We start from the raw sequence: 256332 nt of genomic DNA, 5'->3' as shown, positions 1-256332 counted from the left end.
TTGACACTCATTCTGGCCCCGTGAATGTCCTGCCCCAGAAACACAGATAAAAAACATGGCTCTCAGCAGGCCATTAACCAGGCATACTTGCCTTTGCACATTTCTCACAGAGCAAGCACATATTGACTCTAGGCACCCTCCACCTGCTGAGCCCCTCTTTCAGTTTCAACTGTGGTTCTCAAAACTGCACGTTCAGAAGTCAAGGCTGCTGCAGCAGACAGGACAACAACACTGCATACCCCAGGATTTAGGTAACGTGGTCCTCCCACCTCCCTGGCACCCTATCCTAAATGTCTTAACCTTCACTATGCTTTCCAATTGGCTTCTGTTTAAAAGTGATTCAATAGACCATGGGATTTGAGCATCTTAATTTGGGCTGTAAGGATTTGCTGTCCATGACATCTGGGATAGTCTGCCTGGTAGTGTATTTGGAGATTACCATTGCATCAGGAAAACTTCCTACACGATATTATACACGGATCTTTGCACAGATGTGCAAGTATTTCCATAGGAGTAAATCCTAGAATAAACTGGTTTCAAAGAGTATGCAAATTTTAAATCTTTATATAGTCTATACTGTTCTGGAATAGTTATTCCAAATTATACTCATTAATAGTGCTCAAAAATGCGTGTTTTCCCATGCTAGTGATCTTGAAATATCTTCCAATTGAAAAGGGGAAGAGTGTCTCCCCTACACCATTTGTTTGATTACTAGTAGCGCTGTTAAAACACCTTTCCACAAATTGATCAGTCATTGGAATTAAACTTTTTGTGCACTCTTTTTGTCTGGCTGTCTTCTATATGTTGAAGTAACTTTCTAGGCCCAAGATTGGGCTGCTATTGTGTGGGTGCCACGTCAGCAAACCAACACCTAGATAACTTTTGTGTCCCTGTAATGCTCTGTGTGACCAGAAACACAGTATATCCAGTCAGCCAATCCCCAAACACCAAGCCAGCTCTGGGCTCTCTACTTAGCTTCTTCTTACTCAAAACAAGTTTGACTAGGCGACCCCAGCCTATCAGATATTTTCTGCTTTTCTCTTCCTTGTTCTTTATTCTTTATCCTATAAAAGCCTCCGGCTTTCCACCCCATTTTATTCCACTTCATAAAGTGCTAAAGTTTGTATCACCAAAATTGTCGTCTTTAATCATTTTTTAACACTTATTACATGATCTTTCTTTGCAGGGGCTTTTAGCACTTTACTTATCATACATATTACAAACATTTCCCCCAGTTAGCAATTTATCTTTCTTATGCTCTATAAATATCTTGAATTTTTATGTAGGTAAATCTGTTTATCTTTTCTCATATTTTCTGGCTTTTGCATCATGCTTAGAAAGGCCTTCCCCATCCAAGAATAGTTTCTCCTAGCACTTTTGTGGTTTCATTTTTCTTAAATGTTTAAATATTTGATCTAGCTGGGATTTATGTTGATACATGGAGTGAGGTTGGAATCCAAGCTTATGTTTTTCCAGATGGCTAAGCCGTTGTCCAACAGCTTGGATAAATTCATCTTTATCACACTGATCATCTAAGTGCAGTCTTAGGTGATTTCTTCCATAGTAATTTACTAAGGCAATCTTTTATCCTTTGCTTAGAAATTTTCTTTCCTAATCAGTTAAGCAGCATGGGTAACTCTATTGTTACTATTACTGCTCATCTAAAAACAAGATCACATTTTTGAGTATTTCACTTAACTCCTTTACCTGCAAGGCTATTTTGCTTACTCTGCCTTATTTCTACTGATCTTTCAGACTAGTTTGCATGTCCCTAAAATATGCTCTCATGGCTTTGCATCTCTGTGTAGCACCTATGTCATATTTTATTTTTAAAAGCTAAAGGTTTTTTGGCTTCTGCAGAATTCTGAAAAATGCCAGGTTTTCCCCCTCCTTTTCCATAAAACATGTTTATATATCATTATTAGGAGTACTTTCTGAAGAGTACTTCAGTTTTTCTTAATTGCCTTGTTTGCCTTCAACTTCCTTAATTTTCATGGTTTATATGGATGTGTGCAGAGGCTATATTTGTGTATATACACGTGGGTTGGGGTTTCGTCCATTGCATGTGTTGGTTCCATGGACGTATAATCCCCACAGGCTGTGGGAGTGATTGGCCAGGCCTTGTTTTTTTGTTGTGTTTTTGTTCTTTCCAAGAGGAGAATGCTATTTAGAAAATAAACTGCGTTGCAAAGCTCTTACCGGCTCGTATGAGAGAGCAGACTCCTGCCCTCGAACACGCTGGTAAGTTGTATCATAATGTTTTAAAAAAGTTTTGAGCATTTCTTGCTTTAAAAGAACTTCACGAGGAACATGACACACAGAAGTTCTTTTGGCTTTCCTTTGATGTATGGTGCATATAGCAATAAAGATTTCTTTCCCTCCTTCCTTTGGGCGCCCCCAGGCCTCTGGGCTGGCCTGGCCTCTTCTGTCTCTGAGGGCTGTGAGCTGCTTTCAGTGTGACAAAATTATGATGTCGTTTGGAAGAATTTGCCAGGACAGACTGATTCTTGGTCAAGGATGGCTCGTGTACACTCGGCAGCATTGTAAAATGATCTTGTTTGAAGCCTTTCATTAACACATTTACCATCAAGAACAAAATGTTGGCAAAAGGCTAACACCTGATTTGAAAAAGAAAATGCTGATTTGCGGACAAAAGGAAAAGTCTCTTTCCACTGCTCAAAGTAGGGTCATTTAAATCATCTTGCAATCATGTGTGAGTTTGTTCTCTTCGTGTGAAATCTCTTGCTGTGCACTGTAAGTCATTTATCCACCAAGCTGAGTATCGTGTGCGGAAAGGTAAAAGTTAAAAACACAGCCAGCCCTGTGTGCTGTTAATAGCGTGAAATTCTCATGTTAAAAAAAAAAAGAACAGTAAGAACCAAATGTGACCTTGCGCATATTTTAACAGCTGAAATTCTTTAAGGCTACTGATGAATGATCCCTTAAATCAGTCTTGTCTTTTGATTGCTGCATACAGGAAGAAGTTTTCCTTTCATGCTGTCATGTTTTGGGGGTGGGGAGGTTATCAGCACAACTACTCATTTTGACATTACAGGGCCTCTTGTGGGAGCCTCTCTACCACAGACATGAATAGCTGAGCAACAGCACACGTACTGATTGTATCCACTCACCGATGACGACTACATTGAATGTAGCTAGCTTATTTCCATCACTACAGTTTTTTGAGCTTGCTCTTAAGTTTTAAGAGGTGCCAGGGGTACTTTTTTTTTTTTAATAAGTTTTTTGTTTTTTTTTTAATTTATTTATTTTTGGCTGTGTTGGGTCTTCGTTTCTGTGCGAGGGCTTTCTTTAGTTGCGGCGAGCGGGGGCCCCTCTTCATCGCGGTGCGCGGGCCTCTCACTATGGCGGTCTTTCTTGTTGCAGAGCACAGGCTCCAGACGTGCAGGCTCAGTAGTTGTGGCTCACAGGCCCAGTTGCTCCGCGGCATGTGGGATCTTCCCAGACCAGGGCTCAAACCCGTGTTCCCTGCATTGGCAGGCAGATTCTCAACCACTGCGCCACCAGGGAAGCCCCCAGGGGTACATTTTTGCACTGAAATCTAAAGATGTTTTAAAAAACACTTTTCACACACAAAAAAAACACTTTTCACTTTTCCATTGTCATTACATTATTTACTCATGTGTTCGTACATTTTTGTATGTTAATTTATGAATGATTTTTTCAGTAAAAAATACATATTCAAGAACCAAAAAAAAAAAAAAAAGCTAAAGGTTTTTTTTTGGTCAAATATCCCCCTTTTTTTTCGAGGGAAGAATGCAAGAAATGAACACACAGTTTAAAATTGGCACTATGCTTTTACTGTCATTCTAACACATTAAATAGTAGCAGGGTTTTATTAAAGGTAGCCTCATAACAGGTTTTTCATCTCATCTCCACAGGAGGAAAATGAAAACAAAAACCTCTTGTCACAAAATGGCAACATTTGCACTGAGATTACAGTATATCAACATAACACTATGGAACATGACATTTTGGAATAAAATGTTTGGTGGCAAAATTTTAGCCAGATTATATTAAATATTGGTATGATCACTATGAGTGCCACAAATTGTTTTGGAAGCAGCCTGTGGGCAATGAGTCTAGTAATGCGAGCATTGGTAGTCATTTTTCTCATCTTCATACCTTAAAATCCTGTTAGTGGTAACAGAGGTGTGAAGCACAGGGATAAAAGAAGAGTTGAGTACATGGGCTAAGAGCAGTTAATCGTGCAAGTAGTCTTTCCACTACTTGAAACATTTAACAGCCAGTTTGCAAAGTACATTTGACCTCACCTTAAACAGGCAGAAAGTGAATCTGGCCACTCAGATTAAAGTTGCCTTTCTGGTCTTTTTCTAGAGTTCAAAGGTAACTAAACAATAGATCTCTCCAACACTCCAAAAAGGAATGGAACTGATGCTTTTAAATTCTCTTTATTACATAGCAGTAGAGTGCTCTCTACTTAATGGAAACGAAAAAGTTTTTTAACTGAATTAAGTATTGGTAATAGAACTGACCTATGGTTCAATTTTTCAACCTAGCCAAGTCGTTTTTCAATTTCCCTTTCAGGAATTGACCACTGTTTTTGTTTGTTTGTTTTGTTTTGTTTTTGTTTTTTAAGGTCATCTATGGTGTCTCTGCAATACAAATCCAAGCATCACCTAGAATACGTACATGGATTTAGAATTTCTTAAATTTTGGTAAACATAAAAATTATCATGAGCTTGATAAAAATGAATAATTCTGACTCCTTACATCAGAAATTTTGATTCAGGTCTGAGTAAGGCATTTTGAACAATCACTTCAGTGATGCTGTTGTGGATGGTACCAGACCCCAGTTTGAGAATTGCTTTAATGTCCCGAACACGCCTTAACATTTCCCTCTATGTCGTCCTGCTTTATTATGTCCTCCTCATCCTTTCTCCTATTCACATCCTATCAGCCTTCATGTCTCAGCTCAGAGAGCACTCTGAGGGAGCCCTGACCTGACTACTCCAGTCAGAGATGCTCTCTCTGAGCTCTCATGGCACTTAGTATACAGCAGACGTCTCTAAACTTTGATTCAGCGACCGATCAGCAGAAACTTTTTGAGCATGCATTCCAATAATGTACTTCTTAACCTATGATTGTACTGTACTAATATTTTATATACACTATAAAATACACCCAAAAGAGAAACAGACGAATTAAAGAAAATATGACAAATTGTTAATTTGACAAAAATTTTGGTATATATTATTAATATATTGTGATATAATATTATAGTATTTTAGATGAAGCAATTTCATTGAATATGCTTCAACATTTAAAAAAAATCTTGATTTATCATTTTAGGATATTGTGATTCAGAGGTCTAATTTTAAGTTCAGTTTATTTCAACATTGATTTTAATAGCTGCTATAACTGAAAACATATGAAACTTCTTCACAGGTTCAAGGGATGGATATCATTAAAGGTACTTAACTAAATTATGGTTATCAATTTTGCAATCCCACACACCAATTTTCCTAAAGAATTTTGCTGAAATTTTGTTGAAATTCAGTAAAGTTATATCTTCCCTGATACCAATCAATTCTCACCAGCTAATCATAAAATGTTGCATTTCTATATGTATTTTTAAATAGGTAATTATTCATATGGTACAACACTCAAGAGTGAAAAAATGAAATGACTTCATTCCACCTCTGTTTCTAGTCACTGGTTCCACTCCTGCAGAAGCAACAAATTCTATTCCTACATGAGCATAAAAAGCATGTATATATTTAATTTTCTGACACATTTTACACTTACTACCATACTGAATGAGGAAGGATGTGGTTTTCCTACACCATATCCCTTCCACACTCCTCAGTCTTATTTTATCAGAATTCCAGTAGTAGTCACTTAATATGATAACAATGTAAATATGGTTCATGGGCCAAAGTGTGCTCAAAATTACTCCTACTTTCTTATACAATCCTTCTTTGTCTTCTTCTTTTTTAATTCACTAACTGCTAGGGATAGATTTAAGTGTGTGTTGGTTTCAGTATTCAACAAAACCTGCTCTTAGGCTTTGGCCTTGCCCTTTGGGAGGCTGAAGAGCTGACTACCTCTTTCACTATCATTTTTGGCAACTCTGAAATTGTACCAGATCAATGATAATGGTTCTTTTTTCCAGATGAACATCATACCTATTCAGATTAACAACATCTGTATTATTAACAAGGCAAGTATATTAGTTACGGTAATGTTAATTGCTAAAATAAACAAACCTTACATTTCAGTAGCTTAACACAGTAGAGTTTATTTTTTTGCTCACATGAAAGTCTGAGTTACTTGTCTTTGGACCCCTTTCCTATCTAAAGTGAATCAGCAGTTGGCTATTTCTATCTGTGCTCCAAGATCCTCCAGAACCACATAGTCATCTGCATCCAGCCAGTAAAAGGCAAAAAGAATATAGAGAAGGTATATCCACTTCTAAAATACCTTGGGGTCTGGAATTGACACACCAACTCTGTTGTCATTCTATTGGCAAAAACTGATTATAGGCGAGAACTGACTAAGATATAAGGGGGTCTGGAAATATAATTCCTGGCTGGGTAGCAATTTCTCATAAAAACTCTACACTCTGAAAACGGGAGCACACAATATGATGGACATAGAATTATCTATTACAAATAATTCAGACTTACTGTTAATATCTGAATATATATTTTCTAGTACAGGTAAACATTTGGGATATAAATTGAAGTGAAAAATCACACTGAAATGTAAGCTCCATGAAGGCAGAAATTTTTGTCTTTTTTGTTGACTGCTAAAGTCCTAGGGCTTAGAATAGTACTTGGCACTCTGTAGGTGCTCAGTAAATATTTGCTGAATGACCAACTGAATGAATGTATTTTATGCACTGAAATTCTATTAATCAGCTCAAATATTAATGTGTATGTATTGCAAAAATAAAGTGCTGCAAATAATTGATTTGAAATCTGTTAATTTTATGTACAGAAACAGATATTGAGAACATTCTGGTAGCTGAATAACAGGGAAACAGATGAACACGAATATTAGACTAGATAACGTCTAGAAGAATACCTTAAATGTATAAAATGTACAAAAACATTTAAATAACAGTACATGGCAGAATAATAGATTCAATTGTTTATAATTCCAATAGCTGTAGAATTGGTATACTAAAATTCAAAATTTTAAACAAAGAACTAGTATTAGATTTTAGTTAATTTATACCATTTAGATAATTAATTTTCAAGAAAAAGTCCAGTCTGGGAATTCTTCAGTCTTTTGAGGATAACTGAAAAATGGAATGTCAACTCTCCTACCTCAAATTTCATGAAAAGGACAAACTCCAAAGATATATAAACCACATCTATGATAAATGACCTTTAACCTGGATAAAATAAATATAAAGCTTACCAAAAATAAAAAGAAGATAGTAATAGAGAAAAATGAGATACCTAAAGTATTGTTCTCAGTAATTAAATTTCAAAATGTCAGCTGTAATAAGAATCGTTTAATAAAGACAATTCCTCTTCTACCTCATATCATATACAAAATTAACTTGAGATGGATCACAGACTTAAATGTGAAAGCTAAAACTATAAGGCTTCAAAAAAAAAACAACATAGAAGAATATCTTCATAACATTCAGGTTGGCAAAGATTTGTTAGAGCACTAACAATAAGAAAAACAACCCGAGAAACTGGATTTTATAAAAATTTAAAACTTCCACTCATAACATACCATTAAGAAAGTAAAAATAAAAGGCATAGACTGGTAGAAGATACTTGTAACACACATACATATATCTGACAAACAACCCTGTATACAAAATATGTAAAGAACACATCATTAAGAAAAAGATAGGGCTTCCCTGGTGGCGCAGTGGTTGAGAATCTGCCTGCTAATGCAGGGGACACAGGTTCGGGCCCTGGTCTGGGAAGATCCCACATGCCACGGAGCAGCTAGGCCCGTGAGCCACAACTACTGAGCCTGCGCGTCTGGAGCCTATGCTCCGCAACAAGAGAGGCCGCGATAGTGAGAGGCCCGCGCACCGCGATGAAGAGTGACCCCCAGTTGCCACAACTAGAGAAAGCCCTCGCACAGAAACGAAGACCCAACACAGCCAAAAATAAAAATAAATAAATAAATAAATTAATTAATTAAAAAAAAAAAAAAGAAAAAGATAGCATAATTTACAAGTGGGCAAAAGACTTGAAAAAGTACTTTCAAAAGAGGTATCTGAAAGGACAATAAGCATACGAAAAGGTACTCAATATTGCAAATCATGCAAACGTAAACTAAAGCCACGATGAGATACTACTATACAATACCAGAATCAGTAAAATTAGGGACTGACAATAAAAAGTGTTTGTAAGGATGTGAAGCAACTGGAACTTTCATACATTGCTAGTGAGAACGTAAAATGATACAGTCACTTTGGAAAGCGTTTGGCAATTTTACTCTATGACACAGCAGTCTGGCTCATTCCCTAAAGGAATGAATGCCTACACCCACCAAAAACACAGGAGAATGTTTAATTGCAGCTTTATTTGTAATAGCCGCAAATTGTAAAGAACTCAAATGCCATCTAACAGGTAAATGAATAAACGAATTATGGCATATTCATACAATGGGATCGTCTACAGCAATTTAAAAAAATGAACCATGGATACATGCAAACTCCTGGATGAATCGCAGATATTATGTTGATGAAAGAAGCCAAGTGTAAAACAATACATACTGGATGAGTTCATTCACATAAAGTTGAGAACAAGCAAAATTAATCGATCTTTAGAAGAGATGAGTGGTTATTTCTGGGGGAGGTATACACAGGGAAAAGGGCACTAGGGAATCAGAAATTTTTTGTACTTTAATCTGAGTGTATACATCTTAATATGAGAGTATGCATTACGTGAAAAATCAAGTACACTTAATGATTATTGCACTTTATGTATTTTAGTGTAGGTATGATTATCCCTTACTTAAAAAAAGAAAAAGAAAAAAAAAAGGCACATGGACAAATTGTCCTGGCAAGGTTTACTCAATAGATTTGATGACAGAGAAAAAAACACATCACCACATATAATTATTTGCAGTTAGATCAAAATTTATTAAGTTGTATAATATTAATATAAACAAAGTATAGGAAAAAAAACCTCAATCATAATACATAGAAAAAAAATCTAAAGCATTATATGGGAATAACTATATCTTGATAGCAAAGACAGTACAGACGATGAAAAATAATATGAAATTTCAGAATATTATTTGTAAAGAAGTAAATAACTGCTTATGCTTTTGAGTCTACAGAGGCTAAAATTTAAACAAAAAGCTGGTTGAAATGATTGCTATGTATTATGCATTATTTCTTTAAAAAAATTTGAGATTTGCTTAAGCAAGGGGCATAGTTCCTTTTACAAAACAAGTCACTGCACACAAGTTTTTCTGAAAAAGTGTTCTGCAGCACACATCTTATTGAAGGTGAGCACCTATTGCAATTGTGGTGTATGATGCCTGAAGGAGCAATCTAATCGCTGACAATACTACAGTTTTCCTATATTTTTAATGTCAAGCTTCTAAAACCTGACTACTGAAATTGTAATAGAATGATTACATTTTAAGAAATAAAATTTCAGATATATTTTTGTGACACAGAGACACTCATCCAAAAATTTGTATTTGGTGTACTTCGAATTGCTTCATTTTATCATTATTCTAGTTACCCTTGTACTTATCTTTTAATTTTTTCCCCTTGTCCCGACATCTGTTGCATTTTTTACACGTTCCATGTACTCACACACTTTGTTCCAAGTTTCCTAGAGATCTGCTTCCTGAAATCCCCACCCTACTTACTTGACACAGCAGTCATCGTGGGACTTTCTTTCATGGCATTCCTTTGAGAGATCGTATATTTTCAGGATCTCATGTCTTCTTACTTAGATTACTCCTTTGTTTTGGTGAAGCACATCCTCCAGTAGCCTCCTAAAAAAGGGTACATGGTAGGATAAAATTTTGTGACTGTGCCAGCCTAACCTTTATTTTAGCTCCATACTTGATTGGACTGTCTATAATTCTAGAGAGAATACTAGATTGGAAATCATTTTTCCTCTTAGATTTGAAGACCTTGCTTTCATAGTTTTCTACCATCTTCCAGTGTTGCTACCAAGGAGTCAAAATGCCATTCTGAAAACATCCTTTTATGTAACCCTTGTTTTCCCCCTGTGGAAACTTTTAGGATCTGCTTTAACCCTGGCATCCTGAAATACCATCATATGCCTTTGTGTGTGTGTGTGTGTGTGTGTGTGTGTGTGTGTGTGTGTGTGTGTTTTAATTCATTGTACCGTGCACTCAGTGGATCCTTTTAATTTAGGAGCCACATGTCTTACATTTTGGGGAGATGTTCTTTAATTTTTTACCCTCACCTTCTTTCTCTGTTCTCTCATGTTGGAGATCTTATTAAACAGATGTTGCATCCCACTCTGATCTTCTAATTTTCTTTTTTGTTCTTTGCTATTTTTCACCTCTGCTTTTTTGTTCTAATTTCTGAAATTTCTTCAGCTTATCTCCCAACACATCTATTTCATATTTAATTTTGGCTCTCCTATTTTTCCAATATTCTTATTATTTTCTGATTGTTCATCTTTTATAGCACCCTGTTCTTAATTTTCATGGATGTAATATATTCTATGTTTCTGAAAATATCATAGCATCTTTGGGAGCTTTATGTTCTCTGCCTTATTTTCAGTTTTTGGTTTTTTTTTAGGTACTTTTAATTGTTTTGGTCTTCGTCTTTCATTGTTGAAGGTATCTTCAAATGTCTAGTGATCCTTGGCTATCAGCTTATCATGATTTCAAGGGACTGAAAGCCACGTATGAATGAGCAGGGCTGTGAACTCTGGGTTTCACTGTAACAAATGATCAAGTGGCAAACTGTTTTTTAAATTGTCCATCTTTTTAGATGGGCTGGTCAGGGCTGGGGATAAGCCCAGCTACCAGATTCTGTAGTGAGGTGGTGAAAGGGCACTGAAGGATTATAATGTTCAGAATACTGACCTTCTCTCAACCATCCTGTTTTCAGAATAGCACCTCACTACCACCACCATTCTCCCGCCTCAGGTCCCAGTTCTGATGCATTTGGTTCAATTTCTCCAGAGAATAAGCCTCTAGCCTTCTGCTAGAAAAAGGGAAAGCTGCCTGGCTACAAAGGGAGAACAAAAATAAACTTTCAAATAATTCCCTTGTTTTCAACTTTGCTCCTCAACCTCACCTTCCAGGGTACATTGTGCCCCCAAATCCTTGACTCTTTGGGGGGTTCTGGAAGGAAAAGATAGGTGTTCCAAATTTGTGGACCTTTTCTGCAGTGAGGAGTGGCTGTGAGAACTGTGCTACCTATCAAGTATTAAAAAAAAAAAAAAAAAGAAAGTAGTGCTACCAAATGTAAAATAGTTAGTGGGAAGCAGCCACATAGCACAGGGAGATCAGCTCGGTGCTTTGTGACCACCTAGAGGGGTGGGATAGGGAGGGTGGGAGGGAGGCGCAAGAGGGAGGGGATATGGAAATATATGTATACATATAGCTAATTCACTTTGTTATACAGCAGAAATTAACACAACATTGTAAAGCAATTATACTCCAATAAAGATGTTAAAAAAAAAACAAAAAAGAACAAAAACAAAACAGAAAAAGATGTTAAAAAAAAAAAAAAAAGTAGTGCACTTAATCTTTCCCTTCATGGTAAAAGAGAACGAGAAAATAACTGTTTAAAATACACCCAAACGAAAAACAACAAACCCCCAAACTACCTATTACTGAGACATCATTTTGAAAATTTGTACATCTGGAAATGTTTTAATGGCTATGTGATCATTTTAGCCAAAGACAGTGTGTCTCCTATAAAAGCTCTGATATCTGCAATTGACCTTCCTCTTTTATCTCTTAACAACAGTTTTAATCTTGGGTCAACTATGTGTTAGCCTCTCTCTTCCTGCATCAAGTATTCACAGATAAAAAAACAACACATAATGGAAAGAACCAGAGTGTTCCCTGGGAACAACTACACGACTACAATCCAAATTTAACCAGTGTTACTCACACATTCATAGCGTTGCCAGATAAAATATGGGATGCCAGATAAATTTGAATATCAGATAATTAATTTTTTTTCCTCGAATAAGTATGGCCCCTATTTCATTGTTTATCTGAAATTCAAATTTACTTGGGCATCCTGTATTTTTATTTGCTAAGTCTGGCAATCCAACACATTTACTTAAACAGTATATCATAAGTAGAAAGTGACCAACATAGAAAAACTGGGTTTAAAGAAGGAAACTGGGATCTGGACCAAAGCTATTCAAGCCACCGGGAAAGTCTACATTACTACCAGGCAGGTAGCCATGGGCAACCCCATATGCACCCACTTTGCAATGTACAATGCCTTGGCTGTGGCCAAAATTAATGCTTTCAATTACTATAGGAACTTGGATTCTCTAGGTAGTGTGGTCAGCCCCTTGTGTCACCAGAGCTCTGCCACTCTATCAAGCAACTTTTGGTTGCTCAGGGTTCAATCATAAAGCCAATCTAGGGTCTTTTTTGATGGACGATGGCCATACTCTTGGACAGTTCCAATTATCTGTGCACCCCCCAAACGAAATTGCCCCAACCAGACCTAGATAATACACAAACAGCAAGATATCAGTTGATGTATTGGAGTGTCAGGTCTCATAAGCTGACACCATGGATTGAAGGGTAGCATTAAGCATGGGTTTAGTAGTTAACCCAAATATAATAATTTCCCCCCAATAAAATATTACTAGCACCTTCATTTATAAGCTGCAATATTTTAAGACTGTTTCATCTGGTTTCTGTTGATATCTAGTTTGATACCATACCAGCTCAGTTTCTGTGTATACTAGGAACTCAGTTATAATCTTGTTAGGCTGGCTGGGATCCTGTCTCCTAGGTGAATACTGGTTATGTCCTACTCTAGGGAGTAGAGCATAACTTTCCAAATGATTTCAGGAATTTTCATATCATGTTTCAGGGTCATCTATTTCTTCCCAGATAAACTGCCCAAATTCCAGACTACTTACTGTTTTATGCTCCAACCCTGAGCTGTCACTAACATTTTTTTGAGCTTGAATTGTTTATTGTTCACTGTACAGTTTTATATACATTATCGTGTCTTAAGTGGGTTATTAATAGATTCAAATATTTAAATACTTTGTATTGAATTGGACAAGTCACTTAATTTTTCTCATCTTCAGATTCCTCACCTCTAGAAATTATCTGAAAGTATCTTTCATAGTGTCATTTCAATGGGTGCTATAAGATTAAAAAAGAAGAAAACAGATGAACATTAGTTATGACTTTGGTAAATATTACCCAGCTGTGGAAGGTCACTTCCAGGTTTATAATGAGCTGCTGTCAATGAGAAATAAGCAATGATCAACCACATGCAGCAGCTGCAGGGGATGAGGGGAGAGGTTCCTCACAAAGGTCTATGCTCAATATGTAGGAAAAAAAAAAGGCAAAAGCCACAGTATTCAGGTTTTAGAAGGAGGTAGAGGACTGGCTTTCACCAATGCCCTGCTTCTGCCTCAGTTTCGATGCTCGTTGCTTACAGGCTTGTTCTCTGATTCAACCCAAGCCCTGAAAGTGGTCCTTGAGATGGGGTAAGGTATTATTTTTGCATTTATACATAATATTAAGGGATTTTTTTTTTTACCTGAGTGAGATGTGAGTTGAAAGGATTTTTACACTGTGCCACAAAAGTTTATTTTTGAGTATTTTTTTTTTAGAAATTAACAAAATTCTCTTGGAATTAAATGGATTACATTTTATGTCACGTGTGGGCTGGAATAAAAGTGATTAAGTTCAGAATTGACATTTTAAATGAAACATGTATATTCCTAGTCCATTTGATAATGGGTTTTCATTGGAGGCTACATTTTTTTTTTAAAGTATTTGTTTATTTATTTATTTATGGCTGTGTTGGGTCTTCGTTTCTGTGCGAGGGCTTTCTCTAGTTGTGGCGAGCGGGGGCCACTCTTCATCGCGGTGCGCGGGCCTCTCACTATCGCAGCCTCTCTTGTTGCGGAGCACAGGTGTAGGCTACATTTTAAACTGACTCCACAGTTTAGAAGCAACTCTAGTACTGTCTGCCTGCTACATTGTTATTTTAAATCATTATTTTAAAATCAAGTATTCTTTTTCCATACCTTATTGAGAAGGGCTGGTCATAGCTCTTACAGCTAAGAGGAGCAGGGTAGATCAGATCACTGTGATACCTTTACCCTTTCCCTTTCCTTAGTCTCATTTCCAAAAATTTTATAGTATATAATCCCACTGCTGCCACCAATAGAAAGAGATTAGAAGATTATATACAAGGATCACACTTAAACATATAGCCATTAACTAAATTTTGTTCAAAATTGGCAAAGATACACCACAGAGATTTTCCTTTTGATGACGGCAAGTAGACACAGAAGAAATACCTGGTGGTTGGTGTCAGTTAGTGTAGCTCCTTCAATTTCCCTCAGTCCAATGGATACCACTCATTAGTAGAACTTATGTGCCAGCAGCTTGTATAAAGTTGTCTCATCAAGTCTGAGTAGTTATCCAGACTTTCTGGGCTTTTATACATACCCCAGCCATATGAGCATAACACTTTTGGTCCTGATCTTTGTGTGCCACTGCCTTGTGAATTTAGTATATACAATTTTAATCTGTGTATAAAATACCTATTTATTTTATGTATTCCCTTAGCTGACTACCTCTTGTGGGGTTCAATTGTTGGAGTGTGCTCTCCATCTGAATTCCCACTACACTTCGATGACTGTCTCATTTTCAAATATTTAAGGGCCAGTGTAAGGAGTAAGCTTATATTCTGTGACCCTAGCTCACAGTAAATGAGCATCAATGGCCAAAAGCCTTGGGGTAATTCACATTGGTTCAATTTACTTTATTTTTATTTTTTTTAAAAAATTATTTATTTATATTTTTGGCTGTGTTGGGTCGTTTCTGTGCGAGGGCTTTCTCTAGCTGCAGCAAGCGGGGGCCACTCTTCATCGCGGTGCACGGGCCTCTCATTATCACGGCCTCTCTTGTTGCGGAGCACAGGCTCCAGACGTGCAGGCTGAGTAGTTGTGGCTCACGGGTCCAGTTGCTCCGCAGCATGTGGGATCTTTCCAGACCAGGGCTCGAACCCGTGTCCCCTGCATTAGCAGGCAGATTCTCAACCACTGTGCCACCAGGGAAGCCCTCAATTTATTTTAAAACTGATTTCTTATGTATAACATCTGATTTAATTTTGCACTCCCAGTGAGTGTCTGGATTATAGTAGGCACTCCATAATGTTATTAGATGACTGACTAAATTTCTATTTAAAACTAATGCGCTGCTCCAAAAGATATTGAATTCTCTAACAATGGAGCCAAAAGTAGAAAATCATTTATTATGTAAGAGAATTTATGTTTTCAGTAAGAAAACAACCCAAGTGACTTCTAAAGTCCTAATTGCTTTAAGAATCTACTCGAATATCAAAACACTGTTTTCACCATAGAGAAAAAGTTTTAGATGGACAGTTGTGATTGGAGTCCCAGCAAAATAATTCCCTAAAGGTGACCTAACATCTGCCCTCCTCCTGCCATGTCTAGATTTCTTCTGTTAGGAAGCTGATGGGCTTAAAAAAAACATGTTTATGGTCTTCTGGGCTCAAGGTATCTGGACTGCTTCAACAAAAAGAGACTATCTGCACCAAGACAGAATAATACCTTTAAATAACACTGATGTCTGTTGGTTTAGAAATTCTGTTTCCTTACTCTTTTGATAAATATTTCTATAAATAGGGAATAAACTCATCCTTCTTTATCCTAATTATGGGGACTGCATTTAACCAAAGGCCCATGGAGGGAGAGTGTGAAAGTGGTAAATTCACCCCTAACCCCACACCATGGCACACAAAAAGAAGTAAAGGCTTAAGGCTTATTCAGGTACCTATCATTTTGAGCAACCTGGAATTACTTATATACAAATGGGTTCAAATCTGGGTCTTGACTGAATATCTGACACTTTCCCTCTTCAAGTATGTTTCTTTTCTAGAGCTGCCAAGTCACCTCCTTTCAGATACACTGTATCTCCATGGACTCTATCCAGCACTTGGTGAATGTTGAATATGCCTTAAGCAAAGCAGAATCTATTTCATTCGTGAAGAATAAATGACCATACTCTGTTCAGCATGTACAAAGCTGTTGGTTTATTCAGCTGGGAAGCTGGGGAAAGGCTTCCTTTGGGAATGAACAGCAAAAATGTGTTCATGAACAAGGCACTTTTACACACACACACACACACACACACAGGAACATATTATGGTTACATAAACATCAACATATTTTAATTTTTAGACCCCTCTACCTCTTCCCACCTTCCCCTAAAAAAAAACAAAAAAAAAACAACAAAAAAAAAACAACAAAAAAACAAAAAACAAAGAAAGAAAGAAACAGGTTTTTGTAACATTTTAAAAACCAACTTCATAGAACATCTACACAGGAAGTTACTGATACATTCAGTTACACTAACATTATATGGTTTCAGTTCAGTAACAAATTTTCCATTAACAAATATTTTTTTCTACCTACTATAATTCCCTCCTTTTTCCTCAAGAGGAGGCAACTAAGGTTCAGCAGGAACTACTCATTCGGTTATAAACATTCTCCTCTCTCCTTAAAGTTGCTATACATTTATAGAATTTGTGATTCCATTAATGCTTCAATTTTTTGATGCCACACTGTATACAGCACTTAATTATGGAGAATAGGAAAAAGCAAAACTAAAATAAGGAAGGATATATGATATATCTTTAACAATCTGTTTTCTGATTCCCTTTAGATGCCCAGTCAACCAGGGTCACACAAAGGTTTCACTCTTTATTGGAGGTATGTGAAAAGACTTACTGGTCTCATGCATTTTATGTATGTTGATTTCTACGTTTTGACTCATCTAAATAAACACAGCAAGACTCATTTACAAGGGTACATATCCTTTCTATTCAGCCAGAAAAAAAATCTAAAGCTAGATGTAGAAAAACAATGATGCTAAAAAACTCTTCAACTTCAGACTGTATTAGGCTGAGATTTTCTGCAGTAAAGTTCCTGAAAAGTTTGCGATGGACGTGGAAAGTGCATGAAATATTGCTTCAGGGAACATCATACAGATGAAATACTTTAATCCACTAACATAAATGCTCTCTTAATTTTTTCCCATTGGTCTTTGGAATGGGTTTTATTTGTTCTTGACTAAGGTCTGGCTGCCAAGATGCAGGAAATCTATTGCCTACAGAACAGGTGTCTGTTTAATCCCCAGGTATGATCTTATAAGCCACTTTAACTAGAGACAGCCTGGTGGGAGACTATAAAATGTTTATACTGTAACTGCAGGTTCCATAATAGGTTTGGAGCAGTGTAGGCTACTACTACACTACTGCACTCCCTCCCCCCAAAATAGGAACTCCTAAAGGGTGCCATATGTAGGTCTACCAATATAAAAAGTGGGAGATAAATCCATATTCCCACCATTTTCTTTTATCTAGTTATTCAATTTAACTCAACTACCTCCCTAGAAATGAATATCAGAGAAAAGTATGCTCAGAAGGGTGTTACTGGGAGTAGCTAACTTACCACTTTCCACAATGGCTATTCTGAAGGTTGGGTAACAAATGGGGTAGTGGCCTCCTTTTCCTTCCCATTAATAATTAGGTGTCTAGTTAAGTCCATTAGACAGGCAGAGTAAATTGCAGGGAGAACTAAGTGTGGAGAATAGTCAACTTATCTCTTGTAATAAGGTCCCTTTTGACTAATTCTCCACTGAAGTTCTCATTTTAACCACAGGGTCTTTCAAAGGGAATGCTCACAATGCGCATCTTCTGTAGTTGAGTTACAGGACTCTTGGGTATTATATTCAGTACTTGATCGTATTTTGGCATATCAGGACAGTTTGGTTGAGATGTTAGTTTCTCAACTGTGGGCTGTGGAACTGTATTCCTTTCTCGACTGGCAACACGAGAGATATGAGAAGGAACGGTGGATCTTTATAGTGATGCAGTTAGGAGTTTGTTAACTGCCTTTTGGAAGTCAGTGTAGGAGTAAGTAGTGTTGATGGATTCAGTGCGGGTTGTTTCCTTAACTGTTTTAGTTAACCAGCCACAGCAACAACCAGAAACACATGAATTAGGAATTTGTTTTAGGTACTCAGGTATGGGAGTGGCTCTACTCAATGTTCGGCTTAACTGTTTGGTGGCAAATTGCAGTGCCCCATTTAGAGTGGCATGATCTCTAGAAAGCCGGCTGGGACTCATAAGGGGCTTTTGAAAAGGTGGGACTCCACAAGAAGCTAGAGGAGGCCATTCAGGAATTGGTTCCAGTTTGGGTACACAATGGGAGCAATGGGAGAGTCTTAGTCCTATCTCTCGAAGTATATGGACTGGTGTGCTAGCATCCAAGAGTTTAGCATGATACAACCAGGAATTAGGATTTAAAGGTTTCCAAGTTGTAGAATATTTTAAAAGGCACTTAACCTGCCAGGCAAGACTCTCAAGAGGTGTTAGGTTGGGCACCACAGGGTCCTCTTCTTCAGAGGAATCCCACTCTTCCCCAGAACTCTCATTTAGGTAGTTAGCATTTTCTTCTTCCTCACTTTCTGATTCTGATAAGGGGTCAGGAGAGGGATTTCTAGGACCCATTAGAATAGAACAACAGTATAGAAAAAAAGGTACCAGAAAAAGGTAACAATCTAAGCCAGTAAAACACTAACACTGGCAAATAGAAGCAGAAGATGAGAAATCCTTTCAATAGGATTCATTTGTCTGTTTCTCAGTCTGTTACACACACACAGTATGCCTCTGGCTCGCACCACTGTGCAGTTCTTCAAGATTATGTTGTATATTCTTCACTTACAAAGAAGACAGCTCAGTTCTCAGGACCAGTTCAGTGTGTAAAATTTAGTCACTTACCAGTGGCACAGGTCAGAGTCTCTCCTTCAAATCCTGGCTACCCAAGAAGAGAAGGGGTCCTCATCTAGGCAAGCTGATTTTCTTAGCATGGTCTCAACTGGTTGTGAAATTATGAAGAGACACTTTGTGTACTCTTTTTTGCTGGCAGGGATATTATATCTATTTTCGTAATGAAAAGAAACTCAGTGGTCGCCTTCTTTGTCCGCTGGTGCAGCAACTTTTGTGCAGGGGGATGGTGGGACGAGTTGTCAAGAATCTGTCTGGTGTGCACGGATCCGATGTTTTCCATAGGTGGTGCAAATGTCCTTGGAAACTGCTGACTTAGTTGTTGGACTATCTGGAAAGTAGCCTTAACCTGTGAATGAGAAGACTAGAGACATGATATTAAAGCCTGAAAGCACTGGGTAACATTATTATCCATCTAACTTCATAGAGTATCCAAGCACATTGATGTTGAGCAAGAAGCCTTATCAGCTTTCCCATCTCTAGCACATAGGTTTAGGCAGAGTTTCCTACTGGGAATGGATCCTACCATGACAAAATTGGGAAGGAGAGCCTGGGGCCACTTCAATCTTTTGTTGGCACATATCTGGGCTAGCTTGTTTTTTATCATGCAGTTCTAGCCCAGGAAATTACTTCTGCAAAAGCAGATCCCTTATGCTCCAAACTCCAAATAGGGAGCTATAAAAGATATCTTTTTTATCTTTAGAGGTGCTTGTTGGGATTAGTTCTAGGGGACCTGTGCTGGTTGTAGAGTTCTATACGTTGGAACTCTTGCTGGGACCCCAGAGGTTGTGGTCCTATGACCATACTCTATAGATAATGAGGGAAGATGGCAGGTATAAATCTTAATATAGCAGGAGTTACAATGAATATAAACAGCTTAAACTGACAATTAAAAGGCAGACATTCAGACTGGATCAACAAAACAAAACAAGATTTAACAATATGCTGCTAACAAAAGATATTTTAAAGCAAAAAGACCCAAAAAAGGTCAAAGCTAAAAATATGAAAAAATATATATCAGGTAACTGTGGACCAGTATAAAGCTGGGACAGCAATCTTAATAACCAACAAAAAAGATTTCAAGCCAAAAAAATATAAGGGACAAAGATTGATGATAATACTAGTAAAAGGAAAACAATGAAAGTGATACACTCATCATAAACATCTATGACCCTAAAAGCACATCCTCAAAATTTCTCTAGTAACAACTAATAGAACTGACAGGGGAATATAGGCAGGGATACAAGCATTCTGAAAAAGTTAAAATATTAATATACTTCAGGTATTATATTATTTAAGTATACAAAACTCTATACCAAACAGAACAGATATTAAGTACACACATATACACACACACACACACACACACACAAATAGTTCATGCATTAGGTTATAAAGTATAACTAGATTCCAAAGGGTCATTTCATTTAGACTAAATTCTCTGACCATAATGCAATAAAAGTAGATATTAAAGGTTAGTTAAAAGTAATCCTATGTTAGGATACTAAATAGCTCATGAATTAATAAAATGGAAATCATAAAAGATATTAGATATAAAACTGAATAATAACCCCACAAGCAAAAATTTGTGGGGTATGGTCAAACCAGTACCTAGAAGAAATTTATAGCTTTGAATACATTGATGAGGTAACAAGGAAGTTTAAATACGCACAAGCATCCAATTCAAGACAATGGAAAAGCAACAGCAAAATAAGCAGAAAGGAAATAATAAAGGCAGAAATTAAACAGTATATAAAAGAATAATAGAGTGATAAAACTGAAAGACGGTTTTCTGAAAATATGAATAAGAAAAACAAAACTGGTGAGACTTATCAGGAAAGAGATTTAAAAATACCCCCCCAAAATTAAAAACGTAATGTATGCTAAAATGTGAAAACCTAGATAAAATGGCTAAATTCTAGAAGAATATAAAATTCTAAAATTTGTACAGGAAGAAATAGATAACTTGAATAAAACAGACCAGTATTAAAGAAACTCAAAAAGTAACAACCTCCTATTAAAAACACCAGGTGCAAATGGTTTTATAAGAGAGTTCCACTAAACTTCCAAGGAAATTAATACATATTTTATATAAACTGTTCCAGAAAAAAGAAAAATAGCATAAAACTCCTTTTATGAGGATAATAAAATATTAATTCCAAATCTAGAGATGAAGCAAATAAGGCTCATTTCATTTGCAAAAATTTCAAATATTACCTAACAAAATGTAATAGTGTATTAAAGAAAAAATGAACGTCATAATCATGTAGAGCTTATCATAGGAAAGAATATCTCAACTTCATAAAATTTATAAATATAAGTCACTACAGCAATAAATTAGATAATTTTATTAACTATGGATATTTAACTGTTCTTAGTTCTTGATCAACACCTATTTATGTTTTAAAAAACAAAATGCTCTTACCAAACTAGGAAGAGAAAGTTACTTTCTCAACAAGGTAAAAATTATCTACCAAAAACTTTCAGCAAATATCCTAAATGAGAAACTTCAGATATATTCCCTTTAAAAATGAAATTAGGGAATTCCCTGGTGGCGCAGTCGTTACGAATCCGCCTCTCAATGCAGGGGACAAGGGTTCTATCCGTGGTCCAGGAAGATCCCACATGCCGCGGAGCAACTAAGCCCGTGTGCCACAACTGAGCCTGCACTCTAGAGCCCGCGTGCCACAACTACTGAAGCCCGCGCGCCTACAGCCCGTGCTCCACAAGGAAGAGTAGCGCCCGTTTGCCGCAACTAGAGAAAGCCCGAGCGCAGCAACAAAGACCCAACGCAGCCAAAAATAAATAAATTAAGTAATTAAAAAAATGAAATTAGATAAGGATGACAAGGACTGATATTGTGTACCAAAGTCCTAATCAATGTTTTTTTTTAAAAGTGTGAGAACTGGAAAAAAAGATATAAAACTACTAATTTACAGATGATATGGTCATCTAACATTAAAAAAGCCTAACTTATAAACTATTAGAGCTAATAAAAGAGTTCAACAAAGTTCCTGGATCTGAGATTAACCTATGACTATTCATTAATTTAGTTATACAGCACTTACAATTTTCCAGGTACTATTCTAGGAACTGCACAAATGTTAAGTCATTTAAAATTCTCCTAACAATCCTATAAGATAGGTACTTTTATTGTCCCCATTTTATACATGAGGTTTAAGCTACCTGTCCAGGGTCATATATCTACTAAGTGATGGAATCAGGATTTGACCCCAGGCACTCTTAACAACAGCAATACTAACCATAAAATGTATTACATACATCACTTGCACAATAGGGGCAAAAAAAAAAAACCTATAAAGGATTTAAGAACTAATCAATAATATGCGAGACCTCTATGAAGAAGACTGTAAAATTCTAATCAAGGACATAGATGATTTAAAATAGACATTCCATGCTCTTGGATGGAACAATGAATATTATAAAGATAACTTTTTTTCCAAATTAATTTATACAATTCCAATATGTTAAGAATAAAATTCCACATATAGCTAAACAAACTATTTAAACAGAAGAGTAAAGTAAATATCGTGGCCTACAGGATATTAACACATATTATTACACGTTACAGAAGCCACAGAAATTAAAATAGGGTGGTTAGTTTAAGAACAAATAGTCCAATGGAACAAAGCTCAGAAACAGAGCCACGTAAGATTTAAGAATATAGTATACAGTAAAGTTGGCACATAAATCAAGGGGGAATGAATGTGTTTAGTATATAATAATATTGGTTAAAAACTGGCTCATTACATGAAGAAAAATAAAACTGTATACCTATATAATGCCACATACAAAGGAGGACTCATGACAGGTTAAAGACCTAAATGAGAATTGTAAAACTATATAGTTAATAGAATATAATGCAGAATATCTTTGTGACTTAGGGCCAGAGAAGGACTTCTTAAAAAAACATAAAGCACAAGACCAAAATACGATGAATTCAATCACATCAAAATTAATATTTCTGAAAAAAAGATTAATATTTCTGGATTGAACTAAACACATCAAGAACAAAGTTAACTACAAATCAACAACCAAAAAGGTAGCAATCTCAATAAAGAAATGGACAAAGGACAAAAATATCCAATTTACAGAAGAGAAAATCCACAGGCCATGAACTATATGATGAGTAAAGAGATATCACATTATTCTATTATTTTGGTAAAAATTAGAAAGCTGGACAATGCCAAGTGTTCGTGAGGGGACTAAAGGAACTCCCTTAGAAACCAGCACTACTGGTGGGATTACAGACTGGGGTAATCTTTCTGAAGAGCAATCTGGCAGCACTACTTAGTCAATCTATTTGCACAACTCATGATGCAGGAATTCTACTCTTGGGTGTATATACAGCAGAGAAATTCTCCATAAGACCAACATGTACTCTGAGGAGTCATCTTTGATGGTAAAGAAATAGAAGCATTCCAGGCTTCCATCACTGGAGGAGTGGATAGGTAACATGTGTTAAAAGCACATTAGAAGTATACATAGCAACATGGATGGACTAAAGGCATAGGTCTGAACGAAAAAAGCAAAACCAAAATATCAAGATCCCACTCATGCCATTATGTAGGAATGATTTCCAAAATGAAAGTTAGTAAACATCTCTAGTTTCAAATACACACTGAAGTGGATATGGTCTGGCTTCGTGTCAGTACTCTTCCTCTAAAAAACATTTCTCTGGCTTCTACTCTTTCTTTATCTAATTTAGTTCTCTGCAGTGTCTGGCATGTATTAGGGGCTTAGCAAATTTTCTGAAAAAATTAATGAGAGAATGATGAAGGCCTGCTGTAAGTAACTATACAAGCATGTTTCACTTTTATTCTAGGGAGACAAAAATTCCTAAATTATATTCAGGTAATTTGGTAGTATGTTGTACAAAGACAAATGAAATAATTTTTTTAAACAAGATCAACAAAGATAATGCTACTAAAGCAATATAAAGGTCACTGCTTATAACTTCATCTTTAAGAACATGAGTGCAAATACTTTTAAAAGTTTATAATATTATTACCTACTTCAATCTGAAAACAAAAGGAAAATTTAAAACATACCATAAGTATTTTATTGAGACAGGTGTTAACTTTTTTAAAAAAATTAATTAATAATTTATTATTTATTTTTGGCTGTGTTGGGTCATTGTTGCTGCGCCCGGGCTTTCTTTAGTGCGGCGAGTGGTGGCTACTCTTCGTTGCGGTGCGCGGGCTTCTCATTGTGGTGGCTTCTCTTGTTGCGGAGCATGGGCTCAGTAGTTGTGGCTCGCGGGCTCTAGAGCACAGGCTCAGTAGTTGTGGCGCACGGGAAGTCCCCAGGTGTTAGCTTTAATTCTTCTGTCCTCTTATATTTTTACTATTTTCATTTCAACCAGATTCCATTTGCATGATTATTGATTGGCTATACTTCAGTAATTATGTTGCTCAAAGCATTCTTTAAAAGGCTCACTCTACTTTTTTTTGTTAAGCAAAAATAAGACAAAGTTTCTTTGAAGGCATATGTAAATTCTAGAGTGAACCCATCACTGTTACCTCTTTACATTGCATGAGTAATAATACCCTCATATCAAAAGTGAATTAACCGCTTACTCTGTATACTCCCATGCATAATTTACTTTGAAAGAACCATTTTTCTGTAATTTCAGAACTAAATAGCCTTACCATATGAATTAGTTTGCTTACTTTAGTTGCTACAATTTGTTCTTTTCCCTATAGCATTAAAAGAAAAAGTCAAGGTAAGCTAAAGGCAGTGAGTTTAAGCTTAATATAGCATCTTTTTTTTTTTTTTACCAGTTTTATCGAGGTATGATTGACAAATTACATATATTTAACATGTACAATGTGATGCTTTGATATATGTATTCACTGTGAAATGGTTACCACAATCAAGCTAATTCACATATCCATCACCTCACAGTTACTATTTCTTTTTTTTTTTTTTGCATGTGATGATAACACTCGAGATCTATTCTCAGCAAATTTCAGGTATACATGATAAACTATAGTCACCATGATGTACATTAGGTCTCCAGAAAGTTTGTATGCTTTGATATCTATTTCCTCCACCCGCTAGCCACTGATAATTCCCATTCTACTCTTTACTACTAGGAGTTCAACTTTTTAAGATTCCACATATAAGTGGGGTCATACAGTATTTGTCTTTCTGTGTCTGGTTTATTTCACATGGCAGAATGTCCTCCAGGTTGACCCATGTTATTGTAAGTTGCAGGATTTCCTTCTTTTTAAAGACTGAATTGTGTATGTATATAAATGTCACATCTTCTTTATTTATTCATTCATTGATGGACACAGATTATTTCCGTATCTTGGTTACTGTGAATAATGCTGCAATTAACATGGGAATGCAGATATATCTTTGAGATAGTAATTTTATCCTTTGAATATATACCAAGAAGGGGGATTGCTGGATTATATGATAGCTCTATTTTTACTTTTTTGAGGAACCTCCATATTGTTTCCCACCAATGTGTATAAGGGTCCTCATCCTCACCAACACTTGTTATCTTCTGACTTTCTGATAATAGCCATCCTGACAGGTGTGAAGTGATACCTTATTGTGGTTTTGATTTGCATTTCCCTGATGATTAGTGATGTTGAGCTCCTTTTCATATACATGTTGGCCATTTGTATGTGTTCTCTGGAAAAATGTCTATTCAGGTCCTTTGCTCATTTTTAAAACAGGTTATTATTAATTTTTTTGCTACTGAATTATATGAGTCCTTATATATTTTTGATATTAACATCTTACGGGATATATGGTTTGAAAATATTTTCTCCCATTCCAAAGGCTGCCATTTTTGTAATCTAGTATCTTTTTTTTAACTTTTCAGATAATGTTCCAAAAATATGTTATTAATCCCCCCTGCCCAAGCTGGTCAAAATATAGTAAGGCTGACCTCTGGTGGCCAGATGCCTCATCCTCCAGTAATGACAAAATGGTTTGAAGTCACCTCTCATTTGTGGGTAACCAAATAAAATATGATAAATGAAATAATATTGTTAGAAACGTCACAGTTAAACAAAGCAACAAAGGTAGCAGGCACCCAAAGCATAAGGAGAGCTGAGCAATTAAAGGCCACAAAATAAGAAAGATGCCTCCAAATATCAGTTTGTTCTAACTTTTAGCTCACCAGTTGATTTTACATGAAAAACAAATGGTATATTCAGTGGTTCCCAAAGTAAGAATAGTTCTACACTATCTAATACTGTAGTCACTAGCCCCATGTCTATTGAGCAGTTTGAAATGTAGCTAGTGTAAAATAATTCCCAATTTCAAAGACTTAATAGGAAAAAAAAGAATGTAAATTATCTCATCAATATAATTTATGTTGAGTACATGTTGAAATGATATTTTGGATATAGTTGGTTAAAAAATTAATGCCCGTTCTAGGTTTCTTTCACCACAGCTGTCTAGGCATTCTACATTTTAGCTACAGTGAGATTATAAATGTTATCAAGTATATTCCATGCACTCTTAAACCTCTGTGCTTTCCCTCTAGCTGATTAACCTAAAATACCCACCCCTCTTGCCTTTTCAGAAATTAGACATCTTGATAATTTTGAAATTACGGGCAACCCAACTGCTACCATATTTACTATTTTAACTAGCACTTGAATACCTGCAATGTTTCAGGAATTAGGACTATGAAGAGAATAGGTGAATAAATTATGGCATGCTCATACAATAGAATTCTAGAGCAACCTATATGTACCTCAGTTTCCTCTTCTTAAAAAGACAGAAAGAACTTACAAGGGTTGTGCCTAAGGATTAAATGAAGTAAAGTGCTTAGAACAGTGTCTTGGCATATAAGGTGATGAAATAAAATTCATATTTTATGACAAGACAAGAAAAATTTAAACATAAAGTTTTTCTCTGCCTGTTTGGGCCTCCTCCCTCCCCTTCAGTGTGTGTTGTGTATCTGCACTAACCAAACCTCCTTAGGAGATAACCTTCTTTCTTAATCTTGTAAGGAGTCAAGATGACCCATGACCTACTACTCCCTTTGTAACTACAGATCTGGATTGTGTAAACTGTCAATAATACGTCATTTGACATATAACCGTTTGTCTCAAAAACATATCTTACTATGCTTAGACCTCAAAAGGGCAGGACAGTCCTCAGAGCTTCCTGAAAGATTGTCTCACAGGTTATAACCTTCAGGTTGGCTTGAATAAAATTTTCCATTTCTTTCCTAGATCAACCATTGATTAACTTTTTCTCGACAAAGGGTCCAAAAGGTGTTAAGTTATTGTTATGAAACTATCAATATGAATAAACCTCAAAAATAATACTGAGTGAAAAAAGCAAGTTGCACATAGGATCATTCATATAATGTTAGAACATGAAAACAATACAAGATACTTATTCAGAGATTTATTCATATATCATTAATACATAAAAATTAACAGTAAATTCAGAAAATCCATTGCTGCTGGGGAGGAAAGGTAGTTCAACAGGAAAAAAGGTGTACAGGCTGCTTTGTAATCTATTTCCTTAGATGTTAATTTTTGTCTCAAATAATTCCATTAAAAAACAGTTTAAAGACTTAGTTCCTGCCGGAAGGCACTCCAAATTTCTTTATCTTACCATCACCCTAAACTCTTTTTCCATTCTGTGTTGAAAACATTGCCGTTATGCACCTTTGTAAACAGGCCTCGAAAGCCGGTACATCTAGAACAAGCTGTACCTAAATTAACCCGTGCCTCTCTTCCCATACTGCCTTCCACGTTTGCAGACTCTCCACCAGACGCGGACCTAAGGCTTAAAAATACTGCGGCCCGCCTCCATCTGGAGACATCGAACATCCTCCTTTTCAGTAGACACCGAGCCGCCGCCCAGCACTTCCGCACGCCCTAGCTCTCCCTTCTTGACGGATCTCCGAACGAACCCCTCCTCCCCCTCAGCGGGAGCAGGGATTCTTCCCCTCAGCAGATTCCCTTTCTCACCCAAGGAGGATCCTTTCTTCTTCCTCGCCTCACTCCCAGCCGCAAGACCCGACTAAGCCTAGCGCCACCAGCTCTGTTCCAACAGTCACTCCGCCGCAAGGCTCGCACTCCAGTGGATACCACTTCCGGGGGCGCCAATTCCTCCTCCTCTTAGAAACGCCTCTTCCTACTCGGAAAACGGTTTAAAAGACCCTAAACGCAAGCGCCCCATCGGTGCGGTTGAAGGGGGTGGATCCATCTCTTCCCACTCTCGTCGCTCTAAGCTCTCGCGATAGTCTCGTGTATTTCCGTCTCCCGCGGGAGTTATTTGAACGCTCTGGCGGTTACCACGCCCTCGGCTGTCGGCCGCCTGCTGACCCGAGTCTGAAGCGTACTTGTGGAGTCTCCGACAGTGGTCAGTCGGGCCAGCTGCAGCCGAGCGCGGACAGGCTTCGTCACGACCGGGTCCCGGCGCCATGGGGGCGGAGAAGAGGCTGCTGCCGATTAAGGAGGCCTTCCAGCTGGCGCAGCAGCCGCACCAGAACCAGGCGAAGCTGGTGGTGGCGCTGAGCCGCACCTACCGCTCGGTAAGCGATGCGGCCCGCGGCACCGGCCCCCGCCCCTCCCTTCCCCGGCTCGGCCTGGCCTCTCCCAGGGGCTTCCCGCGACCTTCCCGACTCCGCGCACCAAGACTCCAACCTCCTTAACTTTCCCGACCCGGTTCGGAGAGGCACACTCTTCCCCACCCCACCCCCGCCTCTTCCCAGCGGCCTCCGGCGCGGACCGTTAATCTGGCGGTGAACGTGGAGAAGCGTTTGCGCCTGGGGGCGACCGGCATCTAGTGTAGGGCCGCAGCGTGGATCCTGAACGCGGTGCTCCAGCGGCTGTTGTCCTTCAGGTCACCGCCCACATTTAATTACTTAAACCTCGCCCCACTGTTAAATTGTATCAAATCACCAATTAGCAAATTAATCGTTAGAACCTGGCTCTTCTTAGTCATGTAAATACTGTTTGTTTCGTTTTTAAATGAAGCCTCAAGAAGAATAGGACCATGAATTTCGGGAGAATAAATTATCTTGAGGTCCGAGAAAAATTGTAAGTCAGTATAGGGCTTGGGGATATGAGGTAGGATGTGAAAGTTATATCAAAAGGAAATTGCTGTGTAATATTAAGGGTAATACGGTAAAATGCAAAAGCTGTTGTTGATTTTGGGTTTTTCATGAAGAAGCAGATTTTTACGAAACTGATACCAAGGCATCATATTGAGAATTCAAGGGTGTTAAAAAAAAAAAAATCAGAGGAATCCTTTCACTGTCAAAATTCATGTTTGTTTTCTTCCTGGGAGAAATAAATTTCTCTGGAGAGAAATTTGTGCAAATTTATTTCCCCTTTGATGGCTTGGATAATTGAGAGTTTACTATATAATGATTTTAGTTTGTTTGCGTTAGGGCTGGTGTTTTCAGTGTCTTAGAGTAATGTTGAGAAAAAAGGATTTTATCCCTGCAGTTTGTGAAGGGTTTCTTTTCTCTTTCAGGTGGATGACAAAACAGGTTTTTATGAGGATTTTGTTCATTACCTTAAGTATGCTATGGTGGTCTATAAACGAGAACCAGCTGTGGAGAGGATAATAGAATTTGCAGCAAAGTTTGTTACTTCATTTCACCAATCAGATACGGAAGATGATGAAGAAGAGGAAGATGGTGGCATTTTAAATTATTTGTTTACTTTTCTATTAAAGGTATAGGAAAGTTAGAATTTCGAGGGAATATTGTAGAAAAGTTTACTATTTTAAAAGGGCCATGGGAGTTTGTGTATCTTAGAGAATGAATATCTGGTAATTGAGAAAATGTCTGAACGAATCTGCCTTTTATAGGAAATATTAGAACTGTCATTAAGATTAAAAAGTGAACTTTAAAAAATAACTCCAGCATTAAATTTTTAATGACCATTCTAAACCAGTTCTTACATACATTTGTTTGAAATGGGTTCTCTAGTTCAGAAGTAAAGAGTTCCTCTGAAGACGAATATGCTCTTGTAATTTAGCAGATACTTTAGACTGTGTATTTTGAGACTATGTTATGTGATGTGTATTTAGCATGCATATATGGATCAAGGTAGCAATATAGTTTTTCTGCAAGGAATGAAGTATTGCTATAAATTCTTGAATTCTAAACATATAGAATTCAAATGGTATGTCATTATTTAGTAATGTTATGTGACTTGGAATAAATTTTGTTTTGTTTCTGTTTTAGTCTCATGAAGCAAACAGCAATGCAGTTAGATTTAGAGTGTGCCAGCTCATAAACAAGCTCTTGGGAAATATGCCAGAAAATGCCCAGATTGATGATGATTTGTTTGATAAAATTAATGAAGCCATGCTTATTAGATTGAAAGATAAAATTCCAAATGTAAGGATACAGGCAGTTCTTGCTCTTTCACGCCTTCAGGATCCCAAAGATGATGAATGCCTGGTGGTTAATGGTATGTATAGCTCCCTAAATCCTTTTTCAGTTTCACTGACTTTGTTCAATTCTCAGCAGATGTATTTTCTTATTATGAAATATTATGGAAGAGCATAGTTTATATATACACACGCACATATATATATGTAAAAATATATGATTAAAAGAAAATACCCAAGTAGCCACCATCCAACTTAAAAAAATAGAGGATCATCAGTACCTCTGAAGCCTCTCTTATGTCCCTTTCTAGTTATATCACTCTCCCTCCGAATTAATGAATATGTTGAATTTTGGGTTCCCTTTTGTTTGTTTAAACAGTTAACCACATGTATATACTTCTAAATAATGTTTAAGTTTTGCCTATCATTTTGTATGTTTTGTGGATCATACTATATTTTTCTGTGCTCTCAACATTATTTCTCATTGTAACATTCATCCATGTTGATAGATTACTGATATACTGTTCTATTGTATGAATGTAAGACAATTTTATTGTTTCTAACATTGATGGACCTTCTAGTTGTTTCCAGTTATTTTCCTCTTAAAATACAGTGTCGTTGCTATGAACTTTCTTACACAGTACATGGCTTCTGGTGCACAGTTTTTCTAGGATATGTACCTAAGGGTGGACTTGTTGGGATATGTGCATTCAGCTTTCTTAGATGAGGTACAAGTGTTCTACAAAACATTTTATCAATTTATATTTCCAATAACAGTGCATAAAAGTGTTCATTGAGCCATATCCTCTCTAGTGTTTGGTACTGTCAGATTTTTAAATTTTTGTTAATCAGGTTGTATGTATCATATGTCATTGTTTTGCATCTTTTCATATATTTAGCAGCCAATTTTATTTCTTCTGTATAATGCCTATTAATGTGTTCTGCTCATTTTTCTATTGGTTTGCTTATTAATTGGAGTTCTTTATATATTCTGAAGGGAAATCCTTGGGTTATATGAATTGTTAGATCTTCCTGCTTTAGATAGATTATTTCACTGTCTTCACTATGTCTTTTGTTGGGCAGAAATTCCTAATGTCAAAATTATCAGTCTCTTCCTGTATGATTTGCACTTTCTATCTTTTATTTAAGAAATCTTTCTCTACCTCTGGGCTCATAAAGATAGTCATATTCCAGTTTTCCATATATGCCTAGGTTTATTTTGGGAACTCTTCTGGTTTGTTTTTCTCTTTGTCCCTGTTACTACCTTTATAGTTTTGATAACTGGTGGTAGTTGGTATTTTTTGATGTTAAATGAGGGACAGTATAATATGTAAAACATACATGTTTAGTAGTCAACATATACTTGATTTTAAAGCCTGGGAAAATCTGATAAATAGAGGTGAATAAATATTTAAATACAGGAAATGAGTTTTGTTCAATCAGTAAAATCAGAAGTTATTTCTTTTTAGGATTCATTAAAAATCAAAATAGTGAGCTCTTTATAAAGCCATATCAGTTTAAAATAAACTGGCTTCCATCCTAGACTTGTTTCTAAATCTTAAAGAGTAGCAAAGACATAATCTGAATGATGGATTTTCCATTATCTTTAGGGTTATTTGTTTTCAGTTTTAGCCTTCCTGCCCAGTCCATTGACTAATTTCTAATTCTGTCCTTTTTAAGGGATGTTGGCAGAAAAAAATCTTCAGCTAAAATTAAATGTGTAAGACTAAAAAATGATTTTTATCATTTTAAAGATTAAACATCAAAATGTGGGTTATCTATGACTATGGCTAACTAATATGTTGTAGCGTACTAAAATGTATTGCTCTATTTTTAGCATATGCTGCTTTGATTGAAAATGATTCAAATCCAGAAGTTAGGCGGGCAGCGTTATCATGTATTGCGCCATCAGCAAAGACTTTGCCAAAAATTGTAGGGCGCACCAAGGATGTGAAAGAGGCTGTCAGAAAGCTGGCTTATCAGGTAAATAAGTCCAATATCTTATATAGACATGTTCTTAAAAGACAAGAAGCTGTATTCTTAAAATACTTTTGAAAAATATTTGGCACATAATAATTCAATTGAGATTTTTGTGGACGGAGAGTGTAGATAATTCAGGTGGAATCTTATTGCATTAATGTGTTACCAGGTATTAATTTTTTTGGAAATTCTGGATAATTTTCTTAGGTGAAGGAGATATTACTAGTTATAAAATACATAAATTATATTGAGTTTAATGGCCATTTTTTTATTATCATCTCTTTAAGGTTTTAGCTGAAAAGGTTCACATGAGAGCTCTGTCCATTGCTCAGAGAGTAATGCTCCTTCAACAAGGTCTTAATGACAGATCAGGTAAGTTAGATATCATTATAGACAAAACATTAGTAGATTTTGAGGTTAGATTTAAAAGGTTTAGGAAAGAGTGTCCTAAATTAGGTCAGGTAAGCCTATCATTCCCACAGCTTGTCAAAGTTTATCTACGTGTATTGTATAGAATACATTTTCTAGGGTTAAAGGTCTTGGTACTTAGAAGTAGCACAGTTTGTTTTAATTTTTCTGTGTTTTATGTATGGAGAAACTAGAGCTTAAGGCTATAAAAATAACATCAGAAGTAGGGCAGGCTCTCTTTTTCAGCCCTCTCGCTTCCTTTAAAAAAAATGCTGTCTTATCCCTTTTGTGTATATCCTCCTATGAATGTGTTCTGTGTATCCGAAACAATTAGAAATGGTCAGACCAGTATAATTTTTCTAGTTTTTTTTCCCCCCTTTTTCTCTCTGTTACAGCTGGAGAATCGACTTACAGCAATGATATGAAGAATGATATATTTTAAATTTCCAAACCCCATGAGAAGGCTAAGATGGCTTAATTTTGCTGTAGCAAGAAAACCTGAGTTTGAAGGACTAATGACTAGGATGACTTTAAAAACTAAGAATAAGGTTTTTCAGTGATATATGCCTGTATGATTCACTACTGCACATATCAATCATGTAATAAATGGATGAAGTCAGGCAACAAGTAAAATAATAGGTATTATATATAGTCTAGACTAGTACCTGAAGCCCAGTGAACTCGGGGGAGAAGGAATGCAAAAATATTTTTGTAGGCTGTGGTAGTGGTTGTATATTTGGTTCTGACCTCTTCCATTTTCATATGAAAGTGAGCATCACAGTGACTTTTCACTTTTTACAGTATCATTGTAGTTTTAATTTTTTCTTTAGTACGCATTGTTTTGCCTCTGGTCCCATTTTTATAGTAAATATCAACTTAGTTTACATTGATCTGATAAGAGTTAATTAAAACAGACAAAATATAGGAAATGGAAGCTAGAGGGAGACTTTGTTCACCTGTGTTTCAAATGACTTAACAGATGCTGTGAAACAAGCAGTGCAGAAGCATCTTCTCCAAGGCTGGTTACGTTTCACTGAAGGAAATATATTAGAGTTGCTTCATCGGTTGGATGTGGAAAATTCTTCTGAAGTGGCAGTCTCTGTTCTCAATGCCTTATTTTCAGTGACTCCTCTTAATGAACTGGCAGAAATCTGTAAAAATAATGATGGCAGGTATGTAAAGTATTCATTATTTGAAATATGATACTGGTGAACCTCTGCAATTAAAATTAGTCCTCTTCCACATTACTTAAGATTGTATCAGTACCTTTTATCTACACCTCTTCTGTTTTCTTTAGTCTGGTGGATGTCTTTTTTCCCTTTTTTTCCTCCTTGTGTAAGAACTCACTACTTTATCATAGACTACTTTAGCTGCGTTTTTTGTTTTGTTTTGTTACTTTGATTTTTGCATTAGCTTCATGGAAAGTCCAACAGCATGGATCCCTATTGTGTTTGCTCATTTGATTCTTTTTTTTTTCTTTTGGTCTAAATATTTTCATTCTTTGTTGTGTGGATAAGTTAATGACTCTGCAGTTAAAAGGATGGTGGTTATAAATCAAGTCTGCTTATTCCCATTTTTCTACTCAGTTCAAATTTTTACTGGATATTAAGATATATTTTGTCTCCCTTTTAAATGAAGGAAATTGATTCCAGCAGATACATTAACTCCTGAAATTGCTTTGTATTGGCGTGTCCTTTGTGAATATTTGAGATCAAAAGGAGAGGAAGGTGAAGAATTTTTAGAGCAGATTTTGCCAGAGCCTGTAGTATACGCTGAGTATTTACTGAGGTAAAATTGTTTTCTTTGGTTTGGGATGTACTTGTGTTGTACTTGTGTTGTTGTATGTGTTAACTTCCCAGCCCCCTCCCTCAAAGCCATGCTTGATTGAGAATAAGTTGAAAACCATTTTTTTGGACAGGCAAGGATAAATAGGTATACACATTGAGTCTTTCTAAAGAATATCCTGTGCTGGTCAGTATACTGAAAGACCAAAGTCAATATGTTTTGGGACATTTCCTTAAAGCTGGTAAGATGTAATGATGAACATTTCTCCATAAAGTTGATAATGATGATGTGTTGCTCTTTGAAATTGGTTGGCAAACTTTTTCTAAGTGCCAGACGGTAAATATTTTAGAGTCTGTGGACCATGCTCTCTGTCACAATGACTCAGTTCTGCTGTGGTACTGCAAGAGCAGCCACAGAAAATATGTAATGAATAAGTGTGATTGTTTTCTGATCAATCTTTCATCAACTTTTATGGACACTAAAATTTGAATTTCATATAATTTTCACATGTATATATTTTTACACATATATTTACATATATATATCATTTAAAGATGTAAAAATCTTAGCTTGCAAGCTGTACAAAAATAAGCAGCAGGCTCTATCTGGTGCATGGGCCATAGTTTTCCAACTGACAGGGTGGACATCTGGCCAGTTTTAGTATTAATTAAAACTGTTACTGTTTGGCTTTTGTTTTTAAAAAGTTTTTTCAAAGTATCTTTTTCTTAAATTATTTGAATTACTCTAGTTTCTACTTAGTTCACTTTAAAATTATACAAGTAAAATTGTACAAGTAAAACATGAATGCATTCTTGTCAAAATTCAAATACAGAAGTATACAGAATAAAAATGTGGTATTTCCTCTTACTCCTAATTCCTCAAACCCATTAATCTCCTTAGAGTTAACATCTAAACAATTTGGGGTATACACTTTCAACCCTCTTTCTCTCTACATTCACATACACATATACTAAATGCATGGTTTTTAAAAATATAACACACTCTACATATTTTTGTTTTTTTTCCACTACTATCTGAGATCATTATATTGGTACATATCAGTACAAATCTATCACAATCTTAATAACAGCCTGTCACTCCATAGTACGGTGGTAACGTTTAATTTACTCTTCTATTGATGGACATTTAGGGTGTTTTCAGTTTTCACTGATGAAGGTGTTTTAAACTTTCTTTACATTTTTATGTACGTTTGGGATTTTGTAGGGTTGATTCCCAGAAGTGGAATTGCTGGGCCAAAGGCTATATATTTTTTTAATAGATATTGGTGTGTAGATTTTTAACCTCATGATTTTGATGCATTTTTTAAAAAGCTTTACATATAGTATGGATTATGGGCCTGAATTCTCTTGGTGTGAAATATAGTGTCCTGCTTTCGCGTATAATGGCCCCACATGTAAGTTAGGGAGCAAAGCTAAGAACGTATTTGAATTTTGTATGCAAAACACTGAATCCATAAATATCTTAAATGTGAGCCAATATGGAGACTTATAGCTTGAGCTCATAGTAACATGAAAAACGTGGGAATCTACTTAGAGTTTTAAGGGTAATTATTTCAGGCTTTAATATTTAACTGGAGTATTCATTATAATGCTGTTTGGGCCATGTTGAAATGTACCCAAAAGGAATGAATTTTGATGCAATGCTTAATAATATATGTTTATATAAAAGTAATAAGTGCTCATAGAAGACTGAAAAAATACAAGAAAATATGAGGAAATGTTAAATACTATATTTAAATAACAGAGGGGGAGTATCTCAAAGACTGGTTCACAGATTGATTAATTCTTAGTTACTGAAAATTGACATGTAAAGAGCTTGGTTCCTCTAACTTTAAGAGGTCAGGGATTCTTATATTTCCTTTGTCACTTAATCTGTGAGTTTTGAAATAAGTTACTTGGATCAACTTGTTTTTTTCACGTATAAAAAGGAAAACTTTAAAGATCATATTTAATTATTGAAAGAATACTTAGGAAATAGGGTGATTTTCTTTTTGGAGCAATGTCACTAGATAGGATTCGTTTTCTCAAGAACAGAAACAAAATTACATGGAAAAATTGTTTCTTGATAATCTCAAATGTATTCTCAGGCATTTTGTAGCAGGAAGAGTTAGTGACTCAGAATGCTGATACGAAACGATTTCCTGTTAATTGAGGTGTTCACCTAAAGAGAGAAATCGGGGATGTTAAATGAGGCCTATCAAATTTGAGTAAAAAAAGGGACACTAATAGAATTTTAAGAAAGCTACCTTAAATTCTTAGAGAGTTTAAAAAAAGACTTTCTTAAGTGTTCTCTTCATTATAATGACTACCTTTAAAAATGGTTGGAAAGAGACGATTTCATGGTAATTAAAATTGGTAGGTCGATTTTAAGTTGTATTTATGCAGTTCAGGATTTGTAATTATTAATGAAACAACTACTCTTTGAGTATTTTTAAAAATAAATTCAAAGTCTTGATACTATGCATTGTGCTAAAGCTGGGATGGAGAAGTAGGAGGGATTCAAAGGTGAGTGAAGGTTTCTTAGCTTGTCAGAAATCAGTAACTCTACTGATTTATTGATTTTGATAATTATCAGTTTTGTAGCTTTTGTTTAGTTTCCTGCTAGAATCCAAAGGGTGGCTGATGCCCTTGAGGGTCCTAATATCATTACCAGAGACTTATGAGCTTTTATTTACTCTTGGCTGTCATTTTATGAGTCAGTTCATTTATTCATCATTATTCTGCAGTGTTTATAACTTGATTTTTGTTGACAATTTAAAATGACATTTTTCATCAGGATTATCATTTCATATATTACTTCCAACCTAAAGGCACCTAGTTGTATAGGTTTAAACTCTTAATTCTACTTAAACTCTTAATTCTGCTTTTAAGTAGCTTTTTTTGTTCCACACAATAAAGGAGACCTTCTGGTAGACTCTTGAATGTTATCTAGGTGAGGGTTGTAAAAGGCTTTAATTTGGGCAGTGATAGTAAAAATAAAAGGGTAGTTGATGGTGCTTGCTTAGTAGCACTTACACTAAAATAAGAACAATATAGAGATTAGTAGGGCCCCTAATCAAGGGTACTACAAATTCATGAAGCTATCTATATTTTTCTGATTTTTTTAGAAAAGGTCATTGTATTCATGCATTACTTATGTAATTACTATTTCTACTACTTTTCTTTTAAACAAAATAATGGTTAATTAAGGATGATGAGGGAAGACTAGCTTTCTGAATAATTGGATTTTTGGAGAAGGGATTTAGAACTTTATAATTGAGAATACTAGTGACATTGAAATAATTAGTTATTTTGAGAGATACAAATATGTACCTTTTGAAAATTTCCCATAGGAAATTTGAATCTTTAATGAAAATATATTTTCCAAATTCTCTTGAATCAAGCCAGTAAGTTCACAGAAGTTCATGACAATAACACAGAAGTTACTCTGTAGATCAGGATTAGTATTACATGGTATAAATATCCATATATTTGGACTGATATGAGCAGAAAATGACCTTTTCTGATGTAATGGGGAGCTGTTTAATGTTTCGAAACAGATTCTACATCTTATTAATTGTGCTTGTTTTAGTTATATTCAGAGCATTCCGGTTGTTAATGAAGAACAGAGAGGTGATTTTTCTTATATTGGCAATTTGATGACAAAAGAGTTCATAGGTCAACAATTAATTCTAATTATCAAGTCTTTGGATACCAATGAAGAAGGAGGAAGGTACATTTAAATGTAAACCCTTGTTCTAATTTGCGCTTCTAATTTTATGTGTTGAAATATAGTCTTGTTACAATATGATTAAATATATTTAACCTAGCTCCCTAAAGGGTTGTATGAAGTGTTCTCTTTCCTCTTATATAATATATATGGAGTATGTAAGAGGAAATATGTTTATATACTGTCTCTGTTTCTCCTTCTCCTAATTTCTCTCTCTCTATATGAATATATGTATATATGGAAACACAAGTTTCTAATTCAGTTCCTTCAGAGTAAATCAATAAAATTGCAGGTTTTTGCTTAAAAATTTCTATTAGTATTACTAGTCCTCTCTATAATAAATACAGTCTAAAAGATTTGATTCACTTATGGTATTTTGTCATTTCATCATGTTGATTTATGAAAGATTATAGGGCCATTTATAAATTTTTTTTCAGAACGTGAATTTTGGTCTAAAGTCTGTACATATATTTTTGTACCTATAGTGATAAATATAAAAAAGAAGACAAATTAAGTCTGTAATTAAGTCTTCAGAATAGGTGAAATGTTAGAGATATAATGTGTTTCTACTCTTGTATTGAAATTAAAATAGTTCTTTTTGAATGCAGGAAACGACTGCTGGCTATCTTACAGGAGATTCTTACTCTACCCACCACCCCAATATCCCTAATTTCTTTTCTTGTTGAGAGACTGCTCCACATGATTATAGATGATAATAAGAGAACACAGATTGTAAGTAATTTTCTTCATTCTTGATAGAGATAAAAGGTTTTGGTCAATAACATTGAGGGTTGTCTTATTCTCTTTTCAGTACTTTTGGCTGTATTTGTCTTTAATTGCTTTTGTTTTAGTTTTGTTCCTTTATCAAGTCTTTAAACTTCTTAAAACCAAATCTCTCTCACACACACATTTTAAAAAATATCTCCTTTCTTTTACCATACCTATCATTGTGTTGAATCAGTTTGAAATGGAGCAGGTTAGGGAAGAGGTGACATATAGGCATTGGTTGCTAGAAGGTTTGAGGGCCGACTGAATTTATACATACCTGGGTTCAAATCCCCTCCGACGCTTTCTGGATTTGTGGCTTTGCCTGAGTTATTTAATTTAGAATTTTTACCTGTCTGCAAAATAAGAATAACAACGAAATTTATCTTTCATTGTTCAATGAAGCAATGTTCATAAAGTGCTTGGTAAATACAGAAATAAATATTATCTATTATTTTACTATATTCAAGTGTTATTTTCTCTAGGGTAGCCCAAAAAGAGAGGCCTGTATCGTTGATTTTCATAAAATCGTATAGTCTTGGAGTTGCGAGTTAATTCAAAGGTTGTCTTTTCCACTCCTTCCTTCTATAGATATACGTAACATAAATTCTTTCTGCAACATCCCCAGTTAGTGGTTATCCAGCACCTGCTTAAGGTACCTTCATTTGGGATGCAGCTTTTTCCTGAATTGGCCAACTCCAATGCCCAGTGGCTCTGAAAGGAAAGTGTTTAATTTGCTGTCATTATTTATGCCTTGTATACCCAAAGGAAGAATAAAAGAGTATTCTAATTTTTTATATTCCACTCCCATTGGAGCTGAACAAGGGAGGGAGTTGAGGATTTTAGGCAGAAAATTTTAGTTTTATGGTGCCTAAGATTAAATGCTATTTTCATTTTTTTCTGTTTTAAAGCACTATATGAAAGAGAATTTATCTTCAGTGTCTATGTGCCTATTTACCTTCCCATAATCTTATGAGTTTTTAGTCAGATGTATTGTTAGGTCATTTTTTTTCTAAAATTGTCTAGCAAATAGAATGTGTGCCATTTTTGCTTGTATATTTTGCTCTATTTTTCAAGAGATTGTGGATACAGTTTGGAGTTTTGTATAACAGTTTGATGTCATTTTCTGATATATAACATATATTAAAGCATGTATTCTGAATTATAACTTATCAGGTTACAGAAATTATCTCAGAGATTCGGGCACCCATTGTTACTGTTGGTGTTAATAATGATCCAGCTGTTGCAAGAAAGAACGAACTCAAGGTAACTCTCTTCTAAATTAAAGAAATGCTTGAGTATGTTGTAGCTGTGCAAGTCTTTTATTTCTTCTTGTACATTTTCAAAATTGCACAAAGTCAAATTATTGATTAACTATTAAACTATATAAGAGTGTCTAAAATGTTATCAGATTATGTCAGTCTGAAAGATTTGCCAATCTCTGTTTCAGGAGGACTACCACTTTTTCTGTATGTACCTGACTGCTTAACTTTTAGATGGTTGAGATGGTTCTAAATAATACTCTTTAGTCTGCTACAGATTTCACATTAACAGTTTTTGTTTGGTGTTTACACAATTTATATCTTTTCTTAGATGGCTGAAATAAAAGTTAAACTTATTGAGGCAAAAGCAGCTTTGGAAAATTGCATTAACTTACAGGATTTTAATCAAGCATCAGAATTAAAAGAAGAAATAAAAGCATTAGAAGATGCCAAAATAAACCTATTGAAAGAGACAGAGCAACCTGAAATTAAAGAAGTCCACATAGAGAAGGTATAGATACATTTTTCATATTACATTTCAGCTGCTGTTAATCATCTGAACTAAACCTTGTTTTCTTAACTCAGCTGCCGGAATATATTCACTTAGGAGGGATTTTTAACAGTACCATGAACTAATACAAAAATAATATTTTCCGCCTGTTCCTTTCTATTTTGGACTTCGAAAGGCTTTAATGAACTTTAATTATTGTAGCTAGGACTTTATTTGATTTGCGCCCTTGTCATGCTAATCCCTAGAATCTGAAGTCTTTCTTCCTTGCCAAGGAAACCTGCTTTCCAGTGGCTTCCTTCTCTGTTTTGTTTTGTTTTGTTTTGTTTATCTTGAATGGTTTAGAAAAGGAAAATGCATCTTTCCCTTATTTGTGGAAGACTCATGACCTTTCCACTGCTAGGAACAGAATTTCTATAGTAACAGTGCCATTATACACATATTTTTTTAAAGTTTAATTACTCTTTTGTTTTTAGAAAAAGCTAAGTAACTTTGTTATTTTAAATGAAATACTGTATAAAATAGATAACTAATAAGAACCTGCTGTATAGCACAGGGAACTCAATACTCTCTAATGGCCTATATGGGAAAAGAATCTTAAAAAAAAAAAAAAAAGAGTGGATATATGTATATGTATAACTGATTCACTTTGCTGTACACCTGAAACTAACACAACATTGTAAATCAACTACACTCCAATAAAAATTAAAAAAAAAAGAAATACTAAACTTATATATCTAATAACATTTAAAGCTTCGTTTCAGCAATCTTTTTTAATTAACTTAGTTGTATTTGATACACTAATATTACTTTAATGTAAGGTAGAATGGTATCAATTACTATAATATTTGCTATTAACTTTGATTCAGGAGGTCTTTTAGGATCTTGCCTTTTGTAGTAAACATCATTTATTACTGTAGTTTTGGTTTGGGAAGTGCTGATTATTCTTATAAAGAGAATACTGGATAGGGAAGAGTTTACTGTACAGGAGAGTTTTGTAAGTTATGTTATGTCCTTGAGCTCTGCAGCCATAGACATCCCTGCTCTAACACCCCACCTTCCCAGTGGATATGCCTGAATTTTATTTTCATAGCTAAGTAGCTTATTTCTTTTGTTTGACCAAGTCAATGCTCCTCTTAAATTTGAGGAGCAAATTTAAAGTGAAAAATATAAACTGAAAAATGATATAAACTGCAGGTCTGAATTAGGAAAATTTTAACTAGGGTGATCTATCATGATTAATATTATCTGTTTAACTTTACTTGCTTTGACCATTTATCTGTTCATTTGTCCTATTTAAGGGTTATAAATCTATTACAGTATAATTACAGTATAGTATAATAAATGCTATGTTCAGGTAAGTATAGGGGTTTTATGGAGAGGGTGGTATTGGCTTCCCCAAAAGAAATGTTTCAACTTGAGATTTGAATAAAAATAATATAAGCAAGTAGTTACAGGATCCTTTTTTTGTGGTATTCACAAGTATAAATTCATTTGATTCTCATTATGACCTAACGGAATTGGTACAATTATCCTTACTTTATAGAAGGCAAGTAACTTGCCTGAAGTTATACAGATAGTAAATGTTAGAGGCAGGATTCAAACCCAGGCAAGTGGCTTTGATTGTGCTTTTAATGCACTCTGTGTCATCTCTCCTCAGTGAGTTGTTAAGGGAATGTTATAGGCAGATGGAATGACGTGTGTGAAGGCCTAGAAGTTAAAGAGTGCCTGTTGTGTTTAAAAACTTCAGGTCCACATGACTAAAGAATTGAGGCGGAGAGGTAAGAGATAAACCTGGGGGAAGAAATTAAGGGCCAATTCATGTAAGGCCTTGTATAAACAACATTTTAAAAATTGTCCCTTACCCAAAGATCATGGTGAACCACTAAAGATGAGATTTATGTCTTATAAAGATCAGTGTTACTCAGGAAATGAATTGCAGGCAGGCGTACTAGTTTGAAGACTGTTACAGTAATGTAGGATTGAGATGAGTGCAGTCTGAACAAGGTAATGATGGTGGATATGGAAAGAAGTGATGGATTTGAGAAGTATTTAAGAATTAGTAACAAGGAGAAGAGTGAGTCAAGAATGTATCCTAGGTCTTTTGGTTTGGACAGCTGGGTAGATGGCAGCGAAATTTATGGAAGTAGCACAGGAGGAGGAATTTGGGTAATGATTGGTTAGTTCCCTTTTGGCCATTTTGAGTTTGGGAAGCCTGTGGAACATACAAGAGGAAATGTCTTATGGCAGTTTTATATATGAATCTGAAACTTAGAAAATAGTTGAACCAGCTTATAAATGGTAAATTTTGTGACTGGATAAGGTTGTGCAGGGAATGTGTATAGAGACAACATGTCTTGGACAAAAAGCCTCGAGAAAGTAAACATTTAAGGGATGGGCAGAATAGATTTTTACTAATGCTGAATATTTTGTGTTTCATTTTAGAATGATGCTGAAACACTACAGAAGTGTCTTATTTTGTGCTATGAACTGTTGAAACAGATGTGCACTTCAACAGGTATAGGTGCAACCATGAATGGCATCATTGAATCTTTGGTATGTTGGTGCACTTTGAGGCTTTATTTTAGCTCACGCCTTCATCATTTTATAAGTAATATGTTCCTTGGGGTTCGAAAGAATGAAAAGACCATTTTAAACATCTGATAAATATAAATGGTAAAAAAGAAAAAATAATACAGTGACTGCTTCATATTGTGAGGATTAGATTAAGATAATGCATGTAAAGGACCTGGTATATAAGTTATAATTATTCCTTTAGAAAGTTTGAAAAAATTATTTTATGCTGGAAAGAGATGCAGAATATCTTCATTTTTTGAATAGTAAGAGGAAATACTGAGATACATAAGGAATATTTAAGTACCAGAATCTTGCTGTGTAGAAAGACTGAGAAGGTTACATTGAAAGCCCTGTGAAAGGAATTTGTTTATTATTATATATTTAAGGACTTTATTAAAGTAACCCTTCATAGGTAATCTCCATTTTACTGACCAGAGGGATATAAATACCACAAGCCTTTAGAACCACATTGTCTGATAGAAATATAATGCAAACCACATGTAACTTTAAATTTTCTAGTAGCCACATTTAAAAATTAAAAAGAAATGTGAAATTAATTTTAATATACATTAATTTAAATATACTTTAATATATTTAACCCAGTATACCCCAGATATTATAATTTCATCATTTAATCAATATTTTATTGAGATATTTTACATTCTATTCTTCATACTAACTCTTAAAGCACATCTCAATCTGGACTAGTCATATTTCAAGTGTTCAGTAGCCACATGTGGTTAGTGGCCACAGTATTAGACATGCAGCTTTAGAGTATTCTTTTTAATAGTGCTACTTATCCAAAGCAAATTTTGAATGTATCCAACCTCTTCCAGGATTCTCCCCAAATTTTTTTTACTTGGGATTAGTGAAAAACAGCCAATGAATGCGATCTAAAATCTAGTTCCTTGTATTGTCATGAGTTTCTAAATGTAGTAAAGAAGACCAATTATTGTTTATAGCAGTCTAGAGCTGGTTAAAACTAGATCTGTTAAACCGTTAGAATTTAGTTTTATTTTTAACAAAACAGATGTCTCTAGTGAAAAGTGATACTTTTAAAGTTCTGCTTGTATACCTAATGGTTCTATTGCAAGAGAATGATAAATGATGGTATAATTAACTGCACAATTGAAGTAGTAAATACAAAGACTTACGTATATATGTGGGGAAACACAATATTGAGGGAAGAAAGAACACAAAATTGAATGGTCATAATGATTTTAAGTATATAAAAACAATCTGTCTAAAGATTGAAAGAGACTATAGAGGGATGTAAATGAGTAAGGTATTTAAATATAGGAGTTATAATATTTTAATGATATTACTGTGCTTTAAATAAAAATCATATATTCAGTGAACAAATATTTATTGAACATCTGTACACCCAGTGCTGGGGATAGAGTGTACATGGTGTACAGAACACATGTAGACTGCCCTTTTTGGATCTTCTGGTCAAGTGAGGGGGGTGGGCATCAATCAAATAAACAAGTGAAAGCTTATGCCATTGATAATTGCTATGAAGAAGAGCTTTATGGTCATATGTGAATTTATGATAATGAGATTTCATCTGTTTATGGAAGGTGACCTTGAGGTGATGTTTGAGTAGACATTAACTATGTGAAAAAGAGGGAAGAATGATCTAGACCTACTCTCTTCAGTACGGTAGCCACCAGCCACATGTGGATATTAAAAACCTGTGGCTATTAAATCTAGTCCAAATATATATATATATTTATACATATTTATAAATGTAAAACTACATTGAGTTTCAAACAGTATAAACAACAGATTATCTCAATTTTTTATAAACATGAAAAAGCCACAGCTAAAAAACAAATCTCAATTTTTTAATATTGATTACATGTTGTATTGATAATATTTTGTCTATATTGAGTACAATAAAATGTATTAAAATTAGTTTCATCTGTTTCTTTTCACTTTAATGTGGCTACTAAAAAAATTTTAAATGACATACTTGGCTTGCATCATATTTCTAGTGGACAGCACTGAATGGGAGGCATTGAAATCAGCTCAATTGAATAAACAGAGAGCAAGAGATAGAATAGTATAAGGTGATACTGGGAAAGACTACACAATGAGGTATATCATATGTTAAGGAGTTTTATCTTTTCTATGAGCATTGGGAAGCCATTGAGTCAGTTTTGGCAGGTGGAGGGACGGTATCTCATGATCGGACTATATTTTGCTCTGACTATATTCTTCTGTTTTACTGATTTAATATTTACCTTCTTTTAAACCAAAAGTTGACTTTTTTGGGTTAATAGACTACATGGAAATGAAGTAGGTCTGTGAAATCATACAGAAATTTGTATTTTTTTAATATACTATTGTAAATTTCTTACCCTAGTCAAAATTATTTTAATTTCTAATTCATTTTAGATTCTTCCTGGAATAATAAGTGTTCATCCTACAGTAAGAAATCTGGCTGTTTTGTGCTTGGGATGCTGTGGACTACAGAATCAGGATTTTGCAAGTAAACACTTTGTATTACTATTGCAGGTAGGATTTATCTTGTGATTAAAATCTTGATTATACTTCCTGAGATAAATACTCAGTCTGTGGTGATTTTGCTAGTATAATTAAGTTTAATCGATTCCAGGGCTTGTTAATGATGATGATGATGATTATGGATGACTTGTAAGGGCTCAGTTTTTATGATTTGATTATTTTGTTATTAAAACTTTTTTGTAGAAGAAAGATGAAATGTCAGTTATTTAAGGTATTTAAAAAATTAATCATATAGCAGATATTTATTGAGTGCATATTATATTCCCAGCATTATTATAGACTTTAGAAAAAAATAAGATAGGTAATGAAAAACATGATAAAAGTTGCTGTCCTAATGGAGCTTACATTTTAGAAGAGGAAATACACAATGAAAAATAAACAATATGTCGTATGTCAGATGGAAAAAGATAAAGCAGAGGAGGGGAATGAGGACTGGAAATAGGGAAAGGGAGCAGTCTGGTTTAGAAAGACCTCACTAATAAGTCAAAATTTGGGCTGTTACCAGAGGGAAGTGAGAATGAACCATGTAGATCTGGGTAAGAGGTTTCCAAAGAGAGGGAAGAGCAGGGGAAGGGGTCCATCAGTAGGACTTTGCTTCACATATTAAAGGAGCGGGAGCTTAGATGGCTAGGCCAGATTGAGCAAAGGGGAGAATAGTAGGAGAAATGATTTGCAGGCAGCTGGCCATCCATGTCTTCTAGGGATTTCTAGTCTGTAAAGATGTATCCTTCACAGTGAATGAGATGGGAAGGAATTGGTAGTTTTTTTTTCTTTTTTAAAAAAAAATTTATTTATTTATTTGGTTGTGTCGGGTCTTAGTAGCGGCATGTGGGATCTTTTGTTGTGGCGTGGACTCTTCATTGCAGTGCGCAGCCTTCTCTCTAGTTGTGGTGTGTGGGCTGTGGAGCACACGGGCTCTCTAGTTGTGGCCTGAGGGCTGTAGAGCACACGGGCTTAGTTGCCCCGCGGCATGTGGGATCTTAGTTCCCCAACCAGGGATCAAACCTGCATCCCCTGCATTGGAAGGTGGATTCTTAACCACTAGACCACCAGGGAAGTCCCGGAATTGGAAGATTTTGAGTAGGGGATTTTTATGCTGTGACTGGATATAGTGTTGGTTAGACCATGGGTTGGTTGGCAAACCTCTTCTCTGAAGGTCTAGAGTAAATATTGTAGATTTTGCAGGCCATATGGTCTGTCTCAACTACTGCTTTGCTGTGGTAGTATGAAAACATCCATAGATGATACATAATTGAATAAGCGTAGTTGTAGATCAGTAAAACTTGTATTTGTGGACACTGATATTTAAATTTCTTATAATTTTAGCATATAATGAGATATTATTTTTTAACCATTGAAAAATGTACAATTATTCCTTACTTGGAGGCTGTATAAAAACAGGCAACAAACTGGAATTGGCCCATGAGTCATAGTTTGCAGATCCCTAGTAGTAACTATAGGGATACAGTATGGAAGGAAGGATACTCATAAGGAAGGTATTGCAATAATCCAGGAAAGAGGTGATGATGACCTAGACCAGTGTTGTGATTATTGGGGTCATGAGAAGTGATGGTAATTTAAGTTTGAAGACAATGTCTATAGAATTTGCTGATAAATTTGATGTGGCATGTGAGAGAAAGAGGTGGAAGAAAACAGGATTTTGGCCAGAATAACTGGAAAGATGGAATTGCCCTTTCCTGTGTTGGGGAAAACAGAATAACAGGTTTTACGGCAGGTAGGTGAGGTAAGGAGTTCAGTTTTGGACATGGTAAGTTTGAAGTTTGAGGTACAAGTGGATATATTGAATAGGCATTTTTATGTGGGTTTGGAGATAGGAGAGAGGCCCAGGCTGTGGAGAGGAATCTGGAAGTCTTTATTCTATAATAGTATCCAGTGCCTAGAAACCGGATGTTACCTGACAAATGAGTATAGTTTGAGAGGAGATCTCAACTTTATAGTTCCCTAGGGCTCAGGCAACATTTAAGGTAAGAGAGATGAAGAGGAACCAGTAAAGACCAAGGTGAAGTAGACAGGGGAGAGTGTGATGGCCTAGAAGGCAAGTGAAGATGGTATTGTAGAGAGGCCAGGGTGACTCAACTGTCTAATGCTGGTGACAGGTTGATAAGGATTCATAGTTGACCATTTTGGGCAAGTAAGGAAGTGTTTGGTGACTTCCATGTGCCCTAGTTTATGCACAGGGCAAAGCCTATTGGAGTGGTCCAAAGAGAATTACGGGAGAGGAATTGGAGACAGCCAGTGTAGACTACTCTTTCAAGATTTTATTTTGTTAGGAGTAATGGAGAAATGGAGTGGTAGCAAGAGAGGATATGGGGTAAAAAGAGTTTTTGGTTTGGTTTGAATTATTTTAGGATGGAGAAAATTACAGCCTGTTTGAATCCTAATGAGAATAACCCATTTGAAAGGAAAAAACTGAATATAGGGAAGAGAGGGCAGCTGCTAGAGTGCTACTGAGTAGACAAGAGGGGATTAAGTCTAGTGTATCAGTGGAATGCATTTGACTTTTTAACTCCTTTGGACATCTGTTTTTAACATTTTGGCCTAGCTTTACTTGGAAAATATACTTCCCTCCACCTCCCCATGTAAAAAGACAGTGTGATTCATGTAGCCTCTTGGTGTTGTCAAATGTAATGGGATAAAAAAGCTGCAAGGAATTTTAGTGCAAATTGCTTGCCAACAGGTGAATGGGAGTGTTTTGCATGTTCAACTTGAAAATAACACATGACAACATGGATTATCATTTTTATGAAGATTATATTAAAAGACTCAACCAATAGTTGAATTTTCCCCAACATAAAATCCTTATCTTGAAGCATCCTTTAATGTTGCATATGGAATTGCCAAGAAAAAGAAAACATACAATTAGGGAGAACTTGGGGAAGTCATGTGTTCTGGAAATAGTCAAACTGTTTGTGACTTGTATCAAAGGAAGAAAATTAAAACCATACTTTTGTCAAAAGGCAGTCCTCAGAAATTTCGTTTTGTTTTAATTTCCTTTTTTGGAGTACTTGACATCTAATCAATTCATTTAACGTGCAAGGATTAAATTCCTGACAGTGCTTTGTTTATATTTATCATCCCATGCTTGTTATCAGAGAAAAATTTCTATTATTGTGAGACCCTTTTGGAAACTTAGAATGTCAAGTATTATCTTTAAAATGGTGTACAGTTTCTTTTCAAACAAACTGGAAGAAAAATCTTGGTACTTTGTCCAGATGAATCATTTACAGTGCTTGGCCATACATCTGGTTTTGCTCCAAGATGAATGAATGAATCTCCGTGTGTTATACAAAGTCATTACTATTTATATCAGCAGGTACTGGCATCAGTGATTCTGGTAGTAATTCTAAAGGTAGTAATTCTTGTTTACTATTGTGAAATCTGTTGGCTTTATAGGTGCCCAGGAAATAAAATACTACATTTTCAAAGAGGTTTTGCTAAGAAATTAAACCAGTAAGTTCTCTATTTCAATTTCCTGGCTTTCTAGAGGATGGGTCATTAAGTGCTAGATCGACCCCTGGTCATTACTTTTTATTTAAGTGGAAGAAAAATCTTACTAGAACATTTGATAGTGAAGGGTTCATTTATGTCTAGCTTATTAAGTATAGCGCTTTTTACTCTAAAAATGAGGTAAAACGTTCATTAAGATGCCCTATATACCATTATGAGTACTTCTGAAAAATTGTATTGAGAAGTTGTTGTTTTCAAGTAGAGGAGATTAGAGTTAGACAACTATATAAAATTTCTAGTACTGCAGCAAAAGAAATACCATAGAACTCTTTCCAAAGACATAAATTCACTTGACTTTTAAAGATGAAATGTGGACTTTGATCCTTTTAATTTTTGCTGACATAACATCAATAATAAGTGTTTTGGTCATTTCAGACAGAAGAAATGTAACATGAATTTAATGCTTACAAGTGTCCTGGAGCATTAGGAAGTTATTTAATACTAACTCATACCCCACTTGACGGAGCTATAGGAGCCTTGATACTGTTTGCTCCTATATAATTTTCTGTAGTGAAAAAGAATTGTCAAAATCAAGTTCATGTGAAAAATAAATGAATGTTTCTTATCAAGACCATTCCATAATTTTACCTTAATTTCAAATCAAAACAGTTAATAGCAGCCTTGTCATAGAATTAAAATTTTTAAAAATTAATGTTTACCTTTTTTTAACTTTAAACAACTTTGATCTCTGAACTTTTTTCAGGGACTAGCTATTAATGTTTGCCTGAAAAAATAACTAGGTATAATTTTTTGTACATTAAAAATGTGAATGATACCAGATACAAATGCAGTAAAATAAATTGTATGTGGAATTTTGCCTATATTTTGAATGTTATTCTGAGGTGGGCTTTTATTAGGTCCTCAAAGGGGTTCGTAATCAAAAGAATTTAACCACTGAATAGATTCAATTATTTATCTTTATAAAGGTATTTTCAGAGCTATCATTGGAAGATTTTAGATTAAGGGAAAAGAGCAGTATTTTGGGGGAGTAAGAAATCAGTTTTTTTTTTTTTTTAATCAAGTTTTAGTAATAGAAATTGACTTAAGAAATATATCCACACTTGTTAGAAAGGCAGGAGAGGGAAATTATTTCATTTAGAAATCTTTCTTAAATAAATATCCAATATTGAGAGCTATTGCTAGCCAGTGAGGGACTGAGAAGGACAAGGAAAACCAAGATGCTGTTGAGAGTAGCATGTTTAGAATTTGTAGAGAATAGTCATGACAGTACATTCTTATAAATAAGCATTTGGCTTTGGCAGATTTGCAAGTCTTGCCAAAAGAAAATATGTAATAGATGTGTCTTGAAATTTCCTTCGAACTTTTGTAATTTTGAGCCATTTTTCTCGATTCATTCATTTGACCAACTTGTGGGTGATTTTTCTTCATTCTGTGGGCTAAGCTGTATAGCCAAGTAGCTTATCAGTGACCAAAATTTAAGTGCATTAAAAAATATAGTAAATCTTTTCATAGTAGAAATATTCAGCTCTATTTTTTTCATGGCTTTGAAATTTGGTATGTAAGAATTCGGTTTTCTTAAGTCAGGATAGACTCATACAAGCTGCTGGGTTTTATGGATTCAGGATAGATTCATAGAAACTTCTGGGTTTTATGGTTCACTTCCTTTTATAAAGAAGTCCAGTTCAATGAAAACTGAATTCACTATTAATGAAATCTGAATTTATTGAGCTAATAAGAGAAAAATTTCTTTAATGAAACTTGATAACCTAGAAGAGTACTGATGTTCCAATGAATGCTTTTCATTGGTTAGAATGTAATGTTTTTGTCTTGATAGATGGCCCCAAACAATTGCAATATATTGAACAGTTTTTCTAGATCTTAAAAAAATAATAAAATCATAGTTAAACATATACTTTTTTGTATATAAAAGGAACAAATAATATAATTCAGCTTGACTTTAGTTCAGGGAATTTTTTTGACTGAAGACAGAATTTTTCTGAAGGAAATATAAAAATGTCATGGTATAAACTAAAAAAAAAAAAACTTTAAAATAAATTTTAAGTTTTAAAAAATATTTATATAGACTTGACACTGTTGTTGCAATTAGATTAATAATAAGATATATGTTAATTTTATGTAGCATAAACAGAATAAAAATATACCTAATTTGCTTTTGGTGGGGGATGTTTCAATTTAGGTTTCGCAAATTGATGATGTGACAATAAAAATAAGTGCTTTAAAGGCAATCTTTGACCAACTGATGGCATTTGGATTTCAACCATTTAAAACGAAAAAAATCAAAGCTATTCAAAGTGAAGGTGCAGAAGTAAACACTAATGAAGAGCAAGAGTCAAAAGAATCTGAAGAAGAGGCTGATACAGCCAAGAATGTTCTGAAACTACTTTCTGATTTTTTAGATAGCGAGGTAAGAAATAATCATAGCCCTATTATTGTGAAAGGTTATTGTCAGCATATATATGTTTATCCTCTTCGTATTTTTTAGGCTGAAGTTTAAACTTGGCTAACATTTTTTTTTTAATTTGCCTTTTGAATATTATAATTAAATCCTACTTTCACTTCTAATATACCTAATTTCTCACTATCAAATTACATTGTGTAGAGAATTGAAGTGTAAACAAAAATGAAATGACTATTGGGAGGGGTTGTTATTTTTTCATCTTTTTTCTCTGTCTTTGTGATCTGTGACTTACAAGTTTCCCCCCCAAGGGTCTTAAGAAATAATTTAAAATAATCTTACATTGGGTGGGTGGAAGTTCTAAGATATGATATGGGATTAGATCTCTTTCCTTAGGGTACTCATGAACTACATTTTTATAGCATATGTAAACATTTAAATTATAAAGTTTTTATAATTTTTGGTGAGGTGAAATTGACATTACATTAACAATTTTAGAGTGAACAATTCATTGACATCTAGTACATTAAAAATATAGTGTAACCACTGCCTCTAATTTTTAAAACATTTTCATTATCCCAAAAGGAAACTACCCATTAAGCAGTTGCTCCCTATTTCCCCTACCACCAGCCCCTAACAACCACCAGTTTGCGTTTTGTCTCTATGGATGTAACTCTTCTGGATATTTCCTATGAATGGACTCAGAAAATATGTGGCTTTGTGTCTGCTTTCTTTCACTTAGCTTGTTTTCAAGACTGTTGTGGCTTATATCACAAGCCTTCTTATGGCAGAATAATACTCCATTTTATGTATATACCAGAATTTGTTTAGCCTTTCCATCCATTGAAAGATATTTGGGCTGTTTCCACCTTCTGGCTATTGTGAATAGTGCTGCTGTGAAGATGTATTTGTCTGAGTAGCTATTTTCAATTCTTTTGGATATATTTCTAGAAGTGGCGTTACTAGGTCATATATTAATCCTTTTTTGTTGTTGTTTTTAGGATTTTGCCCCTGATCCGTATCCCAACTAGTTAATGAATACATCCTCACATATTTGTCTTTTTTTTTTTTTGAGTGAGAACATTTAAGTTCTCTCAGCAAATTTCAGTAATACAGTAGTGTTATCAGCTAGTCACCACGTTTTACATTTGGTCTCTAGAACTTATTCTATTTTTTCTTTCTTTTTTTTTTTTTTTAGGTATAATAGAACTGAAAGTATACCCTTTTCCATATTTCACCCTTCACCCACCCACCAGTCTGTGGCAACCACTTTTTCTACTCTGTTTCTATGAGTTTGACTTTTTAAAAGATTCTGCATATAAGTCATATCATGCAGTATTTGTCTGTCTTTGTCAGGCTGTTTCACTTAGCATAATGTTCTCAGGGTCTACCCCTGTTGTTGCAAATGGCAGGATTTCCTTCTTTTTATGGCCGAATAATATTGCACTATATATCTCACATCTTCTTTATTCATTCATTGATGGACACGTGGGTTGTTTCCATATCTTAGCTCTTGTAAATAATGCTACAATGAACATGGGCATGCAGATATCTCTTTGAGATTCTATTTTCATTTCCTTTGGATATATACCCCCAAATTGGATTGTGTTCTTAATTTTTTGAGGAACTTCATTCTGCCTTCCAAAATGACTGTACCAGTTTACATTCCCACCAGCACTGCACTAAGGTTCCCTTTTCTCCACATCCTTACCAACACTTTTCTCGTGTCTTTTTGATAAAGCCATTCTAGCAGTATGAGGTGATATCTCATTGTAGTTTTGATTTGCGTTTCCCTGATGATTAGTGATGTTGAGCAGCTTTTCATGTATCTGTCAGCCATTTGTATGTCTTCTTTGGAAAAATGTTTATCAATTCCTCTGACCATTTTTTAATCAAATTATTTGGTTTTTACTATTGTGTTATATGAATTATATATAATTTTGGATATTAATCCCTTATCAGATATATAATTTGCAAATATTTTCTCCCATTCCATAGGTTGCTTTTTCATTTTGTTGATAGTTTCCTTTGCTGTGCAGAAGGTTTTCAGTTTGATATAGTCCCATGTGTTTATTTTTGCTTTTGTTACCTATGTTAAGGAGCTTACTATCCTGTTTTTTGTAGGCGTTTCATGATTTCATGTTGTAATTTCTTTAACTTTTTGAGGACCTGCCAAACTGTTTTCCATAGCAGCTGAACCATTTTACATTCCCACCAACAAAGAACGGGGTTCCATCCTTATCAACACTTGTTATTTTAAAATAATTTTGTTGTTTTATTAATAAGAAAAAATTGTTATTAAAAATTTTAGCCATCTCGTTTTGAATTGCCTTTCCCTAATAACTAATGATTATCTACATGTGCTTTTTGGCTATTTGTATACCTTGTTTGGAGAAATATCTATTCAGATCCTTTGCTCATTTTTAAATTGGGCTGTCCTTCGGAATTCTTTATATATTCTGGGTAGTAGATCCTTATCAGATAAGTGATACGCAAATATTTTCTCCTATAGGTTGTCTTTTCAGTTTCTTAATAATGTCCTTAGATTTTTAAAAAGTTTTAAATTTTGATGAAGACTAATTTATCTTTCCTTTTGCTGCTTGTGCTTTTGGTATTATATCTAAGAATATGTTGCCGAATCAAAAGTCATGAAAATTTATCTCTGTGTTTTCTTCTAAAAGTTTTACTCCTTTAGCTTTTAATTTAGGTGGATTGGTGCATTTTCAGCTAATATTTGTATATGGTGTGAGGTAGAGGTCCAACTTCATTGGTTTGCCTGTGGACATCCAGTTGTCTCAGCACCATTAGTTGAAGAGACTATTCTTTTCCTATTGAATTGTTTTAGTACCATTGTGGAGGGTGAGAGAATCAATTGATCATAGGAATATGGGTTTATTTCTAGACTCTCAATTCTTTTCCACTGTTTGTGTCCACCCTTGTACCAGTACCTGACTGTTTTGATTCATGTAACTTCATAGTAAGTTTTGAAATCAGGGAGTTGAGTTTTCCAACTTTGGTTCTTTATTTTCAGTATTGTCTTGGCTATTTGGGGTATCTCACAGTTCCTTATGAATTTGAGGATTGGCTTTTCCATTTCTGGAAAAAAGTCTATTGGAATTTTGATAGGGATTGCATTGAATATGTAGATTGCATTGGGCAGTATTGCCATCTTAATGTTATGTTTTCCAATCCATGAACTCGAATATCTTTACATTTATTTAGATCATTTTTAATTTCTTTCAGAAATGGTATATAGTTTTCAGAGTACATGTTTTATACTTCCTTGATTAAATTTATTCCTATATATTTTATTTTGGTTGCTATTGTAAATGGAATTGTTTTCTCAATTTCCTTTTTTGGATTGTTCATTCTTGTTATATAGAAACTCAACTGTTTCGTGTGAGGATTTGATTTTGTATCCTGCAACTTGGCTGCATTCATTTGTTAGCTCTTGTACAATAGTTTCTGTGTGTGTGTGTGTGTGTGTGTGTGTGTGTGTATTCTTTGGGATTTTTTCTATAAGACCAAGTCATCTGTGAAGAGACCGTTTTAATTCTTCCTTTGCAATTTGAATGTCTTGTTTTTCTTGCCTAATTGCTCTGGCTAGAACTTGCTGTACAATCTTGAATAGCAGTGGTTAAAGCAGGCATCCTTGTCTTGTTTCTGATCTTACGGGGAAAGTTTTCAGTCTTTAACCATTGAGTATGATGTAGATTCTTCATAAATGCCCTTTATCGTTTTGAAGAAGTTCTCTTCTGTTTTTATTTGAGTTTTTTTTTTCCAGTCATGAAAACATGTTTAATTTTGTCAAATGGTTTTTCTACATCAATTGAAATGATTATGTGATTTTTTTTTAATTGCTATGGTACATTACATTGCTTGATTTTCTTATGTTGAACCACCCTTGCATTCCTTGGATAAATCCCACTTGGTTATGGTGTATAATCTTTTGAATATGTTGTTGGATTCCATTTGCTAGTAATTTATTAAAGATTTTTACGTCTGTATTCATAAGGGAAATTGGTCTGTAGTTTCCTTGTATTGGTCTTTGTCTGCCTTTGTTATCAGTGTAATACTGACCTCATAACCTGAGATAGGAATTGTTTTCTCCTCTTCTATTATTTTGGAAGACTTTGAGAAAGATTGGTGTCAAGTCTTCTTTAAATATTTGGTAGAATTTACTAGTGAACACATCTGGTCTTGGACTTTTCTTTTGGAGAGGTTTCTGATTTACTTACTCAATCTGTTTATTGTTATAGGTCTGTTCAGATTTTCTGTTTCTTCTTGAGTCTATTTTTGTAATTTGTGTGTTTCTAGGAAGTGGTTCATTTCATCTAGGTTGTTTAATTTGTTGGTATTCAGTTCTTATTATTCGTTTATAATCCTTTTTATTTCTGTAAGGTCAGTTGCAATGTCCCTGCTTTTATTTCTGATTTTAGTTATTTTCATCTTCTTTTTTTCTTTGTTAGTCTAACTAAAGGTTTTTCAATTGTGTTCATCTTTTCAAAGAACCAACTTCTGGTTTCATTGATTCTCCCCGCCCCACCCCCGATTTTCTATCTCTTTTTTAGTTCTTTAAAGTGTAAAGTTATTGATTTGAGATTTTTTTTTTAATGTAGGCATTTACTGCTATAAATTTCCCTCTGAACACCGTTTTTGATGCACACCATAAGTTTTTGTTTGTTGCATTTTCATTTTTATTCATCTAATTATTTTCTTTTCTTTTCTTTTTTTTTTGGCTGCATTGGGTCTTCGTTGTTGTGCTCAGGCTTTCTCTAGCTGCGGCGAGTGGGGGCTACTCTTCGTTGCGGTACACAGGCTTCTCATTGTGGTGGCTTTTCTTGTTGCGAGCTCGGGCTCTAGGCACACAGGCTTCAGTAGTTGTGGCTTGCAGGCTCAGTAGTTGTGGCTCATGGGCTCTAGAGCGCAGGCTCAGTAGTTGTGGCGCGCGGGCTTAGTTGCTCTGTGGCATGTGGGATCTTCCCAGACCAGGGCTCGAACCCATGTCCCCAGCATTGACAGGCAGATTCTTAACCACTGCACCACCAGGGAAGCCCCCATCTAATTATTTTCTAATTTCCATTTTGATGACTTCTTTGACCTTTGGTGTGTAAGAAGAGTGTATTGTTTAATTTACAGACTTGTGAATTTTACAGTTTTCATCTCTTGTTGCTTTTCAGGTGTATTCCATTGTAGTTGGAGAAGACATTTTGTATAATGTCATTCTTTATGAATTTATTAAGTCTTGTTTGGGGCCTAATATAGCCTCTGTTCTTGAGAATGTTCCCTGTGCACCTGAAGAATGTGTAGTTTGCTAATTTTGGGTGGAGTGTTCTATATGTTTGGTAGGTCTAGTTCGTTTATGGTGTTGTTCAAGTCCTCTATTTCCTTATTGGTCTGTCTAGTTGTTCTGTCTATTACAGAAAGTGGAGTATTGAAGTCTTCAGTTATTATTTCAGAGCTGTCTATTTCTCCCTGCAATTCTGTCAGTGTATGTTCATATATTTTGGGGCTCTGTTGTTTGTTGTGTATATGTTTATAATTATCTTTTTGATGAATTGACCTTTTATAAATCAATATTTAATGTCTTTTGTATATCGTAACAGTTTTTGACTTCACATTTGGACTGCAAAATGGCGGAAATAAGTCCTTCCTTATCAGTATTTTCTTTTTTTTTTTTCTTTTATCTTTATTGGAGTATAATTGTATCAGTATTTTCTTAAATTTTGAGTTATTAGCCAAGTGATAGACTAACTTCTCGTTGGCAGTTGTCTAGTGCTGTGGGCTTGCTGACATTGCATAGATGGAAAGCTATTGCACATGAAAACTGTTTGACAGTAGATGAATGAATTTTGTTTTTGTTTTTTAAAATAGTGCAGGTACATTAATCTTTTTCTGGCTAAACTAGATTCTGTGGCTTTGATTTTATTTTTGTCATAACCACTAAAAAATCTTGACTTCCTTGACTGTCCCCTGGGCCATAAATAATAGTTTTTCACATGCTTTAAAGTATGTGAATAGTTTTAAATAGTTTTTAAATAGTTTTTCACATGCTTTAATTGGGACAAGTCAAAGACTTGTCCCAATTAAAATTCCCATATTAGAAATTTTTAAAAAGACAGAGGGCATGCAGCCTTTGGAGTTGGAGACTTAAAGATTTGTGTTCTGGTAACGTCTGTGAATCTTCAATAAGGTATTTACTGTCTCTGTCCTGTTTCCTTATCTTTAAAATGGGAATAATGATGCCTATTCAGTGGAATAATTCTTTAATTTAGTCAACAAATATTTGAGAGCTATTTATGTGCCAGTCACTATATGCTCTTGAGAGTACAATGCTGAGTGGGACAAAGTCTCTGCCCTCATGGTTGTTGTGAGCCCTAAATGAGTTTGTATGTGGAAAGCACATGCCAGTACCGTGGCACTTATTAATCTTATCAACCTCTACATTTTTCTTCTTATTTTTGAGTTTTGAAAAATTTCTGAAATAGTTCTTGTATCTGCTCATTCCTCTGTTTTTCCTCCTGTCCCCTCTAGTTTAGACTTGTCTTTCATTCCCAGATTATGGCCTGTCTAGATAATTTTCCTGAAATCTCATTTAAATCTTGTCTCCCTACCCTTTCAAAAATCTTCAACCATATTTCTTTACCTAATTTTCGAGGTGTCTCTAATCTGATCACTGAGCAAACTTACTTTCCATCAATAATAATAAATAATCACCGACATTTGTTGAGGATTTACTGTGTAGATAGCACTCCTTAGAGCTTTACATGTATTATTTCTTTGTGTTTTTTGATAAGTAGTTTTATTATCCCTTTTTTTGTATATGAAAAAAGTGAGGCACAAAGAAATTAAGTAATATGCACAGGATTGGATCATGCAGCTAGGAAGTGTCAGAGGCTTGAATTTAATTCAGGCTCAATAACCAGTATTTTTAATTACTACTCTTTTATACCTGTACCTCCATTTGAATACCACTACATCTTTTCCATTTTCTTCTTTAGGTTTGTTTTGGTTTCTCTTTCTAGGAATGCCTTTTTCTACTTGTACATCTTCTATTCACATTTTACCTATTATTCACACACATTGCCACACCCACCTCTGGAGCTTTCATTTATAGGTACCTTCTCTGATGGCAGAGACCATTACTGAAGGTTTTCTATATCTTAGCACCATGATAAGTGTTTAATACATATTGTTTTGATTTCTCGTTTCACAATATTATAAGATCTTTTGGTTTTTCTAAAGAGTTTAAAAGGAATTGAAGTTTTCATAGCTAGACTAATAATTTGTCACATAGCCTTAACCTAAAAGGAAAAAACAAAATCTTTTTATATGCCTTTAAAAAAATTCATAATAGCTGGAATGATTTTGGATAGTTTATATAAAAATACTTATTTTAGGCTACAATGTAAGGCTTAAAAAGGAAATACAAATAAAAAATTTCTTTTAAATGAAAGTCATTTTTAATAGGTGTCTGAACTCAGGACAGGAGCTGCAGAAGGACTAGCCAAGCTGATGTTCTCTGGGCTTTTGGTCAGCAGCAGGATTCTTTCTCGTCTTGTCTTGTTATGGTACAATCCTGTGACTGAAGAGGATGTTCGACTTCGACATTGCCTAGGCGTGTTCTTCCCAATGTTTGCTTATGCAAGCAGGTATTTAGTCATATCGATAAATCAAAATCTAACTTGAAGTTAAATTCAGGCTCCCTATGAGTCATATCTATAGTATTTTGTTGTTAATGTTCTTTTTCTTCAGTGGTAAGTGAGGAAATGAGAAGAACTTACTTAGATTCTATCTACCTGAATTATTTGGCTCTTTCCTAGATGAATATGTACTGTATCTTGGTGGGGTGCATTTTACATATAATGTTGTTGTTGCTGCTTTTTAAAGAATCATGTTTTTTCTTTGCCAACATACCTCAAATTGTTTTTCAATAGGACTAACCAGGAATGTTTTGAAGAAGCCTTTCTTCCAACTCTACAAACACTGGCCAATGCCCCTGCATCTTCTCCTTTAGCTGAAATAGACATCACTAATGTTGCTGAGTTACTTGTAGATTTGACAAGACCAAGTGGATTAAATCCTCAGGCCAAGAATTCCCAAGATTATCAGGTAGGTGAGTATGTTAGCCTGTGGATGGTCTAGGGATGGTAACTGGCATGCTTTGGTAAAATAATCCCTCTCATAGATTCTTCCAAATAGTGAGAAGCTACATATAGATCTTGAGATTTCTAGTTTATATGGTAGCACATAACACAAAGCAAGAAAAAGATCTTTTGCAACTATGTGGGTGGACCTAGAGGGTATTATGCTTTGTGAAATAAGTCAGAGAAAGACAAATACTCTGTTATCACTTATATGCAGACTCTAAAAAGTAAAACGAATGAATATAACAAAACAAACACAGTTATAGAGGACAAACTAGTGGTTACTAGTAGGGAAGGGGAGGGGAGAGGGACAAGATAGCGATAGGGGATTAAGAGACATAAACTACTATGTATAAAATAAACTACAAGGATTACTGTACAGCACAGGGAAATGTAGCCATTATTTTATAATAACTTGAAATGGAGTATAATCTATAAAAATATTGACTCACTCTCTTGTTCACCTGAAACTAATATAATATTGTAGATCAACTATACTTTAATTTAAAAAAAAAATCTTTTGGGAAATGGGGAGATAATCATATAAAAATAGAAGTAATCGGTGCTAACATTTTTGCTACTGAAAAGAAGTTACCGAAAATTCATCATCCCTTACTACCCCCTCCCCACCTAGTTCTGGCTGTTAATCATTCTGAATAATGACCTGTTATGTAGGACTCATTGAGTCCTCAATTGTTGGCTTACCTGCTCTGTTTCTGATACAAGGAAGGAGAATTCAAAGAATGAAACTCACCTCATGCTTATTAGTTTTGTTTTTAATTCGAAGAAGATATAGTAAGTGCATACTCTCCCACAAATTACATGTAGGCTGGTTTTTAACCCTTTAATATCATTTGATCAAACATTCACCATATTGAAAATTAATGTGTTAATTATTTCAGATGCCAGCTGATTAAGTTGAAAATATTGGTCTTCTGTTTTGTTATTTAGTGACTGCATACTTCATTTGAGTTACTATGTTACATGTTATTGGAAAGAAGATTACAGTGGATATTAAGGCAAAATATAGTAAGGGTCCGTGATATAGCTACAAAGTGCTTTAGCACTTTAGAAGATGGCAAGTTTCATGTGGTATGGGTGATGAGTACAGCATTACTAGTTTTAAATCTCACTGAGTAAAATTCACTTAGGCCTTGTTGGGATTTGGGGAGTGGTTTGGATAGAGAGAAAGACTTTTAGTAAAGGTGATTAAATGTAGCTGGTAGTACAAGTCATGTTGGGGAACTATGGAAAAAATCTGTCAGCTAAGGATCCTGAATAGGCCTGTTAGGGAAGAACATTAGGATAGGGAATTTGGAGTTGACTCTATTTGCAGGGCGTATAATGAAAGGGTATAATGAAAGGGTTAATGGGATGACAGTTACTTATTAGGAAGATTAATTTGGTGGTCAGTTTCATTAGGTGAGGTGAATTGGTAAGAGGAATAGGGAGAGAATATTAATAAAGAGCAATTAAAAGTTGATATAATTAGGAGATAAAAGCTTACAGAAAAAGAATAATAGAAAGTCGTAGTAGAAAGTAGACAGAAAAAAGTAGTAGAAATTGACATAGAAAAAAAATTGCGAGTAGAAAAGCCTAGAAGAAAGAACTTTGTGTGAGGCAAGGGAGATGGAGGAATCCGAGATAACTCTGAGGTCCTAAGTGTGGGTGACAGAAGACCTCAAAGAAGCTGTTGACATTAGGGCGTACTCTCATGATCAGCATCTTGGAGGAGTGAGGGAAATAGATTGGGCAGAGGAAGAAGTTGAACTGTCATGCAGTCTTAAGGTCCCAGCTGATCTCACAGAAGTTCCAGAATTGCTTTGTCCAGAATTGAAACAAGGCTGGGCTGTTGTACCTGTACATCTACCAGTTATTGAATGGGGACTAACCCTTGCGGGGGAGGTGTGACCTTAGGCAGAGCCCATTGTCTCCAGCTTGGATCAGTTCTGCACCTGGGAACTTTTAGCCTCCATAACTCGTGGTAGCCTGGAGAATGAATGGTCAGTAGTAAAGCAGATGGATCTGGGCCCTGTACCACAGCATCCACTCTACAAGAAGGGGAGCTCACGTGGGGAGGACTATGATAATTTTGTTGTAGACATTTTGGGATTATGTCAAGATAATTAGTTGGAAATGATAGATGTGTCAGACTGTATTGTAATCATACCATTTCAATTGACAAGGATTTTTCTCTTGATTTTCCAGGCCTTAACAGTTCATGACAATCTGGCTATAAAAATTTGCAATGAGATCCTAACATGTCCATATTCACCAGAAATTCGGGTCTATACGAAAGCCTTGAGTTCTTTAGAACTCACCAGCAGTCTTGCTAAAGATCTTCTGGTTCTACTGAATGAGATTCTGGAGGTATGTAGTTTCTAGTTACTCTTAATGTGTATAAATTTTTATCAAAGTAGAATTTACATGATTCTATTAATTTACACATACATTAGTATGCTGTGACTTTGCTCATTTGAAGTAAATATTTCCTTCATAAATTTAATAGAATTTTTAGAATGTTTTATTAACTTTATCAGTATATAGCGTTTTTGAAAGAAGATTAGAAAATTCTGCATTAAAAAAAGTTTTCTGTTACAGCAAGTAAAAGATAGAATGTGTGTGAGAGCTTTGGAGAAAATCAAGGTTCAGTTAGAAAAAGGAAATAAAGAACATGGTGACCAAGTTGTAGCGGCACAGGATGACAACACAACTACAACTGTTTTTCAAAGCGAAGATGGTAATGACATACTAACCTGAGTATTTATAAGATTCTGTCCTTTTCATCTTTACTGAGATACATTGTTTTCCTTCTCTAACATATATGTGATTGTATGTCAGAAACAGAAGAAAAGCTTTTCTAATTAAATCCCCTTAGGAAAGTGTATTACTGATAAGTGTTTACTGTATAGTTTTTTGGTGTATATCCCTAAGAGTTTTGCTTGCTTATTTTCCAGTGTTCACATTTTTTTGGAACACTTATTTATGATAAGTTTTCAATAGCTGCTGTTGGGACTGGTTGTCATTGATTTGATCATTTAAAGTATTTCATGAGGCTACTTTTAATTTAGTTAATTAATAATTGTATTATTTCCTTTAATAGAAAACAACAAAGAAGTATATATAACTCCTGTCAAGGGTGTAAAAGCAACCCGAATGAAATCCACTCAGCAAAAGACCAACAGAGGTAATATATGGATTGACTAGCTTTTTTTTAAAATAAATTTATTTATTTATTTATTTATTTATTTTTGGTTGCATTAGGTTCTTCGTTGCTGCGCATGGGCTTTCTCCAGTTGCGGCGAGTGGGGGCTTCTCTTGTTTGGAGCACGGGCTCGAGGCACGTGGGCTTCAGCAGTTGTGTGTGGGCTCAGTAGTTGCGGCATGCGGGCTCTAGAGTGCAGGCTTAGTAGTTGTGGTGCACGGGCTTAGTTGCTCTGCGGCATGTGGGATCTTCCCGGACCAGGGATTGAACCCATGTCCCCTGCATTGGCAGGCGGATTCTTTTTTTTTTTTTTTAATTTATTTATTTATTTTTGGCTACATTGGGTCTTCATTGCTGCGTGCAGGCTTTTCTCTAGTTGCGTCGAGCAGGGGCTACTTTTCGTTGCGGTGTGCAGGGTTCTCATTGTGGTGTCTTCTCTCATTGCGGAGCACAGGCTCTAGGCGCGTGGGCTTCCATAGTTGTGGCTTGTGGGCTCTAGAGCGCAGGCTCAGTAGTTGTGGCACACGGGCTTAGTTGCTCCATGGCATGTGGGATCTTCCTGGACCAGGGCTCGAACCCGTGTTGCCCACATTGGTGGGCGGATTCTTAACCCCTGAGCCACCAGGGAAGTCCCCTGGATTGACTAACCTTGTAACAAAACTTTTCAGTTTTGTTATCCAGTGAAATACTTTGTTTCCTTAGATAGGTATAAAGATTATTCATTGTCTTCAGTATCCTTAACTTTCTTTTTGATTTGTTTTAGCTGATATTAGGTTTTGCTTTGTGTCTGAAAGACATCAGTGTTGCTTCAAGTGCTTTTGATTGAAAGAAATATGATGCAAAAGATCATACTGCAAAGGACTATTTGGGTTAAATTAAGATTTTTATTATCAAATGATGAACGATGATTTTATATTTATATTATCAGTTGTTTGTGGTCTGTCCTTTATATGATTAAGCATTTTTGTCCCTTTTATCCTCCTAGTATTTTTCTGGGCTTCTGTTTTCTGTTTTATTTCGTATTTTCCCAACATAATTTATTTTCAAAGGGATATCCAACAATAGGGGATTTGCTGGAATAAAGTAAATGTTGACTATTAGGGGATCACTTAGGAAAATAATGTGAAATTCAAGGTCTTTTTAATCTTTTATTATTATTTTCTTATTACAAAAGCAATGCATGCTTATTACAGAAGAATCAGAAAACACATCCAAGCAAACTAATCAAAAGAATGCTAATAATTCCACCTATGAACCAACCATTATTTTAATCCCTGAAGAATATTTTTTGAGGCCCTTTTCTGTGTAGACTTAATTTTTTTCTAAATGGAAAAAAATAATATTGTTTTGTAGCCAATCAGTTATTTAAATGCTAATTGCTGGATAATTGTTCCACATTAGTCCCATATTGTTGGATGTTTTCTTGGGGATAACTGCTTTAGAAGTTTACAAGCAAATATGTACAGTTGGAAGAAAACAGAAACAAAAAGTCTCACTTGAATAAGTAGGGTATATAAATTTCAACCAAATGATCATACTGAATAATTTGGTTTTAATCAGATTGCTTTTAGTCAGGTATAAGAACTCCACCTCTTTTTTTTTAATAGCTCAAACTTCATTTATGTATGCTGTTTTATTATCATAAATGAGCATCACAGGCCACTTCACTGCTTAACCTTGTGAATTTCTAGCTAGTAGAATTTTTGTAACCCCCCCAGCATATAAAGGGCTTTAACTTTTATACTGAAATGTTTTAGAACACACATTTGAATTGACCATGTATATGTTTGAATATTTTACAATAGACCATACCTTACTGATTACAGTTCTATTTACTTAGGATCTGTTTTATGGGCTTAACCTCTCTTTTTAACCTTAATTTTCATTAGGTTCTCCATATACCTTGTGCTATGAGGTACTTTCTTTATATAACATTTTTCACATGCTTCTTTCCCCCAAATAAATTGAACAAAATTTGCCACCTATAACTCAATTTCCATCTTTTCCCTTGCCTATTATAAGAGCTTACAAAAGAAATTAGTAAAATTTTGATCTTGCTGGGGTTCCTTTTCTCTCCATGGTGTTGATAATTTGTACCAAGGTGGCTGGGAACTAGGAGGAAAGGGTGTTGAAGAGGGAAAAATAAAGGATTTGAGTAGCCCAGAAAACAGGTTAAAAATGAGCAATTGATAATAGATTTTGATAATGAATTATATACTGTCTTTAAGGACGGAGAAAAGTGATAGCTTCAGCTAGAACGAACAGGAGACGTCAGACTGTTGAGGCTGAGGCTGACTCTGAAAGGTATGCCATGCACATCTAGAATATGTAAAGAGGTTTATCTTCATTTAAAAAGAAATTTGTCTAGAAGTAAAAAAAAAAAAAATTGTAGTTTGCTTACACTGTGATTATGTAACAAGATAATCCGTGAAAATTTACAGCTTTTTAGATTATGTATCTAAAAGCATTTGACTTCCTCTGGCTTGTGTGCTTTTCCTGTTCGTTGACATGGCTTTTAGTACTAGGTATTTATCTTTATGTTCTTTCAAATTGTATTTCCACGTATTCCTCTAATTATAAGATCATGTATGTATGACTTCTCTGAAATTGAATTAGCAAACTATTGAGATTCAGATTTGGGTTCTCTACATTTACAATGATAGAATAATTCTGCCTATAATTTGGATGATATTAGTGATATACTGTTTATTTTTGGTTTCTGCCAATAAGCTATTGTTGGAAGCTGTTTACAGCTGTCTTGCATTCATTCATTCATAGGTAAAATATATATTTTCAGTTTATAACTTTAGATCAAGTTTTAATTAAATTTAAAGTATCTTTTGGGGAAACTTGCTGTTTACAGTGTTTTAGGAATGTATTGCCTAAATAAATAGAACTTATTTTTTCACTACTTGAGTTTCCCAAAAAACTCTTGGGCAGTTGTTATGGTTCCTGTTTAATTACAAGCTTCATTATAGAAGTTTGGGTTTTTGGTTTTTGCTTTTTTCTGTATAATAACAGGTTCCAGGTAGATATAAAAAAAAATGAGTTAGGTTCACTTTGCTGGATAGCCAATCGGTGTTTTTTGGTTTTGAGATTTCAGTTTTAAGCTTAATGGAATCAGGGTATCAATCACACACTGATAGAATGACAGAAACAAAGTTTTATTTATAAATAAACCGGTTTTAAAGCTTGTATTTAAATTGGTGTATTTCAACATCTGTTTAGTGATCATGAAGTTCCAGAGCCAGAATCAGAAATGAAGATGAGACTACCAAGACGAGCCAAGACAGCAGCACTAGAAAAAAGTAAACTTAACCTTGCATAATTTCTCAGTGAAGATAAAAATTAGGAGAAGAAATGATGGAGGTGGAGTCCTTTGAAAAATGTCCTTTAAAATTATGTTCATTTCTTTGCTTTAATAAAGTTACCCTTGTATGAAAATTAGAAGAAGTCTGATTCTTGTAGAACTTTCTGCTGTGTGATTCCACATTACTTTAGCCTGTATTGAAGCAGTGAGACAGCGTCCATCAATGTGCTCCACAGACCATCTGCATCAGTCATGGATTTAATCAGGATCTAAGGTGGGCCCAGGAACCTGCTTTTTAACAGCTTTCCCAGGTGATGCTTATGAGTTCTCACATTTAAAATCATGGCATTATAGACAACTTTTAAATGTAACTAGCTGGTAGCTTGCATTTGAAAAGTTTGACTTAGATGTGGCAGATCCAACATAGATAAAAACACCTCAGAACACATTTTAAAAACGACATCTTAAGGGCAAATGAAGTACCACAAACTGGCTAGAGAGGAGCTTACTTCCAGGAAAGACTAGTATAATGAACCAAAGTCCCCAGCATCCAAGTTCAACAGTTATCATTTTGATAATTTTGTGATTCTTACACTTAAAAATATTTTGATAATGCTACATGCATGAGTAATTTTTTTCCTAGAATGTTTGCATATGAGAGCCCAAGTTTGCTTATGTTATGATGGTTCCTGGGTTAGGGAAATGTTCACATATACATATTAATCATGGAGTTCTCTATGTTTTTGGCATAACAAAATATTTATTGTGGGTAATAAAAAATACTAGTAGGAAAAGAATGTGATGTGACAGGAAGTCCACTATATACTAATGTATGAATGAGCACTATTTCTTCACTGTAAATTTATTTTCTGAATTGGCACTTGCCTGACTTAAGAAACTTACACTGTGTCAAGTCAGCCCTCTTTCCTTCTGTAACTCCCAACCAAACACCTTTTATTCCTCTGATAATCATCTCTATTATTCAGAATAGAAATACCCTGACATTGGATCTAATACATTGGTTTTAATAATAATTGTGCTTTTTTAGGTTTATTTACCAGAGGCCATTTATTTAAGGTGATGTTCTAAGATGGAGCTAAAGTAAGAATGCTGTGCTTTTTTGAGCCAGATTGCTACATTACATATGTATATGTGCTTTATAAAACTTAGAAATATAAAAGGAGTCTGAAGGTTACAAAGAATGCTTATTAAGAAAAAGGAAAAGGCAGATATGGTGGTGATATAAAACAATGAAAAATAGATGATTGTTTCTCATTCTGTTGGCTCTGTGTCTTTTCCTGTGCTTCAAATTCCTTATGTAAGCCTTTTTGTTAAATCCCTGTCTTTTTAAAAATAATTTGGGGGTTGGGGTAGGCTGGGAGAAATAAGGACTTAAAAGGTACACAAAATGTGCCATAAGTAAAAGTCTTTAGAAACACAATAAACTAAATCCCATTTAACCCATAGCCAGGCTATCCAAAGGGAAGGAGCCATGTTCTTACATACTTTACATGGACCACCATACCAAAGCTTTCCTTCTCAGCCGTGGGAAAAATTAAGCATCAGACTCTGAGTATTCTTACTATTCAAGTTTTGGACACAATCACATAAGCCAATGATGAAGCTATGCTTTTGTACTACTAAAGAGGTAAGGAATATTATCCTCATTTTAAGACATCCCTTTACACTTTAAAATAAATGGCTAAAATACAGTAAAATCAATGGATGTAAATCCATTTACCATTTTTCATTCAAAATGGATAATTTACAAAAACCAAACAGTATTCTTATCTGCAAGAGGCACAGATCTGCTGAAGAGTCAACATGCAATTGTGCCATTGCTCTTAAAACCCAGACTTTATAGGTTTAAAAGTACAGAGGAGAAATAACTGATCAGTTCAAATTCTCCTTATGAATGGAAACATGCTACTTGATGATAAACTATGATCAATTTTTCTATACATATATAACTTTGAAAGAGATATACTTCTAACAGATACCTTTGCCTTTTACCAATTTGCTTCGAGGTAGTTGGTATCCACCTGTTATACAACTGTTCATGGGTCAGGTAATCACAAATCTTTACAATACTAGCCTTCTAAATCTCACAATGCATTATATATTAAGACATTGTGCACGGAAATAAAACTGGGGGCAATTATATATTTAAACTTACTTAGGGAGTAAAAAATTCACAAAATACCATTAAAAAGAGAAACTTCAAAAATCCATTTGTACTGCAAAATTCCACAATGGTCTGGTGTAAAACATGTAAAAAAACATACAAAGAATATAATCAAAATGATTAATGCTAATGATTTAATATATAGACAAATCACAAGACTAGAAATATTTCAAAATCAATCAATCGATAAATGCTTATCAGCAGGAAGAATGTTGACGTACAAAATAAGGATAGTGCAAGAAGAACTGCAATCTATTTCTCTTCACTTTTGAGATTTTGGTTATGAACTGTACAGCTCGCTAGAGATGCTGCTGTCAAATTCAGATTCCATTCAATGGGACGATTAAGGCACATCTTAATGGGGCTCAAAGGGCAACTTGCTGTATTCCCATCAGACAAATTCACTTTCTCATCAGTTTTCACTTGTAGCATGCTGGAAAAAAAAAGTGTAAAGCACTTTAGTTTTACTTTAATTTCAAAGAAACTATCAACCTTGTAAAAGAAAATTCAGTAGTTTTATTGTTCAGACCTCTAAACAATAGAGATGATTGATTGTTGGGGTTTTTTTAGCTCCTGCCTCCTTAATGAACTGAATTCAACACAGGTAATCGAGAGGTCACTCAGATACCACTGGACAAAAATAGTATATACATCAGTATACATCAGAAATTATATTTAACCTACTGAGCTTGGCCGGATTCAACCCTTTTAACTTTTCCTTTAACCTACCAGGATCACAGCTACTTTGAGACAAGAAGGAATTAACCTTTGTTGAATGCCTACCATATTCTAGGCACATTCACATGCATTATCTCAAATTTCATAACCACCAAGCAAGGTTGGTATACTGTAAGCTCATAAGAAACGATAAAAGTGAGTCACAGAGAGTTCCAGTACAAATAAAGTCGAGTCACGGGCTGGAACTGGAATACAGTCCTTGCTCTTTCCCTTATGCCTGTCTACTAGCTCTCTGATGAGAATCTTCTCTAAAATCACAGAAACTTGAGAGTCCAAAGGATAGCTAGCACTCCACATGTGTAATATTAAAGTCAATTCACATCTTCAGATGTGAATCCTTACGTTTAGAAATGATTTAATAGCTTGCTATACATTAGCTCATTTGACACAACTCATTAGTTCAGTTAGACTACATCATTCCTAAGCTTTCTTCAACTGCAGGTCAATGATTCTTCCCACTCGTAAAGAGGAAGCTGAGTTGTGTATTTTAGTGGCTTATTAGAGTCGGTAAATGGCAGCAGCATCCAGATTTCGGTAGAATTTTCCTGATCTCTCCTTACAACTTCAAACAACTAACTCACTTGCCATTCAATAAGCCAGAGATTTAACCTGTTGAACCATATTTTAACAGCCATCATATTTTCACTGAGTTGAGTTCTCCCCAAACAGTCCCAGTTCCACCGAATGACATGGTTTCAATTTTTATAAATAGATAATGAAACAAAATGACAGCTTAAAAGATTATTCATCAAAAATAGTAAATCATCATTAAAAAAAAATCCAAAACCTAGAGATATGATTAATAACAGTAATGCTTTTCCTTCCTCCAAGGACTGCTAGTCTTCATACTTTTATTTGTATTTTCAAAACAAGAAAGTCTGATGTATGACTCTTTGAGAAACTCTAAAGCAAGCTATAAAAATACAATGATATTAACTGAGGTAGCTTGGTAGGTTAGTGTATCAGGCATCAAACGCCAAAATAAGAAAACAATGGCATGGAGCAACAAATCATAGTCCTAAAAACGATTTTTTTTTTTCTGTTTTCTGTTTGCTATTTGATTGACAAAGGTGTATTCATCAGAGAATACTACTCAATAACTACACTATTGTTCTTTTCAATACTTTAAAGACTTTTAAAGTTACTTTTCTAGAGAGTGTACTCCAAATTTGGGAACACAAACGCCAGGGATACACAAAACTATACACATGCATGGGAAGAAAATAGTTAAGAAAAAGAACTAAATGTTAGTACCAATATGCAGATTGACATGTTTAATTCATAAATATATACCTACAAAAAAGAACAAGCTGGTGTTTGAAGTTTGGGCACTACTGATCTTGAAGTGCTAGAACCAGAGGCATTAGAACAGCAGAGCTAGAAGTGACCTTTCTAGTCCCCACCTCCCTGCTTTTTTTTTTTTTTTAAGAGATGATAGGGAAACTAAGATATAGGAAAATAGAAAAATAAACTGCTCTTTTTCAGAGTGTTCTAACCAGATGTATGAGGACTAATATAAGAATCTCGATCTCTAATTATAATCCAGTACTTACCAGAGCACTTTTCAATTCCATCTTCTCTACCAGTCGACTTATTTAACATTTATTGAATACCCATCAGAAAGCACTTTTGGATACAAAGATGAAGATATAGTCCACGCTTTCAAAAAATTTGCAGTCTACAGGAATTTTTAACAAATATACCTTTATATTTGGAAATTAAAATTTTGACTAGTTAGGTTTAATGTTAGAAATTTGTCATAGAATCATATACATTTGTACCAAGTGAAAGATTAATAAATGTTCAAGTTTTCTCGATGTAGTTTTTAAACAATGATTTTTTTTCATGTTTTAAAAATAGGTAATAAATTTGCAAAATTAAAAATAGATCAATAACTACAAAATGTTATACAATGAAGTCTCTCACTGCTCCTAGCCCCTCTTCCAGGAGCAACTACTGTTGCCAATTTCTTGTGTATTATTCCAGATAGTCTCTCCGCATTGATATATATGTATATATGTCTGTTTCAAATATCTCCTTTCCCCCTACACAATTCTGAATACTGTTCTGTATCTTGCTTATATATTTTGGAGATTGTTCCATATTTGTACAATGAATATTTGATTCTTTTAATAGCTACATAGAACTCCATTCTATGGCTATGTCATAATTGACTTCGCCAGTCTTCAACTGATAAACTTTTGGGCTATTCCAATCTTTTGCTTAAAAATATCAATATATTGAATATTCTTATATGTGTCTCTTTAAGTATGTGTGCAAGTACATCTTCAGGACTGATGTCTAGGATTGGCATGGCTGGGTCAACGGGTGCTTTAAAAATTTTGATAGATATTACCAAAATTCCCTTCATAGACTGTGTATCTTTTTACACTCTGACCAATGATATATGAAAATGTCTTCCCTCACACTCTTATAACAATGTATAATAAAATTTAGGGAAGCTTAAAAAATTGTATGCCCTTGCTTAATTTGCATTTCTCTTCTCAGTAAAGTTAAACTTATTTTCACATATTAGAAGCCATTTGTATTTCCTTTTCTGTGTTGCCAGTTCAGATGATGACTTTTCTCGTATTGCCAGGCAGTTAAGAATTAATCCTGTGTTCTGTGTGATTTACAATCCCACCCCTCCCCACCCTGCCTAGTTTATTTTTTGTTTGTATCTGCTTACAGTGAGTTTGTCACGAATCCATTTTAAATTTTATATCATCAAATTTATGTCTTTTATTTCATGGCTTCTCTGTTTTACATCATGATTAAAAAGCTTAAGGAGCAGCATTTGAATCATCTGATAAAGTGGCTTTATATGTCCATATCCAGGATTCTAATGAAAGCCCAGCAATAGTGTATCCAGTGGTACTCTTGAGAGTAAAGAATTGGGGAAAAGAATGTAAGGACCCAGGTTCCAGTTCTGACAATATTAATAATCAGCCTTATGACCTTGGACATGTAACCTTAGCCTCCTTCAGCCTCACTTTCCTCATCTGTAGAAAAAAAAAATTAAATGACATCTTCCCTGCTTACATGTTTCTGATGATCTAATGAGAGTCAGTTAACATGCTTTAATAACCATATGGAGCTATAAACAAATGCAAATGCACATACTTTGGTGAAAGGGGGAAGAAGCTGAAGAGAGGTACCTATCCGAAGTAAGGCCCCTTCTACCTCTATCTCTACCATCTAGGAACCCAGATGGTAAGTGAGGCTGAATAAGGGCAAAGGGTGCCTGCAATGATTATGGCAGACAGCTCAGCCTATTTTCAATACTTCAGTAATTTCACTCACCCTAAGACAAAGCCCCTTTCCACCATCTGAATGAAAGTTTATAGAATATGTGCATTTGGAAAGTATAAAAGATAAAAATCATTTGTGAGTTATGAAAATCCAAACAATTATCATCTGTGATTTAAAGTAATGATACTGATAATTCTAACAAAAATAATTTTTAATATATAGAACTTATAATTTAAACTTGTTTTACTTATTACTGGAGATATGTGATAGTTCATTTCTGTCATACAATAAACTTTAAGTGAGCCACATTGCAGGTAACAAATTTTAGTGTGATCAAGACAGGCCCCAAAATAGCATTTGTAGAGCAGTTGCTATATACCAGGTACTATGCTAAAAGCCTTTTTTACATTACCTGATTAAGTTCTAACAATCATCCACTGAGGCTCAAAGAAGTAAAATGACCGACCCAAGGTCACACAACTAAGTGAGTCTTCAGGGCCTATGATCTATTTACACTATCCTGCACACTGACTCTTGGTTTGTGATTCTGTCATGATTCTCCCTTCGTGTTAATATCCATTTATCTATTTCTTTAGAATACTTAACATACACCACATGTCTGGTCTACGGCCATAACCTTATCCCGGAGACTTATATGTTTAGAGCATGAATTTTCTTTATGTTTAACTAAAGAGGGGGCTGCCAGTCATACCTTTTAATTTCTCAGTGTGAAAAAAGAAAAAAACGTTAGGGCAGAGACTGACATGCAAGCTACCATAAAACTATTCTTTAGGTTAAGGGTTTCAGGGAACACAAGTTTATCTTTTCAAAGAGAGAAAGAACTCAGTTGTATGCATGGATAAACAATTCTGATATAGGATTTGGAATTTGAATAGTTGCTATAATGTCCCTGAAACCATCAAATTTGAACTTACTTAACGCCAGTGGGTGACTGGTTTATTTTCCTTTGGAAATAATTAACTGAATTAATTACTGTTAATTCAGTAAAAATTTACTGAATAGTTGTAGCTCAGCACTGTCTTTGACCCTGATCTCTCTACAAATCTGTCCAAATATCATGATATGGTTGTCAATTTGCAAAACTAGAGCAGAGAACCTTCCTGAAGTAGACAAGTGTATTCCCATGTTTTGGATGTAATAAGAAGTTATAAAAATGAAGGCATTGGTCTACTGGACCCTAAATGTGATGGTTCTTAGGTTCTAGGAGGCCACTATAGAGGACCATGCCACAGAGCAAAATGTTTCAGTTCTATATGGAGCTGGCATGTGTTCATCAGCCAGGTCCGCTGTTAAGTAAAGTTAAATCCTTAACCAGTACCTACCTAATATGTTAGGAATACAAAAGACTGTGATGGTATCTGTCTTCAAGGGTTTTGCAGCTTGGTAAGGAGACAGTGGGGAAAAAGTATTCATAAATTACCAGAATTAAAAGCAGTGAAAAATAAAAGGAGTAGCTAAGGACAAAGGGATTACAGAGAAGGGAAAGATGAATCCCAGAAGTGGGGAGATGAGGGGGAAAAACATTTGAAATAGGTCTTTAGGGATGAGGATTTTAGGAAAGTGGGACAGAGGGAGACTTTAGAGCCTGAGTTCTGATCCTGAATCAAATCACTCACCTGCTGAGTGTACACTCCTTAGCCTCTAAGCTTCAATTTAACTGGATAGTGAAGATAGAATACCACATCTTAAGGGTAATGTGATTATTAAATGAGTTGATGTAAATAAAGCACCTGGCATAGAGAATGCATGTAATGTGCCCAGCTGGACACATAGTAAGGAGTCAATAAATGTGAGTTAGTACTAATAACAAAAATCAAAATAAAAAATTACATGTGTGGGAATAAAGTATGGCAGATATGTGTATGATTTGTTTCTACAGTGTTCACCATACTAGTTTGTTCCTATAATTTGTATAGTCAGATAATAATACGACAGTTTAATTTTGAATCTCTGGGCTTAAAGGGGATCAAATGTAAAAAAGCCATACAGTGTAGCCAGGTAAACATGGTTCACTAGCGAACCATGAGGTCTAACACGACCAAATAGATCCTTTCTCTTGTTGGCAAAGTCTCTAAGAGTTAGGTTGTACAGGTTTTTTGGTTTTTTAAAAAGACTTAATTTATCTCAAGAGTAAAATTTCCCTTTGGTAAGATACTGATGAATTTAAAGGCTTTGGTAGATTGTTAAGGGGGAGATTTTAAGTCAGCCATTTTTTCTGACTTCCTTTTGATTATTTGATGTGGTTACTGGAGGAGCAGAAGAACCTGGTGGTTAAGAGCAAGACTTGGAATCTGATAGTCTCGGATTAGAGCCCTAGATTTGCAATTTACTGCAACCAATTTTCGGAAAATTACTTTTTCAATAAAAGATTAGCACATATACAGATTGCCAACAAACACATGAAAGGATGCTCAACATCACTAATCATTAGAGAAATGCAAATCAAAACTACAATGAGGTATCAACTCACACCAGTCAGAATGGCCAGCATCAAAAAATCTACAGACAATAAATGCTGGAGGGGGTGTGGAGAAAAGGGAACCCTCTTGCACTTTCGGTGGGAATGTAAATTGATACAGGCACTACGGAGAACAGTATGGAGGTTCCTTACAAAACTAAAAATAGAGCTACCGTACGACCCAGCAATCCCACTACTGGGCATATACCCTGAGAAAACCATAATTCAAAAAGAGACATGTACCACAATATTCATTGCAACACTATTTACAATAACCAAGACATGGAAGCAACCTAAGTGTCCATCGACAAATGAATGGACAAGGAAGATGCGGCATGTATATACAATGGAATATTACTCAGCCATAAAAAGAAACGAAATTGAGTTATTTGTAGTGAGGTGGCTGGACCTAGAGTCTGTCATATAGAGTGAAGTAAGTCAGAAAGAGAAAAACAAATACTGTATGCTAACACATATATATGGAATCTAAAAAAAACAGAAGAACCTAGGGGCAAGACAGGTATAAAGATGCAGATGTAGAGAATGGCTTTGAGGACACGGGGAGGGGGAAGGGTAAGCTGGGACGAAGTAAGAGAGTGGCATGGACATATATACACTACCAAATGTAAAATAGATAGCTAGTGGGAAGCAGCCGCGTAGCACAGGGAGATCAGCTCGGTGCTTTGTGACCACCTAGAGGGGTGGGATAGGGAGGGTGGGAGGGAGACGCAAGAGGGAGAAGACATGGGTATATATGTATATGTATAGCTGATTCACTTTGTTATAAAGCAGAAACTAACACACCATTGTAAAGCAATTATACTCCAATAAAGATGTTAAAAAAAAAAAGATTAGCACATGGTGCATAGTATGTGCTTAATTAGTAAGTGCTACCATGATTGTTAGAGAGCAGACCATGGTAATCAAGAATTCAAAAGAAAACATTTAGAACTGAATCATTTCTACTGAGAAATGAGATAATCTACCTGAATTTTTAGTTGAATGGAATGAAGGAGATTGCAGTCAGATCAAAGGTACAAAACAAATTCTCTCCAGGAATCAATGAACAGTTTGCACTGCTATGTGACTTTGAAGTGATTCTTGGCCTTGTAGGGATCCCTGAATTTCTTAGTGAACTTGTATATTAAATTGGTACAACACAACTGTGCCTAAAGCAGTACTGTATTCAAATATTCAGTAACTACATGTGATTCATATACCTTTATAAAAATAAAATAGAAAACTTCAGTACTAAATTAATATGAAAGTAAAAGCAATTAGCTAGTTGTTTATCTAAATTAATGCCAACTAACTGTAAAAGACTGCAGAACTTGGCATGACTTAAAACAAATGTTTTTGAACCCTGTTCCCAGAGGCCTTCTCAGGAACTTATCAATGATCATCATCAATGATTCCGACCCTCTTTTTTTTTTTTTTTTTTTTAAATATACCATCTGTGGCAGACTAATTCCATTAATAGCCTCAGTTCTTCACCCGTCACTATATGCACTCTCTCTGCCCTGTCATTTTACCATGTCCTCTCATTCTGCTTCACCATTTGCTCTAGCTAATGGGATATTAGCAAATCTGATGCAAGCTGAAGTTGAGAAATTGGGCATTTATGCTCACTTTTACACCTCTGCTTTTGCCATGAGAACATGCCTGGGCTGGTTTACTGGATGGCTATGAGAGACGCAGGGCTAAGCTGTCCCACTTGATAGCAGGGGGAAGCTGCTACAGAGCAGGGCTAAGCCGTCCAGTTGACAGCCAGCTAACCCCAAAACACTCGAGGGAGCCCAGCCAATATCCAAAGAACCTCCAGGCTTATTTGCCAATCACTGATTCATGAGTGAAATAAATGCTTATTTACTTTAAGCTAATGAGTTTTGGGGTGGTGTGTAATGTAGCATTACTGTGGCGATAAATAATAGACCATCTCCTCTCAATTGGATCCTCACCATGACGTTTAAACAAGTGCGAGGTCTCTCATTCCTTAAAAAACAAGGCTTCACTCAATCTTTTACCTTCCTGAGGTTAATATTTTTAGAGTTAGATTACTTTAATGAGTTGTCCTATACTTGCTACCACCATTTTCGATACCTCTCATTCTTTAACCTACTCCAATCTAGCTTGCAGGCCTTTTACTCCATGAGGGCAGCACTAAAGTCACCCATGAAATGATAAGTCTAATGAACGATCTTTAGTTTTCAACATTTTTGCCTTCCTAACAACATTCAACACTGTTGCCCATTTCTTCTGCTATGGACTGGATTGTGTCGGCCCCTCTCTCCCCCCTGGCCCTCCCGTCTCCCTGCCTCAGATTTATATATTAAGAGATATAGGGCTTTTAGGAAGTAATTAAGGTGAAATGAGGTCACAGGGCGGGGCCATAATCCAATAGGATTGATGTCCCTATAAGACGAGAAGGAGATACCAGAGAACAGGAAAATGGCCTGCAAGCCAGGAAAAGAGCTCTCACCAGCAACAGAACCCTCCAGATCTTGGACTTTCCAGCCTCCAGAACTGTGAGACAATACATTTCTGTTGTTTAAGTCATGCAGTCCATGTTATTTTGTTATGGCAGCCTGAGCAGAGTAAGATACCCTCTTTCTTGAGACTCACTTTTTTTGGCTTTTGAGACAAAAAACAATACTGGCTTTCCTCTGCCTCTTCCTGTCACTGAAAGCCATCCCACTCCACCTGCAGAATACATATTGGCATTTCTCAAGGTTGAGTCCCAGGCTTTCTTTTCTTCTTCTCCTATACTCTCCCTTAGCTCTCATCCATACTCAGTTTCAGTCATGAATGATAAGATATCCTAGATATCTCAATTTTCCTGAGTACTCAACCTAAAGCAGCTCTCCCTAAAAACTCCTTTTGTCATTTAATTTCATTAACACAGAATTTACCAGTGCTTTCTGTTTTCTATTTTATTTTTTCCCCCCTCCCAAAAAAATACAAGCTTGATGACAGTAGAAATCCCTGCTGGTCTTGTTCAGTATATTATTTTCAGCACCTAGCATATAGAAACTGGATAAATATTTGTTAAAAAAATAAATCTGGGATATTTGTTTCTGGCCATGATGAAGTAACAAAATGAACTTGCCCTCTCACTTTAAACAACTTAAAAAAACCCCCACAAAATATATGAAATAATGTTGCTAAGATAATGGATGACAGGAAGTACAGGATGACAGTAATTCCTGAAAAGAGGGAAGCAGAAGGTGGTAAGTCCTAAAATTTGCTCTGGCTTACTGCTTGGAGAGTTTCCAGGCTGCAATATAGGGGGAACCCAAATAGAGCTTGGAAATCTTCCTGAGAAAGGAAGACAGAGTTTGGAGGTGAAGGAGTCCCAGGTGACTAGAATGTGTGGAGCCGAATACAGGAAAGAGAGCTGCAGAGAGAGCTAGTTCCAGAGCTCCTCGTAAGTCTGTAGATAAACACTGATCAGTACGTGAATGTTTCCCAAGGCTGTGAAAAAGACCACTGAAAAGGACTAGGTGGAAAATACCTAGAGGCCATACAGGACTGGATATAATTGGTGTTCCCACCAAAAAGAATGGAAAGACCTCCTAGCCCCTGGGGCATCAAGTAGAGTCCTCAGACAGGTGTTGGTATTACCTGACTAGTGGGGTAAAATTAGCCACTGAGAGGACATGAACATGGTTTCTGAGAACCTGCATGGTCTACCCTTCACTCACTCCTCAATCTTCACCACACCTGACATCATGCTCCTCCTCTCCCTCGTGACTCAAGACACACCAGTCATGTCTTATCCCTCTTACCCGCCAGGAACACCATGCCTCATACTTTTTTCACATTCAGTTCTTCCTGGAAGGTCACTCCTCCCCTCCCCATTCTCTGCCACTTGGCCTAGTTGGTTCCTACTCATTCTTCCTACTCACTCTCACTCAGCTCAATGGTCATTTCCTCAGAGAAGTCCTCCTTCACTTCCCTGACTTGATAAGATCTCCCTATAAGGAATTCTTATGGTACCACCTACGAATTAAGAAGTTGTAAGATTTGTGTAACTGTTTTCTCAATGTCTGCCTCTCCAAACAAACTTGACCGTGAATTGAGTGACATCTGATTTTGTCCCCCCCATCATATTCCGTATGTCTAGCATACTGCCTGGCACACAGGAGACAAACCTTTTTGAAAGAATTAATGGGGTCTCTAGATACTGGCTTCTAAAATCTAGCCTTCTATACGTTTACATAACACAGAGACAAAGAAGCAAACAAATGAATTTTCCAGGTTGCCTAGAACTGGAATTGAGGGGGAGAAAAAAGAAGCCAAGGTCTTGCTTAAAATTAAACAAAAACAAGGAAGAAAAAACCTGGCAGGATGAAATCATTCAGACACCTACTCTGCCTTTTATTTTCCTGTAATTAAACAAAAGGTGAATTCAGTAGGCTTTATATTATGACAATCATAGGATACTTGGCTCCACTACAAAGAAAATTATTTACTGCCCAGGAAAAATGAGGAGAAAAACATGGTAGCCATGAGAGCTGAACTAAAAATTTTGAATTACTAAGTGAAGAAATAGAGAAGGAAAAAAGGGGTAGAAAAGGGGAGAAGAGAACACTTGAGGAAGGAATTTAAGGTTTGAAGCACTGAAATCAATCTCTTTCTAACTGATGGTAGCAGCTGGTTAAGGAAGAGAAGGGTGACCCTTGAACTTACCTCAGATAGACAAAGCAGGTCTGGAGGCTGCGGGGAGAGAATAAAGGTTTACAAAACAGAATAAAACTGGCATTGATGGCTCCCCCAGCACCACTCTGCTGGATAAAGACAGGTCTTGTTCCATAGAGAAAAACAAAATAACACAACTACACGTCACAAATGTACTGTGTGCGAGGTGGGAGTGGACAACAGGGAGTGAGTATGGATGGGTGTTGGGAATGAACTGGATATAATCATCTTAATTTACTAAAAAAATACATTAAGTTTTCTTTCTAGTCACACCTTATCAAAATTCTACTGATATTAACAGGGGTCAGCAAACTTTTTCTGCAAAGGGCCAGATAATTAATATTTTAGGCTTTGTGGGCTTTATAATCTCTGTTGAAACTACTCAATTCAGCTTCTGTGGCATAAAAACAGCAATAGACAAACACATAAGTGAATGAGCATGGCAATGTTCCAATAAAACTCCTTACAGACGCCCCAAGTTAGAAAGTTAATTTTGTTTGAAAATAGTGCTGTACTCCATATCCATTAAAAGGGAGAATCAAACAAATTATCTTTCTTCAACTTATACTAATTATGTTGCCAAAGTGAAAAAACAACTTGAAATATTTTTTGATAAGTGCCCTGAGTTCCTTTGTAACTCTAGTATCTAACAATGCATGGTAGATCAAAAGGAAAATATATAATATTTGTTGAATAAACTGAATAGTTTTCCATGAAAGATATGGGGCAATTAGTAAAGCAGAATATCTGTAACGGTTGACAAAGCAATGGGATATAAGATATGCAAGAAAAATTCTAAGAAAAAAAATCAAGACAAGGAATTGCCAAAGTAGCTGTTTCATATTTTAATATAGTATTATGGCAATAATACTATATTAAAACTCTTTAAAACCTGACATTCTTCTCTATACTAAGTTCCTATGAAAATTACAATGATGGGGAAAATAACCAATTGTAAACAGAATGGATTTTTATTAAAATTTTTTGATTTTATTAGAATACTTTAAATTATTGGGTCACAGTTTTAATATTTTTACTGATGGCACTGGCAAGTAAAATGGTGATATGAAGCCCATGTAATAAAGAATAAGTCAATGTATTTATTATTTCTTACATTAAAATATCTGTCTTTGTTTCATCCAGTTCTGACCAAATTAAGAGTGTGGATAAATTAAGACTTGAGGAGACACTGATCTCGTATGTTTTCCTAAACTCGTAAGATACTTTCTCACTGTCTGTAATACAGAGAGGAAAGCCACCTGAACTGACTGCTACCATAGCTCTTCCTGTCTTAACTCATTATGAAATAAAATCTAATATACAAAAATGAAACTTATTATACCAAATAGCCTGGTCCACCATGCATTGTTAGACATTAGAGTTACAAAGGAACCCAGGGAACTTATCAAAAAATATTTCAAGTTGTTTTTTCACTTTGGCAACATAATTAGTATAAGCTGAAGAAAGATAATTTGTTTGATTCTCCCTATTAATGGATATGGAGTACAGCACTATTTTCAAACGAAATTAACTTTCTAACTTGGGGCGTCTGTAAGCAGTTTTATTGGAACATTGCCATGCTCATTCACTTATGTGTTTGTCTATTGCTGTTTTTATGCCACAGAAGCTGAATTGTGTAGTTGCAACAGAGACTATAAAGCCCACAAAGCCTAAAATATTAATTATGTGTCTTCTTTTAATGGTGAATCTTAGTAAAGCACTTACAATTTAATTTTGATTATTCTAACAATTTATGTACAACAAGAACAAATCTAGTACATAGATTAACTTACATTTTTACAGTCATTGCTTTCTTTCTGGGAACATCACAGTAAGTACAGAGAAAGCCTAGCAGGAAACTATGTAGAGCAGTGTTTCCTAATTATGTTGCCCAAACTGTGTTCTGTGGGATATAAAATTTGGAGAATGCAGTTTAACACGCTAATGGGGCACTGCGACTCAATAAGCGCAGGAAAGAGAAGGGAGCATTTCCCAACGTTATTAGACCACAGAACGCTCTGCACACAGCACATCTTGGCGGACTAGCATTTCCTGGAATGCACCTCTGGAACGCTTGCGTAGCAACTAGATTAAGGTGACTAAATCGTCTGGAAACGTTTTTCTATCAGAATGAAATTCAGAAAATCACCTACTCTATGCTTCACAGTTTTTCCATTAGAAGATAATTATGATGCTGAATAACAGCACATGAAGTAACTCTAACTCTAAATTTTATTTTTAAATGCTAAAGGATACTCTGTGCCGAGGGTTGCCTCAACCATACAAATTTAAAAGAATATCTTGAGTTAGGATTCAAAAAAAATATGGTAAAATGTTCATTAGCAGGACCAGAGAAGTATGCACGGTTAGTATCGGTTTTAGGTAGTTAAAGGAGTAATCACCCATCAGTTATATACCTGAGTGAAAACCAGAATTCTGAATGGAAAGAATATATATATTCAGTCGTTTTTGAGGATAGACCACAAAACAGGAGAAGCTGACAAAGTGAACTTTTTTCAATCCAATCCAAAGTGTCAACTTGAGTTCTGAATTTTTATGGGAAAATTTAACGTTTTAGGAAACTAGTAGCTTTAAGTACACACTAGGTTGTTCTAGTTTGAAATTTCCTCAGAGGTGTCCAAAGTCCATTTATTACATCCAGATATGTATCAATTAGAAAAAGGCACACATTTGCGTTAGGAATTCAAAAGACACTGACATTAAAGAGGTCTATATTATTATTTTCAAGAGTCATACACAATTTTAGGCCATTATCACCTCAGAAACCATCTCTTACAATTGGCCCTTCACACACCCCATTCTGCCCTCCCCTCAAATCTATATTGTGTGCAACTATTAGAAAAAGACTCCTTAGAATTACACTTTGATCACATAGTTTATCACAATTCACAGAATGAATTCTTGGTTTGATCTCTTTTCTTTCTGTTACACCCACTTGGTGAACCCAATTACTCTTAAGTATAAGGGCCCACCTCTCTCCAAGCTTACATTCTGGCAACTGAGATAAAATCACAAAGCTGTTCAATCCTGTTATTTCTTGAGACAGTATTTCAAACATTATCCACAGAGCTCAATGCCCACCATGCTACTCTTAGATTACCTCTTGATTCATAGAAAATAGACTCTACTATCCTCAATAGTCTGCCCATAAACTTATAAACTGCTTTGCATCCTCATATATTATTCCCACTATTCTCATGTTTTAAGAGAGAAATGACTCTTCTGGCCAAAACCAATCTCTCTAATGATGCCCCAAGATATCCCATAATCAAGTCAGGGGCTTCACTCCATTTCTCCTACTTGCCATCTCATTTTTCTATCTTCAATCTGTTTTTCCACTGGCTTCTTCCCATTGGCATCTAAACATCCTTCAACTGGGCTTCCTCTCACTACTTCCCTATTTTCTCTCCAATCATAGCCATTTACATTTTTCTGTGCTAATTTTCTTCATTTCCTCTTCCTGCACTTAGTCAATCATAACATTTCTGGCTCTATTAGTCCACCAAAACTGCTCTCTCCCAAATCTCTAAAATAACCTCTTGTGCTATGTTCAATGGAACATTTCAAGGCCTAACTGACCTCTTAATAACATTTTACACTGTTGTTTTTTCCCTTCTTAAAACATATTTCCTTTCACCACGCTCTGCTGGCTTTCCTCTTACCTCCTGACTACTCATCAGTCTCCTTTTACACATATCTTTTCCTTTCTCCATATCTTTGGGGCTCTGAGACCCTATGTTCTTCATATTTTACACTGAACAGTCTCTTCCACTCTCATGGCTTCAATTATTTGCTGGCCCCCAAATCTTTATCTCCAGCTCAGACCCCTCTCCTGAGCAAAAAACCCGTATTAACTAATTGCTTCCTAAACATCTTCTCTTGGATACCCCACTAGATACTTCAAATTTCTTATGTCTAAAACTGAAGACCTTGAGTGTTCTCTTATATCTCAGGGAATATTACAATCACCTACCCAGATGTTCAAGCCGAAGACCTGGATGTTATCCTTTATTCCTCTCTTCTCTAAGACAGGTTGATTCTACTTCATGGATCTCTCTCAAATATATCGATTCTTCCCCATTACTGTCACCATTAGGGCTCAAGATATATATATTTTTTTCATTAACTGATGCTGACCTCACAATTTGGGCTATGCTTCCATCAGTAGCTTTCTCTTTTGCCATTTTTCCATCTACCCCTTGCCCCATCCTTAATTCCTATTTTGTGTCTCAGCTATACAAACTAAATTAATCAGTGCTCCAGACAAGCCTGCTCTCTTCTGTCACCCAAATTTTCTCCATGCAATTTGCTTCTGCCTGAAATACTCTCTGGACTTCTAATACTTTGTCATCCTTCAAATTCCAGCTTAAAAGTAGGAATCCTTGGGCTTCCCTGGTGGCGCAGTGGTTGGGGGTCTGCCTGCTAATGCGGGGGACACGGGTTCGAGCCCTGGTCTGGGAGGATCCCGCGTGCCGCGGAGCAGCTGGGCCCGTGAGCCACAACTACTGAGCCTGCGCGTCTGGAGCCTGTGCTCCGCGACAGGGGAGGCCGCGACGGTGAGAGGCCCGCGCACCGTGATGAAGAGTGGCCCCCACTTGCCTCAACTGGAGAAAGCCCATATATAGCAACGAAGACCCAACACAGCCAAAAATAAATAAACTAATTAATTATTTAAATTAAAAAAAAAAAAGAAATTTGCAATAATGTCCTTCAGCTCATTAAAAAAAAAAAAAAAAAAAAGTAGGAATCCTTGCCTAATTCTCTGAACCTGGGTTCAATTTCCCTGTTATGTGCTCTTACAGTCAATCTCTCGCATCACCGCACTCATCTTTCTACCGGAATTGCCTATTCACTATCCTCCATGAGATGATAAGCTCCTTGAGAGTACAAACCATGACTTTCACCATTCTATCCTCTTAAAACATATAATATCCCACTTAAAACATAAAATACACTCTATATATTGAATAAATAAGCGATATATATCTTGTTTTCTCACTTAGATGGAAAAAGAACTTTTTGAACCTTTTCCAGTGCCTAAGAGCATATTGTAGGCATTCAAAAAGTATTTGTTGAAACTAGAATAGAATTGCATTTCTTCTTCTTCCTTTCCATGTCTACAGTTGATATATAGCAGTACAAATGTAGTCAAGTATAACTTTTAAAACTTCTGTGTATTAAACTATATCTGGACAGTTAATCTTGAAATGTTTAAAAACAAGACATTCGGGGTAGAAGCAAAACTCTTTATCAACAGAAATATTCCATTAATTCATTATATACCTAGAAAAGTCCTGTTGTTAAAAGTCTATCTCAAATTTCCAGTCACTAAGTACTCTATGAAGAAGAAAAACACATGTAAAACTAATAATGAATTTTAGTGTCATTTCCAAAAAGGCAAAAAGAAGTATGGAATATCAAGAATAATGAGAAGAAAACAACACCTTAAGAAACATTTAGAAATCAGATAATATAACAAATATTGCTATAAATACAACTTTATAAAAATAATGTCCCTGTTGATTGAGTGGAAAAAGAAAGAATGTTAAAAAATAAAGAAGGAAAGTTATCAGTAAAAGATAAGTAAAACTTTAAGCAGAACAGGAACTACTACTAGTAATTTTTAAAATGAGAAAAAGGTGAAAAACAACTCTTAATATGATATTAAAAATTTTTTAAATGTCACAAAAGGATTTGAAATTAATTTGAAAAGTAATAATTAGGCATCTTCCATCTTATTTTTCTAGGGTGATCTCATATTTATAGTGAGATGAAGAACCATATTAAAATAAATTTACACTTATACCTTAGAAAGATACAATGGTTAAGAAGCTGGAAGGAACAAAATACAGTTCTGTTGAAAAATGACAATGTAAACTACCTTTAGTATGAAATGAGGATGGTATAAAGAATTAAAAATGAAACACTACACTTTATTCTCCATTCATGGCAGTCTTTTAAAAATACGTGTGAATATTTTTAGGTGAATTATAAGTTCTTTTAAAAAAATAACTATCAGACTTCTTCCCTCTTTTTCCCTGACATACTATTTGTTATAATATTATTTTTAGTTATCCTTAGGGCAAGAAACAAAGGGCATTACTTTTAGATTTGACTCATCTTTCATAATGGAGACTCTCATTTGACCACCTTTAAAATTTTAATCACTGAATGTTAGATAGTTAAAATTTTAAAATCACTACATGTTAGATATACTGAAATAGGTATTATAAAGTTATTCAGTTAAGTAATTGAATTTGGGGGGTCATAATAATCTTTTAACCTATTAAAACTTGAGTTTAATTACTGCTTTTAATATTTTAATTTAAGACCTGAGAGTGTTTTTTTAGCTTTTAAAAAAGTTTTTTAAAAAGGTAACAAAAATAAAGCCGCCAATACCTTCTGGACCCCACAAAAGACTCCCCTAAAATACACAATGTTAACAATGCAACCATATGATAAAATATCCTTAAATTTCCAAATGTAACCCGGCACTCTTTCACGTCAGGGGAGTAATCAACAAGCACTACCACACTCTTACTTATCCTAAATTGTCTAGCACCTATCAATAAGCAGAGCTTGAACTCGCTATGATGGCAACGACAGTGTTTACACCCAATTTTTGCTAGGTTCTAGGGGTAACAGTCTCCCTGAGGCACCAATGTCAGGTCAGTATAACTGAGTAAAGTCCATAATTACTTGCTAAAGTAATTTCAGTTTGCATTCTGAATTTAGCATTACCTTAAAATTACCAGTATACGACTTTCTCCCTTGCTAGGCTATGGATTACCTCCATAAAGAAATCCTTTATATCCATGGAATCTAGTTCAATGTCAGATATGAAAAAACTATTCAACAAGTTGCTGATTTATTGGAAAAAAAATCTTGTTCCTTGACACTCTTTAAATAAATAAAATCTTAAAGTGGTTCCCAAAGTAGTACCAAAGGGCCTAACAACTTAATGGTGAATGTGAGACTGATACCCTAGGATTGTTACATGTTATAGTCTTTATCAATTTAGCCATGAGATAGTTTTTACTTCCTTCCAGATGGTCTCAAATCAAGACAATAAATATATATTAGCCTGTAGTGTAGTAGTTAATTTTTAGATAGTTACTTGGGCATATTTATTTGTCAAACCGTTTTTCTATATTTTATATTAGAACTATCAGATGCAAAAGCAGGTAATGTTCACATTAATATTTTTAGAAGCTTTCTATGTCTCAAATATACTTTAATTTGCTTGAAATCCTGGACACATTTAGATGTGGGGAAGTGCACTGGGACATTGAGCAGCACCTAATTTCATGAGTTTCATACTAGGTGCCAAGAAATTAGATTGTCCAAATATTTTGGAAATAAAACTAAATCAGCTGTTCTTTTTCTACCCATTATCTCATACTTTACTCAAGGCACCTACAATGAAACTTTAAAATTAAGGAGAGAAAAACTTACCTAGTTGGGATTTTGAATAATAGTTTGCCATTTGTCCACTGTTGCAAGACTGCCGTTTATGTCTTTTTGTTGACATTTCTGTGGTCTTCCATGGTGGTCTTTTTCTTTTGTTCAATTTGCTAAGAACTTCAGAATTATCAGAAGGATTCTTGTCATAGTTAACACATTTATTTAATTTACTATTGTCAAGTTGGCTAGGAAATTTATTGCTTGAAGGACTATTTGCTTTAGCATTTTCTATTTCTTTAGATTGCTTTTTAAAAGAATTTTGCCTAGCAGAATGGGATCTTAAGGTAATGTGCTTTGAGTCTTCTATGTGAGTTTGATGATTACTTCCACTGTTAACAGATTCAGGAGAGTAAATGATTGTATTTAACTTAAAAGTATTTCTGTGTTCAAGATAGTTGATCTTCCTCAAAAATATTCTACAATCTTTTAAGGTTTTTGACCTCCAATTATTTGGACATACATTTCCTAGTCTTGGGCCCTTTTCAAAATCTTTTTGGCTGCAGTTTGTTCCATTCTCCTTTGCTTCTGACTTAAATTTATTCTCTAAACTACCATGTGTTTTGAAGTCAGACATTGCCACCCTCTGTTGCAAAAAGTCATCCCTGACCTTAGGCGGCAAAATCAACTGATTATCTACAGTGTTTTTTCCTTGGCGTGGGATGTCAGCATTTGTTCCTCCCTCAGTCTTACTCAAAAATTGGTTCTGGCAAAAAAATCTTAAGTTCCTCCTTTTAGAGATCCAAGCACCTGTTCCACGGCTGTGCAGCTTTCCCTCTCTTCTCCACCTTTCATGTCGCAACCTCTTAAACTCAGTTCTTTTTAACCTAGTTAGTGTTAAATTACTTTTCACATTTAAGAGTGGAGAGCTAACCATTTTATGCAGTATATGCAACTTCCCTGCTGATTTTGAAGGAGAAGATAGTGCAAATTTTTTAAAGTGCTTTCTGAAGGGGCTGGTATTAAAATCAGAATATTTGGTCCCTAATTTAATTCCTCTGGTATTTATTACTTCCAAAGGGTTTCGTGCATTTGCTTTTCTAACTAGTGAAAGAGACTGTGTTTCTGTTGTTTGCATAAACCAGGTACAGAGTTCATTCAAATCATACTTTTTCCGAAAAAGCATTTTTACAGGTGAAACTTCAAGTTCTAAAAAACAGGTGTCCAAAGGGCTTGCTATTTTGAAGTTATCATTTTCAATGTGTTCTCTTTTTTTATGAACACAATTTTCAGCTTCATCTCCACTCACGGGCAACCAAGCATTTGTTATTTGCTCAAATCTATTGTTTAATTCCTCTAATAAGGAATCGTTTGAAGTAGAAGCAGCCCACCACCTGAGCAAAGGGTTTGATGAAATTATAGGGTCCAAGGATACTTCAGAAATGGGTATTAACTTATCTTCCAAACGCTTTTTTGCATTCCTTGAATTTCTAGCTCCTGGTGTACCTTTGGAAGCTATTTTAATCCTTGACTGCTTATGTTTGTCCTTCTGACATTTACCTTTCTGCAAATGGAGTTTACATGATTTATGGAGCAGAGCATTTCTATAAATAAGTGAACCAGAAGATGCTAATGAATGTAAGAAATGCAGAGATGGTTTTCGATCCCTAATAGAATGTCTCAAAGGTATAGTAGCAACCATACTTTTTGATCCATTCTTAAATTCGTCAGCTTCAGTGTGCCTTGTATCCACGGTGCACTGGTGATCATATTTTACTTCAGGCAGATTTTTTTCTAATATATTCTCTTGTTCTAAAGGAGGTAAGCAGCTGCTAATACTTACTTCTCTCTCCTGAGGTGAAATTCTATTAATAGTCACAGATATGCCAGAGATTTTCACTTTTGCAGGTCTACCAGGCTTCCTAATTATTGCCAAAGACTTCTGATTTGGTCGAATAATGTTCTTGGAAGGTTGAGGTATCACAGACTTGTTCTTGATAGGTCTAACATATTCAAAGCCAGACCCCAAGGTCTCAGTTTCAGTAGTCAGACTTGAAATAGCACTTATTCTTTCACCCGAGTCTATTTCATATTCTCTAATATTTCTGAGACTATTATATTCTGTTGGAAAATCAGCAACGTTATTATTTAAAGACATACCATTGCTTATGTTTACACTTCCTTCAGAAACATGCCTTTTAGTTCTTCTTGACCTTCCATAAATAACAGTTACTATAATACTCTTTTTATATATACCTTCTTTTACTTCTGATATGAGAGATTCTGGGCTTTTCTTTTCAGCACTAAAGGACTGATTTTGGCAAATGGTGATGTCCGTTTGGTCAGTTTTAGGTTTTGGTGGTCTTCCAATTGGTCGCTTAATCTGTTTCACAACCTGGGGACCTATTTTTTTAGGTCTACCTGGTTTTCTTTTAAAAGATGAATCAATAGCACTGCTTGAATATTCCTTAGGTTCCTCTTGTGGTTTATCACTATTCATATCATCTGTAAACACTGCAGAGGATTCTGCAGTTTCTTTTGCACAATTAAATTTGTTTAGTTCTTTTTGGAGACCGTCACTATCATTAAGATTAGAACTACAATTTTCAAAGTTAGCATTTGGGGTATTCTCATTTGTTTCTTTTTTTTTTTCATTTACTTGATGAGTTGGTCGTTTTTCCGAAGGAAGACAGCGATTTGATTCAGAATTACCAACTGAAGTTAAAGTATATTTGACTCCTTCACTGCTTTTAACCTCAGATAAAAACATGAGTTTGATAGGACTAGAATAGTTGGCAAAAGAAGAGCTTTCAATGGCTTCATATTTTGTTGGTACATTTTCAACACTGGAAATCAAGCTACCTGTATTTAAAACAGATGACTTTTTCTGGTTATCAAGTCTTTTGTTATTCAAATCTATTGCAGGTATATGATTGCTTTTAATATTGGGAGATGCCACTATGGATTTTGATAAACTCTGCTCTTTGCATGTCATTCTACTTACAGTAAGAGTCATATTTCTACCAGCATGTTGATCTTTACCATCAATTTCTATCAATTTCTTGGATGCTTTATATCCTTCCGATAATGACTGATTATTCCAAGACTTTTTGGCCATATTTATTGTATCTTCCAAACGTTCCACAACAACTTGTAAATTAGAATTCATTGCAATTTTGTTTAAATCTATATTGTGTGAGCTTTCAATCTGAATATTTTTTACTGGATCTTTTTTTTTTGTAGAGTCAGAAGCTTTTTTGGCCTTAGGGGATTTTTTGAAAATATAATTATTTGTTACATATATAGAATACCACCCTGGAGGTACAATATTTCGTTTAGTTCTGCTCAAAAGTCCAGGGACATCACTTTTCAAAGGAGTTTGAATATTCTCTAATTTTGGATTCTCTTTATGATTTTGCAAAAAATTTTTTCCAGCCACAGATTTCTCCTGTGATCTTCTTATGCTCCTTTTCTCAGAAGTTGTTTTAAAGCTTTCTGAAAATGCATCAAAAGCCAAGTTAGTTTCTAAATTAAGAGGTAGTTGCAATGATTGTAATCCATAATCTGGTGAAAATGTTTCTGCATGATGATTATCTTGAAGGCTTTTAGAATTTTGTAAAGAAGGCCCTTGGCAATGATAGAATTCTTTGTCCGCTGAAAATAGTTCATCACGGCACATAAATTTCCTTGGATTTTTTTCAGTGTATTTTTTTCTTATAAAGTTTTCATCAAGACTAGCAAGTTCTCTTTTTATCTGTAAAGACTGCCTTCTAAATATGGGTGAATCAGGAGAGTTGCGCATTGCAAGTAAGGTTTCTTGACGCTTTCGAAATCTTGTCTGAATAATTTTATTTTCTACCTTTTTATCATGTTGACTCAGTAATTCCATAAAACTGTAATCACTGGCCTTTGCATTATGTAAGAGAGAGGTTATTAAATCTCTCAATTTTAAATCATTATCTCTATTACAATCACTGCTAGATAATTTTATAAGGTTTGTCATATCTATCGTTTCTATTGATTTTAACTTTTCATTGATACGATCCATTAAATCTTGAAAAATTACAGTAGTTTCACCTTCTTCTTGATTTGTAGTACATTTATTGCTGTCTTCCAAGAGCAAACAATCAGAGTTACTGGATTTTTTAGTTTTATGCATTTTACCTTCATGATCATCTTTGTCACTGCTTATTTCTGCTGGTGTCAGAGATGGAGGAGGCTGGTTAATGTTTGTTTCAAGTATGTTATTTTCTAAGGCTGAAAGCTCTGAGATGACATCTTTCAATTTTTCAAATCCTTCAGTCTGTACAGGTGATAATGGTGGGGGTGAGGGACTTCGAGATCTACAAACGTCTTTAAGACTTACTGAAACATCACATATTTCCCTTGATGAAAGAGGAGTCTGAAAGGCTGATTTTGTGGAATGAATGTTTGGTAACAGTCCAGAACAACACCTGTGAGAATTATAACTGTTTGCAATTCCTCTATTCACTACTGTCTTAATGTGTTCAATAGTTACAGTTTGGCAAGATAAACAATGTATATCTTTAATACAGACTGGCAGAGGCACAAAACCAGGGCTTTGTCTTTCATTGTGTAAATACCCTCTTTCTGCCAGCCTATATTCACAACTACAGAATAGCCCATCTAAATCATCTTCAATAAGGGGATTTTGAGATTCTGAAGACACAGAATATGATGTATTACAACAGCAAAGAGAAGCAGCATTCTGCTCTTGGACTAGAAATTTCAACATAGCCAAAACTTGTTGCTGGTGATGTATGCACAAAGATTCCAAAACTTTGCTTAATGCTGATTTTCCTTTTTCCATTTTAGTAGCTTCCTCTGATTTTGCATCAACAGTTGAACTAAAAATAAAAATCAAACAAAAAATGAATTACAGCAAAAATACTAATATCGTAAGGAATTTTAATTTTAACAGAGTTTGTACAAAAGATATTTTGGTATTGCTGGACTCCTAACTCCTATGGAGAGCTGCAATAGTGACATCTTCATTATTGTTTAGCAAAAATAAAATGAAGCACTGGTGATAATTAATTTCCTATGACAAAATATGAGTCAAAGCAAAGCCCTAATTTTTGTGATATAAAAGCTGCTGTTGATGATAGATATGATTATATTTAGAGATTGCTAATGTTTAGTGCTTTGGATATATTAAGAATATTTAATGTAAAGTGCTTCAGAAGGAGTTAAAATTTTTGTAAAGTTGACATTTTATAAATTATTTTGATGGTTATCAGTCCATATTAGTACAAATAAGAAAAATAAGATGTAGGAGAAAATCTTTCTTATCTTTATTTAAAATAGATATTTTTCAAGGTAGTGGAAATAAAATTATGAATAAAAAAGTTTTGCATAGTCACAATTAAGGGATTTAGATTTCATATAAATAACAGAATGTCTTTTCTAAGATTAAACTGCAGGCCTTTTAACCTAATAAGAAAATAAAAATTGAAGCTATTTAAAAATGAAATCTATTTTTAATTGATTTTAGATACTAAATTAATTACATCAAAACTAAAGGCATTACTTACCTAATTATTTAATTTCAAATGCTGGAAAATGTCCCACTGCAAAAACTAACATACATCTAATGTTAACTAAAACCCAGGATTACTTAGCAACCAATGTAGAGGTCTACAAAAGGCTTTTTAATCCAATACCAGCAGCAAGAAGAATAAAAATATATTAAAAGAATTCTGTTTCAGAAAAGTATCTATTTAAATTAAACATATCACCAAACTCTGTACATGAAAATAGCCTCCCACTTGTGATTTCTTATATTTGTTGTTGTTAGTTCCTAACTTATAGAAATTTTATTTAGGGTTGGAGTTGAAATATGCTGATTATGAATTGCTATAGAACATTGTATTTTGTTTAAATAAAGGGTTATTATGTTCATGAATATTAAAAATTAAAGAATTTTTCTTTTAAAACGAAAAGTGAGATTTAAAAAATTTTCCTCCCTAAAACTGGCTTACCCTGTTTCACAGATAAGTATGCAATATTTTATCTCCATTTTATAAAAATTACGTTGAGTAACAAAAACAACAAAGCAAATTTTGCAAACTAGATCAAAATTTTTCTAGAAAAAAGGTATCTTTACTAGATTCAACCAATGTTTCACTACTAAAACTAGCATGTGATTTGACATAAAGTAGCTATCAAAGAGATAAGAAATACGAAATTACAGTAAAACTTTTTAAGTCCACTGCCACCTCTAGACAGATGAAGACAGGACATGACCTCAGTATCCTTTCTTTTCTGAAAATAATTTTTTGTAAATGTTTTCATGGTTGGGAGTGTAAAATAATTGAACTGACTCTGAAGACTCACTACTGGATAATTCAAGAAACCTATGTAGAGAACAAAGGCAGGAGTAAATGTTAACTATCAAATAAGAAAATATAAGTGATATTATACTCTTTCTCAGTAAATTAAAAATTATTAATTTTCACATAAGCAAAAGAAAACCCCAAAAGTTCTGATAGACACATTTCCAACAGGTTTCTTTAAAAGTTATGTTATGGCCTATTAAACATATCTGTGACTAAATAAAGAGATTTTACATGTTTCTCAGAAAAATACATTGCACTATATTTTAAAGATTAATATGCTTTCATAACAGTTCCTGAAAGGCTCAAATGATTTTTTTCTGTTAGTAAAGTCTAGAGTAGAAATAATAAAAATTCATGACTAGTGTTAACTATTCTGAAAACCACTGATTTTTATAGCTCTCTTTTGACTTTCCAAGGAAGTCTATACTTATTATTTTTAATAATGGAACTTCAAAAATCTCAAAAATACCACAGTGGCCCGTAATTTCTATCTAATGCCGTATGAAGAACAGCTTTTAAAAGTTACTAATTAGATATTCAGGTATTAAGATTTTATATATATATATATATGATATTAGATAACTAAGTTCTCAAATTATATAACTCCACAATATGCTTATTTGCCTTCAATTTTTTTCTTTTCCATATTTCTTGTATGTTAGAATCTCAAAGAAAAACCTAATATGTAAGTAAATAGTTGAATACACATAAGCCTCCAATCTAGAATTTATTCTCAATTGATTCTAAAATTGTATGTTTCACAGCTCCCTTGTTTTTCATGCTAAAATTTTTTTCTAACCTTTTCCTGTTTGATTTATATATTTAAAAATCTCTGGTTTTTTTTTGGTAAGTTTCTATCCATTTTGCCATTACAAGTTTTGTTGTTGAAATAGTTGTCTTTGGAGAAAGTTAATTTCTAATATTAATATTAATAAAACTGCTTCCTAGAGTGAATCAAAGAAGCCAGTGTAGTCAGTTTTTTCTTTGCTTTTCTTTTTTTTTCTTTTACTGAATGAGTAAATCAATCACACACCAACAGTGTTGTAAATTTAAGTGCAAAAGCATTGAAGTGCTTTACTACAAATTACAACCTAGAAACACGTTAACTGAACAATTAAAATTCATACAATCAGATTTAGATATATAACAACACAAAGTAGAAACAGAATTACAGTACATTTACAACACAAGACAGATACATGAATTCATTAGAAAATATTGTAATAAATAATTCATGAATTATAGTGCAATTGATTTATGCATAAATATAACTAATTGCCTAACAATCAGTTTATATTAACAAAATCTGTCAAAATCAAGGCAGCCACAGAGTTTTACTAAATTACTGCGACAATGGAAATACTGCAATTAAAAAACAAATACAAGTATTTGTACTGTAAACAACTAAAAAAATCCGTCTCACTAAAGTTAGTATACAATTTAATATAAAATTGTCATTAGCTACCAGAAATGGTTTAAACAACTTTACTGAGCAGTAGTTTTCTAAAAACAGAGGCACTGTTTTTTCTTTTCCTTTTTTTTTTTTTAAATATAAAATACTTGAGGAACATTCAAATAAGTAGAAAGCACATAAGGGTTGCTTTCACCTTCATTAAAAGTCTGCTGAAACTGGATTTTTCAGAAAATTGTCAGTTAATAAGTAGTAACTGGTAACTAAATTTATAAAGTACTTTGAAAGTTTAACATAAAGAACATCTTAATAGAATCACTGGGGAGAAGGGGAACCCATAAATTTCCCTGCCTTTCCTAGTTTGTATAATCAAAAGTTAACTCAATAATTAGAAACATTTTGTTTCTTTTAAAAGTTATGGGTTGATCATTACCTATAAACTATCAAAAAATATTTAATTTACTATTTCTGACCAAAAATAAATAATACAAGTACTAAAATGCTGCAAATTAACTATAATATTACCTATAAAACTACTGATCACTGTGAAGTCAATAGCAAAATGATCCCTGATTTTATGAATCCTGTAAAGTTTTTGGTCAGGTCATCTTTTAAATGATATAAAAGTGTTCTGTAAGTATCCCTTTACTATAAACTTCTCAATCAATTTATTAATGTAAATATAGTGTGAGGAATAAAAAAGCTCAATACAATATAAATATTATGTAATGCATTCAAGCCCCCAAATTCTTGCAAGTAAAATTCTGTATAAAGAGGTCAATAAAATTGTGTTGAAACATTTACTTTAACTTTGTTTTTCAATGGGGGGGGAAGGGGAAATATATTAAATAATCCAAGTTCTGGCCCTCACAAAATATGGCTTAATTCTTTAAAAAGAAAGATGACCCTGACATCTGCTGTTTTGCAATCTATTATGTATACTTTCTTAGTGGGAAAAAAAAAGCAAGAGGATTCATACCCTAGTATGCAGGTAACATTAATAGTTGAAGAGGGTTCAGTATGGATCTAAGAGACCAAATAACTACTCGGTTGTGTAGTTTCCCACTCTTCAGTTTCCTTAAAGATATGTAAGCAGTTTTTAAATGTAATAGCTGAAAATTTCTTTAGTATTACATGTATATGTGATTATTAGATACACACAAACACAAGTGTAAAAACACATGTATTTGACAAGGTGCACTTATTTTTTAAATTCAGCTTTAAGTATTCCTTTTGGACTTAGGAAAACTGGCTTAGAAAAAATGATCAGAACCTGAATTTTAATAGAGAAAAGGGGCACTCGAAGAATTTTGAATTTATGAAGCAAATCCCCATTCTTTCTATGGAGGCACATGCTTTATAACATTTTACCACTAAAACTGCATACTTCATAAATCCAACATGGATACTCTGAACCACATTTTGAAACTGCTATATAAAATTACTGGTCTCTCTTATGAGTCTAGTAAAAGTTAAAATGCACTGCCCAGCTTCTAACTACCTAATTAGTAGAGAGTTTACATTACTGAAAGTTCAAAACAGCTTCAGTGTTAAATATCTGTAAATCTATTCAAGACCCTGAACAAACTGCAAATTTGGTTATTAGCAAAATGATAATGTATCGCCCACCAAAATGAAATCTGTAATTCATTTTGATAAACTGAAAATGTTTTGAAATGTCACAGCAGCAAATATATTAAAGTTACACTGAGGTTTTTCAATAGTAGGAGTGTGTCACAATCCTTAAAATTTAAAGTAGTCATAACATCAACTAACCAGCACATTTAAACCAAAATTATCATTCTCAAGCTTTTTCTGTGCACATTATAAACATGCTCTAAGTTGCATTCCAACTTTCTTTTCTAACCTTACACATTAGCTTATTTTTCAAATGAAAAACAAAATTAAATTATTTTAATAATTAAATTTAAATTACTTTTTGTTCTTAGTATTCCATCTTACATTAAAGGACTCTATAGCTGCTGGGGTTAACTATGTGTCAGTTTTTTTTAAAGTATATACCTTATAAACCCCAACTTCCTGCTAAATCAACTATTAAATGATAAATATTAAATTTCATTATACATATCATTTAAGGTTTTCTTTTCTATTCCTGGTGGATGCACTTGAGTGCATTTCATATTTCATAGAATGCACTGTAGTGTACTAATACTGTATATATTAATTTTTATTAGTGTGGAGATAGCTGTCTGTTTAAACTTTGATTGGTTGTTTGATATACTTACAACAAATGTAAGTATGCTATGCAAAAATGTTTACAAACTATTAATATATTTCCATTATAAGATGGTTCAACTGAATGGCTGGAGTGGTCTTCCACCAATAAAAATGTTTCACTTGACAATTACTTGTTTTCCCACAATGCTTTATGCTATTGACTACTAAAGAAAACCTGAATCTTTTTCACCTATTTATACAAGGATTAAATACAAACTATCAGAATTAAGTAAGCAACTATATAGTTCTGTCCACAGTGAAAACCCTGAATAAAACTTTTTTTTCAAAAGGCATGTAAGTGGTTTTTGAACTGTAAAATGTCATGTCTCCTGTCAGAGTGAGCATCTGTAATTCCCACATGTGTGTATACAGACACACAAATACACACTTGTGCACATACACACGCAAACACGCACACACACACGCATACGCACATACACACACGCACATACACACGTTTTCCTAACAAGTAATCTACACAGGCTTGCCGCTGTTTTTGCAGCTGCCAGTCCCTGAATCTGTCACATTATATAACCCAGTGTCTGGTAATCGGAGTTTCTTCTTCGGAGGAGTCTTCAGTGTTCCAGATCTTTCTTTTACCTTGTATTCTAAAGTGCTGTGAGGTACCCCATAAATTCCTTGTGCTTTGGAAACACTCATTTTTCCGCTCATTACCATTGCAATAGCCTCTTCCATTATTTCATGATCATATTGCCGATAACGGCCACGTTTTTTCCTGGGCTGCTTATTATCTTTTCGATCCAACCCATCTTCAGTATTTTCAGAGGTTCCATCAACTGTTCCATTTTTAGAATTAAGACACAAAGGAGAGAGGTCCCCATGTAGAAAATAAGAGTCAACACTTGAGTGAGTTACGGGCCCAGAACATTCTATTTTGTTCTGTTTAGGGAGTATATTTTTCAGTTTTTGGAGAGCTGATCCTTCCAGGACTGGAGAGGTTTTGGAAACTTGATACATAACATCCAGCAGACCAGGACCATCAGGTTGTGGTTTTGAAACAGAACTTACTCGTAGCTGAGGAATTTTTAACTGTACAGTAGGATGTGTTTCATATTGTAGGCTTTCATTTTTTTCTTTAAATTGAGTAACCATTTTCTGTAGAGTTAACTGATGGAGGTAACTGGAAGCTGTTGGGAATTTTAATTCTGAGGTTTCAAGTAGATTGAGTTTACTTTTTTCTGTGCGCTCTGCTTGAGCTCTCGCCCACAAGGCTACTTTTTGCAGCACTGCACAAGTTTCTTTACTGTCTTTATATGAGTAACTATCATTGAAATCTCGAGTTTTGTTTTTAAAAGATGCAGGCTTCCCTGCTGGTAAGGCTTCTAAGTGGAGAAGTAAAGTTTTTTGAGGTATGCCATAAAGTATGCCTGCTTTATTTATGTCCAGTGCTCCAGACTGAATGTCTTTCAAAGCTTTTGAGAGCAAACCATCTGCAAACTCAGCACTTCTTTCCACATAGTCCTCTCTGTTTCTGTGTAGTCTCCTGGATGGATGGAATGAAACGATGGTAAACTGATGCATGAGAGACTCTCACACAGCTATGGAAGGGGAGGGTCCACTCCTTTATTATACTCCTTGCTTAGGTAACATCACTGCTTATGACTCTTTTAAGTCTGTGAGATGTAGTAGTTGCTCCTTATCAAAGCAAACGCTATAGTCCTGGTAGGACAATGTGTCAATCATACGGTGGCCTCAACGGGCAGACCTTCCAAGAACATAAAATCCTAACTCAGTATTTGTAAAAATATTCTCATGATGTTGCTATTCCTCTGACAGGTGCTTGCAGAGCAACACTTATAATTTTTTTACAATTAGAGTTCCATTATATAAAATACCCAAATCCTAAAGGAGTTTTTGTTAGTAGAAAAGTGACGTTACCGCTAAACAAGTAATAAAAGAGTCAACCCCTTTAAAGGAAATTTGTAGCAGCAAGAATATTTCCAAACACAAATACCCCATATTTCCACAAGATTAATTTTTCTCTAGATAAAAACTTAAAATCTGAAACAAGTAGATAAGTTATATTTGGGTAAAATACTTTTAGATTTTATACATGTTATTTCTATTTCAAATGTATCACTGTAACTTTTAAAGTTTCTTAAACAGAAAGCTCACTATACCTCATGACTCAAAAAGCTATTACAGCCTTAGTTGAAACAGATTACACTCTACATCTGAGATTTAAATGTTACTAAAAAGCTTCCTATGCAGTTTGTTAATGGGAAGATGCAAAAGTTACCAAAAAAAAAAAATCCAAAAATCCAACAGAACAGCATTTCACTATTAACTATTTAATTAATTTAACAACAGCTTTTAAAGCATGAAAGGATTTTTTGTGGTGATTACTAGGTAAAGTAGTCTGCCACCACACCTAGAACACAATGAAAAAAATCTAAACACTGTTAAGTTAGTTATAAGAATTAGTAAGTAAAGTACTTTTAAAACTGGTTGATTGTTTAAAAAAATTAAATAGTGAAATTACATATTTTCCTTAAAATTGCCTCCTAAATATTGAATTTAAAATTCTCTTTACTCGTCCTGCTTCTTAGTTTGTATTCTATGATTAATTTGGTAGTTCATTTTAGTAACATGAACTAAAGTTTGGTGATTGTTCTGATAACTTTTCTTTAACAGAAAGAATAAAAAAGAAAGAGAAAGGACAAATGAAAGATATGAGAGACACACACTTATGAGTGACAAAAATTCTGGAAGAAAACTATATATGTCAATCTATTCAGAGTAGTATTAAGAGTTCTCTCCATAATTTTATATTAATATTAAATTATATTTCCTAGATATTGCTTACCCAGCCATTGAATTTTCAGAAGAAGGATCACATATGGATGACTCTTCAGATTTTATGCTGGTTTTCTTTGTAGAGAGATCTAACACTCCATCCCCTATAATTTTTGCAAGAGAAAAAACTTTATATTTGTGACAGGTAATCCTTAACATTTTAACATTTCATATTTTGATGATCTACTAATTCATGACCTAAAAATTAACACTTGTATCTGACACATGGCCATCACCAACTCGTCTTGTGGTTTTAGCAACAATACATGACTGGGAAGGCACTACATAGGAAAAAAGAACAGAGAAGGAGCTGGCACTGCCAAGTGATATGAAGAAACAAAGAGACTAGATATAAAATGTTTAAAATCCACCCTTGATCACCTTTTCCACTGTTCTGCAGTGAACAGCCATTGACTGCTCATTCAACAGAAACATGACTGCTTCCTATTCAAGGCTGCCCAGATGATGCTTTGGGAAAGTAGGAATAATGTACGCTGAACAAAACAGAAAGCATAGAAAATATGATGATGAATAAGAGAGCGATACTTAGCATTTACTAGGACTAGTAATATGTGGGACACATACTTTAGGTAATCTGTGACTCTATGTACAACCAATCTAGTTTTTAGAACTCAGCATAAAATTTTCCTGTTTTAAATAACTGAAATGTACAACGGTTGAATCACTGCCTATGTAATGTATTGCGGTTATATCTGTGATTGGATGAAGACACAACAATATAACATTTTAGGAAAAATAAACTGTTAGAAAACAACTGCCTATGTATTTGTTACTAAAATGTAGTTATTTTTATTACTATTATAATGTTGAATTTACAAAGATGAAGCTTCAGTGATTCAGATATGTTGTTAATCTGATAAACTTCAAAATCAAAAAGAATAAAAATAAACTATGAATTTAAAACACAGCAATACATACTGGGAATATGTCTACGGATAGCTAAAAAATTGAAAATTAAAGCTACAAGAAATAATTTTAAGAAAACCCATGTTTAAAAAATATACTAAAAAATTCAACTAGGTTTAAAAATAATTTAATTATGTGCAAAGCACTGTTTTAGGAACTTGGAGACCAGCAGTAAAAAAAAGGTATACAAAGTACCTATCCTCACGGTGCTTGTTATCTAGTTAGATAATTCATACACCACCACCACTGACAACAACCATATTTCAGGTTGATGATCAGTGCTACTTAGGAAAAATAAAGCAGAGTGAGCTGATAAGAGTAATGAGGGTAGGACTAAGGCAGCTGCTATTTTATCAGGTATTATCAGTAAAGGCCTCTTGGACTTGAACAGAGTCCTGAACAAAGTGACGGTACCAACCAAGCAGATTATCTTGGGGAAAGCTTGTAGAAGGGTCAGTTTGTGCAAAGGCTATGATATGGAATCATATCTGGAATGTTTAAGGAACAGCAAAGAGGCCAGGGTGACTAGCGTGGAGCAAGCAGACTGCGAGAGATGAAATCAGAAATCAGGCAGGTCACACAAGGCCTTGTAGGCCATGGTAAGAAATTTTATTTTGAAAGACAAGAAACCACTGGAGGATTGTAAGCATAAATCTCGCACAATTTCAATTTATGTTTTTAAAGGATCAATCTGCTGTGGGGAGAATGGACTGCAAGGGGCTAAGGGGGGAACAGGGACACCTGTTGGGAAAGTGCTATGCTATTTCTCACCTCTAGGCTTTCACACTTTCAATTAGTTTCCTCTGCCTAGAAGTCTCTTAATCCTCTCCTTCTTCTATCCCCACACTCATCCTAATAGTCACCAAATCTTACTCATCATTCAGTCATTCATGACACAACTTGAACTTGGTTGTCATTATTCTAGGTTCCTATACTTGCAACACTTACCTAGAGTATTTAGCATTTAGCAGGCTATATTCTAGTTGCTTATTGACTTACTAGTGTTATCCACCAGACTATAAGCTATGTGAAGGCAGAGATCATGTCTATTTTATTTACTGATGTATCCCCACTGCCTACAATAGTGGCTGGCACATAATAAGTGTTCAGTAAATATTTGCTGAAAAGAATTGAGAGGAACTGGAAGGAATTCAGTTATTGCTAGAGGTTAGAATGCCTAGATTGAAAGGGTAAAAAGGGAGACTGGACAAATAAAGTACATGGTACATAACTACCTTAAAAAATTATTAAATGAAGTATCTTGCCCCAGTTTATCCATCCAGCCCAATCTTAGGCTTAGTCAACAACCCATCTCAACCATCACACTTCCTGTGCATCTAAACCACTTGCAGTTCCTCAAACATGCTATGTGGTGTCAGGTCTCTCAAACTGCAGGGCATGGTTCCCTCTGCCTAGAATGCTCTTTCCACTTTTCAACTTGCCAAACGCCTCATCTTTAAAGATCCAGATCCCCCCAAGTAGAATCTTAGTGTTCACCTTGCCAACAGCATCCTATAACACTTACGACACTCTCATGCAATTCTTGATTTACGTATCTTTTTCTTCCATGAGACTGAATTCCTGAAGGTCAGGAATCCTGACTTACTTATTTGTATTTCATAAACAAAAGTAGAGTGCTATAACCTACTAAAATAGAGAAATGAATGTTGTCTTCTCCTTTACTATCTCATTTCTCTTCTTCAGCACTTAAAATTTTACTATTTTAAGGTCTTATAAGACCATCTTCAAAAGTCATTACTACCTATTCCGTATTCAGATTTATCACTGAATTCACTCGTTTTGATTCTGCTCGTTTTATGTAGTTTATAGCATGTAAAATACACTCTTCATAAGTGTGTTATTCCTTGCCAATGTTACAGAATAAATTAATGAATTTCTCCAGTTCTAAATTTTAGACTTTTGATATGGTCGATTTCAGGTTAACTACTCCACAAACCATAAATAAGGAGGTGCAGAGAACTCCTTCTCTCTCTCCTTTGCATTAACTATGCAAACTAGGCTGTAGCTCCCTAGCTAGGACAGTAAAGGTATTCTTGTCCTTTTTGGACCACTCCTTGATTGATGGTTTGATAGCTAATTTCAGTCTTGAGGATGAGCTAGACTTAAGCCCTGTTCCATCTTTAAGAGAACTACCCAAATCAGGCCTATATTCCTGATTCTTCTTCTTTAGGAACTCTAAACAGTGGCCCAGGTGAGAAATGCTTTTATCTTTTTCCCATAACCCATTCTCCATACCTAGGCTGCCCATGTTATCTACAAAAAAAATCTCACTTTTTGTTAGTGGTTTTGTCACCTATATTAAAGTATTTTGCTGGTATCATGATTCCTTTTTCCATCATAAAGGCTGTGGCTCAAGAGCTAGAAAAATCATAAACAGTAACCCCTAGGATTATCTGAAATAGAAAAAACAAAAACAGTAAGAGAAGGGGAGAAATAGCTTGGGAACTAGGATTAAGAAAAAGAAAAAATCAGAAATGGCAAAAAAGGGCATTTTCTTGCCCCTGTTGCTGATTTGCATCTATCAGCATCACCTCTTCACAATGGAGATATCACATCATAACTAGATTGTTTTGTGTGTATACATTTTCAAAGTACTAATAATTAACTTGATGGATAAAAAGTAAGCACTTATCATGCTTAATGCTTCAGGGCAACAGAAAAATAAGTAGAAGACAGAAGGAGAGACTGAAATTTATTTACTATTCACCTATTGGTAGGCACTTAGGCTGTTTTAGTTTTTCACTATTACAAACAATTCTGAAGCAAAAATCCTTCTAAATGTTTTCTTGTGTTCACGTATAAGAATTTTTCTACTGCACACCTAGGAGTGTAAGTGCTGGACAGAAGGGTATACATTTTGAACTTCTGTAGATATTACTAAAATTTTTTTCCATAACCTTGACAACACTTGGTGTTGTTGAGATTTTTAATTTTTGCTAATCCGATGAGTAAGAAGAGCAAGTTGCAGGAGTAAATGAACATGAATGCATTTGGTATGCATTTATGTGAATCTCTAAAGCACATAAAACTATTTTGCTTAGAGATGCATAAATAGGTATTGTCAGAGGTTGCTTTCAAGGATAAACAAAAGGATGTGATAGTTCCTCGAGAGAAAACATATTAGAAGCAAATATGATCAAATAACACATTTATTAGTTCTGGGTGACAGGAACATGATTATTACACTGCATTTTATTGTCTATAAGAAAATTTTCCAAATAATAAAAACAGATTGTTTCCATTTACTGGTTGTGGACCGAGCATTAACAACACGATTTAATTATTTCTCAGCAAACACTAGTGCAAAAGGTATAGAATTAAACAGAGGCTTATGTCATCTACCAACAAGGTCAGGTAATTGTCTACATGACACTACCAGATAACTTTAAAAATGGACTGGTGTTTGGAAAATTGAAACCATGACCAAATTAAGCAATTTCTTGAGTATCAACATTTTATTGGGTTAATTTTTTTTAGAATTTGCATTCCAAAACCAAGATTTGGATTTCTGTTTACAAATTATTCTCAGCTCTGTATTCTCCTGCAAATTCCTGATGAAGAATCTATTAAAAGCAGACAAATACAACCCTCATAATACCGAATTGTCTTTCACTCCTCCAAGGACACCATTCTTTCTCATCTCTTACCTGCCTCTGTCCATTCTTCAAAGTATGCTCTATGCTCTCTTGGCCTGGCTAACTTTAACACATCCTTCCGGATCATCCCCTCAGAGAAGGTTTTCCTAATTTTTCCCCAGCCTTCTTTCATATTCCCATAGCACCCTTCGTATTCTTCTATACTGTATTTATGATGTGTTATTACAATTTGCCTAGTTTAGCACCTGAAGCCCAATAGTACTGTGGGGATTTAGTAACTATGTTTAGAATCTATTTACGATTTATATCTAATTAAGTATACTTACTTAGCTGATTTTCTCACAAGACTCACTTCTAAGCAAGGGCCTGGAAGCAATAGTACCTCAATAAAGACCAATTCACTGACTCATCAATGACTTGCTCAATTCTGTCACACCAATCCTAAGCATACAGCACTGCACACAGCAGACCCTGACTGACAAAATAATCATGAAATCAATGAACTTTGTTCAGCTAGTCAGAAAATGGCAGCACAGTCAAAAAGTTGATATCTATATGGGAGAGAAGTTAGCTTCACACAAAGAGAAACTCCAGTTCAGTTAAAGAGGCTGAGAATGATTTTTAATCATCAATTTCTATATTCGTTAGGCTCTAATAATAACAGATTTTTCTTTAGAAATGTCAAGTTGATGATCACTAACCACTAAATTAAATATGAATATTAAATATATTAAAAACATATTTATTAACTCCTCACAATATTATTGGTCTCCGGTTGCTTTACAAGACAAATTCATCAAGCTCAGTCCATACCTGAGTATGAACATGAGTTAAAAGACCTTCAAAAACACATTACCTATCATCAATATTAAAGATGTAAATATCAATAAGATTCAGTACATGAAGGCAAGTGAATTTTAATGACAAAATATCACATACATTTTGTTGTTTGGACAAGGGGAAAATATTCCAAATTAAATTTCATAATAACACTAATCACTAGCAATAAAACTTTCATCCAAATCAATGCAATGTAACATTTCATGATGTTTGAGGCAAACCTATGTTAATAGTTTTGGTAAATACCTTAATACTATTTCTACTTTATGTCTTTGATCACCTCTTATCTCTCTCCTTAAATGGGTCTTCCTGTCTTTCTTTTAGCCCCTCAATGTATTGTTCTAGTCAGCCTTCAGCTCTTGTTTTTCCCTACTGTACTCTCTAGGAGATTCCCCTGATTTCAAATATTAATCATTTATATTTAACTGATTTCTAGAAAACAGAGCTTATATAAAAATCTAAATATATAAAACCATAACATTTTTATAGTGTGCAGAACACCACTCTAAGAGCATTATATGTCTTAACCCCACCTATGGCTCACACAACCCAATATATAAATAGGTTTTATTTATTTGCAATTTTTAATGATAAAACTGAAAGCAAAAGAGGTTTTAATTATCTTGCCCAAGATAACTGTAAGTAGTGGTATGCCATTCAAACTCAGGCAGTTATTCCAGACTCTGTATTCAACTACAATTCTAATCTGTGTAATGTTTTAAAAAGTCAAGTTACAATGTTGGTAATGATGCAATAAATTTGCCACCATCACACATTACCAGTTTAGGAACAAATGCTTTTCTAAATAATCTAGTAATATGCTATCAAAAATCTTAAAAATGTTCACACTCCTCTAGGCATCTGTCTTAAGAAAATAGTATTTAACATTTAAGTGGTTTTATATACAAAGATATACCAAAGATTTCAGTATTACTGATAAGCACAAATATATATAAAATACACACTTAATATAATCTCGCTAATTTTCTGCTTTCCCCAAGTTTGCCATAATGAGCATATATTCATGAAGAAACCCCACAAACTTATTAACAAAATAATACCAAAGTGTAAAAGCAATCACTTGGGTTTATCCAAATTTTATTTTAAAATTGTTTTTGTTACTTGTTTAACCATTGAGTTAAAAGTTTCAGGGTCATGGAGGAAATAATATCAGAGTAACACATCAATTAAGCTTTAACATTGGTTCTTCCTTCCTTCATTTGCCTTCCTCTGCACATCAAACACTTTTTTAAAAGGGAAGAGTTATTGCTTTCTTGATGTGTTTTTATTTAGTGCATACATAGCTGAAATCCCATAGAATTCACTCACCTACTATTTACTAATAATGACAAGGGACAAAATAAATCAGAGTGAAGTTCTTATAGTAAATTTAGGATGTAAAAATTAATAATACTAAATTTAATTAGGAAATATTACTGGTAAAATTAAACAAGGTTTCAGCACTTCCACCATATGCCATTTTAGAATTTCATTGCAGTTCTTTTTTTCTTTCTTCAGTTATTCCTACAAATACTGAACTAAAGCAAAGTTTCAAAAGGCTTCAAGTCAATGCCTTGAAAAATATTTTTAAAAACACACTCTCTTTTTTATCCCATGTATTATACTGTGTATTCTGTAAGTTTAAGTTTCAACCAAACATTTAAAATGTGGGATGTATACTTATTACAACATCATATTGGAAGACTTTAGATTTGCTAGCCCATAACATGCTCAGCTAAAAGTGATTTATGAGTTTTAAACATCTTTTTATTGAAATATAACATTCATAACAAGAATGAACCTAACTACACAATTTAATGAATTTTCACAAACTTAACATTTCGATGTAAACAGCACCTGGATCACCACCATCAACCCAGAAGCCCCCCATCATATCTCCTCTGGTCACTAACTTACACCTACCTCCACTATCTTCACTTCTAACAGCTTTATGCATGTTGTTTTATGCAGCAATTTTACTTCTAGGAATATGTCCTAAGGTGAAAATTAAGACTGACTGCAAAATCTCAGCTCAAGCATGTTCACTTATATATCTGAAGATACAGAATTAAATATAATGTGATCCTTCCAGAAAATTGAATACTATTCAGCTAAGTAGATCAATTTAAGTATTAAAATGGATCTGCAGAAAAACAGTAACATATGGATGTTTAAAAATATTTTAAAAATACAACTTATAGAGGATTATATAATGAATGATTTGTGGGAATGAGCTCTGGGAAGAGAGAGTGAGACTGTGTAAGTGTGTGTGTTGAGTATGTTTTTCCAGAAAATGATTTGGAAGGATTGAAAGCCGAAGCAGTTACTTCTGGGTGGATAAATAAAAGATCAGTGCATAGCTTTACAGTTCATTCATTTGATTAATATTTATTGCATGGTTATAATATGCCAGTCATTTTTCTAAACGGCACAAAGGAAACAGTAGGGAGCAAAACAGAAAATGTTCCTGCTCTCATGTAATTTACATTCTAGTAGAACAAAGAAAAGTCAATAAAATATTAATTTCACAAGGTGGTAAGGCCTTACAATGAAAATAAAACACAGTGACAGAACAGAATAATAACAATGGCAGGTGGGAAGAGGTTACTATGTTGGAATAAATGATCAGTTAAAGCCTCTGGGAAGATGACTTGCTCTTTCTTAAAAAAGAAATTTAATTGAGATACCTTTCAAAAATATAGAATGATTCCTTCTATCCACTCTTCAGTTTATACAATTACCTAAATTTTTGCTACACTTGCTCTATTTATCTCTATCTACTTAAGTATTTTAAAGTTAATTCCAGCTGTCACATCATTTCTATATTCTTATGCATCTTTAAACATATGAACATTTTTATACATAACTATAAAAATTCCTTGTTATCACCTAATACTTAGTTTGTACTGAATTTCCTCTAGTGAGTCCAAAATGTCTTTTTACAGTTTGTATGTTCAAATTAGGAGCTAATTTGTCTGTGTTATTCTTGATGGCTATGTCTCTTAAAATTTATAGCAGCCCTTTCCCTCATTGTTTAAAATAATGACACTGACTTTTTGAAGAGGCCAGGTCATCAGTTCTACTAGAGAATGTCTTACATTATGGTTTGTTCTTTTTACTCTCCTATGGTGTCGTTTACTTTGCTCTGAAGCAAATGGTTCTCAAACTTTTGGTTCTCAACGATCTCTTCACTCTTAAAAATTACTGTGGACCTCAAAGAACTTTTGTTTAGGTGAGTTATAATATTTACCATTATATAAATTAAACTAATTAAAAACTTTAAATATTTGTAATTGATAACTCTATAAATGTTAATGTTTATAAAAACATTTTAATGAAAAACAACATTGTCAAAATAAAGTGAGAACTTTAAAAAATAATTTTGCAAATCTTTTAAATGCCTAGCTTCTATTAAGCTTCTTGTTTAATAGGAGACAGCTGGATTCTCATATATGCTTCTGTATTCAATGTGTTCAGAAATCATACTTCAGCCTCTGACTGACTCCACTACACACTTGTGAGAAAATGAGAGTGAAAAGGGCAAATAATATGTTATTATTAGTTTTGACCTGGTGTATCCCCTGAAAGAGTTTCAGAGACACTGAGGGCTTCCTGGACCACATTTGAGAACCACTGACCTAAAAAATTGCTTAGATTCATGTTCAACGTTTCTGGCAGGAATACTTCACAAGTGATGTATAAAGTCTATTTCTAATGATGCTTAAGTGATCAGTGTATTCTGATGACAAAAGCCTGACCTCTCCATTGTAAAGTTCCCCAAGCAACCTCTCCTCTAATAGTTTTATCTTCTGATAATGTCTGATTCAGTTATATTACTAGGCATTGCAAAATAATAATATTTTAAGTCTGTCGTGTCTGCCATATTTATTAACTGAAATTCTTCTTTAAGAATCTTCCTCAAAAGACTATTTGGTTGTCCTGAAATACGATTTGTAAAAGCAAAGCAAAATAAATGCTTAACTCTTTCCTCTAATTGCTCATTTTCAAAGTAAGGAGTTTGGTATGCTATGCTTCTCCAGTGTAGACTAATGACTTTGAGGGGCACCTTGTTTCTTTTTTTTTTGGATTATCATGAACTAATGGATTTTAAAACATTCAACATGTTTCAGTTGAAACTGTTCTTCCTTTTGATGCTTAAATGTTCTCTTATTTGGCCAATGGGGAACCCTTAACGTTGCCTCCTGTATTTGGTTGACAAATTAGTCTTTGGCATATCCTTGCTTGCTGGCACAAGATGTTCCAGGCTCATCTTATACATTTTCTGATCCAGACCTGGATTCCAAAGAAGCCTATTTCCCTTTAAGGGAAAATAATGTTTAGAAGACCACAATCTTGGTCTAAATTCAATGCCACTGAGTTGTCGTGTTATTGCTTTTAGAATATTTCAGTGGTCAGACTAAGAAATGCACATTTTTGAAAAGAAAAAAAAATCATGAGTTTGCAGTGACATTTCCAATCTACACATATGTAATATTACAGGGTGTTTACTTTGATTTTACACTTGTTTGTTTCTTCTCTTACCCTGAAAATCTTGGTTTCCCAAAACAATGTTAACATGATTATATATTTGATTTATCCTAGAGATCCAAAATAACAAACAATGGCAATATTATTACTAATATTACTAAAAGAAGTTTAGAATTTCTTTGAAGCACTCCTTTGTCCTTAGAATATATTCCACCAAGAATGTATAGTCAAAATACTGGGTAAAGTCATTTGACATCATTCTTTTCTCAGTGATAATATATTACTAACTTGATACAGCTATGCTCATTTGTTACATTCTTTTTCAAATTTTAGGGATTGCTTTAACTTTAAAAAATGCTTATTCTTTGGGATCTGAACATTTATATAAAACTACATAACAAGGTCCATTCACAACACTTCTATCCTGCCTCCTCCGCCTCATTTACTTCATTCCCTTATAGGTCTTATCTTTCCTGCTTTGTTTATACAAAAAGAGAACATATATATACTGTTCTGCATCTTGCTTTTATCTCCTAAAACTTGAAAATGTCACTAAAAAGGGATCTTTCTCACCCTTTTTATTCAAATGCTCAGTTTTCCACTGTGTGGATGTACAATAATTTAGTTAACCATTTGGGTTACTTCTAATCCCTTGCTATTATAAGTAATGCCGCCCAATGAATAACCTTGAGTGTATATCATCGGTATTTGTGTAAGTGTAATTATAGGCTCAATTCCTTGAAGTGAGATTTCTGGGTCAAAGAGTAAAGGCATATATAATTTTAACACGTATTGTCAATTCCCTTCCATAAGGATTCTACCAGTTTGTATTCCCCTAGTAATGAGAATACTAGAGAGTGCCTGTTTCTTCACAGTCTCACCAGAAAGATTATGTTGTTAAACTTGAATTCTTATCAGTCTGATGGGTGTGAACCATATATGACTGCATTTCCTATGAGTTTATAAGTGTGTTTCCCTATGTTCAAAGGCTTTTAAAACCTCTTCTTCTATGAACTGACAGTAAAACAATGCTCATTTTTCTATCAGTGGTATATCTTTCACTTCTCAATTTTTTGAAACTCTTAATGCATTAGAGTTATTAGTCCTTTATTTTGTAATATAAATTATAAATATTTTTTCATAGACTACTATTTCTCTTTTGATTTTTCTAATGGTGCTTTCTTCTTTATCACCCAGAAGTTACTTTTATACACTGGAATTTATTATTCTCTTATTGTTAAGCTGATATTCTAGCTAAGATATAAATGATGAACAGGGCCAAGCCAGAGAAAGAAGAAGATCTAAAGGCAGAGTAATCCAGGAAAGCCATCAGCAAGAGTGAAGGTTCAGAAGTGAAGTAAGCTTAGAATGTGTCAGAAATAGACAGATAGTGTGACTTGCACATACTAAGCCAGGAAGAGAGGAAAAGGAGTAAGTCCAGAGGGGTAGACAGGGACAAGGTCTTAGCAAAGCCATGTAGGTCATGGAAAGAAAACTTAAATTTTGTTCTTCATGTAATAGAAAACTAAGAGGAAGATTTAAATATAGAAGTAATATCAGCTTTACTTTATTCAAGCTGTTATTCTGAACCCCATTTTGGTACACTGATAACTTCAAAGTTAAGGTACATATTATGAAAGCTGTATTTGGAGGGAAAATACATGAAAAAAATTATAAGGGAAACAAAAACTCAGTGAATTATCACCTGGAAACCATGTGGTGATAGAGTGGCCAATTTTATATCAAACTATAACAAATATTCAGGAAAAATATAATGGCTATAAAGAAATTGATTTCTTTTTCTTTTTATACTTCATACAGCTAACTAGGTTAGTCAAGTGACAGTTACATGGTAAATAACATTTATTTACGGAACTTCTGAATTTAAAGTGCATGGCTTTTTGTGATATTCTTTACAAAACAGAAAAGAGAAAAATCCAGCTTAAATATACCATAACAATTATATTTCTTGACACTCTATAATCTGACTTTAGGGAAAAGCTTTGACTAGTCTCTTGATTTTTAAGTGACTGAGACAATCTTCATACAGTTCCTCAAACATACCTGATTTGCTCCTGCCTTCTTTGATTTCTGATATTTTTTTCTCTGTTTTTGATATTTCTTCTGCCTGGAATGCCCTGCCCTCAGATCTTCATGTGGAGGACTTCTTCTCATTATTCAATTCTCTGTTCAAACTCACTTCTTCAGGGAGGCTTTCCTGACCACCTTACCTAAAATGATCCTCTCAAATCACTCTTGATATCTTGCTTATTGATTCTTTTTGTAAAATTAGGGGCACGCTGACAGGCATATTTCAAAACAGTAACAAATAACTTCTGGAAATGGAAAAATAATAACAAATTAGAAACTCAAGACAAAGGTTAAACAGTGATTAGAATAGCTCAAGAGGGAATCAGTGAATTGGAGATAGTTCTAAATTAACTAATCAGGATATAACACAAAGGGACAAAGAGGTGGAAGATATGAAAGAGAAGATAAGAGATATGAAGGATAGAATGAGAGGATCCAAAATATGTCTCAGTAAATTTTGACAAGAGATAAAATGGGAGCTGCATTATATTGAAAAGATAATGGTTGAAAAATCACAACTGATGAAAGAAATTTGTCCTCGGTTTTAGAAATGATAGGACTTCCAAGCAGAATGAAGAAAAGAAATCTATACCCGGGACTTCCCTGGTGGCACAGTGGTTAAGAATCTGCCTGCTAATGCAGGGGACATGGGTATGAGCCCTGGTCTGGGAAGATCCCACATGCCGCAGAGCAACTAAGCCCATGCGCCACAACTACTAAGCCTGCACTCTAGAGCCCACAAGCCACAACTACTAAGCCTGCATGCCACAACTACCGAAGCCCACGCACCTAGAGCCCGTGCTCTGCAAAAAGAGAAGCCACCATGATGAGAAGCCCGTGCACCACAATGAAGAGTAGCCCCCGCCCACCGCAACTAGAGAAAGCCCACATGCAGCAATGAAGACCCAATGCAGCCAAAAAAATAAATAAATAAATAAACGAATAAAAAGAAAAAAATAAATAAAGAAATCTATACCCAAACATATCCAGGACAACCTGCAAAAAAGCATAAACAAAACAGAGAGAGAAGTGAGAGAGAGATGCTAAAAAAAAAGTGTGTAAAGAATACCTACAAAGAAAAGACTATTTGTTGGGTGGTTATAGCAAAAATAGAAGCTAAGACACTATCATGGTAGCAGTGCTAAGAAAATAATAATTGTCAGCTTAGACTTGTGTACCCAGAAAAAAAATCTCTTTGAAGATCAAGGTTAAAAAAAAAGCATAAGAAACTGAAAAAATAATCCCAAAGGTTTACTACCAGTAGACCTTTATTAAAAGGGTCTCTGGAGCCCATGCAGCCCGCCACTGCCAAGGTCCCGTGATCCAGGGACAACTTCCCCAGGAGAACACAGGGAACGCACGCCTCAGGCTGTTGCAACGTCATGCTGGCCTCTGCAGCCGCAGGCTCACCCCGCATTCCGTACCCCTCCCTCCCCCCAGCCTGAGTGAGCCAGAGCCCCCTAATCAGCTGCTACTTTAACCCCATCCTGTCTGAGCGAAGAACAGACGCCCTCAGGCGACCTACATGCAGAGGCGGGGCCAAATCCAAAGCTGAACCCGGGGAGTTGTGCGAACAAAGAAGAGAAAGGGAAATAAAAAGGACAACCTGGAAGAAATGGACAAATTCTTAGAAAAGCACAACCTTCCAAGACTGAACCAGGAAGAAATAGAAAATATAAACAGACCAATCACAAGCACTGAAATTGAGACTGTGATTAAAAACCTTCCAACAAACAAAAGCCCAGGACCAGATGGATTCACAGGTGAATTCTATCAAACATTTAGAGAAGAGCTAACACCTATCCTTCTCAAACTCTTCCAAAATATACCAGAGGGAGGAACACTCCCAAACTCATTCTACAAGGCCACCATCACCCTGATACCAAAACCAGACAAAGATGTCACAAAGAAAGAAAACTACAGGCCAATATCACTGAAGAACACAGATGCACAAATTCTCAACAAAACACTAGCAAACAGAATCCAACAGCATATTAAAAGGATCAAACACCATGATCAAGCAGGGTTTCTCCCAGGAATGCCAGGATTCTTCAATATACACAAATCAATCAATGTGATAAACCATATTAACAAACTGAAGGAGAAAAACCATATGATCATCTCAATAGATGCAGAAAAAGCTTTTGACAAAATTCAACACCCATTTATGATAAAAACCCTCCAGAAAGTAGGCATAGAGGGAACTTACCTCAACATAATAAAGGCCATATATGACAAACCCACAGCCAACATCGTTCTCAATGGTGAAAAACTGAAACCATTTCCTCTAAAATCAGGAAAAAGACAAGGTTGTCCACTCTCACCACTATAATTCAACATAGTTTTGGAAGTTTTAGCCACAGAAATCAGAGAAGAAAAAGATAAAAAAGGAATCCAAACTGGAAAAGAAGAAGTAAAGCTGTCACTGTCTGCAGATGACATGATACTATACATAGAGAACCCTAAAGATGCTATCAGAAAACTACTAGAGCTAATCAGTGAATCTGGTAAAGTAGCAGGATACAAAATTAATGCACAGAAATCTCTTGCATTCCTATACACTAATGATGAAAACTCTGAAAGAGAAATTAAGAAAACACTCCCATTTACCACTGCAACAAAAAGGATAAAATATCTAGGAATAAACCTACCTAAGGAGACAAAAGAACTGTATGCAGGAAACTGTAAGACACTGATGAAAGAAATTAAAGATGATAAAAACAGATGGAGAAATATACCATGTTCTTGGATTGGAAGAATCAACACTGTGAAAATGACTCGACTACCCAAAGCAATCTACAGATTCAGTGCAATCCCTATCAAACTACCACTGGCATTTTTCACAGAACTAGAACAAAAAATTTCACAGTCTGTATGGAAACATAAAAGACCCCGAATAGCCAAAGCAATCTTGAGAAAGAAAAATGGAGCTGGAGGAATCAGGCTCCTGGACTTCAGACTGTACTACAAAGCTTCAGTAATCAAGATAGTATGGTACTGGCACAAAAACAGAAATATAGATCAATGGAACAGGACAGAAAGCCCAGAGATAAACCCACACACATATGGTCACCTTATTTTTGATACAGGAGGCAAAAACATACAGTGGAGAAAAGACAGCCTCTTCAATAAGTGGTGCTGGGAAAACTGGACAGGTACATGTAAAAGAACGAAATTAGAACACTCCCTAACACCATACACAAAAATAAACTCAAAATGGATTAAAGACCTAAATGTAAGGCCAGACACTATCAAACTCTTAGAGGAAGACATAGGCAGAACACTCTGTGACATAAATCACAGCAAGATCCTTTTTGACCCACCTCCTAGAGAAATGGAAATAAAAACAAAAATAAACAAATGGGACCTACTGAAACTCAAAAGCTTTTGCTCAGCAAAGGAAACCATAAACAAGACCAAAAGACAACCCTCAGAATGGGACAAAATATCTGCAAACGAAGCAACTGACAAAGGATTAATCTCTAAAATTTACAAGCAGCTCATGCAGCTCAATATCAAAAAAACAACCCAATCCAAAAATGGGCAGAAGACCTAAATAGACATTTCTCCAAAGAAGATATACAGATTGCCAACAAACACATGAAAGGATGCTCAACATCACTAATCATTAGAGAAATGCAAATCAAAACTACAATGAGGTATCAACTCACACCAGTCAGCATGGCCATCATCAAAAAATCTACAAACAATAACTGCTGGAGAGGGTGTGGAGAAAAGGGAACCCTCCTACACTGTTGATGGGAATGTAAACTGATACAGTCACTACGGAGAACAGTATGGAGGTTCCTTAAAAAACTAAAAGTAGAATTATCATATGACCCAGCAATCCCACTACTGGGCATATACCCTGAGAAAACCATAATTCAAAAAGAGTCATGTACCACAATGTTCACTGCAGCACTATTTACAATAGCCAGGACATGGAAGCAACCTAAGTGTCCATCGACAGATGAATGGATAAAGAAGATGTGGCACATATATACAATGGAATATTACTCAGCCATAAAAAGAAACAAAACTGAGTTATTTGTAGTGAGGTGGATGGACCTAGACTCTGTCATACAGAGTGAAGTCAGAAAGAGAAAAACTAATACCATATGCTAACACATATATATGGAATCTAAAAAAAAAAAAAAAAAATTGGTTCTGAAGAACCTAGGGGCATGACAGGAATAAAGACGCAGACGTAGAGAATGGACTTGAGGACACGGGGAGGGGCGAAGGGTAAGCTGGGACGAAGCGAGAGAGTGGCATGGACATATATACACTACCAAATGTAAAACAGATAGGTAGTGGGAAGCAGCTGCATAGCACAGGCAGATGGGCTTGGTGTTTTGTGACCACCTAGAGGGGTGGGATAGGGAGGGTGGAAGGGAGACGCAGGAGGGAGGAGATATGGGGATATATGTATATGTATAGCTGATTCACTTTGTTATAAAGCAGAAACTAACACACCATTGTAAAGCAATTATACTCCAATAAAGATGTTAAAAAAAAAAAAGGAATCTCTGATTCCAGAAGAAACTTCGAGACATAAGAACAAATAATGAGCAAAGGAAGAAGGTAATCATGTATGTAAATCTAAACAAAACTTGATTATATAAAATAGTTACAATGTTTTAATTGTGATATCATAAAAAGAGAACAAAAGCATTGATAAAATGGCTATCGTGTCAGGGCAGGTAACAAGTTAAAATATTCCTTACAGGACTTCCCTGGTGGCACAGTGGATAAGAATCTGCCTGCCAATGCAGGGGACACGGGTTCGATCCCTGGTCCGGGAAGATCCCACATGCCGTTGAGCAACTAAGCCCGTGTGCCACAACTACTGAGCCTGTGCTCTAGAGCCCGAGTGCCACAACTACTGAGCCCGCACGCCTAGAGCCCGTGCTCGGCAACGAGAGAAGCCACTGCAATGAGAAGTCCACGCACCGCTACTAAGAGTAGCCCGTGCTTGCCGCAACTAGAGAAAGCCTGTATGCAGCAACGAAAAAGAAAAATTCCTTACATTAACTGCTGAGGTAACTAAGCATTAAAAAATTTCTAGGGAAACCACTAACAGAATAGCAGTAGAGTATATAACTTCAAAATTAGCAAAGAAAAAATGCAATCTAAAAGAAAATAACAAAGGAGGGAAAAAAGCTTAACAAATGGGACAAACAGAAAGCACAAAATAAGATGGTGGAAACAATTACAAGGGTGATGAGGCTACAAAAGAATACAGGATGCTATGGGAAAATATGAGACCGAAACTCAATTTTGGTGGTAATTAGTAAGAATGCATGTGTTATGTCTGTGTGCATCCAATTTAGGAGGTGTGGGGGAGGTTTTCTTAGAGAAGTGATGTTTATTTAAATGGAGACCTGAAGAAACACCAAGTAAAATTTATTTAGAAAAAACTGGTGTGGGTAGGGGGTAGAGTGGCTTCTACAGAGAGGCAAAAGCATGTACAAATGTTCTGAAGCCAGAGTATATGACATTCAAGAAACAGAGAAAACCAATCTGAAGACTAAAGAAAGGTGCAAGATGAGACTGAATAGATAGGTAGGATCTGGATCTTGGTGAGTTAAGGATTTTAGACTTTATCCTAAGGACAATTCAAAGCCATTAAAGTGTGTGTGTGTGTGTTTTTTGTTTTTGTTTTTTTTTTAAAGTGTTTTTAAGCAGATGAGTGATATGGCCTTGATTTGGAATTTTTAAAAACCACCTGTTTCATCTATCCCTAGAGTCAGAGAAGGTTAGATCAGAAGGGACATGAAATCATTTAGATATGTTTTATTCTTCAGGTTTACTAAAATATGGTATCTTCTCAAGCATGGAACATAACATTTTCTTCCATATGTCTTCAGCCTTGGAAAACAAAAGTTCAGCACAGAAAAACAAGATGGATAATTTTATTGCCTTCATTAGTAGATATGGAAATATCTTCTGAATTGAACTTTAAAAAAAAACAAAACTATTCAGTATTTTCCTAACAGAGTAACAACAAACTTCATTTATAAACAGCATAGTTTATAATACATGATATCATAAAATGATACATTGCTCTAATTATAGTTTAACATCTCAGCTGACAGTGTCACCTACCTTAATCTCAGCCAAGAAACCAGACTAGAATGGCAGCAGCAGCAGCAACAAAGGATACTTAATAACAATTAAACATATCACTGAAATTTATATATTTCATTCAATGAAATATAAAATTTACCTGAAGTCTAGTTTATATTCGTCTCATACATAACTTATTTTTTAAAAAAATCTTATTCAATCTAGGAGACATGATTTCCAAAGTTAAGCCTACTGATAGCAATGTGAAATAATAATTTCTTAAAAGTGTTTTTAACTTAATCTGTTGCCAGTTAGCTTAAGGGAGAATAATTCTAAAAATGTCAAGTCAATACAGGTCAGTGTAATAATTAATGTTCATCATGACACAATGTTCCATATGTTGTTTAAGAAAGTATAAAGATATTTCAGGATAATTTCCATCCAATATGTTTAAAATAAGAAATTTCACTGCTAAAAAACCATAAATCCAATGATCAAGTATCAATTCTCAGTTTAGTTGTCAATAGCATTTGAAAATAGTGAAGATTTTTAATCCAGTAAATCCAATATGTCATATATCATACACGCCCTGGGGATACAAAAGAGAATACACAGGTTCCTGCTCCCAAAGGTTGATTACAGTGGGGAGATAAACACGGAAACAATTACAATGAAGTGAGAAATTTACTATAATGAAAATTCTACCAGAATATTCACTGGACCTCATGGTAGACAACACCACCAACAAGGCCAATAAAGCGCTGCTCTTTCACCTCTGCCCACATTTGATCTTGTTTTGTACAGAACCGGTAAATTCTTCATGGTTGTCACGATAATGATAAAGGTCCGTAAATTGCAAATTTCTTCCTGTACTTTGTAATTCAGGAGAAGCTTTTACTTTGGGCTCAGATTAAAATCGAAAAAAATTTTTTTTTGGTTATGCTAATTTTATTTCTACCTGTTTTTTAAGCTACTGCTCCAGGACAAAAGAATTCATAACTTATTTTCTCCCAGTTTCTGAGGCTCAGAGTATTTATACAAATCTGCAGAAATGAAAGTACACAAAGAAATCTCTCTAATATTTGAAATACCTGGTTAGAAGGTACAATGGAGAGGCAAATAGGAATGTATCTCTCAGGGTAACAATATTTTAAGTCAGTCTACAGTTTGTGGAAGAGAGGACAAGGAAAATGAGAAGTATGGAAACTGATTTATGAAGAAAAATTAGAGAAGCTATATAAAGATTAGCATGGAAAACAGAGGTTTAGACAGACAAAATAGTTTCAACAAATATTTACAGCACTAATAATAAGTAAAAGGAATAAATTTTCTCATATTGTTGCAGATGGAAAAGAAACCCCCAAACCCTAAAGGTTAGCATGGGAAAGAGAAGTCTGGAGATACAATAATTTCTACAAATATTTACAGTACTATTGAGTAAAATAATTATTGCAGATGGAAGAAATATAAAATGAAGGGTGGATGTTTCAGAGAGAGGAGCTTAATTGTCAGAGCTGTCAAACAACGATTTTTTGCACGTACTTACTGTCAATCAGAGGTTGAATTACCATCTTTTATATGACAGAATAAAAGAACCCTATATTGGGATGAAAGCTGAGCAGGATATTCTTTTGAGCATCTTTTACTTTGCTTATTTGGTTATTTTGTAGTCTTCTGATAACTGTTTTTGCCTATTTTTCTAAGGTGTCATGTTTTCCTCATTGGCTGTAGTTCTGTTTGATTAGCTGAATGGTTGTTAGTTACATCAGTTGTTAATACTGTCTCCAAATTTGAGACTTGAATTTTCACTCTCTTCACAGTGACGTTTATAACACTTAAGTTTTACATTTTAGTACAAATTTACACAATTATTGCATGGATTGTTATTTCTGCATCTTAAGAAATTCTTATTTTAAATTCATTAAGACATAATCCTTTATCTTTTCTAACTTAGTTTGCTTTTAACATTTAGCCCTTTAACCCAACTAAAATTACTTTTGTGAGCGGTGTAAGGTAGGGATCCATTTTTTCCCCCTCCAAATGGGTAACCAATTGCCCTGGAACTGTTTACTGAACAGGCCATCATCCTGGTGATTTATAATGACATCTCTTCTGGGCTTGCTAATCTGTCCTAGTGATTTGTATATGGCCCATAGCACCCTGTTTGCATTATTATACAGTCTTGATATGTTTTAGAGAAGTCCCTCACCACCTTGACTTGGTAATTCTTGGCTCTTTTAAGTTTTGCTCATAAATTTTATGATTGGCAAGTCATTTTTCACAATAAACCCTATCAGAATTTTGACTAGAATGACATTGAATTATTAAGTACATTAAAGATGAACTGCTGTCTTTTAGAGTCTTCCCATTCATTTAAAATATAATCACTCATTTTGGGAGTCTTCTTTTATAACCTTCAATAAAGTTTTATAATGTTCTCCATAAGGTCTTAGTTTATTAGCTTCATTCTTAGGTGTTTTAACGTTTTTCCTGCTTTTGTTGCTATTGTAGAAGATTTTTTAAAAACTGGATTTTCTAATTGGATGTTATCATACTAATCTCGTGAGTAGTACCTTTTCTGAACTCTTTCATCAGTTCTAAAACTTTACATAGATATTCTTTCATATTTTCTATATACATAATCATACTGTTTGTAAGTAACCACAATTTTGCTCATTCTTTCCTTATAACCTATTACTTATTATTGCTTACTTTCATATTTCTTTTTTTCTCATCACGTTACATGAGTCAAGACCTCTCATAAAATGTTGAAAATTTTTGTCATGTCCATTACTTTAAATCATTTGGTTATGATGTCCCTCATAGCAGAAGTACTCATCTATTCTTGGGGTGATAAGCATTTTTTATAATAAATGTGTCAGCTTTTGCAAATTTTTTCTGTAGCTATTAGGATGATATGGTTTTTTTTTTTTTGTAATGTGTAAAATCATAAAGGTGTCTCAAACGCAGAATCATCTGTGCTTCCCCACAGATGATTTATAATGTTTTTATAATTTATAATTTATATAAACATTTATAATGTTTATAAACATTTATAATTTATAAAAACATTTATAATGTTTTTATAATTTACTATATTCAATTTGCCAACATTTTGTTTAGAATTTTTGTACCTAGGTTTGTAAATAAGACTAGCTTGCAAATTTTCTTTCTTTTGCTATCTGTGCCTTGTTTTGATAAAGATTATATCAATATTTCTCTCTTTTCTATTCTTTAAAATAGTCTGTAAAAGATAAGAATTATCTGCTGCCTTAAGGTTATATAAAGTTACCTGTAAAACCATTTGGGATTAATAATTTTATAGATTTATAGGTCAGACAATCCATAAATTATCTACATTATTTATGGCTAGATTATCTACTGGGTTTACAGATTACAGCATCTAATTTGAATAAAATAACTCACAAAATGAACAAATGGCTTAAATGAGTATTGTTGCAAAATTACAGAGTGAGAATAATGTGAAAAAAGTAAGCACTAGCAAATAATAGACAAACAAAGGCAGAACTAATCCTGCTACTACTAGTATGAGCACTTTATTAATTATACTATAAGGTATGAACAGTGAAGTCAGTCCAAAAGTTTTTTTAGTTCTTAAGAAACCATTTGAAATAAGGATTTATACCTTGTATTATTACTAATGAAAACACTCCAAAGTCTACACTGTGTAATAAGATACTGGGGGTGAAGTCACCACGATTAGCAAGACATTTAAAAATTGTTTATAACATCTTTATTTCAACCTTAAAAATTTTAATTTGTGGAAATATTAGTACATATAAGGTACTGGTGTGTATAGATACACACATACATGTGCTACATTAAAAAAAAATTTGGTATGCAAGTAGACAAAGTTAGAGCTTACCAATCTATACCACAGCAGAATAGTTTTATAAAAGAAAATCTGATTTGTTACTCTCTGCTTAAAGAAACCTAGCAGCTTTCTACGGCCCTAAGAAAAGTCAAAATCCTTAATATTTCCTACATGGCTTTCTCACAATCTTACCCCTACCTATTTCTTTAGCCTCACCTATTACCATTCTCTCCCTTGCTTTATACACTACAAGCCACACTAAACTAAATGACTTTTCAGCCTCAGAATGTTCACATATATATTTGTGCACTTTGCCTAGAATATCAAAATAATTTAAATAAGTAACTACATTACTTATTTTCTATATATACTTGGGTCTGCCTTATTACTTAAATTCATAGAATCACAGAATGTAAGGACTGGAAATTTACTTTTAAAATGTCATCTATTCCAACCACTCATCTGATGCTTTTGAATGCCTCTAATGATAAGGCAACCAGGGAATCATTTTCCCCTTTCCCCTTTAAAAAAATGTCTGATCTTTAGAAATATTCTTTCTTATATGGACCTGAAATCTGTTTCCACCTAACTTCTAGGTAGTGATCCTAATTCTACTCATTGGGCCATTCAGAGAAAGTTCAGTCCTACTTTAGTGGAAGAGCCATAGAAATATTTACAGATAACTACCATGTTACTTCCAAGTCTTCTCTTCTGTGGTGGTAGGGAACAGGAGGTAGAGAGTAGGGAGAGACTAATGTCTGAGTATCTTTTATGAGTTGGTTACTTTATATTTAACTTTCATATTGCTCCAATGAGTTTGTTATTATTATTGCCAAGTAACAAATGAGGAAATTAAAGCTCTGATAGGTAAAGTTAACTATTCATGTAACTTAAGTAGCAGAGCTGGGATTTCAACCACAAGTCCGTCACAGATACCAAAGCCTATGTTTTAGTCTCTTTAGAACACTGAACTGCCTCCCACAAAGGAGAAGAGATATAAGAGGGTATGAAACATGGAAAAGCAAGACAAACAAAAATTCTAAAAATCCCATGCTTTCTAACTTCCAAAATTCAATGTATTGATATATTTTTGTCCTTAAGACTTGTATCAAAATCATCTTCAACATTTCTTTCTCTGTCTTATAACCTACCTAATTATTATCTCAAATTTCTCAGATCTTACTACATAAATAAACTCACACAACCTACAATTAGGGAAGCAAAAAGAGAAAAGTATTTCCATATTTCAGCCTCCCTCAATTTTAATGTCTTACACATTGAAAAGATTATCTTCTTTAAACACTGACTAGTGTACTCTTCTTTACAGCCTCCAACACCACACTGCCTTCTGCAATCAAACTTAATGCTGACATTTTTTCTGGCTTTGAGACCTGACAACACTATCCTTAACTTGTATTAACAAAAGCCACTTGTTCTCTCTTCTCCAGGCAAACACTTGTTTGGCATCCTCTACAAGCACTTTACGGTCTTCCTTCTTTTCCTCTGAGAATCACAACTCTTCCTTCAATTAACAATTAGATAAGACCAATACAGCCTCATCATTCATGCTTCTTAGGAAAAATGTTATCTCCATATAGTTAATTATATTATATTTATCACATGCATTAACTTTTCTCTTTCCCTAGTTAGATTATAAACAATTGAATACAAATCATCTATTTCTTTCTATTTTTCACCTAAGTGCAAAAAACTGAACAGCAAGTGCTTAATGAATGTTCTCAGCTGTACATTACAAAAATACATTTTTATCATATATATCTTTTTATTTGTACACTTTTCTTTTAGGTTGCTTGCTAGAATTCTCTCACCATACACTTTATTGTGAAAAAACATTGAGAGAAACTCTCACTTCCAGTTTTATAAACAAAGCCAAATGTAATACAAAAGCTCTAATTTAACACTTCTCTCTAGTCCATACTACATAGGTTAATTACAAGTAATATTACTTCTAAAGTAAATTTCTCTGTGAATATAAGGTTATATATATTTAGAAATACTAAAACATAAAATTATATATCACACACACACATAAACACACATACCACACACATACACACAAATCTTACCTTGCTGAGTATTTTGTTCTTGCATTCGATTCACAGTGAGGTCTAAGGGGCCTTCCTGCTCTTCCTGAAGGGAGTTTTCTGCTTGATTCATTTGGATACTCTTACATATTAGACTTGGTCCAATTGAACCATTTCTATTCTCTTGAATTTTACCACTTTTTGAAATATATTCAATTGCAAACTGACGTATCATCTTTTTCATTAATTCCTGAGCAACTAGGGGAATGTTAGGATCACAGTTCTGAGGCAGATCTAGGGAAGAAATAAATATAATAAGAATTAAAAAAGAGAATGCAAAATACCGATGTTTAAATTTATCTTAATTACAAATTAATGATTTCACAAGTCTCAGATTCGGTCCATAATTGCGAATGGTTTCTAGGACTTAGCAATAAAAACCTTGTTGGTTTAATTAGTATTATGAGAATATATCAACCCCAAACTTGGCATTTTTAATTGTTTCTTAAAAATAATTATTTTTGGTCCCAAACTAAAATATAAACAACTAGACATAAAAACAGACAGCTTATTTTCAGAGTTTTAATTCAAATGTATTCTATAAGATACTAAGACACTTAGTATGTGAACATAAATTGTATATATAAGTAAAGTAACCAAGCAAGTTTTAACCTAATAGAGTAGGTATACACATTAACTATTAAAGAAAATATCTAAACTCTGTAACTATTTATTACCATTAATTCTTCAATTCTGTCAAATGTACACTTCATATATAGCCTAAATGTCATCAAGGATTTTTTTCTTTTTTCAACTTTTCATATTGAGAAATTTCAATCAGAAAGAAAAAAATAAAGAACACTACAATGACACAGACAGCCTCTATCAAGATTCAAGAATTGTTAGCATTCTGCCACATTAGCCTTCTTTTTACTTTTATTGGTTTGCAGAACTACCGGAAAGTAAATTGCAGAATTATGAGATTTCACTCTTAAATATTTCAGTGCACATCTACTAAGATTCCCCTATAAAAACAGCAGTACCACTATTGAGGGTCTTAATCAGTCCTTGGTCCCAAAACATGTTGGTCAGCTACAACCAAAATAAAGAACAGCAGTCATATACAATTCTGCTTGAAACCTGTACAAGAGGTAAAAACAATTGAATGATTTTATAAGAGGTGTGGAATAAAGACAGACCACTTATAAACACAGTATATAATAAGTAATAAAGAGTTTTGATATTGGATGGTGGTGGCTTTTTTCACACACACACTACTGGCCTCACCCCAATCCTTTTATTTACTCTGCTCCTTCAGAGGCAGAAAGATTGCTGAACTAGGAAGGATGACTAAGTGTATTTGGTTAGGCTCCATACTTCTTCCTCTTAGAAGTGGGCCTACTTCTAGAGATAATGGGTTGGCCAAAAAGTTTGTTTGGGTTTTTCTGTAAGATGTTATGGAAAAACCCAAACGAACTTTTTGGCCAAACCAACATGCTCCTCTGCTCCTTAAATGCCTCAACTCTTACCCAGGCAGATCAGTGCTGTGTGAATAGGCCTGACCTGATCCTGGGCTGTCTGAGACTGAAGGGTTGAGTCTCCTTAGTTTTGGGGTTCAGTATTAGCTGGAGCAATTGTCTAAGAGATGTGAAGGCAAGTCCTCCAACTAGCAACCACTTTTATAGATCCATGATTCTAAAATGCAAGAAGATTAGAAAACATACTATTTAAAGGTGAGGAAAGGCAACAAAACTACCTCCACCATGACCACCACTGTATCTGGTAGCAAAATGTGACCTCAGCCGACATCAATCTGTTTACGGTCCTGCAGAAATATCAATATATTTGATCACAGGGTGCTGTTTTGGACCTGCTGGAGATGTTACATAATAAACATCTCTGTTACATTAGCTCTTTCAAAACAAAGAACGTTGAATTCTGAAAAAACATTTGAGAAGGGATTATGGGCCTATAAAAAAAGTAACATTTTAGTCCTCACATTTATTCTTTGTTTAGAGCCCAGTAGGGAAGAGAGGAACTATTTGTTTCTGAGTACTAGAAAAAAAGACTTGGCTATACAGTTGAGCACTGAGCAACATGCGTTTGCACTGCGGGGGTACACACAGACATGGATTTTTTTCCAATAAATACATACTACGGTACTGCACAGTCCATGGTTGGTCAGTCTGTGGATGTGGAACCCCGAGTACAGAGGGCCCGCTGCAAAGTTAGACTCATTTTTCACTGTGCAGAGGGTCAGTGCTCCTAACCCCCACGTTGTCCAAGGGTCAACTGTATATATCACATGCCTGTGGCTCATTTATTTTATAACTGGAGGTTTGTACCTCTTAATTTCCCCCTTCACCTATTTCATCCCCCAACACCCCTCCCCTCTGGCAACTACCTGTTTGTTCTCTGTAACTATGAGTCTGTTTTAGCTTAGTTTGTTTTTGTTTTGTTTCTTAGAGTCCACATATAAATGAGAATATACAACACAAGAAATATGGTCAATAATACTGTATTAACTTTGTATGAGGACAGTTGCTTACTAGACTTATTATGGTGATCATTTCATCATGCATGCAAATGTGAATCACTCCATAGTATACCTGAAACTAAAATAATATTGTATGTCAACTATATTTTAATGAAAAAAGAAAGACTTAGCTATAGATTGAAATCTTAGCCATCTTCCTGAATTCAGGCTAGTTACATACCCCTCCGTGTTTTAGTTTCTCTGTTCATAAAAATGGAAATGATAATAGAACCTTGGAAGTCATAATAAGTCTTGCTTACAGGATATTTTAAAGTTCTATGAGATTGTAGATAAAATACTGAACTCCTGTACTTGTCATTTTAATAGCTGACATTTACTCCACTGTTATCTTAGGTTATAGTGAAAATAACAAGACAAACAAAAAGATGCAGGCTGAGCAGTTATCTTTTATGTAAATCATAAAATGTCAAATAAGTAAATATATTAACTAACTAGGTTAATATGTAAAATTATTAACTAGCTGGGAAAACACAAAGGACATAATTTCTAAGCCCATGTGATATACTGTGCTCCAGAATAGTTAATATTAGCACATGTAACCCAACTAAAGTGATCTGTATCAAAACGAGAAATTTCCATGTTACACATAAGGATTCCCAATTTATACCATTTCTTGATTTTTACTTCCAGGAATCCCTGAAGGCATCTGTGAACACTCTTTTCCATCTTTTTTCAAACCTAATCTTGCTTTGAATTATGTGTTAAAAGGAGATACTGATTTACTTCCAGGTATTTTGGTTAATTATCCTGTAATGTATTGGCTAATATCACTTTATAAATTCAAAATAATTATATTTATCAAAAAACCACAGAAATATGATCAGACATATCATGTGACTAGGGCTATACTTTAGAGTTGAGTTTAGAGCTAAGTTTAAAGCAGAATAGATAATGCTACTTTATTCTATTCATCTACTCAGTTTTTGTTTGTTTATACTGGGAATAAGTCTGTGTGTGAGACCAAAGGACTTGGCAAAAACAAACAAACAAGATAAAAAAGAGAAAGACACAGAAAATGCTGCTCAGCTGCTGATTAGTGAGCCTACTAGAATACTTGTGCAAGTTATCATAACTATAAAAAAAAATTGAGTTAAATAAAGATCTAGGCCAGGGATATAAACTCAGATGGTTTCAAAATTCAGGCAACTAAAACACTGGGCTAGAAGAGAAAATATGCTGCCAAATGGAAATAGTATGCCCCCAAGAAGACAGAAATAATTTATTTTTGCCCTATCTCTTCATTTTCCAAATTTAACTAATTCAAGAGTTTAGGCAAGTTGTTTGTGGTAGCCAGATTCAAGATGGTCCTTAATGATTCCCACTCCCACCTCCTGGTTTCCAGTGTTGTGTAGTCCCTTCCACATTGTATCAAGGATGGAATGTGTGATTACTAATAACATACTGCAGAAGTGTATGTCACTTCCAAGATTAGGTTATAAAAGAATATGGTTTCTACCCTGGATACTCTGAACACTGGTGTTCGCTGTGACCCCCACCCACACTATTCTGTCCTCTTGCTCTCTCATCACTCACTCTGGAGAAAGCCGTACTGTGAGCGGCACTGAGGAGGCTCACAAGGAGAGGAACTGAAGTCTCCTGCAAACAGCCAAATGACTGAACTTGGAAGAAGATGCTCAAGACCAATCAACTCCCAAATGACTGAAAAGGAAAACAACACAGCAAAAGTTATGTGATGAAGCTAAAGCAGTGCTTAGAGAGCAATTTACAGCAATAAACACATACATTAAAAAAAATTCAACCCAATAACCCAATAACCTAACCTTCCTCCTTAAGAGAAAACGAATTGAAAATTAAACCCAAAGCAAGCACAGAGAAGAAAATAAATAAAAAGTTAGGGCAGAAAAAAATAAGATAGAGAATAGAAAGACAACAGAGAAGAGCAATAAAACCAAAAGTTGGTTCTTTGAAAAGATCAAAAATTTGACCAAGAATAAAAACCAGAATAGATTTAAGTTTGTAAAATCAGAAATGAAGGAAGCAATATCACCATTAACATTAAAAGTAATCAAGAAATACTACAAAAAAAAAAAAAGCTATACATCAACACATTAGATATCCTAGATGAAATGGCCAAATTCCTAGAAAGACACAAACTATCAAACTCACTCAAGAAGTAACAGTAAACACCTGGACCTGCAAGTAAAAAGACTGAATTAGTAACCAAAAATCTTGCCACAAAGAAAAGCCCAGGGACACACAGATTTACTGGTGAATTCTATTATACATTTAAAGAGGAATTAAAACCAATCTTTCACACACTCCAAAACAAGAAATGAGGAAGGAACACTTCCCAACTCATTCTATGAGGGCAATATTAGCCTGATACCAAAACTGGACAAGAAATCACATGAAAAGAAAACTACTAAATGAAATGAAAACTATCCAAAAATCCAGTTGACCCTTGAGCTACATGGGTTTGAGCTGTGCGGGTCCACTTATATGTGGATTTTTTCAATAGTAAATACTACAGTACTACACAATCTGTGACTGGTTGAATCTGTGGATGTGGAAATGCAAATACAGAGGGCTGACCATAAGTCATAAACAGATTTTCAACTGCATGAAGGGTCAGCCCCTATCCACCACATTGTTCAAGGGCCAACTCTCCTATCACACAGAAACAGGCAACACATAAAAAGGATTATACAACAAGACAAGGTTGTCCACGCTCACCACTATTATTCGACATAGTTTTGGAAGTTTTAGCCATAGCAATCAGAGAAGAAAAAGAAATAAAACGAATCCAAATCGGAAAAGAAGAAGTAAAGCTGTCACTGTTTGCAGATGACATGATACTATATACAGAGAATCCTAAAGATGCTATCAGAAAACTACTAGAGCTAATCAATGAATTTGGTAAAGTAGCAGGATACAAAATTAATGCACAGAAATCTCTAGCATTCCTATACACTAATGATGAAAAATCTGAAAGAGAAATTAAGGAAACACTCCCATTTACCATTGCAACAAAAAGAATAAAACACCTAGGAATAAACTTACCTAAGGAGACAAAAGACCTGTATGCAGAAAACTGTAAGACACTGATGAAAGAAATTAAAGATGATACAAACAGATGGAGAGATATACCATGTTCTTGGATTGGAAGAATCAATATTGTAAAAATGACTATACTACCCAAAGCAATCTACAGATTCAATGCAATCCCTATCAAACTACCACAGGCATTTTTCACAGAACTAGAACAAAAAATTTCACAATTTTTATGGAAACACAAAAGACCCCGAATAGCCAAAGCAATCTTGAGAAAGAAAAATGGAGCTGGTGGAATCAGGCTCCCTGACTTCAGACTATACTACAAAGCAACAGTAATCAAGACAGTATGGTACTGGCACAAAAACAGAAATATAGATCAATGGAACAGGACAGAAAGCCCAGAGATAAACCCACGCACATATGGTCACCTTATTTTTGATAAAGGAGGCAAGAATATACAATGGAGAAAAGACAGCCTCTTCAGTAAGTGGTGCTGGGAAAACTGGACAACTACATGTAAAAGAACAAAATTAGAACACTCCTTAACACCATACACAAAAATAAACCCAAAATGGATTAAAGACCTAAATGTAAGGCAAGACACTATCAAACTCTTAGAGGAAAACATAGGCAGAACACTCTATGACATAAATCACAGCAAGATCCCTTTTGACCCACCTCCTAGAGAAATGGAAATAAAAACAAAAATAAACAAATGGGACATAATGAAACTCAAAAGCTTTTGCTCAGCAAAGGAAACCATAAACAAGATGAGAAGACAACCCTCAGAATGGGAGAAAATATCGGCAAACGAAACAACTGACAAAGGATTAATCTCCAAAATTTACAACCAGCTCATGAAGCTCAATATCAAAAAAAAACCCAATCCAAAAATGGGCAGAAGACCTGAATAGACATTTCTCCAAAGAAGATATACAGATTGCCAACAAACACATGAAAGGATGCTCAACATCACTAATCATTAGAGAAATGCAAATCAAAACTGCAATGAGATATCATCCCACACCAGTCAGAATGGCCATCAACAAAAAATCTACAAACAATAAATGCTGGAGGGGGTGTGGAGAACAGGGAACCCTCTTGCACTGTTGGTGGGAATGTAAATTGACACAGCCACTTTGGAGAACAGTATGGAGGTTCCTTAAAAACCTAAAAATAGAACTACCATACGACCCAGCAATCCTACTACTGGGTATGTACCCTAAGAAAACCATAATTCAAAAAGAGTCATGTACCACAATGCTCACTGAAGCTCTATTTACAATAGCCAGGGCATGGAAACAATCTAAGTGTCCATCGACAGATGAATGGATAAAGAAGATGTGGCACATATACACAACGGAGTATTACTCAGCCATAAAAAGAAACGAAACTGAGTTATTTGTAGCGAGACAGATGGACCCAGAGTCTGTCACACAGAGTGAAGTAAGTTAGCAAGAGAAAAATAAATACTGTATGCTAACACATTATGTGGAATCTGAAAAGAAAAAAAAATGTTTCTGAAGAACCTAGGGGCAGGACAGGAATAAAGACGCAGATGTAGAGAATGGACTTGAGGACACCAGGAGGGGGAAGGGTAAGCTGGGACGAAGTGAGAGAGTGACATGGACTTATATACACTACCAGATGTAAAATAGATAGCTAGTGGGAAGCAGCTGCATAGCACAGGGAGATCAGCTCGGTGCTTTGTGACCATCTAGAGGGGTGGGATACGGAGGGTGGGATGGAGATGCAAGAGGGAGGAGATACGGGGATATATGTATATGTATAGCTGATTCACTTTGTTGTAAGGCAGAAACTAACACACCATTGTAAAGCAATTATACTACAAAAAAGATGTTAAAAAAAAAAAGGATTATATATCAAGACCAAGAATCCCAAGAATACAAGGTTAGTTCAACATATAAAAACCAATCAGGCAATGTAATATAACGTATTAATAAAGAACAAAAGCCACATAATAATCTCCATAGATGTAGAAAAGCACTTGATACCTTTTCATGATAAAAACAATGAACAAACTAGGAATAGAAGGAAACTACCTCAATCTACGAAAGAGCATCTATGAAAAATCTACAGATAATGTCACACTGAATGGTGAAAGACTGAAAGTTTCCCCCATAATATCAGAACAAGAGGAGGACATATGCTCTCACTACTTCTATTCAACATGTACTGGAGGTTCTAGCCAGTGCAATTAGGCAGGAAAAAGAAATAAAAGTAATTTGGATTGAAAAAGTAGAAATAAAACTCTCTTTATAGATAACATAATGTTGTATATACAAATTTGTAAGGAATCCACACACACAAAAATTTTAGAACTAGTAAGTTCAGCAAGCTTACAGGATGCCATATCAATACATAAAAATCAATTTTACTTGTATACAATGGCACTAAACAATTCTAAAAGGAAATAATTAAGAAAATAATTCCACTTACAACAGTATTACGAAGAAAACACTTATAGGAATAAGTTTGACAAAACATAAATAAACAGAAATACATCCTGTGTTCATGAACTGGAAGACTTAATATTGTTAACATGATAATAACTCCCCAAATTGATCAACAAATTCAACACAATCCCTATCAAAACCCTAGCTGGCATTACTGTAGAAACTGACAAGCTGATTCTAAAAAGCATATTGAAATACAAGGAATCCAGAATAGCCAAAATAATCTTGAAAAAGAACTAAACTGGAGGATTAGCAATTCCTGATTTCAAAACTTACTATAAAGTATAATAATCAAGCCTAGGTGTTAATGTCCTAAAGACAGACATATAGATCAATAGAGTAGAACTGAGTCTCAAGATAAACCATTAATCCATTTTTGATAAGAGTACCAAGACAATTCAGTGGGGGAAATAATTGTCTTTTCAACAAACTGTGCTAGGACAACTGGATATTTACATGCAAAATAATGAAACTGGACCTCCACCTCATACCATATAGAATAATTAACTCAAAATGCACCAATGACCTAAATATAGGAGCTAAAACTATAAAAATCTGAAAGAAAACATAAGTGTAAATCTTCAAGACCTTAGATTAAGGCAATGATTCCTTAAATTAGACACTAAAACACAAGCAACAAGAGAAAAAAACAGATATAATGAGTTTGATTAAAATTGAAAACTTTTGTACTTCAAAGGACACTAAGTGAAGAGAGTCCACAGAATAGGAGTAAATATTTACAAATCACATGTCTGATAAAGGTCTACTGTCCAAGTATATAAAGAACTCTTATAATCCAACAATAAAAAGACAAATGCCCAAATAAAAAAACAGCATATGATTTGAGTAGACATTTCTCCAAAGAAGATATTACTAATGACCAGTAAGCACATGACAAGATGATTAACATCATTAGTCTTTAGGGAAATGCAAATCAAAAGCACAATGAGATACCATTTCACACCCTGAAGGAGAATTATAATAAAAAATGCAGATAACAAGTGCGAGTGAGAATGTGGAGAAATCTGAGTCCTCATACATGGTGGGTGGGAATGCAAAATGGTGCAGCCATTTTGGAAAATGTATTTTGAAAACACATTAAAAAATGTAAACATAGAGTTACCATATGACCCAGCAAATTCCACCGCTAGGTATATAACTAAGAAAACCGAAAGCATATGTTCAATCAAAAATATGTATGAATGTTCACAGCAGCATTATTCACAACAGCCAAAAAGTAGAAACAACCCAAATAAATGTCAACTGGTGAATGTATAAATAAAATGTGGTATATCCATACAATAGAGTATTATTCAATCATAAAAAGAAATGAACTGACGCATGTTACAACAAGAATGAACCTCAAAAACATGCTAAATGAAGGCTGCATGTAGTGCAATTTCATTTATATGAAATGTTTAAAAGAGGCAAATCTACAGAGAGAGAAATCTATTAGATTAGTGGTTGCCAGAACCTGAAGAAGAGTAAGAGAATGATGAGTGAGTGTTCATCTAGTTATGGGTTTCTTTTTTAGGGTGAAGAAAATGTTCTGGAATCAGAGAGCGGTGATGGTTGCAAAACTTTGTTAATGAGTGTATTAAAAACCACTGAATTTTATACTTTAAAAAAGTGAATTTTATAGTATGTGAATTATATCTCAATTAAAAAAAATAGGAAGAAAGGATAAATTAGAAAGTGGAACTTACAGCCCAGAGGGCAGATTCAAGAGCCATAAAGAATTTTTCCTTAAGATCTAATCGAATAACTTCCAACCTCTTCCCAGCTGGATTTCCGGATTGCTATGGAACAGGGACCCCTGTGTGCACCCCATTTCGCCATTTGTTTGTTTGTTTGTTTTTTTATACTGCATGTTCTTATTAGGCATCAACTTTATACACATCAGTATATACATGTCAATCCCAATCACCCAATTCAGCACACCACCATCCCCACCCCACCAGTTTTCCCCCCTTGGTGTCCATATGTCCGTTCTCTACATCTGTGTCTCAAATTCTGCCGGGCAAACCGGCTCATCTGTACCATTTTTCTAGGTTCCACATACATGCGTTAATATACGATATTTGTTTTTCTCCTTCTGACTTACTTCACTCTGTATGACAGTCTCTAGATCCATCCACGTCTCAACAAATGACCCAATTTCGTTCCTTTTTATGGCTGAGTAATATTCCATTGTATATATGTACCACTACTTCTTTATCCATTCGTCTGTTGATGGGCATTTAGGTTGCTTCCATGACCTGGCTATTGTAAATAGTGCTGCAATGAACATTCGGGTGCATGTGTCTTTTTGAATTACAGTTTTCTCTGGGTATATGCCCAGGAGTGGGATTGCTGGGTCATATGGTAATTCTATTTTTAGTTTTTTAAGGAACCTCCATATTGTTCTCCATAGTGGCTGTATCAATTTACATTCCCACCAACAGTGCAAGAGGGTTCCCTTTTCTCTACACCCTCTCCAGCATTTGTTGTTTGTAGATTTCCTGATGATGCCCATTCTAACTGGTGTGAGGTGATACCTCATTGTAGTTTTGATTTGCATTTCTCTAATAATTAAGGATGTTGAACATCTTTTCATGTGCTTCGTGGCCGTCTGTATGTCTTCTTTGGAGAAATGTCTATTTAGGTCTTCTGCCCATTTTTGGATTGGGGTGTTTGTTTCTTTAATATTGAGCTGAATGAGCTGTTTATATATTTTGGAGATTAATCCTTGTCTGTTGATTCGTTTGCAAATATTTTCTCCCATTCTGAGGGTTGTCTTTTCGTCTTGTTTATGGTTTCCTTTGCTGTGCAAAAGCTTTGAAGTTTCATTAGGTCCCATTTGTTTATTTTTGTTTTTATTTCCATTACTCTAGGAGGTGGATCAAAAAAGATCTTGCTGTGATTTATGTCAAAGAGTGTTCTTCCTATGTTTTCCTCTAAGAGTTTTATAGTGTCCAGTCTTACATTTAGGTCTCGAATCCATTTTGAGTTTATTTTTGTGTATGGTGTTAGGGAGTATTCTAATTTCATTCTTTTACATGTAGCTGTCCAGTTTTCCCAGCACCACTTATTGAAGAGACTGTCTTTTCTCCATTGTATATCTTTGCCTCCTTTGTCGTAGATTAGTTGACCATAGGTGCGTGGGTTTATCTCTGGGCTTTCAATCTTGTTCCATTGATCTATGTTTCTGTTTTTGTGCCAGTACCATATTGTCTTGATTACTGTAGCTTTGTAGTATAGTCTGAAGTCAGGGAGTCTGATTCCTCCAGCTCCGTTTTTTTCCCTCAAGACTGCTTTGGCTATTCGGGGTCTTTTGTGTCTCCATACAAATTTTAAGATGATTTGTTCTAGCTCCGTAAAAAATGCCATTGGTAATTTGATAGGGATTGCATTGAATTTGTAGATTGCTTTGGGCAGTATAGTCATTTTCACAATGTTGATTCTTCCAATCCAAGAACATGGTATATCTCTCCATCTGTTGGTATCATCTTTAATTTCTTTCATCAGTGTCCTATAGTTTTCTTCATACAGGTCTTTTGTCTCCCTAGGTAGGTTTATTCCTAGGTATTTTATTCTTTTTCTTGCAATGGTAAATGGGTGTGTTTCCATAATTTCTCTTTCAGATTTTTCATCATTAGTGTATAGGAATGCAAGAGATTTCTGTGCATTAATTTTGTATCCTGCAACTTTACCATACTCATTAATTAGCTCTAGCAGTTTTCTGGTGGCAGTTTTAGGATTCTCTATGTATAGTATCATGTCATCCGCAAACAGTGACAGTTTTACTTCTTCTTTTCCAATTTGTATTCCTTTCATTTCTTTTTCTTCTCTGATTGCCGTGGCTAGGACTTCCAGAACTATGTTGAATAATAGTGGTGAGAGTGGACCATCCTTGTCTCGTTCTTGATCTTAGAGGAAATGCTTTCAGTTTTTCACCATTGAGAATGATGTTTGCTGTGGGTTTGTCATATATGGCCTTTATTATGTTGAGGTAGGTTCCCTCTATGCCCACTTTCTGGAGAGTTTTTATCAGAAATGGGTGTTGAATTTTGTCAAAAGCTTTTTCTGCATCTATTGAGATGATCATATGGTTTTTATTCTTCAATTTGTTAATATGGTGTATCACATTGATTGATTTGCGTATATTGAAGAATCCTTGCATCCCTGGGATAAATCCCACTTGATCGTGGTGTATGATCCTTTTAATGTGTTGTTGGATTCTGTTTGCTAGTATTTTGTTGAGGATTTTTGCATCTATATTCATCAGTGATATTGGTCTGTAATTTTTTTTTTGTAAAAACAAACCTTTCTTTGTCTGGTTTTGGTATCAAGGGTGATGGTGGCCTCATAGAATGAGTTTGGGAGTGTTCCTTCCTCTGCAATTTTTTGGAAGAGTTTGAGAAGGATAGGTGTTAGCTCTTCTCTAAATGTTTGATAGAATTCACCTGTGAAGCCATCTGGTCCTGGACTTCTGTTTGTTGGAAGATTTAAAATCACAGTTTCAATTTCATTACTTGTGATTGGTCTGTTCATATTTTCTGTTTCTTCCTGGTTCAGTCTTGGAAGGTTATACCTTTCTAAGAATTTGTCCATTTCTTCCAGGTTGTCCATTTTATTGGCATAGAGTTGCTTGTAGTAGTCTCTTAGGATGCTTTGTATTTCTGCAGTGTCTGTTGTAACTTCTCCTTTTTCATTTCTGATTTTATTGATTTGAGCCCTCTCCCTCTTTTTCTTGATGAGTCTGGCTAATGGCTTATCAATTTTGTTTATCTTCTCAAAGAACCAGCTTTTAGTTTTATTGATCTTTGCTATTGTTTTCTTTGTTTCTATTTCATTTATTTCTGCTCTGATCTTTATGATTTCTTTCCTTCTGCTAACTTTGGGTTTTGTTTGTTCTTCTTTCTCTAGTTTCTTTAGGTGTAAGGTTAGATTGTTTACTTGAGATTTTTCTTGTTTCTTGAGGTAGGCTTGTATAGCTATAAACTTCCCTCTTAGAACTGCTTTTGCTGCATCCCATAGGTTTTGGGTCGTCGTGTTTTCATTGTCATTTGTCTCTAGGTATTTTTTGATTTCCTCTTTGATTTCCTCAGTGATCTCTTGGTTATTTAGTAACGTATTGTTTAGCCTCCATGTGTTTGTCTTTTTTACGTTTTTTTCCCTGTAATTCATTTCTAATCTCATAGCGTTGTGGTCAGAAAAGATGCTTGATATGATTTCAATTTTCTTAAATTTACTGAGGCTTGATTTGTGACCCAAGATGTGATCTATCCTGGAGAATGTTCCGTGCGCACTTGAGAAGAACGTGTAATCTGCTGTTTTTGGATGGAATGTCCTATAAATATCAATTAAATCTATCTGATCTATTGTGTCATTTAAAGCTTCTGTTTCCTTATTTATTTTCATTTTGGATGATCTGTCCATTGGTGTAAGTGAGGTGTTAAAGTCCCCCACTATGATTGTGTTACTGTCGATTTCCTCTTTTATAGCTGTTAGCAGTTGCCTTATGTATTGAGGTGCTCCTATGTTGGGGGCATATATATTTATAATTGTTATATCTTCTTCTTGGATTGATCCCTTGATCATTATGTAGTGTCCTTCCTTGTCTCTTGTAACATTCTTTATTTTAAAGTCTCCTTTATCTGATATGAGTATAGCTACTCCAGCTTTCTTTTGATTTCCATTTGCATGGAATATCTTTTTCCATCCCCTCACTTTCAGTCTGTATGTGTCCCTAGGGCTAAAGTGGGTCTCTTGTAGACAGCATATATATGGGTCTTGTTTTTGTATCCATTCAGCAAGCCTGTGTCTTTTGGCTGGGGCATTTAATCCATTCACGTTTAAGGTAATTATCGATATGTATGTTCCTATGACCATTTTCTTAATTGTTTTGGGTTTGTTTTTGTAGGTCCTTTTCTTCTCTTGTGTTTCCCACTTAGAGAAGTTCCTTTAGCATTTGTTGTAGAGCTGGTTTGGTGGTGCTGAATTCTCTTAGCTTTTGCTTGTCTGTAAAGCTTTTGATTTCTCCATCAAATCTAAATGAGATCCTTGCCGGGTAGAGTAATCTTGGTTGTACGTTCTTCCCTTTCATCACTTAAGTATATCATGCCACTCCCTTCTGGCTTGTAGAGTTTCTGCTGAGAAATCAGCTGTTAACCTTATGGGAGTTCCCTTGTATGTTATTTGTCGTTTTTCCCTTGCTGCTTTCAATAATTTTTCTTTGTCTTTAATTTTTGCCACTTTGATTACTATGTGTCTCGGCATGTTTCTCCTTGGGTTTATCCTGTATGGGACTCTCTGCGCTTCCTGGACTTGGGTGGCTATTTCCTTTCCCATGTTAGGGAAGTTTTCGACTATAATCTCTTCAAATATTTTCTCTGGTCCTTTCTCTCTCTCTTCTCCTTCTGGGACCGCTATAATGCGAATGTTGTTGCGTTTAATGTTGTCCCAGAGGTCTCTTAGGCTGTCTTCATTTCTTTTCATTCTTTTTTCTTTAGTCTGTTCTGCAGCAGTGAATTCCACCATTCTGTCTTCCAGGTCACTTATCCGTTCTTCTGCCTCAGTTATTCTGCTGTTGATTCCTTCTAGTGTAGTTTTCATTTCAGTTATTGTATTGGTCATCTCTGTTTGTTTGTTCTTTAATTCTTCTAGGTCTTTGTTAATCATTTCTTGCATCTTCTCAATCTTCGCCTCCGTTCTTATTCCGAGGTCCTGGATCATCTTCACTATCATTATTCTGAATTCTTTTTCTGGAAGGTTGCCTATCTCCACTTCATTTAGTTGTTTTTCTGGGGTTTCTTCTTGTTCCTTCATCTGGTATATAGCCCTCTGCCTTTTCATCTTGTCTATCTTTCTGTAACTGTGGTTTTTGATCCACAGGCTGCAGGATTGTAGTTTTTCTTGCTTCTGCTGTCTGCCCTCTGGTGGTTCAGGCTATCTAAGAGGCTTGATGGGAGGCTCTGGTGGTGGGTAGAGCTGACTGTTGCTGTGGCGGTCAGAGCTCAGTAAAACTTTAATCCACTTGACTGTTGATGGGTGGGGCTGGGTTCCCTCCCTGTTGGTTGTTTTGCCTGAGGCAACCCAACACTGGAGCCTACCTGGGCTCTTTGGTGGGGTTAATGGCAGACTCTGGGAGGGCTCACGCCAAGGAGAACTTCCCAGAACCTCCGCTCCCAGTGTCCTTGTCCCCATGGTGAAACAGAGCCACCCCCTGCCTCTGCAGGAGACCCCCCAACACCAGCAGGTAGGTCTGGTTCAGTCTCCCCCAGGGTCACTGCTCCTTCTCCTGGGTCCCGATGCGCACACTACTTTGTGTGTGCCCTCCAAGAGTGGGGTCTCTGTTTCCCCCAGTCCTGTCGAAGTCCTGCAATCAATTCCCACTAGGCTTCAAAGTCTGATTCTCCAGGAATTCCTCCTCCCGTTGCCAGACCCCCAGGTTGGGAAGCCTGACGTGGGGCTCAGAACCTCCACACCAGTGGGTGGACTTCTGTGGTATAAGTGTTTGCCAGTCTGTGAGTCACCCACCCAGCAGTTATGGGATTTGATTTTACTCTGATTGTGCCCCTCCTACCGTCTCACTGTGGCTTCTCCTCTGTCCTTGGACGTGGGGTATCCTCCTTGGTGAAGTCCAGTGTCTTCCTGTCGATGACTGTCCAGCAGCCAGTTGTGATTCTGGTGCTCTCGCAAGAGGGAGTGAGAGCACATCCTTCTATTCCGCCATCTTGGTTAATCCCTCTGCCCTTCCATTTCGCCATTTTTGAACAAGAGTGTTTACAGTGGTTATCCTATGCCTGTCCTAACATTGTATGTTGGGTGTGTGTGGGCAAGTAATTTGCGTTTTTACTTTCAAAGGTCTACAGATCAAGAGAAACTATACTTGAAGTGCTATACCAAAGGAACTACACTCAAGGAACTTCATTTGTATCTGAAACTGAGTTAGATAACACAAGTGTGGTCTCTGAGATGATGTTGTAATAAGATAAGACTTTTGGAGGTCTTGGGCAGGGGTGAGTGTATTTTACATTTGGGAGAGATGTGAATCACCAGAACCAACTGATTCCAACTTCCTTGTATTCACTCCTTTGTTTAGTATTCTTCCACACTCATAGGTAGCATATAATGCTATTATTTACCTAGAGAGAGAGATGCTCTTAGGACCAATCTAAGAATATCTGAGTAGGTTGTCTCAATTATGAGACTGTCAAAGTGGAAAATATTGGTCACTAATCCAACAAAAATTTTAAAGACCAGGATGATGGTATTTTTCGTATCTTCTCTTTCTCCAAAATCCATTTCCCTTCTCTCCATGTTTGATATGTATTAACAATTAATACTTATACAGCACTTTATATAACATGAAGAACTCTGACACATGGGTATCATTTAATGACAAATATCATATTAGTGTAGATAATGATATAACGAAAAGTAAGAAGGAAAGCAAAGTTCTACAGAACCACGTATGGTGTACAGTTATTGCCCTTGCCTTCTATTCTTCCCCAAATATGGTTTTCTAAAAATTTCAATCTACAGAAAAGTTGAAAGAAGAGTACAATGTACTTCCACAAAATTTTACCTCAATAGATTCAACAACTATTGACATTTTGTGTCATTGGATTTACATATAAACTCACACACACAGGTTATTTATGGGTGAAGCATTTGAAAGTTGCAGATATCATGAAGCTTTAACTCTACTTGAGAAAGAAAGAACAAGAACATTATGATACATAACTATAATGCCATCATCTCTTTCAAAAAATTTAACACAAAAAATATAGTTCCCAACTTTCCTCATTATCTCCTTTACAGCTTTCTCCTCCCCAATCTCAGGTTGCAATCTAGGATTACACATTGTATATTTTTTGGTTTTTTTAACATCTTTACTGGAGTATAATTGCTTTACAATGGTATGTTAGCTTCTGCTTTATAACAAAGTGAATCAGTTATACATATACATATGTCCCCATATCTCTTCCCTCTTGCGACTCCCTCCCTCCCACCCTCCATCTCCCACCCCTCTAGGTGGTCACAAAGCACTGAGCTGATCTCCCTGTGCTATGCAGCTGCTTCCCACTAGCTATCTATTTTACGTTTGGTAGTGTATATATGTCCATGCCACTCTCTCACTTTGTCACAGCTTACCCTTCCCCCTCCCCATATCCTCAAGTCCATTCTCTAGTAGGTCTGTGTCTTTATTCCTGTCTTACCCCTAGGTTCTTCATGACCTTTTTTTTTTCTTTCTTAGATTCCATATTTTGTGTTAGCATACGGTATTTGTTTTTCTCTTTCTGACTTACTTCACTCTGTATAACAGACTTTAGGTCCATCCACCTCACTACAAATAACTCAATTTCGTTTCTTTTTATGGCTGAGTAATATTGGATTGTATATATGTGCCACATCTTCTTTATCCATTCATCCGATGATGGACACTTAGGTTGCTTCCATGTCCTGGCTATTGTAAATAGAGATGCAATGGACATTTTGGTACAAGACTCTTTTTGAATTATGGTTTTCTCAGGGTATATGCTCAGTAGTGGGATTGCTGGGTTGTATGGTAATTCTTTTTTTAGTTTTTTAAGGAACCTCCATACTGTTCTCCAGAGTGGCTGTATCAATTTACATTCCCACCAACTGTGCAAGAGTGTTCTCTTTTCTCCACACCCTCTCCAGCATTTATTGTTTCTGGATTTTTTGAAGATGGCTATTCTGACCGGTGTGAGATGATATCTCATTGTAGTTTTGATTTGCATTTCTCTAATGATTAATGATGTTGAGCATTCTTTCATGTGTTTGTTGGCAATCTGTATATCTTCTTTGGAGAAATGTCTATTTAGGTCTTCTGCCCATTTTTGGATTGGGTTGTTTGTTTTTTTGTTATTGAGCTGCATGAGCTGCTTGTAAATTTTGGAGATTAATCCTTTGTCAGTTGCTTCATTTGCAAATATTTTCTCCCATTCTGAGGGCTGTCTTTTGGTCTTTTTTATGGTTTCCTTTGCTGTGCAAAAGCTTTGAAGTTTCATTAGGTCCCATTTGTTTATTTTTGTTTTTATTTCCATTTCTCTAGGAGCTGGGTCAAAAAGGATCTTGCTGTGATTTATGTCATAGAGTGTTCTGCCTATGTTTTCCTCTAAGAGTTTGATAGTGTCTGGCCTTATATTTAGGTCTTTAATCCATTTTGAGTTTATTTTTGTGTAAGGGAGTGTTCTAATTACATACTTTTACATGTACCTGTCCAGTTTTCCCAGCACCATTTACTGAAGAGGCTGTCTTTTCTCCACTGTATATTCTTGCCTCCTTTATCAAAGATAAGGTGACCACAGGTGCTTGGGTTTCTCTCTGGGCTTTCTATCCTGTTCCATTGATCTGTATTTCTGTTTTTGTGGCAGTACCATACTGTCTTGATTACTGTAGCTTTGTAGTATAGTCTGAAGTCAGGGAGCCTGATCCCTCCAGCTCCATTTTTCGTTTTCAGGATTGCTTTGGCTATTCGGGGTCTTTTGTGTTTCCATATAAATTGTGAAATTTTTTGTTCTAGTTTTGTGAAAAATGCCAGTGGTAGTTTGATAGGGATTACATTGAATCTGTAGATTGCTTTGGGTAGTAGAGTCATTTTCACAACATTGATTCTTCCAATCCAGGAACATGGTATATCACTCCATCTAGTTGTATCATCTTTAATTTCTTTCATCAGTGTGTTATAATTTTCTGCATACAGGTCTTTTGTCTCCTTAGGTTGGTTTATTCCTAGATATTTTATTCTTTTTGTTGCAATGGTAAATGGGAGTGTTTTCTTAATTTCACTTTCAGATTTTTCATCATTAGTGTACAGGAATGCCAGAGATTTCTGTGCATTAATTTTGTATCCTGCTACTTTACCAAATTCATTGATTAGCTCTAGCAGTTTTCTGGTAGCATCTTTAGCATTCTCTATGTATAGTATCATGTCATCTGCAAACAGTGACAGCTTTACTTCTTCTTTTCCAATTTGGATTCCTTTTATTTCTTTTTCTTCTCTGATTGCTGTGGCTAAAACTTCCAAAAGTATGTTGAATAATAGTGGTGAGAGTGGGCACAGGTTATTCATTTTTGACAGGAATAGTACATTGGTGATATGTCTTTTGTTTTATCATACCAGTTGGTCCCAGCATTAGTGATGTTGTTGATCACTAGCTGTAAGGTGGTATCCAACAGATATTGCCATTTCAGAGTTACCTTTTCTCCTTTGTAATTAGTAATCTATGGAGGAATACTTTAATGTGATTATCCTTTTCCCCAACAATCTTGTATTTACCCAATGTTTTTAGTATCGATTGATAATTCCTGCCAGAAATAACTGGTACACTAGTGGTTTCAAAAAAGTAATTTTCTTAATTCCATTATTCATTTTCTATTTTTCTGTAACATTCTTTAAAAATAAAAAAAAGAAATGCCTTCTCTTCTGTGACCCTTACCTTTTATTTTTTGTTTGTTATTATCACTATGAACTCATAGACTGTCCCTTGTTATCCAATATGTTATGTATGACTTCATTATTCATTTTAATGCACAAATTATTCCAAATTTGGCCAGTGGAAACCCCTTCATGCTGGTCCTTATATCCTTTTGATATACCTTCTGTTTTTGAGGACTTCCCTTTTTTTTTTCTTTTTTCTTTTAGCATATAAAAAAATATTCCATATCCACTTTCTACTTTTCCTGTCCCTGACTTGGAATCAACCAATATTCCAAATACCCTATTTTTCCTACTCGTGGTAGGGACTGGTATTTAGGCATCAAGGTCTGGATGATAAGTGTGGTCACTGCTACTGTGAAGTCATTGCTTCTAGAATCTTACAGTAGGAAAAGTTAATAAATGCTAAATATATACATATTTAAATCATGAGTTCATACTGGGACCTCTATTACCATGGAGTTCTTCTTTTTCTTCCCCTGTTCCATATTTGTATTCCCTTCTCTTACAGTAAAAACTCACAAAATTACTATAGCAATACAACTATTGAAAAATGTTTATCCTTAAAATAACCCCACTGAGAGTACAGAGCACTATATTAGTTATTTGAATTAATTTTTCCTGTGTTCTGTATTATTGATATGATATAGTTAGGTTTATTTGCTTTTTTTGTTTGACGCAATCACACGGCTTCCTCCCCCATCCTTGTTGATTTAATTTTATTTTAAAAAAATGCACAAAATTAACGTCTCAAAACTCAAAACTATACAAGACTCAAAGAACGTTCACTTATTTTATCTTCCACTGCTCCCAAAGTAACCAAATTTTATTAGTTTCTGATTTATGCTTTTGTGTTTTTTTGTATAAAAATAAGAAAACAGATTCATATATTCTTTCCTCTTCTTTCTTAAAAGTTAACATAGTATATATCCTATTTTCTTCCTCTTGCTTTTTTCACTTAAAAGTATATACCAAGTTAATCTTTCTTATCAGTTCATAGAGATGTTCGTAAAAAAAATTTTTTTTAACTGAAGTATAGTTGATGTACAATATTAAATAATTTTCAGGTGTACAACAGTGATTTACAATTTTTAAAGATTATAATCCATTTATAGTTACTACAAAATACTGGCTATATTCCCTGCATTGTACAATATATCCTTGCAGCTTATTTATTTTATACACAATAGTTTGCACCTCTTAATCCCCAACCCCTATCTTGCTCCTCCCCCCTTCCCTCTCCACACTGATAACCACTAGTTTGTTCTCTATATCTGTGAGTCTGTTTTTTGTTATATTCACTAGTTTATTTTTTTAGATTCCACATTTAGGAGATATACAGTGTTTGTCTTTCTCTGTCTAACTTATTTCATAAGCATTATACCCTCCAAGTCCATCCATGTTGTTGCAAATTTCATTCTTTTTTATGGTTTAGTAGTCCATTGTACATATATGCAATATCTTCTTTATCCATTCATCTGTTGATGGACATTTAGGTCACTTTATTCTATTCTACAGCTCCATGGTAAGCCATTGTTTCTACCACGTGGTCAACCTGTCTCCTATGGGTGGGCATGTAAGTGATTTCAAACATTTTGCTATTATAAATAATGCTGCAATAAATAATTTTGTGCATTTCTATTCTCATGTTGTTAAACAAGTACCATCAGGTAAATTCTAAAAGGTGGGATTATTGAATCAAAGGGTAAATACATATGTAGTTTTAATAGATATTGCTTAATACTTCTTTGTCAGGAGTGTACATTTTGTACTTACCACTGCAATTGATGAAAGTGACTGTTACCTCATAGGTACCCTAACTGAGTGCTGTCAGGCTTTTGAATTTTTGCTAATCTAATAGAAGAGAAATGGTAACTCAGTATTGTTTTCATTTGCAGCTCTAGTATAAATTTAAGGGTCATTTAAATATCTTATTTTTCTGTGTGTAACACTCTGCTAACACCTTTTGTCCATTTTTGTATTAAGCGTTTGGTCCTATTTTTTTTCCCCCTATTAATTAAAAAAATCCCTTATATATTAGGAGATTAACTATTGTAATATACAATGCAAGTATGTTTCCCCAGTTTGCCTTTGTCTTTTAACTTTGACTATGGGACTTTCTTGCTAGACAAATTTCTATTTAATATAAATAAATCCTTTAAATGTAGTCAATATTTTATTTTATTGCATCTGGACTTTAAGTCATATAGAAAGCCTTTGCCCCCTATTCCAGGTTACAACAGAATTCACTGATATTTTCTCCTAGTATGTACATGGTTACATTATTTTGTGTTATATTGAAATCTCTTATCCAATTTGAAATTTATTCCAGCGTACATATGAGATATGGATCTGATTTTACCTTTTTCTGATTCGTTTTCCAATTATCCTAATATCAGTTATTATCCTAAAATCAGTCCATCATTTTCCCTGTGATTTGAAACACCACCTATGTCATATATCTATTTCCCTGGGTGTGTGGGTCTATTTCTCAATGAGTTTGTTTGCCCATTCAGGTAACAGTACTGCCATTTTAATTACAGAGGTTTTAATAACTGGAAGAGCCAGTACTAAATCTTTTCAAAAACCTATTCTTGCATATCTGTATTTCCATATGGTAGCTCCAAAGGAGTAGATGAAATTTCCTAAAGGAATCATATTAAATTTATATATTAATTTAGGGAAACCAAAATTGCTCATTTGTTTATTCCAAAGTATTTGTCTTTTTTTAACTACTGTAAATAGAATTATATCATCTGACTATGTGTACATAGAAAACACTGTTGCTTTAAATTTTGACACTGTACTATTTTTTTTTTTTTTGCTGCATTGGGTCTTTATTGCTGTGTGCGGGCTTCCTCTAGTTGTGGGGAGTGGGGGCTACTATTCATTGTGGTGTGCACACTTCTCACTACAGTGGCTTCTCTTGTTGCGGAGCACCGGCTCTAGGTGCGTGGGCTTCAGTAGTTGCAACACGTGGGCTCAGTAGTTGCGACATGCAGGCCCTAAAGTGCACGGGCTTCAGTAGTTGCGGCACATGGGCTCAGTAGTTGCAGCGCACGGGCTCTGGGACATGTGAGCTTCAGCATTTGTGGCTCAAGGGCTCTAGAGTGCAGGCTCATTAGTTCTGGTGCACGCGCTTAGTTGTTCTGCGACATGTGGGATCTTCCCGGACCAAGGATTGAACCCGTATCCCCTGCACTGGCACACGGGTTCTTTTTTTTTTTTTTTTTTTTTTTTAAGAAGTGGATTTATTTAGAGAGAAACACACTCTACAGACAGAACGTGGGCCATCTCAGAAGGTGAGAAAGGCCGGGTTCTTTGTTTTTAATATAAATTTATTTATTTATTTTTAGCTGCGTTGGGTCTTCGTTGCTGTGCACAGGCTTCCTCTAGTTGTGGTGACATGGGGGCTACTCTTCGTTGCAATGCGCGGGCTTCTCAATGCAGTGGCTTCTCCTATTGTGGAGCACAGGCTCTAGGCGTGCGGGCTTCCGTAGTTGTGGCTCACGGGCTCTAGAGTGCAGGCTCAGTAGTTGTGGTGCATGGGCTTAGTTGCTCCGCAGCATGTGGGATCTTCCCGGACCAGGGATCAAACCCATGTCCCCTGCACTGGCAGGTGGATTCTTAACCACTGCGCCACCAGGGAAATCCCTGTGCTAAATTCTTTTACTGTTTGAGTTAGTTTTATTATCAATGCTCTTGGTCTTCTAATATCATTTGCAAACAGAACTAGTTGTATTTCTTCTTTTCCAATTCTTATGAATCTAAAACAGTTTTCTCTTATCTAATTGCACAAACCCAAACCTCCAACAAGATGTTGAATAGTGGGGACACAGGACAATCCTATCTTGTTCCAGTTTTAGTAGGAATGCTGTCAGTAGTGTCCACATTTTAAGCTGTATTTTAAAAACAGGAGTATATGTGTTTTATCAGGTTGAAGATACATGCATAAATTCCTTTTTTTACCAAATATATTTAGCAGGAACATGCTGAATTTTTCCAAAGACCTTTTGAACATCAGTAGAGATGAAGTACACTTTTTTGTTCTTCCTTAGGTTAACAGGTGATTTATGTTAATGGATTTCCTAAGACAGAACCACTGATCAATGCAACACTTGATCAATGATGCAGTATTTTACTACAACACTGTAGAATTTTGTTTGATATTTTTGTATTGATATAAATAAGATTATTCTGTAGTCGTGTGTGTGTATGTGTGTGAACTATCTTTATGAGATTTTTATCTAGATCAACATCATAGTCATTTAAAAAATAATTTGGGAACTTACTTTTTTATGTTCTGAAAGATTTTATGAAACATAGAGATTAGCTGATCTTAGAAAATTTGGTAAAATATAACTTTTAAACCTCCCGGCTTGGTGTTTTTGTTGGTTTCTTGATACATTCTTCTATTTCTTAAAAAAAAAAAAAACACACACACAAAAAAACGAATAACCTGTTTAAGTCTTCTAGCTCTTTGGAGACAGTTTTGGTAAACTGGATTTTCCTATTAATTTTATCCATTTCACCTAAGTTGTACAAAACAGAAACTATGACTTTTTAAATTTTCTGCTTCAATGATTATTTCCCCCTTATCATGTCTTCTACATCTCTGCTTTCTCCTTCTGTGCTAACCTCTCCCCTGTTCCCTGGCCAACTGGTTAACTAGTACTTTATATCATGGCCTTTTCCAAAGAAAAAACTTTTTTTTCTATTTATTTTTTAGTCTTAATGTTTTTCTGTCTTCCACCTTAATAATTTTTGCTTTTATCTTTATTATTTTCTTCCTTGTTCATTATTCTGATTTACTTTGTTGAGGTTTTTTTTGTTTGTTTGTTTGTTTTCCGGAAGCACCTCGTGGCTTGTGGGATCTTAGTTCCCTGACCAGAGATTGAACCCGTTCTCCCTGCAGTGGAAGAAGAGAATCCTAATCACTGGATTGCCAGGGAATTTCTATTTTGTGATTTTTTTTCCTAGCTTTTTTTGATGGGAATTTAACTTATTCTCATTCTGTAGTTTTTATTGATAAAAATATTAAAGGCCAAATCTTTTCCTAATCACTGTTTTAATTATATCCCCTAGATTCTTACATGTAGTTTTTTCATTATTAGTATATTTTAAAGAGATTCTATACTTTTTTTCTTCCCTTTCACACTAAAGTTGTTTAAAAGAATGTTTACATTGTAGGTGGATAGGACTTAATTTTTTGCTGTTGTTATTCATTTTTATCTTTATGGCATTATGATTTTTAAAAAAAGCTTTTTTTTTGGTATTGTTTCTACTTTATGAACTTCTCAGGATTTCTTTTTGACTTTGTATATAAATTTTTTGTGAATGTTCTATGTACACTTGAGAAAAAAGAATAGTTTATATTACCTGAGGATAGAGTTCAACTTATACCCATAAACTACCCCTTACTATTATTTTAGGGCTTCTACTATATATCCTTACTTATTTTATTTATTTATTTATTTTATTTGAAATACAACTTTATTCTGATTCTAAATGAAAAGAAATGGGAATGACAGTAACAAACAAGATTCCACCACTGAATACTGTGATGTGACTGTAGCAGTCTTATATTTGAAACTCAAGGAGGAAACAACTGTGTTCCAAAACACCTAAATATGCAGGTCCAAAAAAATGAACGTTTTTTTTTTAACTGCCACATTCACTCCGAAGCTCATTCATCTCCTTCAGCATCCCAAAGATTAAGCACATGTTCTGCTTAGTTATATAATAAAGTGGCAAACACGCTGCACCACTGACATCACAGGACAGTTGCCTATAAAACTAGACTCCTGATGCTGGGCTCCAGCTTCACTTTCTCACAGGTCATCATCTTCATCCGGGAGGGCAGTTGTCTGAGTAGCCTCTAGATCGTGCTCGTACTGCGCTGCCAACGCTGGGTCCATGACCACCTCTGGCAGGGCGAGAGCAGGCATGGTGACGAACTCTCAGTTAGCGTCTCCGATCAGTTTTCTAGCAAGCCGGAGGAAGGGCTTTGCAAAGCTGTAGTTTCTTTGGCAGAAATGTCATAGTACTGAAGATTCTTCTTTCGGTGTAAGACAATTGACTTTGCCTTAACCCTTCTGTCCTTAATACCCACTTTGTTGCCACACAACACGATGGGGATGTTCTCACACACTCGTACCAGATCTCTATGAACGTTCTTGTAAGTAACTCTCGATGTTACATCAAACGTTATAATGGCACACTGAGCTTGGATATAATAGCCATCTCTCAGTCCACCAAATTTCTCCTGACCAGCTGTATCCCATACATTGAACTGAATAGGTCCTCTGCTGGTATGGAACACAAGGGGATGGACCTCAACACCCAAGGTAGCTACATACTTCTTCTCAAATTCACCAGTCAGATGACGTTTTACAAATGTAGTTTTACCAGTACCACCATCACCAACCAATACAAGTTTGAACTGAACTTGGGGTTCTCCTTGGGCAGCCATTGTTATGTTACTCCTCCCAGCCGCCTCCCACTGCCGCCGCTGGGACGTCCCGACCCCCGGCCCTGCGGCCCCCACCCTGGCCCCCTCCTTACTTATTTTAGATCCACTTTACCGATCTAGGACTGAAAGTAACATGTTAATACTCCTGAAGTGTTTGTCTTTTACTCTGAATTCTCTCAAGTTTCTGCTTTATGAAGTTCACTGCTATATTATTTGACACAGATATTAATAAATACTATTTATGAGTTAAGGCCCTTAACAAAGTTTTTTGTCTGCAAGACAACCAATGCAATTTGGTATGCAAGAGAAATATTTTGAGTACTTCACATTTAATTGTACAGAATATTTTTTAAAATGTCTAACCCAAGGATTAAATTTTCATAAATTAAAACAATCTTATTCCTTCATCAAGGGCACTCTTAAGTGTAATAGCCCTTTTTTTTTTCACTACAATGTGTGTGGTGCTGAAGAACACAAGGACTACTAGGTATAGTTTAGTGCCACTGGTTTGACTCATGCTAGGGTACCAGTAATTTTAACCAACATTGCTCTTGCACCATCAGTTTTAAGGTCAACACAGCAAAAGTGGCAAATAACATCTTAGAATTTTTTTTTAAAGTTTTGACCTTGCAGATTCCTTGAATGAGTCTTAGAGACCCAAGAGTTCCACGTATCACACTTGGAGAACCACCAAACTTAGTATATTTTTAACCCATAATAAACAGTACACTGGAAGGCAATATAGAAGAATGGTTGGAAATACATCATTGTAGTCAGATACACCTGGAATCAAATTTCAGCTCTGCTGATTACAGGCTGTATAACGTTGTGTAAGTTACTTTATAAGCCATAATTTCTTTATCTGTAAAGCAGTTTTACTAATAGTGTCTAAAGGAGTTGCTTCAAGGATTAAATGAACTAATGTATAGAGAGCGCTCACCCAGTGCTTATCACATAGTCCTCAAAAAGCAGTAGCCTAATTACATAATTTTTATATAATGCAACTATTTTCTAACAATCCCTATCAGGAGAAAAAAATCAAAGACAATAATTTGGGAAATCTCCCTAGACCAAAAACTTTAAAAATGAGCAAAATACTTGAAGCATTAAATTCCTAGAATTTTAGGATGTAAAATTTCAGATACCAGCAAATTTTGACGTTTTAACTTTAATAGCCTTTTTTAAAAAATTGACTTTTTAACTTTATCTTTTCTATTTTATCTTTGCATATTATTTCACAAGTTTTGGTGATATCTTCTTTGTCTGCCTTTCTCCTAATTATTTAGGGTTACTTTATTTTATTTATTTATTTTTGGCTGCGTTGGGTCTTCATTGCTGCATGTGGGCTTTCTCTAGTTGCGGTGACCAGGCGTTACTCTTTGTTGCGGTGCGCAGGCTTCTTATTGCGGTGGCTTCTCTTGTTGTGGAGCATGGGCTCTAGGTGCACGGGCTTCAGTAGTTGCAGCACATGGGCTCAGTAGTTGTGGTTCGCGGGCACTAGAGCACAGGCTCAGTAGTTGTGGCACACGGGCTTAGTTACTCTGTGGCATGTGGGATCTTCCCAGACCAGGGCTCGAACCCGTGTGCCCTGCACTGGCAGGCGGATTCTTAACCACTGCGCCACCAGGGAAGTCCCTTAGCGTTACTTAAAAAAAAAAAAAACTCCTTCACTTAGATGCTCCGCTGACTTATTAAATTTCCAATCTTTTTATTAATATAAAAATTTAAGGCTATAAATCTCCTTCTACCAAATCCTATAAGTCTTATAAGCTTTAAAATGTATTTTTAATATTATTTAGTGCCAAATATATTCTGATAGCCATTAGGATTCCTTCTTTATCCCATAAATTACTTAGAAATGTCATAATATTTCCATATGCATAAACTTATTCCTTTAAAGTTATCTTTTTTGTTACTGATTGCCATCTTAACTGAACTGTATCAAGAAATATGGTCTGTGTGATATCAGTTTTTACTTGTTGATAACTTCTTAATGGCATAAAATGCAGTCAGTTTTTATAAAATTTTGAGTATACTTGAAAAAATGTTTACAAGGTTTCAAAATTTGCAATGATTGGGTTTGGGGCTCTATGTATGCCCATTACCTCAAACTTATTAACTATGTTGTTCAAATCTTCTTTCTTCTCATTAACGTTAGGTCTGTTGGACTTAACAAGATCTTAAACTCCCTGTCTATGATGTTCTCCTTGTATTTTTGATAATTTTTGCATCATATTTTCAGGCTGTGTTATTCTGACACACATATTCACAACTGTCATGGTTTTGTGGTGAAACAGTACCTTTTATCATGATATAAAAATCCAATTAATTTTGAATACTTCTCTCTGTCTTTATAAATCATTATGTTTGATGTTATACATTGTTATGCATATTTGGTCGGGCTTTTACTAGTGTGTATTTTTTTCCAGCCTTTCACATTTTCAAGGAGTCTTTTATAAAGAACATATAGGTGGATTTGAATTTTTAATCTATCTAATAATCGATGTCTTAATTGGAGAATTTGTACTACATCTATTTAAATAACTACTATTTCTATTTATTCCTATTTTTTGCTTTTACAGGTCCCAATTTTTCTTTTGAAAAAAATTTTCCATGTATTTTCCCTCTTCTACTGGTTTGAAACCAGTATCTCTAGAGCTATTCTTTCATCACTTAGCCCCAAAATTTTCAGATGCATTATTCTTCCTTGTCAAGGAAAGTCTGAAGTTAATAAATATATGTGCTCTATTAAAAAGGGCTGTACAATGCTTTAATTCCACTCATACCACTCTAGGCTTACATGCTCTTGTTTTCAGGTATTAACGGGATTTATTAATCCCACAAGTAGCTATTATTTTTATTATTTTATGCAATCAGTTTTTCTTTAGATTTACTTCAATGTTTACCAATTCGTACTTTCATTCCTCCTTGCATTTCAGACTTTCTTTTCAAGATTGTTTTATTTCTTCCTCAAGTATAACCCTCAGAGGGTTTTTTGTTTTTGTTTTTGTTTTAAGTCTATTGGAGGTAAAGTTTCTGTTTTCCATTTTTTTAATCTGCAAACAAATTTGTTTCTTGAAAGAGCTTTTACCAGATCCTAAGTTGATAGTCAGTTTCTTTTGTAGGAGTCCATTTCTGCTTAGAAAGCAGCTGTCAGTCTGTTATTCAACTGTAAGTAATCAGTCCTGTACTTCTGGTTGTTATCAACATTTTCTCTTGCTCTGCAGTCTTCAGCTAAGTCTGATGTGAATTTATTTTCACTCATCCTGTTAGGTAACACTAGGATCCCTGAATATGATTCATGTCTTTCATAAATTCTAGAAAATTCTCTGGTAGTATCGCTTTAAATATTGCCTCTCTTAAATTCTATTTATAATCCCCACCTTAAATTCTGATTAGACACACAATACCTCATTTCACTATATTTTTCATGTCTCTTAGCATCTTTCAAATTTTTCATTTTGTTGCTGCATTTTTTGTGACTTCTTCAACCTTCCCAATTATCAATGACCCTCCCAAATGTAATTGGTTGCTTAAAACTTTCATTATGTTTTAAAATTCCATTATTGTATTTTTAATTTTTAGACATTCTATTTGGTTATTTTTTATACATGGTGGGTAGTTTATGATAGTCTCTAGCTTTTACTCATGCTTTTAATGTTAAACTTCATATTTCTTTAAATAGATTAAAACATACCCTTTTTATATTCTTATCTTTTAATTAAAAAATCCAGTCTTTGAAGGTTGGTTCTGGTTCTTTATTATTTCTGCCAACAATTATAAACTGTTTGCTTATGTGTTTTATGATTTATTTTATTATGGGGGGAATGAATTCATTTTTTAAAGAACTTTATATTTGGGACTATTTTGAAAACAAAGATGATTAAAAAATTTTTTTCTATTGTGGTAAAATACACATAACATAAAATTTACCATGTTAACCATTTTAAGTGTATAGTTTAGTTCAGTGGTATTATATACATTTATAATGTTGTGCAACCTTCACCACAATCCATCTCCATAACTTTTCATCTTATAAAACTGAAACTATACCCATTAAACAATAATCTCTCATCCCCCTCCACTCACAGCAACCACAATTCTACTTTCTGTCTCTATGATTTTGACTACTCCAACTACCTCATATATAAGTGGAATCACACAGCATTTGTCATTTTGTGACTGGTTTATTTCACTTACTGTAATATCCTCAAGGTTCCTCCACGTTGAAGCATATGTCAGAATTTTCCCCCTTTTAAGGGTGACTAATATTCCATTGTATATATACACTACATTTTGCTTATCTATTCTTCTGTCCATGGACAACTGGGTTGCTTCCAATGCAAGATGATTTTAAATTAAATTCTAGATTTTTGAATTAGTTTGAACTCAGATTCTTATTAAACCCTGTGGCAAGTAGTCAATGGCTAAATACTACCAGGGGAGATTTTCTCCTTTTGGATACAGATATATATTCTTGCTCTCTATTTTAAGTTTTGATTTTTAATCTAGGATTTTTCATTGTTTCTTTAATGAGAGTTTCATATTTCTAATCATCTGTATTTCCAGAATCAAGAAACCAAATCTTCCTTGGTTATAAAATTCTTTGTCATTTCAAAAATAAATACTTCTTTAACAATTCATTTAAAAAACAAATTATTCATATGCCTTACGTTGAAAAGATATAATTCATGTAAACATACAGAATTATCTCTTTAGACAGTTTAAATATACTAAGGTGATTTATGTTATCTACCTTCAATAACCTTTGAAGCTTAATGATGTAGTTGAGGCATTTAAACTTCCTAGGGGAACATTCTGAGCAGCTCTAACTCTGTGGAAATATTTTAAGTCTAAATGTAGAATAATAAGCAAAAGAGCAAATGATTTTTCAATGTTGTCATATCTCATGACAATTCCTGGAGATTTAGTGTTGAATTCTCATAGGAAAGGGTAGAGTTGGTTAAATCCCCACAGTAAAACTCTCCTTGGGGCAGAGTTACTCATCCTGACAAAAAGCACCTCTTTGGGGCTTCCCTGGTGGCGCAGTGGTTGAGAGTCTGCCTGCCAATGCGGGGGACACGGGTTCGAGCCCTGGTCTGGGAGGATCCCACATGCCGCGGAGCAACTGGGCCCATGAGCCACAATTGCTGAGCCTGCGCGTCTGGAGCCTGCGCTCCGCAACAAGAGAGGCCACGATAGTGAGAGGCCCGCGCACTGCGATGAAGAGTGGCCCCCACTTGCCGCAACTGGAGAAGGCCCTCGCACAGAAGCGAAGACCCAACACAGCCATAAATAAATAAATAAATAATAAAATAAAAATTTAAAAAAATTTATTAAAAAAAAAAAAAAAAAAGCACCTCTTTGTTATCTTTGTGATATGCCTCTATGTTTCAACATTAAGTAAGATCTGAAAAGCCTATGGGGACCATAAAGTGAAAATAAGATTAAGGGAAAAAAATCTATGATATGCTTTCAGAATCTTTCCTTCCTTAAGAAAACTAAAAAGCAGATGATAGTAGAGAACTTTCAGAATAAAGAATCCAGTATATATAGTCTATGCCTTCTTAAAAACTAAGATCATCTGGTTCTTTGAAAACGTGGTTAAAATTGATAACCTCTAACCAGGATGCCACGAAAGAGTGGCAAGACACAAGTTACAAACACAGAAATGAAAAAAAAGCCATCACAATTGATCTCATGAGTATTAAAAGGATGATAAATAAACATTATGAACAACTTCATACCCACAAATATGACAACTTACACGAAACAGACCAATTATTTGAAAGACACAATCTGGCAAAACACACACAAAGAAATACATAACATGGGTAAGCTTATATCTGTTAAAAATGAATGAATAATCACCTTTCAAAGCAGAAAGCACCAACCCAGATGGTTTCACTGGTGAATTCTACCAAGTATTAGGGAAGAAATTACACCAATATCCTACCATCTCTTCCAGAGACTAGAAGAGGTGGGAGTACTTACCAATTCATTCTAAGGTCAGCATTATAGTAATACAAAAGAAAGATAAAGACAAAACTACAGAGCAATATCTCTCATGAAAATAAATTTAAAAATCTTGCGAAATACTAGCAAATCGAATCCAACAATGTACAAATGGAATTATACACAATGACCAAGTGGAATTTATTTCAGGTATACAAAGCAGATTCAACATTTGAAAACCAATTAATGCAATCGAGCACATCAACAGGCTAAGAAGAAAAATCATATGATCACCTCAACTGATGCAGAAAAAGCATCTGACAAAACCTAATACTCATTCATAATAAAAACTCAGCAAACCAGGAACAGAGGAGAACTTCTTCAACTTGATAAATAACATCTACAAAAACCTACAACTAACATCATACTTAATGGTGAAAACCTAAGATCAGGAACAAGGTAAGGATGTCCCCTCTTATCACACCTATTCAGCATCATAATGGAAGCTCTAGGTAACATAATAAAAAGCTCTAGGTAACAAGAAAAAACAACACGTATACATACGGAGAATAAAGAAATAAAACTGTCTTTGTTAACAGATAACATGATTGTCTATATGAAAGAATCAACAAAAAAATTCCTGGAGATGAATACAGTGAGAAGTTTGACAAAGAGTTACAAGATATAAAGAAGAACCAAACAGAGATGAAGAATACAATTTAACTGAAATGAAAATTACACTACTAGAAGAAATCAACAGTACATTAATGATAGAAAGGAACAGATTAGTGAGCTGGAAGACAAAAGCAGTGGAAATCACTGAAGCTGAACAGAAAAAAGAAAAGAAATGAGGGCAGTTTAAGAGACCCCTGGGACAACATCAAGCGTACGTACAGTCCCACTATAGGGGTCCCAGAGGAGACGAGAGAGAAAAAGGGGCAGAAGACATAATAACTAAAAAATTCACTAATATGGGAAAGGTCCAGGAAGCACAGAGAGTCCCATACAGGATCAACCCAAAGAGGACCACACCAAGACATATTGTAATTGTAACGGCAAAAATTAAAAATAAAGAGAGAATATTAAAAGCAGCAAGGGAAAAGCAACAAATTACATAAGGGAACATTCATTCAGCTACCAGCTGATTTTTCAGCAGAAACTCTGCAGGCCAGAAGGGAGTGGCATGATATATTTCGAGTAATGAAAGGGAAAAACCTACAACCAAGAATACTCTACTCAGCAAGGCTTTCATTCAGATTTGATGGAGAGATTAAAAGTTTTAGAGACAAACAAAAGCTAGGAGTTCAGCTTCACCAAATCAGCTTTATAAGAAATGTTAAAGGCACTTCTCTAAGTGAAAAAGAGGCCACAACTGGAAACATGAAAATTATGAAAGGAAAAGCTCACTAGTAAAGGCAAATATACAGTAAAAGTAGTAAATCAACCACGTACAAAGCTAGTAGGAAGGTTAAAAGACAAAAGTAGTAAAATCATCTATATTCCTAATTAGTAATTAAGGGTACACAAACAGAAAGATGTAAAATATGATTCAAAAACAGTAACCATGGGGGGAGGGGAGTAAAAATACTGGAGTATTAAAAATGAGTTTGAAATTAAGAGATCAGCAACTTAAAATAAATAAATAAATACACACACACGCACAGACACACACACACACACACACACACACTCCTACCTCATGGTAATCACAAATCAAAATAGATAAACAGACGAAAAAGAGAAAGGAATCCAAACATAACACTAAAGACAGTCATCACATCACAAAGAAGAGAAAAAAAGGAACAAAAAAGAACTATAAAACCAACCCCAAAACAGCTAACAAAATGGCAATAAATACATACTTATCAATAATTACTTGACACACACTGACTGAAAGTGAGAGGATGGAAAAAGGTATTCCATGAAAATAGAAATCAAAAGAAAGCTGGAGCAGCAATACTTGTATCAGACAAAATAGATTTTAAAACAAAGACTGTAGCAAGAGACAAAGAAGGACATCACACAATAATCAATGGATCAATCCAAGAAGAAGATATAACAATTATAAACATATATGCACCCAACATAGGAACAACTAAACACATAAAGCAAATATTAACAGTCATAAAGGGAGAAATTGACAGTAACACAATAACAGTAGGGACTTTAACAACCCACTTACATCAATGGACAGATCATCCAGACAGAGAATCAACAAGGAAACTGGCCTTAAATGACACATTAGATCAAGTGAACTTAAGAGATATATATAGAACATCCCATCCAAAAGCAACAATATATACTCTTTTCAAGTGCACATGGCACATTCTGCAGGATAGATCACATGATAGGCCACAAAACAAACCTTGGTAAACATAAGAAAACTGAAATAATATAAAACATCTTTCCCAACCACAATGCTATGACACTAGAAATCAACTACAAGAAAAAAAACTGCAAGAAACACAAACATGTGGAAGCTAAACAATGTGCTAGTAAACAACCAATGAATCACCAAAGAAATCAAAGAACAACAAAAATTACATAGAGACAAATGAAAATGAAAACACAATGATCCAAAATCTGTGGGATGCAGCAAAAGCAATTCTAAGAGGGAAGTAAGTGATACAAGTGTAACTCAGGAACCAAGAAAAAAAAAATCTCAAATAATAACCTAACCTCACATCTAAAGGAACCAGAAAAAGGAGAACAAACAAATCCTATAAACAGAAGACAAGAAATCATAAAGATGAGAGCAGAAATAAATGAAATAGAAACTTAAAAAACAATAGAGAAGATCAATGAAAATAAGAGCAGGTTCTTTGAAAAAATAAACAAAATTGATAAACCTTTACTCAGACTCATAAGAAAAAAAGAGAGCAGGCCTAAATCAATAAAATCAGAACTGAAAAAGGAGAAGTAACAATCAACACCACAGAAGTACAAAGGATCATAACAGATTCCTATGAAAAACTATATACCAGTAAAATGGACAACCTAGAAGAAATGGACAAACTCATAGAAATGTACAATCTCCCTATACCAAACCAGGAAGAAACAGAAAATATGAACAGACCAGTAATGAAATTGGATCAGTAATAAAAAAAAACTTCCAACAATGTTGTTCATAGCAGCAACAAGGCTGTTTAACAGCCAAAATTTGGAAGTCACCCAAGTGTCCACCAACAGATGAGTGGATAAATAAGATGTGGTATATATATACAATGGAATACACTCAGCCATAAAAGAAGAATGAAATTTTGCTACTTCCAACAATGTGGATGGACCTGGAAGGTATTATGCTTAGCGAAATGAGACAGAGAAAGAGAAATACTGATGTTATTACTTATATGTCGAATCTAAAAAATAAAACGAATAAATATAACAAATCAGAAACAGACTCACAGATATACAGAACAAACTAGTGATTATTAATGGGGAGAGGGAAGGGGGCGGGGCAGGGCAGGGTAGGGATTAAGAGGTACAAACTACTATGTATGAAATAAATAAGCTACAATGATATATTGTTCAATGTAGGGAATATAGCCAATATGTTTTAAGTTGAAATGGAGTATAATCTATAAAAATTTTGCATCATTATGTTCTATAACTGAAACTAATACAGTATTATAAATCAACTACACTTCAATAAAAATAAAAGAAAAAATTCTATTAGGGTGAACATAAGATTATTCTCATTTTAACTTATTGATTTGAGGAATCAAGCCAATAATAAGGTTACTAGGTCATGGATTATTATTTAGATTATTATTCTTTCAGTATACTTTTGGATTAAATAGATTAATACAGCATTTAGAACTGTTGTCTATATATTCATTAGAGGATGATAATTTTTCAGATTTTGAATCAGTTACTTTTATTCTGAAAATGCACTGGCAATGTTCATATTATTCTGTACTCCAAAAAAAAAAATTACATATAACATTGTTTGGAAAAATTAAAAAAAAAAAATCCTGGAACTAATAATAGCAAGGTTGCAGGATACAAGGTGAATACACAAAAGTCAATCATCTCCCTATACACCACCAATGAACAAGTGGAATTTGAAACATAATGCAATTTACATTAGCACCCTTTTAATGAAGTACTTAGGTATAAAGCTAAGAAAATATATACAAGATCTATATAAGGAAAACCACAAACAGATGAAAGAAATCAAAGAACTGAATAAATGGAGAGACATTCCATGTTCACAGATAGAAACTCAATATTGTTAAGATGTCAGTTCGTCCCAATTTTATAGATTCAATGTAATCCTAATCAAAATCCCACAATACTTTGTGGGTACTGACAAACTGATTCTTAAGTTTATATAGAAAGGCGAAGGACACAGATTAGCCAACACAATAGCAAAAAAGAGCCAAATTGGAGAACTGATACTACCAACCTCAAGACTTATTATAAAGCTACAGTAATCAAGACAGTATGATAATGAACTCAAACAGACAAATAGATCAGTGAAACAGAACAGAGCACCCAGAAATAGACCCACACAAACAAGAGTCAACTGATCTTTGATAAAGGAGCAAAAGTAATCAAATGGAGAAAGGACTGTCTCCAAGAAATGATGGTGGAACAACCAAACAACCACATGCAAAGAAAGAACCTAGACAAAGACCTTGTATTTTTCACAAAAATGAACTCAAAATAGGTCATACACCTAAATGTAAAACACAAAACTATAAAACCACAAGAAGACAACATAGGAAAAACTCTTGGTGTCTTCGGGTTTGGCAAAGACTTTTTAGATAAAACAACAAAAGCATGATGCATGAAAAAATTTGATAAAGTATACTTTATTAAAATTAAAAGTTTTTAATCTGTGAAAGACTCTGTTAAGAGAATGGAAAGATAAGCCACAGACTGAGATAAAATATTTACAAAACACTTACCTGATAAAGGGCTTTTGTGTCCAAAATATATAAACTCAACAATGAGAAAATGAAAAACTGATTAAAAAATGGGCAAAAGATTTGAACAGATTATCTCACCCAAGAAGATATGCAGATAGCAAATAAGTATACAAAAAGAACTGTAAATTAAAGAACTGTAAATTAAAACAATAAAAATATACCACCACACACCTATTAGAATGTCTAAAATCCAAAACACTGACAACAGCAATTGCTGATGAGGATGTGGAGCAAAAGGAATTCTCATTCATTCCAGATGGAAATGCAAATTGGTACAGCCACACTGGAAGATAGTTTGGTAGTTTCTTAACAAAGCTAAAGTCTTACCACAGGATCCAGGAATTGCACTCCTAGGTATTTACCCAAATGAGCTGAAAACTTATGTCTGCACATAAACTAGTAAATGTTTATAGCAGCTTTACTTATAATTGCTAAAAAATTGGAAGCAAACAAAATGTCCTTCAACAGGTTAATAGATAAACAAAACTGTGGTATATCCACAGCATGGAACATCATTCAGTAATAAAAAGAAATGAGCTATCTACCAAGCTACAAAAAGACAAAGAGGAACTTTAAATGCACATTACTAAGTGAAAGAAGCCAATCTAAAAAGGCTATATGCTGTATGATTCCAACTATATGACATTCTGGAAAAGGTAAAACTATGGAGACACTGTTTGACACAAGCTGGGACATGGGGTAGAAGGATGAATAAGCGGAGTACAGAGGATTTTCACAGTAGTGAAACTACTGTGTATAACACTGTAATGGTGGATACATGAAATTGTACATTTATTAAAACCCACACAACTGTACAGCATACAAAAAGTGAACCTAATGTAAACTATGGGCCTTATGTAATAATAATTTGTCAACATTGATTCATCAATTGTAACAAATGTACAACCAGCAATGAAGGATGCCGATAACAGGAGAAACTGAGTGGGCAAAGTATATGGGAACACTCTGTACTTTCTGTTCAACTTTTCTGTAAACCCAAAACTGCTCTAAAAAATGAAGTTTATTAATTTACCAAACAAAACAAAAAATTGGATTAAGTAAAAAATCCAGGGCTTCCCTGGTGGCGCAGTGGTTGAGAATCTGCCTGCTAATGCAGGGGACACGGGTTCGAGCCCTGGTCTGGGAAGATCCCACATGCCGTGGAGCAACTAGGCCTGTGAGCCACAACTACTGAACCTGTGCGTCTGGAGCCTGTGCTCCACAACAAGAGAGACCACGATAGTGAGAGGCCCGCGCACCGTGATGAAGAGTGGCCCCCACTTGCCGCAACTAGAGAAAAAGCCCTCGCACAGAAATGAAGACCCAACACAGCCAAAAATAATAAATAAATAAATAAAAACATGTCAATTCATTAAAAAAAAAAAAATCCATTTGACTTCACATACTTTTCTTCCTGTAAAAAACTATTCAGTAGGTGGCACCAGAGACCCTTTAGAATAAGGAATTACAGCCGTACTATTCATAATGCTTAGTTTTGATGTTGATACATGCGTTGAGATTGTATTTATTCACTAATGAATAATATGATTGATGCTCTTGAAAAAATGTGTTATAGACAACTAAATTTAGATGCAAATTATATTATTCTATAAGTAGGTAAATAATCATGAAAATCTAGGAATGCAGATCTGATGAATTATGGAACAATAGTAATCTTACACTATGGGTAAATAAAAAAGGTGCTATATTAAGTCATTTAAAAACCAAATTCCAACTCACATTTTGACAACTACATAGCACATCCATTTGACACTTCTTGACTACTAGTGAGCAAGCATCTCATTAATAAATTGTTTTTCTCCACAGACTAAAAGCAGTCACTAAATGTGGCATCAAGGCATTTTAAGATTCATTTTCTCTTCAAGCTGGGACAGAAAAACTATCATGCCTTTCTAAAATGCAGATGATGGAACATGTTAACTACCCACCGAGCAACTATTGCCTGTCCACCCAATGGGATTCAATCTAACATACTCAACACGCAGTTTTACAGAGAACAAATGAAGTAGCCCTGACATATAAAAAAGAATCTCTTCCCCATCTTCTTAATTTATATCACTTTAAAGTGATCTTATTCAGGTGCTCGGGAATTATGTATTTTACCCACTAATGGAGACCGAATACCATATACTGCCACTTTGGTGGAGATAGGAGAGAAGGGGTAGAAGAAAGGAGGGAATCAAAGAGGTATCTGGAGAGAAGACTAAAACGTATTCTTATTTTTCCAAATTTAGAATTCAATTCTCAGAAAACAAATGATCAACAAGGCAGCATGTGGCTGAAATATAAAACCAAGTATATTAACCTTTAATTATCATTACAGAGTTCTGTACAATAGAGAATTGTTATTTAACATTTATTTCCAATAAAAAATACTATTCAGTGCCCTAAAACGAATTAATCCAAATTTTAGAACACAGTTTAACTGTAGTTGCAGAACAACAGAAATGGAGTGGAATTAAGTCTAGGAACACAGTAACTGAAAACGAATCTTGGAAGCGAATCCTCTGAAAGTCTACTACACGTGACTAGGTAATACAAAAACATGGCCACTGATGGATCTCTGATTTGCCCATAAATACATGCATTAATCTTAATTTGTAAGAGTAAACTATGGTCATTTACACCTTGGGAAACACTGGACGATATATAGCACAGTGATTTCCAATCTTTCATAATTTAATTCCCTATTTAATTTAATTAAAAGACATGCCAGTAAGAGGTAAGTTGTTTTGTCTGGCAAATTTTATGAAGAAAAAGTAATATCAATTTGAACCAAATATAAAGAAAATTTTTTTTTGTTTGGTTTACAGTCTTATTACAAGTAAATATATGACTTTTTTCTGGCTTTTTGAAATGTCAAAAATAGCTTCTGTACTTTTTACCAACTTTGAGGACTACTAGACTTCAGGATCTACCAGGTGAGACAAAATCTAATCCAATCTCATAATTTTACAGAAAAGGTAGCAAAAATTTTACATTATTTTGTAATCTTTCAAAATTCATTACATAAATTTTATAATAGCTCATAATTTACATATAGGGTTAAGAATTTATAAAATGACACATACTGTATGCCCTTTTAATCCCCCTAACAACTTAGGGTATTCATCCTCCTTTTACACTGGGTCTCCATTCCCTGCACCTATTCCTCAGTGCCAAACTAACATTGCTCTGGGATAACATTCTAATCATTTTAAAGTTTTCAGACAAGTTTTGCCAACACTCTATTGCAACTGTTTCTAGCATGCTATAATACCTCGCCACTGCTAGATACATTTCAACAAAACAACCTCTAACATCCATACTGTACAAACAATTGGAAAAAATATTTTAAAATCGGGGTCTATTAATAAAGAAATGTTGGGACTTCCCTGGTGGTCCAGTGGGTAAGACTCCAAGCTCTCAATGCAGGAGGCCCGGGTTCGATCCCTGGTCTGGGAACTAGATCCTGCATGCATGCCGCAACTAAGAGTTCGCATGCCACAACTAAGAAGTCCACATGCCGGAATGAAGATCCCACATGCCACAACTAAGACCCAGCCAATAAATAAATAAATGTTATCTTCTGCAATCACTGAACTATATTACCAGGAAAAGAAAATTCCTCAATATAAAGAGTAGTATTAATATATCTAACTTTTTAAAGCATTTGTAAGAAAAGAATGTAAGAAGAACATGGGCTAACTGAATCTTCCAAATTTAAAAAAACACCTGATTTTCATTAATAATTTCATCCTTACTTTACTGAAAATCTCTTGTGATAGAGGCAATAAATGGAAAACCTTACAGACTTGGATTTCTTCTCCTTTTCCTCATCATTCTCTAGAGAAAGATATGAGCAAGTATGACACTTGGCACACCAGAGGCCAAATGGCAGCACACTCTCCTGCCTCCACAATTAAGAGGTACAGCTAAACCATATAAAAAGAAAATTCCTAAGTCATTATGTTAACTATCAATTTATCAATTGATAAGACTAGTTACATTTTTCTCAAAAAGAGGAACTAAACCGTGTAGAAGTGGAACAAAGTCTGCTCTGTCTAGTTTTATCTAGCATAGAAGCAGCCAGGAGAGTCATTTGACCTGGGCCTCACATTTGCAAATTGGCTACATATTTATGATTTTAGTATCATCTTCAAGTGAGGTTATATACTTATATGTGGCAGGACTAAAAAAAAAAAAAAGGCCTACAACTTCAAATTTCCATCCCTCTACTGGACTTCCTGGATATTACAAATTAATACCTTTTGTAGATCTAATAATGATCTTGTAGATCTAATAATACCTTTTGTAGATCTAATAATGATACCTTTTGTAGATCTAATAACGATCTAATAATGATCTAATAATGATACCTTTTGTAGATCTACAACTTCAAATTTCCATCCCTCTACTGGACTTCCTGGATATTACAAATTAATACCTTTTGTAGATCTAATAATGATCTTTCGTCTTGGCTTAGTTTCATCTTATGTGTCTAGTTAAATTAGCTACCACATGGAGGATATCAAAACTATGTCTTCTACCTCACAAGGCTGAACAAATTAGGAGGTATATAGGCACTTCAACAAGGTTAAAGCCCTATTCAACAAACACAAAACATTACTAATCATCTTATAAAAGACTTGTATCCAGAACTTATAAAGAATACATAAGTCAACAGTAGAAAGCAAACAACCCTACTAAAAATGGGCAAACGAATTGAACAGATCTCTAAAAAAGAAGATCTACAAACTGCCTATAAGAACTTGAAAAAGCACTCAACATTATTAGTTATGAGGAAAATATAATTTAAAGCAAAATGAGATACCATTTCACACCTACCAGAATAGCTAGTAACAAAGATGGATAACAGTAGTTACTGACAGGGATCTGGAGCAACTAGAACTCTCATGCATTTCTAATGAGTCTGTGAAATGATAAATTTGGGAGAATGATCTGTCAGTTTCTAATATATTTTAAATATACATTGATGCTATGACCCAGCAATTCTACTCTTATGGATTTTCCCAAGAGAAATGAAACAGATGTCCAAAAGGCATAAGAATGTTCATAGCAGCCTTATTAATAATCCCTAGTGACTTACTAATAATCGCTTTCAGAGGAGGTTGTAAGAAAGAACAAAGAATCAAAAGTGATTCTTGTATTTTAATACTGAGTGAGAGGGAAGGTGTCAATGGCACTAATTAATGGGGAACATAAGAAAATGAACAGGCTTAAAAAGGAAAATAAGTTTAGATTCACTGAGCTTAAAATTCTTCCATAATATATATGTGGAGATGTCTAGAAAACAGCATGGAACTTGGAGGCTGTGGCTTATCAAAACAGAGGTTAAGAGTGGAAGCCAGGAGACTGGATGAGGTTTTTTTGGGGGGCACAGTCAGAGAAATACATGTATGTACATAAATATACATATGAATGTATATATAACTCTAAGGACACAGTCCTTAAGGTATAACATTCTGGGGACAGCATGAAGATCAAATAGTAAAGGAGGCAGACAGGATTCTTAACCCTTTTTGTGCAAGAATTCCTTTGGCAGTGTGGTGAAGACTATGGTGGTCTCCTTCTCAGAATCATGTTTTAAATGCACAAATTTGTAGGATTACAAAAGAAACCAACTATACTGAAAGACAATTTAAAAAAATTTTAAGTTGAGATATAGTAATATATTACTTTTTCTTAATGCATTAAAATATAAGATCTAGTAGTAAGTCTAATATCTACCACAATTCCAAAGTAGTGAGAATATAAACAATAATTATGTGATATGAAAATATCTATGATTTTTATTGCTAGAACAGGTATTATTAACACTACTGTTGTTTGTTATCAGCATTTATATTTGAAGGAAATGTTAAACTTCAGCTAGGGGTTAGTGAAAATAAAGATGTCATTTTTTTCCCCCATTCAAGTTCATGAACCCATGAAATCCTGTCCATGAACTTTTTGGGGAATATCCCTGGTTAAGAACACTTGAACTAGAAAGTAAAATTAAAGAGACATAAAAACTCGATAAAACAATATCATGGAAATTACAGCAGCAAAATAGAATATGTTAATTTTAAACTGCAATGATAAAATACTATATCCCCTGCTTCATTTCTTACAATTGTCAAGTAGAACAAGATACAAAGGCCAGAGAACAGCATGTTAAGCAAAGAAAGGTGGAAAAGATTCAGAGGTTTCTGAATATTTTCAGAGAAAGAAAAGAAATCACAACTGTATTTAAACTAATTTTAAAAAATTTATCCCCATTAGGAATCACTTGATAACCACTATAACCATAGACTGCCAATACAAGGATCATTCTATGTCTCATACATTCCACTCCCAACCTGCTTCATCCAGCTTCTACTTCTTATACGATCTACTGATACACTCTGCCATGCAAGCCAGGGTCAGAACAGATGAATAATAATGGCACAAGTCCTTCAGTTGGCCTAACTGCTACCCTAGAGATACAAAACAATTCATTATACTGAACAGGAGGGGTAAACCATTTTCCTCTTAGAGAGACGCAGTCAGGCAAGTTACGCTAGATACATAATCTCAATGCTTATGTCTCTCTACACAATAGTCTGTGTTGTAGTGAAAATTTGACTAGAAATTATTTGGAATGCTGAGTCATCTCCCATGACAAACTATCTTTTTTTCTGCCTCATCAGCAGCTATGGCACTTGCTATTAAGTACTATCAATCTCTGACCCAAAAAAGTAGTTGTTTAGACAATGCCTTATTCCTATCAAAGTCACCGTCAACAGAGCTTAGAAGTTACTGTCCAGAGGCTATTATTACAGGGGAATTATGGCTGAGTGTGCCACAGTGTTTGTAGAACATATCCACTTGTAGATATACTACCCACTATAATCAATGTGGCACACATACGAACATCTCCAGAGAAGCTTTTAGGTCTGCTAAAGCTGGGGCATTCCTGAGAACAAACAGAAAACAAAATAAAGGTGTTAAAAACCAGACTCCCTACCAAAGAAAATCTAATACTTTAATTTAACAATATAGCAAAGCCCAAATAAGGCTGTAAAAATTCTATTCTAAATGAGTTAAGTTTGATAAGGACTACAGTAGGATCAAGATCATGGAGTATATCTTCTTGCTACAGTAACAGGCAGAAAGGTAAACTGAGGAATGAGGGCTTAATATTCAACTCGCAAGGCTAGTACTATTGCTCTGTCTTGCCTACTGAATATGAGCCATAAAAGCTCCTCCCAAATGTTGCTTTCTTACTTTCTTACTTTTAATTTTAAATGGAATGAGTCTCTAAACAAAATGCAAATAAATTACTAATAACAAGCATTAAAATTTTTTTATCTAGAAAATAACAGGATAGCTACAGAGGCACAGAGCTATCTTTTAACTAAAGATCTCCCTTCATTGTTATAACTAAAGTTATTAAAAATCATTTACCAAGACTCTAAAATAACTATGATACTTGCTCAGGGTAATAAAAGAGACACTAAGGGAAAATACATAGTTTCTGCTCTCTATGAGTTAGCAATCCAGTATGGAAGGATAAAATGTAAAGATTGTATATTTCTTGGAGGAGTATCTTGAGGCTCATTTGGTCTTCGATTTCAACATTCCTGAGTAGGGTACACCAGGTTTAAGTCAACAAGAGAATCAAAAGCACATGAACTACTCTCTCTATTCTATCTCTACTGTATCCTATTATTAACATGCCAGTGTCCTCCTTGAGACTAAGCACTGTATCTTACTCATGTACCTACTCAGGGATCTACAATGGTACCACAACACGGTAACTCAATAAATTTCATAAATAAACGATTCTTCACACTTCAAAGGGAATAAAGGGCAGCATTAACAGCTGAGCAATAAGTTAAACTTTTTTGGTTTTGGTTTTGGTTTTCTTATTTTTTTTACAGGGCATAGAAAAACAAGAATGAGAAGACATTCCTTTACTCTCTCACACTTTACACAAAAGGTTTCTGAACAGTCACTGAAAGGAATTATTAGAGAAAAATGATTTTTTTTTTTCTGGAAGTCTTATGAGCTAGTTGGTTCAAAGGCAGAAAAGAATGCAGACTTAGACATTGCTTATGTTGCTTTCACTTTGGTTGACTATGTCACTACTGATCATGCACTGCAAAGGATAAATATAAAATCAAGGACCAAATGAGTGGACATGGACTTCCTGAAGCTTCTTTTTATTCCACAGATTTGACTGTCTCAACTGCCCATGTAAAATGAGGAATCTGCCAGATGAGAGGAACATGGAGAACAATAACCATAGGATCTCTGCCTTTTATAACATTTTAGGTTTTTTTGGGCAGGGGAGGAGCTAAGGGATAGCTGCACCCCAGTTATACTTCCAAGTTTCATTTCTTAAAGCCTACCTGAGGCTTTACTAAAAGTCATGGTCTACCACAGCTTAATGCAGCTATTTAATCCTTTTGCCCCTCCTTACCCTTCCTGCTTCTCCTGTTTTTTTGCCTCTTTAAAGCCATGATCTGACCATGGTATTTGTGAATCTCCCAGCCTTGTTAAAGCCAAAGTCCAACTCCCCTGTGACTACAACTTTCCCTGTTAGGCTTTTTAGCAATTAAATGTTCTTTCTAAGTTCAGCTCATCAATTTTGGACTTTGGAAGAATCAGTCTCTAAAGTATGCCTTTAGAGCAGAGTTCTTCAAATTCTGTTGGATATTCACTCATCAACTAACAAAACTGAGAATGCACGTTACAAATATGTGTATTTTTCATTTTTATTATCTATTTTTATTTTATCTATTGTATCTTTTTTTATTATCTATTTCATTTGTATTATCTATTTTTCAGACTTAATTCAGATAAAACTACATAGTAGAATATGTATATCCATTTAACTGGCCATATAAACTATAATATATCACAACACTCAGAATGCAAACCAAAGAATAAGGGCTCCATTAACAATCCCTCCTTGTCCAAGGGACTGAACTCTCACTCTTCTCCCAGAACACTAGGTCTCCTTTATATGACAAGGGACTTCTGATATAAAGCCCAAGTAAGGGTGCCACTGTTAGTCCATCTGTCAAAGATTAGTGACGGTTAATTTATTTATTTTTATTATGTTTTTAAAAATATTTTAAATTTTAAAGTAATTTTAGACTACAGAAAAGTTTCAAAAGCAGTACAAAGATTTCCTGTATATTCTTTTCCCAGTTTTTTCTTTCTTTTTTTTTTTTTAAATTTATTTATTTTATTTATTTATTTTTGGCTGCGTTGGGTCTTCATTGCTGTGGGCTCTCTCTAGTTGTGGTGAGCGGGGGCTACTCTTCATTGTGGTGCGCGGGCTTCTCATTGCAGTGGCTTCTCTTGTTCTGGAGCACGGGCTCTAGAGCGCAGGCTCAGTAGTTGCAGCGCACGGGCTTAGTTGCTCCGCGGCATGTGGGATCTTCCCGGACCAGGGCTTGAACCCATGTCCCTTGCATTGGCAGGCGGATTCCCAACCACTGTGCCACCAGGGAAGCCCTCCCAGTTTTTTCTTAATGTTAACTTCCTATATAACCAATTATCAAAACCCAGAAATTAACATCAGTACAATACTATTAACTAAACTGTAGATTTTATTTGGAATTCATCAGTTTTCCCACTAATGTCCTTTTTCTGTTCTAAAATCCAATCCAGGATCTCACATTGCATTTAATTGCCATGTTTCTCCTTAGTCTCCTCTAATCAATGGAAGTTCCTCAGTCTTTCCTTTCATGATATTAGACATTTTGGATGAGTACCAAACAGTCATTTGGGAGAATGTTCCTCAGTATATCTGATGCTTTCTCATGATTAGTTCAAAGTTATGCATTTTTGGCGAGAATACTACAGAAGTGATGTGCATTTCTCAGTGCACCATATCAGTGTACCAATAAGACTGGATATTTGTTACTACTGGTGATGCTACCCTGGATCACTTGGTTAAGTTGGTGTCTGCTGGGTTTCTCGACAGCAGAACTACTCTTTCTCTCTTTGTAATTAATATATTGGGGAAGATACTTTTAGAATATGCACATACTCTGATTCTCATCAAACTTTTGCCCACTGATTTAAGCACTCATTGCTGGATGTAATAATTGTGACTGTGGTGTTCTAAGGGTGATTTTCATTTCCTGCATTCCTTCTACATTTTAAAATTGGAATTCTTCTGTAAGATAGAGCTGTCCCTTCTTCCTTATTTATTTATTTACATCAATATGAAAAAATGGATATTGATTTTATTCTATGGGTTATCTTATTTATTTTTTTGCTCAAATTGTTCCAGCTTTGGCCATCAGCAGTTCTTTCAGGTTGGCACCTGTGTCCTACCAATCTACCTTTTTTTGAGACTTCCTTACTTTCTGGCACCACAAAATGCTCCAAATTCATTTTATACTTTCCCAGCCCCAGCCATGGAAGCAACCACTTCTCCAAGGAGCCTTGGTTCCCTTTATTGGAGAAGTCTTATTTTATCAAGGATGTACATCAATGGAAATAGAATTCCTGCACTCCAGTGGATCACCTTACTTAATCCCTGACTACATGCACACGTGATTTTGGACAGCACCATTTTACAGCACTGGCTCCATGATGGTAATTTTTTTTTTCTTCTTTTTTTTGGTCTAACAAAATATTCAACAACAATGAAGGAATGTTCTCTATTAATAGTCCAAAACATTTCCAGGGTTAACAAGGATTAAGTCAAAGAAATGCATGTAACAGGAAGAATCACAGACTTGTCAATATTATCCATAGTTTTATCTCTATAACCTTCTAGACACATGTAAGGCCTGCAACTCTGGAACTCCAATAACTCCAACAAACGACAATGCCAGAGGTACATAAACATACCCTAATCTAGGTAGGCAGTGACCATGACTCCACCAAAGAGTAAGTGCTTCTTTTACAAACAAACCTCAACAACATCAACCAGTACTGCCAGAACAATAAGTGTGCTTTTTAGAGAAACAAAAATGGATAAAGACTCCCATGAAAAAAATTGCCATCATTTAACATGAGCGCACAGATGGTTTTGTAGAACTCTAGAGTATTTTAAGTTGAAAAATGAAGTATGTGCAAAGTAAATCAGGAGCCACTAGGCCATACCATACCCAAAAGGCTTTGGAGTTCAAATAATACCAGAATATTAGAGCATATGATCAGACTCACTAGAATATTTGGCTAGTATCATGGTTCCAGTTGCTCATTAGAAACACTGGTAGCCTAACTTAGTGTATTTAAGACAGAAGCAACCCTAAGGCAGGTCACTTTAACATGTTGCTGGCTTAAATAAAAAACTAAATTTTCTTAAATACATATAAAAGTATTTTAACATTTCTAGTTACTATAATGTATACTCTTCATTACCCATATCTAAAGAAGTAAAAGGGGCTTCCCTGGTGGCGCAGTGGCTAAGAATCTGCCTGCCAATGCAGGGGACACGGTTCGAGCCCTGGTCTGGGAAGATCCCACATGCCGCGCAGCAACTAAGCCCGTGAGCCACAACTACTGAGCCTGCGCGTCTGGAGCCTGTGCTCCGCAACGGGAGAGGCTGCGACAGTGAGAGGCCCGCGCACTGCGATGAAGAGTGGTCCCCGCTCGCTGCAACTGGAGAAAGCCCTCGCACAGAAACGAAGACCCAACACAGCCAAAAATAAATATAAATAAATAAATTTTAAAAAAATAAAGCAAAAAGTAATCTAAAATAATAAATAGTTCCCAAATAATCTATATTTTGCTGTAGAAAATGTGACCTTTCATTATACAAATATATTCATACAAGATTTTCACTCTGTTATTAGTTAATATTTTAAAATTAGCTTTGGTTCTCTGATTAATCAGAACATGAAGGGAATATGAAAAATGGCTAGCAGGATTAGCCGACTTTTCAAACTATCCATGCTGAAATTTTACTTCAAAGTGTCTCACATGATTATTGAAGGCTAACTGGTGTATATGCCTGTACAATAATTTTTTTCAAATATTCCTTTACCTTTGTTTCACTTCCTTAATGCTACATAGACTAACAATATATCAACACACTTTAGCAAAAATTTTCCCATTTTATCAACTAAGAAACCAAAGCACAAAAGTGACTTATTTGTATAAAATAAACACAAAGAATGTTATAATTTGTATTCTGTTTACCTGACAATTCTACTCCCCCAAAGTATCCAAAGAGTACTATTGATATATTTACTGCTGACAGTTCTGAAGTATTACTACTCACTTTTGAGACTGTATGATGCCTTACACCCTGATGTTAGTTATTAATTCATGGGCTCCTAAGGACAATCTTCCTAATGATTACAAGATTTAATTTGAGAACTAAACCCTATGTGATCTTCCTTTTTTGATTTAGTGTGATTCCAAGTAACTGATGATAATGATAATAAATAACAGTAGCAGCAGTTTTAGATTACTGAGTCCTTACATTATCTCTTCTTCCCACCCCTCCCCAACTTTATTGAGGTATAATTGGTACCCAAGAAAAACTGCACATAAATAATGTATACAGTTTGGTCAGTTTGGATGCATTATCTCTTCTAATCATCACAATAATCCTCTTAAAAATGCCACAATTATTCCCATTATATAGAAATGGAAACTAGTCTTAAGGAGGTTAAAAAGTTTGCCTAAGGTCATGCAAGGCTGAGTAAGTAGTAGAACCAGGACTAGAACCCAGGTCTAATCCAAAATCTGACCTCTTAACTACTATGCCATACTATGATTAGAGCAGGTCATTTACATGCTGGTGCCTAGATTTCTCGTACACTCAAAAGCAAAAAAAAAATTAGTGTAATCCACCATAAGGCTACTCTTCACTGGATGCCTCGTATACATATGGCACTAAGCTGCATGTTTACATTTACATTATATTAATCTTCACAATAATATCACTAAGTTAAGTATCTTGCCCAATATCACAGCTTTTTAATTAAAAAACAAACAAAACAGCAAGCAACCCATCTAGGTTTGACTCCATAGCCCATATTCTTTTTTCCACCAGAAGCTACTACTGAACACACAACATACCTATCAAACTAAAATCTAAACTAGTATCTTTTGTTTTAATAACACTATTTTTTGGTGGGTGAGGGTAGACAACAGAGTATAAGCATCCACAATTATTATGCCTCTTGCGCATATGAGAAAACTAAGTCACATAAAAGGGTAAGTAGTTTATCAGAACTATATAACTAATGTATGGTAGGGCAAGATTTGAATCCATATATGTTTCATGGTAAAACTTATGCTTTGCCCTTTCTACTGAAGATAGAAACATTTTAGAAGACTTCACTCAAAACACTTTAAGGGGGAAAACACACACACATACAAATATTTATCCATATGGAGAAATGTTGGGGGTGATCGCTGCTTGGTAATAACAAATCAATGAGTTCTAATCAATAGAACAGTCTGAGTAGGCTGTGAATATAATGGACAACTAGCCAACAGCAAATAGTAAACTGTAACTGACAGTTCATAATTACATGTAAATTTAAAATGGTGAGATGGTAATTTATAAAACTAATTTATCACATTTCACAAGTACAGTATCTGATCAAATCCTCTGCTAGAATCCTAGACTCCTTATATCTTAGTAAGAGAAATTCAGAAAGAATTAATCAGCCACTGAGGTTCCAAAGTGCCAGAGAGAATAAGTAATTATTCAAAAGAGAATTATAACTATATCATATTAAATGAGATAGAGAGGAGAGTTCATGTGTTAGAGCATATTTAACAAAGTGTTATTTCTACAAAAATTGCACTAAAAAAAGATCTTTATGTGAGATTAAGAAACTGAAAATATCAGACTCAAAATTATGGCAAGACAGAACTTCAACCTTTTATTAAAAAGTTGAGGTGGTAGATTGGTTCAGTGGCTGGCTTATAACTCAGGTGTTTTTTACACTATATCATTCACAAAACCACAGTATATGAAGAAAATTGTCTGGAAAAAAAAAAAACAAAACAGCTGACTAGTAACATACCCCTCCCTCTCCCTTATTATTTCAGTTCAGGACACATGAACTATTTCAGTCTTTAGCTAATGTTCTTGGCCATTAAGTTTTCTTTCTTTCCTCAAAAGGTCCTGATCTTGAGATTCTAACACCACCCAATTCAGTATATTGGGCTGTCTTAAATTTGCAGGCAGACTACAATCAGGTTTAAAGTCTTACAGCTAAAATACCAAGAGGAAACATATTTTTAAGAATTCTGGATTAGAGTTTTTAGACATATTATTTACAATGACAATGAAAACTTTCTATATGTATGCTTTAAAAGTACATCTTAAAAAGAAACTAAGCAAAAGAATTGTCATAGTAGTTTTTACTCTAAAGTCATCTAACAACCTGCTGTTTTTAGGTATATAATAAGACATAACCACTGTTTTAAAAGCATACAAACTAACAAATATTGTGGTTTAATTTAAAAAATTTAAAATAACATGAAGAAATTGAAACTTAGTGACAAAATTTAAAAAGAAAAAAATCAGAGAAAAGCAGACCTCTAAGAAATGTAGGCCTTCCAAGAAGTTTTAAAAAAACACAAACCCTTATTTTCACAGTATCGAACAAACACACACAACTTGCGGCAGGAGGACTGAATGAAACGTAGAAACATCAGTTCTCATAAAAAAACAAAAAACAAAAAAACCCCTCATCTTAGAAACATAGTATTTCATAGAGCAAAATTTTAAGACACCTGAATATATAGCAACTGAAAGCAGGAACCTGCTTTTGCCTTGTCTTTTGAGCAGGCTTATCCTGTGTTTGCTTGGCCCCTTGCCTACACCCCTGAACCACACTGCTACATGGTACCCCAAAATTTGTTCAGCAGCCGAGCCATGTTATTCTACCACACACGCATGTAGGCAGTGTTCTCACTTTAACCCTAAAATGCATAATTATACATAAATTGAGCAGCAAATATATATTACATGTATATTACATGTTGAAGAGTATCTTCTATGATTTTGATTTATGTCTTTGACCAAAACTCTATTCAAAAAACTAAGAAATGTTTATAAGGAATTGGAAAGATAAAAATTATTAAGATAGTCTTTGCCTCCAAGGAGTTCAAAATCTACTAAAATCAATACTCTTGGAGGGATATGATGGAATAATACTTAAAATTGACAAAGAAGGTAGAAATCATTTCACAGAATCAAAATTATCCTTAAAAATCTCTTAAACAGCCCACCAGTACAGTGTATACTTATGGTCTGCAGTCTCATACATTATTATGTATTATGAAACACACATTTTTTTAACATGAGAATCATGCTCTATTTGCAGAGATGCTTTAAAGTACAGGAAGTGTGTAGAAACTGAAAGCTATTAAAAAAACAGTAAATTTGCTTATCTCCCATCTCATGGCCCCTATGGGGGGACCAAGGGACGCCACAGGTATTCTGACAAAGTAGAACAGTGGACAGATACCCACATGACACAGATTTTTATTTTTCACACTTGGCATGAAATATCTGCTGTGGGATGCTGATGCATTTGACACTTCTAGAAGTAGGACGTATGAAAGTGTTTTGATAAAAAGATACTCTCAGTCAATCAGGCTTGGGAAAAAGTATCACAATAAACAATGAATGGAGTATGAACAAACCTAGCATATTCCTCTGTTAACTTCAAGGAGTTAAAAGAAATGTTGACTATAAAGCAAAAAGTCTTACATCTTGCTAAGGAGGCTGGGTTTAATGAAGTGGACCATGGAAATGTTAACTGTTAACATCACATAGTGAAGAGTTTATGATTAGAAAATCTTTCAACTTGATGCTCATCATTTGTCAGGCAAAGATAAAGGAGTCACAAATACTTGACACCAAATCTTTAAAAAAAATTTTAGATCATGCAGATAAAATGTCTGTTCACACAAGTGAGTCTGATCATGATATGAGAAGACTCCACACATTAAAGGGTGACCAGGAGCTGAAAAACTACAAGTGAAGGGAACTTAAATAGTTCATCCACTTTTAAAAGAAGTTTTTAAAAAAATCCCATTGCCTTTTCTGTGGCTTCAGCTGATGCTTCAGATAAGCTAGTTCCATGGATGAACCTTAGGCATTTAATTCACCTGTTCACTACTTCACCAGCTCACTACTCATCACCAAACAGCAACAGGAACTAAGCCTCCATCTCTTTTATTACCATCAAACTTCATGCAGGCAACTCTTTAATCCATTAATTAAACATTTTAAAAATGCTTTTTTGATAATTTTACTAAGTACTATTAATAATCATTAACTATCTTACATTATTTAATCAGTTGTTTACATTGTAGTACATGTTGCTTGGTCAAGTTATTTAACTGTTACTTCTTTGTATGTAAGTAAAGGAACAGAGTTAAGTAATCTCCAAATCCCCTATCTGCTTTTTTTTTTTTTTTTCCCCCTATCTGCTTTTAAATGCTGTAATTTTAGCTTGGTCTTAAAAGGAAAATAATCTGTAAAACTGAGGAATGGGAGTGGCGATCACCTCCTACATGCCTGATCTATAATTTTTCAAAACTGATATTAGCTTTAACTCCTGAAATGTATTTCCCCCAGGTTTTCTGTAGTTTGAGTTTGATACCCTATTGTTTTTCTCTTTTTAGCGTTTGCTCAAATGTTATTTGACTACCCTTTATAAGTCTGCAATTCCCACCTCTACCCTGGCATTCCCTAAGCTCCTTCCCCTGCTTTGCCTCCATAGCACCTACATATATATTTATATCCAGCATGTGTGTAAGGGGTGTGTGTGTGTGTGTGTGTGCTCGTGCACGCATTCACATTCAACCACAAACAGAATTTACTTGCTTACTGTCTGCTTCCCCTCACTAGCACATAGAAGACAGGGATGTTTTCTGCCTTTTTTCCACTAGTATGGTACCTGGCATATAGAAGGAAACTTAGTGGAACTTTGTTGAATGAATTAACTTCTCTAACCATGGACAAGAAATATGTTTTATAAAGGCCAACATGCTAGTCTTGCTCTGGGGAAAGTCATACTCAGGGACAGAAAGAAGTAAATTAGCAGGATTTTATGAAAGAACACATAGGTGATGACACAGGTGGTGAATTCATGAGTTACTCAAGAAAATCAGAAAAATATTCTAAAAAGATTTTTAAATGATAAATTAATACGAAACAGTTAAATAGCACGTAGTAACTGTCTATTACTTCCACAAAAAAGTGCTTTTTCCAATTCAGTACTCATTATTTTGAACAGCATATATAGATTACTACATTTATTCACATACAGGCTAATTTCACTATCTGCTGTATTAGAGACAGAGCACAGGGAAGAAATACTACCCAGGGACAGACGGTAATTCAAAAAATAGGGCCCCAAATAGAATTATATCTCTTCTGAGAATTAGGTCTTCCCTCTCACCTAATAGACTACACTTTCTCAACTGAATTAGAATATGCAAAGAAATAATTTAGACAAACTTCTAAAGAATTATATAAAGATAAATGAAAGAACCACTGCTTCCCCAAAATTTAAATTATGTCCTCAAAAGGTTATCAGAGTTGTGTAAAACCATTGAAAGAATAATTCAATGACTAAACATTTCTGAAAGGAATTTAGAATCACTTATATTTTCATTATTTGGGCTGATTCCTAGAACATCTTAGAATATTGGAACTTTCTTATCACATGCAAGGACTCATTAAAGACTTTGCTAAAAGATCTAGCATACTACAGCTATAAGTAACATTTGTAAAAAACTGGATAGACAATCATGATTTCAAAGCATTACTATTGATCTTTAAAATATTCCTCTTCTACATGCACTCAATTAAGTTACTGAGTTTTAACTGTACTGGGTATAATTCTAGGTGCTGAGGATATAGCAAAATAGACAAAATCCCTGTCTTATTGTTCTTATATTCTAGAAGTGGCAGATAACAAACAGATATTAAAAGAGGAGTCAGGGAAACAACAAACAGACAAATGAAAAGGAGAATGATGGGAAAGAGACTGACTGAAAGAATTATCATAAATAGGGTGGCTGGGGCAATGAGTGGTCAGGCCAGGGTAATGTGTGGTAATATGAAGAAGTGCAATGCTCAGATGCAAACAAGGATTCCAGACAGAGGTAACAGCAACAGCAAGTAGGAAGACCCTGAGATGGGAATAAGGTTAGCACATCTGAGGAAAAGCAAAAAGCCAGAGTCTGCAAAAGAATAAGCAATAAGAGATGTGGCTAAAGAGGAGGCAGAAGTAGGCCACATAGATTGAATTTTTGATAGATTTTACTCTCAGTGACATGCAAAGCCATTGGAAGCTTTTGGGCAGAGGAATAATGTCCTGGTTTAGGCTTCAGAAATATCATTTTGCCTTCTGTGTAGAAAAAATGAATTGGTAGGGAAGAGAAAAGTAGAACAAGAGGCACCAGTTAGGAGGCTCTTTAAGTAGTATATGCCAGAGATGAAGTGCCTTGGATTAGGATGGCAGCTATGGAAATGGTTTGAAGGTAGAACCAATGGGAGTTGATGATAGGTTGAATGTGGGTATAGAGGATACTGAGGAATCAAGAAAAGCTCCTAGCTTGGGGGCTGACCAACTGGGGGCAAGGGTGATACTTTTTACTAAGATAGGAAAGGCTGGGGCAGGGGAAGGTTTGGGGAGAGTAAAATCAAGTGTTCTGTTTTAGATAGGTCATTCTGAGATGCCTATTGAATATTCTACTGAAGAATACCAAGTGGACAGATATAAGAGAGTAAAGCTAGAGAAAAGATTAGGATTAGATATAATCCTATAATATTCAGGTGTCATCAACACATACATTGTAATTAAACCCACTGGATGAAATGATGCCATCAAGTAAGAGAAGGCAAAGACAACTGAGGACTAACTCCTAGGCTCTTCAATATTTAAAGGTAAAAAAGACAAAAAGCAGCAAGGAGCATGTGAAAGAAGTAATCTGCAAGACGGGGGAAAAATTAAAAGAATATAATTTCCTAGAAACCAGGATTAAGGAAGTGATCATCCCTATCAAATGATGCTGAAAAGCTGAATAAGGTTGAGAACTGATAACTTTCCTCTGAATAGTACAAGATGGAATTACCAATGAAACTGATAAAACAATTTCAGTGGAGTAGTAGAAAAGAAAGTCTAATTGGGATGGGTTGAAAAGAAAAGGGGAGTTGAGAAGTGAAGATGGTAAAAGTATAGAAAATAAATATCTACTATGTGTCAGATGCTTGAGATATCTCAGCAGGCAAAAATACAAAAATCTAATTCTTCATAGTGCTTATATTCTAGCAAAAGGAATAAGACAATGAACAATAAAAATAAAAGAAATAAGTAAATTATATGTTAGATGGTGATTGTGTTACAAAAAGGAAGCATAATTTTTAATTGTGAACTTTTGAGGAGAAAGATATAAAATAACCACCTGTAACAGAGGAAAGGGACTAGGTGAGACTTAGAAAGTCAGCATAATAGGGTGTTTTACTTTAGTCAAGTTCAGCTGTTCCAGGGTAAGTGTGTAAGATATTGAGAATAGGGTTAAAACACAGATAAGGTTCTGACAAGCAAATATGACAAAGGAAAAGAGAAGCAAGGGAGTTAAAATTTTACAGAAAGATGGTTACAGCGATTGAGCACAGTATCTGAGCTGAGTAAGGAGAGACGTGAAGTCGTAAGACAATAACAGTGAGAAGTGGTATGGTCAATAGATTGGGGGTTGCAAGGAGGTTAAAAAAAATACTGGAAAAAAAAAATACTGGGATGACTACTGAAATAAAATGGTAGTAGAAATAGGGATGGCTGAAATTATATTTGTGAGGTGGCAATGGTCTAGGGATGATCATGGGAAAGGTGGTTGGAGTGGAATGGAGGAAAAAATCATTGGAAATGAAGAGGTCAAGTAACTGAGAGGCCAGAATGTAGAACGTAACAGCTACACAGAACTTGAAGTCACCAAGAACTAAGATGGGAGGAAGAAAGTGAAAAGGCTGGTAGAGGTGTGCAATATGATAATATGGATGGAATATTTAGATATTCCAAACAAGCTCAGGGTTTGGAGTGAGGATGGCAAATAAATGATTGGAAAGCAGCTATAAAGATCTCAGAAGTTGCTTGTTAATTTTATCACCCCCATATTACATAAAGCAAGGGATTAAAAACATCCAGCAAGGGAAAGGTCTACAAAAGCATCTTTTATGAATATATAGGTTTCACTTAAAGCAATAAAGTAAAGGGAACATTAAGAGAAAAGACTGAGGATATAGGGGATTGCTGAAGAAAGACCACAAGTTCCAGAAGACACAGTGGAAAAAATCTGGGTGCTTGTAAAGGTGTAAATGACTGGGTCAAATTAAAGATTAAAAAAGACAAAAGGAGATAAGAATCCATGTGACGATGAATGAATGACCTGATGGTCGGCCTTTAATTCCTGCTATGGATGGTGTTGCAGGCAGAAAGGTGATTTTAACAGAAATGCTTAAAATCTTAAATACAGTTATAATTTTAACTGTGTGTTAAAAAAAAATTTTTTTTAAAGTGTGTTCTTAGAATTTTATTCGTATCCTCTACATAGCAAAATAAGAAAAATCTTTTCAAGAACACCTCTGGATTGTGGCTCATAATGGTATGTGGATTATTTTATGACACTAACATACAGTTCCCTGAGAGTTCTAAAAAGGCAGCCCACATATAAAGAGAAAGTCAATGTATGACCACATGTTATCACAAAGGCACATTTGTATAAGAAATGCTTAGGGCCTGAATGAATCAGGTCAAATTTACATAGTCATTCAAGGATACCTGCATTTAGAGAAAAGCAATCTAAAAGATTAACACTCCTGTTTCTAAGAAATCAAATGTTTTAGTATCAGTCATAATCCAATTAATTAATAAGCAGTATTAATATTTATTTCATGCAATATTATAGAGCTTAAAAATTAAAAGTTTAAAAGGAAAAGGATCTGTGTTCAAAAAAGGCATGAAAAGCTTTATATAAAACCTAGCTATCAATTAATTTAAGGGGGAAAGGTTGGTTAATAGCCACTTTCAACCATATATCAAGAAGGTCTTCGAAAAGAAACGGCCAGATAGTAGTTACATGAATGCTCAATGTGTGTGTGTGGGGGTAAAAGATAAAGTAAGAAAAACATTATATTCTGATGAAGGAAGGCTTTATTTTGTTATATACACTTAGCAGTATGATTCATTCAGCTACAATGTGCATACTATCTGTCCAATTTAGTCAAGTAGCCTTCTTTAACTGAAAAATAAAAGATGAGATATCTTCCTGAATCGTAAGCCAGTGATTTACACTGCTTCAGGTGATCAGAGAATGCAAAGCCAAAGTCAAAATAGTTTAGTTCATATCCTATGGGGACAGCTTCAGAAAAGGCATTTTATATCTATATGCCTATGTTTACCCACATTTCAAAACAAATAAACTGACTGATATTCAGGCTATACACAGTAATAAACTTAAGTACAAAGTAGGAAAAGATAAACAATATATACACGCTAAATAATTTTCTTCTTCAAATAAAACAAATAAGTACTAATACCACTGAATATGTAGAGAAACTGGAAGATATATGGACAGTTTATCTTAGTACTCATTCATTCATTCAAAAATATTTATTGAAGATCTAAGATGTGACAAGTACTATTCCAGATACTGACGATTCTGCAATTAACAAAACAGAAGTCCCTACTATCATGGAGGTTTCATTCTACTCTAGCACTCTAGACAATTGTCTAGGTTAACCTCTAGAAGGAACTCAATTTTGAAACATTTCTAAAGTAAAGAATATACAAAATTAGTTAAAAGTTCACCTCTGCACTAAAATATCCACTCCCCTGACTACTTACTCAACCCTACAAGAGTATTTTTGACTGGCTTCTAATTATAAGGGATAGTCCAAACTGTATTTAGATTAAGTAATAAGTTTTCTCCAATTATTAAATACTATAAGGGAACTAATCACTAAAGCTGTTCATGTTCATATAAAGCAAAGATGGACTGCTCTGTATGTCTCATAGGTCCTCTCTAGCCTGCCTAATTCAATTAAAATAATCCTAATTCTAGGCTGCTAAGTAGTAGACAACAGGAACGATTTTCTACTTAATACTTAGAATCTAAGTGTTCCTCACATAGAACATCTTTGACCTTTTAAAATTTCTTCCAAGGATTCAAACATTCACAACACAAAACTTCTCTGAGCTTCATTATCTCTGTCTGTTAAAATAACAAGAGTACCTATCTCTTAACAGTGTTTTGGGATTAAATGAGGTAAGTCACAAAACGGGCTTAGTGTTCAATCATAATTGATGACATCAACCATCTTAATTATCCTAAGTGTGAGTTCTCAATAATAGCAGCTTACATCATCAACTTCCATAAAACTATAGTTAAGAAAGATAATAAACAAGCTACAATAAGGGTATTAAAAGGTTTCTCTTTGTTTTGGCAAGATGATCACATGCTTATGTTCCTCAAACTAAGCAACAGATTTAAAGTACCAGTAATACTAATGTTACTAATATGCAGCATTCCTAAAAATGACCGACTTTGAGAAATTTTCAGGAATCAAATAAAAACTTCACTAACAAGATGCTTTATTAGCATTTTATTTGCTTCCGAAGACTCGGAAGTATTTCCTATCTTTAAAAACACATTTTTTGCCTTTTATTTCAAAGTAAAGTTAAAAGAACTTACTAAATAAATAAACAAATACACAAACAAAGGAGTTAAGACCATTTAAAGGATACTGTTATTATCTTCTAGACTCATCCTTGTCAGACCATATTGGAAATCTCGAAAATGATTTCATTCAAAGAAATTAAAAACAAACAACAGAAACAAACCCAAGTAAACAAGTAGGAAAGTCCTTATGTTTAATTAAATCTGGAAAGTGATGATGGACTACAAATAAAGAAATTAACAAAGACAAAAATACTGAAGACCTGAAGTAAAGCAAAAATACTACTAATAAGAATCTTTCATTTAAAAACTCTGTGATCCTTCAAAGATCTTGAAGAAAACCAAAAAAATCCCCAAATGGAGAGGTCACTAAATATCCATGAACACTCACCCAACCATTGGTAGGAGACCTCTTGGAGACCCAGATGCTTGAATCAGCTGAAATAGTACCAAGTTTTTACTGATTACTCTTAACAGGGCAATGGAGCACAGGCTAACTCCATACTATCAAATATTAAAAGGCATTATTATTGATTAATTTCTACCTACTACCATTACAAATTATTCAAAGGAGGAGGCAACTGAGTAAGTTCTAAGGTGAGTGAAACTTACTGCATGCATGTGTGTAAATGCATACATTTTCTCCAGCTCTCTTCGTGATGTAAGTCTGATAACATAATTCTTATAAATGTAAATATACAGGCAGAATAAAATTTTCTAAGTTAATATAAAATTCTTAAAGAAATCATGTAAATAATTTTTATATTGGTTCTAAAGAAAATTTTTAAAAAACAATTTGTTTTTTAAAGATACTGCCAATTTCTCAATACTAAGTACTTTGGTAACACACAGGAAAAGATTTTCAGTCCCCTGCACTTAAAAAAATATATAGTTCTTAACTTTAGGCCTTTTAATATACTAATGGTTCTTCTCATCACAGGATTTTCATATTTCAACACATAAAAGAACTCCTAACAGTAAGACTAAACAAAAGCCTCCTCTCTCAAAGGTGAGGACTATATTCAACATTATAGATTAAAACCTGTAAGTTATCTAGTTAACAGAAAATATCTGATGTTACCTAATTCAAAAGAGGAGTAAAAGCACTATCAATACTTAGATGAAAATACAGTAATGGCTTCCTCAATCTCAGGAAGCTGGGAGGTACAGTGATCCTCCCACCACCACGCTTCATTCCCCCTACACCATGACTTACTCCAAAGGTCTATGTGATAAAAATTAAGACACTCTACTACTGCGCAAATGGCCAAGAACAAAAAATGGAAGGGTCTATATTTATGTATTTTTCTCAAGTAACTTAAGATATAAAAATAACTTCTGCCTGATACATGTGTATCAAGCAAGAAAACAACTGAAAACAGCCCTCATTTGGATTAAATGTTTAGATAGACAGGAAGCAAAGAACAACACTGACACTGTAATGTCAAGTAAGCACATTCAAGCTATCAAAGAAACACTGAAATCTCAAGCCAGCAAATATACTACCAACCTGGCTGATAAATGATTTAACTGTTACATTTCTAAAAACAGTTTTGCAATATATTATATCTATCACTTATTGAACACGAAAGAACTTTTGAAGTCAGAAACAAAATAAGGAAGACCAGAAGCATATAAAATTTTCTTCTGCCTATAGTAGATTAAGAAAATAAAGTCAGGGAGAGATTTGAGAATAGAATGGTGAAAAGGAAAGCCTAATAGAAGACTAGCTCTACAGTGATTGCAAATCCTAACGTCCCTAAAAATATGAAGAAAAACTAAGGACAAAGAAGGAAATAATCAAGAATGGAGTAGAGATTGACATATTAAAAACTTGTGTGAGAGAAAAATTCAAACATTTTAGATGTCTATTGCAAATTTTAAATGACAAAGTATATCAATATTACCTTTCTTTCGAAAGAGTGCATTTAGGTAATTTTCTGCTTGGCATTCAATCTTTTCAGTGTTGGACTGGCCCTGAGATGATAGTTCCTCTGTTGGTGTTGACTGTGAAGAATCAAGAGATGGTATACAATCCTAAAATTAGAAGAAAACAACATAAAAAAATCACTTTTTATTTAAACATGGGACTCCATTTAAAATGGCAAAAAAATTATCTAAATGTTTATTTTTTTATCTTTTAAATATATCAAATTATATACAGAACATAAAATTTGAGAAAGGAGTCAGGAAAAAAGAAATTTATCTTTGATAGAGGGCCAAACTAGCCTTATTCCTTAGCAAAACTATTGTCAAAAAGGGGGTGGGGGGCAGATAAAATATATTGTTAAATAAATTCACTATATAGCATGCCAGTAATGAGAGTTTTAAGAACAAAGCAGATATGTTTATCCACTAATCTGACCAAAATGGGTGCAAGTTCTCAAATTCCCATTTCTTCTCAGCCCTTCCCACAACAGTACATAAAGAATTAGGACTTCCCACCATGCAGGAAGACGCTGCTTGTCTAGTTTATGCCCTGTTTACAGTAGAAACTAATAATTAATCATTTCACAGGAGATAATTATGATATCCAAAAGACTTCATGAGAAAGTAAAAGGCTAAAAAGTAGTACTACATTATCCTCCAACCACTGATTCCTAAGAAATCAGACTACAGGGTGGTCTCAGACCAAACTAGGCTCACCCGTGTCGACCTAAATACAAAACAGATCGACCTAAATACAAAACAGATCTGAACTGAACTTTATGAGTCAGAGAGCTTTAAGAAAGAAATGTGAAATAAGCAAAAAAGATAAGAATGTTGGGATTTTTACCTGCAAGTTAAGCTAAATGTTAGACTTCTAACATAAGACTTTAAAATATTCTTCTCATTACCAAAATCAAGTATTTAAATTTCACTGTAAGTCACAAATTTTCAGAACAAATTAAGTTTAAAAAATTGTGTTACAATAGTGCAATTAGTTTAGAAATAATTTCATAGCACTAAAACTTACACTGACTGCTTCTCTCTGTAGGTTACAAAATGAACATTTTTCATCCATAGACCAGTCAGTCAGCTCTTCTGGTTCACAGTCTTCAAAAGAGGGAAAAATATTGATTAAATACACTAACTTTATTAAAACAAATAAAATTACCACTCGCCATAGCAATGGCTCATATAAAAAAGCTAGCTACTAATAGTAAGGGGAAAAGGCCCCCCCAAAATTAAACTGGTGACATCTAGAAAGAAATACGGAGAGTAATTTTGCACTATTATCGGACAAAGTAGCAAGAACAATGAGCTGGTTATAAATTAGTTTTCCAACAATAGAATTTTAAGTATCATCTAGCCTTCTGAAAGATTCAATTTATCATCATCTATTAATTTTTATTTTCAGTATGAAAGAAATCAGAACAAACAGGGAGATATGGGGATAAAGGAATAAATTTTGCACATCATGAAAGACAACATAAAACAGAGAAATGGAATAAAGCACCAGAAAAGCCTACAGATTTGAGAATATGGAATGCTATCCAATAAAAAAGTAGAAATTCACTGCTAAGAAGTCAGATCAGATTTTCATTACATGCTAAAGGCTTTGTTGCAAGAGTTAGAGCAAAAAGCAAGTAAACAAGTTATATTATTCAATACCAAACATGGATTTTTTTCACAAGAATGTTCCTTATAATCCAACTGTTGTAATATATTAGCGAGTTTGTGGAAAACATTTGCTAATGAAGGAATTTTATGAAGATATAACAACATTGCCATCCTAACTGTACTTGGTATAGACAGTGATTTTTCAAACTTACTCCTTGCAATAGAAACTCCCTCCAATTTCTTTTCCCAAATAAATTCATACACAGAATCTCAAATAATACATAAACCATTATCATCTGAGGCAGCTACATTGGAACTAATTTGAAAAGCACTGGTATACCACAGTAATTTCTCTTATACTTCTGAAATACATAATGAAATTGAATACATGTTTTCTGCTAAACTACACAGGAAATAAACTCATCCTTCTGGAATGATAATGAATAAATACTACTTAGGTTTAGCCCCTGGGATACTCTTGCATTAATCTAGATATATAGGTCAGAATAGAAGATAATATAATTTGCTGGAATATAAAGAGTATAGTGATAGCTTCCTTTGATTTTGGCAAATCAGAAATATTCCTTTTATTTATTTAAGCTTGGAAAGAGGAGGGAATGGGAACATAAGATCCAGTATGGAGTAATGGAAAGATGATTGGATTTGAAGTCTCCAAAAATCTGGAATGGAACTTATTATTTGTAGCCTTGCCAAGCCACAAAGGTTTTGTTTTACTTTCCACATCTGTAAAATAAGGATCCCATCACCTAACTTATTTGTGATCAAATTTTAAAAATATGAAAATACTTTATAAACTACAAAACATCATGCAAAGGTGAATTATTAACGAGGTAGAGTCGCTAGTCATTATTTTTTAAATCCTGTACTATCACACATATATTTAATAAGGTTAGTTTGCAGAAGATAAATTTTAATTGAATATCTGCTTAAGAAAACTGATCACTTTTTGTAAACAACCTGACAAATGAAAAGGTTTACATAACCTATACAGTTAAAAACCCAGAATTGTAGTTATGCAGGTTCATAATTTTCTCCAACCTTTCACCCAGTCAGTACAACAGAAGCATAGATTCACACTCTTGAATATAGGACTGTGCAGTGTCTCTTACAGAGAGCGAGGCACAGCTTTCTGACCAATGAAATGAATATAGAAGAAGTGACAGTATACCATTCTAAGCAGAGGCTTTTAAAGGCATGGCAAATTTCCCCAATTCTCTTGAATTTCCACCATCCAACATCAGAAGAACTTGGCCCGTAAAGCCATTAATCCTTCAGTCTGGAACATGGAGTCATGAGAAGATGTTATCCCCATCCACAGCCTAGACTCCAGTGAATCAGGTCACCCATAAACATGAAACAGATTTTGGAGCTGTTTGTTATGTAGCATTACTGTAGCAAAAACTTGACTCATATGCCAAGCATAACATAATTTTGATAGATCAAGGAAATCTTACTGCTTTTAAAAATTATGGCCTCATGAATAGGGACTATGAAAGGAATTCAGCACTGGGATTTTTGAAAAATAGCTGGTAGGTCTGGAAAAGGTATTTCTGAAAAATCATTGAAAGGTTTTATAAAGTTTCAGTGATAAATATATTGACTCAAGGGACAACAATAAAATTGGGCATGCTGAGATTATCCTCATTTACTTTAGTTATTTTAGGTGAAGTTCTTCAAGGAAATTCAATTAAAATAAATGCCTACATAGTTAAACAAATGGCATTGAATAATCAATGGTTACATAAATGCCATTAAATGTTACTGGGTTCAGAAATCTATGAATTTACTTAAAAATATTTAGTAATTACTCTTTATATAGCAATTTTTAATTTTCAGTCCAAATAAATGATGATGGTATACATTTTTTATATATAGGAAAAGCGATTTTGAAAAATCACCTGGAGGCCAGACTTCTCCCTCTGTCCAGGTTGTCCTTTCAGGTCATAAAAATTAAATAAGCACTACAACAAAACACATTCATTTTATCTCTCAAACAAAATTTGACAATGATTCAGATATTCATCTCTAAAATAAGTTGTCTCTCATTTTGAAACTTTAATACATGAAGGTATAAGCTCAAAAAGGGTCAAAATATGTACCTTATACAACTAGCCTTATTAATAAAAGGCAATGTCATATATGAAACTGATAGTAAATGAATGATAAAAATCAACCTTTCCACCATATATAAATATTTTTGTGGTCAAAGTCTGGCTCCAATCATTCACCTAATTTATCTGGGAAAGATAACAGTCTTTGAAATTAGAGAGCCTTGTAGTGAACCATGGTCTTTCCACATACTATTGATAGATGTGGCCTTGGGCAAGTCACTTTCTCTGAGCTTCAATTTCCTCACTGTAAAACGAGGATAATAATAATTGCATCTTAAGGCTGTAGTAAAAATTAAATAAGAACATACACAAAACACAGAAGTCCAGTAGATGTTACTTTCATTTTCTTTTAACTAACCACACTTCTTTTGAATGTTTTTATTCTCTTCAGTACCCTCAAGCCATAGAAAACAAATTTGGAGTTCCTAAAGATAAAGTTCAATGAAAAGTGAAAAAGGAGAATACTGAAACTAGATTTTTCATTAAGGTCATAAAAAACTGATTATAACTTTGTTAATTTTGTTAAAAGATACTGAACAGTAGGCAATATAATTAAAAAATAATTTTTCATTATGAAACTACATATTAACTATATTGAAAGTACAAAGGAGAAAAGAAAAAGTATTCATAATCCCATCATCCAGAGATAACGATTAATAGTTTGCAATATATCCTTCCAGTTTATATTCTATACCTTTTAAAAAATTAGGATCAGCTGATTTTTTAAAGATCAATAAAATGATAAACCTCTAGCCTGGCTAACCAAGGGAAAAAAGAGAAAATATCCGAAATGAAAGATGGGCCATCACTACTGATCCTATGAACATTAAAAGAGTAACAAAAGAATATTATGGACAACATTAGTTTCCCACAGATTTGGATAAAATGGACAAATTTCTTGAAAGACACAATCTACCAAATCTCACACACAAAAAAATACGTAACCTCAATAGGCATTTATCAAAGAAATTAAATCAATAATTAATAGCCTTCCAAAACAGAAAGCACCAGCCCAAATGGTTTCTCTATAATCTGTTCCAGAAAACAGAAGCAGAGGAAATATTTCCTAACTCATTCTTGACTCCAAAACCTGTCTGAACAGACACCTCACCCAAGACGATATGCAGATAGTAAAGAGGCATATGAAAAGGTGCTCAATATTACATGCCATCAGAGAAATGCAAATTATGACAAGATACCACTACACACCTATTAAAATGGTTAAAGTCCAAAACACGGACAACATGAAATGCTGGTGAGGATGTAGAGCAAAAGGAACCTAAATTCATTGCTGGTGGGAACACAAAATAGTACAGCCACTCTTGAAGACAGTCTGCTTCTTACAAAGCTAAACAGAGTCTTTCCTTTCCAAAGGATCCAGCAGTGGTGCTCCTAGGTATTTAACCAAATGATTTGAAAATGTATGTTCACACAAAAACTTGCACACACATGTTTATAGCAGGTTTATTCATAATTGCCAAACCTAGGAAGTGACCAGGTCTTTCAAATAGGTGAACAAACTGTAGTCCAACCATATAAGGCAGTTTTATTGTTTTATTGCACTTTGCTTTACTGCACTTTGCAGATACTGCATTTTTTACAAATTGAAGGTTTGTGGCAACACTGTGCTGAGCAAGTCTATCAATGCCATTTTTCCAACAGCGCTTATTCACTTTGTGTCTCTGTGTCACACATTTTGGTAATTCTCACAACATTTCAAACTTTTTCATTATTATATTTGCTATGGTGATCTGTGATCAGTGATCTTTGACATTACTATTATAACTGCTTTGGGGTCCAAGAACTGTGCCAATATAAGTTGTCAAACTTAATCAATCAATGTTCTATGTGTGTTCTTTTTTTTGTTGAAGTAGAGTTGATTTACAATGTTGTGTCAATTTCTGCTGTACAGCAAAGTGATTCAGTTATACGTATCTATATTCTTTTTAAGATTCTTTTCCATTATGGTTTATCACAAGATATTGAATATAGTTCCCTGGGCTATACAATAGGACCTTGTTGTTTATCCATTCTATATATAGTGGTTTGCGTCTGCTTACCCCAAACTCCCAATCCATCCCTCCCCCGCCCACTCCCTCTTGACAACCACAAGTCTGTTCCCTATGTCTGTGAGTCTGTTTCTATTTCATAGATAAGTTCATTTGTGTCATATTTTAGATTCCACATATAAGTGATATCATATGGTATTTGTCTTTCTCTTTCTGACTTCACTTAGTATGATAATCTCTAAGTCCATCCATGTTGCTGCAAATAGTATTATTTCATTCTTTTTTATGGTTGAGTAATATTCCATTGTGTATATATACCACATCTTCTTTATCCATTCATCTGTCAATGGACATTTAGGTTGCTTCCATGTCTTGGCTACTGTGAATAGTGCTGGTATGAACATAGGGACGCATGTGCCTTTTTGAATTATAGTTTTGTCTGGATGTATGCCGAGGAGTAGGACTGCAGAATCATATGGCAACTCTATTTTTAGTTTTTAGAGGAACCTCCATACTGTTTTCCAAAGTGGCTGCACCAACTTACATTCCCAGCAACAGTATAGGAAGGTTCCCTTTTCTCCACACCCTCTCCAGCCATTTGTTAATTGTAGACTTTTTAATAATGGTCATTCTGACCGGTCTGAGGTGGTACATAATTATAGTTTTGATTTTTATTTCTCTAATAATTAGTGATGCTGAGCATCTTATCATGTGCCTGTTGGCCATCTGTATGTCTTCTTTGGAGAAATATCTATTTAGGTGTTCTACCCAGTTTTCAACTGGGTTTTTTGTTTTTCTGTTGTTGAGTTATATAAGATGTTTGTGTATTATGGAAATTAAGCCCTTTTCGGTCACATCATTTGTGAATATTTTCTCCCACTCTGTAAGTCGTCTTTTCGTTTTGCTTATGGTTCCCTTTGCTGTACAAAAGCGTTTAAGTTTGATTAGGTCCCATTTGCTTATTTTTGCTTTTATTCCTATTGCCTTGGGAGACTGACTTAAGAAAACATTGGTAGGATTTAAGTCAGAGAATGTTTTGCCTATGTTCTCTTCTAGGAATTTTATGGTGCCATTTCTTATATTTAAGTATTTAAGCCATTTTGAGTTATTTTTGTGTATGGTGTGAGGACGTGTTCTAACTTCATTAATTTGCATGCAGCTGTCCAATACTCCCAGTACCACTTGCTGAAGAGACAGTCTTTTTTCCATTGTATATTCTTCGTGTGTGTGTTCTGACTGCTCCACCAACTGGCCTGTCCCCAACATCTCTCCCTCTTGCTGGGCCTCCCTATTCCCTGAAACACAACAATATTGAAATTAGGCCAATTAATAACCCTACAATGGCCTCTAAGAGTTCAAGTGAAAGGAGTAGCAGCAAGTCTCTCACTTTAAATCAAAAGCTAGAAATGATTAAGCTTAGTGACGAAAGCATATCAAAAGCTGAGACAGGCTGAAAGCTAGGCCACCTGTGCCAAACAGTCAAGCTGTGAATGCAAAGGAAAAGTTCTTATAGGAAATTAAAAGTGAACACATGAATGATAAGAAAGTTTTAGTGGTCTGGATAGCCAGCCACAACATTCCCTTAAGCCACAGCCTAATCCAGAGCAAGGCCCTAATTCTCTTCAATTCAGTGAAAGCTGAGAGAGATGAAGAAGCTGCAGGAGAAAAGTTTGGAGCTAGCAGATATTGGTTCATGACGTTTAAGGAGGGAAGCCATCTCCATAACAGAAAAGTGCAAGGTAAAGCAACAGTGCTGATGTAGAAGCTGCAGCAAGTTATCCAGAAGATCTACCTAAGATAATCAATGAAGATGGCCACACTAAACAACAGATTTAAAATTTAGACAAATCAGCCTCATATGGGAAGAAGATGCCATCTGAGACTTTCATAGCTAAAGAGGAGAAGTCAATGCCTGGCTTCAGAGCTTCAAAGGACAGACTGACTCTCTTGTTAGGGGCTAATGCAGCTGATAACTTGAAGTTGAAGCCAATGCTCATTTACCATTCCAAAAGTCCTCATTTACCACATTACCTGTGCTCTATAAATGGGACAACAAAGCCTGGATGACAGCACATCTGTTGACAACATGGTTTACTGAATATTTTAAGCTCACTGTTGAGACCTACTGCTCAGAAAAAAAAAAAAAATTCCTTTCAAAATGTGAATGTGACTGCTCGTTGATAATGCACCTGATCACCTAAGAGCTCTGATGGAGATGTACAACTAGATTCATGTTGTTTTCACGCCTGCCAACACAACATCCACTCTGCAGCCCACTGACCAGGAATCATTAAGAAAAACATTTCATAAGGTTATAGTTGCCATACATAGTGATTCCTCTGATGGATCTGGGCAAAGTAAACTGAAAACCTTCTGGAAAGGATTCACCATTCTAGATGCCATGAAGAACATCCATGATTCATGGGAAGAGGTCAAAATACCAACATTAACAGGAGTTTTGAAGCAGCTGATTCCAACCCTCATGGATGACTTTGAAGGGCTCCGGACTTCAGTGGAGGAGGTAACTGTAGATGTGATGGAAATAGCAAGAGAACTGGAATTAGAAGTGGAGCCTGAAAATGTGACTGAATCATTACAAACTCATGATAAAACTTCAAAGGATGAGGAGTTGCTTCTTATGGATGAGCAAAGAAAGTGGTTTCCTGAGATAGAATCTACTCCTGGTAAGATGCTGGGAAGATTGTTGAAATGACAACAAAGGATTTAGAATATCACATAAAATTAGTTGATAAAGCAACGGCAGGTTTTGAGAGGACTGACTCCAATTGTAAAAGAAGTTCTACTGTGGGTAATATGCTATCAAATAGCACTGAATGCTACAAATTGTTTGTGAAAGCAAGAGTCAAACAGTGTGGCAGACTTCATTGTTGTCTTACTTTAAGAAATCACCACAGCCATCCTAACCTTCAGCAACCAACATCCTGATGAGTCAGCAGCCATAAACATCAATGCAAGACCCTCCACCAGCAAAACAATTACAACTTGCCAAAGGCTCAAGTGATGGTTAGCATTTTTTAGCAATAAAGTCTTTTTTAACTAAGGTACATACATTGTTTTTTAGCATAATGCTATTATTGCACACTTAATAGACTAGGGTATAGTGTAAACATAACCGTAGAAACCAAAAAATTTATATGCACTGGGAAACCAAAAATTCATGTGACTCACTCTATTGCGTTATTCTCTTTATTGCAGTGGTCTGGAACTGAACCCGCAATACCTCTGAGGTATGCCTGTACACTTGGATAAGTCTCTGTGTACACACTGAGGAAAGCTAATATAACTTATATAACTAACTATAAAATAGTATTAGATTCTCTGGTTTTAATATAAATAATCATCAATTCATATTAGAAAGCTACTCATTCTTTAGTTAATACTAGGGTATGGGTTCCTAGTAGGAAGAGATCCTACCTATTCATTTTTCTTTCCTCCTTGCTCATCACAGTTCCTAACACAAAATAAGCATTCAAAATATGTCATCCAATAAATCTTATTAAAAAGTAGCTTTGTTTGCTCCATCATCATAGTGTTAACAGTTGGGGAAAAAAAAAGGATATTAAGCCAAAAATATTAAATGTTGGTCAGTGGTATAAGTCAGGGATTAGCAAACCTTTACTATAATATAAACAGCCAGAGAGCAAATATTTTAGGTTTTGGAGGATATATGGTCTCTGTCAAAACCATTCAACTCTACTGTTGAAGGACAAAAGTAGCCATAGACAATATGTCAACAAATGAGAGGGGCTGTTTCCAATAAAACTGTACTAATTGGGCATTAAATATGGACTTCATATAGTTTTCACATGCCACAAAATATTAAATCTTCTTTTGATTTTTTTCAACTATTTAAAAACATAAAAACCATTCTTAGCTCACAGGCCACTCAAAAACAGTCAGTGAGCTGGATTTGGCCAAGATGCGATCGCTTGCATACCTCTGAAATAATTTCTCTTTGAAATGTGGACACAGCTAGGGAAAAGCCAATAAGGATCTATCAGCCACTTTACACCTGCCTACTGTACTCTTTTCATATTTTTGTAAATGTCCATAGTCAGGGCAAGTAAATCAGACAATCCTACAAATGAAAGAAACTGGTTCCCCAATAAGACATGAGAAAGGATTGACTAAAGCAGAAAACAAGAGTGAATTTCTGCTTAAAAGTCATGTGACAGCAGGAAAAGTGAATTCTGGGTTGGCAGAAGACAGGCATAGAGTATGGGGAACTTTTCAGGGAGTACATAAAAATTGATGACATTCAAAGTTTCTTTGGAGACTTTACTCCGAAAAGAAATAATAGTTATGTTTTCCTCAAAAGGACAAAAAGTCCTAAGAACAGATCAAAGAAGACAGAAAGCTTTTGTTTCCAACAAATTAAAAATTAGCAACACTCAAAAGCTTTCGAAACCATTCAATCTGGAGGTGACTCTGATTAGATTTCAAGAATTAAAATATAAACTTCTCAAAACACTAATACAGATGATAAAAAGCCTTAAAATTAAAAACACACTGTATGCCAAAGTTGACTTTCAAGGTAGCACTATGAAGTTTAGAGTACATTTTTCCACAGAAACAGTAGCAGATTGGCAATGCAGTCTATTTAATAACTTAAATGCATTATAAAATAAAAATACTATGCATTTAGTTTTATAATAAAAATAATTTAGAGTAATATACAAGGATCCCTTGGCTAGCCAATTCATCTAGTTCCTGAGTTTTGGAAAGTGAGTAACAAGGGTTCAGATTTCCAATGATTTATCTAAAAACATACACTCACCTATGTGATTCCTGCATACAGATTTGTATAATGAGAAATACCTACACTTGGTAGTCCTAACATCTAAATATTAAACCATTTTAAACAATGATAACAACAAAGAAAGCACACTTATTTAAGAAGAGGATAAGAAAAAAGCTGGAGATGTCTATAATGGATAGCTTCTACATGCCTTTTCAAAGGCTCTACACTTTGATAGCTCTGTTGTAACTTTCCTTCAAAATGTATGGCTGTCTTTATCTTTGCACAGATACAGATTTATTACTACAATTAATATTATCCCTCTTAAGCCTGAAACTTTGATTAGAAACCTTATTTTAAATTCAAAAAAGCAAAGAAAAGGAGGAAGAATTTACCTAAGAAACCTGGAGAAAAGTTAGAACATCTGGGGTGAAAAAGGGCAACATCAGTATGTGCCCATGTGTGAGAAGAAGACTGAGTTCCAAAGCTTAGCTAATTTTGTAAATCCTCCCACCAAAAAAAGCACAAAAGAGGATATAAGGTACAAGATCTATCAGAATTAAAATAAATGGAATGAGGTATAAGCAACAGGGTATTAAATTAATTAAATTAATTACCATAGATCTACAATGTAATACTGTGCTGCCATTAAGAATGATGATCCAGAACTTTATATACCCAAATGATACACTAGTGAAGAAAATCAGTAGGCACAAAAAACTATATACACTGTATATACAGTATGTACTACTTTAATAAAAGAATAAATACATCCAAACATATATTTTAAATTTATATAAAAATGGTGAAGGTTATCTGTGGGTCATGGAACTAGAAGTAATTTTTTTCTTTCTGATTTATTTGTATTTTCTAATTTCCAAAAATGAACATGTGTCACTTGTATGCTAAGGAAATATTAGTCTAAATATAAAATACAAGAATTTATTTCATTAGGATATTCTGCCCTTTATGTAATAAACTAATTTTTGAAGACATAAATATATACACACATAACTATATAAATAAATAAATGACAGTGGGGGAAGCAAGACGCTTAAGAGTTACAAGTTGCAACTTGGGTTATCAGAAGGCAATTAAGTATAATGCTGACTTCTGATCTGAATGAGGACAGCAGGTTTAAAAAGAAAGGTTGAAGAAATATCAAGCACAGGTTAAATTCTTGTTTCTTTGGATTTTTCCTTTCTTCATTTACATGCTCAGAAAAATAGGTGAAACTACAATTAGTAGTGTTTATAAATATATCAGGTAAAAATATTTAATGCAGTGTTAAACTATGATAAAACGAGAAATGAGTACAATTAAGAGATAAAAGAAAAAGCTCTTAGCCATAAGAATTATAATACACTAGAATAAGGCACATTTTGGAGTCTCCATCCTAAAAGTCATGTTCTGCATGCATATCATTCATCTGACTGAACATGGGTGGTTGGCACAAATGATCTTTCATAGATACCAGCTCTATGGTTCATAACTCAATTATCCTGCTCAACATTAATTAAAAAAAAAGAATAAGTAGAAAACTTTTGATTGCCTCAACTCAAAAGATTTATTTATACAAGATACCTTGGGTCTTTGTAGAATGGAAAGTACCAGAGGAGAATAGAAGCTAACAGACTTATCAGCATATAAAACTGAACAGGTATGAGATTCAGAAATAATTGTACCAAAATCAAAGTAGAAAATCTATACTAGCACTGCCCATTTTGTGAATGAGCTGTACTATAAAATTTCAAATGTCTACAAAAATGTTCTCTCCTAGTGCTCTACATTTCCAAGCAAGTAATAAAAAAACTAAACTATATTATAGCAGTTATAGCATAGATCAAAATCTTCCACCAGGATTTATGCTAGAGTGTTTGGAAGAGGAGGATATAAGAAATAACAAATAGCATTAAAACTCTGAACACACATGGCAGGGTATCTCAGAATGACAATCTCAGTTCCAGGCTGCCTATATCATAAGCAACAGGAGATATTTATTTAATTGAACCCTTTTAAGTCCTCTTTAAGAATAAGTCAGGGCACATAATGTTTAAAATAACAAAAATAAAATTTTACCATTAACCCAAAAACAAGCTTTGTTTTCTACTTTGATCAATGTACTAAAAGTTTTTTAAAGATTATATAATAATGTAATAATGTAATAATAGAAATTTTGTTTTAAATTTTGTAATTATCATTATTATATTATGTAATAGAAATAATATTTAGATCATTTTATTTACTTATTTAAAAATATTTTCTAATTAAATGAGATCACAAATTCATTTTAATACAAAATTAGTATAGAACAACCATTTTTCATTTGTAAAATGGACAGAAGATTAAAATTTTTAAATAAAATTTAAAGAAACATTACCTTCAAATAAACTGAGGTCTCTTCGTAGCCGTGGTCCATAAAGCCCTTCTAAAATACTCTCAAAACCTGTGTTATTAAAAAGAGAAAAGTATATTAACTACTAAAAAAGCTTAATTTTACAATAATCAAAAACCATAAATTCTATATGAATCAGACAATTATAAATTTAACATACTATGAGGTGTCATTTTTTCCTTTAGATGAATTAAGTTGAACTAGGCGATATATACAACACAGCAAGAAGTCACACAATGACTACCAGGAATTACATGATTGTAAAAAAAAATGTAAATATTCAAATGTAAATATTCACTTCTAAAACAAGTAAACACCTTTGTCATTTAGAAATAGTCCCAGGTTAAAATAATGAGCAGATTTGTTTTGCAATGATTTGTAGAGATGAAAAGAATAATTAGAAGAGACATGTATTACAATCCTGTTTATACTGGTTACAAAAAATGTTAACTTTAAAAAAAGTAGCATCTTTAACCTCAATTTTAAAAACGAGTAAATGAGTGTCAATGGGGAGAAATTTTTGCTGTGAAAAGTATGATATATAAAATTTAAACCTACTTGTAAAAATTAAAACACAACAATTTTGCCTTGTTTTAAGGAAAAATATTACTGAAAATCTTATTAAGTTAACAAGACTTTAGTTCATGAACTCAGAGTATTCTACTTTGTGAATAAACTAATATTAAGATTTTACAATTTTCTTTTTGAAGTTTGCATCATATTCAGTATTAAGCAGGTTACTGATAAACTACAAGGCATCCTGGAAAATGACCAGGATGGCAAAATAAATGGAAAACCAAGAAAAGGAACTAATTTAGGGATGCTTAAATTATGAAGGAAAAAAACTAAAGGAAGCATGATAGACCTGAAAAATAAAAGACAGATTTTCTCAGTAATATTTCTAAACTGTAAAACAGGAGAAATACTTCTGTAGAAATGTTTCGTAAATCATAAAATGCTTTTAAAAACGTTAAAAAACCTCTATACTCAAGATGCATGTTAAAATCAATGGTGTGTCAGTCGAAAAGTGACTTTTTTATTTAGTAGAACATGAAGAAATGATGCATCTTACAACTGATGATGTCTTAAATTTGACAAAGTAAGGTAGCTCTCATGGTACTTGGTAAATATGTACTTAAAAAAATCTTTGTGAAATGATTCAGTACTAGTTCCCATGGGTGGAAATTTCAGGCAGAAACGTGAATGAACTCCCACCAGAGGATGCTTTCAAGAATGCTACAGAAAAGACTTACTATTAGATAAAGACTCAGACCGAACAAGCCCCAAATCTCTATTACCAAGATATTCTATTTTGATGTGATCAATTTACTCCAAAAATAATATTGCAAACAACTATTTTAGGATGTTATTCTGTGGTATTTTGGACAAAATGTATAGCGCCCCCCCACCCCCGGTAAGCATACTGAATTTAAATAGTGTGTATTTCCTAGATTTAAGCCTGAAAAGAAAGCAAACATGGACTTACATTTTTCTTCTACTGGGCTCCTCAACTGTTCACTAGATAAGACCAAGGTCTTACATACAGCCTGTTAAGATTTATTCATATTGCATAGTGTTGGTGCTATTGTAAATGATATCTTTAGTTAAAAGTTTTGTTTCTTGTAGGCTTATAGAAACACAATTGATGTTTGTATATTGACTTTGTTATCTAACAACATCGCTAAACTCTGTAATTATAATAAGTTATCTGGAAATGCTCTACATATACAAATATATCATCTATAGATAATGGTAGTTTTGTTTTGTTCCTTTCTAATCCTTATTGCTTTCTTTTTTCTTGCTCTTGCCTTACTGGCTTAGCTAGGACCTCAATCATGATGTTGAAAATTGGTGGTGAGAGTGAGCATCCTTGACATACCCAATCTAAATGGGAACACATTCCAAGTTTCATCATTAAATATGTTTGCTGTATTCTTTAAGAGAAATACTGCTTATCACATTAAGGAAGTTCATTCTATGTCTAGCTTGCTAGGGGAGTTTTCCTGCCATGCAAAGATACTGAATTTTACCAAATCAATCAGTTTATTTATATTTGATTTACAATATTGCATTTCAGGTGTACAACACAGTAATTCAATATTTTTATAGACTATACTCCATACAAAGCTATTATAAAATATTGACTATATTTTCTGTGCTGTAGATTACAACCTTGTAGCTTATTTCATACCTAGTAGTTTGTACCTCTCAATCCCCTTCACACATTTTGCCCATCCTCCCACCTGTCTTCCCTCTGGTAACTACTAGTTTGTTCTCTGTAAGTCTGTTTCTGTTTTGTTGTATTCATTTATTTTATTTTTTAGATTTTATTCATAAGTGAAAACATACAGTATTTGTCTTTCTCTGACTTACTTCACGAAGCATAATACCTTCCAGGTCCATCCACATTGTCACAAACGGTAACATTTCTTTTTTTTTTTTAAGGCTGAGTACCAAATTTATTTTGAATTTATTGAAATAACTATGTCATTTTTCTTTCTTAAATCTCTGAATATAGTGATACAGTGAATTACATTGAATATTAAACCAAACCTCTTCCATTCCTGGGAAAACCCAACATTATCATGAGACATATTTGCTGGGTTTCTTATCTTGATTAGTCCTTTCAAATTTCGGCATCTATGTTCACTAATGAGACTGGTCTGTAAATTTCCTTTGTACTTGATCAAGTTTTTACATCAATGTTATGCTACCCTCATAAAATGAGCGGCAATGTCCTTTCTTTTTCTATTCTCTGGGAAAATATTAGGAAATGTAGGATGCCTTGCTTGAACATTTTAAAAGAACATGCCAGGGATGCCAAATGGAAATAAAGTCTTTCTGAAGTACCTATTACTGACCAAATTTATTTAACTGTTAAAGGATTATTCATGTATTCTATTTCTTATGTTAGTCATAGTTTTCTGGGAACTTGCCCATTTCAACTATATTTTCCAATTTATTTGCATAAAACATTTCCTTGTATGTTTTTATCTATCTAATGTCAACAATATCAGCAGTCATGTCCTTTTTGCTTTTCATTCCATACTTGAGTTATTTATGATTTCTCTTTTTTCTCAGTCGAGCCATTCAGTTTCTCTCCCTCTCTTTTTTTTTAGATTTAAAAAGAATTCTTTTTTGATTCCTTGATCTTCTCTATTGTATGTCTGTTTTCTTATCCATTAATTCCTGTCCCTGCTTTTATTTCTTCCTGCCCTCTATTTCATTCTGCTCTTATTTTTTCTTCCTGAAATGGAAGAGCTCATTAACTTTCAGCCTTTCTTCTTTTCTAATATATGCATTTAAAGTTATTGATTTCCATCTAATAAGCTGCAATCCAGTCATATTTTCTCATCATTCAGTCAAAATATTCCCTAATTTTCATTATGTCTTCTTTTCGGGTTCACAGTTTTTAGAAGTGTATTTCTTAATTTCCAAATATATATGGATAGTCTAACCTTTTAATAGACTTCTAACTTAATTACACTGTAGTAAAAGAAAATACCCAACATGATTTCAATCTTGAAATTTTCTGAGACTGTCTTTATGGTCAATACACAATTTTTGAAAATTCTCTGCATATGCTTGAAAAGAATACATACTCTAAAATTGCTGGATGCAATTTTACAGTTTTGGTTTTTCAATGTCTGTTTTTTCTATCAATTGTTGAGAAAAGTAAGCAAAATCTTCTATGAAATTGTGGCTTTGTCTATTCCTCTTTTTGACTTCTTTGAAATTTTGCTTTGTAAGTTTTTGAGGCTACATTATTAAGTGCTTATAATTTTATAATTGTTATATCATCCTGGTGAACAGAACTTCATATAATTACAAAGTGAACCTTTTTATTTCTAGCAATGATTTTTGCATTCGACTATATGGTCTTTTGTTACACACCTATAAAACACTTTTTGTTATTATTTCCATAATGTCTTTTTCAATCATTTCTTTACAACCTTTCTGTATTATTAAATAATATGGAATTTCTTTTTCTAAAATACTTCAACATTTTGTCAAAATTTAGTAATTTAAATTTAAGAGAGTTTATATTTGGGTTTAAATTCCTTATCTGTTTTTGTTCTATTTGTATCAAGCTTCTATTTTTCGCCTTTCTTGCAAACTTTGGAATTCACTGAATATTTATTGTTTAATTTTGTTTTTTCTCTATCAATATGATAATTATGCCCTCTATTTCTATTCTTTTTGAGGTTATCCCAGAAATTAGGATATAGGTCTAACATTAATCAAAATCTTTATCTATCCTTCTAGGACTTAGACCTCCTTCCTATTTATGCTATTGCTCTATATACTTCACTAAACACTATGTTGTTTTATGTTTGCACACATATTTACCACTGTCTCTGCTCTTCATTACTTATCATATCTCAGAGCATTCATCTAGGAATACTTTGCTTCTGCCTAAAGTACCTCCTTTAGTGAATATGTGTTGCTGTTAACACCCTTCCTAAGACTCTGATCAAAAGTACTTAAGTTGTTCTCATAATATACTTCATGCTGCCCTCTCTCTCTCTCTCTCCTATATTTTACATTTCTTTCTCTTTTCTTAACTGCATTTAATTTCTTCTACTATATATATTCCACTTCACAAATTCCCTCTATTGCACAATCAGCTGATAAACACATCCTATGATTTTTTACGTCAATTTTATAGAGATAAAATTGTCATACAATACTATGTACCCATTTTAAAAATAAAGTTCAATAAATTTTGACAAATGCATATTTTCATTTAACTAAGAACATAATCAAGCACAGAATATGTCTATCAACTCAAATAGTATCTTTGTGCCATCTGAGTAAATTTCCTGGAACAACCCAAAGCCCAAAGAAACACTAATCTATTTTCTGTCATTATAAATTAACTTATCTTTGCTATAGTTGCATATAAATGGAATCAGAGCATATATTGTTTTGTGTCTAGCTTCTTTTGCTCAGTCACCTGTTAATGAGATTTATCCATGCTGTTGCATGTATCAACAGTGCTTTTAATTTCTGAGGTGTATTCCCTTATATGGATATAGGGCAAGCTGTTTATTAAGTCTCATGTTGATGGACATTTGAGTTGTTTAAAGTCTTTGTGAATATGTTATCATTTCTCTTGAATAAATAAAAGTGTTATTGCTGGGCTGAGTGGTAAGATTGTTCTGGTTTGTTGTTAATATTTTAAGGAATTGTACAGCAGTTCTGCAAAATGGCTGTACCCTTTTACATTCCCACCAGTAATATGTGAGAGATTCAGTTGCACCACATCCTTACCAACATATAGCACTGTCAATCTTTCTAACTTTAGCCACTGTAAGGAACATGTATGGGTATATAATAGTGGTTGTAATTTGTAATTTCTTGATGACTAATGATTTTAAGCATCCTTTCTATTGAAATGTCTATTTTGTTATGGTAACAGGGTTATGCTATGCAATTTGTATCTTACAAGTTACAGCATTTATTTGCATAAAGTTGTTCAAAAGATTTTCCTACTACCCTTTTAATGCCTATACAATCTGCAGTGATATCCCTCTTTCATTTTCAATATCAGTTTAATTATCTCCTCTACTTTTTTATTGATCTCTCTGGCCAAAGTTTTAGCAATTTTATTGATCTTTTCAAAATACCACTTGTGGTTTCAATAATTTTATTGTTCATCCTTTTCTATGGTTTTTATATCTGTCCTACCTTTATTATATTCTTCCTTATAATTATTTTTTGTTTCATTTGCACTTATTTTTCTAAGTTTTTAAGGTGAAAGCTTAGAACACTGATATGTGACCTTTGTCCTTTTCTAGTAAAAACATTTAAAGCTATAAATTTCTCCCTATTCACTACTTTAGCTCCATCTCATAAATTCTGATAAATTGTCTTTTCATTTTCATTCAGTTCAAAATGTTTGTAATTTTCCTTATGATGCCTTGTTATGCGCCCAGGTTATAAATGTGCTGTCTATTTTCCAAATATTTAGGAATTTTCCAGAAGTCTGTTACTGAATCCCAACTGAGTTCCTTGTGATCATAAAACATGCTTTGTTAGATTACAATCACTTTAAATTTATTGAGATTTGATTTACAGGTGGCACATGATATACTATGTTGGTGAATATTCCATGTACACTTGAAAAGAATGTGTATTTGCAGTTATTGGGTGGAGTGTACTATAAATGTCATTTAGGCCTAGCTGACAAAGTGTTCTTTAAGTCTTCTATATTTCTATTGGTATTCTATCTTATCTTTCTCCTTTAAGTTCTGTCAGTTTTTGCTTCATGTATTTTGAATCTATGATATTAGGTGCATATATATTTTTTATATTGTCTCCTTTGTGAATTGATTTCATCATCATTAAAAAATGTTCCCCTTTATCCCTGTTCTAAAGTCTTATCCTTTGGCCTGAAGTGTACTGTGTCTGATGTTACATCAGACACAGCAACTTTCTTATGATTAGCATTTTTTTTATATAGTTGACCTCTGACGAACATGGGTTTGAACTGTGTGGGTTCACTCACACGTGGATTTTTTCCAATAGTTAATACTATAGTGCTACACGATCTGTGGGTGGTTAAACCCACAGATGCAGACCGCAGATATAGAGGAACCACAAATATGGAAGGCCGACTACAAGTTATAGGCAGATTTTCAACTGTGTGGAGGGACGACATCCCTAACCCGCTTGTTGTTCAAGGGTCAACTATATACCTTTTTCCATCCTTTAACTTTTAACCTATGTCTTTATATTTACATTGAGTTTCTTGTGGAAAACATACAGTTGATATTTCAATACAGTGTAAATATCTGCTTTTTAATTGAAGTGTTTAGATGATTAATATCTAATGTAGTTATCAATACGGTTGGGTTTATATCTGCCATCTTGTTATTTGTTTTCTATTTATTCCATCTGTTATACGTTACTTCCCCCAACTCTCACCTCCTGCAATATTCTTTTGGATTGAATAAGGAGTTTTTAATACTCTATTTTATTTCCACTATTTGCTATTATTAGCTCGACCTCTTTTTAGATTTTTAGTGCTTGCTACTATTGGATTTATAATGTTCATTTTAACTTTTCAGTCTACCTTCAAATATTATAATATGACTTAATAGACAATGATAGGAGCAGTATATATCCATGCTCCACCCCCATTCTCAATGCCACGGTTATACATTTTACATCCACATCTGTTATAAATCCCACAATACATTACTTTTACTCTAAAAGGTAAATTATTTTAAAGAAATTTTTTTTTAAATGTTGATGGATGTTTACAGATCGGGATGACTTTTTATTTTAAATTTATTTATTTTATTTATTTATGACTGTGTTGGGTCTTCGTTTCTGTGCGAGGGCTTTCTCCAGTTGCGGCGAGCAGGGGCCACTCTTCATCGTGGTGCGCGGGCCTCTCACTATCACGGCCTCTCTTGTTGCGGAGCACAGGCTCCAGACGCGCAGGCTCAGTAATTGTGGCTCACGGGCCCAGTTGATCTGCGGCATGTGGGATCTTCCCAGACCAGGGCTCGAACCTGCGTCCCCTGCATTGGCAGGCAGATTCTCAACCACTGTGCCATCAGGGAAGCCCTAAAGAAATTTTAAACAGGAGAATGTCTCTCTTACATTTACGCACATACTTACAATCTCTGTAACCTTTTTTTACTTTGTGTAGACCTTATGTCTAAAGAACTTCCTTCAATATTTATTGTACTAAAAGTTTGCTAGCAATGAATTCTTTCAGCTATTGTTTTTCTGGAAAAAAAAATCATTCTGTCTTCACTTAAAAAAAACATTTTGTTAGGTATAGAATTCTAGGTTGATAGCTTTTGATGCCAGCACTTTAAAGATATCCTTCCATTGTCTAACGGTTTGCAAAGTTCCTGACTGTCTGCAGTCCTTCTAATCTTCGTTCCTCTCTACGTAATGTGTCTTTTTCTCTGGCTGCTTTCAAAATTTCCTCTTTATCACTGACTTTGCGCAATTTGATTATTATGTGCTCTGGGTGGCTTTCTATGTATATATTCTACTTGGGATAAATAAGTTGAGCTACCTGGATCTGTGCAGGGTTATAGTTGTTATCAAATTTGGAAAAATCATGGCAATTATTTCTCCCAATATTTTTTGTATGGCCTCTTTTTGTTCTGGATTCCAATTCTATATTGTTAGACCACGTGATATTGTTTCACAAATCACTAATGCACAGTTTACTTTTTTCCCTAGTTCTTTTTCTACCTGTTCTGTATTTTGGGTATTTTCTGTTGCTATGTTTCAATTCACTGATCTTTTCTTCTGCAGTGCCTAGTTTGCAATAGGAAACCAGATATTTAAAATATATAATTTGAAGAGTTCTGACATATGCATATGCCCATAAAACCATTACCACAATCAAAAAAACTAACACTTGCAACACTTCCAAACACACGCTCACTTTTTTTTAAAAATAAATTTATTTATATATATTTTTGGTTGTGTTGGGTCTTCATTGCTGCATGCAGGCTTTCTCTAGTTGCGGTGAGTAGGGTCTACTCTTTGTTGCAGCGCGCGGGCTTCTCATTGCAGTGGCTTCTCTTGTTGTGGAGCATGGGTTCTAGGCGTGCGGGCTTCAGTAGTTGTGGCACACAGGCTCAGTAGTTGTGGCTCGCGGGCTCTAGAGCGCAGGCTCAGTAGTTGTGGTGCACGGGCTTAGTTGCTCTGCGGCATGTGGGATCTTCCTGGATCAGGGCTCGAACCCGTGTCCCCTGCATTGGCAGGTGGATTCTTAACCACTGTGCCACCAGAGAAGCCCCCTGCTCGCTTGCTTTTAATCCATCTATCCCTCTACTCAGAACCCTAGGCAAACACTATAGATTAGTTTACATTTTCTAGAATTTTACAAAAATAGAAACTTACAGTACAGACTCCATTTTTTTTTTTTTTTTTCTGACCCTTTTCACTCAGCAGAATGATTTTGAGTTTTATCCATACTGTCACCTGTATCATTACTTTGTTATTTTATTTTTTAGTATCTCTATCGTATGGAATTATCCAGTCAAATGTCGGTGGATATTTTCATTTTTCTTGCATATATAATTAATAGTGAAATGGCTGGGTTATATGGTAGGTTTATGTTTACCTTTTTCAAATTAATTTATTTTTTAAATTGAAGTACAGTCGATTTACAGTGTGTGTTAATTTCTGCTGTACAGCAAAGTGATTCCATTACACAGATATATACATTCTTCTTTATATTCTTTTCCATTATCGTTTATCCCAGGATATTGCCTATAGTTCCCTGTGCTATACAGTAGGACCTTGTAGTTTATCCATTCTATATGTAATCATTTGCATCTACTAACCCCAAACTCCCAGTCCATCCCTCCCCCACCACCCTCCCCCTTGGCAACCCCAAGTTGCTTAGCTTTTTAAGAAATCAAAATGTTTTCTAAAGTTATTATATCATTTTATGCAAAGATCCTCAACAAAATATTAGCAAGCCAAATCCAACAACACATGAAAAAGATCATACACCACAATCAAGTGGGATTCATCCCAGGGCCACAGGGATGGTTCAACATATTCAAATCAGTCAGTGTGACAGACCACCTCAATAAGAGACAAAAGCCACATGATCATCTCAAGAGATGCAGGGAAACCATTTGATAAAATTCAACATCTATTCATGATAAAAACTCTTACCAAAGTGGATGTAGAGGGAACATATCTCAACATATTAAAAGCTATTTATGACAAACCCACAGGCAACATAATACTCAATGGTGAAAAGCTGAAAGCCTTCCCACTAAAATCTGGAACAAGACAAGGATGCCCACTCTTGTCACCACTTCTATTCAACATAGTATTGGAAGTCCTAGCCACAGCAATCAGACAAGAAAAAGAAATAAAAGGTATCCAGATTTTAAGGGGTAAAATTGTCATTATATGCAGATGACATGATACTATATATAGAAAACCCGAAAGACTCCACATAAAAATTACTAGAACTGATAAGGGAATTCAGCAAGGTAGCAGGATACAAGATTAACATACAGAAATCTGTTGCATTTCTTCACACTAATAATGAAATATCAGAAAGGTAAAGTAAAAAAAAAAAATCCCTTTTAAAATCACATAAAAAAAGTAAAGTACTTAGGAATAAACCTGATCAAAGAGGTGAAACACTTATATGCTGAAAACTATAAAGTACTGATAAAGGAAACTAAAGATGATTCAAGGAAATGGAAAGATATCCCATGCTTTGGAATTAGAAGAATTAGTATAGTTAAAACGGCCATACTACCTATCCAAAACAACCTACAGATTTAATGTGATCCCTACCAAATTACGCATGATAGTTTTCACAGATCTAAAGCAAATAATCCTAAAATTTATATGGAACCATAAAAGACCCAGAATTGCCAAAGCAATTCTGAGGGAAAAGAACAAAGCTTGGAGGCATAACCCTCCCAGACTTCAGACAATGCTACAAAGCTACAGTAATCAAAACAGCATGGTACTGGCACAAAACAGACATATAGGTCAATGGAACAGAATAGACAGCCCAGAAATAAAACCATACACCTGTGGTCAATTAATCTTCGACAAAGGAGGCAAGAATATACAATGGAGAAAAGACAGTCTATTCAGCAAGGGGTGTCGGGAAAGCGGGACAGCTGCATGTAAATCAATGAAGTTAGAACACTCCCTCACACCAGACACAAAAATAAACCCCAAATGGTTTACAGAGTTAAATGTTAAGACATGACACCATAAACCTCCTAGAAGAGAACATAGGCAAAGCATTTCTGATGTTAAGTTATAGCAGTGTTTTTCTTAGGTCATTCTCCCAAGGCAACAGAAAAATAAAAAGCAAAAATAAACAAATGGGACCTAGAAAAAAACCTTACAAGCTTTTGCACAGCAAAGGAAACCATAAACAAAATGAAAAGACAACTTATGGAGTGGGAGAAAATATCTGCAAATGACAAGACCGACAAGGGCTTAATTTCCAAAATATAAAAACATCTCAGGGCTTCCCTGGTGGCGCAGTGGTTAAGAATCCGCCTGCCAATGCAGGGGACATGGGTTCGAGCCCTGGTCCAGGAAGATCCCACATGCTGTGGAGCAACTAAGCCCGTGCGCCACAACTACTGAGCCTGCGCTCTGGAGCCTGCGAGCCACAACTACTGAGCCTGTGTGCCACAACTACTGAAGCCCACGCGCCTAGAGCTCATGCTCCACAACAAGGGAAGCCACCGCAATGAGAAGCCCATGCACCTCAACGAAGAGTAGCCCCCACTCGCTGCAACTAGAGAAAGCTCACGCGCAGCAACGAAGACCCAATACAACCATAAATAAATAAATAAATAAATAAATAAATAGACTCAACTCAAGGGCTACTTAAAAAAAACACAAAAAACAAACAAAAAAATAGCTCATACAACTCAATTACAAAAAAACAAACAACCCAATCAAAAACTGGGCAGAACTAAATAGACATTTCTCCAATGAAGACATGCAGATGACCAACAGGCATATGAAAAGATGCTCAATATCACTAATTATTAGAGAACTGCAAATCAAAACTACCCTGAGGTATCACCTCATACCAGTTAGAATGGCCATTACCAAAAAGTCTACAAATAAATGCTGGAGAGAGTGTGAAGAAAAGGAAACCTTCCTACACTGTTGGTGGGAATGTAAGTTGGTACAACCACTACGGAAAACAGTATGGAGGTTCCTTAAAAAACTAAACATAGAGCTACCATATGATCAGCAATCACACTCCTGGGCATATATCCAGAAAAGATGAAAACTCTAATTCGAAAAGATACATGCACCACTATGTTTATTGCAGCACTATTCACAATAGCCAAGACATGGAAGCAACCTAAGTATCCATTAACAGATGAATGGATAAAGAAGATGCATATATATGCAGTGGAATGTCACTCAGCCATAAAAGGAATGAAATATTGCCATTTGCAGCACATGGATGGATCTAGAGTTTATCATACTAAGTCAACTAAGTCAAACAAGAGAAAGACAAATAGGAATCCTATGATATCACTCATATATAGAACCTAAAAAATAATACAAATGAACTATTTACAAAACAGAAACAGATTCACAAACATAGGAAACAAATTTATGGTTACCAAAGGGGAAAGGGGGGGAGGGATAAATTAGGAGTTTGGGATTAGCAAATACAAACTACTATATATTAAATAGATAAACAACAAGGTTCTACTGTATAGCACAGGGAACTATGTTCAATATCTTGTAATAAACTATAATGGAAAAGAATATGAAAAACAACATATATGTATAACTGAATCATTTTGCTATACACCAGAAACTAATAGAATGTTGTAAATTAACTATACTTCAATTCAAAAAAAGTTATTGTATCATTTTACATTCTCACCAGCCATGTACAAATGTTACATTATGGCTTCTCAACCCCAACATCACTTGGTATGGTCAACTGTGCGTTTTTCTTTTGTTTATTTTTTTTCTTTTCAACCATTCAAATGACTTAAAACCTTCCTAATGTCATGATATCTCATTGTGATTTTTATTTGTATTTCTCTAATGATTAGTGATGTTGATCATCTTTTCACATGCTTACTGCCATTCACATGTCTCTATTAAAATATTTTGCAAAATTTTTAATTGGGTTGTTTGACCTCTTATCATTGAGTGGTAAGAGCATTTTTGTTTGTTTTTAAATATATTCTGGATACTATCCTTTTGTCTGATATATATGTTGTCGCTGTTTCCTCCCAGCTTATAGCCTTCCTTTCTGTTTTCTTAATGGTGTCTTCCAAGGAATAAAAGTTAATTTTGATGAAGATCAATTCATCCATTTTTTTCCTTTACGGTTGTTGTTTTTGTGCTCTAAGAAACTTTCTCTACACCAAGGCTGCAAAGCTTTTCTCTGAAAACTTACAGAAATTTAAGTTTCACATTTAGGGCTATGGTCCATTTTGATTATTTTTTGTGAATGGTGTGATAGAGCTGATGTTCTTTTTTTCTGTATTGATATCTATTTGACCCAGCACCATTTGTTGAACCATTTCTTTCCTTTTTACATTCTCCATTTTCCTCTTCATTATGTTCATGCTATCCTTTTAATCCTTGAGTATACTTAGGAAATTTTAATAGTTTTCACATCCTTATCTGCTAATTCTATTATCTGTTAATTCTGGTTCTAATTCTATTGACTGATATTTTTCCTGATTACGAGCTAAATTTTCCTGCTTTTTTGCATGTCAAGTAATTTTATTCAGATGCCAGACATTATGAATTTTTATATTGTGAGTCCTTTTTTTTTTCCCCTTGAAGAGTGTCACATTTGATTCATTCAGGAAGTTAACTTACTTGAAGATCATTTTGAGGCTTTGAAAAAGGCTTTAAGGAAAGAAGCAGAAAAGCCTTTCCACTACTACCTTTAGTTTTCTTGGATCTCCACTGAATACCTCTTGTATTCCATGACAGTACTTATTCTGGTTGGTGGGAACCTAAATGGTTCCCAGCCCTGTGTAAGTTCTGAAAATTGTTCAAATTATAGCTCACTGGCACTTGTCCTTTCCTAAAGGTGTTATTTATCAGGCCTTGTAGAATGTCATCCTACATATGCATGAAGTGGTTTTCAGCCAAAGATTCAAGGGTACCCTATGCTGGTTTCTTGAGCTCTTTCTCCATGTAGCTCTCTCCTTTCCAGTATTATGCTCCACAAGTTCCAGCCATTCACATACACCACCCTAAAGGTTGACCTTTGTCTTCTCCAGTCAGCGAGACCACTTTTTGGTGGTATGCTACAGTCTGGAAACTACCTCTAGGCAAAAAGCTGGAGTGATCATTAGTTTCCTTTTCCTCAGGGACCACAGTCCTGTGCTGCCTGTTTTCCAATGTCTGAAACAAATTTCTTTTAAATACACAGTCCAGTTTCCTAGCTGTCTATAGTGGAGGATAAGTCCAAACCCTCTTACTTCCTCATGGTCAGAGGTGGAAGTTCATTCTGTGACTTGCTGATTTCAGTAATTTTAGTTAAACAAGTTTTATAATGTTCTTTTTCAAATATTTAACATCTTATTTACAGTTCCCCGTTTCTTGCAGATATTTAGGTCATTTCTTTAAATATGGTAAGCACAATGATTTTAAAAATTAGTATCTGATCATATAGTGTGTGTGTATATATATACATATATATATATATATATATATATATATATATAAAATCTTATATGGGTTGGTTCTGCTGTCTGATGGGTCTTGCTCATCTTGCCTTGTTTCTTTGTGCACTTAATTCAGTACTTACTGGCTTTTACCATCAAAAGATTAAAAATTCCCTAAGGCCTAGGATGGATGTGCCCTCCTCCAGAGATGCTTATCATTTGTTTCCAGAAAGCATCTAAGGGCACCGTCAGCTAGAAACCACCTTGTGGTAAACAGAATAATGAATGGCTCCACAGAGATATTCATGTTCCAATACCCAGTACCCATGAATAAATTATGTTACATGGCAGGGAGGAATTAAGATTGCAAATGTTATTAAGGCTCCTAATCGCTCACCTTAAAATGAGATTAACATGGTGGACACAGTATAATCACAAGGATCTTTAAACTGAGAGGAAGGAGGCAGAACAATCAGAATGAAAGATGGCATTATGAGAATGACTCAACTAACCACTGCTGGCTTTGAAGATGGAAGGGGACCACAAGGCATGGAATGCTGGCAACCTTTAAAAGTTAGAAAATGCAACAAAATGGATTCTGCCCCTAGAGCCTTCACAAAGAAACACAGCCCTGCCAACAACATGATTTTAGCCCACTGAAGCCCATCTCAGGCTTCTGACCTCCAGAACTGTAAGATAAATTAATGTTGTCTTAAACCACAGAATCTGTGTTAATGTATTACAACAGCAACAGGAAACTAATATACACTTGTCTTAGTCCATTCAGGCTGCTGTAACAAAATACCAGAGACTGGGTGGCTTATAAACAGCAAACATTTATTCCTCACAGTCCTGGAGGCTGAAAGTCTAAGAGCAGTGTGCCAGCACAGTCAAATTCTGGTAAAGGCTCTCTTCCAGGTTACAGAATACCAACTTCTCCCTGTGTTCTCACACAGTGGAAGGGGCAAGCTAGCTCTCTGGGGCCTCTTTTATAAGGGCAGTAATCCCAATCATGAGGGCTCCACCCTTAGGACCTAATCACTTCCTGAAGGTCCCACCTCCTAATACCATCACTTTGGCCCTTAGGTTTTCCACCTAGGAATTCTGGAGAGACACAAACATTCAGACCACAGCAACACTTCAACCAATTTCATGGCCTGAAGTTCCTTGATTGACTCAGGGTACAGATGTGCTAGAAGGCCAGTCTGTGACAAGTTCAATCTCAGATATTTTCCTTCCTTTACGTTTTCCTTTTCCTGCTTTGATCATCAGGCAACCTCCTGGGTCTGCAGGGAAAAAAGATGATATAGGTCTGGCTGCATTTACCCTGAAGGCAAGGTCCTCTGAAGTCCCAGCTTAATCTGGATAGGAATATAAGGATATCTACCTTGAACAAGTTACAGGACTTGAATTCTGATCCTCTTGCCTAGTCAGCCAGGAAAGAACAAATAAAACAAATGACTTCACACTTAAGCAGTTTTTTACCTCTTATTTTCTTCTTACTTCTAACATTAGCCTGTGTATTCCCAACTATCTTTTCAGCGCTTAAAAAAAAATTTTTTAACCTAGCATTTTCCATTGTTTTCAGCAGAAGGATTGATCTAGATAACTTAGATCACCCTTACCAAAATCCAAAATTCCTAGTTCATTCTGTTTGACTATAGAGTTCATTTATATAAGTACATGCAGTTTATCCATTTCTCTGTTGAGAACTGTGTCACTTTTCACTTTTTTTGTTATTACAAACAGAGCTGCATTAAAAATCTTCATAAATGTGTGATCCTGTCCAAGTGTTAGAGTTTTTTTGGGTAGAAATCTATAAGTGGAAGAATTACTTGGCTCTCAAGTATGAACATTTTCAACTTTACTAGATATTGCATTATATGGTTGAAATCATCCTACAGTTCTAACAGTAATGTTTAAGAGTTCCTGTTTCCCACAAATACTCACCAAAACAAGTATTACCAGGCTTTATATTTGTCACACATATGAAAATAAAATCACTTATTTTAATTTGCAGTTCCCTAATTATTACTAAAATTTAGCGTATTTTGAAATGTCGTATTTTCATATTGCCCTTTTGCCACTTTTCAACTGAACCACTGGCTTTTCAAAAATTCAGTCAGTCTTAGTATTCTGGGTAATAATTAGCAATTTCATGAACTGTACCCTCCCCCACCCCCCCAGTTATGGCTTGATTTTTCGTTTTGTTCTCTTATAACAGAAGTTCTGCAGGGGGCTTTTTGAGGTATAGCTGATTTTAATATTTTTTTAATATTTTTTTCAGAGGTTTTTTTTTTGGGGGGGGGTTGTTTTGCTGTAATGTAGCATAAACAAACTTTTTTTTTGTATCTTGTGTTATGGTTTGTACATTTTTTCTTGTATAAGAAAAATTTTTTAAAGTCATAGGTAATTATTCTATGTGTATGTATAAAATTTTGAAGTTTTGTTTTACAAATGTAGTTCTTTAATCCATCAGAATTCATGTTTATGAAGAGTCTAATATAGAAATCTAATTTTATCCCAAGCGCCATTCCATCTCAATTGATTAGTAAGGCTATCTTTATGTCCTAAGAAATCCCAAAATGTAATTCTGGATATTTTTATTAATACTTTATTGAGATATAATTTCCTACCATAAAATTCACTCATTGTAAGTATACAATTCACTGATTTTAATATATATACAGAGATGCACAATCATCGCCACAATCTAATTTTAGACCATTCCATCACCTCCAAAAGAAACCTTCTGCCCATCTAGTCTCCTCATTCCTACAACCAACCCCAGGTATTGATTAATCCACCTTCTGTCTCTATAAATTTGCCTTTTCTGGATATTTCAAATAAATAAAATCATGTAATATGTGCACTTTTCTGTCTGGCTTCTTTCACTGAGTATAACGTCCGATGTTCATCTATGTTGTAGCACATATTAGTACTTCACCACATTTGTATATCCATTTGACAGCTGATAGAACTTTGGGTTGTTTCTACTTTTTGTCTTATTGTCAATAATGCTGCTATGGGCATTTGTGGACATATATTTTCATTTCTATTGGGTAAGTACACATAGAAATGAAATCTTTGGGTCATACAGTATTTTTATGTTTAACATTTTAAGAAACTGCCAAACTGTCTTCCAAAGTAGCTAGACCACTTTATATTCCCACCAGCAATTTCTCCACAGTCTTACCAACACTTATCTTTTCAATTATAACCATTTTAGTGAGTATGAAGTGATATCTCATTTTCCTAGTGATTAATGATATTGAACATCTTATTATGTGCTATTGGTAATTCACATATGTTCTTCAGTGAAATGTCTATTCAAATCCTTTGCTTATTTTTTAGTTGGGGTCATCTGTCTTCTCATTATTGAGCTATAAAAGTTCATATGGATATAGTTCCCTTATCAGATATATGATCTATCTGCAAATATTTTCTACAAGTCTGTGCGTTGTTTTTTCACATTCTTGATGATGTCTTTTGAAGCACAAAGGTTTGTAACTTTAAGCCCAACTTATCAGCCTTTTTTTGTGCATCTGTTTTTAGGCTCTCCATTGATCTGTTTGTCTACTCCTAAGTGAATACCACAATGTGTTAAAGATTACTATTTTATAATTTGAAAAAATATTCTTAATACCACTCAATGATTTTCTTAACAAAGGTCAAACATATCATTTATTGGAGTTATTCTTGCTTATAGTTCTTATGGCCAACTAAAAATGTTAACTTCTAAAAAAAAACTTGTTTCTTTTTGGTATACATGGATGTGGCCAATTTATATCCAGTAAACTTTCTAAACTCTTCTAGCAGTTTTAATAACATATCTATAGATTCTCTTACATTTTTATACACAAACACCTGTGGAAAACCACAACTGTAATTTCTCTTTCAAATCACTGTGCTTCCCCCCTACCTCCTTAATTTAATTGTTTTGGCTAAGGTCTCCAGTTAATGTTGAACAGAACTGGTAATACCCTAAAATACATACACAAGAAATAGGTGAGAATTACAGCACACCTCACATCCAAAACTATGCAACCTAGAAAACAACGGAATGACATCTTTAAAGTGCTGAAAGAAACTATCAACCCAGAATTCTATACTCAACAAAAACACCTTTCAAAAATGAAGGTGAAATAAAGACATTTCATACAGACAAAAACTGAAAGACTAATTATCAGAAGATCTGCACTACAAGAAATGTGAAAGGAAATTCTTCAGGCAGAAGAAAATGTTACCACCCAAACGTTTGGATTTACAGAAAGAAGTTAAGATTCCCCCAAAATGGTTAAGATGAAAGGAAATATAAAAGAAAATTTCCCATTTTGGGGGATCTAATGAAACTTGAAAGCTTTTGCACAGCTAACCACAAACAAAATGAAAAGACAACCTACAGAGTGGGAGAAAATGTTTGCAAATGATGTGACCGACAAGGGCTTTATTTCCAAAATATAAAAACAACTCATACAACTTAATAACAAAACTACAAACAAGCCAATCAAAAAATGGGCAGAAGACCTAAATAGACAATTCTCCAAAGAAGACATACAAATGGCCAACACAACCTGGAAAGCTATGCATGCTGCATCTTGACAGGTACTTTAGCACCCTCAGAAGTCAATTTTTCTAGGCTGATTCAGTGAGGTTCATAAATATATTGTTTTGTTTTTGCTTATAGTTCCAAGTCAACTGATATTCCTGATTAGTGATGAGATAGAGCAATGCTGAGCTAAAAAGAATTTTGCTAGGAAACAGATCTAGTAAAGGCACTAATATTTCCATAACCCAAACTCCAACAAACAAAAAAACCCCCAAAAAAACAAGGAAAACAGTATGGAGGATCCTTAAAAAACTAAAAATAGAACTACCATATGATCCAGCAATCCCACTCCTGGGTATGTACCCAGAAAAGATGAAAACTCTAATTTGAAAAGATACATGCACCTCAATGTTCATAGCAGCACTATTTACAACAGCCAAAGTGTCCATCAACAGATGAAAGGATAAAGAAGATGTGGTATACATACACATACACACACACACACACACACACAGAGGAATATTACTCAGCAATAAAAAAGAATGAAACACTGCCATTTGCAGCACATGGATGGACCTAGAGACTATCATAAATAAGTCAGACAGAGAAAGACAAATACCACATGGTATCACTCATGTGGAATCTAAAAAATAATACAAATGAATTTATTTACAAAACAGAAACAGACTCAAAGACATAGAAAACAAACTTATGGTAAGGGGGAAGAGGGAAGGATAAATTAGAAGTATGGGATTAACAGATACACACTACTATATATAAAATAAACAACAAGGATTTACTGTATCGGAAAGGGAACTATATTCAACATCTTGTAATAATCTATAATGGAAAATAATCTGACTATATACTTACATATACATATATATATACATACATATATACATACATATATCTGAATTACTTTGCTGTACACTTGAAACTAACACAATATTGTAAATCTACTATACTTCGATTACAAAAAAAAAAGAGAGACATTTTCCCAGTTTTAACTGTTCTAAAAGATAACTGACTAAAGTAAAAGTAGTAGCAATACTGGTTAATAGCATATGTAAACTTTTTGCAAATAGTATATTTAATGAAGAATTTATATCTAGAAAATCAAGAAAACAAACCACTCAAAAAAAAAAAAGGGCGGGGGTAACAGATTTGAACAGACACATCAGAGAAGAGAAGACAAATGGATGGCAAATTAGCATATGAAAAGGTACTCCACAACATTTATCATTGATATGCAAATTAAAATCCCAACAAAAAATCACTACACACCTATTAGAATGGCTAAAAAGAAACTGCTAATACCACATGCTTGTAAGGATGCACAACAACTGGATTTCTCATAAATTATAGAACGGAATGCCAAATGGCACAACAACTTTGGAAAACAATTTGATAATTTCTAACAAGCTATACACACATCACCACGTGATCCAACAATCCCACTCCTAGATATTTAACCAAGAGAATGAAAACTACATTTATACAAATACCTGTACACAAGTGTTTGTAGAGTTTCATTCACAATTACCCAATGTCCTTCAACTGTTGAATGCATAAACAATGATACAAGAGACTACTATGCAGCAAAAGGAATAACCTATTGATACATGCAACAACATGGATATATCTGAAATGCATACTGTTAAGTGAAGGAAGCCAGACTCAAAAGTACATACTGTATGATTCCATTCATATAACACTATAGGGTCAAAATCAGATCAATGGTTGTTAGTGCTTGGGTATGGGTAAGGAGATGACTACCAAAGAGTAAAAAAGAACTTTTGGGGATGGTGAAACTGTTCTGTATCTTGAATGCTGAGGAGTTGGTTATCCAACTGTTAGTGTGTGAGAACTCACAGAACTATACTTTGTAAATTATACCTTAATAAACCTCACCAATGGGACTTCCCTGGCAGTCCAGTGGTTAGGACTCTGCACTTCCACTGAAAGGGGCACGGGTTTGATCCCTGGTCAGGGTATTAAGATCCCGTAAGCCATGTGGCGCAGCCCAAAAAAAACCTTGCCAAAAATTTTAAATACGGCATAACAGATGATTTTTGAAGCAGAGAAAAGTGAAAGTCATTATTGAGAACTACATGAACTGTGAAGTTTAGGTGACTTGATAGGTTATCCTTACAAAAAATAAAGTCAACATAAATGATGTCAGGGTTGAGAGTAAAGATGGAAGAATGAAAATTAGATGGCACAGTCATCAATGAGTGTGGAAAGGTAACTTAGCTTTCTGCATGCTCATGGCATACTAAAAATCCCATGATCTTCAAAAATAAAGACCCTTTTGAACCAAAGTAGAACAATGATTTGAAAGCAAAAGTATGATACAAGTACACACAGAAAAACTATTTTCAAAAAAAGCTTTTGAGACTAAAAGGATGAGAAGGCAAATATAAGGACGATGTGATATGTTCATATGAATGAGATTTTATAGGAGAGCTCATCAGATGATCCTAATCCCTTCCCTGATAGGTGAAATCAACATCTATATGTATAGTCAATCCTCTGTTCTGGTCAGGTGCTCTTAACCTGTCTCAACTCTATTCCTCAAACACTCTATTCATTCCTTTTTTTTCCCTCTGTAGGCCTCTACTTGTTCTTCTCCATTCCTCCTTTTGTCTACTAAAGCCCAGGTCTTCTAAGAAAGCATCTCTAATTAAACCATTCTTCATTAATATCTGTTTGTCTTTAAATGCCTGTTGTACTTATTTGTGCCACACAATTTAAATATCTAAGCTATATCAATGAAGCCTTTCCAAACCCAAATGTAACTAAACTCAACTGAATTCAGGAAACTGGGGTTCTGATAGTTATACCTTTTAAATTTGAATATCTGAATCCAGAAATATCTTGAGAAATCTACTGTTCCATAAGCCATAAAGAGGCATTCTAATATTTGGCATCTAAACCTATCCTATGATAGCCTCACATTTCTAGATAGATTAACAAAACCCAAAGCAAACAGAAACCAAAACAAAAAACCCACCTCTCTTTAGAAGACGCATCCAGATCTTTGGTTTGGAAAATACAGTCACCAAATCTACTACAAATAAGCAAGAAGAAGAACGGGTCTTTTGTCCCTTTCCTAGAAAAGACAAGCCCTGGGCAAAAATTTGAAGTTTTCTCCCCCCTCACCCAAAAAGTCACATTTTCCTTTCTTAAGTTCTCTTTGGCTCACTAATACCATTTCTGTAGGTCTAAAATTATGCTGAAATTAATCTTTCCTCATCTTGGTCAAAGAGAGATATATCTAAACTAATGATTACAGAAGTGAAATATACCAAGTGATGGTGAGATATGGGGAGTAGTGGGTAACTAAAGTAGAGCAGCAGTAAAACTTGCTGATGATAAGCAACAATATTATAAACTTGAGTGAGGGTAGGTACCCATACTGATGCTTTCTGCACTCCCCACTCTGCTTATCATAATGCTATTAAAGTTGACCTGATACTTACAAATTTAATACTGTATTTTTGTAATGAAGATACATCTGCTACAATGCTTTTCTATTCGTAAATTTACCTTCAGACAAATTCTTGAGTTGCTAGATTCAATTCTGTGTTTTAAAATCTAATTAGATGTATGTAATTATCATTCAAGTAGCAAATCTGAAAACTGTGACCTATGTAACATACAAACTATTTTTTCCTAAGGTCACAATTATTTAGTGAAGTGCTTCTTCAGTAAGTACTCAGATGATAAATCTATTTAAGTGTATCTTTACTTCCATGGTGGCAAATCCATGCACCACACTCAGTATAAAACTATAATTTATACAAAATTTCAATACTTTGTATCTGCTGGAATTCTGCTTTCAAACACTGACTCCTGAATTTAAATGCAATAAACATTAAGGCAAAAGGCAAGAATTCAGACTTTGGAGTTGGAAGAGACAAGAAAAGGTGGTATCAGGGAAGGTTTTCCAGAAATCAGGACATCCAAACTGAGTCTTAATGGAAGAATGAAAGTTAGCGAGGCAAAACAAAGAAGGGCACATTACACATTTAGCAAAGGAGAGCAGCATGCGTAGATAGGGGGAAAAAAAGCCTAATATGCTTAAATATAGCACTACCCAACAGAACTTTGTGTAATGATAGAAATGTTCTGTACTTGGGCTGTCCAGTACAGGTGATGAAGAACTGATTTTCAAATTTTAAGTTTCAACTAATTTAAGCAGCATGTCTAGAAGCTGAAAAAGTATGGTAAAAGAAAGAAGGGCAATATAAAAGGCTGGAGAGATGCACACGACATGGATCTGGAAGAGCCTAGCACATTTTGCCAAGTAGTTAATATTTACCCTTAGAGCCAGAATGAGCTATGGTAGGCATTTAAGTAGTCAAGAGACAGGATTAGCTTTGCATTCAGAAAAGATCACTCAAGCAGGAAGTGGCACACAGACACATTAAGGGGAAAGATGAATAAAGCTAGAATGGTTAGAAAACCAGCAGAAATATAGCAGAGAGAAAACAAGAACATAAATTTAGGCAGATGTATACCTAAGAAAAAGAGAATGGCTTTAAGCCATATAATACAATTAAATGGAAAAAATAATTAAATGGTGACATAGTTTCATTATTTTCAGGTGGGAGTGAGAGGGGTAAAGACATAGTTTCATTATTTTCAGGTGGGCGTGAGAGGGGTAAAGACTTCTGGCTTGACACATAGCACAGGGAGATCGGTGCTTTGTGACCACCTAGAGGGGTGGGATGCGGAGGGTGGGAGGGAGACAGAAGAGGGAAGAGATATGGGGATATATGCATATGTATAGCTGATTCACTTTGTTATAAAGCAGAAACTAACACACCATTGTAAAGCAATTATACTCCAATAAAGATGTTAAAAAAAAATATTAGTGATCGTAAGATTAATGAGATTGTAGGATTCATCTAGTTCTTTTGTAAAAATAGTCCAGTGACATTGGCTATGCATACTCTTCTTGATTTTTATTGTAGATTTGTTAGCATATAAACAAATATTTTTCTGGAATAAATAAGACTATGCTCTTCATCCCTATAAGAACAACTCAGACAGAGTAAATTCTCACATGGCTAATTTAAAGGCTTTCCATCAAACTCAGCACCATGAATAGGATGGTAGTGCTAACCAGCAGGACAGTTACTTCCATGGATGATGCCATAAAGAGATATTCATGGTTTCAGAAGAAATCACCTCTAGTTCATAAGTCAGGGAACATATTATGACATACAGGACGTGGGGGAGAAAGTAAACAAAGAGATTTATTACAGCATTGATTGTGATAAAGATGCAATTTCCAGAGGTAAACTGATTTTGCATACATATTGAGTTTTTCATACTTTTCATATATATGATAGTCTAGTAGAATATTCTCTGTGGTATTTCCACATCATACATTTAGAAAATATTTTTGTGGGGAAAAACTTTTATATTTGAATAAATATCTGTTTTACTACCAAAAAAAAAAAAAGATGTTAAAAAAAAAAAGATTTCTGGCTTGAGAAATTGAGAAACATTCACTGAGACAGAAAATCCATGAATTTTTTTTGTTTTGTCTTATATGACTGGTAGATATAAAAGGAGTTCACTTTTGGATATGCTAACTTGGCTATGTGGGCATAAATTAAAACAAAAACATCTGGAGGTAGAAACACAGACTTAGAGATCATCAGTACACAGATGGAAGATGGAGTCTCATTTTCTAATTAATTAAAACAAGTTTTCATCAAGTATCAGAATAAAAATATTTTTAAACGACCATTTAAAAGTTTTTTTCTATTTTAGTTGCTAATATTATAATGGCATTATTGTTTTTACTACAAATGTTCAGTATTTCAGTACATAATTGAAAAAAAGTTAGTATGTCATCTGGTACCGTGCTACCCACAAGCCCCCACCCCAAGCCTGCCAACACTCAAACCCTAAAAAAAGCCACACTGTATCCCAACTCAGGCATTCACACAAAGTTGTTCCTTCAGCCTACAATGCATTCCAACCCCCATTCCTACTCCCAAAACATGGCTAGATAACTCCTACTCATTCTTAAAATCTTGGTTTTAAAAATCACTGAAATCCTAAAATTCCTAGAAGAAAACATAGGGGAAAATCTCCTTTATACTGGTCTTGGTGATAATTTTTTTAGACGTAATACCAAAAGCACAAAACAACAAATGTAAAAATAAACATGTGGGATACATCAAACTAAGAAGTTTCTGCACAGAAACCAACAATGAATAGGCAACCTGTAAAAATATCTGCAAACCATGTATCTGATAAAAGGTTAACATCCAAAATATATAGAGACTCACACAACTCAATGGCAAAAAACAATCTGATTAAAAAATGAACAGAGGAACTGAACAGACATTTCTCCAAAGAAGATATACAAATGGCTACAGGTTCATGAAAAGGTGCTCAACATCACTAATCACCGGGGAAACGTAAATCAAAACCACAATGATATCACCTCACGCCTGTTAGGATGGCTGTTAAACTCCCACCAACACCCTTGCGTACTGTTGGTAGGAATGTAAATTGGTGCAGCCACTATGGAAAACAGTATGGAAGGTCCTCAAAAAATTAAAAATAGAACTAACACATGATCCAGAAATTCCACTTCTGGGTATATATCCGAAGGAAACAAAATCACTGTCTCAAAGAAATATCTGCACCCATGCGTTCATCGCAGCAATATTTACAATAGCCAAGTGTACTAAGGAAACCATCTAAGTGTCCATCAGTGGATGAACGGATAAAGAAGACGTGATGTGTATCGACAATGGACTATTATTCAGCCATAAGAAAGAAGGAAATTCTGCCATTTGCAACAACATGGATGAATCTAAGGACATTATGCTAAGCGAAGTTAGCCAGACAAAAACAAGTACTGTATGATCTCACTTATATGTGGAATCTGGAAAAAAAAAAAAAAAAGTCAAACTCAGAGAAACAGTAGAGTGGTGGTTACCAGGGACTAGAGTGTTAGGGGAGATGGAGCAATGCTAGTCAGAGTATTAAGCCTTCTGCTATAAGACAAATAAGCTCTGGGGATCTAATGTACGGCATGGTGACTACAGTTAGTAATATTGTGTTGTGTACTTGAAATTTGCTAAGAAAGCAGATTTTAAGCTTTCTCATCACACACGCCAAAGAAGTTAACTATGTGAGGTGACAGACATGTTAGTTAACCTAATTGTGGTATTCACTGCACAAAGTATACATATGTCAAATCATCACATTGTATACTTTAAATATATACAATTTTATTTGTCAATTATACCTCAATAAAGCTGGGGGAAAATAATCACTGCCTAAAATTAAAGCTTCATATAATCTAATCTAGCTTTAGACTAGCTTAGACACATTGTTACATGCTTTATATTATATAATACTCCCTTTGGAGCACCTATCACAATTCTGGTTAGTCACGTATAATTTTTTAATGTCTCTTCCCAACTGATCAATTATTCATTTAACAAATATTTGTATGTCTACCAGGTGTTCTAGAAGCTGGGGATATATCAGTGAGAAGAGGAGACAAGAATTCTGCCCTCAAACGTGGGAAAGAAGAGTGATAGAGAAAAAAAATCACATAAATAAGTCTTTGATATTTTTATTTGATAAATGCCACAAAATTGTATAAGCTCCAAAAAAGGAAGGGACAATGTCATCTTGCTTGCTATGATAGTCCTAGCATCTGGCCCATGTAAGGCATTCACATATTTGTTGAATACATGTTTGAGAGAAAAATTTCACTCTGAGGCCAAAGACATTCATTCTCAAAACAATTTTTAAAACACAGCCCAATCTGTAAATTAAAATCTTAATAATTATCTTTCCCCCATCAAGTATCTTTCTGAAATTCACAACCATTTATTTATTTACATCCTACCTTGTTCTAAGAGGAACCCATATTTGTGTCTTGCTTAGTTTAGTGCTTTTTCTATTTCTTGGACACTAAAACACTTTAGCTTCAATGTAACCACTACCTCTTTAAGTAGTTTCTTGGCTGTGTTCTTTCTGTAAGCATATGTCAAATATATATTCTACTCTGACTTAAGGACTGTGGTGCCTCTATTAATAAAAGTGTCTCTATTACAAGGCCTTGAAGTCTCCCTAATCCCCAAACATGAGGATATAAATGCAAGTACTGGTATCTACTGGTATTAAGGATGCTGCTAAACACCCTACAATGCGCAGGACAACTCCCCACAATAAAAATTTGTCCAGCCCCAAAATAGAGCCAAGGCTGGTTTGAAACTCAGCATTAAAGGAACTGGGTTCAACATGTCTGAATAGACACTAGAAGAGAAAAACTCAAAGAGTACCTTAATTATCCACCTCTTTCTCTAATTTACATTTATGCAACAAATGGAAACCAAACTAGTCATAAGGAATTACTGAGGAATAAGCACATGTATAAGACAGTTACCCTGTTTAAGACTTTAACATAGTTGATTTGACACTAGAATAATTATTTTACTGTATTTAGATGCTTCTTAGTTATTGATGGGAAAAATAGTCTCATCCTCTCATTAAGAGCTATTAGCATTTCCTGATTTTTATGTCTAGTATGAATCTGTTTTGTCCTCTCATAAAATATAGAATGATAATAGATATGGAGTCAAGATCCATGCTGGAGCCTCAAATTTCCCACCATAACAGCCATGTGACCTTGGACATATGACATAACCTCTCTGACTCACTAATCCTTCTTCTATAAGACTTGGAGTATCATCAACAATTCATATGTTGAAGATTTAATTATTGTTTTCAAACATTTAATAAAACACATATATTCCAGGTAGAAAGTTAATTTGTATGGAATTTCTTAATAAAATGTAATAAATCAATAAATAAATGCTAAACTTTACCAGAAACTAGAAATACACAATTCAGGTATCTGAACTAGATTTTACTCCTACCTGAGTACACAGGCAAAAATTCACGAAACACATTCTGACCCGGCTGTGTCCATATTATTTCCCTTTACCTCTTACTAAGTTTGTAAGTTACTCCTATAAAGTTATAATACTAGAATATTCATATTTTATAGCACTGATAATGTCTCATTTCAAGCAAACCCAATAGGTAAAACAACTAGGTTTACATAAAAATTAAAAGAAAGTATGGGATGACAATATGCTTTAGGAAGAAACAATAATTTAAAGAGAAGGTTTGCTGGGCATTTAAAACAGACACAAAAACTCTGTGCAACTTTTATGAAAGACACCTAGTACATAAAGCATATCTGTCTCTTACACTGAAATAACTTATAGAAAGTAGACTATGAAGGCTTTGTAGAAGACTGACAGCAAGAGAAAAATACATACCTCCAGGATGGAGGAAAGGGAATGGGACTGGTAAAAGATAGATGAGAATTTCAACTTCATCTGTCATGTTTTATTTCTTAAGATAGAAGGTACTTGAATATATATTATATTACTCTGAAAAATTTTTGGAGGTCTGATATAGTTCATAAGTTGAAAAAAGTTTTATGGTTTCAAACAGTAAATGTGTTACCTTAAAGATTCACCTCTACTGAACATTATTTGTAGCAGTACAGGAAATGTGAAGTTTACTGGAATGTCTCTGACTACCAAGGCTCTTATAGTGGATATTGAAATCACTGTTCTAATCAACTTTCACAATTTAAAAGAACAGCCAACTATACTAATTCTGTTTAAAACTCTTCAATGGGTCTCTATTGATGAATTATAAATATTCTAGGATAGCATATATGGCCTTCCCTGATCTAACCCCTGCCTATTCGCCAACCTCATTTTATACAACTCCATTATAATTAATATGCCACTTACAAGAAACAACTAACCTTTTATGTTATTTACAAATCTGAGCTTTTGCACCTGTTGTCCATCTGAAATGCTTTTTCCCCATCTTTGTTCATCTGTCAAGTGTCCTGCCTTCCAAACTAACCTAAAACATTTTCTTCCAACTTTATAACTAGCTGAGTAATTAATCATATTAAGCAGCAGTTTGTTCATGTGCAAAATAAAAGGTCTCTGGGACTTCCCTGGTGGCAGCAGACACGGGTTTGAGCCCTGGTCCGGGAAGATCTCACATGCCGCAGAGTAACTAAGTCCGTGTGCCACAACTACTGAGCCTGCGCTCTAGAGCCCGCGAGCCACAACTACTGAGCCCACGCATCGCAACCACTGAAGCCCGCGCACCTAGAGCCCACGATCCGCAACAAGAGAAGCCACCTCAATGAGAAGCCTGCGCACTGCAACAAAGAGTAGTCCCCGCTCACCACAACTAGAGAAAGCCCGCGCGCAGCAACAAAGACCCAACACAGCCAAAAATAAAGAAATAAATAAAATAAAAGGTATGGCATACAACAAATACTGTCCAAACGGTATCACAAAGACTTTTCCAATCTTACTTGTCAGAATTCACTGTTACCAGCACCACATTCTCCCAAGTATGTTCACATCCTAACTTGAGACTTTTTTTTTTTTGATTGAGAAAGTTAGCTAGAATGTTTAACAACTTGACAACATTACTGCCTTTCTATTAACCCTAGGATCTATCACAGTGATTCACCTAATAAATGTAGTTGAATTCGCCTAAAATGCAGCTGACAGAGGATTTGGCTGAAGAGAGAGAGGGACCACCTACACTTAGTAACACAATGATTTTTCAAGAAAGAAGTAGAGAGTTTTTAAATAATAAGAAAGATTACTACTGTAAAAATGAGCATTTGTAGCAAGTACAGTGTTTTAGAGAAGACTAAAACAGGTGATAAAGTCTTCATAGAGTCAACATTTTTGTTACACTCCTAATAAACACCTGCCTTAAGGTCATAGTTTAATGGGAAAGAAAAACAAAAAGCAGACAAGCTCAATAAACATTACATAGAATCCCTGTGATGAGCAAGAAAAGAGTGCTAAAGCCAAACAGAAAGTGAGAGAAATAAGATGGTAGAAGGTACATTATCTTTAGTATTTAATTTGGGGGGCTGGGTGTTAGTAATGGCATGGTGGTTAAAGCAAAGATAAAAATTTTGATTTCTGAGAAGACAAATTCAAGATGAAAAAGTCTAAAAATGAAAAAGAAAACACTCTTACAAGTTAAGGAACTAATGCTCAAGTATAAATTAAGTACAAGGTAAGTAACTTGCAAAATAATCAGCTTTTAAGGCCCAAGAAACTCAGAAGCAAAATATACTATAAACTCTGGCTTATCTCAATGACTTAACTCTATCTGAATTCAGTGACAATTCTGTATAAAGAAATAGTTTTCAAAGCCACAAGGGGATGAGGGTAGCAGAGAGTCTATGTTCCTTGAAATCTCAACTCACTTTTGATACAGTGTATCATTCATAAAATTACTGTCATAGCTCCAAATGTCTTTTGGCTATATCCAAAACAACACAACCTTCAAAGGGCAAATAATATCATTCGCCACAAATAAGGTTATTAAATGTGTCACAAATTATAAAGAAAATTTCCAAAGATACTTTGCAGGATAGCTGTATGGTAGAACGGAAGCACAAAAGGGACTACGTAAATACCGGACAAATTTAAAAATTTCAATATAACTTGATAATAATCAATTTTAAGGTAAATCTATATATTTAACTGAAGAGAATAAAACAAAGGCAGAGAATAAGTATATTACCCAATTTCCATTAAATTTATGCTTGTTTATTTTTTAGCAATGCAGGGTAAATGTACTGAAAAAACTCATTCACTCGACAATTATTTAAGGACTCAGTGGGTGCCAAGAAACGGAAGGAAAAAACATGTTTTTTCCTTTACCCGTAGACACACACACACACACACACACACACACACTTTTTACTTAGTGGGAAATACAGCATAAATGTTATACGATAGAGAAAGGAGAGAGTGATTATCAGTGCATACAGAAGGGTACCAAATACAAACTTGGAAAGGCTAAGAAAAGCTGAAAAAATGAAGTCTAATTAGCTAAAATGTGACAGAAAAATAATCCAGGAGTTGAATCAAAATTAAATACGTATAATATATAAGAATGTCAACTGTACTGTCTGTAATAATGTAAACTGGGAACAGCCCAAAATTCTTCAAAACAGAATAGATGAATAAGTTATCACATATATACATATTAGAATATTATTAGAGCAATGAAAATGAATAATCTATGGGAGACCACATGAATGAATCTTACAACCATAATACGTTAAAGAAGCTATACACAAAGAATAAATGCTATATAATTCTATTTAAACAAAGTTTCCCAAAATAGGCAAAAAATAATTTATGATGTTAAGAAGTCAGAATACTATTCACGTTTGACGGGGGAGAGATTAGTGACTGGGAGGGATTATGAGGTGACTTCTGGGGGGTTCTATTTCTTAATCTGGTGGTGGTTACAAGAGTATGTTCACTTTGTTCCCTTAAAGTGTAAGTTTATAATACATATACTTTTCTCTATGTAGTTATACTTTTTTAAAATGTTTACAAAAAGAAGAAATGGATAGCAGCTACTGGTAATCCAGAAGGAAAAAAAAATGCAAAAGCCCAAAGACACAGTGCTTGATGATCCAAAAAGGGTTCAGCATGGCTCCTCTGTAAAATGCTAACTATGATACCTATACCCAGGATTACTATAGGATTAAAGGACAGAATATGTGTAAAGCACATATCTGGCACAAATATTTATAGGTGTTCAATAAATGTTAGCTGTTATTATTACTATACTACTATTACTGTGCTACTGATGCAGCTCCTTGATGGTAGTGCTCAAGGTAGAATGACAAACAAAAAGGCTAAAAGAACAGAGGCAGCAGGTTATGATGGGCTTTTCTAAAATATATTATGAATTTAGACTTTATCCCAAGGTGGTGGGTAAGCAATGAAGAATTTTACACGGATGGTAATATGATCACATTTGAGTCTAGGAAATTTGTCAAAGGAAAGAAAATGTGAAGTTTAAAAAAGGATGTTAAGAAGAGGTTGTCAACAAATCATACAGAGAGGTCCAGTAAAGAGAAAGGAAGAAGGAAAAAAAGCGCTGACTTGAAAATCAATACCTAACAACTTTGAGAGAATAGCTTATGACTTTCTAAAGGTTACAAAGTTAATAAGTGACACTTAGAATTAAAGGTACTCTAAATTCATAATTTATTACAAAAATCTCAATTTAATACTTTTTATATAATTGTAACTTTAAGCACACAAATGTCAACAGGACATTCTCTTCAACTATTCATTAAAATTAAACTAAAAATACTTTTTAAGAAAGTCTCCTGGGGGCTTCCCTGGTGGCGCAGTGGTTAAGAATCCGCCTGCCAATGCAGGGGACACGGGTTTGAGCCCTGGTCCGGAAAGACCCCACATGCTGCAGAGCAACTGAGCCTGTGCACCACAACTACTGAGCCTGTGCTCTAGAGCCTGCGAGCCACAACTACTGAGCCCACGTGCCACAACTACTGAAGCCCGGGCACCTAGAGCCCATGCTCCGCTACAAGACAAGCCCCTGCAATGCGAAGCCTGCGCACCGCAATGAAAAGTAGCCCCGGCTTGCCACAAGTAGAGAAAGCCCGCACAGAGCAACGAAGACCAATGCAGCCAAAAATAAATAAATAAAATAAATAAATTTTTTTTAAAAAGTCTCCTGGAATCATCACAATTGTTATTACTAATGATAAATTATACATATATGTGTATAGATGGATACCTATATATAATTCTATGTCTCTATATATCTGTCTATCCATATCTCTTAAAATTCAGACTTTCCAAGTCATAAATTAATTTGATGTGGATCTGAATAAACACCAAGACCAAATTGTAAGTACCAAATTATCATGAGTGCTAACAAATATTGTAAAACTAATGTGAAAACAATTTTAGTGAGTTATTGTTATTTCAGCAACAACCAAATAAGAGGAATGCTCTGAGACACTTTGACACATTAGCTATATCTCTGTTGATTCAATGGCTCTACAAGATGAAAAACAATGAACTGCTCTTCAACATACACAATGAATCTATTAATAAGCAGTACCTTCTTTGATTTGCTTGATGAATATAAAATGTCAGATAGATCCAAGACATAAGCAGCAATGGTTTATTGGTTTTACAGCCATTCAAAAAGCAGAACAAAAAGATGGGAGGGGGAAGGGAGGGAAGGGTGGGGAGGTGCAGGGAGGGGAAGGGAGGAAAGGGAAGAAAAGAGTAAGCTTCTGGGGTCCAGAGCTCAACTTTTCTGGCTCATAAACAAACCATAAAGAACCAAAAATAGTTTATATTAAGCCTAAAAGCAAGCAGTAAGATATAAATGTCATGATGCTTTTCACAACTCTAGCATAAACCCACAACTACCACAAAAAATGTGTAATCTGGCTTTGTTCACATTAGAACATGGAACGGATTGATTGCTGCATTCAGACAACCAACATATAAAATGCTTTGTTTAATAAAAATTCTACTATTAAAAATTAGTCCAGAACCTACAATACAATTGTTAAAGCTGGGTCACAGAAATATGGAGATTCATTATGCTTTCTTCTTCTTTTTTGTATATTTAAAATTTCCCATAATGATTTTTATAAATTACGACCAAGCTTTCAAATATTCTCCTGGGAAAGCTACTTTTGATTTCCCCAGAGAAAGAGTAATCAGTGTCTGCAGAGGACTGGTATAAAACATAACTGCAACAGTAAATTCACTGAATAAAATGTGGAAAGTGGCACTCCTGTGAACTTCACCACTTAAAAGCAAACTAACAAAAATGTCAATTGACACCCAATTAAATATCAGAATAAGGACTAATTCCTTAGTGGGGGGGAAACATTCACAGTCTGGCTTCAAGTCAATTTTTGTACTCTCATGGTTCCTGCCACATTGCAACTTTTGGGCATGCTATAATAATTTTCCAAAAAAACAATATCTCAGACTTCCATGGTTCTGTCTCTGGTGCAAAAGGAAGTCATCGTTGGGTTGAGAATAGAGCAAAAACTTCATCAGATTGTTGTTGTAGGACACAAGATTAAACTAAAAAGAATCAGAGCAGAAGAGGGGAAACTATTAAGAATCTGTGCAGTAGTCCAGGCAAAAAAGTAAGGTTTACTTAGACTGGAGTGGAAATGGAGGGAAAAGAATGGACTTAAGATATATTTGGCTGAGTAATATTCCATTGTATATATGTACCACATCTTCTTTACCCATTCATCTGTCAATGCGCATTTAGGTTGCTTCCATGGACTGGCTACTATAAATAGTGCTGCAGTGAACATTGGGGTGCATGTGTCCTTTTGAATTATGGCTTTCTCTAGGTATATGCCCAGTAGTGGGATTGCTGGGTCATATGGTAATTCTATTTTTAGTTTTTTAAGGAACCTCCATACTGTTCTCCATAGTGGCTGTATCAATTTACACTCCCACCAGCAGTGCAAGAGGGTTCCCTTTCCTCCACACCCTCTCCAGCATTTGTTGTTTGTAGATTTTGATGATGCCCATTCTAACCGGTGTGAGGTGATACCTCATTGTAGTTTTTTTTTTTTCTATAAATGTATTTATTTATTTGTTTGTTTTTATTTTTGGCTGTGTTGGGTCATTGTTTCTGTGTGTGAGCTTTCTCTAGTTGCGGAGAGCAGGGGCTACTTTTTCATTGCAGTGCATGGGCTTCTCATTGCAGTGGCTTCTCTTGTTGCGAAGCACGGGCTCTAGGCACGCAGGCTTCAGTAGTTGTGGCAATGTGGGCTCAGTAGTTGTGGCTCGCGGGCTCTTGAGTGCAGGCTCAGTAGTTGTGGCGCACGGGCTTAGTTGCTCTGCGGCATGTGGGATCTTCCCGGGCCAGGGTTCGAACCCGTGTCCCTTGCATTCTTAACCACTACGCAGGCAGATTCTTAACCACTGCGCCACCAGGGAAGCCCCCTCATTGTAGTTTTGATTTGCATTTCTCTAATAATTAGTGAGGTGGAGCAGCTTTTCATGTGCCTCTTGGCCATCTGTTGGAATGAAATTGGGTCATTTGTAGAGACATGGATGGACCTACAGACTGTCATACAGAGTGAAGTAAGGCAGAAAGAAAAAAACAAATATCGTACATTAACGCATATATATGGAATCTAGAAAAATGGTACCGATGAACCAGTTTGCAAGGCATAAATAGAGACACAGATGTAGAGAACAAATGTATGGACACCAAGAGGGGAAAGCGGGAGGGTGGGTGGTGGTGGGATGAATTAGGAGATTGGGATTGACATATATACACTAATATGTACCAAATAGATAACTAATAAGAACCTGCTGTATAAAAATAAATAAATAAAATAAAATTCAAATAAAAAAATATATTTGGAAGCATAATAAATAATAATCAGTGAACTGGGTATAGGAGAGGAGATGGACAGTAAGTGAAAGATGACTTCCAGGTCTCTGACTTGTGAAACTAGGTACAATGAGATGAAGAAAACCAGAGGAACAGATTTGGTATTTGGTAGAGGGAGAGCAAAAGCTCAGTTTTAGATATGTTATATTTAGGGTACCTGAAAGACATACAAGTGGAGGGAGATCAAGTAAATCAAATATCGAGATAGGCTAATAAATGGGAGGAGACAGAGAAAATGAGGGACACAAGGAAACGTTTAGGGTTTTGTTTAAAGAAGTAATCATTGTATGTCAAAGCTATGGAAGTCTAAAACCTACAGTGAACCATGTTACATTCACTCTACTGACTTTGACACAATTTGTGAAAACTGACTTCAGGTAGTCTTTCCAAATTACTTATAATAATTATAAAGTTATTCACATACTAAACAAAAAAATACAACATAAAATTACTAAGTCTATCTAGGCTGTATTTTCCTGACAGATAATAAGGGATAAAATTTGTGGGGGGGCGGGGAGGGAAACAAAACACCACACATGATAATAATCAAGGTCCAAAGCCACCCCTGGACCTACAAATGTTGAGAATTCAAGAATGCAGAGGTGCCACATCATTCCTGCAGCAAAATTTCTGAGTTAAGAAAGCTCAGAATTTATACTCTACTATATTCCACTGTATGATTGGTTTCCTTAGAGGTCTTGCTGTACATATTCTTGCAACAACTGGCTTACAGCAAACTAGCACACCCTAATGGTTGATCCTAGATATTGATACGCCTATATACTGACGCTACTATCTCAAATATGAAAACCGCTCTATGTCCTATCCTGGATAATGGTCCCACAATCCAATAGGCCTCTTAAACAGAAGCCTGGAAATGATTCTCTATTTTCTCCTTTTTCTGTATGCCCACAGCTCACCTATGACTAAAATCTGTTGATTGTAATGACATATCTCTTGAATTCTTCTCCCTCCTCCATTTCTACCACTACTCTTATTTCAGAGCCTCATGATTTCTTGGTTGGGCTATCCCGACATTCCCGATTGATTTGCCTGTCCTATTCTCCTATTACTCTACTGGCCAAGTAATCTTATAAAACCACAAATTAAATTATGTCACTCCCATGCTTTAAAATCCTTCAATGGTTTTCCACTACCTGTGAGTTACTTAACTTCCTTATCTGTAAAGTGGGGATGATAAAAATAGTTTCTACTTATGTGACTGTTTTGAAAATCAAATGAATTCTAGTGTAATTAAGCACTTAATGCCTAATGAACAGTAAAATAAAATAATTTAAAATAATAATAATTATTGTTATATTCTGCTTAGATGTTTCTCCATGATTCAGCTTCTATTTCTCTTTTCTCTTCTCATGTCCCACAGTCATTCCTGGACCCATACAAAGAAACCTGATCATTCTTCTCTACACCACAACTTTAATACTGTATGTGCTTCTATTATACCATTTACCATACTTCAGAGTAGGAGAGGCTTGTCTTCACTACAAGACCATGCTTCACAAAGACAATCTAATGCATCTGAGTCACCTAGCACAATGCCTGGCCCATAAATATTTACTGAAAACATTATGAAGAGAAAAGAGATGTATGAAAGGATTATAGCAGATGGCCATGCTTCCTTCCACACTGAAAATCCAATTATTCTTGATAAAAAACAAAAGAGCAATTTCAGAATAGGTCTAAAGAATGAGAGAGTCAGAAAAAACTCACTCTGTGACAGAGGATGAAAGCACCTATGGGTTCAGACTGAGGAGAAGAATGAAGATAAATTAGTTAACTAAGATAACTTAGTAAGATAAGTTAGGTAAGTAAGCTAATCTGTATTCATAGGGAAATTTTACTTCATTTATGAGCTGTGTATATCTGTGCTAGAATAGAAATATTAAAAGGTCAAATAATAAGACAAAGGAGAAAAAACAGGTAACGATTAAGCTGAAGCCATAATATTAGTGTTAAAAAAAAAAAACAAAACCCAAACACATATTTTACCAGGGCACTACTTTCCTATACTACACTAAATGGGTAAAGGGGAGCACAGGCAAAGGATAGCTAAAATGAAACAATAAATTGTCATCAGCTATTTCTATTTGATCACTTGCCATTCTTGGGAAAAGTTCAAAAGAGTTGGAAAGGGGATGGCCATCATTCTTGGAATTGGGATAGAGGGTTAACTGTATATCTTTACATCAAGACTAAAACTTAACATTGACAATCTATGCTGGGGAAATCCCTCGCCCCACTAACTCTATGTTCTTACCTCCGCCCCCCCCCCACCCCGTTCCCAATGTTAAGACCAAGAAAGAAATTTGGGGATATTATTCCCTGACTAACCCATCTCAAGGGAACACTTAACTCTAATATGTGCATTCAAATACAGAAGCCCCTGGTTCTCTCTTATTCCAGGGCCAGGAACAAAAGGCCAAGGAGGTCTAGACCCAGAATACTTCTCCCTACTCCTGAATTAAAGTTCTGAAATAAAACAGAGAACAGATCTGGTACTAAAGTTTTAAATGCAACTATCTGATCAGAAAGCAAGAAGGATCAGACTTGCTAATTTTTAAACTAGGTTTCACCAAAAGAGTAATATAGACTTATATGTTAATTCTATCTTCATATTTTCTAGATGAAAAGTCTTGGGCAAGTCAGCTTCTCTAAGCCTTGGTTTTTTCATCTGTAAAATGAAGATAAAAATTGTACTATTTCACACGTGAAAATTAAATGTGATTAATACAAATAAAAGCTTATTAGCACAGTGTCTAACACACGATGGTAAGCATTCAATAGACATTAGCTATCATTATTTCAAAAGGCAATTCTTAGTGTTGAAAAGTCTGTAAGTCAGTTTATATATTACCAACTATGGGATTTTAAGGGCTGAAAGTGATTAATTCAAGAGAATGTAATATTTAGACTAATGACACTGCTTTTAAATATTTATTTTTACTTTGTATCAATGTTAAATTTACAGAAAATGTTTTAAGTATGGTAAGAACTTTTACTTTTCCAGCTATTTGAGAGTAAATGGCCTACATGATAACCCATCACCCTTGAATTCTTTAATAAGGGTTTCCTACAAAGGCATTCTCTTACAAATATGACCATTAAAATCAGGAAATTAACAATGAAGCATCATGTTCACTGCTATTGGGGTATCACTGCTCCTAGGTCCCTTCTCAGTGAACAGTTTAGGGCATAAGTATATATTTCTATATTCCACATCTAAGAAAAACCATGAATTCACATACCAATATCTCTTTTCCAATCCAACACTACAGAAAGCATTCTAGTTTTTTCCACTTCCATAATGGTAACTCCCTTCTCAGACAGTGACAGGCTGGCTCCCATTATCCTTAAGGTTATTTATTTGACTAGTCTCCCTGTATGTTACCAGCCTCCCATTGTGGCTGCTTCCCCATCCCCACATGGACGCTCTCTTTACCCCTCTCTGCCTCAACACCCACATACTTCCTCCATGGGTATAACCTCCCCTATTCCTCGTGCCTGGCACTCCTCCTACAAGAATATCCTCCTCATCTTGCCTAGGCATTAATATCCCATATTGAGCTGATCCTCCACTGGGATGTCTTCCTCTCCCCACCCTCAGGTTCTGATCTTGCACTGGGATGCCTCCAACCATGGACTCCCGCCATATCCAACTTGAGGCTCAATACACCCAAACCAGGCTACCCTCCTACACAGATGCCTTTCTGCTGCCACCCCTGGTGGCCATCACCTCCTAGTAGATGCCCTCTTATCCCTCTTACTCTGTACCAGGTTACTCACCTTCACAAATACCGATCTGACCCTGCTTGGGCTCCAACACCTTACACTAGTGTGCCCCTCCTATTCAGACTGCTCCTCATACCTCCAGCTCCATCAACCCACATGGGGACCCTCCTCAACCCTGCCAGGCTCTGACATACCCACTCCTTCAAGAGGACATGCCGCCTCCCCCCATATACCCTAACCAGTGTGGACACTTTGTTTGGTCCCACCTGATGGTTTCAGTACTGAAACGTTCTGAAAGGAAAGAAGAAGGGAACAAGGAAGAACGACTGATGACATTTAAAAAAAAAAAAAGAGAGATACCAGTGAATAAACTGCATAAGCACCCATAATCCAAGCTAATTAAAAGGATAATCTATTTATCAAAGTATCTGCTTTTTCCACTTAAAGAAACAGTGGTCAATTCTTTTACATTAATTCCTTCTAAATTTAAAAAGTCAATTGAAAATTGATAAAGAAGGAAGTCTTGCCTTTCTTTTCTAGCCAAATATGCATTTTATTTAAGTATCTTACATAGGCCTGTAGAAAAATCTAGTTCATCAAAAAAACAAAACTACCAATTTTATTTTGAGAGTTTAAAAAATATAAGTGTTTCAAACACTAGAATTAAATATTTTTTAAAATATTTAGAATATGTAAGTTTGACTTGTTTTCAGTATAATGACAATTGTATTGTTTCCAGTACACTTATGCCCAGATACAACTCTGCAAAAATTAGCCTTGATTGTTACAGGAGTAACACCTTTTCCTTGCTCCCTGTTTCTATGAGGAAGGATGTGTCATAAGCACAATCTGAGCCTCTCTTCACTCCTAGGGAAGCGAAGTGACTGATCTGATTGGTGATTTTGTAAAGAATAGTTGGGTAGACCCTTGGGAGTAGCTATCGGGAGAACATACTCACAGAGAGCTCATATTCCGCTCTGCTTCCCTAGTATGCCTAGCACTGGGTGGATAAATTGGCTTAAGCCAGAACACCTGACTCCTTCACCAATCTATTTCTCTAGCCTGGACTCTATTAGTAATAAAAGTAATATTCTGCTTCCATCTTTCTCCTTGTTTTAATTTTCAAGTTGTTCAGAACCCAAGCAAAAAAGAAGGGTGCCATCTGAGAGTACTTCAGCAATCCAATATCTTAATTAATTTATTGAAGTGGAGATTGCTCATTTTCCCAGTTTTGACTTAAAAGGGCTGCTTAAATTTGCGCTTCTTAAAACTATTAGAAATAAAAAAACCCTCGAACCTGAACCAACAGCAGATGTTCAAAATGAAAATAAGCCGACTTATCTGATCATGCTTATTACCCATTAAAAAAAAAAAACTTCAAAGGCTTATAATTTCCTCCTTATAGATGCCATAATTTATACTTTCAGTCCTACTTCCTACTCCCACCCTATACTCCAGTGACACTAGAGTGCTGAATATTTTCAGAATATACATTACTTAGACTTCTATACCTTTGCTTACACTATCCTTCAACCTGTTCCTTCCACCCTACTTTTCTGCTGGATCATTTAACTTAGGGATCAGCAAACCACGGCCAGTAGACCAAATCTGCCTATTTTTGTAAATAATTTTGTTACTGGAACACAGCCATGTTCATTCATTTATAGATTGCTTTTGTGCTACAACAGCAGAGTTGAGTACTTGCAATAAAGACCATATGGCCCACAGAGCCTAAAATATTTACATCCAGCCCTTTACAAAAAAAGTCTGCCAACCCCAGCTTTCAGTCAATCCTTTGAAGCCTAGTCATTTCAGATTCTTCAAATCAAAATTAATTGCTGTCTCCTAAGCCTTTCCATTATATTATGCCATCTCTAATACTTAACATCCCTGATAACTGTGAGCTCTTTAAAAGCAAAGAATTCCTAGTGTAGGAATTAGCTTTTTTACCCAACTCACAGTTCCCACCTCTCCCTATCCTAATCACGTTTTTAGGGGAAGTATTCTGGAAGAAGCTTCTGCCCTTTTCTCTACCCCTTATTCATCCTACCAAAGGAAAGAGGAATAACTAGTATTGGCAACATGCTGATAGTTGTTCCTAGTGGAATGGATTAATGTTTTAAAGGTCATTTTTCATGCACGTTCAAGCCTACCGTTCATTCTGCCTAGATGGTCCTACCTACCTATAAGCAAACCACATGGGGTAGAGCTTCCTTGTATTGTAGAAGAGGCCTGCAGCTCTAGCTGCTCTGTCTTTGATAGGTTGGTAAGTTCAATTCAGGATGATATTGTCTTAATTCTGGCTTCAGCTACAAGCCAGGTTCTTCAATACAACTTTACCATCTAAAAAGCTAACATTTTGATCCCTGATTCCTAAGTCTGTTTCTAGTTCAGAACCTGGTTAAGGAAGAAACATAGAATTACACTCCCATCAACTAGCACACAGTAGGACTCAAGATATTTGATGATTGACTGGCAACAGTAAATTAACTGGAAAAAATCAATCTTTTAAACTGTGTAACACACTAATGCTACATACCATATCTTACTTGATGAACTTAATTAGGAAAATATGTTTTGAAGGGAAAAAGAAATTTTAGAGTTCACATTCAGTGATTCAAACCAAGCCCATCCTATTTATCTAATTTATCTCTCAGTATTTTGTTGCTATCAAGTCTCAGCTTAATTAACATATAAAGTAATCATGGATATTATCAATTCAAAAAAGTATTCTCCATCTTATTATCCATGTATAAAACAAACATCCCTAGATACCACACCCTTCCAATTACTGCTCTATACATCTGTTCTTCCTCAAAATGTAGCTTCTCAAATGGTTTCTCCTCTTCCACGCATCTTAAATACTTTCTAACCTATTACAATATAGCTTCCATCCCTACCACTCTGCTGAAATTTACCCGGTCAAGGTCACTAAGAACTTCCATGCTGCCAAAAACAATGCACATTTCCCTGTTTAACAGTACTTGACATCTCATCAACATATAACAATCCCTCCTTATTTTAACACTCTTCACTCAGATTTGGTAATACCATCTCTCCTGGTTTTCCGACATAGCCAATGGCCTTACTTTTCAGTGTAAAAGTCCAGTGGCTTTCCTTTGAGGCTCCTCTTCCTCCATCCAAGGAATGCTAAGATTCCTTAAGACACAGTACTGAGTACTCCTCTCTAGTTATACTATCCCTTACCCTTAGGTGGTCTCATCCATTTCAAGGATTTAAATATCACCTTTATGCTGGTAATTCCTTAATTTATACTTTTAGCCCAGAAACCACTACTATATAAGTATTATAGCACCTTTCATAAAAACAAAAGATAGTGAACATTTAAGGACAGCTCTAAATCTATTATCCGTAGATTTCCATCTATGAAAAGTGAAATGACTCGTGCCTAAGGTTATAACAATAGAGGCTAAAAAGGAACTATGTTCTTTCAATTCTTAATCCTTTTTACCATTTGTGAAGACTTAGCCCCTTGTCCCTAAACTGTTTACTAAATAGTTTACCATTTAAATATGAAGACTACCGGACAAAGTTTTTTCCCTACATACACACCTTACACATAGCCATCAGAAAAGAACTGGCCAATCTGAATTAACAGAGAAAGTCTCAAACTAGTTTTTCAAGAAATATTTTAGAAAAGACTCTAGGATACAACTGAATTTTAAAGGAGACTGAGGATGCAGGCAGGGTAGCTGTTACGATTAATAAGATACTCAAGAATTTGGAGCCATGTGTACAAAACAGAAGTAAAGGCAGATGAAAGTGGCTGGACTGTCTAAAGAAGAAACTAGGCAAACGAACAGGGAAGAAGCCTGGTGGACTACGGTCAACTCACTGGATATGGTTCGGAGCTTTTGTTTGATGAAAAAAGACAAATGGGAGATACTACTGCTTTGTAAAGTACAAAATCAAAGCAGCTATTCCAAATAATGATTTAATATAAATCATTATTTGGAATATAATGATATAATATAAGCTAGACTGAAGGACAGTAAAATCAATGATGCAGATACTGATATAAACTAGAGTCTTACCTAAATCGGCCCAAGTGCTTAACACTTCATCTGAAAAACTGAATCCAAGAGATATTGTAAAGAAAATAATAATAACTTGGTAATAGATCAAGGTAAAGAAAAAAGAAAAACAAAGAAGCAAATATAAGTAAGCAGGGTTGTTGCCAATTAATGGGAAAACTATATAAAAGGAAAGGAGATATAGAAAAGTGATTCTTCATTGTAAGTTGTTTTCTAGAAAACATAAAAATCCTCAAAACAAATTTTTAATTAGCTTTATTAAGAGCAAAGTGCCACTCTTCAAATACAAATATGGCATTGTTACCTTAATTAGTTTCCTAATGGTAGCAGTAGGTTGGTCTGGGCCTATTCACACCCTCTTATCTATATTCTGTGGTGAATAAAATACACACACACACCCAAAAAAGAAGGAATATTATCAAAAAAGAAAAAGATAGAAACTCTAAACCTCAATAACGTATGATATTATAATTGAAAAACTGGATTTACCAAAAAGGAAGAAAAAATTGCATATCCAAAAATCTACATGCCTCTGTTGCTCCTCCCAAGACTGCACAGTGGTAGAAGAATTAAACACCAGGATTGAAAGATAAACCAGGGGAGCATGGAGGATACATAATAACTACTTCTGGTGACATAACAGGAACTTATCACAGTGCCCAGCCAAACAGGGAGGGATACACACATGTAACCAGCCAAGGGAAGTAGCACGGACAGGAAGAGACAGCACCACACAGAGAGGAGAATACATGTGATATGCCCAGACCAGCATACAGCCTGTTTCTAACATATGCATATATACGAAATTAATATACTGCTTGAACCCAAGGGTGGCAGAACTTCCAAGTATACAATAATCCAAGAGTACACAGAATTTCAAACTTTACATGCAAAATTCACAATGTGCCTATTTCACAGAGAAATTTGGATATGTGTCTTTACCACCCAACTACTCATGATCATCATAGATTCCATTTGCCTGATACCTATTATTAGATAGTGCTTTAATTCACATCTTTTTTTAATGGATAAAAAATTTGCTAGTGCCTGAAAAGACAGTTGTGCAAAGTTTTCGGGTAGTTGACCCATTCATACCAGTTCTCATCAAATCCAGATTTCTAAGTAAATCTACTCTTCCAGAATTTACATAGCAATAGTGACAAGATGAGGTAGAAGTTGGTGGAAAAATAAAAGAGTAGGAGGCAAGAAGCAGCCGGAAAGAAGTGTCAAGTTGATTATCTAGAACTTTATTTACCTGGACTATCCCATCTTTAAGTGTTATAGCTCTATGAAGTGCTCCCGTAACTTCTTCAGAGGTTAAAAAATAGAGGAAGAGAATATCCTCTGCCCCTGATACTGCTGATTATCAATGGGGCAGGTAGTTTGGAAAAGTCTACTCTGCAAACAGCTGCAGAGTGTAGAACTCTAACACAGTGAGTTGGTTAACAGGAAGAGTACAGAGTGTAGGTACCAACAAAGAGTAGGTTCAAGATGATATAATATGATACAGATTTTTTTTTAATGAATTTAAACGAATTTCTTGTATTCAGCTACTACAAAGCCAAAACATTCCTTGCAACGTAGCACGGCATCAAATGTCTTTTGCTTTTCTTATACATAAAAAGCGAAGATCAAGCTAAGTGATTATACTGTGATTCTTAAACTCCATGACTCTACGGCTCAAGAATACCCTAGAATATAGATCTTTCAAGCCCTTACTATCTTTTTCTCTAACATGCCTCATGATCTCTTCATTGTTCATCAGCATTCCCACCAGAAAGAATCTACTGGCAAAAACATAAAGCTCAAAGCTTTTAATAACCTGTATAAATAATAATAACAGCAAATGTTTACGGAATGTTTTCTATATGACAGACACATATTAACATATATCAACACAATTAATTTTCGAACAACCTCATTATCTTCAATTTACAGGTAAGTAACTGAAGTGCAGAGAGGTTAAGTAACTTGTCCACCCTGGTAGGTGGCAACAGCTAGAGAGCTAGAGTTCAAACACAGGTAGTCTAGCTCCAGTGCCTATATTCCCATTTACTATATTACGTTATTCAAATAAAAGATTTGGGGAATAAAAGATTTGGGGAAAGCTATCAGTTTGGTTAGTATCAACAGATTTGAAATAAGTGGTACCAAGGTAATCAAGCCTTGGCTGGAGTCACTACACTATAAAACTGTGCTGTCCAATGTGGTAGCCATTTGCCACATGAGGCTACTAAGCACCTGAAATGTAGCTAGTCCAAACTGAGATATGCTATAATAACTGATTTCAAAGACTTAATGTTTTAAAAAGAATGTAAACTAACTCAACAATTTTATATGGATTAATGTTAAAATATTTTTAATATATTGGGCTAAATCAAACATGCTTTTTTAATGTGGCTACTAGAAAATTTTAAATAATATATTTGGCACCCATTTTATTTCTACTGGACAACAATGGTATGTTGGAGTTTACAGAATGATTCTTATCAAATCTTCATTGTTTTATTGTTGTAACCTTAGGCAAAACAGTTACACTGGTTACACTGATCATTAACTTCTGTATCAGAAAAATAGGGCTTAAAAACAGTCCTGACACCTCGTGTTCAGATTTTGTTATCTAAATCTATTTTCCACTAAAAAGAATGGAGGGCTCCTTGGAAAAATGGCTGATGTCAGGGCTGGGACATGTGAAGTACAAGATGAACCTGGAATATCTTGTTTGGGCAGGAAGGAAGTGCTCAAAAATAATCATTGGGCAGGGAGGGGTTGGGGAGACATGTGATTTGTCAAAAACACTGGAACAGCTTGATGGGGCTCCCACTGGCCAGACCTGGGACAATTTGGAAATCAAAATAATGACAGTAATGGATTTAACCACTGAATAAAATAAGAACCCATGAGTTCATACAGATGAAAATAACTAACAAAATAAATAAAGGAGGAGATGGGATAGACTGCTTTATGACAGAATATCAGCTACTAGTTACAGAATGATGAAGCTAGAAAAATCATGAATGGATGTTAAAACTTGTGGGTAAAGTTTTGATGAGACTATGTAAATATCCTGTTCCTCAAAGTATTTTCCCACAAATTACATATTAATTACAAAAGGACAAATAGTAACTTTCAGGGAGAAATATGGAAAATACCACATTAACCAAATTTTCAAAGCTACCATCACCAACACTGGGACAAAACAACATTATGAATCTCAAGATATGATGTATTAAGAAGGACAGAACATCTCTTCAGAGGTATTCCTGCCAAAAATGCATAACCAGTCTAATCATGAGGAAACAACAGACAAATTCAAATTGAGGGACATTCTACAAAATAACTCTCCTGTACTTTTCAAAAATGTCAAGGTCAAGAAATACAAGAAAGGCTGAGGAAGTGTTCCAGATTTAAAGAGACTAAAAAGAGATATGACAACCAAATGCAATGTATGATCCTAGCTGGGGGGAAAAGCTTATAAAGTAAAATGGATAAAATCTGAATATGGATTATGAATTCAATAACAGTATCATTAATAGTATGTCAATGTTATATTTCTTGGTTTTAATAACTATACTGTGGTTAGGTAAGCCAATGTCCTTGGCTTTAGGAAATATAACTGAAGAATTTAGGGGTAAAGAGGCATCATGTCTCCAAATTACCCTCAAATGGTTCAGAAAAAAAAAAAAAGATATAGATATAAGGCAAGAATGATAAAGCAAATACTGCAAAATGTAATACAATTGGTGAATGTGGGTAAGGGTATAGAGGAGTTCCTGGTACTATTTTTCCAACTTTTCTTGTAAGTTCGAAATTATATCAAAATTAAAAGTTAAAACAAAACAGAAAACTTATTTCCCAGATCAAATATCCTAATAGACTACACAAGTCCTGATAATGTTTAAAAATATACTAATGCATTTCTTTTATCCTGGACTTGAGTTTGCTTTAAATTTTATGATTTATCAGATACTAATTATATATTCCATATATAATTCCATAAGATCCAGGACTATATCTGTTATCACTCAACATGCTGAGTACTAGGATACTATTTATTATAACCAATAAGCACTCAAACATTTGTTAGATGAACATACTCAAAAGTATAGCATAGTACAGGATGACTACAGAGAAAAATCAAATTGTAAAAAGCACCACATTGTAAATAAAGCTATTAATTGGGACATACAGCTTACAGGACAATTCTTCAATTATAAAAAAGAAAAACCAGGATTAAATCATAGAGTAGCCATAAACCTAACCTAAAGAGATGAGTTCCACAAATAGAGAAAGGTAAATATCATTTTCCATATCAAGAGTTAAACATCTTAGCTAACTACAAGCAGTCATGGCAAGGAAAATGAACTTTTTGCTCATAAAATTAGAATATTTATATATGTTATTTAAAAAATGAATGAGATTACTTTAAAGATTTAGGCTAAGAATTGAGATTTTAAAACTTCACTACTGGCTCAATACTAATTTGCTGTAAGGCCCTGAGATACTGCTTACAATTTCCATATTTCATTTAAAAATAAGACTTGTGGATCATTTTCTTCCCCAAAGGCAGAAAGAATATTTTATAAAAATAATTTCATCCAATAAGAGCAATGAATATTCAATACAGAAGTACATATATATATTCACACACATACACACATGCAAAGTAAAAAGAATACAGCTTTTTTCAAATATATTTACAAAGTAATAGCAAAAGGTAACTTAAAATAGTTACACAAAATACATTTAATCCCAATTCATACTGTGAGTAGGTGCTTCACATATAGACTACTGAAAAAAACCCAGTCAACCAGTGTATATCCTGTTTAAGAGAGTTTTATTGTTTATTTAAAAAACAACCATGATAAAAACAAACTATGAGATGGATCTTCCTAGGTCTCCTGACTAGCACTGCGACTGTGGGAAACAATTCTCAAATATAGTTAGAGCTCAGGAAAAAATTTTCTTTCAAATACCATACAAGTGTATACTACATTAAAAATGTAATATAGAGACTGCGTATTAGACACACAGTATTAACACAATTTTCAATGTCTTCCAATTCTACTTGAGTATCCAAGTAGGTAAGACAGAAAGACATCCTATTTCCCTTTTTTCCATCAAATCCAATTAATTTTGTGTTTAATTAAAATTCGCCTATTTTTCAAAAGCACATATATTTTTGTGAGACAAAGCCATACTTAATGCATCTAAACAAGCAAGATGAGAAAAAAGAAAAACCAAAGTATTCTAAAATATAAAAATTGTCCAAAGACACCGTCAAATAACTGTGCCTCGGCAAAACTTAACACAATAGTATCTCGAGCCAGTGTTACAATGCTATCATCCTGCCTGATTCTAACTGAACGAACTCAACAATTTTCAAACAGGTTGTCAGTGGAAGAGATCTTTACATAAGCAATTATAAAAACAGGGTCCATTTTGTATTCGGGAAGCACCAGCAACCCTTGGCTTAAAATTTTTATATAAGAATACCGTGAGGGTTTTTTTACACTTTTTAAAAAGAGATAAAATCACTTATGAATACCTGACTAAAGCTATTTCCTAGAACGTTTCCTTAGAGAAGAACAAAACATATTTTAAAGGGTAAAACAGTGAATTGCTTGAACGTAACTTAAATGCCCCTACTCAGAGCAAACTTCCTTCTCGTACGTTTTCCTATATCCACCGTATTCTGCAGTGCACATTTCTGATTTGAAGTTGTACTAGTTTATCCTACCACGATCTCCTTTTCACTAGTGAAAAACAAGAAAGATCTTCAGGCGCTAACCAAACAAATCTGAGGGGGCTTGGGGAAAAGGGGCGCGAGGTGGCGCAAGAACAGATGGAAACAGGGTAAGAGAGTTGTTTTCTTAGGGCACTAAGGTTACTCCTCAACTCCAAATGCCAAGATTTAACTGTCAGTCGAGCAAGCTGCTGCCACTATCCACTCCTTAGACAATGCAACCTTCCCTCTACCTCTTCTCTTACTCTCCCACCCATCAACCCCTTCCAAAACAAACACAACACACCCCATCCCATAAACCGCGTTATCCCCTCGGTGCCCACTCGGTGTTATCCAACCTGCTGGATAACAGCTCCACGCACACGTCTTACTCAGACAAAATAGCGACGGCGGCAAGGTGGGGAGGTCCCACCACCTCCCGCCACCCCCGAGCAACCCGCAGAATGACAGCCCGGAGCCCAGAAGTTTGAAGCAGAAAGATTCCGACCCAACCAAAAGGGAAGACGGAATTGCAGAACGGGGATGGGAGTTGGGGAGGGTGATGTGCGTGTCTGTGCAAGGAAAGGTCCATCACATGACAGTAAAAGAGGACCCGAGTCTTCGGGGCGTCCGCGAGGAGAACGGGGGGGTTGCCGTCGCCATGGCAACACACCCCCCCCTCCGTCCAGACTTCCAAAGAGGGAGGAAGAACTTCAAATCCCAACCGTCAGCGCTCGAGCGGCTCCTTCTTAAAGGAGTACACACGGCGCCGCCGCCGCCGAGCGCGAGAGGGCAGAGTTGGGCGCCCCCGCCCCTCGGGCGACGCCCCCGCCGCCCCTCGCCCCCAGCCGGCTCACCCGCGGCCCCCGCCCCGCGAGCTCCCGGGGGTCGTTCAGATCCCCGTCCCCGGGAACCCGGTCGCGTCGGCCCGCCCGGACCCCGGCGGCAGAAGGGGGTGTGTGTGCGCCCGGCGGGGGCGCGGACCAGCCCGCCTTCCTCCCGCCGGCTCTGCCCGCCGGCTCCTCTCCGGCCGGGCGCCGACCCACCGGCCCGCTTCCTCCCTCTTGACAGGGTGGACGGTGAGCGGCCAGGGGCGCCGAGGAGTTTCGGGGAGAGCGCAAGCGAGCCGTTTCCTCGGGGGTTCGGCGAGCGGGTCCGAACTAACAGTTCCCGGGGAGCCAAAGAGCTGAGGACGGGAAAGGAGCGCGGACCGCGCCGGGCGAGGAGCCCCCAGACAAAAGGCGATCGCCGGATCCGCCGCGCCGCCGCCGCTCCCATCTCGCTCCCCCAATGAACTGACCCGAACGGGAGATTCAACTAAACCCCTCTGCCACAAACTCCTCGGGCTGCGGCAGCCGTCGCCGCGCGGAGCCGGGGCCCCGGCCCGTGTCTCTCTTACCTACACAGTGCATGAGGCGGTGGCGCCAAGAGTCGAGTTCCCGCCGGAATCCTCTCCTCTCCGCCGCGCACCGAGGGCTCCGGCACTGAGCAGCGGCGGCGGCGGCGGCGGCGGCAGCAGCGGCGGCGGCAGCGGCCATTCTCTCTCTTCCCTTGTCCATCTGCGTCCCGCGTCACGCGCCCTCATTTACATACGAGCGGCGCAGGCACGAGGCAGGGGCGCGAGCCCTCGGCGCGAGCCCCGGAGCGCGCGCCCCCCGGAGGGGGGTTGATTGACACGTGTCACACTACCTTCCCTCTGCCCTTCCCTCCCCCTCCCACCGCTCCCTCTGGGAGAGGCGGGGAGGGAGCGTGAGGAGAAGGAAGCAACCTGCCGCTTCCGCTGACCCCGCCTCCCCATCTACTCCCCTCTCTCCCCTCCCCCCGGAGTTTACTCAAGCGAGCCATACCGCTCCCGCCGCCCGCGAAAACCCTGAGCAGGAGCCAGAGGCTCGGAGCCCCGCCAGGAACCGGCGTGCTAATGGAGCGGACTAGCAACGCTTCCTTTCTGTCTTCGCGACGCGAGTCCGGACTCCCGGAGACTTCACTTCCCAGGTCTCCTTGCGCTGGGGTCCCGAAGCGGAGCTTGCCGCCGCGGCGCGGTGCATGCCGGTTCTTGTAGTCCACCAGGGATGGGCACGTTTCCGTACCCTTCGCACACTTGGGCTTGCAGCCTGGCCTTCGGCTTCTCAGCTCTGTGCCGCTTGTGTGTTTAGCGCTCAGGACAGTGCGCTGCGCGCGTTGCGGGGTCTGACCCAGCCACCTTAACTTCCTTAGGATCCACGATAGAAAGGCGGTGGAAGCCGCTAGAGTTGTCGGTATCTTGAAGGTTCGGGCTGCGCTTTGTGCTTTAAGTGCTGGAAACTTTTGGGGGTCACTGTGATCTCGTCGCTGCTGGGAAGGAACAAGCCGGTCATTCGGCTGCATCCGAAATAACTGCCAAATGTCCAGAGAGAGAACCCACAGTAACTTCAGTTTCCAGGGCGATGACATCTCGGAAAGCGAGAATATTTGTAAAGATTAGGGAAAATTTGCGGGGCTTTTCACCGGAAATCGTTTACGGGGGGCTTGGATGTGGCTGGGTGAAAACTCCAAAAGGGGACACTTTTATGCTCCGCAAAAAGTAAACTCCTGGAGGACAGCGACCCACTGAGTCTTGTGTACCGTGTCGTCTTTCACTTGCCTAACCCTAGTACAGTGCGCGGCACGGGATTTAGCACTTAAATGTTGTGGAATGAATTCTGCGCTGAGTTAGAGAAAATATTTCTTCAGAGAGAGAGAAAGCTTTTGATTAGATATAAACTCCAATGACATTTTTAACTTTTGCACCACAGTGATTGTGCATGCATTTCTGTATACGTGCAGGGGGCCGAACCGAAGCTATGACACACAGTTTGCCGAGAAGTACTGTGGATTACTGGGAATTTATGCACAAGTCTGTGGGAAGTATGTTTTAATTCTTCTTGGAAACTTCTGTGAATTCTGAATTCAGTTCTATCCTCCCTGTTTTGTGGCTTATCCTTCCTTATCCACCTCCACCCCCTTTTTTTTTTTTTTTTTTTTTTTGGAAAAAGTAGTCCTTGCTCATCGTTACCTCCTCAATACTGAATACGTAGTTTTAAATTTTCAAAAATTAAAAAAAAAATGAAGTTTGAAATCTCATAATCATCTTTTTTAGAATGGACACAGTTGGAGAAGCAAGTGAAATCACTAGTGAAGGTGCTTTTGGAGTTATCAGTGGATGGTTTCAGTTGTGGATTCTGCTGGTGTTGTAATTGCTAAGATGATCAGCCTCTGTAGCTTTTCTATCGCAGTACTCTACATTGGTTAGGATGGGCTAGGTTATGGTGCAGTAACAAAGCATCCAAGAGTTTTAGTGGCTTAAAAACAACAAAAAAAGTTATTTCCTGCTCATCTGTATGTTCATCTCTGGTAGAAGGAAGGGAGAGGCTGGGGAGAGCATCACTCCATGAGATTCTCACCAAGCAACCAAATGGCTTAGGGAGGCTCCAACCAATCTCTGGAACTTCCTCACTTACATGATAGGCAAAAGGAAGATGAATGGCAAACAGGTTCTTTCTGAAAGTGATACAAGTCAATTTCACTCACATTTCATTGACAAAAGCAAATCATATGGGCATGCTATCTTCAAGGGAGCAGGAAAGTGTAATCCTACCATTTGCCCAGAAGAAAAATTTACTGGTGAACAGCACCAGTGATTACTACAATCCATCCTTCTAGTCACCAATATACATATCACTCTCCTTACACTACAATATACATTCATTCCTATCACAAGTGGAACAATCCAAAAGTTCTATTCAGTAATGGCATTAATCTCAAAGTCCAGCATCTCTGGGTGATACTTGATAGTCCCTGTATTAGAACAGGAGAAAAACTTCTGTTGTTATAAAGATCTGAAAAGACAAAATATCTATCCTCCCTGGTTACACACACACACACACACACAGACACACACACACACACACACACACACACACACACACACACAGAGAGAGACACGTGCACTCAACAAACAAACACTGGTGGGACAGGAACAGAACAACCATGGTAAACATTTCTGTTTAGAAAGGGGAAGAATGGGAGGCATGCGTGAATAGCTTTAGCAAATACTTTACGACAGCTAGCGTGGATTGCCCACTTTCCAGCCTCTAACATCACTTTCCTCGCCACCACCCACTGAGCTTCTAAGTCATAGCTAAATATTTTAGATTTTCTATCATAACTGTACTTCCTTCTGGGTACCAAATTCTATGTTAGTCAGAATGGGCTCGGTTATGCTCCAGTAACAGAAACCCCAAATCTCAGAGGTTTAATACAAAGATTTATTTCTTACTTAAACTATATGTTCTCCAAAACTCAGTAGTGGGGAGGAGAGGAAGAACTGTTCTATGTCCACTCAGGGACCCACGTTTATGGGGCCCCACCATCTGAAAGTTCTGCAGTCAGCATGACAAGAGAAAGAAGATGCCAAAGCACAGTCCAGCTCTAAAAGACCTGCCAGAAGTGAAATATTTCACTGGGTGAAGGAAATCATATGGCTATGCCTAACTTCAAAGGAGTGATATATCAGATAGCTTTGAGGACATAACAAACCACCTCAGAACTTAAAAGCTTATAACATCAACTATTTATTTAGTTCATGATTCTATGGAATAGCAATTTGTGTTAGGCTCAGCCAGACAGTTCTTCTGGCCTGGCCTGGGCTCACTCAGGTGTTTGTGAATAGCTGCCTGTCAACAAGGCAGCTCTGTTTCTGAGGGTGAGCCGTCAGCTGGGACAACAGAACAATCAATCCAGGTGTCCCTCATCATCAGGAGGCTAGCCTTGGCTTGTTCACATGGTGGCAGTCACAGGGTTCAAAAAGAGCAAGCCCCAATACACAAGCGCTTTTTATTTTTTAACATCTTTATTGAAGTATAATTGCTTTACAATGGTGTGTTAGTTTCTGCTGTATAACAAAGTGAATCAACTATACATATACATATATCCCCATATCTCCTCCCTCTTGGGTCTCCCTCCCTCCCACCCTCCCTATCCCACCCCTCTAGGTGGACACAAAGCACCGAGCTGATCTCCCTGTGCTATGGGGCTGCTTCCCACTAGCTAGCTATTTTACATTTGGTGGTGTATATATGTCCATGCCACTCTCTCACTTCGTCCCAGCTTACTCTTCCCCCTCCCTGTGTCCTCAAGTCCATTCTCTATGTCTGCGTCTTTATTCCTGTCCTGCCTCTAGGTTCTTCAGAACCTTTTTTTTTTTTTTTAGATTCCATATATATGTGTTGGCATACGGTATTTGTTTTTCTCTTTCTGACTTACTTCGCTCTGTATGACAGACTCTAGGTCCAGCCACCTCGCTACAAATAACTCAATTTCGTTTCTTTTTATGGCTGAGTAACATTCCATTGTATATATGAGCCACATCTTCTTTATCCATTCATCTGTTGATGGACACTTAGGTTGCTTCCATGTCCTGGCTATTGTAAATAGAGCGGCAATGAAAGCATTTTTTAAGTTTTGGCTTGGGTTACATTTGCTCCAGGCCCATTGGCTAAAGCAAATCATATGGCCAAGCCCAGTGACAATATGGGGAAATAGATCCTACCTCTTAACAGGAAGAGCTGCAAGACACATTACAAAGGGGTATGGAAAGAGGGAAAGAAATAATTTGTGCCCACTTTTCAATCTACTGCATGAGGAAAGTGCAATGCTACCATGTTCCCACAAAGCAGGGGAAATAGAAGTATTAACGAACAGAACTAATGAATATCGTATCTATAGAATTTCTGGGAGAAGGGGAAGATCATGGCCAGATACGATGAAATACACAAATAGAGTTAACTTTGGAATTCAGCTTGACTTTGAAGAGCAAAGACTTTTCCATGGCAAGTATCACAGAGTATGTTGTAATAATCCAAAAACTCGATGTTCGTGTGAGCTCAGTGGACATAATGATAGAAGTCTGGCTGATTCGCCTTTGTATTTTCAGCATCTAGCGCTGTTCCAGGCACTTAGTTGATGCCTAATGTTTATTGATTGATTTGACAAATGTTAGGGATATCTATAAAGACAAGGATAGAGAGGGGGTCATATCCAAGATTGTCTCCTACGCTGAAAATCTAGTTACTCACAAAGGAGTTTTAACATAACAACAGATATATGATATGAAAATGTTAATGTTCCTCGGAAAGATGTTTTTGTTCTGTTGTCTATTTCCAATACATATTGTATCATTGGTTTATTGCTGTGTAAAACGCCAGTCTATAACTTAGTAGCTTAAAAGAACAACCATTTGTTATCACTCAAAAGTCTATGGGTCAAATGGGCAGTTCTGCTCAGTTGGTGAGGCTCTGCTGGTTTTGACTGGGATTTCTAATGCTGGAAGCTGCTTGATCTAGGATGGCCTCACTCTGGTCTGGAGTTTGGCTCCCTGTTTGCTAAGTAAAAGGAATGACTGAGCCATGCATCTCATTATCCAGTGACTAGCTAGAGCTTATTTATTTAGTGACAGCATATAAAGCATATAAAGAGGGTAAGCACTAATGTGTAAGTGCTTTTCAAGTCTTTGCTTGCATTTCTTTGCTTGCTACTCTCCCATTAAACAAAGCCAATCATAAGATCAAGCCCAAAATCTGAGAGGGAGAATACTAACTAACAGCATGGATACAGAAAGGTATCACCAAATTAGGGTCATTACTTCAATCAAACCACCATAAATAGCCATCCAAGTTCACTATTATCCACTAAAGCTTATAAGCACCTCTATAGAGTATCAAGTATACATATAAGCGGCTGGGAAAATTACATTTCTTGATTTATGAGATCATTTGGCAGTCAATTCCCAATCTGGGGTACATTTTAGGAGAATATGATATAAACATACAAATAAATTGGAGTAGTTTGAAATACACATGTTTCCATAGTAAAGAAATATAAAATCACAGAAGTACATGACAAGAGATGTTTTTTGAGATACTAACCAAAAATGAAAGCTATTCTTTTACTTTGCAACAAAAATAAACAACCCAGTATACTAATAAGATTGTAAAATACCTATTCAATTATGAATTATCAACATGTAACATAAAAATAATATACATTTTATAATTTAATAAAATATAAACATTTTTGTATGAATTAGATATTTGGAAGTATAAGGCATAGCCATTAGATGCCTTAATTAACTATAAATCATATTTCTGAGAAGCCATTTTTTGAGTAAACTTTATTAGCTGCTTTAAAAATATCACACTTTACTATATTTCCTTTAGTTCTGATCTATAATGCACTGCACTGATCAGAGATATAAAAATCAAGACAAACTTGATCAACCAATTATTAGGACATGGAACATAGCCCCTTCCAGAAAATTTCTAATCAGCCACATAATCATATTATGCTAAATTTTATGCAAACATGTTAGATTCATCCATGTTTATGAGCCAAAGATTTTTCAGTACTGTTTTTTCTTGTGGGAGTTTGGACTCTAAGGACACCGTTACCTCAGATATACATGCTGATGCATTTAATTTCAATACTCTAGTTAAATAATTAGTTAAATAGATGAGCGATTTTGTCTTCTTGATACATTTCCAAATATTATCAACATCTTTTTTGTACATTTTATAGGGAACAATGATAAGATTTCAAAGGAGGGAATAAAAATTGAAGAAGCAGAAATATAATGATGATGCACTTCATTTCTTCTACTGTAATGTCTATTTCCTATTCCCAGGCTGTCCTTAGTGTACATAAAAATGGACATGATAGTTGATTCAATATGGTCACTCATCTCAGGGGCGTATCTCAGATTTTTGTTCTCCATGTTCTTTGTTTAGTTCAACCATTGGATATTTTTAAATACATTTTAAAAACATTACTATTACACCCTGTAACCTCTTCATATTAAATATCTTATAGTTGGATACAATTTTCCCTGTATTAGGAAGACTCAGGCCCTAAACTGTCAGGATAACCAATACTGAAATTAGGGTGAGCATGTTTTCTTTTCTTTTCTTTTCTTTTTTTCTTACAAAATCGTACACCTTTGAGCTTGGCATCTGAATTGAATAAATTTACCATCTATTTTCTCTTACATCCAGGCAGATGTTAATAAGATCTGACCTATCACTACTCTTTTTGTGTGCACTTGAAATTACTTCTGCAGCCTAACTCATTATTATCACTTTCATTTTCAGCCTTTTAATAAAATTTCAATGTATTATATGCTTAATGATGGCAATTTGATCCAATTTAATCCAATTGCATAGTTCAGTATCAAAGTCAAATAAAAATGTCATCTACAGCACCCAGTCTATTACACTTTAGGAAGAGTACGTGTTGTCTAGGTCAATCCCCTACTTTTTCAGATAGGGATACTGAGGCCCAGACAGAATAAGCAATTTATGTAGGTTACACAGCTTACAAGCAGTAGTACCCAAACTAAAGATCAGATTTCCTGATTCCTAATATTGAATTTTTTTTGCTATAATAATAGCCATGATTTGTTGAGCAGGTACATATGTTATTAATTCATTTAACCTTTCCCATAACCCTATGCAATAAGTACTGTTATTAATATCCACATATCACAGAGAAGGAATTATGAATTGGACCAGAGAAGTTAACTTGTCCAACTTCACTCAGCTAGTTAGTGATAGAACTGGAATTTGAATCTGTCTTTCCAAATTTAATGACTGCTTTACACTGGGAAGCAGAAAAGAAGTTAATAATGTTGCCTTGTTAAAAGTCAGAAATTGAGGAACCTGGACTTTATATGATTTTCATGAGGGGCTCCTCATTATTTGAGTGAAGATAGTGACACAAACACAAAAGTATGGTCCCCCAGTATTTAATATATCATTCAGCCAAACCAGGGTTTTTGCCGCCCACTTTCTCATATTTCCATGCTGTCTACTGTCATGGAGCTCGTCTAATACTCCTTTCTATGCTCTTAAAGCATGTTTTTTATACTTTTTCTCATGGGTTTTTATCATATTCTTCCATATATTATAGTTATTTGTGGATGTATCTTTTTATTCCACTCTATCACCTTGTTGATTGTGAAGTCAAGGCCTGGGTATTCATCATTTCTTTATACCTGTGTTCTACACTTTGTTGATACCAAAGAGGCTTTTGTTAAGTTGAAATAAAAGGGTAACAAATTGGGATTTTTAAAAGAAAGCATGAAAGATATAGGACTTCTTTCACCCCCACCAACATTCTCAAGACCTACACATAAATCCAAACTTATTTTTCACCCCTGATGTCAAGACAGTGACAAAAGGAGGTGGCATGTTTGCATTTTACAGAGGTTATATTTCAAACCCAGAAATAATCATTTGGCCTTTCAGTGTGTTGAAATTCCTCATACAAAATAAACCACAATGTCTTGCATGAATAAAGCAAATCACTTTACCTACTAAAATGTCTTAGG

The 256332-nt window shown here is 35.1% G+C and overlaps 3 protein-coding genes and 2 pseudogenes across 14 annotated transcripts; 2 read left to right on the top strand and 3 right to left on the bottom strand.

Moving 5' to 3' along the window:
• Positions 1-16482: 16482 nt before the first annotated feature.
• On the bottom strand, positions 16483-28214 carry DCAF16 (DDB1 and CUL4 associated factor 16). Of its 3 annotated transcripts, XM_036852225.1 has the most exons (3): positions 27982-28173; positions 24676-24723; positions 16483-19367 (listed from the first exon to the last, which is right to left on the bottom strand). In XM_036852225.1, the coding sequence occupies exon 3, from the start codon at positions 18725-18727 to the stop codon at positions 18077-18079; it is 651 nt and encodes a 216-aa protein (XP_036708120.1). In that variant the 5' UTR covers positions 18728-19367; positions 24676-24723; positions 27982-28173; the 3' UTR covers positions 16483-18076. The 3 variants fall into 3 exon arrangements, 1 of the variants encoding a protein (XP_036708120.1); XR_005019922.1 differs by lacking the exon at positions 24676-24723 and having other exon boundaries at positions 16483-19352; positions 27982-28214; XR_005019923.1 differs by lacking the exon at positions 24676-24723 and having other exon boundaries at positions 27982-28102.
• Positions 28215-28304: 90 nt separating this feature from the next.
• On the top strand, positions 28305-66684 carry NCAPG (non-SMC condensin I complex subunit G). 2 transcript variants are annotated; one of them, XM_036852212.1, is made up of 21 exons: positions 28305-28547; positions 29495-29698; positions 30213-30441; positions 32199-32344; positions 32629-32713; positions 33729-33921; positions 34388-34537; positions 38126-38266; positions 38872-38995; positions 40205-40294; positions 40622-40801; positions 43244-43354; positions 45776-45895; positions 51591-51818; positions 59280-59461; positions 59747-59921; positions 62165-62326; positions 62558-62696; positions 63060-63143; positions 65390-65465; positions 66390-66684. In XM_036852212.1, the coding sequence occupies exons 1-21, from the start codon at positions 28437-28439 to the stop codon at positions 66487-66489; spliced, it is 3030 nt and encodes a 1009-aa protein (XP_036708107.1). In that variant the 5' UTR covers positions 28305-28436; the 3' UTR covers positions 66490-66684. The 2 variants fall into 2 exon arrangements, with proteins under 2 accessions (XP_036708107.1, XP_036708108.1); XM_036852213.1 differs by having other exon boundaries at positions 28411-28547; positions 29495-29510.
• On the top strand, positions 37548-37648 carry LOC118896192 (annotated as a pseudogene).
• Positions 66685-66824: 140 nt separating the features above from the next.
• Positions 66825-248858, bottom strand: LCORL (ligand dependent nuclear receptor corepressor like). Of its 9 annotated transcripts, none has more exons than XM_036852220.1 (8): positions 248335-248730; positions 198348-198413; positions 186481-186560; positions 185432-185561; positions 124025-124276; positions 100081-100174; positions 79815-79841; positions 66825-69089 (listed from the first exon to the last, which is right to left on the bottom strand). In XM_036852220.1, the coding sequence occupies exons 1-8, from the start codon at positions 248492-248494 to the stop codon at positions 68909-68911; spliced, it is 990 nt and encodes a 329-aa protein (XP_036708115.1). In that variant the 5' UTR covers positions 248495-248730; the 3' UTR covers positions 66825-68908. The 9 variants fall into 9 exon arrangements, with proteins under 9 accessions (XP_036708115.1, XP_036708116.1, XP_036708117.1 ...); XM_036852218.1 differs by lacking the exons at positions 66825-69089; positions 79815-79841 and adding exons at positions 94641-98757; positions 188987-189049 and having other exon boundaries at positions 248339-248407; XM_036852219.1 differs by lacking the exons at positions 66825-69089; positions 79815-79841 and adding exons at positions 94641-98757; positions 188987-189049 and having other exon boundaries at positions 248335-248350.
• LOC118895278 lies at positions 149137-149955 on the bottom strand (annotated as a pseudogene).
• Positions 248859-256332: the final 7474 nt, after the last annotated feature.

Source organism: Balaenoptera musculus, chromosome 5, assembly GCF_009873245.2.
Source record: "Balaenoptera musculus isolate JJ_BM4_2016_0621 chromosome 5, mBalMus1.pri.v3, whole genome shotgun sequence".
Lineage (NCBI taxonomy): Eukaryota > Metazoa > Chordata > Mammalia > Artiodactyla > Balaenopteridae > Balaenoptera > Balaenoptera musculus.
This window is presented reverse-complemented; position numbering and strand designations above follow the sequence as displayed.

What these genes read in the sequence shown, in the direction of transcription:
- NCAPG (XM_036852212.1), top strand. Translation starts at nt 28,437, where the DNA reads ATGGGGGCGGAGAAGAGGCTGCTGCCGATTAAGGAGGCCTTCCAGCTG. An exon ending in AGAATTCCCAAGATTATCAG is followed by an intron (nt 59,922 to 62,164) that starts GTAGGTGAGTAT and finishes TTGATTTTCCAG; the next exon opens with GCCTTAACAGTTCATGACAA. An exon ending in TCAGCAAAAGACCAACAGAG is followed by an intron (nt 63,144 to 65,389) that starts GTAATATATGGA and finishes ACTGTCTTTAAG; the next exon opens with GACGGAGAAAAGTGATAGCT.
- DCAF16 (XM_036852225.1), bottom strand. Translation starts at nt 18,727, where the DNA reads ATGGGTCCTAGAAATCCCTCTCCTGACCCCTTATCAGAATCAGAAAGT.
- LCORL (XM_036852215.1), bottom strand. Translation starts at nt 248,494, where the DNA reads ATGGACAAGGGAAGAGAGAGAATGGCCGCTGCCGCCGCCGCTGCTGCC. An exon ending in TACAGAGAGAAGCAGTCAGT is followed by an intron (nt 185,562 to 186,480) that starts GTAAGTTTTAGT and finishes TTCTAATTTTAG; the next exon opens with GATTGTATACCATCTCTTGA. An exon ending in TGCACTCTTTCGAAAGAAAG is followed by an intron (nt 124,277 to 185,431) that starts GTAATATTGATA and finishes TTTCTTCCCTAG; the next exon opens with ATCTGCCTCAGAACTGTGAT.